Below are 222,916 nucleotides of genomic sequence, written 5' to 3'. Positions count from 1 at the left end.
TGGCCTGTATTTCCGTTTCATGCATAATGATACATGACTGCTGGGTGCAATTTGAATATAAAAACATGCTTATTTTGTTTATGTGGCAAGGCGCAGAGGGCCCAGGCAGGCTTTGAACCCCAGACTCCCAACAGCCATGCGTGCTTAACCATTCGGCCAAAGGGATCTATTCCTTTGACCAAGTAGCCAGGGCACATGATCAAAGAAGGAGGAATAGTGACAGGACCGCCACTGTCACATTTACTGACTCCAAATATTTTCTATACATCTTACAAAAAAGTGCTATACATGAACTTTCTGTGAAAAGAAATGAAATATTGTTGAAGTTGCCATTTATCTCCACCTAGTGGTTAGGATGAGTAGTGATGAAAGGGGAACATGAAGGAGGTTGCTGAGACGGCATAGTATTGAATGAAAAATAAATAAATATATATAGATTAGATCTTCCACACATGCATCCTCTCCATCTCTAAACAGCAGTGGCTTTCTGTGCTATTGTCTCCTTTTGTGTTCATTCCATAACATTGCAGATTGCTGCAGACAAATTGCAAGGTGTTAATAATAAAGAGCAATAAAAAATATTCTTTCCCGTTCAATGTTTTTTTTTTTTTTTTTTTAATTGAGTGGGTGGTCTCCTGGCGTGGTGTATGTACTACCGCTCTGAAGTGGATTGACAACTAGGAATTTCACCCAAAACATTAACATGAAATCAAGTACAGTATCACCACAGTGACATTTCTTGGAGGAGCTTTTTCTTTTTTTTTCAACAGCTTATTTTCAAATGACAACAAGGAACTTTCCTGAAATAGTCATCTGAAATCAAGCACAGAGAAAAGCGATTCAATCTCTTTGTGCCATTGTGTTAGCACCTTTACCGTAATACCTGGTGTACACAGTTGGTGCCCCATGTGTCCACCTGTTGGTTGGCTTGATCGCAGGGTTTTATTGTAGCCCAAATGTACTGCGTTTGAACTGCCATGTTCGCCAATGATCGCATACTGTCTATCGATGTAGGCTACCTGTTGCCTTTACGTAAACGCGTCCAAAGGTGGCTTGGTGCAGTTATCAACAGGTCAGCGGCGCGGTGACGTCACGCAGCGTGACGCACTGGGCGGAAAAACAATCGTTACTGTACTTCCCGAGCAACACATCCACCACCGTTCCGCACTGAACCCGTTTCAGCCTTGTAACGGCTCATTTTCTGTGCCCTCGGGCTGCGTCACGCTAAGGTTTCAGCTGTCGCTGTTAGTTTCCTGCCTCTTGTCTGGAATCCTCACTGTGGAGGAGCGAAGAAGAGGACACGCCGAGAGGAAGAAGACGAAGAAGAAGGAGCCGAGGTGGGACGCGGATTTACGGATCGTCTGTCCGCCTCTCCTGCGCTAACAGCGGGGCAACCATGGGGGCTGTGCTGGGGGCCTGCACCTTGGCTAGCTGTGTAAGTCACCACAGTTATGTGTCTTTGTTTCTACTGTTTCTCCCTTCATTGGGGACGCAACGCATAGTGACTCCGTGATGACTTCATGCGCAACAGGTTACATCACGCCGCTGCACTGTACGTCCCAGTTAGCGTCGATAGCGCCTCGAGTCAAACTTCGTTTGACAATATTAATGGGTTTTGGGGGGTGTCATTTTTTTTTTTTTTTTTTTTTTTACTTCGACTCTCCGAGTTCAGAGTCAACACAGCAAGATGCATATAGTAGTAAACGTTTACGCCGGGGTAAAAGCCATTTCGGTCTCACTTCCACCATTAGGTCTCTTGTATCCTCACTTCCTGGTTCGATTTATTTTAGGTTACGGTTTCAAAAGCGTGACTGACTGTGGCCGAGTGTTTCGTTTACTACACGCGCGATTAACTTCCTGTCAGAAAACAACCGGCCGCTCACATTCGACTGATACAATCAGTGCACAATGCTCCTGCGTGCCTGGCTACTGGAGCAGCGCGTTCAAGTCGTCACAGGGTTAAATCATAACACACTCGGTCATCTGTTTACACGTGATTAATTGGATTAATGCTGCTTTGTTGTCAGCAACCAACGCAGTGAGACTGTCAACAACAGGAAGCGGGTGATGACAATGACGGCAGTTTTGTTGGTCGTTAATTTTAAAAATAAATAAATAAATAAAAATGTAGTTTCAGAGGAGAATGCGCTTACTCTGAAAAAATAAGCATCAAAATGTTTGGTTTCTGCAAGCACCATCTTTCTCCTGTGTGTCCTGATATCTGATGCTGAAACAATTGAGGACTGCACTTAAATCAGTTTAACACTATTGAATGAATTTAGTTAACTTAGTTCATTGCAGGACAGCGGAAGGCTTCACTTTGTTACGTCTGGCCTGCTCATTAATTGTCACCCACGGTGATAAGTCGACCCTGGTTGGCTGGCTGGCGTATTAACTTGTTTACTGTCTCCTGGGCCGCTCTCCAGAGAGAGTTACTTGTTTGTGGCAGGTGGTGCAATAAAACTTCTCTGTTGCTTTGCCACTCAGTTGATTTAGTTAATTAAAGTTAAACACGATCTGCGGTTAAAACACAATGTTCAATGTCATTGAATGGTGAAGTAGTGCATAGGAGAATGAGAGTGCTGCTGTAAAGAAATGTTCTGGGTTTGTGTGCTGCTGGTGGCTGTGTGATCACAGATTAGTAACTATGCATTTAACGTGCAGAAAGAATCACAAGAGGAAATTCATTTTTACTGCTAATAGACTATGAAGCATACTAAATGGGATTCACATGCGTTTCCCTTCAGCTTTGATTATTTTCAGTCGGGCTTCACAACAACAATAACATGTATTTATATATTCAGCAAGAAATAAAGCAGGAACCACTGCTGAAAGCAAGACTAGAGAAAAGTAGGATCCAAACACGCACTTTTTTTAAGTTAGGAAAGATTTGTAAAACATGAAGCACAGAGTTGACTTGTTCAAGAACACAAGTTAAAGCTTATTTTGTCACAACCATAATTGTGTGTGTCAACCTTTCCTAAACCTGTGCAACAAATGTTTTCAGTTCTACCCTGTAGCAGCCTCCCTCCGTCTGTGTCCAAAGAAACCAGCCATCATGCTTACTGGCTAAAGTCTGCAGAATAACCCTGGGCGGTTGTTAAAGTAGGCCACCAGAGAGTCAGTGCAGCTTTAAAGTGGCAAACTGGTTTATTCAAGCCACTGGAATTACCAAATGGTTGGTAAATCCTTTTAGTTACGGAAAGGTAACAATTTTAGGGAAAGAAGGTAATCTGTCCTCTGCATTTTTAGAGAGGAGAAGAATGAAAGTATATTATCCTCCAAAAATGGTATAGTTTATTTGAGTCCAAAATGTTTGTAATGTTTACATCACAGCCAGTCGGTTGATAAACTCATTAAGATCTCCGAGTCTGTCTTCTTTTGACTACTGCAAGTGAATTTTTTAAACCTGGCAGTTAGCGGGGCAAGAGTGAGTGCGACACCTACTGACGGGGAGGTATACATTTTATTGGTACTTTCCATTTAAGCAACATTATTACATTAAAGTGTTTGGTGCATGTGTGACTAGGCCATTGGGTTTCTGCAGAGAAAACAGGTGCAGTTTCATCTGCGTTCAACAAGTCCCTTTTAGTCTGGAGGGCCAAGGACAAGCATCTTCTCCACAAAGCCTGCCCGACTGCGCTGTTATCTATGTTTTTGCACAACTCGGAACAAGAGAGAGCAACCTAGCTTGCTGTGTATATAAACAAGATGCAAACTGTCCCTCTGAGCTTCTCTGCAGTCTGTTATGGCAATGGTTGCTGCTTCTCGTAAGAATGAAAAGTCTCATGGCAATTTGATTTTCAACTTTCTCTGTTCTTTCCTGCCTTCTGTCAAAACCGTGAATCACAAAATGTTTTCCATGTAACCGTGTAGTGAATAACCGTTTTGGATTTGTTTCAAAGAGGTAAAATACGATTTGAGTTTCCTGTATGAATAACTTTGAGTGTTGTTGATGATGGGATAAAGAGGGAATGGTGAGAGGTCTCGGAGTTACTTAAAACAGTAGTGAAAGCTGTCGCTGACGTTCAGAAGTGACCTGAAACCTTAGAGTGGCAGCAGGGAAGTTGTAATGAAATGAGTAAAATATATTTTTTTTTTAAATCTGGTCATCAGAACTGATTGCTCCCTGGTGATTGGCTTAGAGAAGCTCTATTGTCTATTGTCTCTTCACTGATTCTGTCTACGGGTCTCCTCTACTTCTCAACACCTTTGTTTTATCAGTATTTCTTCTCTCAAAATAGTGGCAAATACCCTTTATGTAGCGAAGAGATCATTTCTTCCCAAGCGAGCAATTGTCCACCTACCTTCAGACTAATTACACATTGTTGAGGACCTTGAAAAAACAAAAATCTTTCCCACTGTGATTTTTAGCCTGTCACGTCAGCAGCTGTGGTGGTTTAAGTAATCGATGTGACAACGGCGGCGGAGACGTCTGGAACGATCTCGTCCTCACTCTGACCACTGACGAGCGTGACCCTGTGCCTTCCACCCCTCCAGGTGCCATGTCTCTGCAGCAGTGCAACGTGTCTGGTGTGCAGCTGCTGTCCGGGCATCAGGAACTCCACGGTGACCAGGGTCATCTACGCCTTCATCCTGCTGCTGGGGACCATCGTGGCCTGCATCATGCTGTCGCCAGGCATCGATCAGCAGCTGAAGAGAGTAAGAGTGGGCTGAGTGTCGCGTCATTTAAAGCAGAGCAAGCTCAACTGAAAAAGTCTTGATTCTCAAGACCTTTTAAGACGACTTTTACGGAAGTCCTGCGCTGTTTTAACAGTATTCCTTCTGACGCTGTGATTCCAGATTCCTGGCTTCTGTGAAGATGGCGCAGGCTCCTCCGTCCCTGGCCTCCAGGCCGACGTCAACTGCGACATGTTCGTGGGCTACAAGGCCGTGTACCGCCTCTGCTTCGGCATGAGCATGTGGTTCCTGGTGTTCTCCGTTCTGATGATCAACACCAAGAACAGCCGAGACCCGCGTGCAGCCGTCCACAACGGGTAAGCAACACGCGCACGCACACACTCTTTCTTTTGCATTTACGCATCACCGGTTGTGACGTACGGGGGTCACGTGACCAGTTCACCACAAGAGAAAATGGCGCGTTATGTTTGGACGGTAAGTGATCAAAGAGGAAAATATAACAACCATTCTGGACAGCAAACAAATGCAAACAAACAAACGCAAATGTAATTCTCGTAAATCCCGCGAGATGAGATTTTCTTAGAATTACAGTTTATGCGCTTCACACCATTCAATGGAAACACCTGCCAATCACAATTGTACTTGTACTCGGCAAAATTTTAGAAATGGCTTTTATTTTGAAAAACTGTAAATGCCAGTGATAGCAGGAATTCTGTGCTAAAGTTAACAGATCAACTCAACTCACCCACAGCTGTTGGGAAACGAGAAAACATCCAGAACTATAAAAAGTCCACGTACACAATTGTTTACGTAAAGACGCATCAAGATATCGTAGGTTGAACTAAAACACTAAAGTTTCCATCGGGTTGTCGCTACAGACACACGTCATCGTGTTGAAATCTAATTTTAAATTGTAAGTTGAGTCCGCAGAATAACGATGCGTCATTTATTCGCTCTCAGGTTTTGGTTCTTCAAGGTCGCCGCCCTGGTGGCGATCACAGTCGGTGCCTTCTACATCCCTGACCGGCCTTTTACCTACAGTAAGATCTTCAAACTGGATCGATATCACTAGTGATCATAAATGATCAAAGTGACTGACGTGTGTGTGTGTGTGTGTGTGTGTGTGTGTGTGTGTGTGTGTGTGTGTGTGTGTGTGTGTGTGTGTGTGTGTGTGTGTGTGTCACAGCCTGGTTCGTGGTGGGCTCTGGCGGGGCCTTCTCCTTCATCCTGATCCAGCTGGTGCTGCTGGTGGACTTTGCCCACTCCTGGAACGAGTCCTGGGTGGAGAGGATGGAGACGGGGAACCCGAGGGGCTGGTACGCAGGTCAGTGACCCGGAGCGCGTGGCGGCCCTTTACATTCCAGGGACTCGGCTGTTGACCCTTCTCGTGCCTCCTTCGTCCAGCGCTGCTGGGTGTCACCATCTTCAACTACATCCTGTCGTTCGTCGTCGTCGTGCTCTTCTTCGTCTTCTACACCACGCCCGGCGGGTGCCACATCAACAAGTTCTTCATCAGCTTCAACATGTTGTTCTGTGTGGTGGCCTCCGTCATCTCGGTGCTGCCCAAAGTTCAGGTACAGTTCAAACTCCCGTTGTTCGCGTCCACGTCTTTTTATTGTGAAAAATGTGACAGCGGCTTCAAGACGCAGCTTTGCTGTTTATCCCCTTAATCCCTGTGTGTTTGGCCCAGGAGTGTCAGCCGCGCTCAGGTCTTCTGCAGTCCTCCATCATCACCCTGTACACCATGTTTCTGACCTGGTCAGCCATGAGCAATGAGCCCGGTAAGAGTCACGCTCATAGTTTGTGGTCATCATGCTGTCATGGGACCCACTTACTGCCTTGTTAGTCATGGATTTAATGGTGCCGTTCCACTTTGATACTCATTGTTGCACAAAGCAAGTGTCTTATTTATGAAGTTTATTTCTAATGTTTTTGTCTGTGCTTGTTGTATTTTATGTGTATTTATTTATAAAGTTTTTTATTAGGGATGCACCGACACCACTTTTTTACAGAAGGACAAGTACAAGTATGAGTGTTGCATTTCAACACTCACCGATACCAAGTACTTCATAATTACACACATGTTCTGTTATTAACAATGTTCCTCAGCATGTTTTTTTCGAGAACACGGGTGACTGTCACAAATTTCACTGCAGTACAAACACAAATTTAACAAAAGTGTCATACAAACATATACAACTGGTATTGGTGTTGTGGTATCAGCATGTATTTCAACCCCGGTATCGATACCCGATACAGGTATCAGCATTGGTGCATGCCTGGTTTTTATACCATCTGTGTGATCATCTGCACTGACTTTTGACAGCATCTGAATCATGTACGTGAAGATTTATCCTTGTCATGCTGCTCTCCAGTGGACCAGCCTCATGTTATTTATTATCCGGAGGAAAAAAAAAATCTACAGCTAAAGACGATAATTAACATTGGGAAATGAAATTTACATGTGTGGGACCTTTTAATGCACGTTTTCCTCAAGAAGTGGCAACACAAGAGAGCTGCAGACTCAACACGCTGCTTTGCTTTTCTTTTTCTTTTTCTTTTTTATCTCCTCCTCGGCTCAGACCGTGAATGCAACCCCAGCCTGCTGAGCATCTTCCAGCAGATCGCCGCCCCGACCCTGACGCCCCCGGGGATCGAGAACCAGACATCGGTGGTGATCATCGGCACAGAGGAGCCCGTCCTCGACTCCCCCTACCTGCAGTGGTGGGACGCCCAGAGCATCGTGGGGCTGGCTCTGTTTGTCCTCTGCATCCTTTACTCCAGGTAGGATGACTGAGGGACAGTGAGGCTGCTGCAAGTTGTAGTGGAGTCAAGAGCCAAGCGAAGCAAAGGCATTTGTTCCCCAGAGATAAAGTCATTACTGATGTGTGTCCGTGGGAGACATGTCGCATCTCAGCTCACACGCCAGCCCTCTTTTCCGTCACGTAAAAAATATGTAACAGTTGGAACACTCGATGATTTGGTTCTTGCCTGGAGCTTTGTTATGATTATATCATTATTTTTATTTCTGGGGTCTAACTGTAGTTTATTTCAGTAAAAACAAGCGTACGGGGAACACGTTTTTTTTTATTTAATTCGGCGATCAGCAGTTGGTTTAAAATTGGATGAATAAGCCAAACAGCTCATCTCTACTGGAAACAAAGCACACAGTTTCTCTCTGAACACAAGATGTTCTTTCTCTCAGCTGTTTTGATTAATTCCAGCTCACATAGATTCTCATTTATAACCTAGTAGAGCTGTTCTGTCCTTAGTGAGTCGCACAGGAAGAGCCACCGTCCCAACATGGATTTAAGCTACCAGCTTGACTAATTATTATTATTAGTAGTAGTAGTAGTAGTATGTGTGCAACACATTTTATGTCCTGCTACAGCAGACAGCAACTGAAACCTTTATCGGCTTCAGTTGACACATTTGATTTTGGCTCTAACAGAATTTGACTTTAGATCTGTTATTACTTTATATTATATTGTTATATTACTCTCAAGTTGGATAAGTGCACCACCACCTCCCTCCCTCTCACTCATCCAATCATCTATCGAGCAAGATATAAACAACTGCTTTGTCGAGAAGGTTGAGTTTTTTTGCCAACCACGCCGACTTGCTTCGTGCACTAAAGCTCATGCAGAGTTGACGGCTCACCTCCTCCCCTCAGCATCCGCTCGTCCAGCACCAGCCAGGTGAACAAGCTGACTATGGCCTCCAAGGATGCGGTGATCCTGGCCGAGGGCGGCAGCACCGGCGACCTCTCCGAGGAGTCTGGCAGAGTCCGCAGAGTGCAGGACAACGAGCAGGACTTGGTCCAGTACAGCTACTCCTTCTTCCACTTCATGCTCTTCCTGGCTTCGCTCTACATCATGATGACCCTCACCAACTGGTACAGGTCAGTCCTGCAGGGCCGGGGATTCCTCCTCCGATGCCATATTTTACTTATTTGCCACCTATTTAAAGGCTAACTTCACTCAGGTCCTGACCTATTAACTCCTAAGCAATTAACCCACGGAACAGTTTGCAAAGTTTCACAAAGGGAAAATATGTTTATTTTGGCCCGTCAAGTGTCCCAGAAATTCAGCATTACTGTTCTGTTCTCGACAGCCCCGACTCGGACTACACTATCAGCAGCAAGTGGCCAGCGGTGTGGGTGAAGATCACCTCCAGCTGGGTGTGCCTGGCCCTGTACATCTGGACCCTGATGGCCCCCATGGTCCTCACCAACAGAGACTTCAGCTGATCTCCCCTCCGACAGTAGCAGCACTAAACCAAACTACCTGCATTCGACTCAAAGAACGGGCTCAAGGTTCAGTCCTACTGCTTTACTGAATGTCTACTTGCATTATTGAAGTTTTGATTGTTGAAGTCCAACAACTGGGTCTGGTATCAGAGGTGCCATAACGGTGCGCACACTACTGTGGTTGTCCTGTATTATCTTGAACTTTTTCATTAACTGTAAATGAAAAGACAATCCAATGTTTTAAGCACAACAGCTTAAAGAAAGATAGTAAGTCTGCTGTTCAATAAGTATATGTTTATGAGTAATATATTCAGAAGAAATTGAATGCAGATTTTAATGTGCTTTAACAGTATAAACACATTTTAAATGCAGAAGAAAAAAGTGTCTGATCAGACCAAAATGAAAGTGTTTTATAGATTCTAAGTGTTGCCGTATCGTTGAGGTTAAATTTGTGAGCCACGTCCAGTGCTGAAGTATTCTAGCTGCTCTGCCTTACAACGCCTTATCTGTCTGTAAGATGTTGCAGGTATTTTAACATATTACCAGTTACACAAGTTTTTTCTGTGCAGTAAGCAATCTTTTCACAACCTTGAAATATGACTGAATGTCATGGAACACATCCTGCCAAATGCAAATGGACCAAGTTCTTTAATGTAAAGAAGTCTTTCAAAGATATAAAACCTGACGGGGGACAGAACTGCACTGAAAACACACCCGCTATTTTGTGTGAACTGTTAAATAGCATGGGACAGCTTTAAATATTTGTAATGACTCAGTGTTACTTTAAACTCCATGCAAGTTGTGTTCTTTCAAGAAAAATCTTCGTTTTTTTCAACAGTTGAATAGTCTTTTAAAAAAAAATCTTTAAAATCTTGTCACGTAGACACTCAGCAAATGCCTTGTTGACTTTGCTAGTAAGTGATGAGCAGGTCGTCAGTTCTCAGTTGTGTTTCGGCAAATCGTTTTCTACTGTCTTTGCTTTTTTTATTTCCTGACATTCAAGCTGCAAGATAGCTGTTCTGGTTCCGTTTCATTGTATATTATGGTATATGAACTCTGAGATGTAATTATTTTGCTGTCACATACACTGCCATTCCAAACAATAAACTATATAATTTAAAACATAGAAGTCGTCACTGTATCTTAGTTGGGTTGTTGTTATTGGGGTTAGGGTTGTTGTTGGGTGTTGGAGTTAGGGTTGGGTTTGGGGTTAGGGTTATGGGTGGGGGTGGAGTTGGGGTTAGGGTTGGGGTTAGGGCGGGTTCCAAGCACAGACACACCGTAGCCCGCACACACCGCAGACGCTTTCGCTGTCAACCAACCAAAAATGATTGTTTCTGAGTTGACCCAACAAAAAGTGACTCTATGCCAGTGTGAAATTTCAGATCAAGCCATGAAACTGACTCAAGCAGTGCTCCGTGGAGCCTCCCATGATAGACTACTTTGACAGCCAAGCAACCGACCCAAACCTGGCAGGATGGCCTTGTGGCAGTGCACCACCTAGTGGCAGCTCTTATCCAAACTTTTTTTATTTGTAAAATATCAAAGTAATAGAACAACTTTTGTTTCTTTTGCAAAACATTTTTTATCCTTTCATTTCAAGAGTCGTTTAACTTGGCATAAAAATACCCTCCACTTTTCTAATATTGCTTTTAATTGATGGCCTGGGGAATCACCCCACCATCGATCTCTTCCTCCCTCTCAGACGGACCTCGTCCAGCTTCTTGATGACGGCCAACGACTTCTTGGACGACGACGCGTAGCTCTTCAGCAGCTTCTCAAACACCTCCTCTGTGTTTGGGTGCGTGCTGAGGAAGGCCTTCTCCAGCACGTACAAGTCCACCCCCTTGTCCTCTGGCAGGGCGGAGATGTAACTCAGGCCAAAGTCAATGAGGACCAAGTTGTACTCTGCTTGCTCGCCGCTTCGCCTCAGCAGCATGTTGGAGGTGGTCAGGTCTCCGTGGATGACATCCTCGTCGTGCATCTTGGCCAGGATCTGACCCATCCTCTCGGCCAGTCGCTCCAGTTCAGCCTGCTGGCAGGAGTCGGACTTCCGGGTTGACGCGATGTGGTCACGCACAGTGGAGGAATCCAGGATTTCCTCGAGGAAAATACAGTGGGAGGCATAGTCCACAAAGTACACAACAGGAGTGGAGATGCCTGAGGAGGAGGGAAGAGGAAGAAATGTAGTTTATCTAACTATAACTTCAACTGTGTTTGGTTGGTTGGTTGGTTTTGTGCATGAGGCTGTGCACTGTTGCTGTTGACAAATGAAAACAAAACATAAAAAAGTTCAGTATCTGGGATACAGACAGTTTATTCTAACTGTTGAAGCTAAGTGATTTCTGCAGCTCCTTCTCTTCCTCGATGTGATTTATTTCTGGAACATTTCTTGCTTGTTTTCATGCTGAGACAAGTCTGATGACGTCAAGTTGGACTCAACATGTGAGTCAGTTTATTTGGACTGATTAATTCTATTAAAAAGGACAGGATGCGTTGCAACGACTAAAATGCAATTCACTTGCTAGATAAATCGGATATCTGAAAATCAGATACGACTGGTTACAGTCCAATAACGTGGACAGAGATGTTGACGTAAAAACAACAAAGGGGAAGTTTAAACGATGATCTGCTTTAAGAAAAAAAAAAAAAAAAAAAAAACACTGTCAAAAGGGGCGACACACTAGGCCACTGAAATTCTATATGACCCGGTTTCTGACGGAACAGCAGCTGCTGTGACACTTGCCTGCCTTCCTGCAGCGCAGTATGGATCGGACCTCCTGCGTTGTCCTGCGGTGCGTCAGCTTCTCGTCCAGCGTCGGGTGCCTGTAGCGCTTCGGGAACCTCTGCTTCACAATGGTCGGCTTGCCCAAGAAGTGAGCCCTATAAACCCGGGCCTCTGCTCCCTGCTTCAGTAGCTCTGCCTTGCCGAGAAACTCCAACACCGCCATGCTCTTCTCCTCCGCCATGTTTACTTCCGCCCTCTTCTGCCGACGGCTTCCTCTCCTCTGCTCTGCTGGTGCCCTGTTCGCCCCAAGCCGCCACCTTGTGGCAGCCGCCAGCAAGCACATCGTTCAGATGGACTGGTCAAGTTTTAAAATTAAAAACAAAAGCTATATCCTATAAATGAACTATCAACTAAAAGTTGTAATAAAAAGTTTCTATTTCAAAATATACTGTGAGTAAATGAATGAATAAAACTCATACAAAAGACTATTCTCTATGTAAATGTCCAAGAAAAAATTATGTTTCACAGAACTTTCAATGCAGTGCACACAGCATCTTTACTGTACTTCTCTCTTTGCTTTGGTTTTTTCTTTCTTTTCTTTTTTGAACGTTTGAGTCAGATTTTTTGCGTTACGATAAGTACCGATAACATTTATCGACGGTCCCTAAAAAGACGCAGCTGGATCCGGGTTTACGTTCCGGATCTGGTGATTCCTTTCAAACGAAAACTAACTTCTTCGCCGTCTACAGTTCTCCAGGTGGTATGGCCGCAATATTTCTCAATGCCAACAGGGACCTCGGAGTCAGCAGGCGACTTATTTACACTTAAACGCTTGAGTTATGCTTCAACTTTATTTATTTTTAATGTATTTTTATTATTATCATTAAATTGCTTTGAGACTTTTTATTGTGTTTTGTAAATGAGCTGAGCCGTGCCGTACCAAGCTGCCCGCCTCGGCTCTGAGGTTCCTCCTCCTGCTGAGCGATCTGCTGCCACGTAGCTTCAACTTCCTGGAGGTTCACAACTTTTTCCCCTGGGGAGCATCTCCTGCCGCCGGCCCGCGGCACGTTCACAATCCCCCCCCGAAAACGGATCGTTTCGAGTGCGGATCGGATCCCAAAGTGCCCTCGGCGCTCACAACAACAACAACAACAACAACAACAATGTGAACTGTTCCATCATCTTGCTCATGCAAGTCCGCATTCCTGAATAACGGGGCTGTTGTTGAGTCCGCCGAATCGGAATTCCGATGCTGTAGACACGTCAGGCTCGGACTGTTGGAGAAAACCGGTGAGAACTTTGATGCATTCTAATTGCATGCATCAGCTGTGAGTACTGCGCAATGATTTTAACTTTCGCACAAACGCGCGCAAGGTGGCACCACGTGGTTTTAAATTCGGTGTCATTCTTACCGAACGCGATGTCGTGAGGATATCGGTAGTATCGTGTGTGTGTGTGTGTGTGTGTGTGTGTGTGTGTGTGTGTGTGTGTGTGTGTGTGTGTGTGTGTGATATCGGTCGTGTTGACGATGTTTTCGTATTACCACACTGTCTACAAGCGGCAGGATCAGTTACCTGCAGCCACCTCACCCTGGATGCGCAACCTGAGAACACGTTTTGCATCCAGGCTTCAAATAGCCCCCTCTCCGTCAGCCAGCAGGACGTCCTTTCAGTTGAATATTTAAGTTTCACCATCTAGTACCGTGTTTGTTTAGAGCAGGGGTCGCTAACCTTTGTGAACCCGGGAGCTACTTCTTGGGTACTGAGTCATATGAAGGGCAACCAGTGTGCAACACTCTTCTGAAGTAACACATTTTCTCAGTTAGCCTTATATTATTATCAATACTCATCTGTGTGAAGACACTGATCACATTAATGAGTTCTCACAATAATTATCAACAATGACTTAACAAGGTTGAATACAATTACATTTTAGATGCAGCTCACCAAGTTGTGCTGACTCGTGGCCTTTTTGGTGGCTAACCTGACTTTTAATGTGTGTGTGTGTGTGTGTGTGTGTGTGTGTGTGTGTGTGTGTGTGTGTGTGTGTGTGTGTGCGCGCGTGTTGAAATAACGTCTGTTCTGAGGAAGGGATGCACGAGCATGATTTCTGACCTTTTCAGTCCTGTGTCATTCATTCAACAAATTGAATACCTCCACTTGACTCGCTCACGACTTTGAAGAACCTTCGAGTATATATGACTGAAAATGTTTAACACCATTTTCCCAAATTTTTTACTCAACGGGTGGGCTTGTGTTCTTAAAAAAAAAGTTGAGCATGTAATTGCATTCAGTTGTCCCTATTGTAGTTGTTGTACGTGCAGAAAACTAGCAGAAATCTCCCCCCAAAAATGTTTTTTTTTTCTTTTTTTTTTTGAGGAATACAAGATTCACAGTCTCTGTCGGGAGCAGAAACATTTGGCACCAGGACCAAACAAAACCAGTTGATTTTCTCCTCAGCTGCGTGTTTGTGTTGAAGCTGCATCAAGTGGACTCCCTGATGATATCAAGGCAATCAACAGGACAGTTGTTGTGGCAACGGGGGCTGCAAAAGGACACAAGCCGTCCGGTTTGAGCGTTACCAGGAGACCTGATGGTACGTTTTTCTGTTGTTCCAGTGAGGATGCGTTCACACAACAAAGTCTGGACGCCTTCAGCGTGACAGAGACCAGCAATAACCGGACAGAAGCAATGGGTAAGTAACCATATGAATGAATACATTTTCTATTGGGAAGCTGTAATGTGAAAACATAACCCAACCAGAAGCTTGCTTAAACGCTGATGCAAAGTAACCGATAAACAGTTTGGGTACATGTGATTTCTGTGCCAATCATTGGGTCCAAAAGAATATAAAACTCAGTCTGGGTGCATTCATCCGACAACAAAAAAAAATCTGTCAATAGCATTTTAAAAATGAAAATCGGGATTGTCTATCAACACTGTTGAGATTCTGCAGCTTCCATCTGGATCATTAGCATATCCCTTAATAGATGCTGCACATGAAAGGCTGCCAGGTTACCGTGAGGAGCAGCTGCCGAAACACTGCAGTGATGAATGTGCATCGATCACAAATATATAAATGTGGTTTGATCCGCTTGTAAAGGATTACTTTGTTGTAGTTACAATTGAGGCTGTATGTCCACTGAAATTTTTTTTGCCATCTTGAAGTAAAAAAAACAGATCTATTCATTGCCAGTGTGTTGATAATTTAACTCTATGGATGAATGATACGATGGCACCTTAAAAGTGAAGTTAAATATCGCAATCCCCCACATGGTGGCTGCCTGCAGTGTTGCTCATTAAACTCTGAAAGTACTTATTTTTCCCCTCAAAGATGTTCTCAATAGTGTTTAATAGCACAAATAAGTGACAATGTTTTTGTTTTGTTTTTTTTATCTTTGAAACCTTTTTGCTGCCAAGAAATGTAACCCTGGTTCATGTTTTGTTGTGAACACCTGCCATTGGCAAGGAACGTCCACCTGAAAATATCAAATCTCTGAATGTTTGCTTCTCCTCAGGCAACTCCATCCTGCTGTTGGCCAGTGTGGTGTCCACTCTCGGCGGCCTGGTCTTTGGCTACGAGCTGGGCATCATCTCTGGCGCCTTGCTGCAGCTCAAGGCCGAGTTTGGTCTCTCGTGCGTCCAGCAGGAGGTGCTGGTCAGTTCCCTGTTGATGGGAGCGCTGCTGGCGTCCGTCGTGGGCGGCTGGCTGATCGACCGCCAGGGCCGCAGGAAGTGCATCCTCCTCAGCAACATCCTGATCCTCCTGGGCAGCCTGGTCCTGCTCGTCACCTCCTACGCAGCACTGGTTGCAGGACGGATCCTGGTGGGCTTTGCCATGTGCATATCCTCCATGTCCTGCTGCATCTTTGTGTCCGAGGTCGTTACCGCTGACCGCAGGGGCTTCCTGGTGTCTCTGTACGAAACTGGGATTACCGTGGGCATTCTGGCAGCGTACACTGCCAATTACTTCCTGTCCGATTGTACCAGAGGTTGGAAGTGGATGTTTGGACTTGCCGTAATACCGACTTTGATTCAGCTGCTCTCCATCTGGTTCATACCACCCAGGGTGGAGGAGAAGGTCAGCCAGAGGGAGTGCATTCAGTCTGAGGCGGAACTCATGCGCAGCATCGAAAACCCAGAAGCAGGGACCTCAAATGTTGGCGTAGAAAGAAAAAGCCCGAAAGTTGAGTACAACACCATGTACCTCCTCCGGCGTAAAGATAACATGAGGACCAGGACAGCCCTGGGCCTTGGTCTAGTGCTCTTTCAGCAGTTCACCGGTCAACCCAACGTCCTCTTCTACTCCTCCACCATCTTCCGCTCTGTGGGGTTCCACAGCGACTCCTCGGCCGTGCTGGCCTCTATGGGCCTGGGACTGGTCAAAGTGGCCGCTACCCTCACCTCCATGGTGTTCTCGGACCGGGCGGGCAGGAGGCCACTGCTCATCAGTGGCTGTGCAGCCATGGCACTGTGCATGATAACCATGGGACTCCTGAGTGGACGCTCAGTGATGGACACCAAGAGGCCATGTGAGGCCGTGGACATCAGCACCAATGGGACATTTTTACCTCACGGCGGTGCCACTAATCAGTCAGATCTTGGCGCAACCTTCCAGAACCAGAGACCCGTCAACAGTGTAACACCAGGCCGAGATGTAGTGCTGGACTCTACCCCGTCCACCAGCATCCATGGGGCAGCAACAAACTGGATCATCCTAGTGTGCATGATGGTTGTCGTCAGTGCATACTCTATTGGATTTGGACCAAGTTTGTATATCCTTGTTGCTATGATTGTATCTCAACATTGAATTGTATTGACAATTATTGCGACTTTCATTTTGGTGCATGTCTCTAACTACAGCACAGAAGAATTGAGACTCAGGATGTAACCTGCAGTTTTAGATAACGTTCAGTCATGATACATTATGTAAATGTCACCATGCTATGCTTTACAGTTAACAGTTTTAATTGGTCCCTGACACGAGACTTCTTATCATCAGAGATGTTTCTAAATCCTATAGGCGCCCCAAACAAAAGGGACGGCCAAACTCCTTAACCCCTTCCAACATTTAATCGGTAATCCACATGAAGGTGTTTTGTTTCAAGCAAAATGTTTTCTTCTATAAGAGACTGACATATCAGAAGTAGTATTATCAGCCCGCGAGAGGACTTGCAGATGTGTCATTGCCATGTTCAGGTGCCGTGTTCACTAACACTAACACCTCCTCTTTGGCGCTTTGTCTTGTCTCTGAGCAGTGACCTGGCTTCTCCTGAGTGAAATATTCCCCGCTCAGATCCGGGGAAGGGCGTTCGCCTTCACCAACTGCTTCAATTGGGCCGCCAACCTGCTGGTCACATGTACCTTCTTGAATTTTATTGGTAAGATTTCTCAACAGACACATTTTTTTCACTGTCTTGCTTTGTGTGTAACAGAAAAAAAAGCTACCTGCACATCCGTAAAGTTTGACTATACAAATTTTGGGCGTGGCTTGTGGATGCCTTAGAGTCATGTTTGTCCCCTAATGAATATGTTACTCAGTATTTTATCTGAGCACACAAAGGTAATGTTATGATGCGACTGTTTCACGATTTAAACCTCACGCTATGTGAGTTCTAACCAAAATTGCTTTTGCCTGATGTCTATGTCTTTAAGATGCTGTTGGTGTTTCTGGGATGTTTCTACTGTACGGGATTGTCGCAGTGGCTGCAGGTATATTCTTCCTCTTGCTGTTGCCAGAAACAAAGGGCAAGTCTCTGGAGGAGATTGACAAGGAGCTCCGCTCAAAGAGGTACAAGCTGGCCTGTTGCATTAGACCATGGCAGGCAAACAAGTCGCATTGTGTATTCACCCTCACTTCCCTCGCCCGGCAGGTTTTACCACAGTGAAGAATGCTGCAGCTTCATTGGCTGGAGGACAACTTCGCCGCAGTACCAGAGGGTGCAGTGTTAGGTTGACCGCGGGCCGGTGAACTTGATATGACTGCAGCGACAGTCTACAGTGCGCATGTATAGCAATTTTAAATAATAGATCCACTTTGGCGTGTGTCTCTGCACACCAGGCAGTCAGACTACACCCACGACAAAGTCATGTGACCAGTATTGAACGCAAGACCAAAGTAACATTATACTACTGTATTACTTTTTGCTTTATGGTATTAATATAACAAATTACCAATAAAAACTTTGGTAATATTGTACCTGTCACAGTCTCAGCATCAAGGATTGCGAAACCTTAACCAAAAACAATGGAGCAATCTGTTTGCGAATCCACCTATGTCATGTGACTTCCCGGCAACAGAGAAAAACTTCTAAGAGTTTCCTGGTACTTGAATCTCTCAGTGGAACAAGATGTGCTGTCTGCAGTGACGGGCTTTATATTTGAATGACTGACAACATCCAATTATTTCCTGTTTGTCAGAGAAAAGGAGGGGAGCACAAGAGTCATGTGCAATCTGTGTGCAAGACAGCATACAATATACTCCAGGTAGTAACTTAGGGACTTTGTGCTTATTGGACGCATAGACAATTTAGTCTTATCTCATGATCAGCTGATGTAAAGAAGTTATCGAACAGCGTGACATTGCAATCTGGATATGCGGTATCAAATCAGCAATCAGGATAAACTGGAAAAAAAAAGCATGGAAAAAGTTTCATCTCAGGGATATTTAATGAGTCTACAGAAGCCAATTTGTCACTGTAAACCAGGCGCACTTTTGGTCAAGTGTGGGTTTATTTGTTAGATATGAAGGGTCTGTTGAGTTTTACCTCAGAAAAATAACTCAAAATCTGTGAATTAATAACAATAAAATCAGCCACAGCAATAATAATGTCTGTGTAATGTGAGATGGTGGTTTACTGGACTAGAACTCTAGCAGAAGGTAACGGCGTTGAAAAATCGAAAAGAGCCTCAGCATGGAGTTAAGCGTCACAGCCAGAGGGAAGAATGGAACTTTGAGAGCAGGAGATCATCACCTTTTTACCAAAAATTACAAATGGTCATAATGTGGCATTTTCTGTGTAACAATACTTTCAGTTTGAATAATTTAAATCACAATGAATTTGTAGTATTTGTGTAATAATAAATGTCATCTGGTAAATGTCATCGGCTGGAGTTGAGACATAAGTAAATCTGCTGCAAAGGATCTGTTGCTCATCGTTTTCTTTTATCTGGACTTCAACCACGTTTTTCTTTTCGTTGTCATTTTTTTTTTTAATATTATAAGATAACTAAAATAATAGAAGTTACTTGTTTTTTCTGAGATTTGGTCTTTAAGTCATGTTTGTTCCTACGAAGTTATGGCTGAAAAATGGGATGTATTGTTTGTTGATTGTTTCTCTCTGGCGCTTGACAAGATCATCCATTCATTATTTGACGGAATGTTTTTTAAAAATTAACTGTAAGCATCTTATTGACTGCTAAATTACTGAAAAGCATTACCTCAAATTGTTGAAATGTTGTGATTCTGTGCTTTAGACCAAGGTTTAAACCAGATTTTCTTGAAAAAAAGCTGTAGATACCAGATATATAGCTTATATATTTTAAGGGGACAAAAAGATGTACAAGATGTACCTGATAAATAAAACACGTGTTTATTTACACAAATATTTTCAAATACTAGTCTTCTACATAAGGACATAAAAATATATACAGTGATGTAGGGACTCAAACTGCTCCGTTTTCTGGTCAATGTATACATGATGGGATTTATTTGCATTTTTCAGGTTTAGAAATGAAAAAAAAAATTGCTATGTACAGCAGGGTCTAAAACACTTCCAAACTCTGGCACTATAACACTGAGGGGGGGTGGGGTGGGGGGACTCTACTCTCAAGTGCTATTCCAACACTTTGACTTCAAATACTTCCTTCAAGGTGTTGGTGAAAGACGTTGCTGCACCACTGGACTGAGCTCTCCGCTGACGCCAACAGCACGTTGGACGCGGCAGTCCGTTATTACGCAACGCCGCAGCCGTCGTGCAACCAACGCCGCCCGCCCGCCCAACTGCCTTACAGCATCTACCTGCCGTGAGTCGCTCGCCGCAAAACAAAACTAGGTTTGGTCAGTCTCTTCCTCACACCAACTGAGTAAACTTTGGTTATGTCTTGAAGTAGTTCAAGAAAAGCCACTTGAAGTAATTCAAGGAACTGGAGAGGGGTTGGTGGGGGGTATTGGTGTGGGGAAGCAGCACGATTGAGGAACCCACAACTTGTTTTTTTTGTTTTTTTTTTGAGAACCTGAATGAACCTTACCTGGCTTCTTAACGGAGATCATCCTACAACACTAAGGGCGCGGGCCAAAGCGGCCAAGAACCGTTTGATAATCCAGCAGTCCGGGACGTTCCGATACAAAAACAGTTCTTACGACGGACAAAAAGTGATTGGGAGAGGGGTGGGGGGGGGTTGGGGGTGGGGTCGGCTCATCGAGATGCAGGCCGCTGATCGGGTTTGGTAAGAAAAGGCAAGACGGAACCGTTTCCAGCCGAGACGGTGTGAACGTGTCAGCGTGCTTGCGCAAAACCAGGGACCAGACCGGAACGGAGCAGCACCGGCCGCTTCCCGACGTGCTGTGGTCGAAGGGGGGGGAAGGGAAGTGGGCGGGGGGAGGGGGAGCCCGAGCCAGGTGCTTTTTCTTTTATGCCGCAGTAGTAAACTGTACAGGATGTGCTGCTCCTTTTAGATTTTTTGGTCCTGGTGGCCAACAAGTTTTCCTTTGCCTTTTGCTGATGAGCTACGAACCAGCGTTCGCCGCGATCCAAACTCGGGTTCATGACACGCGAGGGCGTCTGCCGTGACGCCAGTGCCGCTCGCTCCCGGAACTCAATCACGCACTGAAACGCACCAGAGGGGGGCGGGGAGCAATGAAAGGAATGTCTGTATACTTCAGTTACACAGAACATTCATCTCATGTCAGGTTAGCACACTCACTCGAGGAGTAAAAGGAAAGGTGGTGGTAGGGGGGGGGGGGGGGTCGATATTTTTTTTAGACGTGGTCCTGCAGTCGGTGGGTGGGTGGGGGGGCGGCAGAGGAGCCGTCACGGTTTCTTTTTAACGCGGTGATGTTGGTGACGGCTGCAGAGAGGCACCTGTCTAGATTCTTGAGGGGGAGGGGAGAGGGCGGCTGAAAGGGAGGGGGGGCGGGAGGGGGTTGAGTGGGGTGTCACTGTGGGGCGCCGGCAGCTGCGGGAACCGGGGTGCTCAGGGCGTTGGTGCCGGTGGACAGGACGGGCGAGCCGGTGAGAGGGCCCAGGGCAGTGGAGGCTGGCAAGGCAGAGATACCTGCAGGGGGGGGGGGGAAGGTGTGAGAGTCGTTCAGGATCGCTGAGAGCAAAACCTGCAAGGTCCGCTCCAAGACTTTAAGCTCACTTGATGAACTATGATATAAAGTAATGGGCACACAAATACAAATGCATATAATAACAGCCCATAATTCTGAGAGAAGCGGTCTGCTCAAATTCACCTATTAAATAGGAGGTAAATGTTGGCCTTCTCCCAATGGTTAAAACAGAAGTTGGGAAAGAATAACATTTATACATAACAATTTGAAAAGATTTCGGGGCCCTTTATTGACTTCATGAAGGACTTTGATGTTGGTGTAATATATTTAGAGATGATTACCTCCTAAATTCCAAAAGAGAAGCGATGCTCTTGAAATGCCCTTGGAGTTTTTCTGTTATTGCTTTTCTTTATATAATTGTTTTCTATATTTGAACAAAACATGAGGTACTGAACTGCTTTGTAAGTGCGGGAAAAAAAAATGTTTATGGAAAAAAAGATTGGCCTCGTCAGTCTTGTGCGTTGGGATTCAAACCAAGACTTTTTCGTCGGAGAAGTGAAGTTTTTCACACGGGTCAAAATGAACTCAAATTGACTGAGCGTGTTCTCACCTGTGATCATGTTAGCTGTGCTGACCGCTGTGTTACCACTGGGCAGGTTGACAGATCCACCCACGCGAGACTGATCTTTCACAATGGGGACTGAGGAAATAAGATCGCTGAAATTAGTAAAACAAAAAAACACTTTTGCAGATTTTTGTATAACAACAAACGCAACAAAAGCTGGGGCTCACAGAAGTAGGGGTGATCCATGGCCTCCCGGGCCGTCAACCGGGCCTGGTGGTCGTAGCGCAGCAGCTTGTCGAGGAAATCCAGAGCCTCCGGGCTGACGAGGTGCTGGTTCTCACTGTGGACGAACCGCTCCCACCGCTTACGAGAGTGTCTGAGATCAAAGGACACATTAGGGATCGCACCTCGCACAAAGACTTGACAGGGGGAATCTAACAACAGAGTTGACTCTCACCTCCCCAGAATGTCATTGAAACGAGGTTCCAGTTCAATGTTGTATTTGTCGATGTAGTCGTACAGGTCTTCCGTCCCCAGAACTTTGGCTATTCTCACCAACTGCAGGAGCACAGACAAGAAACAGACGGTCAGCACTTCTTCAGCAGATTCTCCAACACTGCTGCAGACTGTAGCAAACACATTACAGGAGGTGTTGTGCAGTTGCTGCAGACGACAATGACGCACTGGTAGGAATGCATCTTGCCGCATCATCAATGAAGAGAACAGAAAACAAGCACAACAGAAGTACGCATGTGATGGAAAAGACGGCTCTACCTGGTCGTAGTTGTCGTGACCATGGAAGAAGGGCTCCTTCCTGAAGATCATGCTCGCCAACATGCAACCCAAGCTCCACATATCCAGACTGTAGTCGTACATCTGAAACACAAGACAAGAGTCAGCGGGAGAGTGAACAGGTTTTGATTAACGTTAACATTGAGCGTTGTAATTGGCAAGTGATTATCAATTGACATCAGTTTTGTTGGTCAATCCTCAGCATAAATAAAATGCTACCAGCGCCACAAAAATAGATGGAATATTTAATCAAGTAATCAAAGAGAAAAATATAACAACCACTCTTGACATCAAACAAAGGTAAACAAACAAAAGCAAACGTGATTCTCGGGAAATCTCATCCTGCGAGATTTTACAAGAACTGCGGCTTATGCGCTTCACACCATTGAATGGAAACACCTGCAAATTGCAATTGTACTTTGTCAAAACATTAGAAATATCGCTTTTATTTTGCGAAAAACTGTCATGGAAACGCAGCTCGTGTGTGTGTCTGTCTGGGGGAGAAAGGATGAAAAGACCTAAAAACCTACAGCATTACCTGATAATCCACCAGGAGCTCGGGGCCTTTGAAATAACGGGAGGCCACCCTCACATTGTACTCTTGTCCTGGGTGGTAGAACTCAGCCAAACCCCAGTCGATAAGGCGCAACTGCAGAGGGCAAAGTGAAGCATGGAGAAACTGAAATATCCAAGTTCAGACTCCTGAACCTGGCCGAGCGACTGGAATCGTCACCCACCTTGCGGTGTTCGTGATCAATCATCACATTGTGTGGCTTCACGTCTCTATGCATGATCCCCATGCTGTGGCAGTAGTCCAGGGCCTACACGCAGGGGAGTAAAAAGGGACATTGTTATCTGATGGTCAAAGTGAATAACCCCGTCCCAAAGAATTTGCAAACAAAGAGATTAGACGATGCTGCCTGCATTACAAAACACACACTGTTGACAGCTGAAACAGACACACACACGCTTGATCGGAGCACAAAGGAAATTAAAAAAAAATATGTTTTTTTTTTCCGAAACACAGACTTTACGCAGCTGAATCATAAAAAAAAACTGACCTTAAGAATCTCGTACATGTAGAATCGGATGTCATAGTCTGTCAGTGTCTGGTAAAGTTGCTGCAAAAAAACCCAAAACAAGTTGATGAAGATACCAACAGTCACAGACATGGCTACGTTCGAGCCGTACACAGTGAGGGAATGTGCCAGTGATTGAGGATAGAACCAGAAAATGGCTGACTTTCTGGCACCGAAGACATAGCACTGGACTGTTCTTATTCCTCCATCACATACACACTCGAGTACGGGCAAACAACGGGTATGCCAAGAAAGGAGGTTTCCGCATCAGCTGCTGAGAAGGTGGAGAAAACGTTTTGCTCCTACCTTGAAGTCAGTGTTGTTAACATGTTCAAAGACCAAGGCGGGCGTCCTGGACTGGGGGAGGGGGAAAACAGGTATTTTCATGAGTATGCTGAACATCAACCGACTGAACCAGTTTGATTCATCTGATACAACACAAAGTATTTAAAATAGCTACTGCACTACTAGAACTCTCTGTACAAATGGGTCAGGTTGCCACACTGTGTACATACAGTAGTAATATTTTTTTTGCTAATTTACACTTTTTTATTTGAAAATCATGGTAATCTTGGAATGATGCTGTTATGTTGTGTCACAAATGTTGTGGGTACAAGAAAAGATTGTTAAATATTTTTAACAGCAGACCACTGAGGATTATCTGGCCACACATGAATGGCAACCTGCTGCTCACAGTGTGAACCTCATCTGCTACTGACATTCACTATTCATCTATTGTTTCGTAGCCCATTAACCAGCACCTAGTAAACACTTTCAGAAGGACAGCGTGGCCAACAGCTTCTCAGAAACCATCTCACTGGTGTATGGATATTTCTGTTAACTACTCTATGAGGTGACAACAGTTAATGGAGAGGCGAGCACCAGCATCACCACTAGTCTGAGGTGCCTGGAGCCAACCTCTGCTGCTAAATGTAATCACTCACTATGAATGCTAATGCCATTATTCTGCCATACACACATGAAGGAAAATGTTTCTGATTGTGTAGTCAACAGAATTCTCCAATTTGCGGACACTCGTCAGAAACTATGAGTGACACAGGGCTCAACTCAGCAAGTGACCACGGAGACGTATTTAAAAAGCACATGGGACGTAATATGCATCGATCTGCAGCGGCACATATTAGTGAGGCTCAGGTTAGTTACTGTAAAAACAACAAGTTATAACTGTTTCAAAGAACTAGTTAACAATGACCAAATAAGAATACTGTGTCAACTGTTGACCTGCCATGTAGACATGCGCTTTTACCTTCAAACGAAAATTTGGATCTAATGCAGCAATGACTATCACAAAATTCTAATAATTTAGAGAGCCCATACATTAGCACAGGACTACAAGGCTGCGATCTACCTAATTTTGGGTCACGGATGGCCAAGTACTTACAGAAACATACTTCCCAAACCCAAGTGTAACCGATAAGCTCGCGCAGCTGCTGGGCTCACCTCGCTATTGGTACAGTAATGATATTTCACAACAACTATAAGTTCACGTTTTAAGAATAAAATGTAAATCATTAAAAGAGGCCTGTGCTATATGAGAGTCAAAGTACCACAATGTAAAGCTTACCACGGGGTCTTTCACAATATCGATGAGAGAGATAATGTTGGGACCTCCACGCAGATTCTCTAAAATCTTGATTTCACGCTTGATTTTCTTTTTCTTCACAGGCTGAAGAGCAAAGAAGAAGGAGAGTAAATCAGATGGCAAATTAAACTATGTGCATCTGGTTCTTGCTTCAATCTCTGTGTAGATTTACCTTGAGAATCTTGACCACCACTTTCTCGTTGTTGGTGATGTTGATTGCTTCAAACACTTCACTGTACTTGCCACGCCCAAGTTTTCGCACCAGCTGAAAGTCATCTTGGTTTCTGGGAAGAGAGGAGGGGAAAAGAACATTAGCTTGGATGAAGTGCTCGCACGCTGTGAATGTCTGCATGAGGGTCAACAGGGATATTTACCCCCACTCAACTACGTGAGACTCGTAGTCCCAGTACTCCCTGGGCCGATGAGTGTTGACCTCGGTGTACACTCTGGCCCGGCTCGGCACGGGTCCTGACATGTCCGACAGCTTGGCAGAGGTGGGTGGGGAGATCTCACGGCGGAGGACGGCTGGTGGAGTGCAGGGAGGATGGGTGGGGAGGGAGGGAGGAAGAGGAGGGGAGGCAGGGCACGAGAGGAGCCAATTTCAGCAGGGTTTGGGACCTGGGGGGGACTTTATGTGAGGGCAGGGGAGGGGGCACAAGGGGCACGGTGGGATAGCTGGGGGAGAGAGGTACAACAGAGAGAATTAGAAGAAAAAAAAAAGTTCACGGTAGAGTTCAAGATACATACGGTCAGCATTCGATCTTTCAAAAGAAAATAACAGTTTAAACAAATTTACCAGTTATCAGATGTCTAATGCTCATTTAATTCTACAACTAGGCAGTTAAGACATCCAATTCTGAAAAGATACATCACTATTGCACATTTGAAATGTTTTTTTCTGTGTTTTTTTTTTATTGCTGACAAAGAGGTTTGGATTTTTTTTAAGTTTTATTTCTTTTGCTGATAAAATTTACTATAACAATTAATTGCTGTTCTTACTTGATCACTGCTGAGTGTAAAATACACTCTGGCTACTCCCATTTAAGGGTTAGTTATGTAGTATGTAAGATAAGAGCTAAAGTTTTATAGCCAAGTTCCAAGGAGAGAGTCTTCCTCCTAAACAGATAATTATATTTTCTCAAACAGCAGAACTAATGCAATTCTGGGTTACAACCAATCATTATCTCCAAGCCATGTTCAAGAAAATGTAAAATGAGCAAAGAGAAAACTTTGTGCTGCTGTGTTAAAAATAGGAAAAAAATGATGAAAAAAATGCTTCCTACAAGATACACACTCTATTAATAAGGTACAGCAGTCATGCAGTCCACTTAACTTAATTAATCCATGCAACCTTTACCACTTAAATATATGAAAACAGTAAATGTGTCGCTTATAAAGTAGCATAGAGCCAATGAAAATATGTTGGCTATATTTGTAATCGGTTCACATGATACACTCACAGCACTGCATTAAATTGCTTGTCTTTTCTGAGTGTCCTTGTGAAGAAATAATAACATAGAACATTTTATTCGTGGACATACAACCTTTCAGATATGACCTGGCTCTGGTTAGATCAGGTTTTATTCTGGCATCGGTAGGATCTGAACTACGCTCTGAAATGCTGGAATGTGCTAGTTGATCATTAACTCATTATCCACTCTATAGGCACGTACATATCTGTGGATATGCAGACTGTCATATAATCTCTCCGACTCCAACGTAGTGCTAGATAGATATTACGTACCGCCCACCAAAAATTACAGATATCATTGTGAAAAAATATAAATAGCGATCGCACCGATTAGATCACAATGATGATTATTTTTGGACGCTAGCTTGTGCAAATTTAACTCAGAAATATTTCAACTTCAGAGCCATAGATAAGCGTTTGATACCTCGTACTTAATAATTACCGTAACTGGCGAGAACGGAGTGATGCAGCATAAACCTTGCACATCGACACCTCTCTACATCGCTGATGTTAATGAAAGCTAGCCAGCCAGCCAGCTCATTTGAATTTGTTTAATTTTACACCCTGGAGTTAATTCAATTTTATTAAAGATTTCTGAACAGCAAAGCAAGAATTAGCAAGACTATATCAGTGGTGTTATGCAAGCAGTCCCTCGACACTATGCGACATAGGTAGCGTTTATGATCACGTTACGCTCACATGAAAATGAGGACTGGATATTTCATGTTGACGTAAACACTGTGGATAGAAACACATTTGAACAAAAAGTAGTTAAATTCGCGACGCTTTAAGATAGAAACTGCTTAAATTTTAGAGCCTAGAATCGCCTACACCAACTAAGTAAAATAGAGCTGTTGGTAACTTATCGGCTCTAGGCGGGGCCCAGCTTCTTAGCCTGCTAGCATTAGCCGGCGCTAACGTTAGCCTTTCGCACGCCACAAAGACCGGAAATTCATACTCTTCGCGCCTTTAGAGAAACAACAGCGCGGATACTGACCCCCCAGAAAAATTCGACGACCAAACGCTTTCCAATGACGTGAGTATCGTCCGGCCGACGGTGTGGACTTCTCTCCGCCGCCGCCGGAGAGTGTGGCAGAGTGTGATTTCTGCTGTATCAGAGACAATATGGCTGCCCACCGCCACCTACGTACCCCAGTGGCAGGACGGAAGCCGCGAAAGGACAAGCCGCTCGAGAAGGAGGAAGCGAGAGAGAGACAGACAGACAGAAAGAGAGAGTGTGTGTGTGTGTGTGTGTGTGTGTGTGTGTGTGTGTGTGTGTGTGTGTGTGTGTGTGTGTGTGTGTGTGAGTGAGAGAGAGAGAGACAGAGAGACAGAGAGAGAGGCTGTTTCCCGTCAGCGGTGTACAAAATGCCAGATAAAAGCAGTTTGTCAGTTTTTGACTCTACCGAGTCTCAATATGACTGCCTCTGAAAGGTCTATACTTTTCACAAATTATACCTTGTGCAAATTTCGAATCACATTCACTTCTTTTTTTTTTAAGGAGGCATTGCTTTTGGCGTTATAAATTCTTCAGTGGAAAAAAAATTAAATCACTCCAAAAGGTGGCGCCCCAACATTTGAATTCATACACAAGGAACTGCAGTCTAGACATTAGAATGGACAAAGCACTGACGTAAGTTATGGATAGACACGAGCAACCTAATAAAACCAAAACCAATACAACCCACCAATCATCTTACAAAATTTACGGTTTTTTTTGTTTTGTTTTGTTCTTTTTGTTTTAAGAAAATATATGCTTTTTAGTTTTAAAGTTTGGAACGTTGTGTGCAGTTGATCACTGTGACTGTTTTTGGCCTGATCTTTGGGTTGAAGCTTATGCGTTTAGAAATATTGTTCCTTTCCCTTTCCAGCAATGTCTCATCTTTTGTGGTCATGCATTATAGGATGAACAGCACGACTGAGAAGTGGATGAAAAACCTCGGGAAAAAAGTGTGAGGAAACAAACCAATGTGTTTTTCTTTTTTAAATTGATTTGCTTGTGTCAGCGTCAGTTATAGGTGTATGCATATTGTGCAACCAACACAGCTGCTCAGGTCGCTCCTTGATGTCAGCCCAGATGCAGTCATCTTTGAGGGATTCTAGTGTTGTCTCATTTTCTTCTTCAAAACATAAGAAAATTGAAGTATCAGGTAAATGAAAGTGGGCCATGCCACCTCCTGAGCTTCAATTGGAATTATTACTGAAAGAATGATTCACGCTCAATCAGCTCCACTGGCAAGCATGAATGCAAATGTTTGCAAATAAATAAAACGTAAAAAAATAATAATAATAAAAAAAAAAGTAAAATAAAAAAAATACCGCAGAGTTAATGGTTTTAAAAGGCAGAGCCTTCACCAGGCATCGCTCAATGAGAGACACAGTGTGGGTGTCACTGTTGGCGTTGTGCTTGAAGCGGAAGCCAGCCACACTCATTCCTCATCACCAGACAGTGGGCAGGTCGAGAAGGTTAAAGTGTGGGGGGGCAGGTTTCTGACAGGGAGACTGTTCATTGTGCGTTAAAGGGCCTTGATTGAGGATATCCTCTAAACAATTGCTCTCCGTGTTGAAACTGGTTCAAAGTTTTCAGAGACACATCGGGCCATGCCTCCTATTCATCTGTCTCTTTTACAGGAGGTCCCAAGTAGCAAACAATTGCATTTATTGGCCCAAAGATCAATCTTCATGTCTTCATGTTAAAATGCAGATCCCCAGGCTTCCTTAGTTGTGACAATGCTGAGGACAAACTTTCCCCAGCATTGTCACAACAACTTAATAGATGTCGCTGTGTGCGTATGCTTTCTTGGCACAAGAGACAGTTATCTCTTAAAAATCTCCAAAGACAACCTAGCTATGATTGCGCTGTAAAAACCTCAGGGGTTGAAGGGAAGTTCACAGACCGTTGTAATTATATGGTGGAAAAATGGAAGTGGAAAACGTTCTCCATCTAAAAAAAAAAATCTTTGTATGGGCGAGAGAGAGATACAGTGGGGGTGAGTCATTAGAGCCCTTGCATGTCACTTTTCAGTGTCTTTTACTTGGAAAGCCATATAAAATAAAAACAACACTTTTATTTTGTTAGTGGATAATAGCCACTGTGGAAGTTTGCCAGTTTCCTTCGCCAGAGCTGTCAGTCAAGGCATGCCATAACATTATTTTGAAAGAGGGTGAAATCGGGCTTCAGATTAGTCACCTTTGACCCCTGCATTAAGGACCACCGCCCCGACCGAGGACCGAGGCAAGACCTTGGAGTTGGAGCCAAGCGGTGAGCAATCACAACCCTCCCCAGATATTGTCTGCACTAATGTCTCAGGTCATTCCAGCACTTCCTCCCACTGCATGTCGGGAGGGAAACAATAGTCCCGGGTGTCCGTCAACACCGTCGGCTCGGCAGAACACACGTCTGCACACAATCCTATAGACATCAGCAGGCGGAGACGGTTCCTTTTCCTACCCCAACTTAAAGGTTACGTGTTGGATGTTTTACAAAAATGGCACGTTTGTCATGAGATCTCAAGTGGCACAAATGTCCTCACTCTCTGGGTACTTTGGTCTCTTACAATGATTTCATGAAATGGAGACTTTTCGAGGGTGTACTCCACCTTTAACCTCAGATAACTGGAAATGTTGAAGTCAAAATGGAATGATGGATGGACACATGGACTAGTTAGGGAATGGAATATGTGCAAAGTTCCACAATCTTAATGAACAGTATTGCAGCAGACACTTGTTAACTAAAAGCCATCACAATAGTTGTTTTACTTATTAATGGAGATTGAAATCAATTGAAAGATATATCTGAGATGTCTGGATTTTGGATTTTGACAATATTTACGGTTGTCATCAAGCTTAATTTTACAGGTCAATACTGACATAGAAAGTGCTTGCAATAGAAACTCTTCTCTGTTAAATCACACATTCACATACATGTTTATTTTACACCCTCAGTTTAAAATAAAACTGATGATGAAGATAGTAGTTCCAGGAAATGAAAAAAATGCAAGTGAACATATAGTTATTCTGCAAACACACACACACACACACACACACACACACACACACACTACTGTGTTTGGCTCAGTGAGTGCTTGTTGGCTGCTGCATAGGATTGGGTTGCTTCCCTACTCTCCCACTCCACCCATCGGTGGAAAACAATCATAAAAATCGGAAGCAGTGGATCCAAGCTCGCCGTCCCATGAAAGAGCCCGCGGAGCATGTCCAACTGCGATCGCCCTTCTCCGCTAGGGTTGACCGAGAGACAGCGAGGCCATGAACGCTGTCAGCGTAGGTGAGATACGGCGCCGCAAAGGTCGGTCCAGCGCTGAGTCTGGTGCAGGCGAACCGAATCGTAATCTTAGCCCTTCCTATTTGCCCCGTGGTGTCCTCCTCTAATGCTTACCAGATGGGGATGAAGATCGGAAAAGTGCCGCTGAGGAAATGACACGTTAATTTATGTTCAGATGAAACCTAACACTGTCCTGCTCAGGGATATCACTGAGTTGCCTGTGAGAGCGGTCTGAGTGGTTTGCTCCATACTGTAACGATTATTGTTTCTCTGGTGTATCTAAAGGATTTTGACACCATAAAAAATCCAACACTGTGCAGTTTTTCTATCTCAAAATGATGTCCAAAATGGTGGTTGATAGGTTAGAAAAAGTGTCAGAAACACAATGTGGTTATCTATCTTAACACAGTATTTTAAATGATGTTCTAAAAAAATATTTTTGTTATGCACCGGCATCTATCTATCTATCTATCTATCTAACCATGGTCAAGCACACTATTGCGATTCTGGGCCAGGAAGTATTACAGTCAGGTGTCAGGTGTAAGTCAGGTGTGCTGTCGACCTTTGCATATGATGAATGTATGAATATATACAATATTTATATTACATACATACCATACATATATTAAATTACATTTATATTACAATTATATATTTACAATTCAAATATAATGAATTGTAAACAATTATTTAAAAACGAGCATATAATTAAATGAAAACACAATTTTTTTTGGACATTGGTATATTTCATTTAGTCTCATGTTCACTTCAGCACCAGAATTTCCCATCCTTGAAGGCCCATTTACATTAGTTACCATTATGTGGTAGCTCGAACCCAGCATATGTTGCAAACAAAAAGTCTGTTGTACAGTCCAAGTTGTGACACGGCACCGTGACACAGAGGTTGGTTCGGCCATTCTTTTTTTCTCCCCACCCAGGACTTGAAACGAGCATCAGCTGAGCGCGGACAACCATCTGGCCATGTCTAAACTGGCACCGACCCAGAGCCCAGGGCCCCGTGGGGAGGGCCTCGGCAGGGTCAAAAACTCAGGCCTTTTCCTTCCTGTGTCTCTATGACATCTTCCTGCCTGGGGGGAGCCTCTGGGAGCCATCCAGCAAGGCTCTGCTGGGGCCTCGGGGCTCTGGCAGCAGCTTCTAATTAGGCTTTAGCGCTGACAGGTGGACAGAAATTGGAGGTTTGGGTTGCTTTAAGCAAGTGTGCAGCTATTCGAGTTGCGGTTTGAGCCCAATAACCTCCTTTAAAAGGACCTCCAGATATGACTTTGGGGTTTATTTGAAACATTCATTCTAGTCCTAGAATTCCTGTGTTATGGTACATGACTACAGTTAATGGAAATGTAGTGGTTGAGTTTTTAATAATGTGATCAAGTGATTAAGAAGCATTTTGTCTTCTGGGCAGAGGTGAAACATGTAGAAGCACGTGGAAGAATGATTTAATTAATTAATTAATTATTTAATTAATTAAATAAATAAATAAATAAATAAATAAATATGGATTGGAACGGGCTAACTGGGTCACCCAGGCTCCGAGTTTTATAACACTCACAACCTCCTGACATGAGCATCAACAGTAATTTACAGGTGTAAACGTAATATTAATCACTCAATGGAAAAAAATTAACTTAACAAGCTCCCCAAATATATGAAATTGTGTTTTACCTTCCTTTTTTGCAAGAAATCACAGAGATAAAAGAGTACTTTAACTCGATTTAGAAGGAAAGTCCCGTTATCATGAGCCTTTTGTATGTTTTTCACTTTCCAATATTCGTGAGTTGAGAGGTTATGCAAGAAAAATATTTGAACGCAGACATTTGTTGCCTCAAATGAAATGTTGGCTTTCTCACAATCTCTGTGATTCTCACACGTCACATTCCGCTGCTCTCTCGCTGTGATGTATAACTTCAGTTCATCGGCAGCTGTGTTTGTCTGGACACAGGGTGCGAGGTGATATTAGCTGTGACTGATCAGCACCACATGTGGCCACAGCCAGGGAGATTTACTACCCAAGTAGACCCATGGCAAAGACCAGCCGCAGAATTTTTGCATTTTCCCGGATACCTGTCCTAAATATCCAGGATTTTTAAAGACAGACCTATTCACGAGAGCAGAGCGAAAGCGGCTTCGCGATCAGCTGCAATCAGGGCCCTGTGCTTGTGACAAGGGCGTGCACCTACAAATGTATTTTTAAAGAGGTGTTTTTCAGCTCCAACACCAAACTTGAGACTCTGCTTCTTCCTGCACATAGCTGGTCCTGTTGGCAAGGCTCCAGTAATGTGCAGCAACCGTTGATGGTCCCCATGAGTAATCATGCGTCACCACAATGGATCCAACAAACACTAATTTGTGTCTTTCCTGTTTTGCCTTTACGTTTTTCCCAGGGTTAACTCTGATGAATGCCTAACAGGCACCTACCACCCTGACGGGGTTTTTTAGAAAGAGCTGGAATGAAACATTTTCTGAGGGACACCGCTGGAGAGGAGATTGATTGCTTCCTCTGGAGAGATTCTTTGGCATAACTCAAAGAAAAACGTGAGCCTTCACTGGAAATCCCCGTGTAGGTTTCCTCTCCTGAGGAGTTAAAGGCAGATGATGCCAGTTAAGTTAAGTGGGTTTTTCCTTTCGTCCCGGTTTCCCTAAATCAAAGGGAACTTTCAATTCATGGGAAAAAAAAACACTAAAATTCAGGTACAAAGAAGGAAATAATAAGAGTTTCTACTGGGTGTTCGCAATGCAAAGTAAGAAAACTGTATCTGTGATGTTAAAGGCTCAAAAACATTTTTAATACACCTTTACACAGGGCGACTAGATAATTTTTTTCATTTGTCTAAATTTGGAGATTACAAAATCTGAAATTTCTGTTGTTCCACACACTTACTGGATGGTTTGAAGTTCAACAGGAAACAGCCTCAATGAATGAAATATTACTGTGATATTGAGTTAATGCAGTGTGTTAAGACCTTGGTAAGAAAGATTCAAATCAATCTGCATGAGTCAGAAATTCAAAAGTTAATTTTCCAATTCCTCTTGAATAACCTCACATGAAGGGAGTGGCCATTAGATAATCGTGAACCAAAACTATGAAGAAAATGTGTTCCTTTGTCTTGCTTTAGGCTAAACTGAATGGTCATTTGCAAAAAGTTCATTCATTGTATTCACAAAACTAATGACACACTTATTTTTCTTTTGTGGTTAAACAGTAAATTCATATTTTCAAAAAAAAAAAGAAGAGCAGATTAAAAACAAAAAAACTGTCTGCGTGAATAAAGCTTTTTTTAAAAAAAAAAACAAAAAAAAATCAGGAGATGCATGTTTGTAAAAAATAAATTTAATTTCAATGTAGATTACAACATGTAATGAAAAATCAAACACAATAGTGTCCAATATGTCCCGTTGCACAAAGCGCAGACTTGGGAGGATGGGGTGCACTGATGTCTCGCTCTGCTGTCGGCATTTTTCATTCATTTTGTTCTCAAGTTCACCTTCCAGAAGTCTTGAGTTTTAGTTTGACAAACGTTTGTCAAATCGTTCCTGTATCCAGAGCAGTGTATCTGGACGGACAACCCCCAAAACATCCCTGTCTCTGATTGATCAGTCTGTCACGTAGACAGTGATGTATGTTAGGAATAATTTCACAAATTTAGGAAAAACAACAGAGTTTGATGAAAGCCAAAAAACAAAACAAACTTTTTTTGACACTTCATAAATTCATCAACTTTTTCAACCAAAACCCTTGATTGTGCTTGGTCTGAATGAGTTGTGCTGGTTCTGATCATATCTTTTTTTTCTTGGCTGACTTTTCATCAGAAACAAAAAAAAATACTGACTCAGAGGAAAAGACATCTTCCAATGAACGATGTTTGGAGGTCATTTTCAAAAGTTCCTTCATGTGTCCATAAATAAGGCAGGCCCCAGACCACGGGGAACAATTGCTCGTATTTTCTTGATTGAAAACATTCTCCTGTGACATGAGCACACAGTGACATACACAATGGATTCACCCTAAGGTATGACACCTTCTGGCCAAGAGACTGTTGAGCCAAACTCCGCTGAAAAAGTCTGAGTCTTGCTGGAACAACTGCTGCGGTGCTGAGATGCTTAAACGGTGGCCCACGGCAGTCTGACCTGAGGAGCTCCCGTCCTGCTCCGAGTCATCGCCGACTTAGCCTCGCGTTGCCTCCGTGCATTTTCACGCAGTCTCGTCTGTCTTTCGCCTGAAAAGGGAGGAAGAAATGGCAGTGGCTGTCAGTTCCAGCATCGTCAGCGAGGGCTTTTGAGAATACCTGATATTTAGTTCAGGTGGTTTGGAGCAGAGCTTCTCAGCGACGACATTGCTGTGCAGAATGAAAATAAGGTACAGCTTCCTTTAAAGGATATGTGCATGAACTGAATGATATGGCTGCTATAAATAAACTAAATCCCAGCACAGACTTTTGAGTGCCAAGACGGACTGAAACGGTCTTTTACACTGGGGACTCCACAGTGTTACAGGACCTCCACAGCTGAACAAATTATCCTCCAATTTGTGCTGATGAGTTGTTGGGAAAATGCAGTTACTGGTAACATTCAGATGTTTAAAAAAAAAAAAAAAAAGATAAGAAATTTGTTTATGGAAATCAAAATTGCCTTTCATTTTGATGGCTAAAATGATTGCAATGCCATGCAAAATAAAGACTGCCTAAACATTCACAGTGATGAATTAGAATGAACCAATTTTATATTGGACTGGTATCTTGTCCACACCTCTCATGTCAGTTTTGATATTTGGATTCAGCAACCCAAGCAGTAAACAGTACACACTCCAGCAAACAAAATGAATAACTGCTAAATTGACTCTTCTTTTCCTTCTTCAGCTTTTCAGATGAAACCCAAATATTTTTTCCAGCAGCTGTCGCCAAGGCACTCTGCGTCCTCAGCTGTGGGTTGTGCCTGCAGATTTAGTGATCTCTAAAGCAGAGGTGGGAAGTAACGAAGTACAAATACTGACTGTACTTAGGTTGATTTTTCCGTTATCTTCATTTTACTGACTTTTTACTTTTACTGAATACACAAACATACTGGTTACATTTGTATTTAAAATATACAACTTCTGTTCAAAGTAATTAACTTATCAATATGTGTTGTTGCATAAAGAGAAACAATTTGAACTATGCTGTTGTGAAATTCAATATAAAAGGATATCATATTTTAGAGGGAGATTATTTTTAAAGCATCTCAGCTTTTGGGTCACTCTTCAGTGCAGAGAAAAATAAAGACGTCGAGAAATAACATTGGGCATAGCTATTAAAAGTGTAAAAATCTAATAATGACTCACTGGTGATAGCTATTCGTGATTACAGTTTGGTTGGTTTGGCAGTTTTGGCAGGTGAAAAAGAGAAAAATATATAGCATTGACAGTGCCAAAGCGTTTTCATTTTTGCAACATTATGAAGAATGTGTTGTTTCATTGATTGCAAAATAAAACATTCATTTTAACTTTGCACTGAAGTATATTTCAGAAGCCGTACTTTTACTTGTGTAAAGGAGTTGGATTAGTACTTTTACCAGAATATTTTTTACACTACTTTTACTTAAGTAGCTATTGAATGCGAATACTCTTGCCACCTCTGGTCTCAAGTCTAAAAAGAAATCCCGCTAACTGGCTCGACACGAGTCTGTGGGGGATCACAATTATGAATGAGCTCCTAAAAGAAGGGAGGAAAAGTTACGTTCATTTAAATAGATGCCAATTTTCTTTCGCGGATGATTTTTTTTTCTTTTTTTTTTCTTTCTTTACCCCTTTGCGCTGGTTGCTGAGGCAGAAGGTGCAGATAGTCCGCGGCTGTTTGCCGCCTCCCTTCACCTCCGCGTACACGGCGCTGAGACACGGCTGGCCGTCCTCCCGGCCGTCGCCCACCACCAGCACGTTGGCCAGGTGCGAGATGTAGCTGGACGCCAGGCGCAGCGTCTCGATCTTGGACAGCTTCCTGTCCACGGGCTCCGTGGGGATGAGCGTCCTCAGCGCCGTGAAGGCCGTGTTGACGTTCTGGGTCCGGTAGCGCTCCCGGGCGTTGGCGGCGTTCCGCTGACGCACCACGCCGCCGCCGCCTCCTCCGCCGCCGGACTCCCGCCTGCAGCCGTCACCGCCCCCTGCGGCGGCTCCGCAGCAGCCGTAGCCCAGGTCGGTGCTGCCGTCGCTCTCGCTGCGGTTCCCCTCCTCGTCGTCAGACATCAAGGTCAGGTCGGCCGGGTAAGAGAAAGGATGCGTGGACACCGGCCTCAGCATGGTGAAAGCCATCCTGTCCCGTGTTGTCGTTGATGTTGTTGTTGTTGTTGTTGTTTCTTTCAAGCGGAGAGCATGCACACTGGAGTCCCGCGTAAAAGTCGCTCTCAGTCCTTTTTTGTTGACTAATCCACGGTTGGGTGAGTCGCTTCTTCCCCCCACAGACGTTGTTGCTCCAGTGTGACGGTGTCGGTATCAGGGAGGCGCTCTTATAACAGCCACAGTAGCAGCTGAGCTGAGAGCAAGAGGAGAGAGGGGTGGAGCACAACACACATATGGAGCCACCATCCTCCCCAAATGTCTTGGTCCTAAAAAGTCTAACTTATCTGCCAAGGTTGCGGACACTTGGGGATCACCCTCACCAAATGACACACAGGCAGGCTTTTTTTTTTTCTTTTCTAAATTTAATGAGCGGGGGAACACAAAGAGGCAAACACTGGCAGGCATTATGCTCAAGTGTCAGGTTGACATTTGGAAAAGTTTGGCCTTGGTGGAAAAGTTCATCGAGTGGCTGGATGACAAAGTTTTTTTTAGGAAAGGTCACTTTTTGCGGAAAATTTCACTTCCTAATAATACCCTGTGTCTCCAGTCTGTTGGTGAAATCCCCAGAAAAGATAACTCCATCATTTTACTTCTCTGGCTTACTCTGCTTTTCAGAAAATAGGTGCTAAAAGACACACACTGTAAATAATCTCTTTGTGATGTCACCATGGGCAATGATACCTGCCTCAGGTTGCCGAAAGCATTCCTCAGCCAGGTCTCTGTTCTGCCGTCTGAGGCCTCACAGCCACCTTATTTTTGTCACTACTTAAACACTTTATGGTCCAACAGGCGTTGGTTTTTTAGCAAGAAGCTAAGACTGAGTGTTTTGTTGGAGGCTGCAAACAGATGGCTAAATATGCTGTATTCTGAAGGTCTATCTGGGTAAAGTTGGTTGGATCGTCACTCTTTAGGATAGGACTCTCGTCTAGGATTAAGAGTAAAGATCTGAAACATCTGTGTAGTTTGGGCCCTTTGAATGGGGAACTGCATCTACTTTAATATTTTTTTGTTGGCTGAAGTGTTAATTAACTAAATGTTAGATTAAAAAAAATAACAGGAGTCTAATTGTAATTTTGCCAACTATGGCTTTAAGCTCCAAGTATAGGACACAAAATTAGCCTAAAGGTTGTTTTTTTGGTTTTTTGTTTTTCAGCAAGAGAAGAAGAACTCGTGCAGCAGTGCTTTACCTTGTCTGAACATGGGCCCCCCTCATGCAATAGCAGTGAATCATTTGGAGCTGCCTCTTCACTGCAGCAGCAGCAGTAATCACATCACTGAGTGGACTGTGCACGCAGCCTCGCAGCCTGGGCTCTCACACACATGAGTGTTTAGTTGCCCAATGTTGCCCAAATGTTGCCCAATTTGAAATATTTGACTTCTACTAACTCAAATGGTGAACACTGGGACAGACACCAACTTTGCAAGAAAACAACTCTCAGTTATCTGAAGCCTCAGCATGCTGTGCACTGTCTTGATTGGCTAAACTGAGAACAAATGTCTGAATCATCAATGACTCCCTTGTAAATCCTCCCTTGTGACCGATGAGAAATAATACTGTAATGCTCATCAAACCGTGTTTTCTCTGACACTCAACCCTTTTCCTATTAAAAACACTACGTCTGAGGTTTTCAGGATTCCACTCCCAGCATTTCCTCGCAGCACTCGGTGGTTTGTTTGGCAGCCTTAACAGTTTAACAGTGTCTTTAGTTTTGATGCAGCTGAATCCATGGTTCCGCAGCACATGAAGGTCTGACATGTTGAGTTGTGCTTTGGCAAGGCTGTGTGCACCGTGAGGATAAAATCGGAGGCAGACTGGGAGGGTTTATGGTGAGGTATGGCTGAGGGTGTCAAGGGGTCTGTGGTGACTCGGAGCCTCGCAGACGTCTTGTGGAGGTCAGCACTTTGGAATTTCCTTCCCAGCAGTCTGCACCAGTTGTGCCAGTGAAGCCAAAGTGTCCCCACGCTTTGGTGTCACAACAGTCGACTGAAAGGTCGCACAATTTGGTTTAATTGAACATTTATTCAGTGATATATTAATATGTAGCTAAGGCAGTAACTCAAACGTAGTTTTAGCTACCTGCTAGCAAAGATGCTTCAAGTGTGTTGTTTTTCTTCCACATACTTGTACAGAAAAAATGTCAGAGGGCTGAAGTATAACCTCGTGGTTGGGTGTCGTCACTAACCTGGAAGAGGCATCAGCGATAGATACGTCCCCTTTGTGACATCACACAGAGATCATTTGTGGAGCAAGGCAATAAACTCACAGAATACTGCGAGAAAAGAAACACTGGAGTGAATTTTGCTTCATTTGGGGCCTCTAAATGTTTGAAATTGGTCAATTGGCCTTTAAGAAAACACAATCAACTCTGTCAAAGCCAGTGTGATTGTTTCACGGTGACAACTCAGTTGGAGCTGATTGCAGCAGAAACAGAAAAGGCGCAGTTGTGGGTGCAAAATGTTTGTGCTTGTTTACAGCGGAGGCAGTGAACTGGCTTCATTCGCGGTATAAGTGCACAGGAATAAACAGAGCAACTGAAGAAACACAGCATGGACAGAGCTGACAGTGATATTTTTAAATTATTCAACGTGATCACTGCTGTGATTATTGCGCCAAGCAGCCGTGGACAATGTGTAGGTGTGACTCGTGTCCTCGGAGGGCCGATGTGTTCGGTGGCCCCGACAGTTGCCCCGTTTCAGTTTGTCTAATGGGTTAAGTGCTGCGGGTAAATAAACACTCAGCAGATGCTGGAGGTGATCAGGCCTGAACTTTCTCCGCGTGGAGCAGCCAAATGGCTTCCAGATTGACCAGCGCTGCTGGAAGGGGAGGGGCCCGGCCGTGCCGCGGCCAGGGTGTCATCAAAGGGTGTGTTTTTACAAACACAACCCCTCGACACATCAAACCGGGCCGCCGTCGGCCCCTGGACCCCGGCTCAGCTGCACCAACAACGGCGACCTGTGCCGAACCTGGTTCCACTCATAAAGCGGGGCACCACAGTGTTTTAGCACGCAACACGACCCCGCTGCCCCACCCCCACCCCCGCCCCCCTCCAACACCACCCTCCTCGACACAGTTTGGAACCGTAAATACTCGGGGCCCACACCACACACCCCCTCCGACCCCCCAAATCCACCAAACCCTCCTTTTACCCCCCTGCACCAACCTAAAGGAATGCCATTAAATGCCTGTTGAGGTGGTCGGGGCGTTAATGAAGTGTGTGAGGTGGGAGGGTCGCTGGTCGGGGCCGATGAGGGAGCGCTGCGTGTTGGGAAGTAGGTATTGTCAAATGACAAATATATGTTGGTTTCTGCATATTTTCCTCATTAAAAAAACAAAACACTAAAACTCTTTCACAACTGGCAAAATGAGTGCCAATTCTTAATAGAATTGGTTGATTTCGGTCTGACATGCTGTGTACAGTAACATTAAAGATCAGACTGAAAGATTGATGCAGGATTTGGTATTGGTAAGAACACATGGGCACTCGTGGTAAACATGTTGCTACTCCCCCCATGCAGCAACTCATTAGTCTCCTTGTACCAGCTAATAGTACCTAAGGAACACTTCCATGTCGTGTGTTCATCTTCTTTTCATCCTTTACTATGTGTGTGCATTACTGACACACTCGCTCCTCTAAAGTACCTTAAGAGCCAAAGTACCTTTAGCCTCCATATTTTTATGGCAGTGACTGCAGGTTGTGGCGTCACCGAGGGGCTCAGCACACCAACACCACTCAACACCAACAGCTTGAAGTTAAAGGTGCAAAAGCTCCGGAAGCTTCATTTAACATGTAGCGATAGAATGAAAAACAGATCATTTACAATCATCCAACGTTTCTACACCTATAGGCAATATGTCATTGTAACAAATGCTTTGAATGATAATTCATATACGATTTGCAAAGATAATTCTTTTGCAGAATCGTCTTGACTTGAGTTTTCACTTTTGATATCTGACCTCCATAATAACGCACCCGACGTGGCGCTGCTTAATTTGAACCACACGTGACGAGCGCGGAAAATAAGCAGATCCCTTCCCTGACTACAAGCAATGCCAGAAAAAGTCAAGACGCTGCACGTTTTCGGAAACGCATGCAGAGAGCGCACTGCCCCTCTCGCACACACTCAGCGTGGAGACGGCGAGCGGAGGAGCGGAGGAGCGGAGGAGCGCTCCTCGTCTGCTGGGAAAAGCTGCACTCAGATAACTTGACTCATCGGAAACAGCTGCACTGGAGAGAAAAGTGTCTCCTCCTAACAGCCAGCTGCACGCTGCTGCAGCCATAACTTATCCCTGCGTGCGTGCATGTGTGTGTGTGTGTGTGTGTGTGTGTGTGTGTGTGTGTGTGTGTTTACAGAAACTACGTGTCTGATGCAATTTTTTTCTTTTCCTGGAACAACTATCTTCCACCGACAACTTTCTTTTTTTTACCTGTTGTGACCAGTTTTACTTTAAATTGAAAAAATAAGATAAGGACCTATGTGAATGTGTGATTTAAAGTCACAAATGTGACTTCAATATAATTTCATGTGTGGGTTTCTGTCTGAAATCTAAAATGAATTTTCAGATTTTGTTAAAATTGATGAAATAATAAATCGAATTATTTAACAATCTTTTTAAATGCACCACTTTGGGATTGATGCAAAATTCTGTCTCCAGTGTAAGTCAATTAAAAGTTATGCCTCTAAATGACAGTGAAACAAAAACTAAAGAAGTAGATATGTTTAAAAAGATACAAAAGATTACTTTTTAAAATGTTCCTCAATGAAATTTTTACAGTCGCAGTGACTTTGTTATTATTATTATCATTATTATTATTATTGTGGAGTCCTTATTGTCTGTCTCGCAGTCACTCGCAGTCCACCCGGCGTCCCTGTGATCCGTCTTCTCTGGTAAATAAGTAAAGAGCAGGTGTTTGTCACGCAGACGAAGGCGAAGCTACTGTAAACGCTCCTCCTCCCCGAGTTCAGCGGCAACTGTGTTTACTTTCATTTAACCCTCGCCGTGACCTCAGATAAGACTCGACCCTGGTGCGGTCCCACCGGCCTTCGCTCTCGACCTTCTCCTGCTCTTGTTCCACCCAAAAACACTCATCGTCTTTCAGTGGTCCCCCACGACAGGCTGAGCACTGGGGACAGGTGGGATAGTGTGTCCGTCAGAACACAGTCTCCACTCGCTTATGGTGACTCAACTTGATTCATTTTTCATTTAAGGCTGCCAAAATGAGTGTTTGCGTGCTTTTTTTGTGTGTTTTGTTTTTTTTAAAAAATTAAAAGACTCTCAAAGATTGCTCCCAAACTGCCAATAAAAAAACTGTCATCATCATTGGAGCAAATCATGTTATCATGTTCCACCCAAGAGCAGCTGAAGGTAACATCCGAGCTAAAATAAACACTCTTTATGAGCCCAAATAGCCCAAAGAGGCAGGTGTTCCCTGATCCTGGGGCTGACGAACCAGTCTGTCATCATCTCCCCGAGGATTCGCACGGTCCACCCTCCTCCCAGTAGATGCATTGCAGGAAGTCAACTCACACGCAATGATTCTTCTGGAGGAGCCCGCCGCTGCCTTTAATGTGCACCGGGCCGGGCTGGACGTCCCTCCGGCTCACGTCTGTCGGCTTCCTCCACAGTCACCTGGGACCTGACGGGGCGGGGGGTCAGGAGAGTTTATCGCAGCGGAGAAATCTACAAGTTGGCCGTAAAACCTTGTCTGACACGATGTAAGGGACGCGGCTCGCCGCCTGATAAGGGAGGCTATAAAAAGACTCATCCGTTTGGCCCCAAGTCGCCGCGCTCGCTGCGGACGCGGCAGATCACATCCTCCGCGCTGATTGGCGAGCGGTGTCGACCTTCTCCCTTTTGTCTGCAGCCCAACGTCGGTATCCGCAGACATGTACGAGGAGAGCAGGATGGTGCTATTCTTCTCAGAGTCTGGGGCCTGAAGCCCAATTTGTTCCGATGGTCGCTTATTGGTGATTGGATTGAATTCTTTCCAACTGAGAGATCAAATTGAAAAATAAAATAATTAATTATTTATGTGGAAATATTGATTACCCTCATTTCATTTTATTAAAAAATAATGACAAATTCTATAACATATATATCTATCATATATAGATGTAGATATATATAGATATTTATATATATTTCAATACCCACTTCTTCCTGAACTCAGAACTGCTGGAGGCTATCCTAGCTGTCAAAGGTATATATATATATATATAGATATGTATGTATATTTATTATACATATATATGCATATGTGTATATAAACACACACACACACACACACACACACACACACACACACACACACACACACATAAATCTTTAAGCATTGCTACCTGCCTGACAGTTTGTGGCTTATTTTTTTGTCACAACAGCAAAATGAGCAAATGTAAACAGCCAGCATGCAGACACATGAATATTGTTTGTTTTGCTGGTGGCCCCTCGCTCTGAATTTAGCCACATCCAGTCTCCGGTCTCTTTAGTGACATACTTGTTCTCCCAGGGGAGCTTGGTGGCCGGGGTTCCACCACCAACTCAGCCCTGTCTGGTCTGGACCAGTGCCGCAGTTCTCATGACACCTGACCCAGATCACATCCTGTGGTCAGGCCGCAGTGCAGCGCTGCGCCGTGATGCGCTAGTGAGTGATATCCCAACATGGCAGGTTGCGAAGACGGAGGGACGCGAGCCTGACTGCTGCTGCTGCACACACACAGTTTGGTGGAGTTTTAACTTGCTAAGACCGCCGTTTTCAGCAAGACTTACCATGTGTCAAGGGCGACGTGCTCCGTCATGGGAGGTTAACGCTCGTGAATGAGAGGGTGCCCTCTGCTGCACAGGGACAGAACTGCATTGATGGAAAATTCGATATGACTGGGCGTTGAACAATGCAATCATGGAATATCGCAGGTTGTCTTCCAACCTATTTAGATTTGTTTTGCAATAAAAGTTGTTGCGGGATAGGAAAACTATTCACACTCTATACATTTCCCAAAATGAATATGGTTTATGTCTAATTAAATTATAGAAAGGAACAGTTCAAAACATTTCTGGCTTGCTAACAAAACTGGCTGTCCATTGAAGTCAATCAATTACTGCTTAATTCTATGAAACAAGAGTCATGGTTTATTTCCAGTAAGTTTTATTGTCATCACCAAATTGATCAGACAGAGAAATGGTGTGTTCCAACATATTTTGGCTTTTGTTTTAAACAAATCCAAGATTGACCAATATTTCTAATAAAACAATGTCAAATTCACCATCCGTCAACAAAAAGAAATCAATAAATAATCTTTAAAATTTGGCAAATAAATAGTTAAATAAATTAATAAATACACAATCATCATCAATATTATTATTAATATTATTATTATCACAAAGAATAAGAAATGTTTGAGGTAAATTAGGATTTAGCTGGCATATAAAATAACACTGTAAATTATTGCAATTTAATTTATAAAAAAGAAGAATATAAAATACTTTACATTTGTGATCAACACTGACATTTTTTTTTTTTTTTTTACATAATTCCTGAAAAGGTCAAAGTGAGATTATTGCTCATCAAAAGGCGGTGGGGGGATTATGATGCATGCACGGCAGCGGCCTGAGTGAAGTGAAGCGCCAAGTTTCTTTTGTTTTCCCTCTGACTTTGTTGTTCCCAACCCGATAAAAACATCAGTCAATCAAAAGAAGAAAAACGAGCTTCCTCAGTCGTCGGAGCTGCACTCGTCCTCGTGGGGCCCCTTGAAGCAGGCCGACTCGTAGTGCTTGTTCAGGTAGGACTTGAGCGCGAAGCTCTTGTGGCAGCGCTCGCACGAGTGGTGCTTGAAGGCCGAGTGTGTCTGCATGTGGGCGCGCAGGTTGGAGCGGTCGGCGAAGGCCTTGCCGCAGTGGGCGCAGGCGAAGGGCTTCTCGCCCGTGTGCGACCTCATGTGGCCCTGCAGCAGCCACGGCCGGCTGAAGGCCTTGCCGCACACCTCGCACTCGTGCTTGAGGTCGTGGGTCAGCATGTGCATGGCCAGCGCCGGCATGGACACATACACTTTGTGGCAGGTGGGGCACTTGCGGGCCTGCTGACTGTCCAGGCTGCGGTGGGTCTGCTTGTGTCGGCTCAGGTTGGACGAGGTGGCGTAGGACTTGCCGCACTCGGAGCAGGCGTGGCGGCCCCGCGGCTTCCCCTCGTCGGGGCTGCAGTCGGCCGAGCCCGCCCCCGAGCCGCTGCCGCCGCTGCTGCTGTCCGACTGGCTGCTCGCTTTGCGGGGCCGCCGCTGCTGCTGCCGCAACCGGCGGCGGCGGTGGGAGCTGGAGCGTCCGTCCGAGTGCAGGAAAGAATCGATGGCGCATGTTTCCAGGTCGCCGCTGGCGTCCGACTCGGCGGCAGCGCTGGAAGCCGGGCTGTCCGGGTCCTCCGTGTCGTGGTCGGAGAACTCCTCGCCCGCACTGCCGCCCGGGGAACACAGGGGCCCCGCGGAGAGCCCGGTTGGCTCATGGCTGGACTCCTTTGTGCTCTGCAACACCGATGGGATGATGTAATCCTGAATGTAGCCTGGAGGAGAGGCGGGGGGTGAAAAAAAATACATTCGTTGGAGGAGATTTTCATCTTATCAATGGATGGAACATCTTAATAACCTCTGAAGGAAAGTGCTCTCCAGGCCCAAACGTTCAATCAATACGGAACCTACGCAGGAAGCTATTTGTAAGTGCCAGGTTCAGCAAGCTTTTGGGGATGAAATATTAATGAGTGCCGAGTTCTGCCCCAATCAATATATCCGATGGCTCCAACAAGTGCCCTCGGAAGAAGGAGGGTGGAAGGAAAAGAAAAAAAAAAGAAAGAAGAGAAAGCGGCTGAGTCGCAGTCAAACACAATGTGCTGACTCTGGCGCCGGACAAACACACAGCGATAGTTTGGCTCCGGATCGATCCACCTGTCGCTGCCTCGCCACAGCACAAACAGCAGAGCCCTTCCAGTGTGTGTGTGTGTGTGTGTGTGTGTGTGTGTGTGTGTGTGTGTGAGAGAGACCAAAGCGGCAAAATCCCCTCAATCACTAAATCATTTTAATCAGATCATTCCCCATCTGTGCTGTTTTTTCTCTTTTTTTCTCTCTCTCTCTCATTCATGAGCGTAGTGGGAGGAAGGTTGAGTGACAGGTGGGGCGACTGCGATTTGGCAAAAAAAAAAAAAAGTGGGGGGGGCTAAAAAGAGGGAGGGGGTCCCGGGGTGTGTGTCTGTGTGTGTGTGTGTGTGTAGGTTGGGGGGGTGTTGTCTGATCTTGACAGCAGTCAATGGTATATTGAGCCCATTCACCCTCCCCGCTCTCATACACACTCACACACACTCACACACACACGCGCTTGCGGTGCCACACAAAGGGAAGCAGACAGCTGGCATCCTAAATCTGGGGGACAAACGATTCAAGTCGAACACAAGATGTGTGATGCTGCTGCCGGTGGGTGGGTGGGAGGCTCAAAGCCGCACATTTCTTTGGATGTTTTCAGAGCCCACACACACACACACACACACACACACACACACACACACACGGACCAGCACACACACACGCATAGCATATTGTCTTGGAAAAAAAAAAAAAGCCGTGGATGATGAAAACCCCACAGTCTGTCTGTCTGTCTGTCTGTCTGTCTGTCCTTACTGTCTGTCTGCCGCCGCCGCGCCGACGATCACGTTGCACTTTATTGAATTACCTGCAGCACTCTGTGTTTTCCAGTCAATACCCCCCCCCCCCACTTCCCTAACCCCCCCAGCTTCCCCCCCCTCCTCTAAGAACCCTGTTCCATCACCTCCGCCGCCGCTCCTCGTATGGATTGTGTTGCTGCAATCCTACCCCCCGTGGCTATCTGACATCCTGCAGGATCGGATGGGGGAGAGATGGAGAGATGATGGACGACGGCGGCGGCGGAGGTGGTGTCGGGGGGGGCGGGGGGGGTGCAGTGGGGGTTGGTGGACGGATGGATGATGATAAGAGGAGAGACTCAAGGACGACCGCACCGTCTAAGGACAACACGCTCCCATGTGGCTATCTGCTTTCTGCTCTCTGCTTCCCGTTGGATCTGACAAAGGCTTGCGTCAGACCGACGTGCACGTGCACGTTTGCGTGTGTGTGTGTGTGAGTGGTGGGTGGGTGGGGGGGATACATGTATATCTCATCATTCATGTACACAACAGTATTAAAGCCAAACGCTGCTGCTGCTGCTGCTGCTGTAGCTGTAGCTGCTGTAGCTGCTGCTGATGATGCTGTGATCTGGTTTGGAGTATTAAGCAGATTGAGCCGGCGTGACCTGAATACTATTTAGCATCCTGCGAGTTGGAAAACAAAAGTCCTGATGGAATACGCATGGTGTGTGTGTGTGTGTGTGTGTGTGTGTGTGTGTGTGTGTGTGTGTGTGGTTGCCGGAGGAGTGGGGGGGGGGGGGGGGGGGGGTGCTGAGAAGGATTTTCAAGGGGGTCATCATCCGGGAGCGATTAGGGTTCAGCGACACAACAGCAAAAGGCTTTTGTTATTGCGAAGGCTGCCGACCGACCGGCCGACCGGATGATGGACGGATGGACGTACGGAGGAGCAGAGACGGCGAGTGTGCAAGCGCACGTGCAGAAAGTTTAGAAAGGACGTGGACTCACCGTTCTCACTCAGACGCACGGCCAGGTTGGTGGCCGACTCTGCGATGGCATGTGTCACCGAGCGCGGGTCGTCCCAGTGCTGCTGGTACTGGTGGTAGACGTCATGAACCTTCGGCTGCTTCACCAGGAAGGATCGCGGCATGTTTGGGTTCTCTTAATATATATATATATATGTATATATATATATATATTTGGATGAAATTCGAAAAATGATGCTAGATTGTCCTATAAAAAAATAAAAAATAAATAAAATACAAAAAAAAGAGTCACTCAAGGTTTCCCTGGATGGCCTTTTGTTGTAACAGGCCAAAAGAGGTAGATTAAAAAAAGAGAAGAGAAGAGCTGCAAAAGTCCCGTCCCGGGGATGTTTTAGAGCCAGAGGGGGAAGATGAAGTGTAGCGAAAGTGCAGTACAGAGAGAGACGGAGAGAGAGAGAGAGAGAGAGAGAGAGAGAGAGAGAGGGGACAGGGAGGATGGAGAGGAGGGAGAGGCAGAGGCAGGCGGAGAGAGAGAGAGAGAGAGAGAGAGAGAGAGAGAGAGAGCAAGAGCGAGAGAGACGGCTGGACTAGCTGAGCTCAGCACTACTGCAGCCTTTTATATGTGGGGCACGAGCCCCCAAAGATCAGGTGGTGCTTTGGAAGAGGGAGCTGCTTAGCATTAATCCATCAAACATCCCCGGGGACACACATCAAATTACCACGAGCCGTCTGTGCTTCTCCCCACACGCACGCACGCACGCACGCACTTGCGCGTGCAGACACACACACACACACACACACTCGCAGGCAGCAGTCACCTCCTCCCACATCCTCCTCCTCCTCCTCCATCCTTTCACCCCTCCGTCTCTGGCCCTCCTCCTCCTCCTCCCCCTCCCTCCACCTCTCTCCCAGGGAAGCGGAGCAGACAATAGTGGCGCAGGGAGCACGTGGGTGACACTACACACAACATCTTGTCCTCCATTGTCTCTCAATGAAGTAGCTAACACAATTTATGCTGCCCCCCCCCTCCCTCCGCAACCAGACTCACACCCTTCCTCCTCCCCACGCACACTCACCCACTCGCCACCGCCGACTCCTCCACCACCTGATTTTTCATCATCAGCTCGTTCCTCGCGCGTACAAATGGCCCCGCAGAATGTGGATTGAGCCGCGCTCATCGAATTTGGATCAGTGTCAGCCGCAGCGTACGCGGGATGCATGAAGGAATCTGATGCCTGCAGGAAGTCAATCACGGCGTCCCCTGGGCTTTTGCTGGCTCTCCGTTAAGCCCATTCCTTTTCTTTCTTTTTTTGTCAAGACACTTCCGTTTGTTCTGAACAAATGCTCGGTTCTCACGCGCGCGTTTGCAACGGCGGTGAAGTTGCGCCGAAAAAAGCTCCTACAGGTGTTTCAGAGACGTCCCACATTTGTCACAACAAGCCTCTTGAATTTATGTTTTCACTCCAAAGTCACTCCTCTTTTCTGTCAGCCACGAGTTTATGACTGACTGTAGCAATGCGGTAATGGTTATATGCACTGATTTTGGGTGCACTGCAGAGGATCACACAATCAGAAATCTGCAGGAGTGCAGGATCACAGCAGTCGATAACTAGTTGCTATCTGACATCACCGTTCAGGGATGAACCAGCTTCACCTCCAGCAGGGACATCATTAACATCAATTATGCACTGATGGTTTACTATTTAGCAATAATCCAATTTATGATTGATCATTTATGATGACTTGATCAATAATCCGGTATTTTTTTTTATGACAGATGGAAGCTAACTATTGCTAATGGTTTTTTCATGGAACTGGTTTTCAACTGGAATCTATAACAATGTCTGTGACACACATCTTTGAATTTCTGCTTAGAGCTTTATATAAAGTCGTTAAAGTGCATTCAATTAAAATTTAGGAATTAGGATAATTCCAAGAAAATAACAGATATCTGAGATAACTGATATCGTGGAACATATGGCTTGATATATTGTTGTTATATCTGTTAAAGGGCCTACATTCTTCCCCCATTCAGATTTTTCCACTAAATTCCATTGCACAAGTGGTTTTATCAGAAGTCTCTCTCGAGTTCCAGAAAACAGCACATTCTGTACTTTACAAAAACACTTTTGGTTTTCGTTTTAGCTTCCTGCCCCTAATAAATAAATAAATAATGGCTTGTTGCACTTTCCACTTACTTGGAAAGAGCGTAAAACACAGCAACCAAGCAGAAGCCAGTTGTTACTATTCTAATAAAGTGGTAAACTGATTTTTTTTTTTACATAATAAAATAATGCATTTGTCATGAAGTTATTTGATATGTGATTCTGGAAAAAAATAGGAGGACACAGGACCTTCCGTATAAACTACAAATCACAAATTGCTATTAAAATATCCATTATTGTTTATCTACAAAAAAAGGACCTCTCAAACTTTTTTTTAAAATGTAATTAAAGCCTCCGTTCGAACTGCCAGTTTAACATTTCCATTTTCATCTCCATCCTCTGTGCGTCCCTGGCAGGTTTATGTCTCTCTGTAGGGCCCTCAGCTCTCCACACAACCATATACCTGTCACATGGATAAAAAGGCCCCCGGCGCTGACTTCCGCTCAGTCGGCTGCGACTGGCTGACCTCTGGGGGCCCACGAGGGGTCACGGGGTCAAATTGGTGCACGGCCGAAGAGGCAGCGGCAGCTTGGATGCAGCCTGGACGCCGCAGTCCCAGCTGGCTCAGCAGTGCACGGTTCACATTAGAATAGAATAGAATCTATATGGTCGATGTAAATGTGCGGAGAGACACTGCCGGAGCAGAAGTCAGAATCTAGAAGCGCAAGTAAGCACTGGACGCTTTGCACCACTCAAGTACAATAGATTAGGACTTAAAGCAGAGAGAGGTAAGTGAGTTCTTGAGTGACAGGTATCATGATTATTTCATATTTTTCATATTTGTTGGCCTGTAATGACATGATGCCCAACACTTCTAAAGATCAGCAAAACGGAGGTGAAAACACAAGAGCGAAAAAAAAGACAATTAGACTCAATGCTGCCTTTGCAGTCCTGTGACTGATGAGCCGAGGCAACATAATTACACCCCACCCTGATAATCGTTCCCCACACACTGGCTGTCTCCTCCTGATGTCATGATGTTTGATAAAATCTCCCTGGGACTTGTGAAAACAATATTGAATGTATTATGCATTTATAATATTCATTCTGTGTATTGTTTTGGCAGAAGTTGACGTACAAAATCCTTGTGGATGTGTTTGGTTTGGAGATTCCAGCCCTTTTGCTTCTACTCATTAATTGCTGCTAGTTTCTTCTCTTAAAGCAACAACATACAAACTAAAGAGTTGCGAAATTCCATATGACAATGAAGGCGGCAGGGACTGGTTATGGCTTTTTAGATGGAGTCTAAAGAGATCTTCACTACTTCCCATTTTAAAAGTTCTTGTGCACTTTTTCATCCTCCTTTCTGTGTTTTTGCACATTTCCAAACAAAAACCAAAAAGGGTACATTTAAAATATGACCACGAAAAAGTTGAATTTGAACTGAAATCTGGTGAGAAAAATATCCATTTACTTAAAAGAGTGCTTCGTTTCTATGTTGTAACAATAAAAGCATTTCCATGCAAATAAAAAAAGGAGAAAACAAGAAGCTCTCACACTATTAATACAACATTTTGACATAATCGAGACTCCATAAATCTGTTTCTTCTGTGACGGGCGGAATCTCACTCTGGAGAAATCTGCCCGTTTCTGCGCCGTGCGACTCCGGCTGGCAAGGCTGATTAAACGCATGTAAAGCAGCGGGCGGAGGCGACGGGCGAGCGCGCGGCCCTATCTGAGCCTGTTGAGCAGTGATAAGTGAGATAATTTGTGCTAATCACATCCAGTCATTAGAGAGCCATCTGAAAAACAAACGCCAGTCCCTTTCACCCGGGCATCTTTTCAGCGACTCTCTCTCGCTCTCAAAAAAAAAATCTCTCACTCTGCCATCTGACGACGAGGCAGCTGCACGCCGGTGAATGAGAGTGATTGTCTCTTTTCTTTTAATCAGCGCGCCGCCAGTAAGAACATTGAGGATTTCCCCTCTTCACTCCGTGTGCTTTTTCAAGGGGCTGATTGTGGCTCGCTGCGGAGAGCAACTTGTCATTTGTGCTCCAACACATTTCCTTTTTTTTTTTTCGCCCCCACTTCTTCTACTTCGTCTTTTTACACACCCTTCTACACACACACACACACACACTTTAACCAGCTTTGTGCAAAATGGGGTCAGAAACGCTCCGCTGAGATTTGTCTCGCACTTCTCGGCCGCAGAAGCAAATAGCAAAAACACCTCCAGTCAATTTGGAAGTGACTGGTTAAAGTCTTGCACATGCACAAGCGGGGGGCCCCCCCAGGTCGGCCCGTCTCTCCGGCGAGGGTCCGGGTTCAAGAGGTCGGGGAAGGGGATGAGGAAAAGGTTCCGAGCCATCAGGGCCGATGCGTGGCAGGAGGATACAGTTGGGACGCTGTTGGGAAGATGGGATGCCAAAAAAAGAAAAGGGTGGAAAAAGGCAAAAGGGGGTGAAGGAGGCTTGTACAACTGCATTTTAATCTAGTCAAACCTCAATCCTGATAAAAGGAATCTGTCCATCTTCCTCTTTTCCATTCCGGGGGTCATCAATCACATGTGTCACTGGCTGCTGCCGCAACGGCGGACTGTGGGTCTCGGGGGAGCGGCCGGGGGGCCAGATCTACAGATGCTGTCCAAATTGGAAAGAAGCCGCGCGATGAAAAGGGGTGTGTGTGTGTGTGTGTGTGTGTGTGTGTGTGTGTGTGTGTGTGTGTGTATGTGTGAAGGAGAGGGTGAGGGAGAGAGAATGAGAGAGAGAGAGACGTGCAGGCAGGACAGAGTGATGACCGGCCTGATGGTAGACAGTCAAACAACAGGTGCACCGTGTTTACCAGAGAAACGTGGCAAACTGCAGGAGCTGCCTGGAAGACAATCCAGAATGTGCCTGCAGGTCTTCAGATGAAAGCCGTGCAGATTCTGCCCCATCCACCCCCCCCCCCCCACCCAACATTAAGAGGATAAAAGACGGCACCGCAAATCTGGAATCATTGTTTTTTTCTTGGTCAATGAAAGTTTCTAAAATAATGTTTTAATGTTTTTTCCTTTTCCATTTTTTATTTTACTCACAGTGATTGTCCAGATTTCACTCTCTTGCTTGTTTATGTGAGATAAATGTAAGTAAATATTCAGTGTATCCCTGACTTTTTTTGGCTTCAAACACAATTTTTCCCAATTTATGGTTCATTAGTTATGACCATTTAGATTTACATTCAATGTCTGTTTGTCTGTCCAAGTGGGATTATTCCTGCGTTGTAAAATATATAAACCACACTGGACTTTCTCTGTTTTTCCTGGGATGAAAAGCGTTGAGCTTTCGCACACATCAGCTCTTCCACAACAGTCTGTCTGCACAGGCCGCCAGACACGCTGCCACCTGCTCTTCAAGAGAGGGGCAGCATCCTCGCAAAAACACTTTGCCACGCTGGTAAAGTGGCCATCAGGCGTAATTTGGGGTTCGCACTCTCGGCACGACCTGAGCCGGGGGCTCAGCCATGCCAACCAGACACTGTGCCTCAAGCTGCATTCACGCTAAATGCCGCATTTACCCGCAATGATTTTTGAAAGAGAAGTGAACCAAAACCACCTGGACTGAGCGACCCAGTTTCAGCAGCTGCTCGATTCTGGGACGGCGTCTAACCGGAAGGAGCAGTGAACGGAAAGAAAAAAGCATGAGGAGGGGGAAAAAATCCATGCGATCGAATGGCCGAAAATCAACTCTGGTTTGGAAGTTTGCAACCAAAATAATGGATCACAAGCAACTGCGATTTGTTTCTGAGATGTTTTCTGCACTAATGCCTGCAGTAGGTTGTTCCTGTTATGATCTCCTTCACTATTGCAAATTATTTGTCACCACATATTTAAAAAAAAAGAAATCCTCAGACGACCATATATCAATGAACGCTTGTACATCTTCCATATTTGCCACAAAAACATTTTTATTTTTATTTGTATGTCTTCTAAATCAGTGTTTTTCAACCGCTGTGCCACATTCACACAGGCTCTGATTCTCCACGAGGCCACGCATCGGCACGTCAAGAGCGTTCCAGCACAAAGCGTCCCTCTGCACTCTTCTGCACCCGGTGAAAAATGATCCTGCAGCAAAAACGCCCGCTGAACCATCCGGCCTCGCTCACGGTCCCCGCGCTGCCGTCCTTGTCACCTGATACTGACACAGAACTCTGCAGAGCTCGGCCCAGTTTCACCCCTTCCTGCGGACGCTCGCCTTGGACTTGGCCCGGCCCGAGAAAAGCTGCATAGCTCTGGCCCGGGGCCCCGCGCCGCTCCTCCATTCCCTGTTCAATACACAATCAACTGATGGTGTCACTGCGGGTGACATTGTCTCTACAAGTGTCATTCGCCGGCCTTGAGAGCACTTACACTAAATGGCTCTTCGCCAAATAGCCCTTCAGCGCAGGCCAGTTCAATTGCACTGTCAAAAGGAGAATTACCTGCCGCGGGGGCCCCCACCCCATCCAACCCACCCGTCCCAAATGGTGGCGCTCGTATGATAAAGGACACCGGGAATCATTTAGGCTAATGTCCCGGCATTAGAGGAGCCCGTTAGAGGAGAGGAATCGAGGATAAATCACCACATCTGCATGAGCAAGGGACAAAAAGTGAGAGCCGTCGATTTTGTCCTAATTGAGAGGCGCGTCACAAGGAGCTGTGTGTGTGTGTGTATGTGTGTGTGTGTGTGTGCATGTGTGTGTGCGTGTGTGTTTGGTTTTAAGGGGGGGTGGGGGGAGTGAGAAAGAACCGTTGCAGGGCTCCAGCTGTAACGCCGCAGCAGCAACAGACTGCTTTTTCTCTTGTTGGACATAGTGGGATTTTCTTTTTCTGGAGGGTGGGGGGTTGGGGGGTATTTAGGGGGAGCTTACCAGAAAAAGTGAGAGGTCGAGGGAGGGAGGGGGAGGGGGTGTTGTTAGGTTAGACAGGGAACTCTCACCCTCGCACACCCTTTGTCTCCCGGCCATCTGCTGAGATTTCATAATGGTCGCGAGCGCGTGAGGAGGGGAGGCGTCGCGGCATTGTGGGGCTGGATGGGGGGGGGGGCTTGAGGGGAGGGGAACAAGGGGAGGTGGGGGTTGGAGGGGGCTACATTCCGTCACCTCACAACCATCCACACCGCAGAGCCACGCTGGGCCAGGCCACAGGAGGCCGCAGCAGCTCCGAAATTTACAGCCCCGCTGACCCCACGGCGATGACTCTCCACTTTCCCAAACACTCACTCGGGTTTTTATTGCTCATTTCGTTGAGGAGTGGAACGAGAGAGAGTGGGGGGGGGGCCCTTTGTGGAAACGCCAGGAAGCAAACTTGGACTCGGCATCGCCATGTTACGCAGAATATGGAATTGAGTTTTGATATCTGAGAGGGACGGATGGTTCACCGAATCCTCCAGCAGATCTTCAAGGATACTGAAATCTTACAGAACTGAACTTAATGCAGAAAGTTGCATTTGAATGAGAGAATGACATTAGATGTGAGGTCTCATTGTAAGTTTTTCAAACAGAGGGAAAATTACATTTTACAGTGTGGTTTGTGCTCTGACCCATATTGGGTGGAATCCTGAAGAGACAAAAAAAGAATCAAAATTATTTATACATATATATATATATAAATCAAACATGTGTTGAACTTCAAAAGCAGTCATAAGTTGGACTTTTTGTTGGACTTTTGCCCAAAAAATTCACAGTTTTCTACTTTAGGCTGCAAAGTGTCCTCCTACTCTGCTCTGCTTTCATTCAAATTACATCCCAATCTTTTTTCTTTCACTTGGGCATATACTTCCAAGTACTTCCACCATGACATCAGAGCAAAACTCATCACAAGAGACACATCTTTTGCTTCACCCGCCACCTCCAATTTTCTGTACATGAAACATTTCTCGGTCTTCAAGGTTAAACACAGTCTGCAACCAGACGGAGTATCATCAGCATCCACTGCCGAGGTTAAGAAGCCTTAAAAAATATCCCCGAGCTCAATGTCTGAAACTAAGGTTCACATATTAATGCATCGTGTGGCATTTATTCAACCTATTCCTATTGGACTGAACAGGGTTTTTTCTCCTCCCTGGTATCAATGCTGTGTGCAGGTGGTGCCTACAGTCTTAAAGCACGTTACAGAGTAAAAGTATTCTGAGGACTTAAGACTTTGTGTTTCTTAAGACTGGTGGTCCCTTTAAAGTTGTGTCAAACTAATCTGTTGCGCCAGATGGGATGTTTCCTAAACCCTTTGGCTTTATGTGATGTATCCATCTGGTGAAGAGCCCAGAGAAAACATTTCAGATTGTTGATTTCATAGAAGTACCACTGATATCCTGATGTACCCACAAAACAGCAATTAGAAATACGGGGACAATAAACAATCTGATCAATAAAAAAAATTATATAAAAAAAATACTTTGAGAATGCATTGAGAATGATCTCCTCCTTGCGCAGACGCTTCCTATTCTTGACTTCATGTTCTTCAGTCCCACAACTGTGTTGAGGAGTTCAGGTGTTTTATTTCAGGAAAGAAGGCAGCAGTAGCAGAGCGTCGTCGTTGGACTCTGAGTCACTTTGTTGCCGCACCGGTTTGGACAGATTTGACAGGCACTCCAGGAAGTGCAGGGCATTCTGAAGAATGACACGGCAGAAACACGTTGTCACAGCATCTGATATGAGCGACCGACCACATCCAGGTGAAACCGCACCTAGCTGGAATCTGCTGTCGCCCTTAAAACAGGTTGCCTGCCCCCCTCCTGGATGAGAGAGATCAAACATCCTGTGGAGAAAACGGTCGGTCTAGAGTACAGCTGACGGCAGAGTGAGACTTTACAGTTAAACCAGTGTTACTGGAGACTTAGCGAGGAAACACACCAAGTGGCTACAAACACACCTGCTTGTCTCTTGCTGCACTGAAACAATACACATGCGTCAACCAGGGAGAAACTTTTTTTTGTTTTGTTTTTTTTTTATTAATTTTTTGTTTGTTGTTTGTTTGGCCAGCTGACAGTGAGGGAGAACTACTTCTGGGTAATTGACAACAGATATAACAGCTAGATTCTGTATTTAGAATTTTTGCAACAAGTGGTGGGCATCCCATGAGACTTTCTGTGCACGACTTCATCTGACGAAAGCAACTTTTCTTTTGTTTTATCTCAACGCATTGATGTGAGTTATATAAAAAAAAAAAATGCAAATCACCCACAAGGAAAAAAATCTGTCTCATTAAGCTAATTGGCACGCTCAGCATGGGCCGCGCGTTTGTTGCACTCGTGCGTGCATGCACGTGACCCCACGAGCAGATGGGCTCCGCCACACTGCGCTGCTTAGCCCCAAACACATGCATCAGGTCGAAAAGGGAGAGTGAATGAGTGTGTGTGTGTGTGTGTGTGTGTGTGTGTGTGTGTGTGTGTGTGTGTGTGTGTGTGTGTGTGTGTGTGTGTGTGTGCCAGCGACCATCTGACACCTCCCACAGCCGGACTACAACCCCCCCACCCCCATTACCACCACCACCAGCAGCTCCACCTCAGCCTGTGCTTTACATGAGAATGTGACAAATGGAGTGCAATCCAGCCAATTGAGTCAATTATGGAGGGGTCACCTGAATGCTTCTGATAATAAGGACCGTTAAGGAGAAAAGTGACCCAAATGGCAGCACAGTATTTCTCAAAAGGCAGTGCTGCGTTTAGCCCTTCTCAAGTACTTTGTCTGGAATAATTGAAATAAAATGAAATTCCCTGTATTCATTTATTCAACCAGTTTTGTTTCTTGGGTCTTTGAACTTCTGTTTCCCTGGAGCTGGATTTGAGACTTTACGTCGCCTCTTGTGGTCTTCTGGGTTGCATGGATCCTTAATAAATGGATTGAAAGATAAAAGAAAAACGCAAATAAAACTTGAAAAAGTTAAGAAATAGTAAAAAAAAAAATAAAGAAATCTTCCTTATTTGTGATGTGATAATATTTAGACTATATGAGTTTCAATTTAGAGAGAACTGTTGAATACAAATTTATAAGGTCCCAAGACATCAGTTACAGCAGAAGGAGCAACAACACTGGAAGCAGGAGGCTGTAAACAGAAGACTAAATGGATTTCTGGATGTCTGGAGGGATTTCTGGGACGCTCGAGTGTCCGAGGCTGCTGTACCAGAGTCTCGTAAGAAAAATAAGCACCTGAAAATCTGAGACCTTTCACATTTGTCTTGTCTTGGCAGCAGAGGGAGGCCGCTGCCGTTTGCAATGTTATTTTTCTTCTGTTTTTTTTGCAATCATGTTATTTTGTTCCTTTCGGCACAGATGTTGCCTGCCGCTCCCCAACAATCATTCTGATCGATCGTCACGCAACGCAACCGCTTCCCTTTCACTGTTTGATACAGTGGAGGTGTGGGGCTGCTTGTCCATCACAGGAGACACGATTAGAGTGATGGAGGGCCCGTCACATTTTTTGTTTCACACACATACACAGACACAGACACACACACACACACACACAAGTTGAAATTAAGACATTGGGTCAGACAAGGAAGACATGGTTTGAAGGACTAAGAAAGGCTTTTATTTCAGTATTTGTACTTAAAATTAGTGTAATACAACATAATCTGTTGTTTATAATAATAAAAAAAATCATTTTAAATGAATATAGCATTTTAAAAAAAAATTTTACTTTTTGTGCTGAGGTCATCGTCAAGTCAGTTTTCTTCACTTTGTTTGCAAGATTCAGTCGTTAGCGTGGCAGCATAGCATCAGGCTGATTGCCTCTCCTTGGAGGAGCTCAGCCAGCAGCTTCTGCGTGTCGGATAGCAGCGATTGAAGGGCGCCCAGCTGTAGCACCCACACAGTGATTGATTCAACCAAGGCCTTTTTTCCCCCCCCAAGGGGGATGTGTGTGAGTGTGTCATGTGCTGCCTTTTGTCCCGTCCTCCCTGCAGCAAAGACGATGCAAATAAGAAGAGGCAACAACAGCTGTCAGACGGGGACGCTACGTCTCGTTTTGCTTCCGCGAGCATCTTGCTGTCGGACCCGCCGAGATGGATGAGGAGGAGCTGCCGTGCTCCGCCGTCCGGCTCAGCCTCCTCCGAAGGCCAGTTTCAGCACTGCCGTCTGTCCCAGGCTGCTGGGTGAGCCGGTGCTGTCTGTGCTCTCTACATAAGCACGCCGCTTGACTGTCTGACTGATTGTTGAATATAAAATCTCTTCTGCCACAAGTCCATACAGATATGCTTGTAACAACGGCATTTGGAGCTGATGAACTGAAGCAACTTTTTGTCTTTTTGACTCAAAAAAATAAAATTGTGATCGCTAATTAGCCTCACTTGCAATTGTCACCTACTGAAACTTGTTATGACAGCATAGCTCTTTATGGTCTGACATACTTATTTTTGGTGTATATCAAAAATAAGTATCTTTATCCTGGACTATTGCGAAGGCTCCCAAACATGATAAAGAAAAAAGTCATACAATTTCAGTAATACTGCATATTTTGCCTGCTAAAACTAATGCTTTGTTATACAACTTCCAAACACTTGGTGGTCTTGGGGCCCAACAGAGAGCAGGACAGAAAAAAATAGACCTGGTGGTGTTTGTCACTAAACAGTATTAGATCTTACATGTATTGTAAACATTTACTTACAAGTAGAGCAAGGTTTAAAACAAACAAACAAATAAAAAACAGGAGTTTTTAAAATGTAAAACTAACCATTTACTTTAGACTGGACTATTAGCTACCAATTGCACAGTGCAGTAAGAGCCCGAAGAATGAAGACACAAAGGTGTGCAAAAGTAATAACGTTTAATTCAAATAAAATCATTGGGACAGGTCACCATCACCCCGAGAGATTCAACCCGTTATAAAATAAACATCCAACGCAGGCCTTTGCTGTGTGTGAAGACAAAGGCGTCAGTGAGAACACACAGGTCAGCCCAGAGGCCAAAGAAACCAAACCGAGGATCCCCACAAAAAAAAAAGTCTGAACCGAAATAAGGATGAAAAAAAAAAATATATATATATGTATATATATATATATAAATGTATATTGCAGCTCCGCCTGCTCAGGACAGCACAGTGGTGATCGTACAAACAACCTTCTTTGATGACAGACAGAACTCGGACCTGTAGGCACCCTCCACCTCGTAATCTCCCTCCTGGCTGCTAAGAATCAATCACTATCACAAAGCGCTAGATGAACCATATGGCACACAGAACATGAGTGATGAGCCAGGTATCGTGCACTGTTAATACATATGTTTTGCTGAATGTCTTATAGCAGTTAATTCCCAAGTACCAGACATGCGCTCGTTTACAGAAAAAGGCCCGTCAAATTCACATCGTCGGGATGGTGGAAGCTGGGGAATTTTGAACGGAGTAGGTTTGTTATGTTGTTGTTTTTTGTTTTTTTTTAATTCTCTTTCAAGGAAGCATTCCGTAGAAGTTCAAGTGTGTTGCTTTTTCCAATAACAACGACATGGAATGACTGTTTTACATTTCAGCAGGGGTTACAGGAAGATATATATATCTATAGTGAGTCAATTTTGCTTCCCAAACATTAACCTTTAGTGACGAATCCAGCACACACTCTAACAACACACAGGCTGGCACACTCAATCAAGGTTATTACATTCTGGATTTAGAACACAGAGATAATAATTTTTATTATTAAAACAAAATCGGAAAAAAAAAGTAGGATGTACAGTATTCTGCTTTACGCCGTGAACTTGAATGTGTGACGAACAACTTTGTCATGGGGGTGCGCGCCGTCCCCCGCGCCTCCCTCCTCTGCCCGTCAGGGGGGCTCCCTGGGAAGGAAGCTGGAATACATGACAACTGAGAGAGTGTGTGTGTGTGTGTGTGTGTGAGAGAGAGCGAGAGAAAGAGGGGGAGAGAGAGAGATTGAGAGAAGAGAGAGAGAGAGAGAGAGAGAGAGAAAGCGAGGGGGAGAGAGAGTTAGAGGGAGTTCAGTTGCTGTACTGGCTGCCATCAGGCGGCTGGGAGAGTCGGCTGTTCTCTTTCGACGACATGTGCCCTCTGATCTCCATCAGCACCATGCGGATGGTGTTGGATTTTTTCCACCGGGAGAGATTTGCCACTGCCTTCAGGTCCACCTTGAGAAGAGGCGAGAAGAGAGGATGGAAGAGTTCCTTGTTATTGCCTTGACATGGGGATTTTAAGGTTGTCATGTCAGCTTTGTGTTCGTTTTAGGACATCATCTTTCCAATCATCTTAAGAAATGTGAATTTGAAAATGTTTTTAGACATTTTACAAAAACTAAAGAGTGAAAAAAGATATTTAAGTTATAATAATGTTACAATTATCAAGGAGAAAAAGTCTTTAAGGCAGAATGAAACACTTGTAAAAGGAGCCGCTGGTCAAACACTTTTGATTTTCCATTTTCAATTCGTAACGACACGTTCACTATGAATTGCTATGTAAATAATCGGGGACAAAGCCAAACAGAGAACAGCACTTTCGATTTAAAGAGAAATCACGGGGGTTAACCTTTCACTTTTCACTTGCAATTGAAATGAAACTTGGAAACTCACCAAGCCATTTAAACTGTTGACACCAGGCAGGTTGATCTTGTTCACAAAACGGACCTGAGGCGGGACCTCGGGGTACTTTGGTCCACATTCAATTTTCAGACTATAAATCTTGCCATCGAAGGTGGTCTGCAACAGAGAGCAGCGTTGAAGAGACTGCGACATTTCACATTTCCTGCGCTGTTCATCTTAATACAAAAATTAAGTTTCAGAAAATACACTTTTTGCTATGACAAATGACGCCATGAATTCTGACGGATAAGAAAGTAGAACTTGGAAATAGTGAAAGCATGAAGAATATAAAGAAATCATGATTGTCGTTCATTTCTGAGCTTTATGTCTTTACGTGTGAAGATGTCAACTGCTGCTGATTGGACAAACGATTAATTCCAACAACAGAATAAATAAATCAAATCATTCACGAGCCAAGCAGCCACACCTGACAAGGCTGTTAATAATGAAAGGTAAAGGATCACAGTCACAATCAATCGTGTCAGACAGTCTCTTCTCGTTCACATTAGGAAGGTTACAACAAAGATGTGGCCTGGGGCAGGGTGCGCCTCACCTTGTGGGGGCCGATGATCATGGCAATCCAGGAAGTGAGTGATATGTCATCATCATTTACGAGGCCCCAGCTCACGGTACCATCACCGACTCCTTTCTGGCCTTCGTCCAGTTCCTCCAGCAGCCGAAAATTACGAGGAACCACAACTTCAAGCAAAGACAAACGGGTTTGATGGAAAGACATCCGTGGGCACAAATTGAGGATATTCAGACCCGAGGTTAATAAGCAGGCCTGAAGGCCCCCTTAAACATACGTCAGCTACGTTGCTCCTCTCCATAATCACCCAAATGTAAGTGGGCTGACTTCACTTTTAGTAAGTTAAATAGTTAACAGTGTTATGTTGAGAAACACAAACCTTACCACTCTTGATAAAATGAAACAGATTTTAGGAATAGTTAGAATGAGCAATACACAAATCGTAAAATCCAGATGGAAAATATAAAAGAAAAACATGAAAATTAGAATCCTCTGCAAATGTATCAAATGGTCACTTATGCAAACACTCTTAAGGAGGGAACTGTACCGTTCCCTCCTTCCAAAGGGAACAGTATTGGAGTAAATCACTTCCTATTATACAGTCACTAACTCCACCATTTCAAGCATTGGAGATGACGGCCTAAATTTGTTTGCTGGACTATAGAATGGATTCATACAGACAAGTCAGCCTAAACCTAACCCTGAATGCATTACTTGGTAAATTGTTTTGGATTATGGTACGGTTTAAGGGAGTTTTCTTGCTCAATCCCGATAAAAAAAAAAAAATGAAAGCCCCCTTCTAGCCGGGAGGCCTGAACTATATAGTCTTCTAAATCTAAAACGCACGGTTCTTAAATATGAACGGGTGGATACAAACGCATTAATCTATCCGACACCAGCTGGGCAAACTGGCTGATCCACACTCGAACCTAAAGCCGTAGATATCTCTTGACGCACTGATGGCCAAAATACGTTGGCAGTCGGAAAGAGTTGAAACCATTACACCGGCGTTAAGATTCGACTTCATACAAAGGTATTAACAATTATAAAACGCATAGCCGTACAGAAACTCTCCACTGAAGGCGGGTGGAAAATTGTGAAGTGAACCGATGAACGGATGAAGTTACTAGCTTTGGCTTGGCTAAGCCAAATGTTAGCATAGGAGTTGTCCGAAGCTACACTTTGAACAGAATCTGACGTAAATTTAGCAGTGGGTCTCCATCTCAAATCCGAAAACCATAGTAGAAATTACACGGATTGGTTCGATTATTATTGACGAGTTTCTTATGTACATTTCTTCAGGATTGCGGGGCAGCTTAACAGAAACCAACTTATCGAGCCATCAGGCTACGTTGACGGGCGTCGCCGCATTCCAAATAGCGTAACTAGCAGACATCACTGGCAAAAAAACAAAACAAAACAAAAAGTGGGGCGAGAGGGGGGCAGGCGGACACGCCAAAATAAAATGCACCAAATGCCGTTCGTGGGCGATAGCGTGAGACCACAGCATGCCCACAGCAGACGGTTGATCTCTGCTCGCAGACTCCGGGCTAGCCTCCACCAGTTAGCCAGCTAGCGTGTTAGCTGGAAGAGGTACGAAAGCGTTTTGCCTTGACGCTGAATTCAGACAGAGCTAAGCAAGCCTTTTCGCTTGAACACTGTACAGAGTGAAACTCGAACGCAATCAACGCGTTGCCGCCGGAATGAAAACGTGTTGTCGTCCGCAAATGGATACAAATAACGTCTGAACTATCGGCAAAATCGGCTTACCACTTGCGCCGGTGGTGGCCGCCATATTTGTCACTGCTCCACGGAGGCGCGCACGTACGACGTCGGCATGCGCGTGGCCGCTGAGTAAAAAAGTAGTGTTTTGTCCTCCATTTCTGCTTCCTGTTAAATAATTTGCTTCGATTTATTTTTCATGGGATGTGTGAGGTTGTGAGATTGTCTCTTTACGCATGTGTTGTAAACATACGCACTGTAATCTCAAACATTAATTGAGAGCATTAACACTATTTGCTGTCAGCCCTGGGCAGTCAAAAGCAGGACAGACTTCTGTTGAAAGAACAGGTGCTCCATCTAGTGGGCAATTCGAAAACACACAAATCTGTGTGTGTGTGTGTGTGTGTTTGTGTGTGTGTGTGTGTGTGTGTGTGTGTGTGTGTGTGTGTGTGTGTGTGTGTGTGTGTGTGTTTATTATCAATAACTCATCAAGATACTCTGCATGCTTCGTTCACATTCTGCTTGCAAATCGTGTGTGTGTGTGTGTGTGTGTGTGTGTGTGTGTGTGTGTGTGTGTTTGCATTTGTGCTTTTCAATAGCTCAATCATGAGTGAATGAGGTCGGTGTGTTTGCTTAAGGTCAGTGCTGACCTTGTGTGTGAGCACACCTGGTGTGGCATGCGGCCTGTCCTTCAGCAGTAGCACGAAAGTAAGAATTACAGTCTACTTTCATTCAAAATAAATAAATTCTGGACAGAGAATGTAAATAATGACCAGTCAAAAACATTGACCAGTCAGTAATAAGTTCTCAAAAGATTCTTGTCACCCTATAAAATCACTTAAGGAAAAGCAACGGTTTGGTTGAATGTTTAGGTTGATAATGATTTGCAATTGGGCAACAATTTCAAAGACAGGGCTCTCAGCTACGTGTTTTAGGTACCTGTGTGTGATTTGAGGTTCGTGATACTCTATTATTTTACCAACTCATGTGATATTTCAGCATTGACTGTGTGTTTCTTTCTTATCATTGCCAGCTACTCAGATACATATTTGAAAAGATCACCATTACATAACTGCCATATCATGAGCTACACAGCTCAGTGCATGCTGATGTATTTTGGGACAGTGAAATAATTTGAGGCTGTATGTGAAATTCTTACCCCTGTTGTGGATTAAGCATGACAAACATGAACCACCAGCTCATGGATGTGTGTTGCTTCCCCACCCAACTAACTAACTAACTCAGAAATGCCCCCCATGAATCTCCAAGGCTGGGAGAAAAGTGAGAGAAAGTGGTCACTGTGCTCTGTGTGCATGTGAAAATTAACATACAGGAGCTTCCTGAAAGGGCGATGTCGCCATCTGACCCACTCCAACACACACACCTCCTCCAGCTACCCATCACCACTGCCCTGTGGTCTCCAGGCTTGCCATCCCCCACTCACACTCCCCTGTGAAGACAAGTTGGTTCTCACAGTGACACCACTGGGACGTGTGTGTGTGTGTGTGAGAGAGAGAGAGAGTGATAAATGGCTAGAGATGAATGGCCCAGTGTGTCTCACAGTGAGCTGAATACAGTGCGCTGCTCCTGACACACAGACATGCTCATTCACACTCTGCTTTTTTCCAATTTTCAAACTCTCACCGCTCATATGAATGTAGGCCTGTCCTGGCTGGCGGAAATACACACATGCATACATGTATTCACACTGGTGGTCTTACAGACTGCACACAATGCATGTAGCAACTATAAGAGGTTATTCTGAAGTGCTAGTGGGTATCATTCATGTGTGCGTACGTTTGAAGGTGTTTCAGAACAGATTAAAGCGTGCAAGCTGACAATAAAGTAAAGAATGGCGTAGTAGTCATCTCAGTCCCATAATGTTGGGTGACAGAGTTTAACTTGCTTGATATTATTTCAAATCAGGTTCAGGCTCTCAGGTTCAATATTTGTTAAACTCTTAACAGTTGTTGTCTAGTCCAAGTTGGGGTCAGGGGGTTAATGATTGGTAGGGAGGGTGAGGTTGATATGAGTGATCTTTGAGTCCTCATACATAACAAGAGAAGCAAGAGAGGAGATGTAAAGGGCTCCTTTTCACACTTGGATGGCAAAGATGTAAAACAGGTTGTGTGACCGCTGAGTGGTCTCCATGGCATATATGCTGGTTCACAGGTGGCCCCTTATGATGTCTCTAAGCTGAGGGGAGCTAAGGTCAGAAACCCGAACGCCATAGAAATGATCACTGGCTCACTTCCAGAGAATCCTTGCAGTTCTCTGGATGACCAGAAGAGAACAGCCATGCTCTAACCATTCACCCGTGCTGCGTTCAAGGACTGGCAAAATGTGGTACCGACACCCAGGACTTTATGCGTTTGACCGTAGAAGTAAGTGAGATTCCCAACCCATTAAATGTGATTTTTTTTTCCCTCTTATTTTTCATATGCCCAAATTTAAACATACATATATCTCATTCTTGACATAGCCGTCATGAAATTTCTGGAGAGGAGTTTTCTTTTTTATTTCTTGGACGGTCTAGCATTTAGCGTGCAAGAATGTTAGCTCAGATCTGTATTTATCACTAGTCAAGCCACAATTTAAAACTTATGTTTCATTTTATTTGCAGCTAGAGACTAAATTTAGCAGGCTTGTTTACCTGCGCAAAAGCTTCGAATATAGCCGTAGTTCTAGAGTTTATTGAAAAAAGGCTGATGCGAAAAGAGTGACGCGTGAGTGTCCTGTCTTGGTTTAGGAAAATACGACCGGCACTTGAAGGCAGCGGGTATACCCCCAGTTTTTGTCAAGCCCCTTTACACGCCGATGGAGCAGCACAGCCAGGGCACCGAGGCACCACCAGACCTCTCCCACTGCCCGCCGGTTACATGTGGGGGACAGAAGACCTGCGGAATGACTGGGAACAGAAACTAAACTAAGGAAAACTAAACTAACACATCACCAGCCCTCACAGTGGGGGATAACTGCACGGAATTATCCAGTCCGTACGTGGAGGGGCGTTAAAAGGTGTGCGAAGAAGTGAAAAGTTGGATGCCCGAAAGGGAAAATCTTTGCGAGTGTTGGACTGAGCGACGATGGAATTTGTGGTCTCTCGTAACGACCGGGAATAACAATATCGGGTCCCCCCGACTCAGTCCGTGTGCAGGCAAAGTGGATACCAAGCAAAGGGAACAAGTGAAAAGTTGCCCCCGGAGCTTCTGCGGAGAAGTGAGGCGGCGGTGTTTTCTCCTGATTTAGTGGCAGTGGGGAAACTACATCGCAGGACCAGGTGAGCTGCACGCCTTGATAATATAACATTCATTCCGTTGCACTTTGAAACACGAGTGCCAATGTGTGCACGCATGCATGTGCGACTGTGTTTTCTATTGATTCACCACCTCTACACGACCGAGCGTCTGTCTCATGTGAGCCGCCGGGGGGCCGAGGCAGCGGCGGCAAGCAGCCCCTGAACGCCTCATCTCCCGTGGCAACTTTGCTGTTCTACACCCTGCCCGCCTTTTCTCTTTCACCGTTTTGTGTTCTTTTTTTAATTGATAAACTCGAGTTAGCAGCGGCAGCTAACGCCGGGTTAGCCTGCTGCACACACACACACACACACCAACTGCTGGCCGCCGAGCTAACTTCTCCAATACACACCGCTGACGGCGGGGCCAGCACCACCAGCTACTATAACGAATGCTCATTAACTCACGGGAGGTGTGACCACATTTTTTTTTTTTTTTACGGTCATAAGATGTGACCAAACCAAACGTCGTGCTCATTTGGAACGGGCTGGTAAAAATGAATTGAAGTAAAGGGGTCGACTTCGTCTGACTTCCAAACGGGTATAGCCCCGGGGACCGTCGCCCTGGGTCGGTGCCAGCTTCTTCCATGTAACACGGCTGTTAGTTGGTGTTTTCCCCTCCCACTACATTAGTCGCTGTTTCATTACACGTTACATGTAACATTTTTAAAGGGTAGGCTTTCCAAAATATCACAAAGGGTTGGAGGTTATGTATGTTGTGTTGTCACCAACAAAATCACTACTCTTATCTCTAGTGTTCTGCTTATACATCATCATTTTTCTCTGTTGTGTAGTTTAGGATATTTAAAGGAGCCTCCCCTTTAAATGAGACAGTAGTGTGATCAGGGACAACAATATTCCCAATGGCCAAAGGCCAACTTTAGGTCTGTGGCGGGGCGGAAGTACGAAGGTCGCTGAATTTTGTGACCACTTGGTTTACAAGTGTCTTGGCTTACACCCAATCAGGGCTACTGCCCGTGAGAGCGTGCGACCCCTTGTTTTTGTCCCGTGGGTGTTGGTCTGCTTTCACAGTGAAGTGTCTTCCTTTACCTCTGCCATCTGCTCCCATTGCCTCATCACTGAAGTGATGGCTTAGTGTAAGCCAGGAAATGAGATGGAATAAATATCCCCTCCCTGTGCTGCTGCTGATGAGTGTGATTGCTCATTTACTTTGAATTGCGTTGTTGAAAAGGCAGAGGCATGCCCCGACATCATGCCCGCTACTTCTCGTTTGCTCTGTGCAAATGGAAAGTCAGTTTTAGGGCTTTCTGTATTGACCGAACATTAAATGCAAATCTTGTTCTAAAGGAATGAAATGCTTAATAAAAGACTCGCCCATATTCATAATTATGTTTTTTTTTGTTGGTGACAATTTCAGACCAGAAAAAGTAAAAGTATCACTATAAATCACTTGTTCCAGTTGTGTTGTACTCGTATGAAATTGACAGTTTGGATTTCACTTAGGAACTTGCGTGAATGGTGTGTCCACACACATTAGAATAATGTCATATGCGTTATTGTTGAAAATGAAAAGTGCTTATAAGACTTTTCACTGAACATTTCTGTGCAAACCTGCATGTTTATTAGCCGTGCCTCCACATTGTGAGGGGAGTGTTGGCACCACTCAAGATAATTTTTGGCCAGACTCTGGGCCTAATATTCCACCATTCATGACTACATGGCATTCCTAAGTTAATGCTGGTCCAAGTTGATTATTGCCCAGATGCTCCCCTAGTGTGATGGGCTTTGGAGATGTAGTCCTGCCAACTCGCTTGTCTTTCCTCCAAATTGAAATTGTAATAATGAAACCAAACTTGTATTTTCCTACTAATTAAGTTAACTTACTTGAGGCACACACCAGAACTGGAGCTGTCTCGCCTTGCTGAAATGACCTTTGATCCTGTGTTAAAACACCACCGCTCTGCTGTTTCACATTTAACCTTTGAAAGGGTTGACCTGCAATGACTTCACTTGGAAAATGTAATTTGAAATATGTCAGAAAAATGACTTTATTTTGTCTTAAAAAATGAAATGATCAGAGTTTCAAGAATTTTTTTTTTTTATAAAAATCAATTTAGCACCAGTTAATTTCTGTTTTTGCACTTAAATAAACCTGCTGACGGTGAAAGGGTTCGCTTAACTTATATTAACTATATAGACTCATTAACACTCCAAGTTTGCCGTTAATGTGCCTCCCCAACAAGCTGCAAGTTTCCACTCACAAATTCTGTCACATTCTAGGTGTCAGAGGTCAGAGGGTGACGTGGGGGTTGGGCGTCGACTGTTCTGATGAGGGCTTTCTTTTCTGTCTGGAAGCTGGAGGGACTGCAGCGAGTGTGTGGTGTCGGATCATCCCCCCTGTTTCCCAACTGAAACCCCTTCATTTAATGTGTTTTCTGGCCAAATAGACGGCTCAAGCCCAAGAATGTCTGACATACATATACAGTTGAAGTTTGGGCTGAACAAGGGCTGGGGAGAGGTTTGAATTTCCACATCACACTTGTGTATTTTTACTCCTAGGCCAGGATTAAGTTTGTATTTAGACCAAATGCAGTGGTGCCACGAAATGCTGCAGGGTTGCGTGCTATGGGAGTCTCCGTTAACACAACAGGAGCGTTTGCGTGACATCGAACTATAATGTGCTTCACCGATTTTTGTGTTTGATCACTGGAAGATGTGACTGGCTGCCGTATCATGATGTGGACAACGTCAACCAAAAGGAAGCCGGCTGTAGTTTGAAAATACGCTTATGTCATGTAAGTGATAAGGATCTTTTCCATGACCTTTAAACTGAACTGACAACTGAACTGGACAACCTCAGTTTAAAAAAACTTTTCATTGTTATTATTTTTATATTAATTTTTTTTTCAGTTTCCCTCATGGTAAGTTAGCAGACTTTACATATACGAGGCCCAGCAAAGTTATTTTCAATGCCAGTCCAAACTTGATGTGGACGCTGCTCTTGCGCAGCGGGGGTTCAGCGCTCCTCCACATTCTATGGTCAGATTAAATACCCAATTTAATTATGTCAGTGCGCATTAAATCAGTAACCTTATCAGGGTGGTCTGGCTGTGTAAGGGGGGTTTGTAAGCCAACAGATGCACCAAGATTAGGGACAATATGCTGGTGGTGCAAACTCTGGGTGTAGGGATAAATGACAGACTTAGAATCTGATACGATGTATGTAACCCCCCCGCTCCCCCATCCCACACACACACACACACCTCCACTAGCTCCTCAAGATAGCAGAACTTAAAAATAGCTTTGTCCAAGGGCAATACTGTATGTGTTTGTCTCAGTGCAGTGGAGAAACATTGATTATTTGAACGTTGATTGTTTTTGTTGAACATGCAAACTCCAAGATGAAAGCACAAAGACATCTGTGAGGCTTGTATTTTAGCATAATGATGTCTGCGCCTGGTATAATGTGAGACTGATTAGAGAAACAGCCTAAAGTCACATTGATTAATATGTGATGATTTCTGGCATTTCGGGGCTGCTGGGTGAGGGGCGTGGCTTCCTCTCACCAGTTCCTGATCCAATGAGTGTCCTGTTGCCGGACAGGATGAAGTCTGAGCCCAATATCTGAATCAGCAAAACCCTTGATTTATTTCCATTTATTTTTTGGCCAGATTTTTTTTTTTTTTTTTAAACAAACAACAACAAAACAGATAACAGATCTCAGAGGATGTAATTAGATGGAGAAGCTTCCTCATTATACAGATATGTAAATGGAGGCCCAGATACGTGGAATGCTGAGGATTGTTAAATAGATGCCAGCGTTAAAATCCCTTTGAAGCAGCCAGCGAAGGGCTTCATCGGAGTGTGAATTATTAACTCATCGAGATACTCTGCATGCTTCATCCACATGCTGCTTGCATAGTGTGTGTGTGTGTGTGTGTGTGTGTGTGTGTGTGTGTGTGTGTGTGTGTGTGTGTGTGTGTGTGTGTGTGTGTGTGTGTGTGTGTGTGTGTGTGTGTGTGTGTGTGTGTGTGTGTGCTTGCTTTTCAGTAGCTATCATGAATGAATGAAATTGGTGTGTTTGCTTAAGGTCAGTGTTGGCTCAACCCATGGGCACACCTGGTGTGGCATGCAGCCCATCCTTCAGTAAGGGCACTAAAGTAAGAATTACAGTCTGAACAGAGAATGTAAGTAATAACAACCAGTCAAAAACATAGACTAGGCCAGTTTTTGCCACCCTATGACATCACTTAATGAAAAGCAGTGGTTTGGTTGAATGTTTAGGTTGATACTGATTTGCAATTGGCCAACAACTTCAAGGACAGTGCTTTGAGCTATGTGTTTTAGGTACCTGTGTGGGATCTGAGGTTGTATTTCTAAGGATATTTCAGCACTGACTGGAGTTCAGGATGTGGCCTCAGATTGTTTTTCTTCTCTTTCAGCATGATCAGATCTCTTATCATTTCATATACACTGTCTTCTCACTGCACTTCATCAACAACCACCACACAATATTTTCTCCTCTCAACTGACCTCTTCCCTCCTGATTGCATTTCATGCCACCACACTCAACACCCGACTGTTCCCCCGCAGTGCTCCTTCCATCATATATTCCCGCTTCCTGCATTCAGGCGTACCTGTCGTCCCGTATCATCTCTGATCCATTCTGTGCAGCTGAAGCAGCCGTCTGTAGAACGCCCTCAGAGAAAGAGGCCCGGCTGCTAAGATAGGGTGACACAGATGAGAATGGCTTTGTTGCAGCGCTCGCAAGATGAGACCTCCACCTGGGGAAGGTGGAGGGTGGAGGAAGCGGCGAGCATTTGCCTGCATTCCCAGCGTTGATTACCCTCTTTCTCCCTTTCTAGGTTTCAGCCCGCTCTTTATGCGACTTCTAATGACCCTGATTCTGATACCAGAACATTTCAGAGACAAAATATCAATAGAGGGCTTGTTTTTTGTATATATTTTTTTCCGCAACAGGACACAGTCAGTCTGTATGGCAGGCTGTTGGTTATTTTGCATTCACTGTGTGCCAGAAGGGTGAAATGTTCTGTCAAGCAAACCAGAGCCGGATTTTTGCATTTGGTCCCATTTGCCGAAACATCTTTGCAGATTTCTGGACATGGGTCGAGACTTTATAAGACAGAGAAATGGAGGAATGTGAAAAGCCTCTAAGGTTTCCATTAGGTGATATCATACTTACTTATTACAGCCAAAATGCCCTCCCTGACTTGTTTTTCTCCCCAGAAACACTTTGATATGTAAATGTATTCATCAGCCTCTTGAGAAAAAAATACAATATCTATAAGATCATTTCTACCATGTACAGCTTGTTTATTTTCATATGAAATAATAATAAATTGTACCATGTGAAAATTGTATTGTACTTGACACATTCTTAAACAAATTTAGATGGAGGTTGTTTGTAATATTAGCCAGAGAGCATCTCTTCCGGTGCCAGTGTACGACTGTTTCATAGTGATTCATTGCAAAAGTGACACAGTGTGTTTTTCCCCTGAAGAAAAAACAACAAACGTTTTATCATGATTATGTTTCTTTATATACCAGACATAGAGAGAGGTCTTCCGTTCCCTACGAATGCCTCCCGGAACTAAACCATCTTCATTAAGTGGTTCACATTGGCACTAGTATTTATCTTATATATAGATAATCCAAAATGTACAGCTGTGGCTGGTATTATTGATCCAACAGCAAACCCCAAAAGTGTCTGAACCGCACTTGGCGGTGTCTCGTCCGCACAGATCCTATATTTAGACCAAGCTGGTCCATCCTGGGGGCAGATGGAGGAGCAGTAGAAACAAAAGCAGTGTAAGAGATGGTGGCTGGATGTGATCTCCTGCTGGAATGAGGCACAGCGCAGCACCCTGGCAAGTGGACACGCGTGAAAAGCTGCAATTATATCGTACTGCATAAACAAAATAAACAGCGGTTTGCTGCGTCTCTGCACCTGCACATTCCTCTGCATTCTCACATCTGCACCGATGCCACAAAATGCTACTCAAGGTGTTTTTTTTTCTGCCCCCCTCCTGCACATCTAAGAATTTTTCACGTCGGCACTTTTTGCTGCGCTTGCTCTATGCATTTTTAAAAAGGGTGGGCCTGCAGGCCTGCACCCCTCTTTTCTCCGCGGGGTGGGAGAGTGGGGGGGAAAGGGAAAGTAACCCTGCCTCCTTTGTCTCTTTTGTTGGAGAGTAGGCTGAAAAGACCAGCCAACCAGAGAGAGAGGGGGGAATTGTGAGGGGGAAAAAGTCGGGGTGAGAGAGGTGAGGGCGTACCTCGAGGAGAGAGGGGAGGGGATGGGCGGTGAGAGCGTCTCCTCCCACTCTGTCAGTTTGGAAAACAGCTGGTGTTCACCTGAGAATCCTTTTTGTCTCCTGCGAGGAAGGAGGACAGGTGAGGTTGGGTGTGGCTCGAGAAGGAAGAGCACATCCAGCATCCAGGCCTTTATATCCACACAGAATAACCGTGTTTGAAGTTATCTCAGAAGTCACTCAAGCCTTTGTGGGAACAAATTACTCATTTTTTTATACAAAAAAAAAACTTAAAGGTTTCATGGCGCTCTAATAGGCTGTGAAATCACGTCAGGCTTCCCTGAATTGGGTTTTTAGCCTTGCATGACTGCAGTCAGACAGGTGGCCATTCATTCCCGGCTTATGATTTGAAGTGAATGGGCTTAGGATCACGCTCGAAATTGAATATCATTTACATGACATCATTTTTTTTGACTCCTGAGGCAACAACAGAAAAAGGCATCTGCTGTGGTGCTGCGGTACCGGGGCTCTTCCTCACTTCACGGCAGCGTGTGCATTTGCCTCTTTGTGGTATGCAGGCAGCCATGAAAAGCGGCATTACGAAATGCCAACAGTCGACTGTTGCCAAGTGGCAGCCATGAAAGCCCCAAGAGAACATTGAGCTTTGAGTTTCCTCAGAAACGCCCTTTTTGTCAAGCCTGCCCACCCCCCCTTCAAATTGACCCCCACCATCCCCCAACTCTCTTTAAAACGTCCAGGGGGGAGGGACCTGTCGTCCTGGGAAAAGTGGAGCTGCAATGGGAAGCCAAAGCCGAATGTTGGACGGGCTTGTTAAAAGTTCAGGACCTTGGCCGGCTGCTGGTGGACCGAAAGGGAAACGCTGCCGCGATGTCTGAGACAACCGTGCTGTAGGTGTGCAGGCGGAAATGATACAGGGAACGTTAGGATGGCCTGGGTAGCCACTAGCCAGTGGACATCAGGGGAACCCCAGGGCTCCCAGAGTCCAGGGGGTGCCCAGTGAAAAGGAGGAGGACGTATTGCCACCATTGTTACTCATAAGTAACACAGATCAGTGCAATGTGTGCTCAATTCTGCAAAATACATCAAGAATTCAGCCCTGCGTGCACTGTGCTGTATTAATTAGTCATCATATAACAGACATATTTTTGATTCTGTGTTTGGACACAGAATGACTGATAATAACACATCAGTGTTATCTTACACCAACCTGTTGCCAGTGGCCTTATTTACAGACATCTGCCCTTAGCAGAGCAGTGTTTTTACAAGCAGCCAATCACGGATCTCCCTAACTTGACACTTCCTGTTAGTTCAGCCTCCTGAAAGGGGTCAGAGGTCACAGGCTCTGTTTTCATGACTGTGACACTATACGCCCGGTGTAAAACTGCCCTCTCTCCCTCAGCGCTGCGTTTACCGGTGTGCAGAGATACTTGGACAAATGTCTTTTTGAAAGGATTCTCTGACCGCCTGTGTTTTTGTATGTGAGCGCGTATGAACGCCCTCTGGACCCACTGCGTTTCCTGGCAAACCTTTGGCACACTGTGTTTCGAGGCACACAGAGCCCCAGTGTACTGGCAGATCCGTGGCTCTCATTGGGCTGGATTTGCGAGGCTTTGATTCAGGTGTTCCTTTAAGCCGATCAGAAATTCTGCCTGTTTTCTTATTTCCTGCACTGTAATCCGGGTGAACACGACCAGAACAATCCGACACTCGCATACCCTCCATAATGCACACTGTGGCTCAACACAACACAGCAGAATACTAGATTTTTGTTGCGTGCTGATGACCCTGAGTCAGCTTTCATAAATAACATTCTCCTCATGTTATTAATGCAGGGATTTTTTTTCTTCTTGTTTGCGAGGAATAATCTTTTCCACCCGCTCCACTTCAGTAGACTTAATCTGGCTGCAAATGAAGCAGCCCTCTGTTTCCAGGGGTTATGGAGCTCTCGGAGGGGGGGGTTGGGAATGTGAATGTGTCGCTGTGCTGTTCGCCCCACCCCTCCAAGTCCTTGCAACTCAGGCAGCACTTTATATTGTCATTTGGAGTGCAAATATGCCGCAAAAAATTGTTTATGGCCTCCCTATTTTGCTCTTTCTATCTCCTTTAAGGATAGGCCAGGGAATTCAGTCATAATTTGACAGAGCACCAAAGAAGTGTTTATACGAAGCAGTAACATATTTTCATTCTTCGATGTGGTCGTTTTGATTCACCTCATAAGAACCTAATTTCTAATTTCTAATCCCAACAGCTACCATGAAGAAAGTAACTGTGATGATCATTTTATTTTATTTTTCAACCTGGATTTAAATGTATTAATTAATCCATGTGAAGATTGCACTCTTCCTTTGTTGCCCTGTCAAGTGTCAAACTCGGGCCCCGTGCCATTAACATTCCTTCCACTGAACCATCAACACAATTTGAGACCTACAGGGTTCCCACTGATACAGCCAGACCCCCCCGGGGCAGGTAGACATGCACAGTGTGACAACAACGCATTGGGTTTGACTTGCGTAAAACATGGAGGCCGCGTAAAATTGCACCCTTATTTTGTAATTTTCATTTCTTTCTTTTAAATTTTTGGCATCTTTTTCAATCACTGCTCACATTTGGAAAGGGAGCATGATTCAACATGGTAATGAATGTGTGTCTAAGGGCGAAACCCAACGCTGGAAACAAAACACGTACACGACAGCAGCAAACTCAATGTGACAATTAATTTTTTGCTTCCAAAACATTAGTACTTGTGCCTAACTATGATTTCTGCATAGCTTCAGCCATAGTAGTTCATCTGTATGCAGACAAAAAAGTGATCTTGAGATGTTGGTGGTTTTCCAGGCATTACTCAGCAGGAGGCGGCTCTTAAGATTTTTTATAGCTCATACTACTACCGTTTGGATGTTACTGGGTTTTACTGAGAAACATTAAACATTGTTTCCACTTGAGTAGCTTGGACTGGTTGTTAATTGTCTCGTATTTCAGCATTAAGATATCTGAAACCGAACACAACATTTCCTGTTAACTTGATTAATTACGCATCACTTTAAAGGTATAAAAGTAATCCAAGAAAAACATCAGAGGTCAAATCATACCACGCAACATTATTGTAGGACATGTTGCAACATGTAGTTAGTGGTTTTTCTGATCCTTGAATGCTTTGAACACCCCTACAGGTGTTCAAAGTGTTTGATTCACTCTCTTTTTAGTTGAAGGTACAGAGCAGTTTGGACATGACCCCGCAGTCTGGGGGATTGTAATGAGACGCTTTAAATGAATACACTGTACAAGTCAGCAAACATTCAATTTTAAAGCTTTAAGCTTTTTACTCCTAATCTTTTTTTGGCTGTAAGTCTCTGCTGCAGGCATTATGGGAGGTATAACCCTTAAACCATCAAACATCAAGTCAGAAAGGTTTGTACATCTGCAAGCAATCAAAGTGCCACTTTTTCACTTCTTCTCTGTAAAAAAGAAAAAATTCTGGACCTGCAGACTCTAACCACCTGTATACTTGTACCTAATTCCTGAAAGGAAAAATCTTCAACCTATGTTTTTAAAAAAAAAAAAGGGACTGGTAATCTGGCTGCTGGAAAACACACAACATGTAAAGGAGTTTTCAGAAAATGTTGAAACCCAAGTTCTCTGGTTTAAAAGAACATGTTTCGGGTGTTGGTGTGGTGGTTTGATTGCACATGTAATCGGCACTCTGAAGCCCACGTGTTTTGAACAGATGTCCTAATGGGATTCATCTGCATTGGGTTTTACTAGTAGGAACACCAGACCTCCATTTGCAACACGTCATTTGAATAAAAACTGAACTGAAAATCTTAACCCATGTTAAAATGAATCCTACTCATATATCCAGTCTTTAGTCTAGTCTGTTCTTGTCTTCAGTCTGCAGAGGCAGACATCTGCGTGTCAGGTCTCTGTGTGTGGCGTGTTAAGAAGGTGTGAACAAAACTGTAGGGGTCTGGAGGGGTCAGGAGGTTAAGGGATCAGCTGCCTAGCCGGGCAGCGCAGCCTGAAGAAACAACTCACGTTGCTCCTCCCATTCTTCAAGTGCAACTAGTTACTCTGCTGACCTCGAGCTCCTGCTGGCATCCAACACGGACAAAGTGGAGTCGCTTTACTAATGCCATACGCAACACAAGCAGTGCTAATGCCTCCTGTCTCTTGCTTAGTACCGAGACTTGCTGTTGAATCAGGTTGACCACAGAAGTCCACAGCCTTCTTGAATACAGCATTTTGGTGGGTGTCTGACAGTTTCTTAGGTTGGAAGTTATATCCTGGTATGAATCCCAGCAAAAGCAAGAAGGCACCTCTGGTCCTGTGAAAGTCTAAACGTCAGGAATGCTGCTGATTAGCCCACACTCAATGCTCTGATACACCACCTGAAAATTCTCCCCTGGCCTTTACTAATGATTTACTCTGAGTCTGCTTCTTATATATAATACCTGAAAATGATAACACACTACACACAAAGACTACAGTGAGTCCATGACCCGACACCATGTGTTGAATCAAAAGGGTTGTTGCCTCTCTTTGGAAATGTTGAACTTCAAGGCGTCAGGCTCCTTCAGGTCTGCTGTACCTTAAGATGTGACCCGGTCTAGATCTTAAGTAGCAGCATTAGCAGCACTCAAAGCTAGTAGTGGATTTGATTTGATTGGAAAAGCAGATTACAGGTATGGGCGGCTAAAGGAATGAGCAATCCCTTCTCAAGCAGGCCATAATCTTTCCGGCAGCCTTTGCTACTTCTGTCAGTCGTTCAGTCGACAAAGAAAAGTTGAAAATTGCAGTTCAACCATTTGTTTCTTCCAACTTTGGCATTTGCTTGGAATCTGTTGGACACGCACACTCGGACTTTTGATTCTTTATTCTAAATATTTACTCAATTCACTTCTTCAACAGTAACCAAAGTTGTTACTGTGTGACGGCGATGGTGGCAGTTTGCTGGTCCCCGTCATTGACGCCAACTGCTCATTTAATAATTAGTTAGTACAACATTGCTTCGTGTTTTCATAACAGTGCAGGCTCCAACAACACGGAGCGTACCTTGTACAAGTGTCACGCCACCAGCTATGAAATGCTTTCTCCTCACCCAGGCATTTATCACTTGGTGCCTGACCTCGCTAATGGGAGGTTGGAGAAGAAAAGTTCCACAGACCTAATGAGATTTATATTGAATAATTTGAAAGGAATGAAAATAAAACAGCCATTAGTTGAGTGTGAGCCTGGCACCGCGTGTCCTCATCATGCTTGAGATTAAGCTGTGAGTCATACGCGTGCAGATTTCCCGGACAGGAACAACTTGTTGCTTTTAACATTACATTACAATATAATTGTCTATTTTATTATTAGCAGGAAGTTCATCCCGTTTCCTTCGGGAATGAGCTGTCTTGTGAAAGCAACTGACAATGATTTGTCCTGATTTTCTAAGAGTGGCTAGTTAAACAACTGGACTACCGCCGTGGGCCACATGGGTTTGGCACAGAGGCAGTGGGGTTAATCTCATTGATCACCCCCAGGCCTCTGCTGCTGCATGTTACAGCTGTTTTTAGCCTCAACCTGAAAGTAGGAGGACAAGTTCATGCATGATACCTCGGAATCTCTGCAGGAATCTTTGGATGCTTTTGATGATTGAGGCATGACATCATTCTTAGCAAATGTAACGGCTGAAGGGTTCACGATCCTGCTTTCTGCCGCCTCTAAATCCAATGAATCCGCAAGTCAACGACTGCAGCAGTGCTCCAGCTTGCAGTTCCGCAGATGTGGAAGAATGTGCCTGGGAGATTAAGGCTGGACTCACCGGGTTTTTGAGCCTCGGGCGAAGAGACGAGTGAGATAATGAGGGAGACGTGATGGGAGCAGGGGTTAGTGATAAAAATAGCAAAATGCCTCTCAGTGTTACTGTCTTTACAAAGGTAAACCCTGCTCATTCACATTAAATGAGAAAAAACTAAAGCTGCAACTACGTGCCAATCAATCGTCATCAGCATCGTCACTTCAGTACATAACATCAGTCCAGTCAAGTATTAACAGTTACAACCTCTGCTTTAGTACACAACTTCATTTTTGATGTGCTATATTATTGTTCATTTGTAGTTTAACGTCAGAGAATGTATTTTGTTCATTCCAAAAATATTTGAAAAGTTTGTTGTTTAGTCACAAAAGCCTACTAGATCTTTTTGTTTGTCTAGTCTTATCAACAGCAGAAGTTTTGTTCCAGGGTAAAATATGTATTTTTCGGTGAGTGAACGGTTGGCCGTGACATTTTGTTAACGCTTGGTCACCAGGGCCAGATGACCATGGTGAGCCATGTCCATGGCCCTTAGGGAGGCGCTTGACCTTTTCCTACTGTCCTAGTCTGTGTTTGACATTTGGGTGTTTTAGTAACCACAATATTTTTCAATATTGGTAACACGTCGCTTACGAAGGTTATTGCATAGTTATCAAAATACATCCACACTAGTATAAGATTGAAAAGATGAATAATTCTCCTAAAAGCAGGGTAGCTCAACAGGAGAAGCGCCAGCTCTACAAAAAGTTCCCCAAAGTGTATTTTATGATCAAGAGGTGGCTTCGTCCCACAAATTATGTTATAGTGAGCCTTAAGGATTACCTTCGACCAAAAGCCATTTCAAAGTGAATGGGAAGACACACACAATGTCAGCGACATCCTGGAAATAACTTTAACCATTATACCGACACTGGAAATGCTGTTGTCAGTGTTTACGAATAACTAACGTAAATGCGCAGTTTTTGCTCACAAAGACAATAATGCAGAATATTAAAATCCCTACAGGACGTTCGTCTGAGCCTGCAAAATGAGACAGGATTTAGACATTAAATGCAGTTTTAATTTATATAAGACGGCGCGTGCGTATAGATAAGAGATAATCCTTTTTCTGACGGAATTTTCTCTGAGCAAAAGTCCCTACTTTGCTTTTTAAAAAAATGAGGCTGTTGGGATGGACAGTAAAGTGGGGTGGTAATTAAAGCCGGCAGATGAGGCGTAGCTGATGACCTTTGTTTGCATTTCCCCCAAATGCCTTAAAAAAATCAATCACAGCTAATGGAAATTGGGGGAATGGGTACACATGGCATGTGTTGTCAGATTACCATGATGAGCTTAAACCGTTTTTGCATGTAATTAGAAAACATGGTACTGCAAATGAACGAGTTGGCCCACAGAGGCAGTGGGCTGCTTGTCATGTTCTGTGTGAGAGCACAATTAGACTTAATGACCAAGCTTTGGCTGGGGAGGGGGGAAAAAAATCATCCGCTATCTTATTGAGGCTTAGAGAAAGATGCACAGACTCTCATTAGTTCACTGTAAAGTTTAATTCCTCCCCTCACACATTAAGACGAGACACATGGACATCTGGTTGACTGGAATTCAATCACAGTATGATTTCAGCTCGGACAGAAGGGGCTAGCTTCTCTGGCTTTTCCGCTCATGAAACGTGTTTGTCCGGCGACCGCTCGCTCACTGGCGCTGTGGTCGAGCAGCCAGATGTGGGAGCAGGATAGAAGCAGGATGGCATCGGCCCTGTGCAAAAAGGCAGGGCCCCGAGTTGTATTTAGACCCTGGATATATTTTCCAAGGGACAGAGGAGGGGAGGCCGAAATTTCTGGTGTTTAATTACAGAGCAGCTGTAGCCAAAGGCACACTGTCGACGGTAGTTTGAAGGCTGACTGTTAAACAACCTCAGGAATGGTGGCACTGTTTGGTTTTTGGTGAAGCTGGGTCGTTTCCCCCCTGCAACCAGCCAGTTATTTGATGTGTCTTGGCTATGAAGTCAAGGCACAATTAAAATACCGGCTAAAAGACTAAAAAACTCACACACCGACTTTGGTAACACCATGTGCACCAAAATCCGCCCAGCAGTCGGCAGTGAAAGCTGGACTAAGACTTTATAATGCCTGGAAATGGCCTCTGTTTGAAGTCCGCTTTCTCACGAGAATCCATTTTTTTCAAGCGACTTTGGCTTCTTTGAAAGATGCGCCCCCTGTTTACAGAAAATATGCCCCCTGCCACTGCCACACTGTGGCACTTGTGTTTTCCTTCCCCCCCCTTGTTAATCTGACCTGATTTCAGTTTAGCAGTGCTCCTCTCGGCACTGTCAAGATTGCCTTCTGCGTTCAGAGCAGCGAACTTGACGTCGGCAGAACGGCTGTAATGTCCGTTCATGTATGTATATTTTCAAGAGGGAGGTGAGGGCTGGCGTTGGCCTCCCCTCCCTTTATTTTTGGTGGATGACTCACTGGTTTTGGCAACGGGTCAGTGAACACACCATGTCACCAGTTGAGTCACTGTACTTTTCCCTAACAAGGGGAGGCCTGGCTGAAATTGGCACAGTCCCTTTTCACGGGTACAAAGAGGCCCATTAAGGCTTAAACGCATCCGCTGCTGCTTAGTGTGAGAGTGTGTCTCTGGCTGGTGTCGTGTCAGTGCTCTCACATAAGTTTTCTTCCTTTGCCCTCACGTCAAATGAGCCTTTTTGGCCAAAGACTCTGCTGCTCTTCCCCCGTTTCCCCCCAAAAGACAGATTTATTTACTGATTTCCTCAAAGTAAAAGGTGCTTTGGTCCCCTTGATCACAGCCCTTTCTCTCTGTTTGCTCAGCCTTGATGAAGCATTGTGTCTTACACGTCAACTCACTTCGGGGAACAAACAGTGGAGCAAAGAGGACAATCCTTCTCTCTTCCTGTCATATCAATCCTCTCAGCGCACCATTCCACCAAACAACTCTCTGCGCCATTCATCACTGGGTTTGTCCTAACACAGCTCAGCTTCTGGCCTCATCCTCCGCAGCCTGGGTCAGAGATAAGTGGCAGCAGTATATGAGTTAGCTTGCGACTTATGTCTGAGCTAGTTTCTCGCCAGAGGCAGCCACCATAAAACAAGAGCCAACACATTCCAGCCCGAGGACAGAGGTAAGAGCTGCGGGGTCAGCTAGCAGAACTGCTGCACAGTTAACTAGGATTTAGGAGGCATTGTATCTAAAGTTTTTTTTTTCATATTATTTGCAGTTTCATCAACACAGAATATTGCGTGACTGGTAATACACAGCCCAAATCTTGTAAGTTAAAAGCGACAAGCAAATTTTCTGACCTAGTAACACTGCCAAAGATAGATGCGGTGCATGAATTCCTGTCTCAAATAATTTATCGAATCCACAATAATTCATAACATCATTTTCATTTCATACATATTCACTCACACAACCAGAAGTCGCATTGAGAGTAGTTCCTAATGAATGAAGTTTCGAGAAGCTAAACTCAAAAAGGAATATTTATCTCTCCACAAAATGTTGCTGTTCTATAAGTATCGACAAGCCAAAAATTCCATTTTGATTAATGACGTATTTAGTTGGAATGTTTGGTGCGTCGTCCACCTCTGCATTGCTTTTCTATTCCAGTCATTTGTTTTTTTCACACTCTTTAAAGACGGACGTTTACTGAGCAATAGTTACCTTGTGTGAAAACAGAGACTAACGGGCTTTGCAAATGTGTTCACCATGCTATGCAGAAGGGATCCTTAAGCCACTCACTTAAGCTCTCATCATGTATATCCGCAGTATGGTTATTTAATGTTCATTCACATTATACTTAATTTAATGGTGTGGTGTTTTAGGCAAGAAGGCTGGAAAAATGATTTTGGTTAATTTCCTAGGTGTCTGTAGCTGGATAAACACCCGTGGGAGCCATAGAAGAAATGGAGTCGGCGACAAAACCAAACTGAATTGTTGGAAGCCTAAACTTCACTACATTTGCAGAAGTAGAGAGTAAAGCTTGCTGAAATTATATGTGCATATATTTTGAGCCAGGCGTGGGAGTACTGCTGATGTCACACCAAAATAGCCAGATGCATCTTGGGAGCAATCGCTCTGGGCTCATTTAACTATTTCCTTTAATTCATCTGATTTACACAAAGGCTCGTGGGACTTTAGTTTCCTCCTCCTGCCTGTGTCAGGTCTACTTCCCCACAAACCGCATCCCACCATGCTCGGCAGCTATTTAAAGAGTCAGCGGCTGCTCCCAATTACTCCTCCCCATGCCAGACCAGAAGCTCGGTCCACGCAAGCGGAGGGCCTCCCCACCGAGCCTTTTATCTGTTTGTTTTCATAGTTCCCCTACTTCTGTTAGCCCTCCTCCCATGTGCTCTTGCTGGTTCCACTGTTGCCAAGGATTATTGTGTTTTTCTTTCGGCTGACCTTGGAATATGAACTTCATCTCCTCCCTCCGCCATTCCCCTCCCTATCCCGCCGCTGTGCCAGGACCCTGTGCTTGGGCTCTCCCACAGAAACTCGATGTTTTGATTATATCGTGAAAGTGGAGTTAGTACTTTTTATCCCCAAGGTGGGGAAGTGTGGGAGACCCCGTGGGCGGGCAGGCCAGAGAGGGAGAATCCAGGAAGTTGTGGTTGAATCAGGTGGTGGGTGTCCTTGGGCGTCTCATTGTAACCTCTCTTTATGGGCAATGCCTCCAACCACCTGTCACAAAAAGGTTTATCACCCCAAAGTCCGATCTCTCTTTCAGCAGTTTCTGTCTGCAGCCAAAAACCCATCATACACCTTTAGCAACCAAGACACATCCTTCAGCTGTAGGTCCAAGACACTGACTCTTTTTGGTCTAAAGCACACACCCTCCTGATGATAATACAGCCTAACACCAACCTTCTTTTAGAGTTTTAAAGTCTACTTTTGCCGGAATAATGATGTCCACCCCACAGTGACTGGTCAAAGTCCCTTTGATTTGCTCTGCGGATTAATGTTGGACCAATCCATGAAGCCCAAACAATTATTGAGTTCCGTTGTGCCTCAATGTCATTTTTGTCTTATGCTAGTCCGTCACTCATCTCAAACACCCTTCTGTTGTCCTTGCAGAGTCGCATTCTCTGCAGCACAGTTATGTTTGTCAGTTCTTGGTTTGACATTCAAGGATTACCATATTAAGACTCCCTCAAAGAGCTTTACACTTGCAGTGGGTGTCCTTCATTACCATCAGCAGCAGTTAATTATCAATTAATTCCACACACACAGTCATAGGGCTATGGATATGCACAAGGGAGAATGTGTTTAAGTAACACAACATTGTAATAAAAGCATTTTGTAATTAAAGAGAATTCACAGCAAGATTTTAGAGAACAATCTATGTGTCGGTTCCTGTAGTTGGTTTTCTGTTGCTGCACTGATAGTTGATAGATTTGTTTTCACCTTCATAGAACACATTTTATCCATATTCCAAATGTATTTATATGTGATGAAACAATTGAGACATTCACTGGACTGGTTTGTCAAACAAATTGCTGTCCAAGTATTGAGTTAAATATTTGCTTATCTTGTTATGTGTGTTTGCTGGTACATCACCATTCTCAGTATTAGTTGTGTGGCAGAAACGGGGACAGTCTAGTACAATCCATCAATAGATGAATCTATATCTCAGTGCCAGTGACCTGTTTATGTTGACCGGATGGTGGTCAGACATGATCAATCGACAATGAATGCACAGCAGAAGTGGCAGTAGTACACAAAGGTTCAACAGTGGTTATTTATGATATTTTCCAAATATTTGATAGAATGTGATGGTTTTAAGCTCCATTTTGTGAAGTAGAATAATGGCCCATACTCAATCAGCTTTGAATGCTGAGCCCTGCTTTGTGGCTGTTGGTATTTCAGTTAAAGGACACGAACTGCACTTCCCAAAGGTTATCATTAAGTCACCTTATGTCCACATTAACTCTGCCCGTTTTCAGCACTTGACTGAGTCTATGATTTCAGTGCAAACACCAGTTCACTCCCCTGAAGCCCTGGGGCACATACTTCCCTCCAGGATTGATCAAAAGAAAGGTTTCATCTGTGCGTGCGGTTTTTGACTCAGTCTGGTTTTGTTTTGTTTATTCCACTTTGACTGTTAACACACACGTTCGATCCCACCACCCACCCTTTCCATGCCTGACTGCTAACAGACTTATGCCTGAACACTTGACCTTGTTTTACATGCAAAACATTTCTGCATCCAAGCCCGGTGTCCCACAATGTTTAACTCGTAATACTTGCAAAGGGGAAATGGGTCACTCTAAAAAAAAAGGTTTCTGCAAGTTCCACAAGTTTTCTATCCGTATAAATAAATGACCGGTCTCTGTTGTTCCCAGAAATCATGACACAGGGGGACAGTTGCCCGGGAAAACACACACATAGCTCTTGTCGACCGGAGATGAGCAGGCGAGCATTAGATTACGGGGAAATGATCAGCCAGCGTAGACAGGAAGCACTGCAGGAGAGCTACGTGAGAGAAGTGTGTGTTTGGACAAGTGTGTTCTTGTGTGTGTGTGTTAGTGTGTGCACGCTTCCTTTGCCCGCACCGTCCCTCACTAAAAACAACCTGAAAAACAAGTTGTATGTCGGCACTGTGCACACCAAGTGAAAGGGTACAGTGTCTGAGAAAGCACACTGAGGCCGACTGTCTATGATCTGATTTCGCATAAGGCGGAGATCAGAGAGAGCTCGCACACAGATCACCTGGATAGATTCATTTTGAGCTTAATATTTCAGGTGTATCAGTGATATAGACAGCCATTACAATGTGTTCACCGTCACATTTTCTTATTTTCTCATTTAAACATGATAAATCACACAACAGGAAGGCAAATCCCCAGCCTGCTGCCTCTGGGCTGCCTCTGAGTTGCTACGCGCAACCATTACGGTTGACATGTTTTGTTTAATCGGGCCAGTTTGACCTAAACTGTTTTCGGTGTGCCGTTTACTTCGCGGCGTTACAGTGTAAACCTAAACCCGCACTGGCGGCAGGTCTGGCGAGAGTTTCTGCAGACACCCGCAGCAGTGTTGGTATGAGTCCACACCTGCAATCCGCTGGCTGCACTGCTGCCAGCACGGCCGGTTTGCCTTGCCAGTAATATCTCAGGTCAGACTGAAAGGTCCATTTCCATACTTGGTGTTGCAGATGGCAAACAAAGACGCGATACGACAGCTGTTGTGAAATAGAAAGTTGTGCGCGCGCGTGGTATGCTGTGGCTTGGAGAACAAAAGACTCCTCAGACATGTGTTACTGCACATCTGCTGCAGGTCTTGCAGGAGCAGGAGCCGGCCCTGCTACAGTATGGACCTCAGCTGTGAGAGATGAGGAGGGAGGGGGCAGCAGCTAATTAGTATGCTTTTAAGCGTATCAGACATCTTAACTCACAGCAGGGGGTTTGATAAAGAAATGGGAGCGATACCAAATAAACCAGCTTAGGTTGACCCATACTGTGTTATGGGATTTACAGGAGTCCCAGGCTTCATTAATGGGGACCGCTGTTGTTGACTTGGTATTTGATACAGGAACTCCTTTTGCTTCAGTTTCTTTTTGTGTACGAGGCAACATGCTTGTGTCCACTGGCAGCTCCAGGAGCTACGTGTCCAGCCCACAGACGATGACTAAGTGGAAAGGAAAACTGTCAGACATATGTTAAATGGCGCTGCCAGCAAACCCCAGTGTGTTCTCAGGAAAACTGTACAAGGTGAGGCTGGCTAATGACGACAGCAATGACGACAGTCTCTCCCTCGGTTCAGTGCCACCGTTGAGTTCATTTTTCTCAGTGTTGTCAAGAACAACTTGTTTTTCAGCTCGAACCTACCACTCTATCCGCTGCTTGCAAATGTTGAGCTTTTTTGTATTTTGGAAGATCACATGTTTGTGATCCCAACAGTTAATATTAGTGAGATTATAGTTCATTTCCTATGGTATTGTTCGAACCTACATGAGCCATCGTGCCAGCAGAGTTGCAAGCAATGAGCAGGGCCATTCCTTCGGCTCTTCAACTGAGTGTTACGTTAGACGCCCATGTACCCTTGTGCCTTTTGCGGATTAATGAATGTTGCCTTTAAGGCTCCCAGTGGAAAAGTCCACATTTTCAGGCGTGGGCATGAAAGGATGCTGTTCAACTAATGGACTCGTAGCCAAGTAGTGCTGTCAACGCTCACAGATTTCCACTAAAACGAGGCTGGATTACCACCTTCGGTAATCATAAAACTCTTTCTTTTCAGATCCAACAAAGGAAAAACTGACCCTGCTCTTTTTTTTTTCTTTCTTTTTTTTAATTTTGAAAACAGCATGGCACTCTCTGTGACCCACGTAATTAAATAGATCGTGGCACAAATTTGAAGCATGGTAGGATTAACAAACAGACAGAGCGTTAAGCCTCTGGAGGATGCAACAAATGGCACTATTTTTTTCCCCCGCAGTGGTGACCACGTGGGATCTAATGATGTTTGTACTAGGTACTTTGGTGACTTTTAGACGGTCCGCGGTGCATCCATTATCACTTGGTGTACGTGTCGTCGTACATGAAGGATGTGGTCATCACAGAAAGTGGTCACTAATCATAAATCCATTCCCTGAGGACCGTAAATCTCAGGCAAGGCCATTTGTTCAGTCGAACTAGATGTTCCTGATGACAGAGACGGTGCACTTTGTGTTGTGTTCCACTGCTGCCTTGTTTGGGGTTAAAAAAACATAAGTAGTTTTTATGTATTTCCCCGTCTGTCGAATGGATCATCTAAGCTCTAAACAAACAGGTGATGTAATGCCAAACACAGCCGACCTTCCGCTTATCTCCGCACCCTCGGCGAGACAAGGTGACTTTCCTGGAGCGGGCCTCACCCCAAGCAGAACAATATAATCAAATCATGTCATTTAGTCGTCCTCTTGTCTTCTTCACTTTTTTTTTTCCCGGACTGTGATCTTGTCTCAGGAGACTCATGAACTGCGCCTGAACTCCACATTTCTTCTTTGAATGAGACGGAGGAGCAGAGAGTAACGGACACTCACTCATTCCACTGATTGAGTCCTCCCCTTGTTTTATTCTAAAGTCACCTACATTCATCTTGAGCTTCCCGGACAGCAGAGCAAGGTGCAGAATCTCAATCACCGCCTGACCATTTCCATGACGTTCTCTCATGGACTCCTGGCTTTTTCAGCAGCCTCAAGCTTTTTTCCATTTAGTTTTATATCTAATTGTGACGCTGTCCTCCTTCAAGAAACTTTAGGCCTTAAGGATATTAAACCTGACCTGGGTTGAGGGCTCTTAACGCATGCATCGCTTTGATGTTCATGTCCTCCACTGTCCAAATGGAGGGAGAGGCTGCAAAAAAAAAAGAAAAAAGTAGGTCATCCATGGGTTTCCCTTTCATATTGTGCCTGGTTATGAAAGGGACAAGCTGAAACAAGGGGCTCTAAAGATGAAGAGCTTCAGATTTTCACTTATCATTATCAAATATATTTTATTCTACTTCACTTCATCAATTGTCTGGAGTCTATTTTGTCCAAACAATCAAAAATGAAAATGGCATTAACAAAAACACAACATGTTATCCTCAGCTTTACATTGAGCTGCAATGTTTCCTGTCCTTTGATATTCAAAAATATTGAAAAAAAAAGAGGATGGCATAGCGACTGAGATTTAGAATCACACAGTCATAGTGGAAGTCCTAAATATCAGCAACGCTCCATATTGAGATGTCTTTTTACACTTGAGTTGTCCCTTGTTCATTCCCTTCCTCCACCTTGTCCCCAAAGCTGCAGCTCTCTTCCCTTTAACAGTCCACCCTCTCTGCCTGTGCCCTTCCTCCCCACCTCGCCTCCCCCTCTCCATCCCAGACAGACTAAATTAATAGGTAGACTGTGAAAGAGCAAAGATGCAGACGCGCAGAAAGCTAAATTAGGTGGCGGAGGGCGCAAGGAGAGGGAGCGGAGGGTAGGACGGAGAGGATATTGACAGGGCAAGAAGATAAGATGTATTGGGAGAGACAATGGAAAGATTAGAGAGGAATGCCAGATGGCACCCAGAGGTACAGTTAAACACACATGAGGCTGATCAATAAGGTGCGCCGCTTCTGAGGGAGCAGCCTGTCCGGCCCATACGCTCACCGGCGTGCACCTAAGGGAGCGCAAGAACAATTCACACCCTCCCCCCTCTTCGCTACACACACATTCACACACCGTTGTGGGTCCCATGAGGGGGCGGTGGGGCGGCCGAAGCAAATTGGAATCCATCCCGCCCGTATGCTTTTTGCTTCAACCGCCGACATGTTAAATCCTTTTCTTTTGAGAAAACAAGCATGGGGAGCTGATCTGTGGGAGAAAATGCGCATTGATAAAAACCTGTGATGTTTGGGAGCCTGAGTGAGTTGCATCAGTTGGGGTGCAGATGGAGAACCCAACACATGGTCGTGGGAATGGAGGCATTTTGTTTTTGTGACACACACTGCTGTTGTAGCTGTAAGCACGGAGCCTCTTTCAAGCGCACAGTCATTTGCTCTCCATTGTCGACAAAAATAAGCCACTTTGTGAGATTTGTAGTGAGTCATCTGACCATCACGTTGCTTAGGTCACACCTTTGCACACTTTTTTGCAGAGAGTAGAGGACAAGAAAGGCTATTTTCATACCAGATGAATCCAAATCGGGCAGGATTCCGTCCTCGCCGTTCTGGTTTGCCCTCAGTTAGCATAAAAGGAGCCACGGCATCGTTTGCGGTGTCGGTCGGACGGGAGGCATAATTGACAGCCACGACATGGACTTGGACTTGAACGTGAACATGGCAACTAAAAAGTTGAGCCTGAACGTCAGTCTAGAGAAGTGTGCAGCGATGGTCACAAAGACTCTTGTTGAGAATTTAACGGGAAATGCTGCGTTCTTTTTAAAACCGTAGCAGGATTTGATGAAAGGTGCACTTTTGATAACAAATTGAGAAAAAACGGAGGCTCTTTTGTCTATCTGCCAGGATTGATGACGCATCGGGAGGCCTTCACACATACAGACGCACACAAGACATCGCTCTGTCGGACAACACACTTCATCACAGTGTTTTGGTTTGGTTTTTGTTTTTTTCATTGGCTGGAGGGACATTTTGTCTCCTGGAAGTCAGCACAAGGCGACCAAAGGAAGAGCCACACACGTTTCATCTCAAACGGGACGTCCCGGGGAGAAAACGAGGGCCAATTAAAAAGGGGCGTGTGGACCCTCACGCAGCAGAGGGTGGTGGTCTCCACAGCGACCTTGTCAGCGCGTCGACTGTTAAAGCTCAGCAGCGAACAGGCCGGACAGTCGGGCCATTTGTGCTCACACTCTGGCTGGTGTTTGATGGCAGCGTTATAGAGTCGAGTACACACCGGACCACAGAGGACTCGCTCCTATAAAGGAGAATTAATGAAGACGTTTGGGAATTGAAGAAGCACTGTGATGTGGCTGCGCTAGCACATTCATAAGACTTGTGTTTGTGTGTGTGTGTTTGTAAATTCCTGCTCTCTGGTTTAGTGCCAGCTCGCCCATCTGTTACCTGACTCCTTCAAAGGCCACAAGCACGGAAGGAGCAGCAACCGGCAGCTTGTGAAACTGAATACACTCGTGTCCTCATCAGCTGCTGACTCGTTATGCAAACCTGTCCACGACACGGAGGGAACATGAAATGCAAACTCTTCCTCACTGAGATTAGGGTTGGTGTCGTCTATGAAAATGTTGTCTCTCATCAGTTTTTTGTCATCTAAGAAGGATGCCACCAGTCTTGGTCTTTTGTTGGTTTGCACCCTTTATTTTTATTGGGTTGCTCGGTCTTTTGGTCACATGTTAAGTGTGCTGCTCATTAGTCAGAATTTTGGTTCCCCATTCAACTCTGTGCCTTTCATTTTACATGCTGTGATTTGATTGAAAAGCACACAGTGATCGACTTCTTCCATGTTGACGTGCTGTCAGTGTTGATTCATGTTGTGTAACTTCATCAGTTAAAACAAGCACGTACACGACCAGTGAAAAGTTTGGCCACATACTTCTGATTTAATGGCTTTCATTTTCATGACCATTTACGTTGTAGATTGTCACTCAAGCCATCAAAACTATGAATGAACACATATGGAATATGCATTAAACAAAAAAGTGTAAAACAACTCAAACAAGTGTTAGATTTTAGATGATCTAGAATAGCCCCCTTTATATAATATATATATAACATGACATATTTAGGTATTTAACATTTATTTTCTTTTGCCACATTAATCCACATACCTTGGTCATATATTTGATGTCTTCAGTGTGTATCTGCGGTGTAGAAAGTAGTGAAGATAAAGAAGAAACAGGTGTGTCCAAACTTTTGACTGGAAGTGTAGATTTGCAGCTCTTGTCTTATTTCTCATAGCTGGCTCATAGATTTCTATAGATTTTGTGCTTACTGACCCTTTAAATTGAGTCCGTCAACCAATTAGTGTTGCAGATTTTTACATTATTTTGAAGTCATTGTACATTAGGATGAGATGGGGGAATGTTTTTGCAGGTTGCTACGCATTTTGTTCTTAGTGACAGTTTTTAGGTTTTGATGTATGTATTGTTAGAGTATGCTTTCAAGTACGTTAAAACTAAATCAACTGTGAATCCACCGCGCAATCATGCGTAAACAGCTGCACTTGTGTCGACCATCGCGAAGCGTCGCTCGACGTTGACAGCAAGGAGCTGCTGAAGCGAGTTTGCCTCCGTCTGAACTGAACCGGCCGGGAGGACGGAGTAATGACTAGTATTCAGCCTGCTGTCAGGCCTCTGTGCAGAGAACGGCTGGTGGGGAAAGCTTGTGGAAAACTGCTGTCAATCCCTCGGCCTGACTTTAACCGCTGCAGCATCCATCACACCCACACGCACGCACGCTAAACACACTGAAGACGAGAGGCAAAGATAAAGTACAGGGGAGTCGAGCGGAGCTTAAAACAAGCAAACCAAATATTTTCCGCCCCCTTGAGGGTTTCTGACAAAGAAGAAATAAACATGTTTTCCTGTGCGTCGTGGGGCTTAACCACATCAACGCGGTGAAGTGCCACTGTGAGAAACCGCTCTTTTTAATTTGGTCCTACAGATTTAGGGCACTCAAATTGAAAAAAAGAGCCTTGCACTCATTGGTTTTGTTTATGGCGTCTCACTGGCTTCTTTGCAGGAGCTGAAGCTGTAATTAAATGCACGCTAAAGCCACTCACTGATCCACTCGAAGTCCCAACTAACTGAGACCTGTCCTGGAACCTAAGCTGGGCTTTATCAGTCAGGCTGGGAGTCTATTCTCTTGTCTGTAGTCTCGGATTTGCACTGGATATTCCCAAAAAACAGCTGGGAAGATGAACTTTTAAATTCTTATTTTGCTGGCTACATTTTTTTTGCAGCTGTTTTTTTCCCTCTTCTTACGATGGGAAACCAACATCATTCGAACTGATCCTGCAGCTGTAATCAGAGCTACTATCAGCGGGGTTGATAGACCCGCTGGCCATTACAAAGCTGTAAATTTAAAGGAGCGGACGGCAGCAAACAGAGATGCATTATGTTGACGATCTGCGGTAGAGCCAGGGTGTGGTTGCATTCTGTGGCTGAAGGTCTATTGTTGTCTAACTGTGTGTTTGCGTGGCCAAAACAACACGCGCGCGCACACACTCAGGCCCGTCTGGTGATTACTGTGTAGCAACCTGGAAGACTGCATTCAGACCAAATCGGGCGTTGTGGCCATTGGCGCAGGGCAGCGCAGCGCTGTGGGCGAAGGGTTTTCATCCGCTTCAGTAACCTGCGTCCATTGTTCCCATAGTTTTAGACTGGCCTTTATTTTTCACTGTCTGCCTGTTGTACGGTACGAGGCACAAATAAATCATCATAATATTTGACTAAACAGCCTGAAAAATGACGTCTAATTGCTGCAGGACTGAGGATTTTTCAGGGTTGTTTTCACTAATTCTCTTCTCCTATTTATCCAACATCTCCTCCACTGACTCACAGTGATAACTAGGGATGCTCCAATACCACGTTTTTACAGAAGGAGTAGAATAAGTGTATTTGTGTTTCAGTACTACTCACTGATACGAGTACTTAATAAGCCCCTACACATTACAGAATTATTTGGATTTTTTAAGATTTTTCCACAGACGTTCTGTTACTTGAACAACATTCCTCACCATGTTTTTCTAGAACATGGGGTGACTGTCAGAAGTTTCACTGCAGTACCAACACAAAATTGTCATATACATACATACTGGTATCAGTGTTGTGGTGTGGGCACGTATTTATACTCATATGAGTATGAGTAAAAGTCAGATATTGAGTTTGCTTTGCAAGTGTTTATGTTTGTGAGCCTTTCCAATGGCTGTTTTTAGTCTGACACACACACACACACACACACACACACACACACACACACACACACACACTAATGGAGGCCACTAAACGCAACCAGCAGGAGACTGATGGGACCTATTGTATTTTTAATATAGCTGCGCTTCCCTTGTTTTGTGGCAGAAGGGGTGAGGAGAGGTGTTCACAGACTAGGCCACACAACTATCCCCCAACACACACACACACACACACACACACACCCTTTCTCTCTGTCCCATCCGCCCTGGCTGTGCCGCTGGGGGAGGAGGATCCGGAGCACTGGTGCAGTTTGATTGCACCGCGACGGTTGGGATGAGTCATAAATCAAGCTCATGACCTGTCCCAGCATCCAATCATCCCCCCTTCAATTCCATACGTCCCTGTGTACAGAGGCCCTGTTTTTTTTTTCTCTCCCCTTATCCCAGCCATGTCTGGCTTGCTCATACTGGGAATTGACTGGAACCCTTATTGTATTCAAATGAGGGACTGAGGTACCGAGGCGGATGGGAAGAGCTCTGTGGTTTTTACCTCCTGGGGTTTGGGGGGGCGGAGCTGGGGATGTGTGTTTGGGGGCGGGTTGGCCTGTCATGACGCTGAGTTTGAAGTGGAAATGTGTCATGACCTCTGACACACACGCACACACACATTGTCACCCCGCTTATCAGTGGTCGGACAGCTGTGTACCTGCTGACACGGTGTAATCTCATTGATCCTTTTACCAACAATGTTGAACTAGCGGTGGCCAGCAGAGCTGCAGCCACTGGACTCAGAGGAGCCTGCACTTAAAAAAGAAATAAGAGTTGAAAAAGAAAGCCTGCACTGTTGCATAGAGAGCACTGGTGTAATTTGAGTTTATTTCTATGCAAAACCTTTTAAAAAAAAAAAAAGTCACTTTATTTGATTCATTGGTGATTCAAATTTATACAAAAGTTGTATAGTTAGCCTCAGGATGCCCAACCTCAAATAGTGAACCTGTGAATGAGCATGTCTTCATCAGTGTATGTTTATAGTTGGTTGTTCTTGTTCATTTCCCATTTTCTATTTGCTGTGTTTAATCTGGTAGATTCGCACAAACGCTCTTCCGTCTGTCGCCTTCACTTGCTGAGCAGTTTCACTTCTACTCTTGCAAAACCGAGCTCCGCTAATAAAAACACGCTCTGTCTCTTTGTAGAGTCACATCTGAAGACCAAGGGGATCCAACCTAGCAACTGTCCCCCTGGTGAGCAGCCGTGGGACAAACCTCACAGCCTCATTGCCGGTGGACCAGGTCAGCAGCGCCATTTATTTTTTATTTTTTATGCTTCTTCTTGTTTGTCCAGCACTTTCTCGTCCCCCGCTCATCTTGGCAGTGGGCTGCTGTTTATCTGCCCGAGTCTGCCTCCTGCCTAGATGAAAGAAAAATGTTGGCTGCTGCTGCCAGCTCTGTAAGGTCAGGTCACTCAGACCTTGTGTTGATATGGATGATGCTCGAGGAGAATTCAAAGTAGAGGTGGCCCGGACCTGGTGCACTGTGCCTTCCCACACAATGAGCTGTGTGTTTGTGCAAGTGTGTATGTGTGTGTGTGATAGAGGTGCGTGACCCTTACACCGTCTGGAGCACAGTGATGAATGGGATTATTAGAGGAGGTGTGAGACTTCTTCATTGTTTGCTCTGTCTTTGCTCCGTCTTCAATCCGCACTTCGCTTTTTATTCTCTTTATCTTCCATCATTTTGCGGGAGTGTTTGAACATCTTCAGTACCGTCACCCAGAAATACTATCTTTGTGTGTGACAAGCATAGAATTTACAGCCCTCCACCGCAGCCTTCAGGATGGTGTGACGCCTCCCTCAGTGCTCCTCAGTTTCTCAGTTTCTCAGTTTAATGATTGAACAGCGAAGAGTCCCACACTAACCGTCACGCTTGCTGAAAATAGCCTCTGAAATAATGACTTGACTTTTGCCCAGAGGCCCAATCAATATGTCCAGGTAGTGTCGCCCTCATATTTAACCACAGTTAAAAGAAAATAAAAACAGTCTTCACTCCGACCCTCCCACTGTATTTAAAAAAAAAAAGAAAAGTCATGCTCTTTTCAAATGGTGATAAATTTTCAAGACCTTTTTAAACTTTTACGTTCCCCCATTGTGGAGTGCAACAGGAATAATTTAAAGCCGGCTCCTCCAGGTTCACCTTTAGCAGCGCGCGGGGCTTCTGAGGATCTCATTGTGTGTTCTCAGCAGGAGGCGGGAGGGGCGGGAGCTCAGAGGGAGGCGTTCCCTCCGTCTCGGAAGACTTTTTAACTCTGCACGAAGGAGATCGGGCGCCGCGCACTGAAATCCCCTGATGGGTAGAAGTCATCCGTAAAAGATGCGGGGGAGGGTTTGAGGATATTTTGAGAAGGTGACGACCTTCGCAGTTTTTCTTTTGGCTTTCAGGGCACCTGCTTTGTTTCTTCTTTCTCTCAACTCAAACTAAGTTTCAGTCAAATAAAGGCTGATTCCGTGAGTTTCTGCAATTCTACAGCAGATTCCTTCTTCTTTTTTTTTTAATCCATCCCTCTATCGCTCAAGTCACAAGTCACATGTCCTCTACGAACAAATGACTGACGTGTCCAGGTGGGATGAAGAAGAGCAGGATAATTCCTTTAACGATCCTCCCACTCCTGCCCTTAATAACCACGCACGTCCTTCGGCGACCTCTGGTCGACTTCCTGCTCAGTCGAACAGGCCCCAAGTGAGTCACAGTCACGCTCCTGTAATCTCTAGGACTGCAATTCACAATTATTTTTGTTGACTAATCTTGTCTATTATTTTTTTTGATTAGTCACGATTATCCTATTTATTTTCACCACCTATTTTCGACTTCTGTTTAACCTAACTTGCTTAAATCTTCACACCTGTGTTACACTGTTGTACTCTGACAGCATACGTTTTAAAACCAATATATCTAAATAATGACACACAAAGCATTTATCTGTGAAATTGTTGTTATATTTTTTCAACGTAAATTATCATGGGTAAATTAATTCACGATTTAAAGGTTATATGCAATGTTTATCACAGTTATATACTTGAAACAGATTTCTTACAACTTTTATACCGAAATACGAAATACGAACGATCGTTTGCTAAGCTAGCTTGTTCCAGGGTTTTTCGACGTACAAAAAAATGTATCATGTACTTCATAGGCTGATGATTAATTAACAAATAAGCATGTCTTTAAAAAAAAAATATATATATATATTCTTGTTGCCGACGCTCCCCTGTGATGGGGACGTTGCTCAGCTCCCTCCACCTCTCTCTCCACGTCGGCTGTGCTGGAACCAGCACGCCACGCTTCAGTCAACGAGGGCAGGCCGAACCCCCGGGGTGGTCCTGCCGCGGCAGAGCACGTAGAGATTTCCTCATGGCTTCAGACAGCGTCACGGCTTTTAGTGCCACGTTACAGCGAGAGGTAACTCGCCGGAGCTTTCACGGTGTTGCGTTCGATTATGTGACACACTCGCACAAATACCGTCCTCCCCTCCGGCGTTACAGTATGAGCTCGCACGGATACGTAGGATCCACATCCACGCCAATATCCTGCTACCCCTGTGCCTGCCTGACACACACACACACAAACACACACACACACACACACACACACTAGCAGATGCATTAAGCGTCTGGCCTCCACCCCCTTTGCTAGATCCAGAAATCCCAGGTACATTTGCATGGTGGCGTAAAAGCTTCTATGAATCTCTGCAGCAGGTCCAGGGTTGAACATGAGTCAAGTCTTTTTATTTTTTTAGGTGCCAACTAAAGTCTGAAAATAAAGTAAAGAAATTTGTTTAAAAGTGGGCTTTTTGCTTTGTTTTATATGTTTACTGAAAAGAAAAAAAGGGAACTCAGATTTGCAGCGGCCCCTGACTTTGTGTTGTCTGTTGTTACTCACCTTGCGTATCACTTCATTACGTGAGTCACCAGTGTGGGAGTGCCCGAGGCTCTTCACAGCTTCATGAGTTGTCATCACCTCGGCTTCGCTGTCTTCCGCTCTGATAGGATCATGATGATTTAAAAAAAAAAAAAAAATGTTTTTTACTGCCGCTGCTTTGTCAGTGTCGATGTTGACTCGTTTTTTTTGCTACCCGCCAGACACTTTTGCGGCCTCAAACTGTTTTACAATCTCATTCTCACCCGTCGTGTATTACATAACAATCAGGTTCCAGCAGCGGCGTGCAAAAACACACAAACACGCGCACACGCACAGACCTACACCCTAATGTTTTATTGAGGCAACACTATGGAAAAGCAGCATTAAAGCACAACTGGACCACAAAGGGGCTCTTTGTGTTGCAGCCGGTTTTTACACACGAGGCATTCAGGGGAGGACCAGACAACACAGCAGCCACACTAACATTTACCCTTCACTCTCACTGCTCTGCCCTTGTTGTCGCCCAGGCACTCACAGAAAGCAGCCTTTATTCGTCCCCCAAGTGTGTGTGTATGTGTGTGTGTGCGTGTGCGTGTGTATACGTCTGCCCTGCCCCACTACGGGTGCACGCTCGCCCTGCCTTGCGAAATCACCTCCGCGACCCCTCCTGCAAGAACTCTGCCGTTTAACGTCATCCCACGACTTCGACCAGCAGCAGCAGCAGCTCACACTTAACCTGCTGCTGGGGAGGGAAAAAAGACCAGTGTTGTGAGGAAAAGAGGATTATGGTGGACAGAGTAGAAGGCGTATTGTGAATGAGTGCTCGGGGGAGGTTGGGGTTGGGGTTGGGGAGGTGGTGAGGGGCTGAATTTTGGGAACAGTTGTTCAGTGTTTCAGGGTTGCTGCTACAGGCTGAGCCGCCGCTGATCTCGGAGCAGCAAGGCCAGACGGCCGCCGCCGCCTGAGGCCTGAATGTGCACTTTTTATTTGTCATGCAGAGAACAAGCAGCAAAAAAAAAAAAAAATTCTAGACGCACAGTGGCTTTTGTATTTTGTCGTTGGACGTCCTTGAAGAGTCTGCAGCGCCCAGGCTGTTGGATGAACTCGAAGGGATCTGCATATGGCACGGTTGAAATACTGTTGTCGCACAGTGTTTTTTGTTTAATTTAGTTTTTTTTTCACAGTTTTGTGTTACCCTTACAAAAGTTGTGGCCTCTAAATAACTTTTTGTTCATAGGCAATAATAATAATAATACATTTTTTTGCTGTTGTTGTTAGATTTGTGTCCCTCACAAAGACTAAAGAGAAATTCCAGACCATTACATGTGAGCCAAGGTTTCGTGAATACGGACGACTTCATCGTGACTTGCTGGTTTTTTGCTTCCGCTCAGCAGCATGTTGAGGTGTTTCTTTGCCCTCGCAATTTCAGTGACTCACCTTCTTCTGTTTTTCTATACCTTGGCTTCGACCGACTGCATTAACCTGCCACGATTCGTCCCACTGCTTCGCTCGGCTGTTGTTCGGCTAACCATTAACATCTCCGCATCATAGCCAAGAATGCTCTTAGTTATACACCAGCGTTAATGATTTCTTGTCTTGTCTAGTCGAGCCCCTGAAGGACTTGGACTTGTTTGGTCAGTGACTCAGGGTTCAGCCGATCCAACAAAGCCTCCAGAAGCTCTCTTCCGGTTCTGCGGCGAGCCAAACACACCAGACTGTGTGTGGCGACTTGTAGATTCAACGAGGAGGAATCAGCGCACATTGACCTCTGAATGCCTAATGAATTATTCCGTCTTCTGGCTAAGCAGGAATGAATTGCGTTGCCTCGACTTGCGTCTGCCGTCTTGAATTTGTGTCTTGTTGACTCCCCACTCCTGCGTTCTGAGCTCTGGAAGCTCTGGAAGCTCTGGAAGCTCTGGATCCCAACTGTAAACAGCCTCCCCGTCTCCTGTCGCCTGCTTTTTTTTTTTTGTTTTGTTTTTTAAAGCTGACAGCTTTTTGTGCATTGCAGTTGCAATATTAATGCCGGTGCGTCAGGCTCTGTTCTCAGTGATAAAAGAAGACTCTCGAGTGTCTTGAGATTGATTTCACGTACAATATTTATTATGAACCAAATTGAGCGTATAATCCTATAGTCCATCTGAAATGTACTCGGTCTAAAGCATTCATGGTAATTAAAAAAAACAAAAAACAATGCTGCCGTAATTAATCCGCGCAGTGAGTGAATTTAAACGGAACATAACATATGGGGATCATCCCTGACACGCAGCAATTTATCTCTCTGGCTTCACTCCCGCACACACACACGTGTGTCAAATTGTTCCAGTTTGTTCATTATTTAGTTCAAACTCCAGCCAGCTCTGTAGTAAATGCATCACCCTCTCATTACCCTGCTGCCGCAGCAGACTTGCATGCAAAAGCAGCAGATCATTAAAATTTAGGCGAGGTTGGGTTTTTGGCTGCTTTGCTTCCGTTTTGTTTCCCAACACACAATCAATACGAGACAGGAAGCGAAGTCCCTCGTGTCGCTCTCTTGTTGAATTTAAACAGCCACAACAATCCCCTCCTCTTTTATTTTTTTTTTATTTTGTGACTTGAGTACTGGTCCAGTTCTTGGAGTTAACATTGCACTGCTGGCATGAAATCCTCCACTGCAAGGCCAAAGCAGCATTAACAAGCTGTCGGAGCCCGAGGGTGTACACGCGTGTGCGTGTGTCTGTGTGTGAGTGTGTGTCTCCCTCCTCTCCTGCGACTGGAGTCATGAATATGGAGGAGCTCCTGGCTTTGTTCAGTCACTCACACGCAGCATCAAACCAGAGATGAGAGCGGCGGAGTGGGAGCGGCGCCGCGGCCCCGGCCCGGCTCGATTCCAACCCTGAACCAGCACTTTATCTGCTGAGGCCAAGACCAGCGCAGGTGGAGGTGAAGTGATCCTGGCCGGGGGGAGGGGTGGCTCTGACAGGGGTGGGCAGACCCCAGAATCACAAATTCCAATGGATTCAATTTGCTTTACAACATGATTTTGCAGTTATTTGTATTTAACATTCTTTGCCGTCAATATATAGAGAGTAGTATCAGTAGAATTATTCTAGAAGGCCAACTGTCAAAGACCCTTTCTTGTTGTCGGGAAGGTTGACTTTTTAATGGAGGCTATTATTATTCAGCCCATTATTTTTCCCCCTCCTTTCCTTGACAGATGTAGTGCCTTCCCTCAGCCAAATGTGAATTCGTTATCAGCCAGCCTGCTCGTCCTCGCTGAGCGCTCACCGCCTTCAGTCTGCTTCAGACAAGAGTCTGCGTGGAACCAGTGACAGCCCGAAATGCCTCGGAGTGGATTCCGTCTGAGAAATGTGTGCTGTTCTTCTGCCTGCTACACTTGACTGCCTTTGAGACTGTGGTGCGCACAGATTTCTGGGGGTGGTTTTTGCAGGCAGTGTGGTGCATTTTATTTTATTTTTATTGCTAGAGGTCACGTGAGAGTCGATTGTTTTCATGTCACTTTGATATACAAGGTTGTTAAAACTCTATTCTCGCCGCTATTAAGATTAATTCCCTTTTTTAATAGGACGTGGCAGTAAACGGGCTTGTCCTTGACCGATAAACATTACTTGTTTGTCCTTCATTGTCACCTTGTTAATTAGACGCGTCGCAGTGATCAGTGTTTTTTGTTATTGGGCTGCGTCGTTTTTTGTCTTGTTTTCCTGCAAAATCTTTATAGGTGGTGCAATGGTTAGCGCTGCCACCTCATTGGAAGAAGGTTGTGGGTTTGATTTCATGCCTGGCCCTGTGTCTGCGTGGGTTCTGTCCGGGTTCTCCTCCAGCTTCCTCCCGCAGTCCAAAAACATGCATGTGAGGTGAATTGTAAACTCTAAATTGTCCGTAGGTGTGTATGTGAGTGCAAATGGCTGTTTTTCTCTATGTGGCCCTGTGATGAACTGGCGACTTGTCCGCCCTGGTAGAGGCTCCAGTAGACCCCCCAAGTCTGAGCACGGGAAGAAGCGGGTATTAAAAATGGATGGATGGATGGATTTTTATAGATTCATTTGCTCTACCTTCTCAAGTCAGCCCCTCAATGATGTGTGTGTGTGTGTGTGTGTGTGTGTGTGTGTGTGTGTGTGTGTGTGTGTGTGTGTGTGTGTGTGTGTGTGTGTGTGTGTGTGTGTGTGTGTGTGTGTGTGTGTGTGTGTGAGCTGTTCAGGTTGAGGTTGGCTGATGTGTCCCTGGTGCCTCCCAGATATCTAGTGCACTAAATATCTGTACTCATCGACGACTCATGCAAAGGCCAACAGCCAATCCAGGAAATTTTGCATCATGTTGGACTTTTGACTTTTGGAAGTTCAGGCCTGACATAACATTGTGTTTTCTTTATTTTAAACGTTACCACCTTTGTTTATAAATTCCGAGGCAACATTCGTGAATAGAGTTTTGCGGCGGAGCCTCTGTTGACTTGCTGAATAATTTAGCGAGGCCTCTTTGTACCCTAAACGACACAGCAACTCGCCTTTCAGATGTTTTTGCCATTCATGCGTTCACTCCAATTTCTTTTTACTTGTTGGCTGTGGTTGAGGCAGCGGTTCCCCTCTCTTCCCAGCTGAGCGTCAGCTCGGCGGTGTAAAGGAAAGGACGGGAGGAAATAGCTCTCGCCGTTCGCACTTTCTTCCCCCGTTAGTGGACACGCTGCATTCTTCCTGACTGCGTCTGCATAGTTTCCCCCCCCCCGGCCATAATCAGCGAGTGGGAGCGCAGGCTATAATTTTGCCCGCAAAAACGTTGCCTCGTGAAAACACAACGTATTTCTGCATGCATGAACTTAAAAAAAAAAAAAAAAAACAATTAAAAAAAAAAATCTGAGTGAGCTGATGCGAGACAGTGACTTTACGCCGTTTAAAGTGAGCGTGATGGGAGCTGAGTACACAGCCCAGCGGAGCAGAGACGCATCACAGGCTGTAGCTTCTGTCTGCATCTTGAGGTTAAAATAAATAAATGAAAAGCTCAGTTTGAATCGGCCTCAGTGTTTTGCCAGCAGGGCCTTGGTCGGCTTGGAGAGCGCCGAGCAGCGCTGCTGCACGCTGTGAATCATGACCAACAGTCTTTCCATCGCAAGCTTGCAGTTCGGGGAAGAGCCGTGTCATAATAACCCCCCAAAAACGAAATCCCCAAAGTGATTTTTCAGCTGATTTTATTTTGTCGACAAAGTGGGAAAAACAAGCACTCTCCAGAATGCACAAAAAAACTAGAGGTGCAAGGCCCAGGAAACACTGTCGAAAATATAGAAAGGCCAGCAGCACTCAAGTGGAACAATTCTTTTATTTGTCTCACTGGCAGCCACAGGACCAACACCACAGACGCGTTTCGACTTAGGTCTTCCTCAGTGTGTGTGATCCTACAGGCAATGACACTCAAAGTTAACCAAGAGGATCTTTTTTTCGTGCACCTGTGCTTTTCGCTTTTCATCTGAATAATTTATTGCCCTCCGAACTAAATCTCTGCGCCTGCGTTTTTATACTCACTTTTCTGTTCAACAGAGACAGTAGGCAGGCCTGCAGGCCTGCACTGGTGTCTGCTGTGGGCAGTGGCGGGGCGGTCGGCACACAGCGCGCCAGTGTCAGAGGTCGTGTTTGGGCTAATTTGCTTCGGGCTAAGTGCCGTCCTGCCCACAGGAGCACCGGCAGAAACAGCCAAACTATTCACTGCACTGATCTTTTTTCCCCCCCAACTTCCTGAGGCTGTGACTGGCTGGCGGCGTTCTCGCCCACTCTCATGCAAGCGCGATGTTGTGCTTCTTTCTTTTTAATCAGTTTAACAGGTATGGCCGCGTCTCCGCGGAAGCACTCGGACCCTTGAAAAGTTGAACAGCGGGTGCGGGAGTCTCGGCGTTAAGCCGCTAATGATAACCTGTGGGTCCCCGCCCTGCTCTCTTCCTTTGTGTCCCCCTTGGACAGCTGCCATCCTCAGTGACTGTCCACAGCAACACAATGACACACTGGGACTGATCTCTCTCCCTATTCCTCTCTCTCGCTCTCTCCCTCTCACACACACACACACACACACACACACACACGCACCACTCTATATTTAGCCCAGCCCAGTGTGGCGCAGAGGTTACTGTTCTCCTATTGACCAGCCAGTTTGATGTGCAGACACTTTGACTTCTGCTTTCTGGTAAGGTTTGAAACTTTAAAGTGCAGGACATTCAAAACAGAAATGTGTGGCTTGGGGTAGACAAACTCTGTGTTATCTGTTAGTTTTTTTTTGTTAGTTTTTTTTTTACTCCAACAGGTTTAACATTTTCAATTTGAGGTTTTAGCCTCGTAAAACCAAAAAAAGAATGGATAAGGATTTAATTTCATTGCGTTGCCTATGAACAAACATGCCTGTTCCGTTCACTGGCATGATGTAGGTCAGGGTAGCGTGTCTTCGCCCAGACTTGCCTCATCACCACACGGTGGTGTTTTCCAGCCCTCCTGCTACGTTCAAGGCCACCGCCGATACTTCCCTCTCACTCCCAGGACAGAAGATTTGAGCGGTGCCGGTGACTCAACCTTCTATCGCTTCCACCTCCCGAGCACCATCCTACATAATCTATGACGTGTACGTTGCCTGCCACACCTGTCTGCGTGTGAGTTACGATCCAGAGAAACGCAACAGACTCTAATAGCTTCCTGTCTGGCAGCTGCGAGTCTTTATGGAAGCCCCTTCCGACTCGCTACCTGCTCTCATGTGTGACCTTTAACATCTAATTCCGACAGAGACTGTAGCCCCTTCATCATGCTGACAGGCTCAAAGGACTATTGTCTCCTGATTATCACCATTATCGTTGATATTTCGACAATGGTGGCAATCAGAAAACAAAGCACAACGCACGATTAGTTAAAACTGTGGTTCTGTTTGAATTGTCCGATCTTGCCTAATTTTCTTACTTTAGTTTCACAGCTGGCACGTAAATCAGTGATCTGAGGCGGAAGAATGATGAATGTTCCCAATGTAGAAGCTGTGCTGCTGTTTTCCATTATTTTTTAATCCTTTCAAGCAGATGGTACGTCAGATGAATTCATTTTCAAATGACACAGTGATATTTTACAAATTTACAAAACTAAAGATAAAGAAAAACGTTGCATTACATTGTGTATCTAAACTTTTGATTGCGGTTCATTTTATTATATATACATATTTACAAACGGTAAGCATGCTTTGTAAGCTGCCACTTGCAGTCAGCTTCACATAAGGCGTCAGCGTTACATCACCGGGAGGGAAACGGGAAAAGCAACGTTTCTCCACCGGCTACTGAGAACCGCCCCAACGCGGAGAAGATCCCTGCGACCTGGATATCCGTTCTCTCTTGTGTCCAGGCCCGACCTCGGTCACCCCCAGGGTGATTTCTTCTGGGCCATAAAGTTTAACAGCCATGGGAACTTCCTCCAGCCGCCCAGCTCCTCTCCGGAACAAGTGGCTCTCCCCTCTGACTACTGAAACGTGCCCACAAGAGCTCGCTGTCACGTCAGCGAGGGACTCGGGCCCTTAAATGGGGCTGATCAGGGGCACCCGGGAGACCTTCACGTCTCTGTTTCTACGAGGACAGTTTCCGGAAGACGGCACTAAGCGATGATCCTCCCCTCCCACTCTTCCTCTTCCTCCTCCGTCCGCCCGTCCGTCCTCTCCCTTTCTGTCTTTCTGCGAAGTTCATCGTCCGAGGAGGAATGTGTTCTTTCTAGATGGCCGGCCATTGTCTAGGGCTCCCTCTATAAATAACTTCTTGTCAGCCGGCCAGTTGAGCTGTCCGGCCACGGAGCTCTGAGCGGGGAAAAGCACCATGTGAAATCCGACACTTTATATAGGCGCTGCATGAAGAAGGAAAATGAAAAGAAAAGAAAATGTCGCCAAGAAGACCAACTTCTGATTTATCTAATATTCGAGATGGATGTTGGTTGATGTTGTTCCAATGAGAGAAGCGTAAATCTTCCAGTTTGCCATAAACACGTCTGTCGGTGGCTTTAAGTGTGCAGCCAGATTACGCGGGGCGGGCCGAGTGATACAGCTGCTCTTGTTATGACTGATATTTATAGGTACTAAAAAGTGCAGGGTGGCCAAAAGTTGCAAACAGACATTTGCTGCGCCACATGACGTCGGATCAGCCGTCTGAGTTTGTGCCCCTCTGTCACCACCAACCAGCCATTCCCAGTTTTATTTTTCCCCTCTGCTAAAACCGACCCGGATCCTTTGGTGAAATATCAGACATTTGGACATTCTCTTCACCCTTCCCGTCACTTTGTGACACTTTCTGTAGCAGCGGTGGGACGTGGACGGCTGCTGTTTGTGTAATGGAACACCGGGAGGCCCTCGGAGCTACTAAAGCGTCCTTTGTAAACACTGTTTGTTGATGTAACGGCAAAGACTGATGGCAGATGGCTGCACCCACTCAAGCTCAGTTCAGATATTGCTGAGTTTGTGTGTGAGAGTGTGTGTGTGTGTGTGTTTATTTGTTTAAAGGCCACAGAGGAGGGCCACTCATTATATCCGCGTGTCTTTGCCTGTGTGTTTACGGACGCAGTTGTGTCGCTAATTAGAAACTTGCTTTATTCCCCCGCCCCCCCACCCCCCCCGACCCCCCCCACTTGTTTCTGCAAATAAGTGAGGGTGTGTGTGTGTGTGAGAGAGAGAGAGAGAATGGGGCATTCTGGGTACTGTAATTAATGGCCACCCCCCCACCCACCATACTCCCTCACTCTGTCCTTCTCTCATTATCACTGCCGGTCACATTCCATCTCTTCTCAGTGAGCGCTCAGGCTTGCGAGCACTTGTTTTGCGCTGCTTTTTCTTGTCTCCCCCCACTCCCTCCTCTCTTCCCCTCCACCCACCATGCGTGGTCCCCCCCTTTCACTATTGTCTTCTGTAACCCCGTTTCTGTCCGCTAATGCTACTCGGCCGCCTCCATTCACTTCAGATATGCTCCCCCTCACTCCCCGGCTCCTCTTCCTGCCCTGGTCTCCTCCTAAATGTGGGATAGTTGGGTTGAAAGTGAAAGAAAGGCTGAACTCAGTGAAGCGGGTGGAGGCTCAGCTGAATGTGCCCCACTGTAGTGGCTGTTATGTGACGCCTGTGGCCCCCCCCGACTGTGTGGTGGGTTCACTTTCTGGACTTCTACCCTGCTCGTCCCGTCAGTCACATGAGATGCGGCCCTACAGTATATTATGCAGGTTTCGACCATTTTCCACGAGAGCACGTCTGTCAGAACACGTCACCAGGAATGTTCGAAATTGACTTTTTGCCAATGTCCGATATTGTCAAAACACCTAATTACCGTTTCATCATGGGGTTTTCATTATCGGAGGAAAGAAACGATAACGATCCGGATATTACAGAATTCTGTTAATATTGGCCGACTGATACGATCAGTCATCCCTACACATCGGCCAGCCTTACCGTTCTCTCCCCTCTCGTCCCTGTCTCCTCCCACAGCAGTTTTGAGTCCATTACCTGAAAGCAAAGAGACACCTAATGCAATAATATCCACAACACATTTGGTCGCCGCCTCCACTCATCCAACAAACACCCAACTTTGGAGAGGGAAAAATAGGCTTCTGCTCTGGCCGAGATGTGATTTTTCACGTGGTGGAATCGAATCAGGAGTCCATTTCCTCGTTCTCGTGTGTCTGTAGCCCTGAATGAAGTTTTGCCTCTATTGGATTATTTTCCGCAGTAGAGACAAAACCTCCCTATAAAGTCCCGAGAAGCCGTAACCTGGCTGGCTGGTTTTGAGTGATTTCAGTGAAGTGGACATTACAAGCCTTGCTAATATATGATACACCTTCAGCAGGAAGCAGCAGAAACGCCCTTTATTTGTCGCTCGTGCCAGTCGTGATTATCTCTGGGTCGCACCTTCCTGGATTGTCTGCACAGAGCTGGAAATTTTCTTTCCAGCAAGGAGCCGTTGCTCTGCTGACTGAAGGGTTCAGACTCTTTAGCCCCTGAAATACTGAAGCTTCTCCTTGTCCCCTCCCACAGTGGTGGAAGTCTCCTTTTCAAAGCGACAAGTCCACCACTTCTGTCCAAAGTAGTGACAGCTCTGAATCAGAGCTCCGTGATAGAAAGTAGAGATTACATTTGCTTTTGGTAAGACAAACATTCTCCATGATCGTTATTGTGCTCCATCTCCCCCGCCCCACCATGTGTTTGGGCTGCTGCCAGGTCTTCAGCCTCATTCCCACACACGAGAGACTGGCACTCACAAAACAGGCTTTCTGATGATTCTGGTGTGGCCAGCAAGAGGTGTGAGCGCGTGAAGTGAATGGTGTCTTTTTCAGTCTCCTCTCTCTCAACCTTCAATTTGAATAAGCCCGCTGGAGATCCGCCTGAACTCGCTGGAGATAATCCTGCTTCTGTACCAGTGATAGAGTTGGGAGGCAATGGAGGATGGAATAGGTGGAGGGAAAGGGAGGGGGAGGGATTATAAACTGGGGTTGATGGGTTTTAAAGGAGGATATGATTTATATAGAGCAAGAGATGTAGAATTCAGTGCAGTTAAGCGATATGACATTCATTTGTGAAGAAATCATTTAGAAATCACTTTAAATTCCAAAACAATGAAGTTCTCCCCTCTTCAGAATTTCTCATGCCATCGTGCCTGACCTAACAGCAACTTGTTTTTCTGGCAGGGACTTTGAAACCAAAGGGTTTTGTACCTTGTATCCTAGCAATGGGGGAGGATTGTGTGCTGCAAGTGTGTGTGTGTGTGGTGCTGAAAGCCCTCTTGGACAGACACTGCTTCTATTGGCCTCTGCTCAGGAGCATTTTTGCTTACAAGAAAAAGAAAGGGGGAAAAAACTGATGCTGCCTTTCACACTGGAATTTCAATGTGCAGGAACCTCCCATGACTTATAATGGACAGCAGAAATAGCAGAAGATAAAAGATGCTGAATGAGGACACCAATGATAATGAAGTATCTTTTAAAACCTTGTAATATCTTCTCGTTAACACCTCCTGAGTTTGGTAATTCTGCATTGAATGTCATCGACAAGTCTGTGTGACCTGGACTTTGGCATCATATGTTTCCTCTGTGTTGCAGGTTGTGACCTGAAGGATGTCTTCTTTTTGAACCTGATCTACTGGGAGGTCAAGAGGTGACATGCCTCTGTAAAACACCGCCGGAAACAAATGGTGAGGACTCTCCAGTTGAATATGAAGCTCAAACTTGGAGCTCTACTAGTCTAGTAGAACTTGGGGGGTTTGGATGGGGGTCAGCAGGGTTAAGGCAAGAGTGTTTGACACTACATATTAGGGATGCAAATTATTGATTCATTCATTAATTGTTAGTTTATTGACCTTATTGATCAATTAACGTATAAGCTGCGATTTTTCCTGAGAACCTAAATGTCACAATGAAAAATGTGTAAGGAACACATTATTGAACCCATAAATAATGTTGAGGGTCCAATGTGACCAATTTGTACATTAGAGAACAGTAAAACCACCCTAAACATTTATCCTCACTCCTCTTGACTTCCAATGGGTCACATTTCAACTTTTTAAAACGAAGATTGTTTAAAAGTAGCTTGTTCTGGGTATATTATGATCATCACAGATTCATATGATTCATCTACAGATGAATTGCTCTTTCTTGCCACTACACTGTTATAATGATATTAACTACCAGTGTAAAAAATGTTCAATTAATTGCAAGTAATTTAATTTAACCGATTAAATTCTTAATCGACAATTAATGGATAATTCATTGTTAACATCCCTACTAAAAAATACCTGATGGAAAAAAAAATAATAATTTGGTGGTAAGTGGGAAGCAATCTTCTTCCAGCAGTAGAAAACTCTTTTGCATTTCTTTTTCTGGAATCCAGCGTCACACACAAACTCCTCACCCACCATGTTCTCCCTGCAGCTCTGCTGCCATGCCTCCGGGGATGGCGCGTCACTCTTCAGCGTCTGCAGTCCGGACGCTGCTCTCCATCCTGCTGCTAGCCGCAGCCCGAGGATCGCACTCTCCGCCCTCCTTCCCCACATTCGCCTGGAATGACACTCTGTTCGAGCACCTGGCCCTGCACCCCGAACCCAGCGAGGGCTGGGTGTACGTGGGCGCCAGAGATCACCTCTTCCAGCTGAGCCCGTCCCTCCAGCTGGCACAGCAGACCGACACGGGGCCCGTCACGGACAGCCGCGAGTGCCTGCCCCCCGTGACGGAGAGCACCTGCCCGCAGGCCAGGAGAACCAGCAACCACAACAAGCTGCTGCTGGTCGACCCATACTCCAAGGAGCTCATCACCTGCGGCAGCGTCAACCAGGGAATATGCCAGAAGCGCAGCCTGGATTCTGTGGGCGAGGTGCTCTTCTCCACCGATCGGCCGGTGGACACCCAGTACGTGGCGGCCAACGACCCCAACATCACCACGGTGGGGCTGGTGGTCCGCTACCACCCCGACAAGCCACCCGTGCTCTTCGTCGGCCGGGGCTTCACCAGCAGCCACCCGCCCATCTCAACACGCAATCTGGCCCAGGGCCTCATCTTCTCCTACGAGGAGACGGCCAAGCTGGCCGTGGCCGGCCGCCTGTCGGAGTACGACCACCACTTTGTGGCGTCCTTCGCCCACCGCCACCACGTCTACTTCCTCTTCTACCGGCGGGACCTGAAGTCGCAGTCCCGCGAGTTCGTCACCTACGTGTCACGGGTTTGTTTTGACGACCCGGCCTACTACTCCTACGTGGAGGTTCCCCTGACCTGCCGCTCCAGGTCGGGGAAGGTCTACAACCTCCTGCAGGCCGTCCAGCTCGGTCTCTCCAAGGACAGCGAGACGAGTCATGCCGCTGAAATCCTCCTGGGCGTCTTCTCCACACACTCCACGTCGTCCACCCGGCCCGCCGAGGACTCGGCCCTCTGCGTGTTTGACCTGGAAGACGTGGACCGCAGGATCAACTCCACCAGGGACCTGTGCTACACCAAGATGGGGAGGGAAGCAGGGGTCGAGGCGGCCTACATTGAGTACGACGTCAAGTCCAACTGTGCCAACCTGCCGGATGTGAGTTCAGACGTTTTATTTAGTTTTTTATCTCCCCCCCCAGGGCGTTATTATCGTTCGACTGAAAAATGAATTTTAAATTGGTTTCCGTGATGGTTTTGCACAGTAGTTGGTAACACCTTTCATCATTTAAAATTTACCATCATTTACCAAAAACTTACCATTTTGTTGATTGTACAACTGAAGCAGTTTAACAGGCTACATAAATTACTCATTAATAAAATAATCACGTTTATTACCATTCAACACAACCAGAGAGCGATTCTCTTCTGAGTGGGTCAGTTTTTGTTGTGATGACCAAAAAAATATTTTGTTTTTTGTTTTTATTGAAACAATTTTCATTGACAAATTTAAGTCCAAAATGGTCCAAAACATCACACCTGATTTTCTGGAGATTATACACTTCCAGTCAGTGTGTAAATACTATGTGTGATTTACATTCAGCTCAGGATCCCCTAGGAAAAGCATTAACATGTTTTGCACCTGCGTTTGAGCAAATGGATTTTACTGACGAGCAGCATTCGCGCAGCAGTGGCCGCCGCCACGAATACAAATGAAACGCGTGGCTGCGCGTTTCACCCGCCGCTGTCCCGTTTTGTTTTTGAAATATGAGAGCACGTCGCCTGCCTTTGAATGAGGTTGTTCTCATTAGCCAGACGCAGAGCGGAACACCTTGAGCTGACCACCAGACAACCTCATTATTCCGTGAATTATCTTCTTGTTTTCCCCTTTTCTGTTGACGGAAAATGCATATTTTGTACCATAGAAGTGGATGAGTCCAGGCCTGTCCTGCTCCGCTAGACTGACCTCTATATGGAGTGGATAAAATTCAGTTTGAACTTTTCTTTTCAATTAGATACCAAATTTTTTGTACAATGCCAATCTTGCAAAGGAAGGATTCCGATACACTGGCTCCTACATGTGAATTGATGCCTTTTGTTGCTGTGCACACATGTGCGTTTCTAACGTGGTCGTCATCCTGATTGAGTTTGACATCTTCCACTCTCTCCTGTGACCCGGATCAGCAGCGCCGACCCTTCGCCGCACCGTCCAGCCGATCAGCTGGAGGGCAGGGAAAAGTAGACGGCGCAATTTAATAGAATTGCCACTCAGGGAGGAATTGATCTTCAGCGATAGGCGAACTAGGTGGGAGCGTGGTTAACGCTCGTGGTGAACAAGGCCTCACACGGTTGGAGGCAGAGAAAACAGACAGTCAGACAGTGAGAAAACTAAACTAGCGATTGACGTGATGTCTGAAATGAATGTGAATTGAAGTAGTGGTGCACGGAGCAAACCGTATGGATACAAAGGAACAGTGGCTGAGGGGATTTAGAGCTGAAAAGAGATTTACAGTGTCATTAAGATGCCAAATCTCAATTGGATCCCGGTACACAAACAACAGCAGCGCTGCTTCATCCCATTTGCAGCCTCGGCCAGGACCGTCCATCTGCACCAGGGGACACGCAGCGTCTGAGCTTTTGGAAGGAAAAAAAAAAACAACCTTCTGCAGCTGTTGATCGGCCCGAAAAATGAAACTCCCTCAATCTTTGGCGTCCATCTTATCACCTCCCGCCTGTGCGTTTTTTTGACCTCGTAGTTACAGACTAATTTCCGGGTGATTGCAGCCCACTCACAACTCGTCAGTCTGTGGTATTACATTGTAATCACTGGCTGCCATCAGCAACGGCCCAGGTTGTTTGACCGGACGCCCTTTGCCTCATAACTCTTTCAGTAGTCATAATGTCCATTTGGCGCTATTCTTAGCGTGCATTTGAACCGGCTTGTTGTCTGTCTAATGGCTGAGTTCCCACGATGTTGGCTGAGCTGCCCTCATTAACTGCACAATTGTCTCGATCGATGCTTAACCAAGGCTGTAAACGTCCGTTTGTGTATTTTATATCTCGGATGTTTGACTTGTTAAAAGTTTTGTGCAGCCTGTGAAAGTAAGATACCATCCAAATGATCCTGAAGTTGGACTTGATTGGACAGCTGACTGGTTTTTCTTTTCTTTTTTTTTTCTTTTTTTACAAAACCAAGCCAATCCAGGCTCCATTTACAACAACACGTAGCCGGCGACGAACAATCCATCACTACAAGTGACCCCACCAGAAGGCAGAGCTCTTAGGTTCATTGCCTCCACTTCCTATTTTTGGGATTAGGACCACCTCCCTCCCCCAGCGCCCCGATAAAGTAGTGAGCCCCGCTTTAAGCTAAATGTCCCGAGACGAAAAACAACAACAACAACAGCAGCTCTGCCGCTGTAAAGACTCCCTGCTGCCAAGCTATGGAAGCAAAAACAAATGATTTTGTAAGCTTTAAAGTCCAGAACTTGGTGCAGTCCGGTGGGAGTTTATTCCCAAAGCCCACCCCTAAGTCCTTCCCCACCTCCAAAATAAATCCTTTATTTTCAAAGACCATATTAAGAACCCACAGCTTTATTTTTGGTGACTGACTCACTCACTAAAAAAAGAAAAGACGAGGAAAAGAAAATGTTCACCGACCGGTTTGTTATTTCATGTGATCCAATCTGCTTTTTGCGCCAAACTGTGAAATGTGATAATGGTTTCCTCCTGTGTCCCCGGCTGTTAGAACACACTGGATACCTACCCCTGCGGCTCCGACCACACCCCCAGCCCCATGGCCAGCAGGGTCGCCGTGGAAGCCGAGACCATACTTGACAGCCCGTCGGCCCGCCTCACTGCCGTGGCGGTCAGCGTCAGGGTGGGACACACCATCGCCTTCCTGGGGGACTCCAGGGGGAACCTGCACAAGGTACCATCACACTGTCACCACCGTGTCTGTCGACTGCGGAGGCTATTGAGTAACAGAATTACCTGGAAACCGGAGTCGCTTCCCCCCCTGAGTTCGAGCCTTATTTGGGTAAAAACGTGTGTGGTATTTCTCATATAATTGTTGTTTCTTGTCACAGCACAGACATGTTACTCAGCACAGTGGGTCTCTACCCATTTTTTCCCCCCTTTCTCTCCAGAAAAACGGAGGCCTCTGCATTTGGCAGATAGTGGAGGTCCAAAATAGTGTGTGTACTGAGTCAGGCAGGTTGACTGAAGAGCCATGGGAAATGTCCAGACATTGTGTCTTTTTAAAGTCATGAACAAAATGTCTAGTAGACTTGTCTGCGCTCCTCCAAAATACCCCAAACTAATATCACGGTTCACCTAGCCTGCTCTGGGACCTCATCACAGAAAAGTGACAAAACATGGCATTTCAGAAGTGTTACCTCCCCGTTTAACGAGTCTCTCGTCTCCTTTTACGCCTTGAGCAGAAAAACATGTTGTGCAGAAAGGTGCAGTGGAACGACACTGACTAAAGGGGGCTCTTTACATTGTCATTTATTAAGTTAGCCTTCTGTGGGGGAAAAGTTTTCCCTTTATTTTCCAGGAGTGACGACTGAGGACAGAAAGCAACATTCTCCACCCCCTCCTCGTACAAACGAGTTCCAAGTTTGCTCGGGAAGGGGATTTCTCAGGTTGCGTTGGCATGCACTTGAAAGGAGTCACTACGATTTCAGTCCTGGTCATCGTTTTCAGCTGGATCACAGAGTGGACTGTGCAACTTTAGAAAATACAATAAACAAATGACCATCAGTCGGACAACTTGCATTGTTTAGTTTTGTGATGTCAAAATTGGACATCACAAAACAAGCATGAACACTGTTTGCTAATTGGCTTTTTTTTTTAAACCACATGATGCTACTAACCCTCACACAGTGGTCCTTTTATAGGCTGTCGGCCTGAATTTTAAGGTGCTGCAGATGCATTGTGGGTGTCGCCACCGAGTCACTGAGGGGGTCATGTGTCACGTGTCAGCGGCGTCCCCGTGGGTTCACGCAGAGGTCGGGATGAAGCTGAGACCATTAAGATGGTGATCTTTTCCGTTTCCATAGTAAGCAGCAGCTCAGCGTGCCGCTCAGAATAATCACACACAACTTCCATGCATTTGTTTTGCTTATTGATAACAAGAAACAGCAAACTGAGCAGGGAGGCCGCGAGTGTGATATCGGATTAGCCGATGGTGAGCCGTGCCTGCACACAGTCGGTCCTTTGTGCGATTCTTTTCTCAGTGGTAGCTTGTGGTCGAGGCCCCCCCTTGACGCACACACACATACACACACGCATATATACGCTCAAGTTCGGAGCGGCACAATGAGACCCATTAACGTATTCCCGCCCGGTTACGTCACGCCGGACCCTCTAAACCCCCCTGACAGCAGCAGCCCGGTGAGCAGATAACAGAGCTCCGCGCTTGTTGTGGTGCACTGTCATTGCTGACTGGCTGACACATGTGCTCCCAGCCCAACAGAGACCCTCATTCAGAATTATTCCAATATGGGTCACGGTTGCAGACAGTGTCAGTGTCAATGTCGTCCGTGAACACACGGTCGGTCTGTCTCCGCCTGACAGCAGCAACCACGAAACATAAAAATCAAACCCTCCATCCTCCGTCGTCTTTGTGTGGAAGAGGAAGCACGAGATGTGAAGTGCTCCAAGACAAGGGCGTCAAAGACAGAGTGAGCCGTTGGTTTTCGGCAGCGATAATATCATATTATCACCAGTATTTGTTTCTTCCAATCTCTTCCTGGTGTTGCTACATTTGCACATGGAAAATTGCAATGTGGACAGATGATTTTAAGTTGGAAGGTCCTTTCAAAATACAATCAAACAACTTAATCTAATCGTGCCTAAAACAGATTTTTTAAAAGGACAAAGCCCCAGACAAAGCACCAAAAGATGACTGACAGATCTTTCACATGCTTAGAAAGTCTTAATTCAATGTTGTTGTACTGTTAAAATGTTTTGACTCATGCTTTTCTTTATCAGAAACAGAATTTTGTTAAATGTAAAACTAATGGATTCAAAATGAATTGAAAATCCATGTAAAAGAACCAAAGTGATCAGATCCCCCCTGTTTGTAGCAGCACAGCTGATAAAACCTTGTTGTGTTGTTAGCAAGTTATGACGATAGACCTACTAAAGTATTCTGACCGCACCAAATGGATCTTGGAGCTGATTTTAAATGGACCTTGTAAATCTGATTTAAAAAAAATTATGATTAGGCTGTGATTAGGTTTGAAATTGACCTTTGGCATGCTGGATATTTTTGTCTGTTTTGTCTGGAAAAGGAACCCTGTGTGAATTCCTCGGCCAAGTTTTTATCAAAGTACACCTGCCGCGTCCGCTCTCCCTCCGAAATAATCTCACAAATCTAATTTTACGTTTTGATTGTGACATATTACCCCCACACCCCCACCCCACCAACCCTGCCCACCTTTCAGTGTTTCTGATAAACACGGTGCGCACTGATTGGCTAATTGCAGCTGTCGGGGACAAACAAGGCAGCCAAAATGACATTAAGATGTTTTTATATTCGGGACACAGGAGCCAGTATAACCTCAGCGGAGGAAACCTCAGCAGTCATCTGAACGGCTGCGCCAAGACGCTGATGCTGAGCGTCGCTCCAGATTCCGTGTGCGCATGATTGTCTTGTTTAGGTCAGCTTCGTCCGTTGTGCTGGAAGACAGGAGCGTTTTGTGCGGCAAAGCGTGCAAAGTCTGTTTTGCAGCTTAATGCCGTCTGGCCGTCTTCCTTTGACAAACATTTGCTTTTTTTTCCAGTCTAAAGTTTGGCCACATACTTCTGATTTAATGGGTTTTCTTTCATTTTCCTGACGATTTACATTGTAGATTGTCAATCAATGCATCAAAACTATGAATGAACACATATGGAATATGTATTAAACAAAGAAGTGTGAAACAACTCAAGCAAGTTTTATATATTAGATGATCTAGAATAGTCCCCTTTATAAAAAAAAAGAATATGTATATATATATATACATATATATATATATATAAACATGACATATTTAGGTATTTAACATTTTTTTTCTTTTGCCACAATAAAACACATATCTTGGTCATATATTTGATATCCTCCGTATGTATCTACAGTGTAAAAAGTAGTGAAGATAAAGAAGAAACGGGTGTGTCCAATCTTTTGACCGGTATTGTGTATAATCCTCAAAAAAACGCTTGATTGTCTGTTTTTAAACCAACAGTTCTTCTTTTCCCTCATTGAAAGTGTGGAATGTCGTGTAGTTTGCCTTCCCTCCCGCCTCTCCCCCTTTTTCTCTCGCTCTGGCTCGCTTTCAGCAATTTGCTCCCAAAGCCTCAAACAGTCTGTCTTTTGAGGAGCTGCATGGGATCAAAGAGTGTCCGACTGCATAGCTGACCTCCAAACCTCCGCATACCTGCGGGATGATGGGATTAGCCTGCCATTAGGCAAACATCACGGCACATCACAGGCCGCTTTGGGGAATCCACACTTCCCCCTGACATGCGCTGCTCCTCACCATTAGGATGATTGCCGTCTGGAACCCCTCTCTTCCCCACACACACACACACAATCACACACACACACACATACCCACCCGGTGGAATATCACTCTAATGACATTAGATGGAATGAAGCCGACGTCCAGGCTCCTGTAAATAACATCTAAAGGATGATGCGGAGCAGTTGGTCAGGCTGTCCTGTTGTATTAACTCACATCGCAGCAGCTTTGGACTTTAAACAGCTCACACAAAAAGTCAGACTGCCCACAGAGGCCTCCTGATGTCGTCTGCCACTTGGCTGTTCTCCACCGCCGGCTCCTGCCATGCAGGTTCCTGACGTTCGACCCACTTCTCCGACCACCCCTGCTATTTTTAGCAGTATGGAAAGAAAAGTGCCGTGATTTGTATGTATTTATCTCAGCCTTGCTTGCAGCCGGTGCTCAAGGAAAAGCTGTCACTGCCTGTTTTTGCTGACAAATTCTGCATCTCACTCAAGAGGTTGATTTTTTTATGCCAGATGTTGTCGCTCATCGTGATTAGAATAATTCGATTAGACTGATTAGAATGCTGCAGATGATGGAATGAAAGGCTTGTTTCTCTTTCTGTTTGCATTGCATCTTGTCCAATCAAAATGCTGGGTTGAACTTTAATGTAAGGAGGTTTATGGTTTAAAATAAAGCTTGGCCATCATATAAAAAAAAAAAGCTAAGAGTTGCCAAAGTTGACGCTCTTTGATTCAATCTCTTGAAATCAAATTCTTACTGGTCTCCTTCATATTGTTGTTGTGAAATGAAGGACCATATGTAGGTCTTCACTAACAGTTCCAACCATGTGCGTGTGTGCGTGCGTGCGTGTCTCCTCAGGTGTTTTTGGGGCCTAATGGCGAGGTGGAGGAGTACTCTGTCGTCTCCATTCAGCGGAACTCGGCCATCAGGTCGGACCTCATCCTGGACCAGAGAGAGGAGCATCTCTTCATCATGACTCATAACATGGTGGGTGCACCACACACGGAGCCGCTGCGCTCCTGCCGTCCCTTCTCGCTTCTCTGTGCAGAGGTGCCATTCGTTCACTGTAGCGACAAAATTACAGCAGGGGGGGAAAAAAGTCATTTAGGCTCTGAGTGTTTCTGCCCCAATTCTCTCTTCCAGTAAGTCAGCCCGCATTTTAGGATTACTCTAATGACCATATTTTCATTTTTGCATTGTTCCACCCGAATATGTGGGGCGCCTATTCTTCTTAATCAGATTTGCGGCAGCTTATTGTGCACAGTTTGCACGACTGAACATGATTGTTTTGTCCCGCTTCCAGCTGCAGAAGAGACCCGTGGCCGAATGCCAGCAGCACCCAGACTGCAACTCCTGCGTGCAGGCCCACGACCCCTACTGCGGCTGGTGTGTCCTGGAGGGAAGGTGAGACGCACGGCCGCCAACGTCCCTTGAAAAGTCACACTGTGAAATAGTTGACAAAGTCGTATAGAAACATAGAAAATGGTTCTGTTCCAACAAAATATCCAAGTCAAACACTCTTGAATTTTTAATTTTCCAAATTAATTGTCGTTATATTGCTGGGTCCTGTTTAGTTTTTGGTTTTTTTGGGTGAGTGATTCACACGGGTCCACATCAAAAGAATTTTATCTGGAAAACAAAGTTGAGTGCTCAGCAAATGAGTGAAGACTGCTGGCCAACTTTTGCAGCTTTCAGTGTTTTTGCCAAGTCAAGTTTGTTTAAAAAAAAAATAGAAAATTGTCTGTGTTTGGTCCATTGGGATTGTTTCAGAGTGTGATGAAAGCATTGTACCTCTCCAGCCCATCTGTGCCTCTTCGCTGCTCTGCCTCGCCACCTGCCCCCCCGCCTCTCTCTCTCACCTTATCTTCACCGTTCCAGCCTCTCTCTGATCTCACCTAAATCACCCCTGCCCGTCTCGCTAATTTGAGTGGAAGCCGCACCCCCCCCGAGTACCTTGTCTTTGAACTGGCGAGGACCATGTGATCAAGTTGTTGCCTGATGTAACAGTGCAACCTTGTCTCAATGTTGTTTTTTTTCCCCCGGCTCTCTCCCCAACTCTTTCTGCAGGTGTGTGCTGCAGTCCCAGTGCTCTCGCGGCAGGCAGCCGGGCCAGTGGCTGTGGAGCTTCGACATGGACCAGCAGTGTCTGGCCGTCCAGGAGCTCAACCCCTCCAACATCAGCAAGGACGAGAGCAGGATGGTGAGTCCACGACAGGTGGCAAGGTGGCTCCACCACCCCATAACATGATAATAATAATAGTAATCTAGTCATCCATTTTCAATACCCGCTTCATCCGGAATTGAACCCACAACTAACCACCAATGCGCTAAACACTGCACCAGCGTGTCGCCTTTAATATTATAAGAATGTTGGCAGTGTGTGACTGCAAACATCCTTTGGTGGGATTCAATTACGACTGAGAAATTAAGAGATTGCAAGCCTCAAGATGTGCAGGTTCTTTCACAGACTTCCTCGCTTCTCTAACTGCCCCAACATCCCCCCCCCACACACACACAGCAGCCTCCTCATGAACCAAAACAAAGTCAGAAGTCAAACCCACATTGCATGAAGTCATCATTTTTCCCTAGAATTTCTTGACAGCTGAGACAGTAATTTGCTGTGTGTGTGTGTGTGTGTGTGTGTGTGTGTGTGTGTGTGTGTGTGTGTGTGTGTGTGTGTGTGTGTGTGTGTGTGTGTGTGTGTGTGTGTGTGTGGAACTGATAAGGATCAGAGCTCTGTTCCGTCACGTCCGTGATAGAGCCAGTGTCTGTTACGTTATCTGTCTTGTGCGAGCGGCGGTGGGAAGCAACGGAGCGATAAAATGCCTCTCACATGGGAGGAAGTAGCTGATATTTAGTCTCTGCATCTCTAAACGCCTCGAGTGACTTTACATCAGCGTTTCTCAACTGGTGGGTCGCAGCCCTGGAGTGGGTCGCGTAGCTGTTTTGATTGGGTCACAGCTTTGTGAGCAGTTTCCCTTTTTTGAAAAAAGGAAATGTTGGGCATTTATTTTGCAAGAGACTAATGTATTGACTAGACATGTTAGCAAGTGGTGTGTAATAAATTTGGGTTGCGATTCATTATACGGAAACTAATGTGGGTCCTGAGACTCCACCAGTAGATAATCACTGATTTACATCATACTAGTGTGGTTTCTGTGTTGTTGTTTTTTTTCCAACTTCTCAAAGGCTTGACCACCTGATTCTGCTCAAAGGCTACCAATCATGGAATGATTCGTCTCGAGTGGGAAATATTGACTTAAAAAATATCTAAGTCATGTCTTTATCATTTTACCTTAACACAAGAGAAAATTACTTAAAGACATGAGCTTATTGAATCCATGTTAAGTTTCCATATTTAAGATAATTAGCTGCGTGTCCCTGGCTGTACTCATAATTGACGCTGAAATCAGTGCATGAAAAATGCAATTTGCGTTTCCATTTCCATCAAAAAAAAAAACAGACAAACTCGCTGTAGCGTCACTCAATAAATCGAGGAGGAGTTTGAGCTGCGTGAGTCAGGACTTTTTTAAAAAAATTTTGCCCTGCAGCAGAAGATCTAATTTGGCTTTCAAATGAAGTGATTCCCACAGACTTTCAGCAGATTTACATGTCCAGACGGTTTAATCGCTCGCTGTCGTTATGAACATCGCTGCCCGCGGTCGCTCTTTGTAAGTGGGAACCACAACACATTTTGAAATACTAGTGAAATGGGCGTTAAAAAACTGCGAGGAATCGTATGCTACCTCAACAAATCCACCAAATGGAGCTTTCACTTTAACACACCATCAGTCAGTCGATTCTTTCACTGTTGGGGTGTGTTTGATTCAGTGTTCTGGTTCGCCCTCAGGTGTCTCTGTCGGTCCCCGGGCTGCCGGCGCTGGAGGAAGGCGAGGCCTACTCCTGCTTCTTCGAGGACGGCCACACCCCTGCCGTGGTCACCGAGGGCGGGGTCTCCTGCCAGTCACCTGACACCAGAGGGATACCCACGGTGATGCCGGGTCAGGGTGAGTGCGGTTAACTCGCCGTGACCTGATGTGCCTTTGATTTTTAGCCTCCCTGCTTTTCACTCGCATCCTTCAGGACTTGAGGATTTGCGTGTGTGTGTGTGTGTGTGTGTGTGTGTGTGTGTGTGTGGCATTACTTTAACGTATACGGTTTAGTGTCCTGAAATCCAGGCTAATCCACTCCATCTCTATAGGCCAGCTGTATCATGAAGGAGTAATCTGTTTTTTTTAAGCAGGAGCCCTCATAAATCTATGTCATCTAGTGATTTTGTATCCTGATATTTTTATTATTATTTGATTCTATTTATTATTATTTGATTTTGTTTTCGGGGTTCTGGGTGATTATTTAGTGTGCAGGGGGCCACATGTTGTTTTATTTTTAAATACACTGTCATTGGTCAATGATTTATGAATTTAGCTCCAGTAGAGGTCAGAGTGGACCGTACGTTTCTGTTACACACACACACACACACACACACACACACACACACACACACACTGGTTCCCATGCCTGCATTCCGGCCGCTTGCAGCTCGCCGGGGTTCTCAGGGTGCACGGCTCAGGCGGCGTTAGCCCCCGGGCTTTGTGCTGAGATATGGACACACAGGCTGCATTTAGGGATCTAGCAGGGGGCTCACGCCTGCTTTAACAGGGTTAGTTGCAACATTCACTTATTAAAGTGACGTAGCTTTTGAAAGGCCCGAAATAGTACCTGCTGCATTTTGGCTCGCACTTGAGATTGTCACCTGGCTGCTGCAGCAGACTGCAGCAAGTCATCATCATCATCATCCTCATCATCATCATCATCATCATCATCATCATCATACAGCTTTAACTCTAGGAAGAATCAAGTGCTGAAGTGAGTGCATCATATTTCATGACAGGGGTGTCCTTAAAGTGGACATGAAACACAAAACAGAAGCTGCGTTTCCATTACCCCGAGAATTACGCAAAACCTAAATATTGCAAGAAAAACCTGGTCATGGAAACACCTAAACTTGGAAAAATCTCTCAAATGTGTGTGACGTCAACCTCTGCCGATATCAATAGCACATCAAAACTGGTTCTAATGTTCTAATATTTGTGCTTCATCTTTGCTTAAGGTTGATTGATGTGTAAGATATAATATGATTTCTATTGTCAAATTTGGACCTTTTTGCTGTGCCAGTAGTTGTTTTCTTTAATTCCTTATTCGGAGAGTTGCAGCTTCGTCCGTGAAATGTAGGCGAGGATTTCTCACATTTCAGTGCATTATTTCCACAGCTTATGCTGTAGCATGTTAATACTGCTCTCTGTATCTAATCAATGTTATTTTAACCAATGTTGAAATCTATGAAGACCAGATTTCTAAATTCTTTCCAGGTCCAGCTGTGTTACTCTGAGTGTGTTTGTCAGTGTTGCAGGATTCTGGGCACACATGACTTTTATTAGGCCTCCTGGCCGCACCGACCGTCTCCCACATCCTGTAAACTGTGTTATGAGAAACATGGTCCTCATCCCTTTCTCATACTCCCTGCATCAGACGCTAAGCCTGGCCAAATATTTTGCTGAGGCTTCCTCTGCCCGGCCCGTGATGTAACCGTGTTGTTTTGGTTCTTCCTCCTCCTCCTCATGCTGTTGTTCTTCCCGTCTTGTTGTCTGCAGACTTTGTCACGGTCACTCTGTCGCTCCGCTTCGGCAACGTCACCATCACGTCGAGGGACTTCACCTTCTACGACTGCACCGCTGTGAAGCAGCTGTCCGGCAGCATGCCGTGAGTTAACGTCCACAGCACCTCCTAATTAAATCCTCCTGTCCTTTGCTCTGACTCCCCCAACCTGTCCGTTCTTTCCATTTCTTCTCATGTTTTTTTTTTAATTGCTTCCTTCCAAACCTGTGACCCCTGCACAATAAACGCTTTTCAGCTCTTCAGTCATCCTCTCATGCCTCCATACTTCAGGATGCATAAAAACCCTTTATCATCGGCCAATGTCCATGAAAGGCTGCCGACACCTGACCCCTCGCTCACTCTGTTGTCTCTCCACCTCCACGGAATAAGCTCATTACGTGGCTGGGCTGTGCTTGCTGAGCCCTGGTGTTGTCTGTAAACACGACACTGGCCTGCTCTGTTTTCTTCTGCCGAGATCTTCATCCCCATGTGAAGTGGATTTCTGCTTTTATCCGAACCTTCCAAGTCCTGAGGATACGCCTGGGCCTCATGTGTCACAAGGAAGCGCGTTTGAAATGTGGTATTTCCTGCAGCCCCGTTTCTTTGCGACTGTGAACGTGTTCGCTCCAGAAGTGCACTGCAAGAAGCACCCATTCGGGACGTTTTCTGTCTGGAGCTCAAGAGGCCAGCGTTTAAATCTTACCCTAGTTGAGGCTAGAGATGTAAAATAACCTAATGGTGCATTTTGTGCTATGCATGTAATCAATGCACCTTTTCCCTCTTGAATAAAATACACACAGCTGTCCATTTTTATTTAGGCCCTTAACAGCAGCTACTCGCAAGAGGAGTTTTTCTGGGAATTCTGGCTTATGCACTTCACACTATTCAATGGAAACACCAGCAAATCACAATTGCAAAAGCTGTAATGGAAATGCAACTAGTGTTGCTTAGATAACCGTGGCCAGTGGGATCTGGTTCTTCTTACTTGCACGTGTGCCATCAACACACTGAAATGTGATATCACTGGAGGAACTGCTTGTAGATTTGTATTTCTTTTCATTTTTATTGTGTGGTTGTGGTTTTCGTGAAACGAGATCAGTTCACAATGCATTTTTATCACCTGCACTCCCTCCTGATCTTCATCAGTGCTTCCGGACATCCTCTCTTTATCAGCATCGCGTCGCTCTGCTCACCGGAACCCGCTCCCCCACTCAAAACACACTTTTAGTTAGAACTCTGGCTGCTCTTATCGCTCGGATTAAACCTGCATTGATTTGGCTGTATCACTCCCACCCTCTGTCCTCCCGTCTCTCTCACCGTCGCTCTCTGTCTTTTCCCGCACACACAGTTGTCGCGGTTGCGTCCTGAGCCGATGGGGCTGCAACTGGTGTGTTCACCAGCACCTGTGCACCCACAAGCCCACCTGCGAAGAAGGGGTGATCATCTACAACCAGCACGTAAGTATCCGCAGAGGGGCTGAACCCCTCTTCTGTCATGGAGACGGCAAAAATTATTTTCAAGTTGTCAGGTTTGATGGACCTGTGACAGTTCGCATGTTCCAAGTTTGTGACATACATGCAAAACATTTTCTTGCCTGTGTGAAGCTTTGCAGATTACATTTTGATTCCTTAATCCCTGTTTTCCTGATCAGATGGCCGTTTGCGTGCAGATTAACACAAATATCAGACACATTTTTAAGACCACGTGTGTGTGCTGGTGTTTATGATCGGATTTGTGCCTCGTTGCCTACTTTCCAGGAACAAATATATATGGAGTTGTGTAATTCTTCAGGTCTGCTCCAAATAGACATTTTCGTATTTTTATTTTCTTCAAACAAAAACAAACTCTGTCATGTTTGGCAGACAGAAACCCTATTTTCCTACAAAATATTTATTGTATCACAGAGGCCAGCGGGTGTGTTCACCCTGCTCCCTGAGATACACACATACTACTACACATCGCACCTTTGTCATCATCACTCAGCGCTGGCAAATTACAGTCATTCGAGGTCTTAAACAAACAGTAGTGAACAAACAATAAACAGCGCTGTGTTCCAGCCCGCATTCTTCCGTCGGTGTATTTCAACCCGATTCGTGTGGCGCACCGGCACTGTTGCCCCCCAGAAACGGCACACTGACATTTTATGCTGACTAGAAGTGACAACCACGGTTGTTGCATGTTTGGTTTTACCGGCAACAGCCAGAATTGCATTAACCTGCACGAATGCATGCGTGAAGAGAATATTGCACTTTCACACGTCCCTCATGGAACCACTGGAGCGGCAGGGAGCTACGCGGTAATTGGAACACGCCAGCCATCTCCCTTGCGCACACTCGGTCACTCAGCGCTCTATTAATTAAGATGAATGTGCTGCCGTGAGCAGGCCCGAGAATTTCCCTCTTAAAATAACAGCTTGGTTCACGTCCCTGCATACGATTTTGGCTGCATTCAGACTGCAGGCGAGTCTGATTCAAATTCAGATTCTTTCTCAAATCCGATTTCTAGGGCTGATTGTCCACACTGATTTTAGCAAGTGTCCAAATGGGATCTGGCTCTGTTCAGACTCGGCCACGTTGTTGACCGATCTGACAGGTTGCTGTAGCAACTGTTCCGACTTGATACAATACATGCCCTGGAGCTTCTTCTGATTCTGATTCCATTCAGAATCTGATTGGAATCAGATTTTCCTGCAGTGAACGCAGCCAGTGTGGTTTCAATCCGTTTTGCAAAAATCGGATCTCATGTGATTTGTGACTGTTCAGACTACAAAAGAGCCATCCAGTTTCAATCTGGATGGACTCAAAATCGGATTTTGGTTTGCAGTCTGAACGCGGCCTCATTCTTTTACATGCACACGTTAATGTTTCGTTGTGGCTCATTTGTCAGTCATGCATGTCTCATAAGCAACAATAACACAATAACCCGCAGGTTATGTGTCGACATTACTTTTGAGTTGAGTTGTGCCCCCCCCCGCGTCCCTCACCCGTCCCTGTTTTCTTCCTTTGCTCCATTAGTTTGTTTCTGCCTCACCCTCTCCTCATGTCTCCCCCTCCTCCCCCTCCGTCCCCCAGTTCAAACTCCCCACCTCGGCTCCTCCCACAACCAAACCTGATAAAGTTGTCACAACACGCACCACCACCACCACCACCACCACCACCGTGGCGACGACCACCCCCACCACCACTCAGCCAACGACAACTGTTCCCCAAACAACAACTACAACAACAACAACTCCACCACCAACAACAACAACGACGACGACGATGACAACGGCTCCCGTCACCGTGGCGGCCACCCAGACACCGACCACTCCTCCTCCTCCCCCTCCCCCACCCACGGCCCCACCCACGACCACGCCGACAGCTCCGCCCACCACGCCCGCTCCCACCACGCTCCCGCCGCCGGAGGTCGTCACCGGGGCGGAGGGCGGTGCCGCCGAGGCCGGCGAGCTGGTGGTGGTCACCCGAGCTGAGGATTCGACGCCGGTCACCACGGCGGACGATCTGAGCGCCGAGCCGGACACTGTGGTGCCCGCGACGATCCCGCCCCACCACCACGACCTGGACCCCCCACCAGAGGTGCTAACAGAGGAGCCGCTGCCGGAAGCCGAGGGCGTCCCAAGCGTGGCAGAGCCCCCCACGCCGACCTTGTCCGCCTTCCCCCTGCCCACCGCCGCCCCAGTGGGCCAGCCTGAAACATCCGAGCCCTCTTTCGACCTCCACCGGGACCAGATTCCCACCCCGGCGCCCACCCTTGAATCCCCGACAGAAGCGGGAAGCCCCGACTCGGACCTCGACTCGCTCCCCCGGCCGACGGAAGAGACGGACGTCCACTCGGAGAGCGCCGTCCAGCCGGAAAATGACACGGCCACATTCTCGGCCACCACGGTGCTGTCGGGTGACGGTGAGGTAGACCAGGCCCCGCCCTCGTACCCCCACCTGCTGGACACTGACTCAGAGCTGGACTACCAGTACGATCCGGCCGACGCTTTGCTCCCGGTGAGTCTGGCCGCCGCCGCCCTCGCTGCTGCTCCTCCTCCTCCTCCTCCTGCTGCTGCTGCTCCTTTCTTCTCTTCATCAGCTTCTTCTCAAAGCTGCCTGCAAAACTCGCTCTCAAAGCCAGCAGAGCGCCTCCGCCCTCCCGCTGTAGGAACCAAAAAAAGCTCCGCCCGGCTCCCACTGTCTGCCCCTGGTTTTTTCTTCCCACTTTCCTCTACCGTCCTTCCCCTCTGACCAGTTTGTTGTTTTTGCATTTACTTCCAACTGATCCCCAAGAAAAACAGCTGCTCATGCTGTCGTTTTTCTCTCCACCGTGTTCCATCTCTTGTAATGTCCCACTGTTGCAGCTCGGTGTTACTTGTCATAAGAAAAAACAAACTTTCATTTTTATTCATTATGTTTTTCATTTGTGACGCCGCTGTTTCTCCCACGGTTCTTGCGCTTCTGTGCGCGAGCTGAGCTTTTTCTGCTTAACGTGTATGTTGTGCATTCTGGGCTGCAGGGAGACGAGGGCTCCTTTGTCAGCTGGGGCTCCTCAGCTTGTCCCTGTGTGGAGAAGGTCCAGGGTTCACCACTGCTGCCTGTCAGAGTGGAGAGGAAGATCACTTTACTGGCCCGGAACCTGCACCTCTATCAGGTACCACACACACACACACACACACACACACACACACACACACACACACACACACACAGTGTCTGAGCCTTTGCAAGCTCTCCCTGCTGAATCCCCCCCCTGAATCTCTCTGCGTCCAGGACTCGGAGCTGGACTATGAGTGCGTGCTGGTCATCGAAGGACAGACGGTGGTGGTGGACGCCTACGTCGAGACCGACGACATGAATCCGTCCAACTTTGACATCACGTGTCAACTCCACCAGGTCTGATGTTGTGCAGTCACTCAGGAGTAACACTGTGTTATTCCTCATTTGTTATTTTCGATAAAAGCAGGTGCTGTGGCGATGGATGCCGGGATGCTGAACCTGCCACTCTGTAACGCGAGGCGTCAGCATAGAGGTCAAATGAATGCAGGCAGGCTGCTGTGTGCCTCTTGACAGCATAAAGCGAAAAATATATTTTAAGAGTGCTGTCATGGAGCCGCAGCTGTGACAATAGAGCTCCAGTAGCCGAGGCCCCACAGTCCTGGCATTCAAGAGTCTTAACCAAAACCACAACATATTGGCAGGAGACCAGAGTGGCAGTGAAGTCTGGCTAGTTACTTTTTGCTAATTAATTGGAACTCGGTGGGTAGCTGTTGTTCGTTGTGGTCAATGAAAAGAGAGATCCTTTTATCGCCTTCCCGGATCCTGAAAGACAATGTGAACAAATAACTTTTTAAAGTAATTAACCCTTAACCCTTTTTAAGGGCTGTCTGAAGTCATCAGTCTGAGGCGGTGGATCTATCAAACTTCATCTTGTATTGATATCCGCCCACTGTCTGCCCACTCTCTAGTACTCGTATTCAGCACCGGTGGAGGAGTACAACGCCATGGTGTACGTGAAGAGGAGGGACACCTTCCACGTGGACAGTTCTCCGGATCTGTATGGTGAGTTCCAACCCGTGTTTTAGATTGTGCCCTGCTAATTATTGCCTTAATCCCACTGTGCACGTAATGTGATCGTGTCGTCCGCCTGTTCATCCATCTGAACCCTTCGCCTCCCTCAGTGACCCTGTACAACTGCTCCGTTGGCCGATCCGACTGCAGCCGCTGCCACACGGCCGAGACCAAGTACAGCTGCGTGTGGTGCGGCGGCGCCCAGCACGCCAGCTGCTTGTACTCCGACTCCTGCGGCGAACCTGTGCAGCAGACTTGCCCCGCCCCGGTCATCCACTCGGTACGTCACTGCGCTGTTTTAAACGATTGGAAGTAGCAGATAAATCGTCAGATAAATCCAGAAAGTTGCTCGGAAAGACGAACCGTTTCTCCGACGTCCTCAGATCGAGCCTCTGACTGGCCTGCTGGAAGGCGGCACCACGGTCACCATCTCCGGCTCCAACCTGGGCCAGAAGCCGGAGGACATCCTGCACTCGGTGACGGTGGCCGGGATTCCTTGCACGGTCATCCCGAGCCTCTACGAGGTCTCCTCCAGGTAGGCACCAAGCCGCTCTGGAGTTTCTGATATCAACAGACAAAACAGCCAAACTGTTCCTGACCGTTGCTAACCTGCGAGTGTCGTCTGGCTCTCAGGATCGTGTGCAAGACCAAAGCCAGCGGCGGGGAGAAGGTTGGCCACGTGTCTGTTAAAGTGAGCGGTGGGGAGTTCGGCCTGTCCAGCCAGTCGTTCAGCTATCAGGTACAGGCCCCTTTGGGTTTCAGGAAGAAATGGGTATTAAAAATGGATGGATGTATGGATGGATGGATGTATAACGTGTATAAGTGCAGGTCTCAGAAAACATGTTCTTATCATGTCTTGAATTTTCCTGGATCTGTTGTGTCTGTTTCTTTGTCTTTCTTATACCATTAAGGCAGTGACGGAATTCTAAATATCGTTTTCTTTCTTCCGTCTTCTCCTTTTTAAGGACCCATTTGTCATGGGGATGTCCCCCGAGAGAGGGCCCAAAGCTGGGGGAACTGTCCTCACCGTCACTGGCCGGAACCTCCTGACCGGACGTGCCTCTGACCTGACCGTTACTGTAGGAGGCGTGCCTTGTGTTGTGTAAGTACGCATAACCATGTGGCAAGAAATCCTCACTGATAGCGGGAGATTCTCACAGATTTCAATCTTGTCCGCTCTCCTCCTCTCCTCCCCAGTGTGTCAGAAGTGCAGAAGTCGAGCGTGCAGTGCGTGACGGGCAGCCACAACAAAACGGGGGACCACAGGGTCACCCTGCATTACGGCAGCAGCCAGCGCCACCTTCACGCAGCAGCCTACCGCTACACCCTCAACCCCAACATCACTGAAGCCAAGCCGGCAAAGAGCTTCCTCCAGTGAGTCTCGCCTCCGCCTCTGCGACTTTTATCGTCTCCAGCCAAATAGATGGACGTAAATGTTGTCGATGAACAAACAGTGAAAAAATATTTGCACGTCCTCAGCGGCGGCCGGCTGATCTACGTGTCGGGCAACAACCTGGACGTGGTGCAGGAGCCACGGATGGTCGTCACTGTCTCTCCATCAGAGTCGGTCGGTCAAAATAAAAGGAGAAAGAGGAGGAGCAGCAGGAGGAGAAGCAGCAGCGCAGGGCAGGAGGAGGAAGTGCACCAGACTCTCAGAAGGCCGCCGAGGATGGTCCCTGACCCCATCTGTGCCGAAGAGCCGCAGTGCTCTGTCAAACAGGTGTGTGTGTGTGTGTGTGTGTGTGTGTGTGTGTGTGTGTGTGTGTGTGTGTGTGTGTGTGTGTGTGTGTGTGTGTGTGTTTTGTGTCTGTGTTCATAAAAGGTTTCTCATTTCTTAATAATCCTCTTTGCCCCTCTGTCCAATCAGTTTGTGGAGCGCTGCGAAGTCAACACCTCTTCCCAGATCCTGTGTCGCTCGCCCATGGTCGACTCGTCCGTCTGGCGGTCAAAGGTCACCGTGGAGTTCCTGCTGGATAACCTGCGCTTTGACTTTAGCGGCCTGAACGATCAGACGTTCAGCTACGAGGCCAACCCCGTCCTGCGGCCCCTGAACCAGCAGGACCCCCTGAAGGTCTACCGCTACAACCCGGGCAGCTTCATCCAGCTGGAGGTCAGTTTCCAGGCTCAGCACGCAAGCCTCCGCCTTTGGTTTTTAAATGATGAGAAACCAAATCTTTGCTGACCGACTAAAAGTTCCGTTGCCTTCACTTTCTCAGGGAGAGAACCTCGACCTGGCAATCACGAAGGATGAGGTGGTGGTGATGGTCGGGGACGGCGTGTGCGCAGTCAAGACCTTGACCAGAAACCATCTGTACTGCGAGCCGCCGCCGCAGCAGCCTGCAACAGTGGCCAACGGCAAGAAACGCGAGGGTTCCGACAGTTTCCCAGAATTCATCGTGAGTGTTTCAGCCGCTATTAGCATGTGAGGTCACTGAGGTTACTGCAGTTCAATCAGCAGTCTGTTGGTGTGTGTGTGTGTGTGATTTCTAGGTTCAAATGGGCAACCTGAACTTCTCCCTGGGGAAGGTCCAGTACGACAACCTGGGCCTGACCACATTCCCCCTGGAGGCTCAGGTTGGGGTTGGAGTCGGGGCGTCCATCGTCGCCCTCATTGTCCTCATCATTGTGCTCATTTACAGGTCAGTGGACCAGATGGATGTAATGTAAATTATCTCCTCTTCCAACTTGGTTTTCAATTCTGGGGATTCCACATTTACAAAGTTCTGCTAAGATTGAAGTCTTTTCACATGTTTTTCTTAGTAAATGTAACATCTAACACCATAGTTTACTGCACCACTGCAGTTTGCTTCACCAGAATATATGAGCCACTGTGGATTCCCAGTCAGTGTGATCCAAACATTATGCTCCAGACTCCCAGAGACAACAACAGGTTAAAGCCATTTTTCAAAGAGCGGTCAGGACTGTCACCGTTTTGGTTGTTACAAGATCAGCCAGTGTTTCCGTTTCGCTGACCCCCACCGTCGACCCCCATTCTCACTGCTGGGAGTTTGTTGGCTCAAATTACATGAGTCAGGCATTTCACAGTTTTTTTTCACTGACTTGGGTTAATCCACTATGAACCTGGGATCAGGTATCCTGCCAACCTTTAACCTGTTGACTGTTGCTCCTGTTGTGGTCGATGTCCCGTCAGGAGGAAGAGTAAGCAGGCCCTGAGGGACTACAAGAAGGTTCAGATCCAGCTGGAGAACCTGGAGACCAGCGTTAGAGACCGCTGCAAAAAGGAGTTTACAGGTAAGAAAAGGTCAAAAAGTAGAGCGATGGTTCCCACAAACGCACCAGCTTTGAACAGCTGGAGTGAGGTAAGCCCAAGACTGAGTCGGGCGATTTCACTTCCACAAATTGACTTTTTTCTCTGTAACTGTAGACAATGAGATTGGGACACCTCTTAGTTTGTCGTGTGTGTCCTCAACAATTCCAGGAGGCGAGCGACACGTCAGTAGCAGCCTCTAAAAGCAACACGTCATCATCTCAAATCAGTAGCAGCAGCAGCAGCAGCAGCAGCACACGTGTTGCTGCAAATGTTCTCTCCTCTTTTGGAAAAAGACTTCAAAAAGCTGGTGGTGGGGAAAATAAAACCTCAGGCCTCTGTAGTAAGTTGACAGTGGAGAGGGAGAGAGAGAGAGGGAGAGAGCCGCCAGCCAGCAGCGGAAGAACAGCAGAGTTTATTTTAGTTGGTGGAGGCCGACAGAATCTCTTTGTTTTCACGCTGGCTTCACAAAATGATCTCATTACATCACACGTCCTGGATGAAGCCTTCTTCACACACACACAGTTTAAATTTAGTCCGCTGACACACTCCAGTGTCAGTGTCGACCGGCCTCCTCCCTCCTCGAGACATGAATATAATCTGCACATAATTGGCGTCCTGACCTTTCACCCTTTGACCCCCTCAGATCTGATGACGGAGATGATGGACATGTCCAGCGACCTGGTGGGCTCCGGCATCCCGTTCCTCGACTACAGGATGTACGCCGAGCGCATTTTCTTCCCCGGCCACCGGGAGTCGCCGCTGCGCAGGGACCTGGACGTGCAGGAGTGCCGGCGGCAGACGGTGGAGCAGGGCCTGGTGCAGCTGTCCAACCTGCTCAACAGCAAGCTCTTCCTCACCAAGGTGGCCGCCAGCACACGACCTGACCTCACCCGACCCGAGCTGATCTGAGCAGGTCGACTTAAAGCAGGAAGGATCTTAAATCCATGTTCTTCTTCCGTCAGTTCATCCACACCCTGGAGAGCCAGAGGACTTTCTCCCCCAGGGACCGGGCCTACGTGGCCTCCCTCCTGACGGTGGCGCTGCACGGCAAGCTGGAGTACTTTACGGACATCCTCAAGACTCTCCTCAACGACCTGGTGGAGCAGTACGTGGCCAAGAACCCCAAACTGATGCTGCGACGGTAAGAAGGAGCGCCGCGTCTCACGCGGGGGGTCCAGTTCATATTTTTGCAGTTGTAGAAATGGCAGAAATTCTTTAAAAACAAACAAAGGCTGTTTTTTTGTTTTGTTTTTCAAACTCTGAACTGCACAGACTTAGTTACTTGGCTGAAATTCTACTTCGTGGGAAAATAAAATCACCAAGTGTAGCCCACACTCTCTCAGGATAAGGTTTCTTTTGAAGGGAAAAACACTGGATTCCAATAAATGGAAATGGAAACAAAATAGGGAATTTGGGAGAAATAAAAGAGATTTCACGCTCCCCCCCCCTCATGGCTCACAGGCCAGAGGTGTTTTTCAAGATGTTTGGCACTCACACTCACGCTTTTTTTCTTCTTCTTCATTTGCAGAACTGAGACAGTGGTGGAGAAGCTGCTGACTAACTGGATGTCCATCTGCCTCTACGCTTTCCTCAGGGTCAGTCCATAATTTAACGGCACAGCTGTTCTGTGTGAAAAGTTGCTGCGGTGTTAAAAAATATCACTCCCAGAGTTGAACCGGTGTTGTTTAGTGGAAGGTTTTATTGATGAGGGGGCTGGATATTGCTGATAAATGCCATGTTAACACCACCGTCAAGAAGAAGCTTCTTCTTGGAAAAAAATAAATCCTGTTCGAGCAAGAAAGTATGTTTGAGAAACTGTAGGTGAAAATATGAACCCTGTCTTGTGAAGAATTCCCTGTGGCTCTGTGCGTCCTCAAGCTTTTTCATTTTCCCTTGGCCTTTGTGCAGGACTCGGCAGGGGAGTCTCTTTACATGCTGTTCAGGGCCATAAAGCACCAGGTGGATAAAGGCCCAGTGGACGCTGTGACCGGCAAGGCCAAGTACACCCTGAATGACAACCGCCTGCTGCGAGAGGACGTGGAGTACAAAACCCTGGTGAGGCGACCACCTCACACTCATTTCCATCCACATCCGGGCTCCTTCTTCTTCATCTTAGATGCTGACGAGCTCAAATGTTTCCTTGCCACCCTCCCCCGTTTTCTCAACTCTTTCTCCCTCTTTTTTCCCCCTGGCAGACCCTGAATGTCCTGGTCCAGGGCGGGGGAGTGAACGAGACCCAGCCGCTGCCCTCCAAGGTGCTGGACTGTGACACCATCACGCAGGTGAAGGAGAAGCTGCTGGACCAGGTGTACAAGGGCACTTCCTTCTCCCACCGGCCCCACGCGGACTCACTGGACCTGGGTGAGAAGAACGCCTGATATGCACCCAAAGCCTGCTGTTCATCTTTCCAGCCTAAAATCCTCTGCTCTCTCTGATTTATTGAACTGTAGTGCCCCCTGCTGTAAGGAAACAGTAAATTCAGTCAAAACAGAATTCATTTTTCAGACACCACTCGATAGTATTACGTGACTGCTACGGAAGAGGATTAGGGCCATAAGAAGAGAAAAAAAATTAAGCTTTAATTTTTTTTCTACATTTTCAAGTCGAGAATAAATTTGAAATATCGAGATTAAAGTTGAAATCTCGAGAATGAAGTTGACGTTTAAAAAAAAAAAAAAAAAACGAAATTTCATGAATAAAGTTGGAATTATTCAAACAACGTCAACGTGAAATAAATCAAAATGTCAAGAATAAAGTCAAAGGGCTCTGCGCGCAAGTCTAGTGGAGTACTTTGGTTTTTGCCAGTTTCCTGATTACTGTACCTTGTGGGATACACCTTCATTTTGGCAGTTTACTTTTAATCCAATTAAAAATTCACCATTAGGGTGAGGAGTTTGGCAGTTGGCACTGTCACAAAAAACAGAGAAAATAAACAAGAAATGACCAGAAGAGAACAGTGGGTCTGAATCTGCATTCTACAGGTTTGCAGACACAAGCTTCTCCAGTGCAGCAGAAATAAATACTAATAATTAATACAACTTAAAATCAGTCATATGTACACACATTTCCCCATTCACATTGTGTTGACTGTCTACTGTGCCCTGTTCAGAGTGGCGGTCCGGTGTCGCCGGACATCTCATCCTGTCCGACGAGGACCTGACGTCGGTGGTCCAGGGCAGCTGGAAGCGACTCAACACGCTGCAGCATTACAAGGTCAGAATCCCCGCAAACCAACCAACCAACCCACACAGACCACGTGCACCGTCTCACCCTGAACAGCTTATAAAACGGCCTGCGTGTTTTTGTGCCTTGGCCAGGTTCCCGACGGTGCCACGGTGGCGCTGGTCCCTCGTCACACCAAGCACATTCACCATGACAACCACGACTACGTGGCAGGAGAGAGTGAGTTCACTGGTGGGCTGTTAGCTCGTTGCAGCGCCGTCGTCTTGATGCAATAACGAAAGCAGTACACTGGGTTTGGCCTGATACTATTAAATGTAACATAGATTTGGGGTTTGTGACACAAGTTGATACAAAGAGAGCAGCGTTTCTCAGCTGGAGGGAGCTGTTTTGATTGGGTCGCAGTGAGGGAGTGAATTTACGCAGGGATGTGACAGAGTCCATTGTCCAGGCGAGGAATTGAAGTTTTTTATTGATTCATTTTTCCATTTCAAGCAAACAAACAAAACAATGGCTGCTGCCGCCTCTCTTGCCCTGGTAAAAAAAACAAACCATAACGCTTCCCGGTGCTGCCCCCCCACCCCATGCTTATAATAATTCAGTTTAAAAAAAGAAAATCTGAATAATCTTTAACTGCTTAGGATAAATGACTGCAGCAAATGTGAGTGAAGTGACAGGAAGCGATGCTAAAAGAACGCCTCCCGTGCAGAGACTCCGATGCTGGAGGACGCGGATGAAGGCGGAGTCAGGCTGTGGCACCTGGTGAAAGCCAGCGAAGAGCCAGAGCTGCCTAAACACCGTCGAGGCAGCCTGAGGGAGCGAGAGAGGGCCAAGGCCATCCCCGAGATCTACCTGACACGGCTGCTGTCCATGAAGGTATCAAAACACACACACTCGCACTCAAGCAGTTCATTTATTGAACGGCATCATTTCATTCTGATGTCTTTTTCCTTCTTTTTTTAGGGGACGTTACAGAAGTTTGTGGACGACCTCTTCACGGTCATCCTCAGCACCAGCCGTCCTGTTCCGCTGGCTGTCAAGTACTTTTTCGACCTGCTGGACGACCAGGCGGGCCAGCACGGCATCTCCGACCCGGAGACGATACACATCTGGAAGACCAACAGGTAACTTGGACGGCGCTCGCACTCACACAGCTCCGCACTGGAGGGAAGTTCTGGAGGTCGGCGTTTGATCTCGGTTGGTTGTTTCTCCTCCTCTACCTCCGCAGCCTCCCTCTGCGTTTCTGGATCAACATCGTGAAGAACCCCCAGTTCATATTCGACGTGCAGGCGTCGGACCACGTGGACGCCGTGCTCTCGGTCATCGCGCAGACATTCATGGACTCCTGCACCATCGCCGAGCACAAGCTGGGGCGGGTGAGAGGAAGCGTCAGACATATTGGACTGATTTATTACATTGTTGGTACTTACCGTATTATATCGTAATGGGAAATGTATCTTTGAGCAGGATTCACCCATCAACAAGCTTCTGTATGCCAGAGACATCCCTCGCTACAAACAGATGGTGGAAAGGTGAGCTCACACCTGAGTCTGTCTGTGTGAACTGCATTCGGTTTGGCTATTGTTGCGAAAAGCAATGAAAGCTTTTTCTTTCAATGTTTTCCAAAATGTCCAGCGTTTCCTACCAAACATCACCACTATGTGTCATGTTTGACTCACCAACTCGAGGAGGCCTGACTTGACAGAAGCAACTTCGCCCTTATTAATTAATTAATCGGGCAACTTAAATTGGCCACTGTCATTTCAGTTTGCATACATCTGCTAGTTTTGCCAAATCGCTAGAAAATCTACATCTGCAGAAAAAAGTGTTTGCAAATCTACAAACATATTCCACAAAACAATATATTTTTTCGTGAATTAATGTACCTGGCAAGCAGCAAATTAAATCTGATAGGTGTATATATCACTGCCGTGTTGTATATATACATTTCTTTTAGGTATCTGTCTGTCTATCTATCTATCTGTCTATCTGTCTGTCTATCTGTCTGTTCAATCTCGATGTTGACCACCCATGTATGTATTTGACTGACGGCGTGCGCTCTCACTGCAGGTACTACGCCGACATCCGGCAGACCATCTCAGCCAGCGACCAGGAAATGAACTCGGCTCTGGCCGAGCTGTCTCGGGTGAGTGTTGCTCAATGCTTTGAGAGGCGGCCGCGAGGATCAAACTACGCTACGGAACCAGTGCTAATTGTTCCTCTTTGTGCTTTCAGAACTACTCCGGAGAGCTCAACTACCTGGTGGCCCTGCACGAGCTGTACAAGTACATCAACAAATATTACGACCAGGTAATGTGTGCAAGCGGTTTGAGTGTGATCGCCGTCATTTCTTTGTGAGATCTTACAGTGCAGGATGCAAATTCCCACACTGAGAATCAGTGTGTGTGAAGGAGTAGAGATCCTCTAAAGTCATGCCATCTGTCTTCAGATCATCACGGCGCTGGAGGAGGACACCACGGCCCAGAAGATGCAGCTCGGCTATCGGCTGCAGCAGATTGCCGCCGCCGTGGAGAATAAAGTCACCGACTTGTGACAGAGGAGACACTCTGCAGTGCCGCCAAAAGAGCCCAAGTGGGTTCAGGAGGTGTTGAACTAAGAGCAAGATGCCTTTTTTGAGTAGGAGGAGGAGGAGGAAGAGGAAGAGTCGCGATACATTTTATTCAAGAAGAATCAGACGATTGAAGTTTGGCGACTTCAGTTCTGGGCTGTCTGCAGGAGCAGGACAGCTCACGGACAGCAGACAGACCTAGACAGAGAAACCAGTCAGTCCATCCAATTTTTATTATTTTTTTTCTAAAAAGAGACTTTTACAGGAAGTAGAAACCAGCTGGCTCACAATCAGCCCTCTCTGATCTGTTAAAAGACTTTTGTGTCACTGTTTTCCCTTTGGAGTGAATTTTATAAAGCGGTACCTCTTACGCCCTGTGTGCTCGTCACTGCTGTATGGCCACATCTTTTATCTGTGTGTGTGTGTGTGTGTGTGTGTGTGTGTGTGTGTGTGTGTGTGTGTGTGTGTGTGTGTGTGTGTGTGTGTGTGTGTGTGTGTGTGTGTGTGTGTGTGTGTGCGCGCTCCCGTGTGTTTACATTTCCGCTCTCTGGTACCAAGTATTTTGGCAACATGCTGTCATATTTCCAATGTGGAAGTCAGACCTTTTCTCTCCTTGTCTTTACTCTCTGATATTTGACAACATTATGGTTGCATCACCATTAATATCCCCTGACCCTTGGGCTGCAACTTGTAGTTTATTCATTTCTCTGATTGGGCGCCTCGACGACGCCTCATGTCATCCGTAAAACTCTACCGTGAACCACGGAGTCCTGTTACTTTCTATCAGAGGCAGCAAAGAGAAAGTGGTCAAACTCCACACTTGATGCAAACGACTGAAACAGATTGTCTATGATCAAAATAGTTACTGGCTGTTCCCAGCAGCCACTTGGTAGTTAGATCAGTCACTGTCTCTCTACCTCAGCCTGCTGCGCCGCAGCGTCAAAACACTCGAAACATCACCCACGCTGCCGCGCATACTTCAGCTAACTGTCCTCCAGGGCTGCGACGGTGACACTCCCACCAGCCTCTTCTTGAGGTACTTCAGCTCCCCAAACTTGATTTCCGTTCCTCCACTTGTGCGATTGTATTTGGAAGCGTTGCAAGTCAAAGGAAGGTCATTGAAGGTGGAACAAGAAGTGGCTGCACAGCACCAGTCTGTTATTCTATCGGTCATTTTACCGTTCTGTTCTGTACTTTCTTTCTTTTTTTCTTTTTTTTAAACATTCCCGTGAATTTTGTTCTTTAACAGTCTGTATGTGTGTGTGTGTGTGTGTAATGGTGTGACTCAACCAGTGGTACATGTTGTGATGTTGTCAGCGATGGCCATGTGGTCACAGTGCTGTTTATTTTTTATTGAACACCAGGTGGCACTGTTCCACGTGCTGAAGGTTAAGTGTTGCTTTTCTGGTTCATACAGGTTTTGTTGATGATTCTGATACTGCTCCGCACTCATACTGCCACACGGTGCAGAGCAGAGACCTGTTCAACTATTATCTGCTGATGATTGACCGGTAATGGGGCGGCTTCAGTGGGTTACCTTGGTTGGCTTTGGTTCCTGTCTTAAACCAGGTATTCCGTACAGCGCTGCCCTTTTCTGGTTGCTATTTAAAGGGGACGTTTGCTTAATTCTGAAAATTAGTCCATTAAATAACAGATAAGTCCATTTGAATCTCTTTAAACGCCTGAAGTGGCCACACTGTTGTTGTTGAACATGGAAAGAACAGCAAGAGGCAACTTATTACTCCCAAAAGCTTGATTTCAAAGATTTTGTGTGAACTTAATTTAGAGCAGATGTGACTGCTCTCATTCCTTTCATAAATTCAGCTCAACTTTACAATATCTCATGTTTGAAGTGTAAATTATTTATTTTCAATCCACACAAGTCTTTCATTTCATATCAAGTTTGGGATTATCACATTCCACCAGTGTAATTCATGTTTTGTTTTTTAAAATGTGTTGGGCAGGACAGGGCAGTGCCGCAGCGGATACATTAAATGGGCACAGTTTGAAACATGTCAATGATAATAAATTATACTGGTAATCGTTTGTAGGCAAACTATTTCTTGAATTTAGTTTTAAGTTAAAACTATGGTTAGCCCTGGAAGATACACAAGATCAAGAGACTGGGCCTCCTCCACCAAATTTCACATTTGCATTACATCTGCCAATGCAGCTCTTGAAGTCATTTTAGTGTCACAGATCTCCATCCGCACTTAGGAACTAATGATTTGTAATAACCGGCCCAGGCCATCAGCAATCATACAAGCCACCAGTCGCTCCCATGTACTGATTGTTCTGCCAGATCAGAGACAAACCATGTGAGGGAAAAGATAGAACTCTTCTTATTAGTCTGTATAAATTGGGCAATGTAGAGCAGGCTCTGCAAGGAGCAGTTTTAAGGATGCGTCTTATTCTGTGTGTTAATATCAATGTACATACTGATTTTAAAATGTAACTGTAGTGATTTAACCTGTTTAATAAGAGAAGGTGTAACTTCTCACAGATGCTGATGTAATAAAGTATTCCTAAGAGGATGTGGTGTCTTTCCTTTTTTTTTTTTTTTTTTTTTTGTCCAACTCTGTATACATATCATGACATGGGAAATCTAATGTCAAGTGGAGGACCTACAGTTATGTACAGTGTTTAAATAAAATGCACCAATATTAAACTAACGTGGGTGTTGTGGGGAACCTTTGCACCTCCAGTAATATAATAATGATCAAAAATATTTTATTATTATTATTATTATTATTATTATTATTATTATTATTATTATTATTATTATTATTCACGCCAGGGGACATCTGAGTGTTCTGCAATCTGCACAGTTGATTCCAACGTAAAAGGAATCATTCTGTCAGTACCCAAGTGGTCCAACATGGAGTAGCGTCAGCGCCCTGGACAAGACGAACGGGGATCCTATTGTATGCATTTACACATCTCGAAGCAAGATTAATCGGTCCTCAGTCAAATACCGAGAAGAAACAGACTGTGGGTCAGTCGCCGTCGTTTGTGCCGTCGTGATAGCCCTGCGCGAAACAGGTAAATAGATTCATCTCCTGCATAATGCTAGCTGTTAGCGGCTACTGTTAGCCAAAATTCAAGGAGCATCTATTTTTCCACTGTCTGAACTGCTCTTTTCCGGAATCCGCGAAGCATATTGCACGTTGTAACTACTATCTCAATGTGTCATTGTCAAAAGAGAGCTAAAATCAACTCGAACCATTGGGCTTCTTGCTAGAATTTTGAATGGCGGGTTCAGCAGCGTTAGCTATTAGCTCATAGCATTGCAAGCGCTCATCGCACAGGGCGAGTTAACGCCGCATTTCGGCACATAGATTTGACTGATTTTTAACTGCGTAACTCGTCTCGTTCACCAGAAATGTATATTGTCTACCGTAATACTTTTTCATACTTTTAATTCTAAGGTAATGCCAGCTCTGTTTTTATTTATTTATTAAATTATAGGCTCTGCTTTGTCAACAATCATCGCAGGGAATGTGTTCCGAAATTGGATCGCTCCGAAAGCGAACCAAAACATATTGATTGCATCCCTGCTCTTCTGCTGCCACTCTGAAGTCATCCGCACACTACAGCTTCGTTTTCTTTGTATTTTCTAAATTTTCTTTTGTAATCTTTGTCATGCACAGGGAGAAAATATCAGTCTGTTTAGATTCTCCTGCATGTTATATACATATAGGGTTAGAGTCGATACCCCCATCACCTTGACAATGTTACTTTTGTAATTGTGAGGCTGGATTTTATTACCACCGTTTTCTCACTCGTAATGCAAAAAGACATAGGGCAGTAAGGCATACGATGGGTCTTTGTCACTGTTCTCCCAATCCAACACATTTGCTTGGCAACAGCGACATAGACATTAACACACCTATTACAAACAAGGCACAAAACATAATTTTAAACAATACCTAAACCCTTTGTGTTTTTTTTTTGTTTGTTTTTTTTTACTATTACCCCTCCCCCGCACCCCCTGCCCCAACCCCATTATGTTATTATTCTGTTAGAACGCATATGAATATTTTAAAAACTTGTTTTATTTATTTATTTATTTTTAATGTGTAAGCTACACTTGACTTTCTTTTTTTTTTTTGCTGCTAGAGAGGAATGGAGCCATCCGAGCAGTCGGGCCCAGACTCAGGCTCTCAGGACGTCAACCCGGTGTTCCTGCAGCAGCTCAGGGAGCTCGACATCCCAGAGGAGGCAGCCAAACAGGTGGGAATCTTGGATTTTCGTCCAGGTCACATAATCTAGGACCTATTCATCTGAATCTGAATTCATCTCATTTCAACTTCACTTGAACATAGTCAGTGTGCTGTATGATGACCCTATTTTGACACAGGCACTCTTGTTTTTCCCACACAGGCTCTGCTGCACACTCGGAACGTGTCGGCCGAGGAGGCGGCCATGTACTACTTCAACAAGCTGGAGAATGAGGTGCCCATAAGCTAGCCTTAGTCCCCACAGGTACACCATGGTACGTAAGAGCTTGTGCACTTCGTCCAAAGCCAAATCTCAGTGTTTCCTCCTGTGTTCTGTCATCCTCAGGAGGAAGGGGATGATGACCTAATGTTCAAAATGGTCTTTGTGGTGAACATGGACCTTGCCATGGGTGTTGGAAAGGTGTGTTTGTTTGTTTTTTTATATCCTGAGAAAAGACACAGGGATGAACAACTTTCATCTGTACATCTGTCCCTGCTTCTACATTTGTAAATCTCTTTGCATGTGTAATTTTGGGGTTTGTAGTATTAAACAAATAATTGAATGAGTGTTGTTCTTTGTTTAAAGACCAGCTTGTTTGTCTGAAACAATTTTTAGCACAACCAAAAAAATGTTAACTTGTGTTGGGATATGCTGAATGTTCTGTATAGGTTGCTGCCCAGGTTGGACATGCTGCTGTGGGGTTGTACCAGGCTCTGCAGGAGAAGAACAGCTGGAGGGAGATGGCTTGGAAGTGGGACCACAGTGGGTAAGGCTTGTTAAGTGAGAAATTAGTATTCTAGTTTTACACCTGTCATTGTCCTGAATAAGTAGAAATGTCTATGATGTGTGTGCAGAGCCAAGAAGGTGGTGCTCCAAGGCACCAGTGTTGCTCATCTCCTGGAGCTGCAGGCCCTGGCTATGAGCCTCAGTTTGCCCACCTATCTGGCCCAGGATGCAGGGCTTACCCAGGTGGGAAGAGAATTTTGCCAAATGTTATGTCAATTGTCATTATTAAACTTTGTTGTGTATGTCACAAAATAACCGGTTGGTTGAATACTACAGCACTACTCTGGTGTCAATACATTAAGAGAATTCAAGCTCAGAGCCTCTTGTTTTTCGGCAGGTCGAGTCTGGTTCCCGTACTGTCCTGGCCATCATGGGCGAGGAGGAGATGGTTAACAACGTTACCGGGAGTTTGAAACTGCTCTGAAGAAGCTGAAACACCACAATTGGGAAGAGGCGTGCCTGTGCAGTGCCACTGTGCAGCCAGCAGAGTGCGGCATTCCCCAGCAGCAGAGGAGTAGCCTCGGCATGCGAGAGAGTAACATTTATTAAAAAAAGAGAGAAAAAAAAATCAAAGACAGTAAGAGCATGGGAAATAGCCCAGCAGCAGAAGATACACTCTCAAACGTTGTTTCCTTTTCATTCTTTATCATCGCTCAGTCAGCTGTCTGCAGCCTGAAGGGAGAGAGGTCGTTTGCAAGATGGAGGCGGTCCTTTTCTAACCTTTTCTTTTTTCAAAAATTCATCTGTTCAAAAGAGTCTTACTGCTACTCTCATATTTATCCGTTTTTTTTGTCCAGTTCTGCAATGGCATAGACGGTAATCTTTTATCTTTTTTTTTTTTTTATGGGTATCCAATATGGAAGTTGCACCACACCCATTGCATGAATAGCTTTCCTTGTTCGATCCTGTACTCCCGTGTAAAAGGGTGTCGTTCAGTGATCATCTATAGTCACCTGTTTCTTAAGATAAAATGTGTGTGTGTTGTTTTACAATTATTTCCCAAAGCATTATCACTCACCCCCTTAGATCCAGTCAGTTCATACAAATGGATAAATGGTATATTTCCTGTACGTATACCTATTGAGGCCATGTACTGGTGTTGTGCCATACTAAACATTACGCACAATTCATGGACTGCATCGTATTTTCTTAATGTGAACAGAAAGGCAACGTTGATATTTTGGGGGTGTGGTTTGGATGTAATGGTAAACATGAGGCTCTGCGGAGTCAACAGTGTCGTGTGTTAACGCCGAATGACGGAAGGTGATGGTTTACAGTAAAAGAAAAACAAATTTTGCTCAATATTCTTAAACAGGATTAATATACAATTACTTGCGAGCTGTCTTGTGTCTGTGTTCATTCTAACGTGTCTCTAGCTTTGTATTACTCTTAAAAAAAAATATTCGGTATTTGTATGGGACAGTTAATGCATGCGATAGCAAAGTCTAATTTACTGCAGACCATCTACAGCCGTCATATTTTAGGAGCCTTCCCCACACAGCGACACTTCCTCCTGTCTTATACCATATCTGTGTGAATTATGGAGAGAAATAAATCAATTTCAACTTCAAAAAAAGAAAAAAAAAAAGAAACAGCAGACCGGGTCGTGTTATTATCCTTTCCTCTTTCACAGTATGTTCCAACAGGGAAGAAATATGTGGGGTAGTGGCAGTGAGAGTGTGGTGGGGGTGGGAGGAGAGCAGCCATGTTGCAGAGAAGAACGGCCGTATGACGCTGCTGTTTTCTCCGCAGCTAACAATGGACGTCTTGTCTGTCCACGGAAGTCCCTGTGGCTGCCTCGACGGCATCCTCGGGTCGAACGCATATATAGGAAATGATTCAGATTCCCGCATTACTTTGGACTTGCGACGACGGATGTGGACGCACCAAATTATTGGCTACGTAACACGACTAGTTAGCCATTACCTTCTGTTGCAACACACGCTGATCCGCGCCAGCCTTTTTAAATTTCCTCCCACGGATACATATTAATACTAAAACACGCCGCCGTTTCGTTGGCACTTAATTGTCTCTCTGCAATGGTAAAGTACAGTATTGGATGTATGTATCTTGTATTAAAAAAAACTTGATACTGCACTGCTTCCTTCTGAACGTCTGTTTTATAAAAAACAATACCCGCATCTATTCAATCACCCGGAAGCCCTGGGCAGACAGGCCCTATTGCCAAACTTAATTTCGTGGTACAATGGGTGTTTATGACCTCTGCAAGAAATGACGTTGGCATTAATCACTTCAACCAAAGTCCCCTTACTAGTATCATGACATGGCACCAAACTAATCGCATCACTTTCACTGCGTTTTTCTATTAAAAAAAAAAAAAAAATCGCGCGCTTCGTGGCCGTCGTACATTTTTCTTGGACATGTCAGTTAGATACGTTCGCTCATCTTTATGAGAAACAAGAGACGTTCTTAAACTGATAAAGCGGACGTGAACATAACAGCTTGTTTTGTTTCCCGGTTCCTCTGAAGAATTTCTTGTGTTAGTGAGCCATTGCTAAATGAGGGTGTTTTGTGTTGTTTTTTTCCCCCCTGGTACGGCCGACTGTGGGAAGAGCCTCGGTAACAGCAGCAGCGAGGACAAAAGTAGGAGGGACCAATAATATGTAGACGCAACACACGGACCCACTGGCCAATTTGCCTGTCCAACCCCTCGCCAGATGCTACAAGAGCGACACCTCACACTCCGTTCATCTGACATGCCGGTAGGTGGGGCTGACCCAGTGGGCGAACCCTACCTCTTGTGTCCCTGGAACTGGGCCCCAGAGACCCCGTGTAGCTAGCTTAGCTAACTATGTGCTAAGTGTGAAAGCTCCGTCCACGTAAGACTGGTGAATATAGCCTATAAAGTGGAGAGAAAAAAAATATTAATCCCGCTATCGATAAGAAATTAATCCCATTGCATCTGAGTTTTTATAGCGAGCGATTCCCGAAACTTTGAAGATACATAGATCCTCTTTTTGGTGTCAAATTATATTCCGGATCCAGCTGCTCTCTCGAGCTCTCCTCCCTGTAATGCCAACAGCACGCACATCTCTCAAGAAACTGGATTTTCACACCACTCCTCAACAGGAGGCCCGCCCCCCTTTACGTAAGGGATGGAAAAAAAAGTAATCGACGTTCCTATTTACCAAAGACTGACGTGTATTGCTCACGTGTAACATGACTGACTCATGTCTAACCAATCACGGGCGAGAGGCGGGGAAACGTGGCAAGGGCCGCCCAAGGAGAGAGCCCCTGCACGGTCGCCGGGGAAACCCCGTGGCGTGGTTGTGTGTCAAATTCGTTGGGACCCGCGGTCGATGCCGGTGAGGAGGGGGATGGGCGCCTCGGCGAATGTAAGGACCTGAGACAGAATCAGACCCCTGTATCACATTCAGCAGCACATACCCCATTATAAATACCGACTGTAAATATTCAGAACACTAATATAAATGGATTATTTCAACGTGGACCTGTAATAGACACCCTCTGGATGATGTGCACCTGAACAGGACAGGGAATTTAACTTTCTGCCTATGCGTGGGAGACGCTGAGAAGTTTGTTTCCTACCCCTGGAGAGGGAGCTACTTTTAAGGGCAAAGGATACAGGAGACTCCGAGGCCGCTTTTCAGGCCTACTGGTCTGGTTGGATTTGATGTTGGGATACTCTGAGGACTTCGTATTCCACTTGAATTTGCCTCGCCTGTACAAGTTTGGAATGCCGGTTTAGGTAAGTAACATAAATGTGTTTAACTGAACAGCTTACATATGCATGCTGTAGCAAAATATTGGTTTTATTCGTGTTATAAGCCGTACAAACATAGCTATACAGCTATCTAACTTAGCAAGCTAAGTACCCGGTGTAAGTTTATTAAACCAAGTTGGTTGCTCAGAGTACCTTTGCACTTATAAGCGGCTTGCTTGGCTAGTCAAAAAGCTCCCAATGTTGATAGACTGCCTTGCAGTGCTGCTCATGGCTGTGTCTGGACTGGGCTATGGCTTTGAACAGCTCCTCGTGTTGATTTTGATCGCTAGCTCGTTGGTATGGCAAATCACCACCGTTGCGAGTTATGTATGCAAATGTTAAAATATTATTTCAAGACACGGGCTCCATATAACTCCACAATATTATGCAAGTTCCAAGAAGTTTCAATAGCTTGACATTTAGTCCAATATGCGTTCTCAACCCAAGTGTTAACCTCAGTTTGGATAACGAGAATAAAACACACACATATGTACGACTGTGGCGTTTAAACATTATCAAGTGGACTTCAGGTCCACCTTTGCTTAACCCAACAACGTCTCTAGTAAGTTCGTTGAAACGTGGATACATTTGTTTTGCTGAGCAACTTTATAAAATGTGTTTTAACCAGAGGTCTACCTACCAAAATATTATGGATGGAACACCGGATGAACTGCATATTCTGGGTAGTTTTATCACAGTTGATTTTGTAGTTTTGATGTGTGACTGGGAGTAGTACATTAGACTCGACGTGCACCTCATCTATTGGGCTAGGAAGTTGAGAATTAGACCGCGTAAGGTAACGTGTAAACTTGTTGTATTAGACCCAACTACAAACGTTTGCTATGTTGTTTTGACAACAGTGTGCTAAATGTTGTCGTGGAACCACGAAACTGTCGAAATATCGGAAAGTTGGCCGTGTCCCAATTGTAATTCGATCATTGATTATTTGCTATTCATGTTAGCTCAGCAAGCAGCTGCTGTCTTGGCTCGTTAGCAGACAAGCAATAGGCAACAATTGCTATGCTAGCTTTCTAGCTAACTTTTAGGATGTTTTCCACTTGGCTGTGCTCTTATTCCGAGTCCATATTTCGCGACATTCTCACCAGAAACCGGATGTTATGTCTAAACCAGAGGTCGCATTTGCATTTTGGCCACGCAGTTTCTGTTACATTTTGGGGGATTAGCTCGTTTAATTTGGTGGAATAACATGTTTTCTGAATCGTGATGGTGTTGGGCTACATCATATGTAGTTGTCTTAGGCAACATTCCTAACTTCGTCCAGGCGTGTGAATCAAACTGAAAGCCCGACCGTGTTTTTCTCTATTTGTGTGTGTGTGTGTGTGTGTGTGTGTGTGTGTGTGTGTGTGTGTGTGTGTGTGTGTGTGTGTGTGTGTGTGTGTGTTTCCCCCCTGCGTGTGGGATCTAGCAATCACAAAACCTGATCTGTGGGGTAGTGACTTGCTGTTCTTCACCTCCCCCACCTACCAACCCCCAGCTTCAGTGGCGGTTAGGAGAAACGGGTGGTATTTTAGAGGGGAGCTCTTGTTTCCTTTTTTAGCCCCCGTTTTTCTTTCTTTCTTTTATTTTTAACCTGCTGTGACAGCGCGAATACACATTGTCGTTGAGTCGGAACGTAGCATACAAGTTTCAATCGACGAACACACCTCGTTACGGTCCTCTCTCTCTCTCCTTTAGATACTGTTCACTATGGTGTGTATAACGGTATTTGTTTATACACTAAAGGCGAAAATAGATTAGTTTTGACGAATGTCCTTTGCCAGCCTCATACACCGGTACGAATGAGTCTAAAAGATCATGTCATTTCCCCCGTGTAGCTGACCACACGTATGGGGAGGGGGGGGGGGGGGGTGGGTTCTGGTAGAAAGAGGAATGTGTACGATCGACTGTCACGGTACAAAAGCAATTCTGAGAAATGTAGCGTCTCTTCGAGATTCGTTGATTAATTAAGCGCCGGTTCTTCTAATCACAAATGGCTGCTGCTAACGCAACCTGAGTAGCGTTGCTCCTCCAGGCTGCTCCACGTAGGCTGGCATTGTGTTGTTGTGCTTTGAGTCCTGAGCAGTGAGAGCCGCGGCAGGCGCAGAGATTAGACATTACTTTGCTTGTAATTAAACACTGTCAGACCAACTATCGAAGCTCTCGATTTTCCTTTTTTTTTTCTTCCCCCTTCCAAGTCACCAAGTAATTAGGCAGCTCGGTGGCTCCTCAGCAGCACATATTTTGTGCTTGTATGCTAAACAGAATGAAAATGTAATGTTGGTGTAATTGCAGTGTTTTTGTTTTTGTTTTAAAAAATATATAGTCATAGTCTTTATCGTCTTTCAAACTTGCTTGAGTGCAAGAATACAAGCTGGGCACGGTAATAGACACCATTGCCCTGCCATGGGGTCAACTTCAGCCAAGTATTTGGATTGATCTTGATGCCTGTTGGAAGCTAGCTTGCTGTGTGTTTAGCCTCTATTTCATTGGTTGCCACCGACATTCTCTGAATATGTTTCACATCTTTTAATAGACTGTGTGGGCTGCAGCTTACAAACCTGGCCACTCGGAATCATTGGAAACACGAGCCCCTCCAGCACTGCCTCTAACCCTGGCGTGCCTTCGTAACTCACACTACCACCCTGGGAAAGCGTGCCATGTACAGCTTGGCTCCTTGTTATTGCGCCGTCATGTACTGACCACGCCACCTTGGCCTTCTAGTCCCCTTAAGCAATAGTTCCTCTCTATTTTTATCAGACATAAACACACCAGTTCACATCTGAACTTTGATTCGGTGTGAAAGCCTACAGTCTCAATTTATTTTTAGGTCAGGTAAATCTGTGCTTATCAGTTTGATGTCAAGTTGACTTTGCCTGGCTAATTTTCCTTCTTTGCCAATTTTACAGTGGGAATTGAACTCCAACACACATTCATGAGTGTCCGCTGTCATTTAGTCAGCTTGTAAAAAACAAGTAAGAATGAGGAACAAACCTGCGTTGCAGTCCTTGAACACTCGGGTGGTGCTCTCACTTTAATGCCAACCTGTTTGTTGAGTCTAGAGTATAAGTGTATTACAGCAAGATTTGTGTCAGGGTTGATAAGTAACAACAGTTGGCTGAAACCTTTAAAAAAAACCAACAGCTTTGTGCTTTATGAGTGTGGACAAGGATGTGGACCCGTGTTCCCCAATATGGGCCTCTGAAACAGTGGAGATCTAAGGAATGTGCAGACATTCAAGGTTAGCCTGCCCCAGCTTTTTCTGTTTGGTGAGGAAATAAAGCCTGTGTCTCTCATTCACATTCATGTATCGAGTACACAACGCAAAACATTTAACTGCCGGGCCGAGTTGTTCTTGGAAACGTGATAAAAAAAAATTGCGAGACGTGTGTTCTGATGAGACTTGATCTGGTACTGCGCAGATTGTAAACCCTGGTTTGTGCTTGTGTTTGTATGAGAGTGACCGAGGCAGGATGTTGGCCCCTTTCCAGAAGAAGACAGGATTCTGTCTTGGTGCAGACGCTCGGAGAAGAGGGAGTGGAGAGTATGGCTGTGAGGAATAGGAATTGGGGGCGGCTGGCCCTTTAGCTTTTTCCATTTGCATGCTGATGGCTGTCCGAATCATTACATAGAGGGCAGGTGTAGCTATTGACATGTTAATGAGGCTTCATGTGTGTTGTGCCTATGTGACCACGTCAACTGAGCCAGTGTCTTGGCTGTCGTTCCACATGGAAGCTAAACAAATAAATTCCAACAAGCAGCAGCCGTGTGTCGTCTATCGCTTGATGCTTTTATTCCCTTTTAATCGCTCGTGGCGAGTGATGAAAATAGTTTGTTTTTTTTACATCTCTGCCTTATATAAAAAGCATATGAAAATCTGTGTACGATAAACATTTCTTTATACATATCAAGTTGATTTTTTCCTTCCCTCTGGTTCTATTCAAAAGACTGACTTGAGATACCTTCTAAATTTCCTTTCAAATTTGAAAATGGTGCACCGCTCCCGTCCGTCCGAGCAAACCTCCCCTCCGCCGTCGCCTCTCCTCTGCAGCCACCGTGTCCTGTGTGGCTCCCGGACTTGCACAACGGGGTTAAAAAACAAGTTGCTGTGACGCCTGCCTCATCGGCACGCTCCCATTGGCCGAGCAGCTCTGGAGCTGCTCCAATGGGCCACTGCGTTTCCTCAGCGCTGCGAGAGCCGTGTTGCAGAGGGCTGTGCTGGTGGATTCCGTTTCGTGCCGAGAAGCAATGCTTCTTGGGAGAATAATGGAGGAGGAGGAGGAGGAGGAGGAGGAGGAGGAGGAGGAAGAACGAGTAGGGCAAAAAAAAAAAAAAACCTGCTGAAAGGGGGGTGAGGCAGGCAATCTACGTAGTCATCTCTCTCTCTCGCTCGCTCGCTCTCGCCCTCCCTCTCTCCTTTCTTGTTTTATTGCCCCCCTGTGTTCTGTCCTTCATTTCCTTCTTTTTCTCTCACTGTCACACTGGCTGTCTGCGTTGTTTTTTTCATACTTGGCTGACCAGTGGTCACATTTTCTGTCTCTACCTTAACTGCAGGCAGCCATTTTAGGCTTTCAAATTAACCCTTCCCTCCCTCTCTCGCTTTCTCTCTTTCCTTATTTTTGACACCCCCCCCCAAACACACACACACACACACACACAGACCCTGTCCTCCCCCTTTGCCACATAACTAAACAGGGCAGTGACTGTGTTCAGAGATAAAGGTGGATGATAACACCCACATTCTCTCTCCGTCGGGCGAAACTGAGATTGGAAAATCCTCGAGCACATTTGCGAACGTGTTTGCTCAGGGTGTTGCCAGGCAGGGAGAGGGAAACAAGGCAAACAAGAAGCGAGACGCGAGGGGGGGAAAAACAAGCGAGGGTAGCGTTTGCACCAAAGTCGTGTCATCTGACACCAAGCCGCCGCTCTCAAGCTGCCATGTTTTGTAATGCACTACAGCGGCACTGAAATCGAGAGAGGAATTGAATGGTTGCTGCCATTCTTTCTTTTCTTTTTTCTTTTTTTTTCTTGGGTTGTTGTTGTTCTTGAGTTCCTCGCTCTGTCACCTTGAGACAAATGGTTCCTGTTGGGTAGATTGAGGTGGGTGTTGCAGCCCTCCTTTTTGTAAACAGGCTTATCCGGGGCCATTCACTCACATGTTGAAAACAGGCTCGGTCTTAAAATAGACGGCTGCCTCTGAACCCTCTGAACCTAGATTTGATTTACTTCCTCAACAAAGCCTGGCATCAATAAAAATAGGAAATAATGTCTCATCCACGTTCATACACATTTGGGTTTGACATTTTCAGGGCTTTTTATTTATTTAAATGTATTCCAAAAATGACCAATGAGCAAGCCCACAGGTCTACCCTTTTCCCCTTCCCCCCCCCTTTTTTTTTTGGTATTTTTTGGGTTGGTGCGACACTTTGCAGTCTTGGCATTGGCTGCTCTCGCATGTACGCGTTGCAAATGGGGTTGTGAGGTTGAGCCAGTGCAAGCCTCATCTGTCGCCCCGATTAAGCCTGCGGGCCAGAAGAGGAAATGGAAATGTCATGCAAATGTGTTTGTCATGCTGTAAGATCACGTGGCGCGAGACGAGAGGGCGTCTGCTTCGTGTCAGAGCGCCAGAGCGCTGGCTTATCTAATGGCAAGACGGTTTAGGGCCTCGTGGTGTTGATAGTCCAATACTTGAAAATCATTCTTCCCCATCTGGGTGTCGGTGGTTTACGTGAATTACTGGCACCACCATGAGGAGGGTTACCTCTAGATATACACGAGAGGTAACTCGTACATTGCGTATGAACACGCATGGAATGATGTAGGAAACAATAAAAATGTAAAATGACTCAAACACGTTTTATATTTAAGTTCTTCATTCTAGTCACATTTCATAAATAGGCATATTTACACTTATTTAACATGTTTTTCTTTGCTGCATTATTACATATATCTTGCTCATACATTTGATGTCCTCCGTATTGATCTGCAGTGTAGAAAGTGGAACAGAAAAATTTGCATGAGAAGGTGTTTGACTGGTAGTGTATGTTCTGGCATCCTGATGTTTTCTAGATATTATCTGCAGGGGCTGTGTGCATTGACATGTATTTGTGAGTTGACGGGATGAGTTGTTGATGATGAGCGGCGTTGTCCTGCTAATCACAGTGGCGTCAGCGAGCAGAACACGCGTTCCAGCAGATCCGGTAGAAGGACAAAGGAACAAAGATTTATTCAAAAGAGTTGCGAGAAAACCCCCGAGTGTTGTAATACCTGCCGGTCGAAAAGAGTACAGCACCACCTAATGGCCCGGAGGTAGACGTACTTTCACCAAAAATCTTTCTCATGTAGGCTGCCGTCTTGTTACCAACTCTCCTACATCCAAATTTGAGACTCACTAATTTTCATAGCCAAGTTGTTTGCCAATGTTTTCCTGCACATTGTCTTTCTTTTAATCACTTGAGTAATGTTTGTATCTAGTGTAAAACACAGCGGAGCTGTAAGAGACACCCGTGTGTCTCTTACCTTCACGCAGTGTGATTGGTTGACGTGTGTAGTTGCCGGGCGAACGATCCGAAGATTCTATACCTCGGTTGGTAACGTCGTCTTTTTGCTGCCTCATATTTGCTGTCTGCATGAAGGCACTGGCGGTGAAAAGCAGAGCTTGAAATGAAATATTGACCTGCACAAAAAAGACATCCTTGATGCTGCTGCTGTTTTTGTTGCAATCCTGCCTTCAAATTATATCCATTAGACTATTGCATAAAGCCAAAACGCTAATGGCACAATATACACACGTCCTGCTGATTTTAAAAACGCAGCACATTAATCCCAGTGTTTATCCCAGACGCGATGAACCAACGCGTCTTCTCGTTGACGCCTTTTTAACGTTCGTGGTTGGTCAATGCGTGGAATGCAGCCATTTCCATCAGGTTAAGGGGGAAATGGAACTTGGGGGCAGGAAGTAGAGAAGTGTCAACAGAGTGCAGGACCTTCTCCTTCTTTCCTTTTTTTTTTTTTTTAAATCCTTGCCTGCGTCGCTGAAACCACAAATGGACAGTGGCCGGCCTGGTTGGGCCCAAACAAATGATTGATTTTGTGTCACGCTGGCCCCGCTGTCACCCCCCCAGACACACACACACTCATATGCACGCATACCCCATAGCACCTACTTGGCCTTTGTTCTCCATTGTGTGTCTTTCATCCCCAGTCTAGTCCCCGGTCCATTCAAGCAGCTGGACATTGCCGCATTAATGGCGGGTCTCACTGCGCTCCCAGGATGCCGGGCTGCTCAGCATGACAAACGGCCAGCACCACGGCTCGGGCGCGAGCATTGTCCTGCGACAATACAACTTTGGCCGCAGGACCTTTTTTTTTTTTTTTTTTTTTTTCCTTGAAACACGCAGACGCACATTTCACAACACCGCGGCAGATGTTCGCGTTGTTTTCTTTCCCCCACTGCCATTAGTTTTTCCACCTCCACGTCGTGAACTCGGCGTGCAGACTCGGTCTGTCGGCTTTTTTTTTTAATCTTTCGGTCCAAGCACAAGAAGTGCTCGTGTCGAGGAGTGTTTTCCACCTGGCTCTGCCGCCTCTGCTGCCTCTGCCGCTGGATCTGCTCCGGCTAGCCCATGCACTTTGCAATTGCGGTGAAGGCCAACGATGAGAAATGGTCGTCCCATTACGTCACATAATTGTTTTGTTTGTGCCGCGTTGGAGCATCTCAGTAACACGACAAAATGGGCCGGGGGTGAAAACAGAGGATTGGAACCTTGCGTTTTAGTATACGTCTATTGGGATTAAACCCGTAAAGATGTCTCCTGTGCTTGAGTATGTCATGAAACAAAACGCACAATATGCATGTAAGTTTCTAAATGCTGGTGCTTAAATCATAGACATGGGCAAACTACGGCCAGGGGGACCACATGCGGCCTGTTAAGATTTTTAATCCGGCCCACCGAACGTCAAGAAATGATATTAATAGTAAGTAAGTCATGAAATAGCTATATTTCAATAAAGGGCTAAATAGCATGAGGCTTCAAAGACACTGATTTTGTTTTAACTTTGCTTTTGTTCCTTTTCAATAGACATGAAAGCACGTTTTCTACATAACCCCCTGATATTTTTCCTCCTATGAGGTGGGTCACTATTACACTCCATCCATCTGCTCCTGATCTGGCCTCCTCTGGCAAATTTTAGAACCCATCGTGGCCCTATCAAGTCAAAAGGTTTGCCCTGCCCTGGCTTAGATCATCGTTACACTGTAATTCTCTCAGCTTTATGTAAATTGAATCAGCCGAGTTGAGACAGACCTCGGGTTGCTACCAGCTAAAATGCCGGTAGCGGCCCACACTGCACCTTCTCTTCACTCTGGCCACGTGCGCCAAGGCCACGGCGACGCGACCGCTCATCTTTAATTTCCTCCCGCCTTAGATCAGAGAGTGCAGCGCGACCTGCGCAGCGCGCACGCACCGCAGATATTCATATCCTGCCTCGTACAGTAAGCATGTGTGCGGGGGCCGACTGAGTGGGCGGGTGTAATCTCAGCGGACTGGATGTGTTGCGGAGGTTTTTGCTCAGGCACAGGTGGACATTGTGTGACTATGGACGCACAGTTCATTTTTTTTTTTTTTTTTTGCGTCCGTGTGCGTATGACCTCTTCAGGGGTGAAGGCAGTGAGTGGAGAAAGAGTGTGAACCAAAACTGAACATTTCTAACCAGTTGTGCGAGTAGCTGACTCAAAACTCAAAACCCCCACAACCCCATCCTGACAGAATGGTGACAAAATAATCCGTTTTCAACTTTATTGAAACGACATTAAAAATGAACATTGCTCTCACCTGTTGTGCTAATAACCTTCACTTTTCTGTCAGTCATTTATGTTGTGTAAATAAACAACAGCAAACCCCACCTCATGTGTTCCTCCGACATGACTGCACCCAGGGGGGGGGGGCTGCGGGGGGGGGGGGGCCCTCCACCCACTTTAAGAAACACTGGTCTGATGGAAGGCAGTGATCTGTTTCCATTAACACACATGTTGCCAGTTTAATTCCTGGCTGGGACAAAAGATGCACGCAGTTACAATGACTTCAACAAACTAAACACACTGAACTCCACCGGTGTGACAGTTGGCTCTTGGAAGTGCAACAGCTCCATTGAGTCATCACGACCTTTCAAAACTTAGATGGTCAAATGGTGTTTAGAGGAAATCGTTTTTGACACAGTTTCAGAGACTGTGCCAAGATTGCTGAAACTAAAGTTGTGACTGCTCCTCATCCTGCCAGCTGTGACCTGCTAAACTGACATGGTTAATATCCTGTTCAGTTGTTATGGTTTGTGTTGTGTGCGCAACTTGGGATTGTGTTAAGCTTTTTCCATTGTGCTCAACTCATCACTCACAGTGGTGTTTTCACAGATTTCCTCAGTTTCCTTTATTATGCAAAAAAATGTGTATGTTCGTAATGCACCGTTGTTTAAGTTGGTATTTAAATATTTGCAACCTCAAAGATCCATTGGCCTGGTTTTGCTATGTGCTTATTGTTCGTGTACACCCACCTGATCCAAGACAAATGCGAGACCTGACAGATAAGTATTTGACTGATGGCCTAACTGGCAAAGTCCCTGCGAGGCCTGAATATCAGCAGCGCACGCTGAGCTGCTCCGCTTAAAAACAGGCTTTGTGAGTATTCGTGCAATGTATTTCCTCGTTCCTGCCACGACTGCAACCTCCAGCACCATGTCAGTCTGTCATTTCAGTACAAGTTTGGATTGCAGCGAGTTGGCTTGCACTGCCAAAGACCTGCGAATGTGTGTGCGATGTGTGTCCGTTCCTTTGTCCATACAGTCTGATGCGTCTGTGTGTTTTGTGCGTGTAATTCAAGTAAAATCTACGCAACTATAATTTTCACGCACCATCCCAGTGGAAGTGAAAAGTGGAAGGAAAAAAACTCCTTTTGCTCTCGCGCCGACGTCTTTTACAGGATGTTGTGTTGACGGATGTTAACATTTTCCATCTGCTGGAATCTCCTGACAGTTTCATTTTAAGCATAGTTACGTGTTCGTGTTCAAAAGCAATGTGTTGTTCTTTACAAGTATTTTATAGTATATTCAGACACTGTCATGGCTACAATGGCCACCGCCAGTCACAACTCTGGTGTTGTGCTGCATGCTACTGTGTTGCCGTCTGTATGAAAAAACTCATTAAATAAAAAAACAGAATCATGTTTTTGAAACACAATTTACTGCAGAGCTCTCTTTCTGCGTGGCATTTTGTGTTGTGTTCAGGGTCCCAGTGGTTTCGACCTGGCTTCGCATCAGCCACTGTATTACAATGTTGACACTTTAGTGTTTTTCTTTTTTAATGACAAATGGGACGAGTGATAAAATGACAAGAGGGAAGCGTAGCGTGAGAGATAAGAGAGGGCGAGTGTCTCCTCTGCTGCTCATTTTGTGTATGCGTCCCTCCCTCCCCCCCTCCCCCCCTTTGCTCTCCAAAATGGCCTCTGTCTGTTCTAGTGGAAGTGAAAAGACTTTGTTGAGCCTGCTGGTAATCTGAGCCCGGTATTCATGGTCGGAGGAATGAACAAGGGGAAGGAGGGAGGTGAGCGAGGGAGGGAGGGAGGGAGGGGGTGGAGGTGGGAGGGCAAAGAAAGGCTTTCCTTCTTCGTGTGGAATTTACCTCCCCTGTTCACCGTCTGGTTGTTTTGGAAGAGGCCCAAATAGTGTCTCCCTTTGTGAGCCAGGTAGCAGCGAGGCTGCTGTGTTTGAGCGTCGGGGCTGGCGGCCTCTCGGAAAAGCTGCGCACGGTTGCTCCGGGGGTGTCCAGTCCCATCCATCACGTCTGTCACACTGCGGCCGTGGTCAGCCCTCCGGTTGCGCAGCTCCCGCTCCTCTCGCAGTTGTCCAGTGTGGCCCGATGGCGAGCCAAACTCTCCTCCCAAACGTGTAAAACTCAGAATCTAAATCTGAAAACGCTGCAAACGCTCCGTTAAACAAACCGCCGGGCTGACATTTCTCACCCGCTCTCCTCCCGGTCCGGCCCAGTTGAATAAGGGCTGACATTCTCCACGGTGCAGAGAAGCCCCGGCTGAACTGACCTTGACATTATTGGAACACCCCCCCCAACCCCACTCCCGCCCCCACCCCAGCCTCGCTGTGGTTGCCTCGGTGCCCCCAGAGTGAGGGGAGCAGTTGCCGTAGCCGGGGGAAGCGCTACGGAAATGTCACGCATCCCGTCGCCGAGGCTGCCGGGTAGAAGCGGCGATCTCGCCACGTCAGTGGTGAAAAAATCTTTGTTTTTTTCTTGATTTTTTCTATTGTTTGTTTTGTTTTTGTGTAGCGTTGGTAAGAACATGTGTTTTTGTGGTCGTTTGCCCGGAGGGTGACCGTAGCATAATTCCAAAATCCTGTCCGTGGTGGTAGTGGTGATGGTGGTGGTGTGTGAGCTGGGCACAAGAAGGAGACCTTCTCCTCCTCTGCTGCTGCTGCAGCCGCCGCCGTCTGCAGCTCCGAGTGTGACTGGGCAGCTGGGAGGGAGGGAGGCAGGGAGGCAGGGAGGGAGGGAGGGAGAGAGAGAGAGAGAGAGAGTGTGGGTCAGTGTTTTAGCAGTGCCTGGTCACATGATTTGGAGGGCTGGGCCTCATGAAGGATGACTCACCTCTACAGGCATCTGGAAGGACGGCACCTCCTGCTGGTTCCATCTGCAAGTGCAGCCTGATGGGAAGCGAACTAATGGAGCTGAGAAATCCCCCCACGGCTCCTCTGATTCACAGTGTTGTCGTCTGTGTGAATGTGAAAGGGGCTTATTGCACGAGTGAAAATATCCTTATTGTTTTTTAAAGGCGGGTAGGTGAGCCGTTTGCTGGGGCCGGTATAACAGCTCAGTGAAATGCGGCACGAGAGATTGTTTTTCTCCTCTTCCAAGTCGGGCTGATAAAGATGTGTCAGCACTGTTAATGTTCAACCAGGACACCTCTTGTGCACTTGAGTTCAAAGACCTGGTTTGAAGTGTATGTGATTTAGATGTTTTCTTCTTTGTCAATGAAACGTACCTTTTTAATCATTTCTTTGCTTCAGGCTGGTGACAAAGTGCCGGTGAAGGTTTAATTTGAATCTCATTACAGTTTAATTTTCATACACAAAAGGGGCAGTGTCCGTCTTTCCTTTTTAACCACTGATGTAGTTTTTTAATTAAGTTTTTATATTTTATCATATATAAAATACTTTCTGTATGATTTTCCTATGGCTTGCTTTACATATATTTGCAAATCTTTGAACAAACAAATGTTGTATTATTGTATATTATATGTATGATGGTGTTTATGTCTGATCAGAATTTTTGAGGGTGATCACAGAATTCGACAAACGCCGTTTTGAGAGTTCAGTTGATACTGTCCAGTGGATTAAGTACCAGAACATTCTGCTTCAAATTCTGCTTTTAACAGTGATTTGCAATCATTAATGGCATCATTTTCCTCTCATATTGCTGTCTGGGTGTACTGTGTTTGAATACTGTATTCTCCGCTGCATTCAGTGAACGCAGGCTTGGTGATTTAGTGATGCCAGGCTCGGCCAAGAGCGCTTCAACTCTTCATTGTCGCAGTGTCTGCATCACGCTGCGGTTGCTAAACAGCAGAACACGTGCGTCTTGAAGTCACACAATGGCTCCTGTTGTGTTCCTTACCTGCGACCCTCGGCTAACCGCCGCACCGCACTACTGGTTCTCAGCGCTGGTTTTGAATGCAGCCCGGATTCAAAGCCCTCTGACTCAGATGTCCAGCAACGCCGGAGACTAACAATTTAACAAAAAAACACGTGCCTTAAAAACAGAAAGGAAAGAGCAGGAGCAGGATTACGCTAAATAACGAGTTAAACCGTCTGGCTTTGTGGTCCAATCAGACCTTCTGGCAGCCAAACACGGGTCATAGAATATCAGCCAGTGATAATCAGCAAGCAAGTTGTTTGACGCAACCCTATTTAGAAATGTTCCCACAAGCAAAGACATTTTGCATATGAGCGTTGGGGCTCTTATAAAATGTCAAGACCACGTTATTACAGGAAAGGCATCTTATTTTTACGCCGATTTTTTTTTTCCTTCAGTAATTGCGTCATGACATCACCTCTCCTGAGGGGAGCATGAGCGCATGTTTAGTGGCCTCACAGCAACATTTGATGACACTGCAAACTGTTGTTTTAACCACAGGAAGGGTACAAAAGTGAAGGAAGTCAAAACACAGCCGGTTTGCTCTTTCCTGACGGGGACTTTTTCTGTGTGTTGCTAATCAAACATGTTCTGTCTGTTGAGGAAAAACAGGACAGAGTGCAATCTTGTTTGCTCCTTGTTTCTTCCCTTCTTCTTTTCTTTTTTTAAGTAACTGCTAAAGTTACACACTTATTAGATTCCCTGTACTTATGGCTCGCTATTTATAACCGTGCATTCCTGTCCTTGACTGAATCCTGCTTCAGCTGGGTGCAGAAGTAATTCATCACATAATTACTGACCTGACATCGGCCATTATACCAATAACCCTCTTGTTATTGTTTAATGCCAAATGAGACATTTGTAAACTCGTCTTCTGAAAAACAACAGAGAATGATTACGGATTTGTACATCAGTGCACGTTAATGTACTGAACTTCTCTTTGGGGATCAACCTGGTTTTACTGTTACCATGAAGAGTTAATGTTGTAACACGTAGATCTTGAGTTTGTTTGAGCAACTTGTCCCTCGGTGAGGACTCTGCTTCTTTTGTTGCTCTCTCTGATAAACTCAAAACGGATCACATGACGTGCTGAGTCATGCAGCGAGCTGTTTTCCCAGCTCTCTGTGTGTGTGTGTGTGTGTGTGTGTGTGTGTGTGTGTGTGTGTGTGTGTGTGTGTGTGTGTGTGTGTGTGTGTGTGTGTACGCACACATCGAACTAAAGCTCTCTCTCTCCCTCCTCAGGTCCCCCATGACCGTGAGCCGTGGGCTGCGGCTCGGTGGCCCCCCACCCCCGGAGCGGTCTGCTGCTGCTCTAGTCGGGACCCTGTGATTCCTGTGCTCCCCGCTCCTCCTCCCCCCATCCCATCCTGCCCCTCCCCTTCCCTTTTCCCCCCTCCTTCCCCCTCTTCCCCCCCTCCCTCGCGTCGCTGTGCTGGACGTCATGAGCATAGTAATCGCGCTGGGAGTCAACACACATGAAACGTCTTACTCAGATATGGCTGCTGGATCAGAGTACGTCCTTCACTGAGTTGGGGTGGGGGGGGGGTGCACATGTCATACTAAAGTTTTGTATTTTTATATCACCCTAATCACTCCTCATGGGACCTTGACAGGGACAGGTGTCTTTTTTTTTTTTATTGTGAAGATTGTATTTTGTATGCTTTTATTTTGCAAAAAAACTGTCATGGAAATGCAGCTAGTGTGAGATCTGTCAACATGGCACATTGCTGCATCCCTCCTCAGCTGTCTGGACACACGTTCATCAGAGCCATTGCTGCCTCTGTGTTCCCGAGTTTGCTTGCAACCTTGGTTGTATTCAGTGCACTGGTGGTCGCCCGCCTGCCTGTTTCAGTGCCCCCTACAGTTTCCCACTAGTTTGTTAGCAGAGAGGAATGATTATCGGCACAAGGAGACGTTTTAATTGCTAAACCTCTATGCTTCAATGGATGAATTCCAGTAAAAGCCGCATACATGTTTACACAGTCACCATACTGTGTGGCCAAAGCTCATGTAGAAGGCACATAACATAATGGAGGCCTGCATCCTATTACTATAAGTACATTTCTTTTCTTCCAGTAGGGCAAAAACTTAAGGACTTTGGTGCCATCTAGAGACCGACTTTTATAAAAGCAGTTTGTACCCCTTCCTCGGTGAAGCTTAAGTTGAAAATATGTTCTGCTTTCCCGTGTTATTCCCGTTCCTTAAAGTAATTCTTCTTGTTCCTCTGCAGCCCTGAGTCAGTTGAAGCAAGCCCTGCCGTGAACGAGAAAAATTATACCAACCACACCTGTGGGAGCGCACAGAGTCATGGGTATCGGGGACTGCCATATGCTGTGAGTTCATATAGTTCTCTCTCATCACAGATTCTAATCATAGCATGTCATATTTTGTGGATTAAGTGTTATTGCTTAATGAGTCCATGTGTTTTCTACAATTAAACGTGTTTTGCTCAGTTTAATCTATCCAGTCTTTTCTTGTTTTCTAATCTTTTCAAGTTCTTTGTTCTGTGAATGTAGAAGAGCTAAAGTAAAACTAAGGATTGGAATTGCTCATATTTTGATTGAATACGTGAATGTCTATCCTGCTATTAGTCTTTTTGCAACCACAAACTACTTCTGTTATTAACAGCTGTACTGTTTCACACACCTGTTTTTTGCCCTCATTTTCATTCGTCTCCATTTTCCGTTTCCCTTTTTTTTTTTTTGCCTGAACACCCGTTGTTTGAAGATGCAACAGTCTTCCGTTGTGTGTTGTCAGGATCACAACTATGGCGCACCCCCTCCCCCCACCCCACCTGCCTCCCCGCTCTCCCAAACCATCATTCCCCGTATGGATCTCAATGGCGTGGTGCACAGCTCCCGCTATCACGAAACGACTGAGGACAACTCAGCCGACAGCGACAGCTCCTCAGAGGAGGACGGGGCAGTGGCCAGCAGGTGTCACTGCAGCCTGACGCCCGAGCGCCTGCTCATTAAATGTGAAAACTGCAGGTCGGGCATCAAGACTTGGGCCAACTTCCTGTTTTTTTTAAGACTTTGTATTATTGCTACACACAATTTTTAATTATACAAGTTTGGGATTTTGCATTATGTTCTTATGAATGTCTTCTTTTGCAGGGGATTGGACAGGAGGAAAGGAGCAGAGGGTCAACACAGAAAAACGGAGAATGTCTCGGGTTCGTTTTTTCCACTTTCCACAAGTTTATTTGTACATTTTTTTTTTTTTTTTTTTTTTTTCATAGTCCAAAGGCTAAGAAATAACGACGAGAGTGATCCTGAAGTCTCTTTGTCGGTCGTGTAATAGCTGGAGAAAGCAGTGCGACGGAAAGTGGGGACGAAGAGGTGTCGCCCTCTATCTCCTACACGGCCACCCAGCACACGCCCACCAGCATCAAACTCACTGTCAACCGGGTCAAACGGAGTAAATCGAAAAAGAGGAAGAAGAGTACAGAGAAGTCCAGGGGGACTCCAAAAGGCAAAAAAGTCAAGGTTTGTAAGAAATAGAATCTTATTAATCAGTCATCACATCAATGCAACCATTTTATTTATTGGGTGCCACATAAAAACAAATCCGACTGTCAATTCTTTTTTTTAGGCTTTCAGAGAGGGTTCAAGAAAATCCATGAGAATGAAGGTGGGATTCATTTTATTGGTCGACTCCTCCTGATTTGTGCCTCTCATTTTCTGTACAAAAAGCAAATGAACCAATAAAGCCTCAATTCTTCTGCATATATATGTTCTTTGTACAGAACTCAACAATGGAAGCCAACGTACTGGACGAGAACACAGCTGAAGGCTGGGAGAGCAGGATCCGCCAATGGACGGACCAGTATGAGGAGGCTCTGGTCAACCAGTACAGCGCCGACATCCAGACGCTTCTGCAGCTTCACCGCACGGCCAGCACCTCCGTCTCCGAGGCCGAGTGCGGCACCACGACACCTCCAGCCAACACGCAGGTGCAAGCGTCGGTGGGCGCCATGGACACCATCAACCGCACAGAGCTGGCCTGTAACAACACAGTGCTGGGCTCACAGATGCAGGTCAGCCTCAGTCCTCCACCACTGACAAGAATCTCTTGTAATTCAATAAATTCACTATGATGTGCTACAAACAGCACAAAATTGTTGAGTATCATTGTTCATTTATTGTATTAAATCTGCTTTGTCACTTTCCAGCTCCAGTTGGGGCGAGTGACACGGGTGCAGAAACACAGGAAGATTCTCCGAGCGGCCAAGAATCTGGAGGCAGACACTCTGATCATTGAGTACCGGGGGAAGGTCATGCTCAAACAACAGTTTGAAGTCAACGGGCACTTCTTCAAAAAGTATGCAACTCTTTTTTATCATTTATTGGGCGCTCTGGTGCAAAGGCAGTATAAGCCGATTGGTCGCTGGAAACTGTACTTATTTTTTATCCAATCCTATTGTTGCGTGCAGGCCCTACCCGTTCGTGCTCTTCTACTCCAAGTTCAACGATGTGGAGATGTGTGTGGACGCAAGAACCTTTGGGAATGACGCTCGCTTCATCAGGAGGTCCTGTACACCCAATGCTGAGGTAAGACTGGTTGTTTCTCCACAGCTCTGATGTCTGGTCCTCCCACTCTGCTCACTCTGGAGGTGTTTTCCTCTGTAACACTCTGAAGTTCTCCTCCACAGGTCCGACATATGATCGCTGAGGGCATGATCCACCTGTGCATCTATGCTGTCAGTGAAATCACCAAGGACGCCGAGGTCACCATTGGATTTGATTACGAATTCAACAGCTGGTTTGTGAAGTTTGTCTATCCTGTCAATCAGCCTCGTTCAGCCAACACCAATGACAGACTCATTTGTAGAGATAAGGAGATTAAAGTCGAGACATAACGAGATAAAAGAGTTGTTGTTTTTATTTAGCTGTATTTTGACTTTAATCTTCCCCCCATCAGAATTTGTATGCCACTGCCGACATCCTCGTCGCTGACATGTTTTCTCTCGCGATGCTCTTTCCTTTCAACGCCAGCAATTACAAAGTGGACTGTGCCTGTCACAAGAGCAACCAGAACTGCCCTGTGCAGAAACACAACCTGAGCCCCAGGGAGAGCCTGCTGAGCCCTCCCTCCCTGCCCATTACCACGCCCCAGGTCGGTGCCGAGACCCGCCGACGGAAAGCCCGGCGGAGAGAGCTGGAGGGTGGCCTGGGTAGCGACGGCAGCCAGACCTTGGACCAGCAGCAAGAGGCCAAAGATGTACAGGGGACGAGTGACGGCGAGGTGCGTGCCATCAGTCACTCCCACATGGAAATATCGCCGCTTCCTGCAGGGCGGGGAAGACGTTTTCCTCACGTGTCGTCTGCCTTTCACACTCAGGAGCGACTAATGATGGACGATGTGAAGGCTGAGGAAGCAGAGGAAGGCGAGGTGGATGAAAATGGACTTCCAATCTCAAATAAAAGAGTGTGTTGTTTTTTCTTAACACGGTTGTTGCGCGCCCCCGCCCCCCCCCAAAGTGAATTTTCTAACTCTGCACCCGTTTCTGTTTATTGCAGACGTCCAGCAGCCTGGACCGGCGGCGGAGGAGAGCTGGAGGAGCAGAGCTTAAAGACGAGGATGGCCTGGAAAATGAGGAAGTTGCAGGGAATCCTGCTGGTGGGGCTCCCACGCCAAGTAGTGGAGTGGGGGTCAGCACGAGACGCACAACTTATGTTGTGGTGAGAAAAATTCAGTCTGTCTACAGCTGTCTATTTTCACCTTTTTTATTTTTTCTACACTGAGGCGAAGATCCTATTGTGTCTAGAATGTTTCTTTATCAATGTATCTGTCCTTTCCTCCTTTTTTTTTTTAAGGACGTGCCATCCGTCGAAGAGAAGGCTTCCTCACCCAACCTGCCCGCTCCCATCGCCCTCGCCAAACCTGTGCGACCCTCCAAGCCTCGCCCCAAAAGTCGTATCTCTCGCTACAGGTCAAGCTCGTCGCAGCGTGCACGGCGGCAGCGCCAAGCCCTCGCCCAGCAGCAGGCGGCGGCGGCTGCGGCTGCAGCAGCGGCGATGGCAGCGATGCCATCGCTGTCGGACCAGGGCACCGCTCAGGACGAGGAGGGATCTCAGGGCCCCTACGGTGCCGAGCACAGCCACGGAGACGGAGGTCTCGGGAGTCATCTCCTTGATGGAGAGGGCCAGGGCCTCAACTGCATCAACAAAGGCAACTTGCGCTACCCCAAGACCAAGAAGGTTGGGGAACCTTCAGTTTTCTATTATTATTATTATTAGTAGTAGTATTATTATTAGAGGTGTGTGTGTAATAGTTGGCTTGATTTATGATTTTTTTTTATTTTGGTCAAAGCTTAAGGTCAAAGCTTAATATACTGCCGAAAGATACATAATTAGTGTGGATAAGCTAGGTATCCACATTTGGGTGTGCAGGCCATCGTAGCTTACAGGCATACTCGGGAGGGGAGAGGGAGTGTGAAAGACGCTGCAGTCTAACATGTAACCACTTGATCTTGCTGTTTCTGCTTCAAAATCTCCAAATATTTCACAATGCACAGAATAAAGTCAACAGAATCATGTTAATCGTTTTGCCTTTTGTTTTTCCCTTAGTACCTGGTGACAGAGTGGTTGAACGATAAGATCCCTCCTGGGGAGAAGGTCCAGCAAGAAGCTCCGGTCGAACGGCCACTGCGGATATCCACTGACCCGACGGTGCTGGCCACCACCCTCAACATGCTGCCCGGTCTCACACACTCATCGCTCATCTGCACAACGCCCCGGCACTTCGTCCGCTTCAATTCCCCCTTCAACCCTGAGAGACGCCGGCCCCGCCCACTCCAGACGGACGGCACCTATGGCTGCTACAAGAAGGTGAGAGCAGAAACCAAAATGTAATTTTCCAGGTGTGGAAAAGTCATGGGATTTTGCAAAATGGCTGAAAGTTTTCGAAAAGTCATGAATTTTGACCGTGAACCCTGACGAACTAGCAGCCGTCAAAAGTTCTGTATTTATAGGTTGCGGTAAGGTCGCGGAAATTTCACGCAAGTTCATAGAAAAGTTGTGGAGAAGTTTTGAAGTTGTCAGTAAAAATGAGTAGGAGGTTTGATACAAAGAGAGAGAACATAAATGGTCTTTACATGGTCTTCTTGACAAATGCCGATATTATTTTGTGGCTCTGATGCAGAGATGGATAAAGGAGCTGGAGAACGAGAGCTGCTCAGGAAGCGTTGAGGACGGCACAGAGTCCACATCCTCCCAACAAAGCACCAGCAGCAGATCCACACCCAACCCCCTCTCCACCGGTATGTACACTACTACTGCCCAGTGCCTCCAAGCTCTCACATTATGCAAAGTTACTCACCCTTTCATGTCCTGAAATCGCAGAGCTCAACATACCGTTAAAGAAGCGCCGCGCCAAATACATAGCGGAGATGACACCAGCACCTTCGGACCACCTCCTTCGCCCCCTGTCGCCCATCACGCCGCCGATCCCTGAGGACCCCCTCCATCTGCCCCTCCCCAACCCCTGCGGTGCCCTCCTCCCCAACGGCCTGACCTATTCGCCCATGCCCTCACTGTCCGCCAGCCGCTGCAACACGCCCCTGCAGTTTGAAGTAAGGAAACCACTTTCACCTCACAATAGAATAGCAACTTCACATATTGAATATGTTTGTGCAGAACCTCTTAATTCTACATAAGCTGTATAGTTTCTCTTATACCAGTTATTTTTTGTGCTCTTCAAAATTGTTCCTTTTTGATCCATGGCACATTTTTTACGTAAAAAAAAAATCCCATTGCACACTACCAACCAAAAACATTATAAAATGACACTTTTTTAATAATGACTAATAATGACTCTTAATTTATTTATACTCACTCAATGTGAAACCTGGGCCTGTTTAGATGCAAACAAAGCTGATATCTTGGGAGGAATTGAGGGAGGAAAATAGGCTCACCTTTCATTTTAAGCAGTCACTTGGCAATGGAGTATTATTTTTTTCAGACCAATTTAGTGAAATGGGATGATTTTTTACGGTACACTAGTGTGCTGCAGCACAGTGGTTCAATAACACTGGTCTAGTGATAGTGTTAAGCCTAAGATTGGGAGGGGCTGCTGTGTCAAATGCAGAGGACAAATCTTATCCTACGGGATGTGAAATTTTGCTTCTACACATGCTAGCCAGCAAAGAGTTTTAAATCTGTCCCTGTTTGTTTCTAGAACATATCATCGCCCGAGGCGTCTCCTGTTCACCGGCCAGAGTCCATCTCCCCTGAGGTTCGTCCGCCCTGCCATCTCCTACCGCTCATCGCCACATTGAAATTGGTTCTGTAGTCATTTTCTGTCCTTTCTCTCTCCCTCCACCCACAGCCATGTCTTCAGCCAGACTTTGATGCCCCTCGTGCTCCGTTCCCCAACCTGTCGCTCTCCTCCAGCCTGGAGAGCCCCGTGGCTGGAAACTCTGAGGACTTTTCTCTCCCCGGCGCCCCCTCCTCCGGCCACGACTCGCAGGGCTTGCCCTCCGTCGGCACCAGCTCCCTGAACCCCGCGTCCTGTCCGTCCTTGGACCTCAACCCCCCAAGCAGGGAGCAGGCTTTCAGGACAGAGTTCAACCTCATATACACGTGCTCCCCGCTCAACGCCAACCTGGGAAACCCTGCCGCCGCCGCCGCTGCCGCCGACCGTCGCCTATCTCAGTCAGAAGGCAGCTTCTCGCCCACCGAGTCCTTCCACAGTTCCATAAGTGGACAGGGGCTGCTGGGAGACGTAGGCCCCGGCTCTATGTCGCCCTTTGGCGAGCCGCATTACGTGGGTGGCTACCCGGACAGTGGCACACCTCCTCACACCAGCAACCCACCACAAAAGAAGAAGGCAAGTTCTTCACATCCTCCTACTAAAACTTTAGGACGGTTGCGTTGTCCCCTAGCTTTCATGGTAAATACTTGCAGGACTTTTACTTGTTCTTCTTAAGTACAAATGGCTCTTGAGTGTGATCTGTGCAACCCAAAAAAACCCCTCCAAACTTCTTGATGTGCTTCTCCCCACCTCCCGGCTCTGTGTTTGCCCTTTAACTTGTTTTAACCTAATAAATTGGCTCTCTGTCAGGTGCTCAAATAACAAAAAACACTCGGCTCTGTTAAATCAGACACAAAGAAAACATCAAATTAAGTGTTTATCCAAAATGATTTGGGCTCACTAGCTGTGACCCATCCTCCTCCTCCTCTTCCTCTTCCTCTCTTCCCCTTCCCCCGTTTATCCCTCCTGTTTCTCCTTGACGCTCTTTGCCAAGTCTCTCTTCCGCTTTTCTTCCAAGGCAGAGGGCCAACCAGCATACCGTTAGTCTGCTGACAGGGAAACCAGATTACCAGACTATAGATGTAAGAAGTGAATACAAGCCTGTACAGAATATGGTGAATATTCTCCCTACAACTCCATCTTTAGAAGTGTGCATGTAAATATTGTTTTCTCTGCATCTGCATACAACACCTACCCCTCCCCATCCTTCCGACAGCGCCGCCCCTCCCCCACCACCACCCTTCTCCGAAACATGCATTCAATGATGAAACTCGGCTGTGAGCAGGAGTTTTTAACAGTTGAAATACCATTGCAGTCGCTCGATCAAGCACGGGTTCATCCATCGGCCTCAACGCCACAGGCCAGATGGTTTATGAAATGTTGCGATGGTTTCGCCGATGCGGGCCATCGCCTCACTCCATCTCATACGTGGCTCGTTCCGAACTGGGTTCTGTGGCCAAACAGCAGAATGCATGACATCGAGGGAAACTGAGCGGGATTAATGATTCCACCCAATATGTGCAGTTTAGTCTCCTGATTCGGTGTCAACGTCACGTCAATTCAGTTCAATTAGCCTGAACCAATTTTCTGCTGCATTTTTTTCCCTCTATTATAAATTCGAGATATGTAGTCAGTCTACCAGCTCAGTCGCTGCTTCAACTTTGGACAAGCTGATGCTGTTATTTGCTTTTATTGCGAAGGACATTTGATGAAATGGACAGTTTGGTACAAATGGAGATTTGTCAGATTATTGAATAAAGATGGAAAATTCAGTCATTTTAGCCGACATTGCACATTAGCTGGAAGTATAAACTGCAGTAGTTGAATTTTAAAATTTAAAATTACAATTATTTGCTACAGACGTTTTATCCTTCTGTTTTTGTTTTCTGTTTTTTTTTTTTTTTTTTTAATTAAAAATAAGGCATTTCACGGGATTGCACTTTCAGAAATGACATAATATCACTCCTATGAATTGTACTATGAGTATTGTGCTTCAATTGCAGCGATGCTTTACCTTCCAGTTGTAACTGCTCCTTAAATATCAAAAGAAAAGATGGACAGTTGTGACTGAATGACTATTAATTCCGTAAATGAGACCCCCCCCCCCTTTTTTTTCCCCCCACTTCTGTGCTAAATAATTACCCATTTAAATAGTTCACTTCATATTGTGTCTCAGTGTCTGGAGTTTATGTAACATAAGAGGAGGGAGACAAGAAGTGCACGTTATGAGATTTGCCTTCCGTCACTGCTCTTATGAATGAAGACAAGACTGAAGAAAAACTTCAGAGCCCCCTGTGACGACCCGCTTATGTAACATTATGCTGTATTCAGGCAAGAGCCATTCATGTCAGTCTCTGACTGTGCAGCCATTGCGCCCCCTCCATCCCCCGCCCGCCCCCATCCACCGCCATACCGCCGGGATCAGTGCTCTCATCCCCATTGTTGGAAGTGCAGATGTGTGTACGTGTCGTGTGTGTGCTCCTTGGACGTCGATATGAGTGTTTGTGCAGTCGTTGGTGTTTCAGCCTGATTACATCATCCCTGCGTGGTTGCCTTGAAAGTTTGCCTGCTCTTCCGCCAAAGCTGTATGTTACTAACGAACGGTGCATTCAGAGGACGCCGCGGAGTGATGTATCGAGCGATTCCCTAACGAGAAGAAGCTTGTGAAGCTTTTACGCAATGTGCAAAAAAAAAAATTGTGCTCATTGCACACTTGCTCGTGTTAAACCCAGGGGTTCCCCCGTGGTGATTGAAGTGTGTTTTCTTCTCTCTGTTGCATTGAATCCTTGTGAAAACTGTTTTCAGGTGAGTCCTCTCCGGTGTGGTGCATGCGGTATGCCCATCGCTCGGTTTTTTTTGGTGAATGATGTGAACTCGGTGGATGTTGTGACGACCGTCTTCACACGTTTAATTGCTCATCCTCTTTCTCTTTTAACTCGTTCAGGTGTCACTGCTGGAGTACCGCAAGAGGAAGCAAGGGGGCGGCGGAGGCGGCGGCCGCGACTGCGATCCCATCGGGGGCATCTCGTCTTTGGTGGGCACCCCGACCCGGCCTCCCTCTCACTACATCCAGGACTCCCACCATCACCCGCTGTCCCATCAGCAGATGCAGCCCCCCGCCTCCCCACACAGCTCCTCCTTCTCCTCCTCCGCCTCCTCCTCGGCACACGTCCCACAGGTAGAAGAGGTCAGCCCACCAGAGCACCAGGGGGCAGTGCAGCCCAGGCGGCAGGACGGCAACGACCAGTGGTCAGGAGCAAATTCTATTCTGTTGTGATTATCAAGTCGATTGTTGAGCAGTTTTAGCTGTATGGTGTCGCCTGTTCTTGACCCAAGGATGGTCCCCACCACTGTGGAGCGTCTGAGGGAGGGCCACGGCGTCCTGGAGCGAGTGCTGCGGAGCATCAAGATGGAGCGGAATTACAAGAGGAGCGACAGCTCCGCGGAGAAGGAATCTGGTACAAAGAAGCGCCATTTTAAAGGTTCAGTGTGTAATGTGGCTTGATCTGTGATTTTTATATTGGTAAAAGCTTAATATTCTGCCTATTAATGCATTCATAAAAGTGTACAATCGCAGTACAATGAAAGTAGTGTGGACAGTCCAGCGCGCCTGACATTGAGTTTCGTAATTACGGAGACTGCTCATTTCTTCAAATAAACCAGCGAAGGAGATGGTGGACGAGGTATCCAGGTTTGAGTGCAGGCCGCCGTAGCTCACTGGCAAGCTCAGGAGGGGGAGAGAGAGTGAAAGACGCTGCAATCTCCAAATTATATATTATATTATTTATTTTATAACAAAAATATTACACACTTAACCTTTAATAGGAACTTGTTTGTTGTTGTTGAACTGACTCGATGTGGGAATTGACCAGCTGCAATATGTTTCTCTCCGTTCGCAGATGCAGATCGTTACGAGATGCAGGTGGCGTCCATGGCTTCTCCTATGAAGAGTCCACACAGATACAGTCCATCTGTGTACTCACACCAGGTATCAGGCAAATCTTGTCCAACCCTTTTGTTTTTATACTGTTGTTGTTTCATCAATATACACCAACAGAGCTTTGAATGTAAGCCTAGTGCAACTTTGAAGCTGTGAGCATGGTGCCTGACGACGCGCTGACCTGTTGTGTGTTCAGTCCTCAGACGCTCACCGGCAGACCAACAGCCCCTCGTTCCTCCAGCAGACCTCCAGCTCTCCATTCCGGGGCTCCTATAGTCCCTCATCAGGCCAGAGCTACTACCCCCGCCTCGCCCCCACCCACACCGGACTGTCCCAGGACCACCCGCCCTCCCCCTACCCCAGCCACGCCCCCACCTCCTTGTCAGACTGCAGGCCGCCGGCGGGCCCGCTACACCAGCAGAGCGGCAACTTGGACGGAGGCCACGGCTACAGCAGCAGCAGCAGCAGCAGCAGCCACTTAAAAGCCAGCCTTTTGAACATTGGCAGTCAAGCAGGGACCCCTGCCCCGGCCCCCAGGGTCCAGGGGCAGACTAAACTAGACTCAGGTGCCCAGGCCCCCAGAGGGGGTCAGCAGCAGCAGCAGCAGGCATCTCGCAGCCTGAAGTCGGGCAACCCAGGCCAGACGGCGCTGCAGGCCAGCTCTAGGGTGCTGTCGGCCTCGGCACCGACACACTACCCACAGCGAGGGACGGGCCTCAGCCAGTTCCAGCACTCCCCCCTCCAGGGACCCGGAGTACGGACACAGTCAGGAAGCTTTTAGGACCTTCTACGTGTGTGTGTGTGTGGGTGTGTGTCTGTGTGTGCGTGCGCGTCTGTGTGTATGTGAGTGCATATGTGTGTATGTGAGAGTGTGTGTGTGTGTGTGTGAAGCTGGGTACCTCCTGCCACAGCGGCGGTGAAACGAGGCTCAGTCTGGGCAGTTTGGGGGAGGGGAAATGTACAGACCTAAGAGGAGCGAGGACTTCTTCACTGATTTCTCCATTTCTTTTCTGTCTTTTCTTTCTTTATTTTTGGGAAATAGAATTTATTAAAAAAAAACAACAACACACACACACTCACACACACTCACACACACACACACACACACACACACACACACACACACACACACACACATTCTGCCACATTCTGCACAATGCTAATCGTTGACTTTGGACGTCTGTATGGAATCAGTGGGGCAATAAAGGCCCTGACCTTTTGAGGGGAAAAACAAGAAGAAAAAAAAATCACATGTAACTTGAAATTTGTCCCCAAGTTATTTTTATGCCGGACTTTGCAGACGAGTTCTATTAGATGGGGGGAGTTTCACTGTTCCACACAAATGTCTGTTCTAAGATATAAAAAGCTGTACCTGTTGTTATTGTAAACCAGCTTGGATAAATGCTGAGACATCTTTGTAACTTGAAACCAGGACATTATTTTTTTTTAAGCCCCACCTCTTCCCTTCCCCTTGCCTTTGGTTTGTCTTTTTCTTTTCCCCTTTCAATGGCTTTATTTGATTTGGCAAGTTGGCCGAGTCTGTCCTCCGTTATACCAGTTTGGATTTGGAAAGACGGGAACAGCCCGCAGCAGATGGCCACACGTTGATCACCCATCCTGAAGATGTTTGAGTGACGTGGGAAGGGAGGGGTGGGGGTGGGGGGGAGCTTCTCCCCCAGACAGCATCATTCCATCTGGTGAACCAGCTCACCAAGAACATCCCATGGAAAACCACCCCTTGGTTCCTCAGTCTTCTCCATCTCCTCCACTCCCCCCCCCCCCCCCCCCCACACACACACACACACACACACACACACTTTCACCCCCCACCCCAACCCCGGGTTGTTTTGGGTTCTCAGTGTTCTTCATCCCCACTGGACTCTTTTTGTTGCACTTCAGGACGACCTCACTGTCCACATCCTGATTTGTACTTGATACATGCAGGTCTTATGATTCATGGTGCTGCATACTTTGTTTTAAATTTTGTTCCCAATAAATTTGAAATCTAGTCGGCCTCATCCTCATTTTCTCCCCTATACCATCAACTCCTGCCTTTAAAAAAAACAAAAAAAAAAACAAAAAACAAACTCAAAACCCATAAACCACATCAGGATGAGATGCAGGAGAAATGATTTGGAAAAAAAAATCCAACTTCCCTTCTAAAAAAAAAAACATGGTTTACATAAATGCAAGTATTACCTGACCAATTCATCCGTTCACCCATTCCATGTGACCACAAGACTGGGGCGTGGCTCAGTAACGGGAGGTTTGAAAAGCTGCTATGTTCTCCTGTGAGAGCTACATCCCTCTCCACAGATTGCTGTACTTTTATTTTCGTTTTTTTTTTTTTTTTTGTCGGAATGAGAGCGGTCTCCCGAAATGACAAGCGAGAGCCGACAATGACAGAACGCTGTACGGCGGTGGGAGCTCCGCCCTCCTTTCCTGCGGGGGCGTAAACTTTGGATTGATTGTGTTGGTGGTGCTGGAGGATGTGGGGGAGGGGCGGGAGGTCGAAACCACCTGCCACTCTCACCAGGATGAGTTCAAGGACCCGAAGTCCTGGTGGTGCATCCAGACGCTGCGGTCGACAGCCAGCAATCAACACACACACACACACACACACACACACACACACACACACACACACACACACACACACTCGCTCTCACACAATGGGTACTCGTGTTACATGAATGTTTTGACAAATTGACAACAGCAAAGTTGTGATCCCAAAATTAACTTAGCACCTTAACAATGAAAGAAATCCAAGCTAAAAGACACACAGGACAATATGTATGACTCTGTGTACATGTATAGAAAGAAATGTGATATAGACTTGTATGGAGAAAATATAGTACACTGAATTTATCGCATGATATTTTTGTTTTTGTTTTGTTTTTCAAATTTTGGGTGGGGGAGAGGGGTCTGATGGGTTGAAAGATGATCATCAGGTCGGTTTCTGATTTCTGCCACAACAACAACAACAACGAGACTCTGCGTTCTACCTTGTTTTGTAAGAGATTGTTTTGTTGCTTTTGTTTTTATTTTTACACAGATCATAGTAACTATTTCAATTGTTCCCCCCTCCAAAAAAGGTTTAAGAAGCAAGAGATGTAATGCATTTTGATAATAAAAATGACCATGATGGTAATGTATTTTGAAAACTGCCATTGTGACGTGCCATTCCAGGGAGTCGCGACTGTGTTTTGCACACTGATGAGAATGTGGAAGTTTTCCTGTTGAGGGCGCACGGGGAAGATGATAGACACAATTATCAATTTTCTAAGAGAAAGTTTTGTGACCATTTCAGGTAACATACAAGCATTCAGTGCACATTCAACAATTAAAATGAAGGGGAAAAAAGGTTAGTTATTTAAGTAAGAATTTTAATCAAATTGCCATGGTGGGCAATAATTTCTTAGCAAATTTGCCTACATTATAAAAGTTCTGGATTATTTTTTTTCGTCAACTAATTGTAAAGCACTTAAAAAAAAAAAAAAAAAACCATCTTGATTCACTAAAGTCCTCTCCAGCTGTTAATATATCATACAAATCTCATAGTAATCGTCACTCACATGAAGCAGAACTGACTCTAGCCACTAGAGGGAAGCATCGGGCTGTTAATTTTACACTTCAGCGATTAAAAATAAAAAATAAATCTTAGTTCATGTCGCATTGTATACATAAGACATAATGCTAAGGGAATGGATTTTGATGGGGGTAATTAACACATTTTAATTACACCTGTTGAACGATGTCCAGAGACACTGTTCACTCGAAGGTCCAGTTCCGGTCTGGTGGTCCCGCCTCCGTAACGCGAATGAGCAAATGTGCGTAAAAGGGTGAAGTTAGCCGTTAGCTAGTTTCTCTACACTATTGCCTTAATTGTGTGTGTAAGCTTCGAACAAAAACTGCAAAGCAAATGAGAAAAGCAAAAGTGGACTCATTTAGAGACTAATTAAAAGTCAGTTTATTTCATTTAATTTCTCAGACAATACAGTTCGGTCACCCTGGCTGCTCGCCAGCTGGAATAAAAGAAAGAAATTCATTGGAACCAAGCACCGAGATTAAAATCCAAAATCCAGCTGTTTAAATGGCCTGGACACGGAGGGACAGAATCAAGTGGCCCGTGGCAGTGGAAAAAGTTGACCGGTGGCGACATCCAAACGCACAACCAGGTCCTTGAACTCATCCTTGTGAGAAGGTCTCTCTCATTCTGAAGAGTCAGTTTCAGGAGGATAACAAAAAAGACAGCTCTCCAACACTCCCATTAATTAGACAGTTCCCAGTCCTCTGTGGTCCCAGGACACGCATGAGTTGGTCAGGGGAAAAACACTGGAGGAGATGAGAGAAATTATTCTTAAAAACATGTAAATGTGATGAGCGGAACATTGCGTGAAAGGAGAACAGAAGCCAATGGACAAACCTCAGGAGACTGGCTGGTGAACAGGAGACACCTCTGAGGTTTACATGTTCTGGCAATTAAAAAAAAAAAAAAAAATAGGATCAATAATAATTAACAGATTTTTAATATCCTAATATTACAAAACAGGAAAAAATTAATTTCAGCTAAATTTTGTGAATGAATTCACTGATTGACAGGATGCACATCTGTCATGACATTACGTTGCGAGATGGAAATAGTTTTCCGTACCTCAAACTGCAGCAGCCGGCTGCAGCGGCTGGCCAGCAGCGAGGCCATGGGTGAGCAGGTCAGGCCGGTGGGCAGGGAGAAGCCGCAGGGGGTGGGCAGGAGCTGGGGTAAGGAGACCGCCAGCGGTGGTGGCAGAGGCAGGGTGAGGGGCGTCAGAGGGCGAAGGAGGTGGTGGTCTGAAGCTGCTGCCACCTTCATGTACCTGCTACGGCGCTTCTTCAACGGCAAACTGAGTTCTGCAATGTCTATCGCCACCAGTGCAGAACAGAAAAATCATCTAGTGCAGGGTGAGCAAACTATGTTAATAGTAAGTAGATCATAAAATAGCTGCATTTTATCTTTTTTTTGTGTGTGTTTTAAGAGTCATTTCAAGAAAGAGCTACTGTAAATACTATGGGGCTTCAAAGACACATTTTGTTATAACGTTGCTTTTGTTCAATTGACATTAAAGCACATGTTCTCTATATATCCCATGATATATTTTTTCCTCCAATGAGGTGGGTCACCAAAACACTCCATTCTTCTGCTCCTTGCCCACTACTGGTGTGGTGGTGTTGCCATCATACCCCAGAGATGGTTCGGCATCCTTTGTGACATCACAAAGGGCTGGTAGTACACATCTTACCACCAACTGCTTCAAAAGTAAGAAAGTAACATAAGTGAAGGATTCTATAGTTTGGATTTTCTTGTACTTGATTCTTGTTCCATTTTATCCCCTTCCAAAAAAAAAAAAAAAGGTCCAACAAGGTACCACCTTCATCAGGAAACAAATGTTTTATGTTGTTATTTTTATTTACATAATTAAGGGTATGGCACTGATATACTGGAGTCCAAGATTTAAAAAAAAAAAAAAAATTAAGATCTAAAAATGTGTGTAAAGTAACAACTTGGAGGCCATATCTTGCTGAGGAGTTTGTTGAGGATGATGAGCAGCAGTCAATCGACCACATCATGATGATTGTGTACGTACCGCTGGAGACGGGGTTAGGTGTGGATCTGCTTCTGGGACTTTGCTTGGTGGATGTGGACTTTGTGTTGTCCTCAACACTTCCTGAGCAGCTCTCATTTATCCATCTCTGCATCAGAACAACACACACACACAAAAAAAGCACACATTTAATTTCACAATTCTGTGTTTCATTTTGTGCACACAGGCTTTTAACAAACACATGCAAATGTATTTTTGTAAGGATGTTTGTTAACTCATGTTTCTCATCTTTGCATCCTCCTCTCACCTTCTTGTTGCAGCTGTAGGTGCTGTCCATTTGGAGGGGGCGGGGTCTGTCCCGTACGCAGGGACGACTGAAGGGGACAAAATGTTTCGGCGTCTTGTAGATTCGAGACGAGTTGGGGAGACCTGACAGGCTGTTGAGGATGGTGGCCAACGCCGTCGCATCAGTGCCCGTCGGCACTGATCCCTCAACCTCAGCTTCTTGCTGGAGCTTCTCTTCTGCTGAGACGTTGTCCTTCAACCATCTTGCCAGCAGGTACTGAAGGAAATCAAAAGGTGAAACATGATTGAACGCTCAACAACTAGATGTTACTTCTGTGAGGTCCAATGTTCTCCAACCTTCTTAAAGCTGCCTCTGTAATTGCGCGTTGGGCCCTGGCCGTCTCCCTGACCTCTCTGGGTTTCGGTTCCAACTGGAGAGGTGGGAGGGGGCAGGGAGGGAGGGCTCAGCAGCCTCTCCCTGGGGCTCAGGTTGTGCTTCTGCACAGGGCAGTTCTGGTTGGTCTCATGACAGGCGCAGTCCACTGTGTAAAAGCTGGCGTTGAGATAAAGAGAGTTAAAAATCCACTACATAGAGTCACGTATTTTCTACTTTCTCCACTTCCATCTCAATACTAGTAGCAAGAAACTGCACGAACCAGCTGTTGAAATCATAGTCAAATCCAATGGTGACCTCGGCATCCTTGGTGATTTGACAGACAGCAAAGATGCACAGGTGGATCATGCCCTCAGCGATCATATGTCGGACCTGTGGAGGAGAACTTCAGAGTGTTACAGAGGAAAACACCTCCAGAGTGAGCAGAGTGGGAGGACCAGACATCATAGCTGTGGAGAAACAACCAGTCTTACCTCAGCATTGGGTGTACAGGACCTCCTGATGAAGCGAGCGTCATTCCCAAAGGTTCTTGCGTCCACACACATCTCCACATCGTTGAACTTGGAGTAGAAGAGCACGAACGGGTAGGCCCTGCACGCAACAATAGGATTGGATCAAAAATGAGTACAAAGTTTCCTGGGACTGATCTGCTAATACTGCCTTTGCACCAGAGCTCTGAATAAATATGACAATAACACATTTGCATACCTCCTTAAGAAGTTCCTGTTGACTTCAAATTCTTGTTTGAGCATGACCTTCCCTCTGTACTCCGTGATCTGAGTGTCTGCCTCCAGATCATTGGTCGCCCTGACAATCTTTATGGGTTTTTGTACCTGTGCCACTTGTCCCCATTGGAGCTGGAATATGAAAAAAAAAAAAAAAAAAAAATTATATATATATATATATATATATATATATATATATATATATATATGTATATATATATATATATATATATATATATATATATATATATATATATATATATATATATATATATATATATATATATATAGCTAAAATTTTTAAACCATTGTTGACGAGGCACTGCAAGTAAAATGGAATTTAACATTGAAAATTTAATTTCGTCAAGACAACGAAGTCCATCTGCTTTAATGTTACCATCATAATGAACTTTACAATTGAGAAAAGAATAAAAACACAATTGTAGGTGTGTCAGAGTGGTGGAGGACTGAGGCTGACCTGCATCTGTGAGCCCAGCACTGTGTTGTTACAGGCCAGCTCTGTGCGGTTGATGGTGTCCATGGCGCCCACCGACGCTTGCACCTGCGTGTTGGCTGGAGGTGTCGTGGTGCCGCACTCGGCCTCGGAGACGGAGGTGCTGGCCGTGCGGTGAAGCTGCAGAAGCGTCTGGACGTCGGCGCTGTACTGGTTGACCAGAGCCTCCTCATACTGGTCCGTCCAATGGCGGATCCTGCTCTCCCAGCCTTCAGCTGTGTTCTCGTCCAGCACGTTGGCCTTCATTGTGGTCGAGTCCTACACAGAATTATAAAAATAAAAATTGAGGATCTATTACTTCATTTCCTTGTCTTACAGAAATAAATTGGAGCTGAGTCAACAAATGAATTAATTAATTTTACCTTCATTCTCATGGATTTTCTTGAACCCTCTCTGACAGCCTGGAGAGAAGAATTTACATTCATCAGTTTACTGCCGATAATCAAACCTCTAACCTGAAAACCGCAGGGAGATCCAGGAATCTAACTCAGGTCAAACACCATGGAGATGAAAACCCAAACTACCAGCATATTATTTAGCCAATATGTTGACACGGTGCGTAGTTACCCTAACCGACTTCCTGGTTCCAACTTCAGGTCCAATCCCCAACTCTGAGATTACAATCATTCCCTAATGCAGAGTGTCGCTCTCTCATTATAAAGATTCAAAGTGGTGGTACTAATAACACTCCTCGTGGAAGTTCTTTGATAAACCACCCCCGCTTTAGGAATAACACTAAAATTTAACATTAAATAATCAACAGTACACGGGTGCTACTTCTGACCTAAGGCAAACAAAACAAGTCAAAATAAACAGATTTTTACAGCTGCATTGTCTGTCTGTTGTCTATTTCAGGCTCCTTTTCAACTGCTTTTCGTATAAGATGCGGTCTGAGCTCAGAAACTTACTGAAACATGGATTTTAAGACTCGATTCTGCAGGAACAATGTTAAAAAGAGACTCTTTTAAAACATTGCTTTAGCCTTGGCACGTGAAAAAAAAACAACACATTCCCTTGTCACTCACCCCAGACTCAGTAATTATCTGCTGCTCGGCCTCCCCTGCTCATGCCACACCTGCTCTCACTGCCATTTTAATCAGCACATGTGCAACTCATTCTCTGCAATCAGCCTGGCATGTTCACCAGCTCCACAGTCAGCTGACTGTCTTGAATGTTCTTCTTTGCCACACAAGACTTCTCACGACTCTTCTGTCTGACTCTCTGTCACTAACTTTAAGTTCCTGCTGATGCTGCTGATTATGATGATACAAAAATATATTTACCATCAACCCCAGTGTTGCTGTAGTCAGTAGCTAACAGAGTAGTCATCCTGCCCACACTTTTTTTTTTTGCACTTGCTGCCTGTGTTCTCGTGACTGGGTGAAATTCACTATTACACACACACACACACACACACACACACACACACACACACACACACACACACACACAAAAAAATAAAAATAGAAAAAGATAAATATTATCAATCAACAAACATAAACGTGTCTAAATGATTCAAAATTCTCAAGTAAGGAAATAATTCAAATTTGACGAAATATAGATATTTATGACACTTGATGAAGCTGAAGCTCATATGGAAACAAATAGAGACGAGCAGTGTCAGAAGTCTGTCAGTTTGTTCACTGGTGCTTTGTTCAACCCTGAGCATGTCTGTAACATAACAAAGACGAGGCGTGCCAGAAATTAAGCCAATTAGCACCTGGCTGGGGCGGCTATCACCGCCCTGGACCAGATATCAGCGGCCTTTCACCTCACAAAGGGGATGATTAGCTGCATCCTGTGGGGACGCACAGCCCGAAGACCATCCCTGACAAAAGAAACTCGGGGCGGACTTTCACTGACAGGCTGGAGACACGTATTGTTTTACAAAACGAGGGACCTCTCAAAACTTGTCATATGGAAATGCTGTCTGTCGTCGTCTTCTGCCCTCTGAGGCTCTGTGCTCTTCAGCTGGTGTGAACTAGTCATGGGGTTGGGGGTTTCACTGTAGTAGACTACCTGATCTCTGTGCAGGAGCCTCAAAAGCCAACTAAAGTCCAAACGTTAAAAGAAGTGAACAGAACACAACCTGTTTTTTGTGACGGGGGGGGACATTAGTGATACCACTCATTTCATGTTGTCTTATAATGGCTAATCTTGTATCTGTTACAATTTATTGACTGTGTTTTTTAATTTTTTTTTATCTGTTGTTGCATTCATTGTTTTTATCTTTCATATTTCTCTCTTCCTCTCTGGCTGCAGCATGGGTGAAAGAAACCCACAACATGAAATGAATAGTCGCATTCCCCTGGAAAGAAAATCACATATCGTCTCAGAGAATGGTTTCACCTTTTTGAAAATATGGCAGTCATTGTCTCGATCATAGTTGCTTGTCTCTTACACCAAGTATCTAAGTCATTTGTAGTGACTTTATACACTGTATATATATATGTTTTGCCTATATACTGCATATTGACTCTTTTTGGCACATTTTGCATCTACATATATAAAACTGAAAATAAAATAGTCAAAAAAAGAAACCAACAACAAATTTCGCACTGGGACAATGAAGTTTATTGCACACTCAGGTCTGAATACCTTAGGAAGCCATCATCAAAAGATATGAAACGTGTACATTGTATTATCCGACCCTCAGATACCACTGTATGGGATATTGGAATTGTTTCTGAACATTTGAGTGTATTGCAAGTACTCTGAAACAATGTGAGACAGTTGTAGGTTTTAACATTTAGAATATAAACCCAATGTTTCAAAGTAAAAGGCCAGGCCAGCAGCCAGAGACTTGCTTTGGACAGATAATCTGCAGTTTCTTGACTTTTGTCTGCCTGCATACCACAGTGCTGCATACATGTGAATACCTCCTGTAGTTGGCCAGATCTTTTTTTTCATCCCTTGATACAAAGTGCTTCCTCTGCAGTGGCGGGGGGGGAAATCCCCCAAGTGAGGGGTCAGAGTAACGACGCGTGAGTTGGTTTCACCCTATCAACTTTTTAACAAAAGAAATCACATGATGAGTGATTGGGTGTAACGGGTGGGACAACTCTTAGGACCACTTCTAAGGTGCTCCTCAGTCAGGATAAATACCTGGGACCCCCAAACCATTTTTTCAGTTTGTGCTCTGAAGACCGAGGGTTCAACATCTCAGGCTTTCAGCGAGGGTTCTAGAACTCCAGGAGAATGAAGGTAGTTTGCTAACATATAGCTTTCATTTATATTTGTCCAGCTCTAATTGATTTCTCTTAGCTTCTGTAACAAACCAAATAGTTGATCCCCTTTTTTCCTAATATCCTGTCTAGGACTCCACCATAATGACCAACACTCTGGATGAGAACACAGCTGAAGTTTGGGATCCCAGGACCTGCCAGTGGACGGACCAGTATGAGGAGGCTTTGTTCAATAAGTACAGTCTTGATGCCCTGATGCTTCTTCAGCTTCACCGCACAGCCAGCACCTCCAGCATCACAGCACCTCTGGCAAACACACAGATGGAAGCATCAGTCAGCACCCTGGACACCGAGCTGGCCTGTAACAACACCGTGCTGGATTCACAGATGCAGGTCAGCACTCCATCCTCCACCACTCTGACACACCAACAAGTGTGTTGTTATTCTATTATGACTCTAAAACTTTACTGAGCAAAGGAAATCATACCACGCTTTGTTTAACTGTGTAAAACAATGCGATTTACAGATTTACAATTCTGTTTCCCTTCCAGTTTAAGCGAATGACCCTCCTGCAAAAACACAGTAAGATTCTCAAAACGGCCAAGAATCTGGAGCCAGACACTCTGATCATTGAGTACAGAGGGAACGTTATGCTCAAACAAGAATTCAAAGTCAGCGAGAACTTCTTCAACAAGTATGCAACTCTTTTATTCATATTTATTCAGAGCTCTGGTGCAAAACCAATTTTTGCAGATTGATTGTTGGACACAATGAACTCATTTTTGATCCAATCCTATTGTTGCATGCAGGGCCTACCCGTTCGTGCTCTTCTACTCCAAGTTCAACGATGTGGAGATGTGTGTGGATGCAAGAACCTTTGGGAATGACGCTCGCTTTATCAGGAGGTCCTGTACACCCAATGCTGAGGTAAGACTGGTTGTTTCTCCACAGCTCTGATGTCTGGTCCTCCCACTCTGCTCACTCTGGAGGTGTTTTCCTCTGTAACACTCTGAAGTTCTCCTCCACAGGTCCGACATATGATCGCTGAGGGCATGATCCACCTGTGCATCTATGCTGTCAGTGAAATCACCAAGGATGCCGAGGTCACCATTGGATTTGACTATGATTTCAACAGCTGGTTCGTGCAGTTTCTTGCTACTAATATTGAGATGGAAGTGGAGAAAGTAGAAAATATTTAGTTTCTGATTTTATGAAGTGGAATTAAATATATATTTTTTTTTATCTCAACACAAGTTTTTACACAGTGGACTGCGCCTGTCATGAGACCAACCAGAACTGCCCTGTGCAGAAGCACAACCTGAGCCCCAGGGAGAGGCTGCTGAGCCCTCCCTCCCTGCCCCCTCCCACCTCTCCAGTTGGAACCGAAACCCAGAGACGTCAGGGAGACGGCCAGGGCCCGACGCGCAATTACAGAGGCAGCTTGAAGAAGGTTGGAGAACATTGGACCTCATAGAAGTAACATCTGGCGTTGTGCATTCAGTAGTGTTGACAGTTTCGCCTTTTGTTTTCCTTCAGTACCTGCTGGCAAGATGGTTGAAGGACAACGTCCCTGCAGAAGAGAAGCTCCAGCAAGAAGCTGAGGTTGAGCGTCGGGTGCAGGCGGTCCCTGACCCGACGGCGTTGGCCACAATCCTCAACAGTTTGCCAGGTCTCCCCAGCTCGTCGCGGATCTACACGACGCCCAAACACTTCGTCCGCTTCACTTCCCCCTACAGACGGGAGATAGCCCACTCACGCCCCCGCCCCCTCCTAATGGATGGCACCTACGGCTGCTACAAGAAGGTGAGAGGAAGAAGCAGAGAAATTAGAAAAGAGAGCAAACACCCATTCTTACAGTAAAACTGTATATATATATATATATATATATATTATGTATAACATGTGTGTTTGCTGTTATTTGAATTGTTTTTGGACACGTGCTGATATGTTTGTGATCCTGTTACAGAGATCGATGAAGGAGCTGGAGATCGAGAGCTGCTCAGGAAGTGTTGAGGACGGCACAGAATCCACATCCTCCGAGCAAAGCACCAGCAGCAGCTCCACACCCAACTACCTCTGCAGTGGTATGTACACATTCCCATTATGATGTGGTTTACTGCTGTTTATTAGAATTGACCAAGAACTCCACATTGACGATATGGCCTCCAGAAATATTATTTGAAGATATTGTGAACACCATTAGACTAGGAGAGTCTCAGAGGACAGAACAATGTCTTGAAGTGTTGAAGTGAAGTCATGAACCCAGTTCGTGGATGCATCTCCCTTTGTGGCATCACAAAGGGCAGATGGTCCAACACTACACACTTTTTGAAAAGTGAAAAGTGACAGAGCCAAATGAGAGACACACACAGTGACTGTTGACCTTGTTGTTTTTGTGTTGCCATTGCTTCCAAGTCGCTCACATTTTACAGTTTGGGATTTGCAGGGTCAACTGTACCATTAAAGAAGCGCCGCGCGGCAAGGCTGTTGCCTCCAGGCCACCTCCACGGCCCCCTGCCGCCCATCGCCATGCCAAACCCCGGGGGCCACCTCCCCTCAGCCCACCCCATCACTTGCTGCTGCCTTCCGCCCAACGGCGTGACCTACTCACCAATGACTTTTTTCAACCATATCCAGCCCTGAGGCGTCTGCTGGAAACACACACCCCAAACATGAATCGCACAAATGTAGCTCTATTGTCCTACATTTGTGACAAATGTCTTAGAAAAATATTCTACTGAATTGATTGCGTAACTCGCGTTTAGATGATTTTTATAACATAATGTTATCATTATTGCTATTTTATTTTATTGCTATTTGTCATTTTTATCCCCGATTTTCTGGTCATCGGGTTTGTTTGTGGTTTCTGCCACAGCAAAAAGAAAAGAGTTCCTCTTTGTTTTTCTCTTTCTATATTGTTTTATTGCTTAGTTTTATGTCTCACAGTACATCTTAGTAGTGACTACAGTATTTGAAATGTGCCCTCTCAAAATGTTGTGTAAGAGGCAAGGCATGTGAGTCATGTAAAATGCGTTTTTGGTGATAATAAATTAACCAATGGTGGTCATGTATTTTGAGAACCACCATTGTGACATGACATGTGAAGGAGTCGCTTGTGTTTTTTTTGTAACACTGATGTGAATGTAGAAGTCATTTGGTCTGCCTGGGTCCCGCTTGATGGCTCCAGTTCACTACATGTAATACAGTAGACTGAGGTTTTTGTCCTGGTCCAGAATAACTTTAAATTAGGATAGAATTTGTGTGCCGCTCAGTAAATCCAGCACCATGGACAGCGCCCTGCCAGCACCAAAATAGTGATGGTGATAGTCAGCGATTTTATAAGGCATCAGCAGTTCCTCATTGAAATCAATCTTGTTGGCCTGAGGAAGAGATGCAGAAATGTGGACATACACCACAGGATGAATGTCTGTAAATGATTAACACAAAATAGAAAAGACTTTAATGTGGACACAAACAGAGATCAGTCGTATCAGAAGACTCATTTTTATTTAATTTCTCATTGAAAACGACAACACTGTTTGGTGACTGTAGGAAAAGTGGCTGCCATGCTGACCTTTGCTCTGCGGCGGGAACAGAAGAAAGAAACTCGTCAGAAGATTAAAATCCAAACTCCAGGTGTTAAAATGGCACAGACACAGAGGGAGAGAATGTTGTGGAATAGTAAAAACACATAGAGAAGACGTGTGTGTGTGTGTGTGTGAGAGAGAGAGAGAGAGAGAGAGAGAGAGAGAGAGACTCCCAGAAGGTTGGAGCAGTTTCAACAGGAGCTGAAATGTCACAGTTCACACTAATTAAGCCAGCAACCCAAAACGGCAGCAGTAAGTCAGTCCTTCACAATTTGACCTCATCAGAAGCAAAAGTTGCAGAAAAAAAGCAGGTTTTTATTAAAAACAGAAAAGGTCCCTTACTGCCCCGATTTTCATGTCTCAATCAACACCTCAGCCACCAGTGGAGCAACTCTGCACGTTCACCAATCAGCTTCAGAAAACAGCAGGAATCAAAAGAAAGTCCTGGTTTTAACTCTTCCTCTGAAACTGATAGTCTGTTCAACCCTTCAAATGACAAACAAAGACAGGGCGTAGCCAGAACTTAAGCCTGTTAACACCCGTCTGGGGTGGCTGTCGCCGCCCCTGACGAGGTATCAGCTGCCTTTCACGCTCACGAAGGGGCTGATTAACAACATCCTGTGGGGACGCACGTCCCGAAGACCATCCCTGACAAAAGAAACTCCGGGCGGACTGTTCGCTGGCAGGCCGGAGACTCGTATTGTTTTGAATGACGAGGGGCCTCTCAAAGGTTGTCATATGGAAATGTTGCCTGTCGTCGTCTGCTGCCCTCTGAGGCTCTGTGCTCTTCGGCTGGAGGTTTCGGGGGGAGTCATTGAGGGCAGTGGGGGGGGGGGGGGGGGGTTTCGGTGCACTGCAGCAGACTACCTGAACTCTGTCGGGACCCCCACTGTTACCCCCTTTGTAAAAAGCCTTGCGTGTGCAGGCCTGAGGTGGATGCAGCATGCAGGGCCTGATAACCAAACTGAGCCGTTGGACTGAAAGAACTGAGCGGAACACGACTTGTCTGATTTGTCTCAGTGGCTGGCAGGCGACGTCAGCCGTCACCATGTGGAAAACACTTCATTCCATGATGTTGTTTGAGAACAGCTAATGATGATTCAGTTTTTTTTTTCTTTTTTTTTTCTTTTTTTAACATTTAAGGGTAGGAAGGCATAGGACTTTTCTTTTAAAATAGTCTCTTTTAACCCTGTTTCTGTAGAAACATCTCAATAAACGTGCATTTTTCTGTGTTCCAGGCCTCATTTTATACAAAGAGCAGTTGAAAAGGGGCTTGAAAAAGACTCCACAGTGACAATGTGGCTGTACAAAATCTTTTTTCTTCTCCTATTTCATTCTCTTTGACTTCTTTGTCAGAAGTAGCACCTGTGTGCTGTTAAATACGCAATTTAACAACATTGCTTTTAAAGCTTGGGGGGGGGGGGGGGGCACTTTACAAACGGGCCTCAGAGAGCTTCCACTGGGAGTTTTATTAGTACCACCATTTTGAATCTTTATGAAGAGGGAGTGACACTGTGCGCTAGGGAATGATTGTAATCCCAGAGTTTGGTAAAGCTGCAGATTGAAAGAGTCCCGGCCGGACAGAGTCTGCCTGTGTTTGCTGAGCTCCGGCTCCAGCGGCCAAGTGGAGATTCAACCTGAAGAAGTTGACAGTTGAGGACAGCAACAGGAGGGATGCAGGGAGGGGAGAAGAAAAGGGGAGGAATTTGTCCCTCAGTGGAAGCGCTGGACTGCAAATCTGGGATCTTTCAGGTCGCGGATTTCAATCTGGAGGAGAAACAGAGGGGAGAAAAGAAGAGAAGAGAGGAGAGAAAAGAGGAGAGAAAAGAGGAGAGAAGGATTCTATGAGGCTTCAGCGGAGATAAAGAAGTGAAGACTTTTAAGGACAACTATGTATGTGAGTTTCAGGAGGAGGACGAAAAACAGAAATGGGAGCAGCAGGGGGGCATTCAGGAAGGTCCGCGTTCAGTCGCACTTCCCTCAGATGGAAGTGAGGAACCTCTGTCTCCCCCCTCTGGCAGTGAAAGTAATTGCACTAACACCATCTCACTACTGCAGCCTGAAGCTCCTTGTGTGTCCAACTCCGCTGCTGTTCTGCTGTGTAAAACTATGTATTTTATGGGTGGAATCGAATCTGGCAGCATTGACTGATGGGACCAAAACATACCTGATGCTTTATAATCTCTGTTTACAATCTGGTCTACTATGGAAAAGAATTAGATCCTAGAATTGACGTCCAACTGGTCTAACGTTACATTTTTTTTCAACATCATGTGTATTTTATTTCATTCTATTTTATTTTCTAATCTTCATTTCTACACTTCACTTCCTCTCCATATTTCTGCTCCATTAGGCTGCTGAGGGCAGTTTGGGGGCCACGCGAGGACGTCTGACATATGAGTCAGCACAAGCAAAATGACAGAAAGGAAAAAATAAATAAAACAACCGCCTTCAAAGGTCACACCTTCATACTTTTCCTTTACCGCGTGATCAGGACTTTAAAAGTGTCAAAACTTGCAAAAAGCTTTTTTTATTTATTTATTTATTGGCTAATGCAGGCAAATTGCCTGCCGGAAATGGGCTCTAGCACCATCCTGGACTCAATGACTTGATTTCCACAAAGATAGCCAGTTATGCCATCTAATGGATTCAAACTGTCTCTGGTTGAGTGGCAGCAAACCTGCACCATTACTGGGATCAGTGAGGTACAAGTGAAAATAATTAGAATTAGAAGCACAAGCAGGTTTGGGCAAGGTCAAGGCACGCATTGGTGTCTGTCAAGAGGTGTGTGTGTGTGTGTGTGTGTGTGTGTGGGGGGGCGGGGGGGGTGCACGGCATGCTCGGGAGTCATGCTGCTCGACAAACTGGACCCCAGAGGGAGAAAACACGGTGGTCTTACTCCGTCCATACGCAGAGTGGAGCCCAGATGGAGCTACAGGAAGAAAAAAAAGGTCAAAAACAAATTTCGGAGCGCTTTCCTGTACATGTGACATGTGGCTTGAACGACACTGGTTAGACAGAGGCATGTTATTGATTATTAATCGAGTTGGGGTAAAAGGTCACGAGGAAAACAAATCCCTTTTTTTCTGTTAAATTCTGTTAATTTTTTTTTTTTAATTAATCTGCAATTCTTGTTTTTCAATGGAGTCCTGGTCAAGAGAGGCAGGACAAGCACACCACCAGACAATAGACACCATGGATATCACACACAATTTCATACATGAGTTGGAATAATGGATAGATTTTAAAATGATGCAGTGTGATCAGTCCCTGGAGTTTTAAGAAATATGTTCTCAGTGTGCAGTCCCAGTGTGCAGGAAAAGTTTTCGGGAGCAGACAAAATGATGCGTCTGCTGCTCCATTAAAAGCCACAGGGTTGAAAAATATATTCCAGTTTAATTTCACCGCTGAATCCATCTGGGAAAACTTAATACGCTGCTGAAAAGTGAGAGAATTCCTTCAAGAAAACCTTGGAATGTGATTGGACGAGCCCGCCATCAAGGCGGGCCAATGGGATGCCAGCCACTTGTGCCAGGGACGAACACCTGCTGTGTGTTTCGACAGGAGCCGAGAGTCACGACGCACTCACGCAGACTCCACTCGCGTCTTGCAGGAATGTCTTTCTTTTTTGGTCTTTACGCTGGTGCTTTCAATGATTCATCGCTCACGCACGGCGGCGCCCAGCTGCCCACGTCATGTCTGTGTGTGTGTGTTAGATCAGCTCGGCTTGCAATTAGGCTGCCCCCCCCCCCCCCATCCCCCACCTCCACTCCTCCACCTCCACTCGTCAGCTCCGTCTTTGATACTGATGTACACGAACAGAGGCGCCGCGGGGCCTGGTGCACGTTGCACACGCACACACACACACACACAAACACACACACACACACACACACACTCCTCTTCAGCGGACCGACAACCTTCCTCGACGCGACGTTTCCGCCGCGCTCTCAGCCACGTCTCCGTCGGGGAGAGCGCGCGCCGGCCTGCGCCTGAAGACAGTTTTCTTTTTACGTCATCTTACCACCTTTTGTTTTTGTTTTTTTGTCATTTTATTTTTTTCCTCCCCCCCCTCTTTCCCTTCCTTGCCTCGGAGCGGCCCGACGTGACGTCCCCCTGCACGACAGCCACGCAACACGCTACAGGAGCAAAAACATCCTGGGCCTCCTGAGGACGGGTGCAGAAGATGTGACCTGACAGCAGGTGGCGTCGTCTGAGGTGAGACTTTGCCGAGATCTTTTCACTGATGGAATGTGGCAGCGACGTGCAGGAACATTCTGGCTTTTTTTTTTTTTTATTTTTTTTTAATTTTTATTTGTTGGACACAATCTCTGCTGCAGAAACACGCGGGCCAAACAAAACACGACTCTTTACAGCTGCTGTTTTTGTTTTTTCAGATTTGTAAACGTCCCTCAATCTAACCCACCCTTTGCAGACCACTAGGGCAGGCCTGGGCGGATTGGTCTAAATATCCATATTAATGATACCGAGGTGAGTATTGGTATCGGATCAGTGCTTGCGTTGCTCTTGTGACTCTTTTTTTTTTTTTTTTTAAACAACTGTGTTTTAAATGAATGGGAATTATTTTATTATGAAATACTGTTAACTTGTGTTTTTTGTTAGTTAAAAAAAAGTTATTTGCTTAAAATCGTTGTCCTGTGTTTTACCATGATCAAAATCAACTTACAAAAGGCAAAAATCACAAAATGATTTAACGATCATGACATTCCAGGTAAAAAAGTATCAGTATTGGTATCAGTGATACTACTTCCTGTATTTACTCAGTACTGGATTGACACCAAAATCCCCACTATGGCAGCCTACTGATCTGGCTTGTTCTCCTACAGCTCAGAACATGTTACCAGAAGTTCTCCCTGAAGTCTGAATGTCAGGTCTAAATGCTAAAATGCTCAAAAATGCTAAATGCTCCTTAGTGGCCCAGCATTGAGTAGAGACTGCTCGGTTTTTCTTCAACCTGTCCACATGTCATCAGACATGTTGCACTTGCAAACATCAGACATGCAGCGGTGCCTCTCTCTCTCTTTCCGAGAACAGCGTGTGCTTCCTGACGGGCTCAGTTCAGGGACAAAGAGCCCAGGCACACAAAGTTCTGCACATAGCAGGGTTTTTGTTAACCTGCCAGCACTTGAATCACTGAATCACCATCTTGTTGTTTTTTTATATTTTGTTTTTCAGCTTTCTCAGCCCTTGGACTTGACGGTCAGGAAACCAAACATCCCAGCAGCAAGAATAAAATATAAATTGAATGATGAACTCACCCTTGACACAGCAAAGTCTGAAAAAAGACAGAAACAAAAATGTTTATTTCATATTTATCAAAACTGGAGTTTTTAAAGCACAATTGAACACAAAGACCAGGCGCCAATTGGAAAAAAACATATATGTATCTTTACCAGTACCAGTACCAGTATGATTATTTCAATATATGATTGAATTACATTGCATACATGCATTTACCAATTTTAACAACTGACCCTTTAACACCTGCTCTCACACATGTCTTTACCTTTGCTCTCGGCCTTCAGCTCCTCCTGCAGGAAGTCGCTCTGCCGGTTTCCCAGCACGAAGGCCAGGAAGGAGAGGATGAGGGCGTCCAGGATGCCGATGATGGCCAGGATGTAGGCCCAGCGCACAGAGCAGTTGCCCAGGGCGTAGCGGCCCGTCTCCTCGCCACACATGTCCCGCACCACCTCGGCGTCCCAGCCGTTGGGGAAGATCACGCAGCCGAGCACCAGGCACACGGCTGCAGGTCAGAGGTCAGGAGAGACAAAGTCGAGACTTAGTCAGCGGGTAGTGTTGTAGTCAAGATGGCACCAACCTAGACTGAGACGTTATCAAGACTAGAGAGTATCATGATCGAGACAAGACCAAGACTTTATGTATCAAAGAAAAATAACAAAACAGAAAAAAAGGACCAGTATCTTTTTTTAAATTCAAGTTTGCTTCTAAATCAAAAAATCTCTTTCCAGCAAGGTGTCTTTTACTCATTTTCTGTAACATTTTGCTGCTTTGCCAACTATTTTGAACCATTTTGTAAAAGGCTTTGCTTCATAAAATTAAAAAAATAACTTGTAGGAATAAGGGGCTGTGTCAGCTGAGTCCTGATGGGTCTTGATCAAAAATCCCCAGTCCAAGACAAGACCAAGTAAAAATGCCTCCGAGAGACCCTTAAAAAGCAGTCTTGAGACCAAGGTTTTGTAAGTTGACGATTGGAGCGACAACAACGTGGCCGAGTTTGCAGCAGAGGGAGGAAAAATCAATGCGGGAAGAGCCGAGCTGCACAACAAAAGTGAGACGGAACGTCGGAACAAACGGGCTCAGGTGCAGGGGAGCGAGTTGTGTGAGGGGAAGCGAGAGAAGAGAGGAGACGGGATATTGTTTCACCACTTCACTCTAGGGAGTGTATTGAGGATGTTGCGCCGGTATTTTCAGTATCTTCCGTCTCTCTGTTGTCGAGCGCCAGCCAACAAGTCTTTGAACCAGCGGAGAGCAAAACAGAGATGGAGCATTTCAGCAAGAGGGACGGACGGTTAGCGTTGATGTTTTTATTTTTATGATTTACTAAATAAGTTACTTTTTAAAATAATTAAAACATTTTAAAAATATTTAACTAAACATTTTGATGAAATGTTTAAATCCTTTTTTTTTTTTTCAAAGAACGAAACATTTAAATACAGAAAAAACACGTTCAAATCACTTTTCATCAAGGTGATTCTGTGTCAGGCACACAGAGAAAATGTGTGCCTGACACATGGAGGAGTATTTGTGAATGTTTGGCACACAAATCTTTTCCTCTTGTTCATGTGTGTTTCTGCGTGCGCGCTCCCATAAGGCCTGAGTGTTCCCCCGGTGTGTCAGGGGTCCAGCTGAGACCAGAATGGCCCTGGCAGATGGGTCCCTGAATGCCTCATTTACTGACCCACTGCAGATGAAACTTTGCAGCACCATCAACTCGAAGTCTGTCGCTAAAAATCCTTTTTACAGTTTCAAAGTTAGTTAACTGACCCTGGAAAGCTAAACCTAAAACTCTCCCTAAACAGCCACTGCCCATTCCTATGTTAACACATTTTGCCAAGCAGGAGAGGCCAGCAGAAGCTCCTCTGCAAATAGGACTTGGTATTTAATATCAACAGTTCTGGGGTTAAAGGTGAGAGTTGAACTTCTCAGAAAGCTTTAAAACCAACATGGCTGAATCCATCAAAGATGAATAAAAAAAGACATGTTTTTGTGGCAGCTTCTTCTATAATCTCATTACTATTTACAGAATCAGACTCATGTCATCTGATGATTTCACTTTCATGCCAAGTCACAGGATGAGTCACAGCATCAGCAGCGAGCATTCCGGGCTCCCCGTCTTGTGTTTGTCACACTCCTTGGTGTTTACTGTTTACGTCGGTGTGTAAATCTGCTCAAGAAGAGGTTTTTCCACACTTGGACGACGAGAGCTGAGAGAGACCAGAGCGGCTCTGCCAAATATTTTCCACAGATGGAGCATTTTGTCGGCAAATGTTGTTGGCGGCGGGCGGCGGGCGACACTGTGAGCAATATGGCAGCAGAGATTTCCTCGGGCTGCGCAGGCTGCTGGCGCTCCGTCATTAGATAGAAATCCCTGCAGATTGAATGCTAACCTGGAGATTTATTATTAAACCCTTAGCTCATACGCGCTGCATGGTTTAGCAGTAAATGAAGAAGTTGAATGTGGTTGCATCAGCTTTTCTTCCGGGGGTCGGACGCCGCTTAATTTCGTTCAAAATGAATGTGTGGAAGAAAAAGATGTGATTGGCAGGAAATTCCTCAGAAAGAATTTTTTCTTTGTCTTCATGACGGGTTTCCACACTTTGCACAGATTTCTATGATAGTTATTGATTCCCCCCACAGCTTGCCCGGCTATGATAACAACAGTGTTTCCTCGGAGGCACTTCGGGATTTGGCATTTCGAAGGTGTTATTAACATTCACAGTCCGACGGAGGGTGAGGAGCAGATGAGCACACAGGTTGTGTTCAGTCCAGACATCCATCGCAAAATTAACATAGAGACACAACAATTTGTTGTTTTTTTTTTTTTTTTAATCTATCTATCCTCATCATTTATTAGTTTCATCAGTAAATTCTACCTCTGCTTTACAAGAAGAATTTAAAGAAAATACAGTCTCCTTGTTTGAAAGCTTTATTGGATAACTTTGTATATAAATCAGTGTAATTCAGTGGTAAGTCTTGGTCTGGTGACACTGACCAGGACGCAGATTGATGCACTGAGTCCTCGTCTGCTTTACCGTCTGAATGGGGTCTCACTGATGATGTTGTATTTTATCCACTGTAGCCACCGACAGCCCACCCCTCCTGCTTCACGTCTCCAGCCAGTTGCCAAGGCAACCCAGCTGTCTCCCTCCCACACACCCCTCCCATATCTCTCCTTCCCTCCTGCGCTTGAATCCCTGAATTCTTGCACTCTCCCTCTCTCACTGTCTATCCTTCATCTAGTTCTGTCAACCCAGTTTCTCCATCCGCTTCACTCATTCCTCCCCCTCTCCTCCTCCATCGACATCCTCCTCTTTCGCTCTCTCCCGTCCCTGTCTGCACGTTATTCATCTCAGCCCCATCTTTCTGCCCCCTCGGAGCTCATCATCGGATTGTGACTCACGTCTAATGATGAGGAAATACATGTACGGTGGAATGTGTGTGTGTGTGTGTGTGTGTGTGTGTGTGTGTGTGTGTGTGTGTGTGTGTGTGTGTGTGTGTGTGTGTGTGTCAGGGGGGTGAAAGCGAGAGATGGATTTTGTGTGAGCCCATTCATTTTGGAGTCATGTCATTTGAAATGTGCAGGTCAGTTCCCTCGCGATTGCCCATTTTTGCCGGCGTTACACTTGCACTTACAGAAGTTGCCAAACTAATCAGACAAATCACTGCACGTGCACGTGTGTGCACGTGCAGCGAGGCTGCTGGAAACATCCGAAAACTAAGAGTAGGTCTAAAGTGTTAAACAAAGAGCTGAGTGACTGCTATTTAAAGAGCACTACATTGATGTGTGGAGCTTCATCCTCACTCTCGTCCCTCCATGTGTGTCGCTCTGTTGACTGTCTGCCACAAAAACACTCAGTGCAGTTTCAGTGTTTTCCTGTTTCACTCTGATAATCTAGTTTCTCCTTGTCTTTTCTATATTTTACTTCCTGTTTCTGTTTTCCTGCCTTTTTTTCTTGCCCCTTTTTTTCACCACCTGTGTCTCCTTGTCAGTCCTGCCCTTGATTGTTCTCACCTGTGTTCTGTTGCCCTCTTATAAATAGTCCTTGTCTGGGTTTGGCTCTGTTTGGTCGTTGTTTCTGCTCGGTTGTCGCATCTGTTCCATCATGGTTGTTTCCGCCTGCTTGTCTGATCGGTTTCGTCTCGGTTGTCTGTGTCTTCGTCCAGGTCTGTAAATCAGTTTCAGTTTTCTTTCTTTCTTTTTTTAGTGTAAACCTCCCATTCTGGTTTTTGATGATTGTCTTTCCCTTTGAGGAAAGCTGTGAAGACGTTGTTGACTAAAGAAGTTCATGTGAAGCTCAGGTTCGAGTCTGCCATTTAAAGGCTTGCTTCTGCTTACAATACAAACGAGCCCACAACCAAAATAGCCTTCTGCATTTGGGTCCTGCCCACACGGACCCTCGACAGGGGCCCTAATCAAAGCATGGTGTGCATGTAAAATCCGACTCGGGCTCTTTGAAACGGTCATTATGAGCGGCGTGCCGACCGACCACTGGCATCCAGCGACCCAAATGGAGTAACGAGAGGAAACATTGATGCACGCTGGTCTGTGAAACCCGACAAAGGTCAGGCGCTAAGGAGGCAGAGCGAAGTGCAGGGGAGGGAACACGATGCTGGCTGCCTGGCGGAGCAGACAGACGGAGGGCACTTCGCTCACGCGCTGGAGCCTCTCGCCGTCGCAGCCTCGCGGCCGAGCGCACACACGGTCGTCAAGGAAGAAAAAAACAACACACAAAAAAAAAAACGCTCCGTGAGCAGCGAACGAGTGTCCCTGAATGGCCTCGTGAATTTGCACAGCGACGGTCTTTATGTAACGCTCGGACTCGGCGGCTCCAGTGAGCTGTGCCCGAGAGAGAGCCGCCGCTCACTAGTGTATCACACTCGATTAGAGGCAGCAGCCCAGCGTTGCAAATGTCTCAGGTCACTCCAGAAAATCAAAAACAAAAACAAAAACAAAAAAAAAATGGCAAGCGCTCATTAGGGCCCAGTGAGTTTTTCTGACTTTATTTTTTGAAGCCTGTGTCGTGTCACTTGTGTAACGTCTGCCTCAGTGTTTGTTAATGTTTGTGCACCGTCACCCCATATCCAGATTATCTGAAATAAGGATGGACATGATTTAAATTCCCCAATCCAAGACAAAATACCAAAATGTCCCCCTGGTGGCTGGATGCAGAACAGCTCAGGTGTCATACCTCACCCATGTTGGCAGATGAAGAGTGGGTGAAGCTCTAAATTGACAGATGACTTTTCAAGTTATGGTTTATGGTTGACTGTTTTTCCCATCTAAAAGCAAGGTGGTGCTTTTTGATAGATATTGAATTGGAAGGAGTGTCTAATGTGTGTATTATATAAACCAGGATATATGTCGTTTCTTCCCCCCTGGGAAATATAGAGGGTTTCTAGTGTTATTAATAAATATAAATGTAAAAATTTGCTGTGAGACCCAGAGAGTGTTTTCATATCACTGCGCGTCTCTCACGCATTGCTGAGCGTATGTGCCGTGCTATTGGTCAATATTTTGCGTTATTATTTCCATCACAATGTGGACTTCAAGAATCAGACAAATAAAGTTTTTGTCTTCAAGGAAAAAGGAGTGTTCAAGAATCAAACCAGCAACAGCCATTCAGAAGCTGAAAGGCTGTTGCTGTCATGAACAACGATATAACCAACTGACCAGAAACGCCTGTTGTTGCTTATGGGGAAATTGACTTTCAGGACAGATAATGTGTATGTTGATGTTCAGAGCAGCCAGATAGGATGTGATATTGACAAGTTTTAAGATCTGCTTTTTTTGTTTGTTTGTTTTGTTTGTGTCAGGAAAAATGGCTAAAAGTCCAGATCCATGTGAGATGAAGATTAGATCAATATGGGGTGAAAATTTTAATAAAAACATGTTAGACATCACCGCCCTTAGAACAATATTTTCCAGAGAACTGAAAGACTAGCTTCTGTAAATATGAACTCATTAGACTCAACTGTGCTCGGCCTGCTGCAGGCGTGGCTCTCGTTTCTCTTTGGCTTCCTCATTACTGGCTCACCAGATCAATGACGAGTGTAAGCTGGTGTGTTAACGTGCGTAAGCCTGGTGCTGCTATGATTGCCGAGCCTGGTCTGGTGTCTCGGGAGAGGTGTGTTCCATTCATGATGCTTTCCGCCTTCTGGGGAGAAAAAGGAAGATGTGAAGGAACACAAATTTTCCGAGACCCAGTGTTGGAAATGTGTTTTTCTTTTGCTGTGGTTTTCAGAATTCTCTTGAAGATAATAGCTGGTTTCCTCTTCGCACTTTAAACTCAGCACACAGAGTTTTTACTATTTGTGCATTTGGCATTTTAAATGAAACCTTTACTATGGACCTGGCTTTTACATTGACATGTTTGTTTTTTAACCTTTACTTTTTGCTCTGAACATGAACGGCTTTTATCCCCCAAGTTGTTATTGACGGTGCTTTTAGTTTTATCTTGAGAAGGAAGGTGCCTGTAAATGTGTCGTATGGACTCCAGTTCACACACTATGTTCTGGAGGGACGTGGGTGTTTGTGTTTTGCGTCTTCGAGAGAAAATATAGATTCGAGGTGTGGAAAACACTTCAGGTGTTTTGCTCACACCTTCAACACAATGCTGCAACCCAGGCTCGCCTTTTTTGTCAGCCACTAACTGTTCACGGAGGCAAGAGCATCTCTGCTCTGGGCCCCGTCACAGCATCCGGGCCATGATCTCACTGATTCAGACTGTGCTGAGGGAAATTTTCTCGCATCCCCGGGTTCATTAGTGGGGCTGTTAGGAAAGCAGAGCCTTCTGACTAACGTGTGTCAGCCACCGCGCTGCCTTGGGCTGCCCATTCAGCCGCTGAGTTCTCGGACGAGGTGAGGAGAGTCATTGTGTCTGTCATCCTTCCCGGAACTGCGGCCCTAAATTTGGCTCTGAGGAAACCTTCTGCCCCCTTCTGGATACCACAACACGAGACAGACGTGTAATCCACACGCAATGAAAAACAGGACACTCGCATGCCAGTGTGTATATTGCAGGCTCTAGATTGATTCATGGTTGAATGCTGGTAAGTCTGGTGATGAGGCAGGTGCAGAAAGCACACACTGTGTGTGGTCATTGGTATTTCTTAAAAATGTTTGTGATAGTTTTGCGGTAAGAAACGGTTTTGTTGCCAGCCTGGGCTCATGTGTGGCCTCCTGTGGAATTACATTGAAAATAATAGTTAATAGACATTTGTGTCTGGTAAAATCTCATTTTTAATTTATCCACATGAACCTCTGTTAATAAAGCAAAGCTAAGTGTCCTCTCTGCTCCTTTTTGATTCATGTGACAGTTGAGGTGCTGCCACTTGATCCGGAGGGGAGCAACTGTCCCTGCGCTGTTACTGACCGAGGGAGCGTCTGTCACGCCGGCTGCTGTCTCACCACGGAGCTCGCTCACAGGGCCTAGTTGCCAGTGGGAGCCCCACTGCGGAGCTGCACAGCAGAGCTGATTAAACTGTCATCTGCACTCAGCCAGTGAGTGTCAGGCACAACTCCAGCACACACACAAACACACAGGCCGTTAATCATTTAGGCTGTGCCGCACTGTACTTGAGGCACCCATCATTTACACCAGCGGGAGGCGTTGAACTCTTTGAATACAATTCTGGAAGTATTTACTTTTGCTGGATAGATCCTTAAAACAAATGCAACAGATTTCAGGAAAAGTGACGCGCCAAGTCACAGGTCCGGTGCACAGGAGGAACCTCAGCTGATTGGTTGTGTCGACTGTTAACTTCCCACCTCAGCTCTGCTGCTTCGGGTTTGATCGGTAAACCAGGTGACGGCTGGCAGGACCAAGTGTCGCTGAGATGCCGCCAGCTTTCTGAGGACCTGAAACAAGCTCTCCAAACTTTAGCTGAGCGTTTCCTCTGCGCATAATAAAGTGAACAGCGGGAAGAAACAAAGAAAAAACATCCCTTCATGGCCAGATGTACTGCTGATGGTGGTTTTTGCATGACACGGAGAAGAACCGGCATAGGCTTAACCTCTAGGAAGACAGCTGAGGATTATGGGAAAGTGGAGTAGGCTGTGAGATGTGATACCCCGGGCGGTCTCCCCTCTGATTGGAGATTAGCTCTGCATCAGCGGGCTCCCTGCAGGCCACTCACACTCCATTCATATCACTCCACTGGATCTCCTTACATCTTTTAATTACCCTTCTTCCTCGTCTCAGGCTTGTCTGTTATACCTTTAAGAATCTCTCTCAGATCTCACAACACATCTGATTATTCTGTGGAGGGACTAAAACAAAACACACCGGCTTCGCTTTGTTTTCTTTTTTTCACAGTGGGAGTCTGTGAGAAAGGCTCTGAAGAAAGGGAAGATTTTCCCACTAACAGCTGGAATTCTTGGAGCAGAATCTCAGAAGGAGATCCTTTTTTTCAGATATAGATCACCCACAATCAACAGAGTGGGAAGTAACAAAGCAATGGTAGCACAAATAGTATAAATAACTAGTACTGAAGTGGGGTATAACGGTATCAATACTTTACTTGAGGGTTTCTTTTTCTGACTTTTACTCCCTACAATTGTCTACCAATATCAGTACTGTGAAAAACACGCTTGTTACTTTTGTCTTTAAGTGTTCAAAAGATACAAATTCTGTCAAAAGTATTCACTTATTATCATAGTTCTTGTTGCTCAAGAGTTAAATCAGTACATTTACATTTTTTTTTTGTTGCCATTTTTAGACAGAATGTAAATACTTCTCCAACCTCTGACAATCAAGGAATCTCCACTCAAACGTGGTAGATAAATGATCGTTTGGCACGATTTAGAGCATCTTCCTCATAAACGCGTCACACTTCCCTGCGAGCGGTCGGATAAATCAAACACCCATCCATAAAAAAACCCCCAACTTTCAGGGACGCGCGCTACAGAAAGGTCACTGTCCGGACCTCTGGCACCGGATGCAAGTGTTGCCCCGCAGGATCAACAGAGATTCATGCAGGCCATAGATAAGAGGAGGAGGTGATGAAAGAGCGGGGTCGGCTGTGACATTAAAAAAATATATCAATCCAGCTGCCCAGAGTGGTGCGCTGGGAGCGAGGTGAGGACGTGGATGGAGGAGAGCACCGCAGACCTTCTTCTGCTCATTGGGCTCTTCAGCAGAAGGTGTGGTCGTCCATGTACGTCAAAGGGTGTAAGACGTCATCCAAGGTTGACTTACAAAGTTGCCCTATTTTGCAGGGCTCTACGCGACTCTCTAGGTCGCAAGCCCATAAGTGTACACACCCATGAGGTCAACAACTGGGTCACAGTGAAAAAAGGCTCCACTGCAAGTGGTATCAGTCACATTTCACACAGCCGCACGTCAGCGCAATCACAGCAGCGCAACATTTGTACCGCGGTTGAAGAGCCGGCGCGACACAAACACCAAGCAAAGGCACGGACGCACAACCTCTTCCTGCTAGTGCTGGTTGATTGTCACCCTTTGCTTCAACAACAACAATCATCTGCAAAATAAAGCACAAAGTCAACCTAGAACCTAAAGCCTAAAGCGGAAAATCAATGGTGCTCTCGGACAGAAAGCCTTAAGACCATAGCAACCAATGTTTCTACATTAGTTTGTCAAACACAAAACGAAACATTGGAGTAAAAACACGTTGAGGACGACAATGGTGAGGCGGCTGCAGAGGTTTGCACGGTTGTTGCGTAACTGTAGCAGTGTAGCTCGACGTTAACATGTAACACACATCCGCACTGCAGTCACAGCAGCGCACATGCAACACACATACAGTCTCCTTCTCTCTGCTGCTGTTCAGCCCCCTCAGGGCTTTCAGGTTTGGTGAGGACTGTTGTCGCTGAGTTTGTTGAAAAAAGGTGGAGAAAGTGTAGAAAAGCTAAAGTAACAAGGATCCACCTGACTGGATGAGAAATAACTGCGTGAATTTGTCAGAACTGGGACTGGGACTGGGACTGATCGACTGAGGTACGCCTACATGTTATATTGGGAATTCACCAGTTTGATGATTTGAACGTTGACCACGTTATAATATGTAATTGGTGTACAAAACTGTATTATCCAGTCAGCTATTGTGCCGAGGTGACTCACTGAGAGCAGCCGGTGAAATGTTTTTCTCTGTTTAACGTGTCTCGGGGCATCTGTAACTTTAATCTCGGTCATTTTCATATGAGAGCATCTTTTATTTTTCTGTTCCACTTTGACTTCAGTTTGTTTGCTCGTGTGCAAAACCGCAGGCAATTTATGTGTTTAAGTATGGAAAGTGGTTAAAAGTCTAAACTACTCAGTTCACATCAGTCCAATTTCAGGAGGACTCAAGTGCACGGAAGTATTTTGCACTGACCCAGCAAGCCACCTATGGGGGCCAATCGTTTATAGATCACTGAGCTTACAGCTGAGCTCATGCCAGCGTCGAAGTGGCACGGCACGATTTCTTGTCGGCGCAGGGAAAAAACACAAGAAAGTGATGTTTCCTGGTTATGAAAGCATGTAGCATTTCCAGCACCTGACCAGAGCTCGAGAGTTCCTTCCCTGTTCCAGGACAGGAGGACAGCTAGTGCTGTCATGTGACTAAGGAGCAGAGCAGATGTCTAATGCAAAAGCGTTTTGGGTCTCTTTTTTTTTGAGATGAAGAGAAGCTCAGAAGCTGCAGCTGAGACCGAGTGTGTCAGCAGGAGTCATGGCACCGAGGTAACCATTTGTTTGAGGCTTTTTCTTTTTGCCTGGGATAGAACGGACAACAAAAAGGGATCTTGTTTAACATGAACAAGTGATTCAGAACAAAAAGGCACAACGGTGGGTGTTCCAAAGACATATGCAGAGCACAAAACAGCCAGAATAAACAGGTTGAATCCTGTTTTCAATCTTGTGCGTCAGAAGCTTCTCCTAGTGGCAGTCTGGAGAGGAAACGCTGTAGCAGACTGTAGCAGCAGTAGCGGATCTGAAAAGTCACGTAGTTTGACTCTTTACAAGCAGAGCTTTGTGAAATTTGACCGCATATGATAAAGCGTGACAATTTTAGCAGAAAGTTAAAACCCAGATTTTTTTTTGAACAGATGACTGTAAACAGAGGGCTAAACAATTCGGATTCTGGGGTGTTAATTTTTTGTCGTCATTGGTTGTGCATCATTGTGTATCACTCTTGTGTCTGAAGTCAGTCTCCACACGAGTTGTTGTCAAGAGAATCGCTCCGCTACCATGACCACTACTACCAATACTACCGCATGTCGTCATCTGTCTGGTGTGAAAGCCTGTGAATGTTCAGTCCCTCCACCAGCGCGACGGCATGTTTTTTTTTTCTCATTCTCGCCTTCAGCGTGCGACCGCAGCAGAGCACAACAACAAACACGGCACGGGATGCAAACACGTGGGACGTGTTGGACCGAGTGAGGACACTCTGGCACGTCAGACGTGCACACAAACATTTGTCAGCTGTCAGATCGGCCTCAGAAAGCCACCCACCCACCGGCTGTGACGGAGAGTAAGGGCAGAGCTGTTTGCGTGCAAGCAGCACCTTGGGGAGACACCGAGGCCATCCGTGCTGTGGGAAGGAGCCACTGCCACTGTTACCTCTCCACCGAGTTCACAAAGACATGCTAGACTAAATGTGCTACCCTCAGCTTACATTTTGAATTTACACCCGTATAAGGGGCGTTCTCATTGCCTCGCCTCGCCACGGTACGGTTGTAGGGGGTGCTGTTTTGGTACCTCAATCCCCCAGGGTCCAAGCGAGACGAAGCGGGTTTAGTGGTGACGTAGAGACGAGCAAGGCACTGGATTGGCTCAGTGTCCTGGTCGACGTTCCCTGTCGGATTGGACATCGACGCCAACTCCTTCGACACGGAACTTCATTTAAAAAAGTCGTCTTTGGCTCGCTAGGGCAGCTATTTCAAATAAGTAGGTGTGTATATAATAAATAGGCATGCTATTTCCCATTGTATCTGTCTCATGTTTACTTTTGGTGAAAATATAAAGGTTGAACTACACCTTTACAATAAATTATAAATGTTGCCTGCATAAATTATCAACTGTGACTTCAGTGAGGAAAACTTTTCTTTCTTTAACAGAAAAGCAACCATGCACAGACCGAGCAGCAGGTATGAAACAACCTCTACTTTGTCCATCGCTGCGCTGTTGTGTATCGCACAGAATACATTGTCGAAAACATTGTCCCGCTTTGCCGCGTCGACTCCGCCCAAAGGTCTCGTGATCTGGGGGCCATGAAAACACAATCGAACTGTGGCGAGGCGAGGCAATGAGAACACGCCCTTTGTGAATATGGGACTGGCAGAACAATCCCACAGAAAAAATCATCACATTTGTACCTTGAATGTGCAGACACATGGACCAAAACATCAAAGTTCTCAGATTCTCAGGCTGGATCACAATGGCCTCCTTAAAGCAGTGCTAGCATATATTTGAGGATTTCATTGGAGATTTCCTAAAGACTTCCTAATCAGCACAGTCCACGGCTCTAATATATAATTCAATTCAATTCAATTCAATTCAATTCAATTCAAAATGCTTTATTTGTCCTCAAATACCTATTTAAACCATTACAGGTGCAAATAAGTCTAATTTGATTCACATAAAACAAGTAAAAACACAAAACATACTGAACAGATATATGTACATACATACATACATACATACATACATACATACATACTACTGAAGTGCAACAGTACTCTTGCCCTACAATCAACTCCACCTCTCTTGGGGCTTTGCTAATGCTTCATAAACTCAGCGCCTCCCTGCCGTAGCCTCGGCCTCTTTGGTGAGGAGACGCTGACTCAGTAGGCACCGCTGAGCGGAACCTCGGCAGACAGGAAGCTCCCCTCCATTCTGTTGCCTAATGGCCTGAGACATAATGCCAAAGATGCACTGCACAATAACTCGGCAGTGCCTCCAAGCCTTATTGCACAGCCGGCCAGCAGTGGTGAGGAGGGGAGGAGGATGGGAGGGGAAACCGGGGCAGCCTGCTGAAGAGGGATCTGCGCTGGAACCTTGCTGTATGAAAGCGTGTGGCTAAAAGAAAGTTTGTGGGTTGCGCAAATGTTTTCCTCCCACTCTCGTGCACAGTGTGGGAGAAAGTGGGAAGAAGCCGATGACGTCTAAAAGGCCCCTTACGGACCCTACGCTTCGTCCGCCTTGCAAGAGGAGATAATCTAACCATCAATACCTCCTCCCAGATAATGTCAGCCGTTCCAGACCAGTGCTCAATTAGCCCTCCTTCCACCTCTACACACACGCACATGCACGCACACCCAGAAACTCTGGGATCTGAGAAATATGTTAACTGAATACTTAGAAAGAAAAATAAAACCTTTATCAAATATATTTCCTCAACATGATAGAATTTGTCTTCCTACTGTCATGAATCCATGCCACACCTGCCCCTCCCCCGGCCTGTTTGAGACCAGTTTCATCTGCATTACACCTAGTTAATTAGCAGTTTGTGTGATTAGGAATCCACGGGAGGATTCTTTGATGTCAGCTGAGCCCAATGGGAGACACTTGTGGGCTCCACCTGCTGAGGCAATCTGTTTGCTGTTGGCTGATGAGAGGGATCCCCACTCCCTTCATGTGCGCACACGCGCACACACACACACACACGCACACGCATACACACACGCATACGCACACGGGTCTTGCGCTCCACTATCACCCCTCTGATCCTTATGCAACTTTACTCATTCTTTATGCCGATGACCCTCCGCAGTGACTATCTGGCATCTTGCCGCAACTTCTTAACACAATTGAGCGCCCGACGCAGCTTTTCGCTCCAGTCGGTCGTGCGCAGATGAAGGAACGTGCCAGTGAGTCGCAGGCATAATATGCATGTGCAAAAGTCATGCATAATGCAGACTAATCTGGGAGGCAGATATGGCTGTCGGGAGTAGAAGCTGTGATCTTCGATGCAAACGCCACTTGAGGCGTTTCATTATCATAACTCGATACAATTACACACTTTCTCAGCCAGCCGAGTGAGAAAGAAGGCTGGCAGTGGCAGGATGATGATGATGATGAGGAGGAGGACGGCGAGGTGGAGGTGGAGGTCGTGGTGGTGGTTTGGGGGAAGACCCCACTGGTCTGAGAGAGAATTTCAGATGATGCAGAGGAGAAGCCGGTTGACAGAAATGTCAAACACGCAGGTCAAAAATCTAATTATCCACAACTTAAGATGCATTCAGAGCCTCTTCAAGCCGTTTGGAGAACATCTGAGCAGCGCGTGCTTCAAGGGGGGCTGCACTCCTGGCGTGGAAACGACCAGCGGCGGCTTCGTGAGCAGAATACCTGATGCACGCATCCCCCGTGGAGGAGCTGATACCCCTCGACAGATGGGATGTCAAACAGCAGAGGTACGGTGCACACTGATGAGGACACCCCTCATCAGTGAGAACCCCCAAAGTCAAAAAAACAAATAAACGTGGACCCATCCTTACCGCAGAGCAGCTGCATCCAAGCGCACGTCTTGTACACCGTGGCCGTGTTGCAGAAGAAGAAGAGCGCGAAGCAGCCGATGCAGCCGATGATGAGCACTGTGGACATCAGCACGAAGAAGGAGGCCGCCTTGAAGGCTCCCGACGGGATGGAGGCAAAGTCTGAGAAGGTGCCTTGGCACAGGAGCTCCCGGTTGGCGTTGCCGTTGCCCACGCAGTAGTGGTACAAGCCAAAGTGGCCGGCCTGTGGTGTGCTGACGCTGTCGCCGATCCAGTAGGGCTGCATGAGCACCACCACGTTGATGATGGACAGGCAGATGGTGAAGATGGCCCACAGGACGCCGATGGCCCTGGAGTTGCGCATGTAATTGTCATGGTAGATTTTGGAAGCTTCTTGCGAGGGCAGCATTTTTTAATTTTTATTCTCCCCACCACCACCTCTAATACGTACACACACACACACACACACACACACACACACACACACCCTCCCCTGTCACAGGCAGCAGCAGCAGCAGCAGCCTGGTTATCTCCCTCTGTCTAAAAAGTGTTGAAATTAAATTAGATTCAAATGAAAAAAATAATGAAACAACAAGTCATCCGTTAAGAATTGTCCAATATGGCTCTCCAGCCTTCTGCTCCCTCCTGGAACCCAGCGGAGCAGCACATCCAAATCCTGCTGTTTTTTCTGGATACAGTCTTTCATTTAAATGCCCCCCCCCTACTGATCAGTCAGTCTCGGCGGAGAAAAAAAAACAACCCTCCGCTTCCTCTCAGAGCGTAAAACCGCAGCCGAGCCGACGGCAGAGCTCACGGAGCCAAACGCGGCGGGCAGCGAGCGACCGGCTCATTGTCGCCATTGTCTCCCTCCGACTCGTCGCCTCGGCTGGGACCGAACTCGCTCTGCATCCCAAGCCGAGGAAAGGCTTCAGAGGATGGAGATGCGCTGGTCGAGTTTCCCCCCCAGAGATGATCAGTCCACTGCTCGGGAGATGAAGGAAGGAAGGAAGGAAAAGGAAATCCGGGATGACACCGATGCAGCGTGTGAACGAGGAAAATCGATTTAAGTGAAGGAAAGTTTGCAGGGAAAAAATATTTAAAAAATCGTGCATGAACATATGACTCAGTCGTCCAACTCTGTACACTGTGGCGTCTTCTTGGCTGCTGTGGCTTCGGATGCTGAGACTCTCTCTCTCTCTCTCTCTCTCTCTCTCTCTCTCTCTCTCTCCCTCTCCCTCTCTCTCCATCCAGCGCGCGTTAAACCGTGCGCAACCAAGGCACGTCGACGACTCGTGTCTGTTATTATTATTATTATTATTATTATTATTATTATTATTATTATTATTATTATATGTTTAATTCGGAATGATGTAACTTAAACGTATATTTTCATTTATTATTCCATACATGAACATTTGTTTTGTGACCATCCTCACCACCAGACAACTGTTGACGCTGAATGTGACTGTCAGATGACTGTAACCCATACATCCTCAATGTATTCACCCTTATTCAGTTACAAATATCTCGCACTGAGTAATTGTAAGTTGCACTGGCGTTTGTGTGTGGTGTTGAATATTGAAAGAAGAAAAAAAAAATAGAAGAAACTGTTGTTGTTTTTTTCTTCTAACAGTATTATTCGTGTGTCGTGTGTTTGCTGGTCGATGGGGCTACCTAACCAACCGCCTTACAACAAAGGATTAAAGGCAGATAGTTCTTGACTCCCCAGAAAAGACAGATAGATAGACTCGAATTCGCTGGGGTGAGTTTGTTTCTCTGTTGAGGCAAAAGGACGGGGTTTAGGGGGGCGATTACACAAACCGGGGTAGAAAAAAACAACCTCGTTATCAACAACTTGCGTCATCAAGGAGACAACTGTCACGTGGTCACGCCAGCTTCCTGTTTACCGCCTGTTATTGTACCGTCAGACTGTAGCACACTGCTTGTCACACTCGCACACTCACTGCCAATCCGTGGTGGCTTTTATCCACAACAGCATGAGTGACGCTGGGTTCCTGTAGCCGCGGGGCCTTACCAGGCTGTGTGTCTCCGAACATCGAGTCACCATGCTCGGACTCACCAAGGAAACATGACGACGTGACATTGTGGGAAAACGTGAGCAGGCCGGGGAAGGATCCTGGAGCTTTCCTGAGTCGTTCCGACCGGGAGTTTGGGGAGGGGAGCGTGGGGCCAGTCGGACGTCGAGTCTTGGAAACTGAAAGCGGTGGTGATGCGGAGGACTCCGGGCGTCTAATGTTACGTGAAATGTGTGTGCGACGGATTTAAGACACTGCGTACAGCCTGCGAGCGTCTTGGGAGCTGCAGCTAGCGCCTGAGCTAGCGGGACTAACTCCGGCTGCTGCAGCTGTGAGTGTGGCCGGCTGAGCGGGCCGGCTTGAGGATTGTGTTCGGAGGGTGGAGCCGCTCACCGGTGCCCTGAATTCCGGAAGAATCCCCGGTTCGGGCCCCCTCAAGCGGGCGGTTAGGCAGAAGCTGGCCGGGAGGGGATGGCCTGGTCGGTCGCCCCGTTCCAAAGGACAAGGTTCTGCGGTTTTTGAAGGAGGTCGTGTGAGGCTGGAGGCCGCGACCGGGGGTCGAGGCGCTATGATGGCCACCTCACCCACCGCGGCCGGCGGCTTAACGGTCCCCGGTCTGCCGGTGAGGAAGAGTGAAGAAATCGCGGATTTGATAGAGCTGTTCTCCAAGATGCAGTACAGAGCGAAGGAAGTCACTCCTCGGGTAAGGCAGGAGATACCATCACTCTGGTCACTGTTTGCCCAGCTAATCTTTATTTTGTTGAGTTTAAGCTACAGCTCTCCCGCGTTATCAATGTAGTGGAAATGTGTCAACCAGCAAAACACTGCGTGCCTTCCGAGGTTACTTTTGAGCAAAAGGTCGCTTTCGCAATCTTTTTAGTAGGTCAAAAGTGTTAGCTGTTAATGCATTTCCCACTCACATCTCTACTTGTAAACCATAGTTATGAGGATGTTGTCCACTCAATGACTAATTATGTTTCCTGAATTTTGTCTCCCACTCATGTTCTTCTCAAATGACCAATAAACGTAAATCCACATCCCCTTTGCTTTTGAATGATATCCCCAATTCAGGCAAAATCAATACGTTATTTAACTTTTTTTTTATTGTTCATGTAAATAATTATTTAGTAAGACTGTTTACATCACACTTTTGTAATTACCTGAATGCCATGATAAATGTCAGGGGTGGCAAAAAATAATCAATGTGTTTGGCACGTTTATCAGTAGGAGTTTATAATTCGAAGATCACCACAAATGCAGAATTTATTTTGACAGTCTTCATGCTGGCTCATTAGATATCACACTGTATTGAAGTAATTGAGTCATTGCAAGAAATGTCACTGTCACTATGACTATGACTCATGAGTGAAACATCTGTGATTTTTCTCTGAATTAAAAACCACAACAACTCTTCTCTCACAATTATCTCATGCTTTTCTTTTGGAAAATGAGTTACAAATTGGATTATAGCTGCCCAGTTGTGAATCTGTTGACAGTAATTAGTGATGATAATATAAATCTATCTGGTTTTCCAAGATGTTTTGATGATTTGCCACCAGCGAATAAGAAGTGCCAGCTGCTGTTATCATTGAAGGGCCAAAATGCATTTAACAGTGTCAGATACAAGATAATAAACTGTGATTTTGGAAAGCACCAATATGGGTTACCCTGCTTGATGATCCTCGTTGTTTGTGATTTTAATAATGTGTGTTAGCTACAGTCAACCTGCCACCGCTTTGAGATGACATGCTCAAACTAAACCCTCCATCTCCGCTTCCTTTCAGGTGGAGGCCATCGAGAAGCGCTGTCTGGACTTATTTGCCAGTGATTATAAATTCAGCATCATCTACAACACCAATGGAGAAGTGTGTGGCCACTACCCCCGGCAGATCGTTTTCCTGGAGTATGAAAGCACGGATGTCGAGCGAGAGAGGTACGCCTCCGCCGCTTGCCCACTCTCGTCGTCGTTTTCCATACAAAGTCCAGTGCACTCGCTTACCAATTACCCTCATGTTTGTTTGTATCGCTCCTTTGATCCTGTGCACCAAACTGTGGGGGACAAGGCAAAGGTCAGTACTGATGTTTCCTCCTCACTGAACAGAAGTGAGCGCCGTCACATGAGAGATCACGCTTCAGCTGTAAATTGGGGCATTTTAGTGACTTTCATGCTATTGGTTACAGTCAGTTAATTCCCATTGATTTCCATTCAGGAGGGTTTGCTGTTAGATGCTGAAGGCTGCATCAACACTAAATCTCAAGCTGCACCGACAACACAGTGTTTCCCTTTTTACCAGTGCAATTCACTGAGGCAAAGCTGTGATGCCTCCAGTGATGAATTTCACCTGACACCAGACAGGCGATAATTTCCGAATTGAACTATCACTGCCCAGTCCTACCTGCTTTTGTCACCTTTAATTCAATGTAATTGGAGCCTATTGCCTAAAATAGCCCTCCTGCTTGCTTGATTTTATCTTGTTATGTGGAAGTGCCGGGGATTTTATTCACTTGTTGTTGTTGTTGTTGTTGTTGTTGTTGTTTTTTTTGCTTGAACAACAACTTACCTCTGGGGACAAACAAACCTTATCTATCCTTTATTTGCAAGTTGATGCACAGCAGTATAACGGAAAGAATTAATTGTGAAAGCACTCCGCAAGTACCGTCACCCGGCCAACAGCCTCAGCTGAGCTCTAAAGAGCTTCACGTCTCTTGACAGGTGTCGCTGAAGTTGTGACATGCGTCTTGTGTTTCAGGTTTGAGAGCACGGTGCAGATCACCAAGCTGCAGGACCTGGTGAACCGGAGCAAGATGGCCCGCTGCAGAGGGAGGTTCGTCTGTCCCGTCATCCTCTACAACGGCAAGGTACACAACTTTGAATGAACAGGACCTTTGGTTATCGCAAACCTTATATTTAACCTGACTGATTGGTCAGGCTGATGTTCTGTTTTTTACACAGTTGCCGAAACTGATTTCTGAAAAAACCATTAGTGTTCAAACTTGTTAGATATTGACGTGGAATCGTTATATTCTATCAAACTCTCGTTCTAAAGAACGAGAGAAATTTTTGCATTATCCATTAGGCATTGGCCAACCTGTGCTCTAAATATTGACTTATCAGTAACTTGCATTGTCAATCGTATTATCAATATAATGTGAATATCTTGTTTGTTCCTTCTTGGTCTATAATTTTTATTAATAATTTTTTAAAATATTTTATCATATTTCCTAATATCTCCTTAATCAATATAATCTCCATTCTTTTCTACTGTATTGTTGCAGTAATTATGCAAATTTCCCCAATATGGGATTAATAAAGGCTTCTTCTTCTTCTTCTTCTTCTTCTTCTTCTATTACTAACATCCAACTTCTAAACATTGGGTTTTATAATATATTTTTCTAATTTTATTTTAATGAGAACCCGTGCATGCATGCTGTGCAACTGCTGCACAACCAGTTGGCATCAAAACCTTGTTTGTCTGTATGCAGCATGTTGGATGCTGCAGGTTATACTTCAGCCGGCGGTTGCGACTTTGCAAGTAACAACACTGTCGCTGCTCTGCTTCGACTCCACTGCAGCATATATGCCGGTCGTCCACGCTGGCAGGATGGGGCGAGTTGTACGGACGCACGGGCTACAACTACATCTTCTCAGGTACAACATAAACACGCATGCTGTTCTCAGTAAGCGAAGGAAGCCACACATGACTTATTTTCCGTCTGCGCGTCAACTTCCCTGCGCGAAAGAAAGCAGCAGTCAGACAGCTGTCAACTGTTTCCATGTGACTTGGAATAGAGTCACTTTATTAAAATATATATTGTGCCTTTGTCTTTTTCCGGGACATGTAAAGAAAGGAACATTGTGTGTCTTGAAATGCACGCAATCAAAATGTCTAAACATATTTGTGTACCATGAAAAGGTTTGGGAGGATTATAGTTATAAGCACCCATTTATATTAGTGCCGGTACTTTGTTTTTATTGTGGCTTCACTGAATCAAAATTTCCTTCATTATTCCAACACTTTGCATAAGCTATTGTTACTACCCTAATAAAATAGATCTTAGAATGGCATTAGAAGGAGTTCTTGAAAGCTTTTTGACTGATTCCGATCAGGGCTGTGGTTAACCTCCTGCTCCACTTCCTGTTTCTGGCCACCATCATCAACCTACACTACTTTTCTTTCATGCTCATGACTATTGACGTTGCAGTTTGTCACGGAAGGCACCACAACTATGTATGAACACCTATGGAGTTATGTAGGAAGTAGGGCTGTGCGATTAATCGATTTTAAATCGAAATCATTTTTTTTTTTTTTTTTTGTAACAATGTTAAATAGAGGAAAATCGATTTTCCTCTTTCATGCTTCTGGGTTGGCGCCTCTTGTGCCATATCCTTCTTCCCCCTCGAGAAGCTGTTAACTGGTTACCTATGTTTACTCGCATCTGCACTAGCCACAGCAGGTGTTAAAACCAGGAAGTGATTCTGTTTGCTGCCCACGCCACTACCTGGTAAATTGTTTTTACGAAGTCGCATACAACACGCACTTGTCCCGTTTTTATAGCATATTTAACGAGATCAAAGCGGAAAATAACTCAAACGTGTTTTCTATTTAAATTCTTCATCATAGCCACTATTTAGAGTGACTGAACATGTTTTTATTTTCTGCATTATTACATATATCTTGCTCATATATTTGATGTCTTCAGTGTCTATCTGCAGTGTAGAAAGTTGTAAAGACAACAAAAAAAATTGCATAACTTCAAAGGTGTGTCCAAACGTTTGACTAGTAGCTGAGAGTCTGGTTTACCTGCAGGGTCGTTTCCATTATGTCTATTCATTCATCACATGCACCTGGAGGAAGAACCTTTAGCCTCCACACCAACAAAAGCCAGATGTCACTAAAACATGCAAACTCATCTTGCAAACTGTTGGCAAAGTGCTTAGTCAGTGCACCTATAAGCTGCCTTTGTCGAGCGAGCAACTTTTCTAAAGGTCCCATTCAATTATGCAGACTTATTAAAGATCCATGATATATTATGTGCATTACTTGCATCTCCATGCAAACAAAGTCCTTTTACTCCTTGTTGACACTTTTACCTGCAACAATTTACCTGTAGAATGTTATAATGCGATAACTCTGCGTTTTTTTTCCAGTGATTCTGTCTCAAACTGTTTGGTGCTATCAAATTTAGGAGATACCTTTTTACAGAGATGTGTTGAAAATGAAATTGTAAATCCAGGTTTAAAGATTTTACAAGGTAGCTGAGCTTTAAAGATGTTTTGAACACAACAGCTCCTTAACGATGATGTTGTCCGTGCAATGATTGCGGTTTGCGCTCCCTTTCCCGTCTCTTTGTCTCAGGGGGCAACGACGACACGTGGACGGAGTCTGAGGAGGTGCTGGAGGACGACAGTGTCGCCCGGTAATCGCATCACCTTAATCACATAAACGTCCGGAGAACATCAAATTGCAGCGTGTCTCGACTTTGCCAGTCCCTAGAGGACCGTGTTTAAAGTCTTTATCCAACTCTCCTCCCACTCAGACTTGATTTTGTGGTCGGTCTTTGTCGCCTTTATTAATCGCTCTTCCTCTTCTCCTTTCCCCTCACCAGGAACGGGGAGTCCCAGCTCTTCGACAAGGTGCGAGGCCACGACATTAAGCTGCTACGCTACCTCTCCGTGCGCTACATCTGTGACCTGATGGTGGAAAACAAGAAGGTCAAGTTCGGCCTAAAGTAAGGTGCCCAGCAAACAGAGCCGGGCTATTTGTAGTTCACTGCTTTCTGCCAACTCTGTGAGGGGAAACCTCATGAGACGCATCTGACTGTGAGGAGTTGAGGAGTTCCCCTTTTTTTTGCAGAGAACTGACTCAGAAGTGTGTGTGTGTGTGTGTGTGTGTGTGTGTGTGTGTGTGTGTGTGTGTGTGTGTGTGTGTGTGTGTGTGTGTGTGTGTGCGATTAAGACTTTGCTGGGGAGGACTGAGATTTGGTTATTTTTAGCTTGTCACATTATTCTTGGTATTTAAAGGGCCAATCCATTTCCCAATATCTGCCCTTTTCTTAAACAGCGATCACTTAATACTGTTTAGTAACACTTAATAAGTTTAGTCTAAGAATTTCAAAGTAGCCCTCGCTGAACACGAGTTTCCTACTTGATCGGCTCTGTTTTTGTACAAGCGTGAGTGAAATCGCACCAATGCATTTGAATTTATTTATTTTCACTTTTTGTATCTCACCCGGCCTTTGAATTCTTTCCTCTTGTGTCTCCAGTGTGACGTCCTCTGAGAAGGTGGACAAGGCCCAACGCTATGCAGATTTCACATTGCTCTCTGTGCCTTACCCAGGTAAAACCCCTAGCGCTTCCACATTATGTCCATTTAAAAAAAAAATAATAATGTGGAGATGAAGAGCTCTTAAAGTAAATGGAAGAAAAGCTCAAAGTAACTGAATAATGTGTATATTGAGGTAAACAAATAAAGTATTTGTCCTCTCTCTTAGGGTGTGAATTTTTTAAGGACTACAAAGACAGAGACTACACAGCAGAGGGTCTGGTCTTCAACTGGAATCAGGTATTGGATGCATCCATGTCCAATCTGCTCTGGCATCATTTTAGCTTTGCTCTGCTAATTTGTCTCTCGGCTCAAAGGACTACGTGGACGCTCCTCTGACAATCCCTCCGTGCTTTACTCGCAACTTGAACATTGACTGGACACAGTACCAGGTGATCCCCCCCGCCTGACTTTTCCCTGAGTGCCGTGTTAGTATTGTGTTGGGGGCACCTGTTGTCCGACAGTGCTGTTTCCCTGTATAAGAAAGGAGGAAACGCGAGGGCAGGTCGTGGTAAGACTGAAATCTCACTTCTATTATCTGTTTTGTTCTCAGTCGTGGGACCTGGTGCAGCAGACCCAAAACTACCTGAAACTGCTGCTGCACATCATCAACAGTGATGGTAGGTGTTTGACTGTGAGCAGGGTTTTCGGAGGGTTCACTGTTCCGTTGCCGCTTTGTCTCTCACACATTTCTCTCATTGACGATGACTATAGTGAAATTTGATTTGCTGGTAGAGATTTTCACTTACAGTGCCTCCTGGCGAGCTTTTCCCTCTCACCCTAATGCAATGTAGTGACGCTGGTACCGATGAAGGTTCTGTACCATCCAGCAGAGAGCGCCATTGTAACATTTATTGAAGCCAACTGTGTTCAAGTCAACAGAAGATGCCTGGAGTCTTTCTATATATATATTTTTTTTAATCGTTCCAGTGTTCTACAAGTACAAGGCTTTATGACAAGTGCTTTCTTTTGATAAGCAGACATGATCTGTAAAGAGATTAAATATTAGAATTTACACGTACATTGTCTTTATTTCTCTCATGGTAGCCAAAGGGATGCTGATTGGTTTAGCTAAAAAGATTGAAAAGAGCTTTAAGGAACTTTTTCAGGATAGAAACAGTTCTGTGTTGTTATGATCACACAGGAACGGAGCAAATCTTATATTTGAATTCCTTCTACTGAAAGATGAGTTTTTTACCACCACGATAATCAACGAGCATATTTCCTGCCACAGTCTTTGCACAGTCATTATTGCAGTTTCATCATTTGATGTTGTGTTGTTTGATATCCTCGCCCTTCAACCAAAGAGTTTTATGACAAACGTGCTGATTCCCAGGTGTGTGTTTGCCCATCACCTTTGACTGTTGCCTTTGTGTGTCTGCAGATGAGAGCGGCTTACTGGTGCACTGCATATCAGGCTGGGACCGGACGCCCCTGTTCGTGTCCCTCCTCAGGCTCTCTCTGTGGGCAGTAAGTCGCTTTGTCTCCGTGTGTTTTCCCCCACATTGCTGCAGCGGCGTCGCTCACTGCGACGCCTCTATTTATTCTTGGGTGTAATCCCGTTCTCTGAGTCCCTCCTGCGTCCTCTCGGCCTTGGATACCCTGCCTCAAAAACAAATCTTAACATTTCAAACACGAGGTCTAATTAGTCTCCTCTGCCTTTATTCTTAAAAATAGAGCTGCGTTGTTATAAATATGTAAGTTTCCTTTCTGAAGACGTGTCCCACATACTGGGGGCTTCTCATGGAGCTACGTGTGGAATTCTTCTTCAAACAGAATGAATAAGTATCAGTTAAGGTTAAGGAACTGCGCTGCGTGATTGTAGTTTGACATATCAAGTTCATTTCTGTTTGTTTTTTTTTTAGAAAATGAACTTATGTATGTTCTAATTTACATGCGTCCCTCCTCCCTGCAGGATGGTGCGGTGCACGCCAGCCTGGAGCCGGCCCAGATCCTTTACCTGACCATCGCTTACGACTGGTTTCTCTTTGGGTAAAAATAAATCTCCACTATCACAATTTCATGACTTCCTGGCGAGCCGTAACTGCGAGTGCATTAGCCGACATGAATACTTTAGAGGCGCCTTTTTTTTTTTTTTTTTTTTTTTTGCGACTTCTTCTCTGTGCCATCTGGTCGGAGGAGACTGCAGCGTTTGTCCGCGACGCCAGACTGCACTCGCACGCTCGCTGGCTGGCGCACTGGGAGCACTGGTTGGGGCGAAGGGCTGTATTCTAGACCGCGTCTTTTATCCTCCCACTCCCCATCTCTCTCTCTCCCACTCTCCCTCTCTCGGGGCTCTTCTTTTCTAATTACCAGCCCAATCTCTTCCGTTTGCGCTCATCAGAGACAGTCGGGGTTTGAAGACCCCCTCTCTGCCAGTTCTCTGCCTCTGTAATTATACATCGGCAGGCTCCTCCAGACCCTCGGGACTCAAGCCAAGCAGAGGAGGTGGTGCCGGTGCTGGATGTGCGTTCGAGTGGGCGTCGTTGTGTGTGTGTGTGTGCGCGCACGGGTTTTTAAAAGGGATCAATGAATGAAGTTGGATAAAACGGAGAGGCAGCCCCGAGGTCCTTTTACCCCCTCACTTCTTTCCAAGTCTTAGTGAGGACGTGAGTTTCAGAAAAGGGGGGAAAAGAAATTTGCCCCAGTTCCAATTTCGTAAATGTCAAACTTTCTCAGCAATATCTGAACGTCTCTAACATTTTGAGCGTCTGAAAGTCATTCATTTGAAAGGGGAAAAGAAACAAATGTAAACATTTGAAATGTCTACTGTTTCTTGGTGTAACACCTTTCATTTTTCTCTCACTTTGCAGTCACATGCTGCCAGATCGACTCTCCAAAGGGGAGGAGGTGAGTTGGTGACTAAAGTTTTATTTCCCCGGCATGTTAATATTCTCTCAGACGTGCCACAGGATAGCAGTTGGCCTCGTTAAAACACAATCAGCTCACGACTCGTTACCGGCGTTTGTTGGCCAGCGCTCAGCCGAGCCAAGTTTTCTCACCAGAGTCATCTCTCTTCCGCAGATTTTCTTTTTTTGCTTCAATTTTTTGAAGCACATTGTCTCAGAGAAGTTTTCTGCTGTGAAGAAACAACGGTGGGTGTGTCTTTTTCTTAGGCGTGAATCAATTTTTCACTCATTTTAATGTTTTCACGATCATCACCGTCAGCGTGGTCTTCTTTTTCCTTTCAGGAGGAAGAACTCCAATTTAAAAGACAGTGATTTCACTGTGGAAGACCTCTGCCAGTTAAGTAAGTTACCGTCTCTCCAGGTCTGGTGAAAAGGAAGTTAGGTTCAAATAAGTGTACGTGAAAGAAATCAGAATCAAGTATCAGAACCGAGTATCCAGTTGAGTGAAAAACACACGGGCTTGCGTAGGAAACGTAATAATGTAAAACCTCAGCCCGGCGTGTTGCGTCATCTTTGGATATAAATATTTTTTTTAATCTGGTGATGCACTTGAGCAGCTCTGGGATCTCCTGCCACTTCCCTCTGGTCTGATGCAACCAGGAAATTTGAGAGGTTCTGAGAGACGAGGCAGTGAGAGTCTGACTGATAACGCTGCCCTTTCATCTTGTAGAAAGACGGGGAAAAAACCCTCTTGCATCACCATCATCCTTAATGTCTCCAGGCTCTCAACTTTCGGCACAGTCGTGTCTCCATTTGCAGAAGTCACTATTAATCTGTCTGTCTGTTTTTGATTTTCACCTCTTCTAATGGCCCCTGTTCTTTTGTGTTACCTGCCTGCTTTGTGCCGGGATGGAAGAGCACCGCTGAGTGTTTGGTGCAGCGCTGCCAGTAATATATCCCTTGACTCAGGGTTATGTGTAATTTCAAAAGGCTCTCGAAAAAGATTTATGTAACTGAAGTTCTTTTCAATTTATAGTCACAATTTTCCTGAGGCTCTCAGGACGTTTCTATCTTTCGCTCACCTTTGTTTCCTGCGCAGTGGCCTCTTCTCAACTGCTTTGTTCTATCAAGTGATGAGCCTCAACCACTTGTTGTGCGTTTGTATGTGTGATTTCAGACCCGAGGGATCGTGGCAGTGCAACCAGTCTGAGCAGCGATTTCTCCCTCATCACCGAGGAGCCGGGCGGCGCCTCCAGCCTCACCAACGACAACCAGGACCTGTTCTCCAGCCAACCCCAGGCCTCCAGCTGGTAGGTGTCACACCAGAATTCTTTTTTTTCTCTTGTTACTTTTCCAGAGAGGTTGGATCGACCATCTGGGTCACACAGTTTTATTTAAAGTCAAATGTCCAAATGACCATCCTGGTCTGTCATGTAACATTTCCTCAAATAATCCAATTTCATAAGAAAAATCTGACATTTTACACAAATTAAGTGATTCATTTTATCTAGCAATTTATTTTCGCTCATACCTCCCACTACTTTTTTCAGCTATTCATTGAAAAATTAGACTTTTCAATTCACTGTTGTCCTTTTTGATGTTTTTCTTCTTTCCTGCTCTGCAGGAGAAAGGGCATCACCTCGTCTCCCCAGATGGTTGTGTGGAACAAACTGAACCCTCTGGAGGAGCACCTCTCCCATCAGTCCAATGAGGCCAGGTCTTCCAGCTCCTCCTCCTCCAACCAGTCAGAGCACTGCGCCACGCGCACCGGCAGCAGCCCCTTGGCCGTCCCGGGGAGAAGGTGAGCATGTTGCATCTTCCTCCTCCTCCTTAAAACTTGTTCCTGAACAGCTCAACTAGGATTTTTTTTTTATCAAACTAACTGTATTTTCTTTACCCTGCTCTGACCAGACACATGAGCGCTGAGATTTCCATGTCACTGTCCCCTCGCAGGTTTGCAGCCGAGAACACCCGCTCGGGCTCCTCCCTCTCCACCGAATACGGCAGCTGGCAGATCGTCTCAGGCTGCGGCAGCATCCACGACCACGCCCACTTCCCCCCGCCGCTGGCCTCCACGGCCTCATCGTCCTCGTCCGCCGTCGCCGCCGCTTACGACTCCCCGCTGCCCTTCAGCTTTCAGGACGAGGGGCCCATCGGACGAACGTAAGTGGGATCTCAAGTTTAAAATGTTTGGATTCAGAGCCAGACGTGAATAGAAATTCTGTGATTTTCAGAAGAGTGAGAGTCGCTTCAGCCGCGCCGCTGTGTGCAGGCGAACCTGAAGTGACCTCAGACGCAGTGAGAGGCTGCAGAGTGACCACTCGCTCGGTTTTAAATGTCACTTGTGGCCATCATAAGGCAGAACGGTCAGTGGGTTTTCACGATGTCGACCTTCCACACCATCGACAGACCATTATGTGACTCGAAAGGTCGACTGGAATTCTGTCTTTTTTACCTTCAGTTCGGTAGTTTGTGGATCCTGCGCTTTTCAGTATGAATGGAAGTAAGACTCCATTCTCCATGCCTTGTTATTGGTTGCATGACAGCCGTTCTGTGACACAATACATTGTTATTCACCTATTTTTTTTTTTATCAAATGCATCTGAATAATATAAACCAAACCTGCCGTTATTGGTCCTCTGGTCTAAAGGGAGCTTTAGGTTTTCACAATAAAAAGTGTTCAACTCTTTTATTGTATCAGCAGCGCAGCCGCTCAGGAAAAAAGATTGCCCTCTTTAAGCAGCATGTTAGCCGTAACGCTATAGTTATTTAAGAGCCCGACGAGTGACTCACCAGCAAAAAGAACACGAACCCACCGTGTGCAGCCCAGAGTCGTCTATGTTGCTGTCAGAGCAACAAGCGATCGGCGGTGATTGAATCAGGTTTTCGATCTGACTCATCCTCGGATCCCACCAGGGGGCGCATTTTGATTTTTTTTTTCTGCTTGATCCACCTGGCAAGATGAGTCTTGGACAGGAAATGGTTATGTGAGGCCTGTTTGTGTGGTGTGGATGGAGAGTCTCCTCCCACTTTCTCCCTCTGCGGTGCTTCTGCTCTGAGGCAGGATTTTCCTCCTGTAACCTTCCTCTCTTCCTGCCCTCCCCTTCCTCCTCCTCCTCCTCCTCTTCCTCCGCAGGTGTCCCTTCCCCTCGGAGCGCCAGGCCCGTCTGGAGGCGGTGCGGGAGGTCTTCCTGGCCGCCTACAGCTCCACAGTAGGCCTCAAGTCGTCTGCGCCCAGCCCTTCCGGCGCCATCTCCGGCCTGCTGGAGCAGTTCGCCCGCGGTGTCGGCCTCCGAGCCAACAACACCATCGTCTGAGCGCCCCCTGCCTTCATTTACTCAACGTGACCTCAGACCCTCCTGCCCCCCCGACATCTCCCGCATCCACCCACCCTCCCATCGGTCTTCCTGCAGCTGATTCCGTCTGTCCCGTGTCAGTACATCAAGTGCCAAACACCTCTGTTCACCTCAGGAGTGGAGCATGGTCTTTTTTTTTCATCTTTTGTCTGTTATGTTTCCCAACCCTTTAATTTCCCCAGTGGAACCCCCCCCCCCCTTCTCCGTTCTTTTAGTCCTTCCATGTTGAGCTCCTCCATCACTCTCAGGGAGGAGTCGTTTCCACTTTGGCATCTTAAAGGGACGACGACACATGAACGACTGAGGACAAACCATCTGTATCTGTTACACAGCGATTAGTCAGACCTCTTTGTTCCTTCCTTCTACCATAATCTGCTCCTTTTTTTTTAAAAAAAAAAAAAGCATTTTCAGCCACCGTTCGGTTCACATTAAATGACATGCTTGTAGTTTACTGTTTGGTGCTGCTGTTCTTATTTTGTCCCGACAGTGGGAAGGTTTTGTGACTGTAAAGATGAGATAAAGACGGCACTTAATTTGCTTTGACAGCTGTTGTACCCAGCCCCCTCTTTGAGGGGGGTTTGGGGGGGGGGGGGGGTTAGTCTTAAAAGGATCAGGTTGAGTTTTGAAGTCGGTCTTAATTAAACACCCGCATGTCGCTTGCATGCTGAAAAGCTGCTGCGTTTCTTCTGTTGTCCACTTACACTCAGTCGCTGCACTAAAGCCATCATAATTCGTAGCGCAAGGACTGAAATACTTTAGGGTGAAATAATTAATCAACCTCTGCCCGCTCAGACTTGGGATGGATTGGTCAGTCAATGGATGACCTGGATAGCTTTGCACGAAGCCACAAGAAAGTTTGTTCTTAAACGTTGAAGAGCAAGAGGAGCACTGGAATAAACAGCAAATGCAGCGTCTCAGGTCACCGCAGAGTCAAAGTCTTTACAGCTGAGTGGGTGCAACTGACTGTGTTCCTCGCACCTGAGGGCTAAAGTGTACACGGCAACACGAAATGGCTCCCCCTACAGGCCGTCGTCATAACGACGCTCGGTGATGCCAGTTAAAGGACAGAGGACCAGCAGTTTCAGCATGCACTCGACGTGACAATAAGCGATCCTTCCTTTAAAGGGACAGCTCACTGTGACCTGTTTTTCCTTCAATCCCTTGCTGAGTGTTTGGCGCATCAGCTGCAAAGATCTTTGTTCTGTTGAGATGATCCACAGGATTTATGCGCAGTTTAATGAAGAACAAACAAAGCAACCCCCCCCCTCCACCACCATCCGTACACAATATATTTAGTGTATAGAAGTCTCTTGGTGGGTGAACTGTCTTTAACTGAACAGCTTTGGTAGCCTGGCTAAAAAGAAAGAACTCCTGACCGAGTGGGACTGTTCCTCTCTGACCTCATGAAGCATTTTTCTACAATTGTAACATTGCCTACAAACCTCGTCCGTTTGAACGTCTCGGGATTCTATGTTTGCCGTCTACTTCCTGTCATTGTTCTTCTGTAGCACTGACGACTGAGCAGAAGTCTCCGCTAATCACAGAAGCAGTTGTATGAAAGATTTGCCTGCGCGCCCCCTGGCGGTCGTCGCACTCTTAACGCACACGTCTACCTGGTTCTCCCATTTCCACTTTTCTTCAAGCTAGAGCTCGTCTGCATTGCCAAACGTTTTTTTTTTAAACAGCTGTTGCTACTCAGGACCTTTTTGTTGTGCCTTTTGTTTTGTCTTCAGTAACACCTGGTCAGACCTTAACTTGTCTCAGTCCAGTTTTCAGGTGCATTTTGGTTTTTGCTAAAGAAAAAAAATGATTTCATGAGCCGAGGATACGTGCAGCTGATTGGTTGTCCGTTTGTCGAGCATTAGCAGCGTTAGCTCTGCGCTAAGGGGTTTCAGGGTGACCCTTCACCTCTGGCTCATACGCGGTCATGCAGCCCTTAGAGTCGTCTGCACGCGTCTTTTATTTTTAATGACATGGGAATTCTGCCCCATGAAAACTTGAGGAGTTTTTAATTTGAAATCTGTAGCAATTGGAGTTTTGTTTGTTTTGTTTTTTGTTGTTTTTTAAATTTCATTGATTTTTAAGAAACAAGTCCAGTGGGAATTTTGGGAAAGCGTTGATTTACTCGCCTCCCGGCGGTATAATGAGAAGATTGTCGTAAATAATTAATCCGTCTTCACTCATCCAGGGGCGACAGCTAGTGTATGTTTTAACATTTATTTGCATAAAACACCAGGTGGAAGCAGGAGCTTGTTGATGCCACTCACAGGATCATGTTCACAGTGGGCTGTTGGTTGGTTTGCCACTTGTTTATTTAGTCTATGTGTTTGCTAAAGGTTGCAGTTAAAGCGCTGGTGAATGATTTTAATGCTCCACTCACGTAATCGCTCCTGCCTGATTTCAAGCTAATTTCTGCTTCTTGTTCCACACATCACACGAGCTCAGCCACTCGAATCCTCGTTTCTTTCTTCTAGTTCACTAAGAAGGTTGTTTCCAAGAAACTCGATGAATCAGCACCAACGTTAGCATTTAGCCATAATTATCACCGTCTGCCTGTTGCTGCGAAGCAACCAATCAGTGGGCACTTAAACACTTAAAGCAGTTTTTCTGTCTCATTCTGGATGGATTTTAATTTATGTTTGTCACTTTTTTTTCACTCACTGGTCTGCATGACATCCACAATGTTTATCTCAAGTGTGGCATGTACTGGTTTCATATGTTTTAAAGCAAATGATTTTTATTTTATTTTTTGATAAGAAAAAGCTGCTTTGCACTCACCCTGATTTTCTTTCTTTGTACAGCTTTTTTTTTTTTCTTCCTTAATTTGCTGGCAGGCTATGATGGACGGTGAACTGGGCAGCAGATGGCAATTGTGAATAAATTACAAAAAAAAAACCTACACACCCATGAGGCCGTGTCTTTCTTTGTTGTGATGAATCAGTCTTTAAATACAGTCTCGGCAGCGCTGCACTTGTGCCTTTGGAGTCTTCATTCAAGCAGGGGATGCATTGCATTGTGTAGCATGCATGCAAGCATGTTGTACGCCACGCAGAACTCCGTAGAGACTGAGCTGAATTGTAGAACCTGGACTGCTGGACCTTCTGGGAGACTATACACAGTGAATTTGCCAGTGTTAATTTAACACTTAAAGAGTTAATTTTAACACTACCTCAATGGACATATTCTCCCCGTCTTCCAGAGTGTGAAATGTCCCTTTAAATGTTAAACAGTTAAGTGAGTCTATCTATCTCTCGATCTATCTGTCTAACTATCTATCTATCTGTATCTATTTATCTATCTATCTATCTATCTGTCTATCTGCCTATCTGTCTAACTATCTATATCTATCTATCTGTCTATCTACAGTGGCATGCAAAAGTATTCATACCCCTTGACATTTTCCACATTTTGCCACGTTACAACCACAAACATAAATATATTTTATTGGAATTTTATGTGAAAGACCAACACAAACTGACATACAATTGTGAAGTGGAAAGAAAATTATACATGATTTTAATATATATTTTTTTTTTTTTACAAATAAAAAACTGAAAAGTGTGGTGTGCAAAAGTATTCAGCCCCCCTGAGTCAACACTTTGTGGAACCACCTTTTGCTGCAATTACAGCTGCAAGTCTTTCGGGGTACGTCTCTACCAGCTTTATGCATCTAGAGACTGAAATTTTTGCCCATTCTTCTTTGCAAAACAGCTCAAGCTCAGTCAGATTAGATGGAGAGCGTTTGTGAACAGCAATAGTTCCAATCTTGCCACAGTTTCTCGATTGGATTTAGGTCTGGACTTTGACTGGGCCATTCTAACACATGAATATGTTTTGTTTTAAACCATTGCATTGTAGCCCTGGCTTTATGTTTAGAGTTGTTGTCCTGCTGGAAGGTGAATCTCCGCCCCAGTCTCAAGTCTTTTGCAGACTCCATCAGGTTTTCTTCCAAGATTGCCCTGTATTTGGCTCCATCCAGCTTCCCATCAACTCTGACCATCTTCCCTGTCCCTGCTGAGGAGAAGCAC

General features: G+C 45.7%; 14 protein-coding genes, 1 long non-coding RNA gene and 1 other non-coding gene across 35 annotated transcripts; 7 read left to right on the top strand and 9 right to left on the bottom strand.

Annotated features, from left to right (window-relative positions):
* The first annotated feature begins 1,103 nt into the window (after window positions 1-1,103).
* Window positions 1,104-10,019, top strand: serinc3 (serine incorporator 3). The gene is made up of 10 exons (XM_076024717.1): window positions 1,104-1,435; window positions 4,501-4,662; window positions 4,804-4,997; window positions 5,602-5,681; window positions 5,828-5,965; window positions 6,046-6,215; window positions 6,332-6,422; window positions 7,224-7,425; window positions 8,315-8,542; window positions 8,755-10,019. Exons 1-10 carry the CDS (start codon window positions 1,397-1,399, stop codon window positions 8,888-8,890), a joined length of 1,440 nt encoding a protein of 479 aa, XP_075880832.1. The 5' UTR covers window positions 1,104-1,396; the 3' UTR covers window positions 8,891-10,019.
* Window positions 9,745-11,924, bottom strand: tp53rk (TP53 regulating kinase). The gene is made up of 2 exons (XM_076024719.1): window positions 11,637-11,924; window positions 9,745-11,050 (listed from the first exon to the last, which is right to left on the bottom strand). The coding sequence occupies exons 1-2, from the start codon at window positions 11,857-11,859 to the stop codon at window positions 10,563-10,565; spliced, it is 711 nt and encodes a 236-aa protein (XP_075880834.1). The 5' UTR covers window positions 11,860-11,924; the 3' UTR covers window positions 9,745-10,562.
* A 586-nt stretch (window positions 11,925-12,510) lies between these two features.
* Window positions 12,511-19,435, top strand: slc2a10 (solute carrier family 2 member 10). 2 transcript variants are annotated; one of them, XM_076024715.1, is made up of 6 exons: window positions 12,511-12,908; window positions 14,236-14,312; window positions 15,136-16,386; window positions 16,876-16,998; window positions 17,273-17,408; window positions 17,491-19,435. In XM_076024715.1, exons 2-6 carry the CDS (start codon window positions 14,309-14,311, stop codon window positions 17,567-17,569), a joined length of 1,593 nt encoding a protein of 530 aa, XP_075880830.1. In that variant the 5' UTR covers window positions 12,511-12,908; window positions 14,236-14,308; the 3' UTR covers window positions 17,570-19,435. The 2 variants fall into 2 exon arrangements, with proteins under 2 accessions (XP_075880830.1, XP_075880831.1); XM_076024716.1 differs by lacking the exon at window positions 12,511-12,908 and adding an exon at window positions 13,328-13,422.
* Window positions 13,970-16,756, bottom strand: LOC142887236 (uncharacterized). Its single transcript, XR_012926510.1, has 2 exons — window positions 16,669-16,756; window positions 13,970-16,634 (listed from the first exon to the last, which is right to left on the bottom strand). It is a non-coding gene; the product is annotated as an uncharacterized LOC142887236 (long non-coding RNA).
* Window positions 17,272-27,558, bottom strand: LOC142887234 (casein kinase II subunit alpha). Its single transcript, XM_076024718.1, has 13 exons — window positions 27,399-27,558; window positions 25,305-25,605; window positions 25,103-25,214; window positions 24,913-25,014; window positions 23,634-23,684; window positions 23,310-23,369; window positions 22,986-23,069; window positions 22,787-22,897; window positions 22,231-22,332; window positions 21,914-22,014; window positions 21,684-21,832; window positions 21,502-21,591; window positions 17,272-20,893 (listed from the first exon to the last, which is right to left on the bottom strand). The coding sequence occupies exons 2-13, from the start codon at window positions 25,403-25,405 to the stop codon at window positions 20,775-20,777; spliced, it is 1,182 nt and encodes a 393-aa protein (XP_075880833.1). The 5' UTR covers window positions 25,406-25,605; window positions 27,399-27,558; the 3' UTR covers window positions 17,272-20,774.
* Window positions 23,449-23,586, bottom strand: LOC142887637 (small nucleolar RNA SNORA57). The gene has a single exon (XR_012926565.1). It is a non-coding gene; the product is annotated as a small nucleolar RNA SNORA57 (small nucleolar RNA).
* A 6,438-nt stretch (window positions 27,559-33,996) lies between the features above and the next one.
* On the bottom strand, window positions 33,997-37,173 carry LOC142887231 (transcription factor 15-like). Its single transcript, XM_076024714.1, has 2 exons — window positions 36,478-37,173; window positions 33,997-34,915 (listed from the first exon to the last, which is right to left on the bottom strand). Exons 1-2 carry the CDS (start codon window positions 36,976-36,978, stop codon window positions 34,853-34,855), a joined length of 564 nt encoding a protein of 187 aa, XP_075880829.1. The 5' UTR covers window positions 36,979-37,173; the 3' UTR covers window positions 33,997-34,852.
* Window positions 37,174-44,130: 6,957 nt separating this feature from the next.
* On the bottom strand, window positions 44,131-48,198 carry LOC142887262 (uncharacterized). Its single transcript, XM_076024766.1, has 2 exons — window positions 47,643-48,198; window positions 44,131-45,551 (listed from the first exon to the last, which is right to left on the bottom strand). The coding sequence occupies exons 1-2, from the start codon at window positions 47,782-47,784 to the stop codon at window positions 44,713-44,715; spliced, it is 981 nt and encodes a 326-aa protein (XP_075880881.1). The 5' UTR covers window positions 47,785-48,198; the 3' UTR covers window positions 44,131-44,712.
* An 11,288-nt stretch (window positions 48,199-59,486) lies between these two features.
* On the bottom strand, window positions 59,487-63,715 carry ube2v1 (ubiquitin-conjugating enzyme E2 variant 1). The gene is made up of 4 exons (XM_076024772.1): window positions 63,560-63,715; window positions 61,814-61,959; window positions 61,252-61,377; window positions 59,487-60,813 (listed from the first exon to the last, which is right to left on the bottom strand). Exons 1-4 carry the CDS (start codon window positions 63,582-63,584, stop codon window positions 60,667-60,669), a joined length of 444 nt encoding a protein of 147 aa, XP_075880887.1. The 5' UTR covers window positions 63,585-63,715; the 3' UTR covers window positions 59,487-60,666.
* Window positions 63,716-66,238: 2,523 nt separating this feature from the next.
* On the top strand, window positions 66,239-139,251 carry plxnb1b (plexin b1b). 2 transcript variants are annotated; one of them, XM_076024734.1, is made up of 39 exons: window positions 66,239-66,791; window positions 94,395-94,490; window positions 108,176-108,267; window positions 109,004-110,135; window positions 112,725-112,907; window positions 117,349-117,477; window positions 117,794-117,894; window positions 118,558-118,690; window positions 120,341-120,497; window positions 122,142-122,250; window positions 123,494-123,602; window positions 125,217-126,143; window positions 126,646-126,780; window positions 126,900-127,022; window positions 127,595-127,688; window positions 127,808-127,977; window positions 128,081-128,232; window positions 128,331-128,436; window positions 128,663-128,799; window positions 128,895-129,071; window positions 129,177-129,417; window positions 129,565-129,807; window positions 129,914-130,093; window positions 130,188-130,336; window positions 130,849-130,949; window positions 131,612-131,829; window positions 131,931-132,109; window positions 132,497-132,563; window positions 132,877-133,023; window positions 133,164-133,329; window positions 134,078-134,181; window positions 134,286-134,382; window positions 134,858-135,024; window positions 135,112-135,272; window positions 135,377-135,524; window positions 135,616-135,680; window positions 136,219-136,294; window positions 136,384-136,458; window positions 136,598-139,251. In XM_076024734.1, the coding sequence occupies exons 4-39, from the start codon at window positions 109,014-109,016 to the stop codon at window positions 136,700-136,702; spliced, it is 6,753 nt and encodes a 2,250-aa protein (XP_075880849.1). In that variant the 5' UTR covers window positions 66,239-66,791; window positions 94,395-94,490; window positions 108,176-108,267; window positions 109,004-109,013; the 3' UTR covers window positions 136,703-139,251. The 2 variants fall into 2 exon arrangements, with proteins under 2 accessions (XP_075880849.1, XP_075880850.1); XM_076024735.1 differs by having other exon boundaries at window positions 66,240-66,791; window positions 134,286-134,370.
* A 317-nt stretch (window positions 139,252-139,568) lies between these two features.
* On the top strand, window positions 139,569-142,852 carry LOC142887264 (putative peptidyl-tRNA hydrolase 2). Of its 2 annotated transcripts, none has more exons than XM_076024771.1 (7): window positions 139,569-139,759; window positions 140,837-140,950; window positions 141,101-141,172; window positions 141,287-141,358; window positions 141,607-141,704; window positions 141,793-141,907; window positions 142,062-142,852. In XM_076024771.1, exons 2-7 carry the CDS (start codon window positions 140,843-140,845, stop codon window positions 142,146-142,148), a joined length of 552 nt encoding a protein of 183 aa, XP_075880886.1. In that variant the 5' UTR covers window positions 139,569-139,759; window positions 140,837-140,842; the 3' UTR covers window positions 142,149-142,852. The 2 variants fall into 2 exon arrangements, with proteins under 2 accessions (XP_075880886.1, XP_075880885.1); XM_076024770.1 differs by having other exon boundaries at window positions 139,570-139,759; window positions 141,284-141,358.
* A 1,549-nt stretch (window positions 142,853-144,401) lies between these two features.
* LOC142887252 (histone-lysine N-methyltransferase SETD5-like) lies at window positions 144,402-172,530 on the top strand. Of its 13 annotated transcripts, none has more exons than XM_076024743.1 (26): window positions 144,404-145,454; window positions 159,403-159,672; window positions 160,240-160,292; window positions 160,391-160,493; window positions 160,888-161,150; window positions 161,277-161,335; window positions 161,464-161,648; window positions 161,755-161,793; window positions 161,909-162,199; window positions 162,335-162,483; window positions 162,596-162,713; window positions 162,815-162,924; window positions 163,158-163,407; window positions 163,504-163,590; window positions 163,683-163,844; window positions 163,980-164,363; window positions 164,733-164,993; window positions 165,307-165,424; window positions 165,507-165,736; window positions 166,342-166,398; window positions 166,492-166,992; window positions 167,439-167,531; window positions 169,361-169,665; window positions 169,753-169,874; window positions 170,316-170,404; window positions 170,553-172,530. In XM_076024743.1, exons 5-26 carry the CDS (start codon window positions 160,888-160,890, stop codon window positions 171,135-171,137), a joined length of 4,458 nt encoding a protein of 1,485 aa, XP_075880858.1. In that variant the 5' UTR covers window positions 144,404-145,454; window positions 159,403-159,672; window positions 160,240-160,292; window positions 160,391-160,493; the 3' UTR covers window positions 171,138-172,530. The 13 variants fall into 13 exon arrangements, with proteins under 13 accessions (XP_075880853.1, XP_075880852.1, XP_075880854.1 ...); XM_076024745.1 differs by having other exon boundaries at window positions 160,237-160,292; window positions 160,918-161,150; XM_076024746.1 differs by having other exon boundaries at window positions 160,237-160,292; window positions 160,897-161,150.
* Window positions 172,531-174,551: 2,021 nt separating this feature from the next.
* LOC142887257 (histone-lysine N-methyltransferase SETD5-like) lies at window positions 174,552-178,974 on the bottom strand. 3 transcript variants are annotated; one of them, XM_076024758.1, is made up of 12 exons: window positions 178,882-178,974; window positions 178,219-178,257; window positions 177,821-178,114; window positions 177,326-177,474; window positions 177,091-177,208; window positions 176,880-176,989; window positions 176,581-176,776; window positions 176,246-176,500; window positions 175,981-176,086; window positions 175,011-175,255; window positions 174,783-174,831; window positions 174,552-174,691 (listed from the first exon to the last, which is right to left on the bottom strand). In XM_076024758.1, the coding sequence occupies exons 2-11, from the start codon at window positions 178,228-178,230 to the stop codon at window positions 174,823-174,825; spliced, it is 1,494 nt and encodes a 497-aa protein (XP_075880873.1). In that variant the 5' UTR covers window positions 178,231-178,257; window positions 178,882-178,974; the 3' UTR covers window positions 174,552-174,691; window positions 174,783-174,822. The 3 variants fall into 3 exon arrangements, with proteins under 3 accessions (XP_075880873.1, XP_075880872.1, XP_075880871.1); XM_076024757.1 differs by lacking the exon at window positions 178,882-178,974 and adding an exon at window positions 178,765-178,849; XM_076024756.1 differs by lacking the exon at window positions 178,882-178,974 and adding an exon at window positions 178,430-178,750.
* Window positions 178,975-180,928: 1,954 nt separating this feature from the next.
* Window positions 180,929-183,703, top strand: LOC142887258 (histone-lysine N-methyltransferase SETD5-like). Of its 2 annotated transcripts, none has more exons than XM_076024760.1 (9): window positions 180,929-181,060; window positions 181,174-181,434; window positions 181,593-181,735; window positions 181,851-181,968; window positions 182,070-182,179; window positions 182,296-182,491; window positions 182,578-182,844; window positions 183,008-183,125; window positions 183,488-183,703. In XM_076024760.1, the coding sequence occupies exons 1-9, from the start codon at window positions 181,055-181,057 to the stop codon at window positions 183,682-183,684; spliced, it is 1,416 nt and encodes a 471-aa protein (XP_075880875.1). In that variant the 5' UTR covers window positions 180,929-181,054; the 3' UTR covers window positions 183,685-183,703. The 2 variants fall into 2 exon arrangements, with proteins under 2 accessions (XP_075880875.1, XP_075880876.1); XM_076024761.1 differs by having other exon boundaries at window positions 180,930-181,060; window positions 183,474-183,644.
* Window positions 183,704-184,526: 823 nt separating this feature from the next.
* On the bottom strand, window positions 184,527-205,650 carry lhfpl4a (LHFPL tetraspan subfamily member 4a). Of its 2 annotated transcripts, XM_076024767.1 has the most exons (5): window positions 204,328-205,650; window positions 190,156-190,392; window positions 189,908-189,924; window positions 187,528-187,560; window positions 184,527-186,395 (listed from the first exon to the last, which is right to left on the bottom strand). In XM_076024767.1, exons 1-5 carry the CDS (start codon window positions 204,731-204,733, stop codon window positions 186,342-186,344), a joined length of 747 nt encoding a protein of 248 aa, XP_075880882.1. In that variant the 5' UTR covers window positions 204,734-205,650; the 3' UTR covers window positions 184,527-186,341. The 2 variants fall into 2 exon arrangements, with proteins under 2 accessions (XP_075880882.1, XP_075880884.1); XM_076024769.1 differs by lacking the exon at window positions 187,528-187,560 and having other exon boundaries at window positions 204,328-205,638.
* Window positions 205,651-206,042: 392 nt separating this feature from the next.
* On the top strand, window positions 206,043-219,431 carry mtmr14 (myotubularin related protein 14). The gene is made up of 20 exons (XM_076024753.1): window positions 206,043-207,063; window positions 208,145-208,293; window positions 209,111-209,219; window positions 209,934-210,009; window positions 211,718-211,778; window positions 211,968-212,090; window positions 212,625-212,698; window positions 212,853-212,923; window positions 213,001-213,075; window positions 213,237-213,303; window positions 214,068-214,153; window positions 214,599-214,675; window positions 215,497-215,533; window positions 215,708-215,778; window positions 215,875-215,933; window positions 216,710-216,842; window positions 217,157-217,333; window positions 217,486-217,695; window positions 218,669-218,888; window positions 218,924-219,431. The coding sequence occupies exons 1-19, from the start codon at window positions 206,929-206,931 to the stop codon at window positions 218,847-218,849; spliced, it is 1,971 nt and encodes a 656-aa protein (XP_075880868.1). The 5' UTR covers window positions 206,043-206,928; the 3' UTR covers window positions 218,850-218,888; window positions 218,924-219,431.
* The last annotated feature ends 3,485 nt before the right edge of the window (window positions 219,432-222,916 follow it).

The sequence above is a fragment of the Nelusetta ayraudi genome, unplaced genomic scaffold (assembly GCF_046127955.1).
Source record: "Nelusetta ayraudi isolate G7.1 ecotype Tasmania unplaced genomic scaffold, CSIRO-AGI_Nayr_v1 ptg000017l, whole genome shotgun sequence".
Lineage (NCBI taxonomy): Eukaryota > Metazoa > Chordata > Actinopteri > Tetraodontiformes > Monacanthidae > Nelusetta > Nelusetta ayraudi.
This window is presented reverse-complemented; position numbering and strand designations above follow the sequence as displayed.

Excerpts from the sequence above, each read along its gene's own strand:
- plxnb1b (XM_076024734.1), top strand. The coding sequence starts at position 109,014 with ATGCCTCCGGGGATGGCGCGTCACTCTTCAGCGTCTGCAGTCCGGACG. Across the intron at positions 130,094-130,187 it reads ACAGTTTCCCAGAATTCATC|GTTCAAATGGGCAACCTGAA; the intron begins GTGAGTGTTTCA and ends TGTGATTTCTAG. Across the intron at positions 135,525-135,615 it reads CCGAGCACAAGCTGGGGCGG|GATTCACCCATCAACAAGCT; the intron begins GTGAGAGGAAGC and ends ATCTTTGAGCAG.
- serinc3 (XM_076024717.1), top strand. The coding sequence starts at position 1,397 with ATGGGGGCTGTGCTGGGGGCCTGCACCTTGGCTAGCTGT. Across the intron at positions 1,436-4,500 it reads CCTGCACCTTGGCTAGCTGT|GTGCCATGTCTCTGCAGCAG; the intron begins GTAAGTCACCAC and ends CCACCCCTCCAG. Across the intron at positions 8,543-8,754 it reads ACCCTCACCAACTGGTACAG|CCCCGACTCGGACTACACTA; the intron begins GTCAGTCCTGCA and ends TGTTCTCGACAG.
- LOC142887252 (XM_076024736.1), top strand. The coding sequence starts at position 159,602 with ATGAGCATAGTAATCGCGCTGGGAGTCAACACACATGAAACGTCTTAC. Across the intron at positions 159,673-160,390 it reads GATATGGCTGCTGGATCAGA|CCCTGAGTCAGTTGAAGCAA; the intron begins GTACGTCCTTCA and ends GTTCCTCTGCAG. Across the intron at positions 163,408-163,503 it reads AGGGGACGAGTGACGGCGAG|GAGCGACTAATGATGGACGA; the intron begins GTGCGTGCCATC and ends TTTCACACTCAG.
- lhfpl4a (XM_076024767.1), bottom strand. The coding sequence starts at position 204,733 with ATGCTGCCCTCGCAAGAAGCTTCCAAAATCTACCATGACAATTACATG. Across the intron at positions 190,393-204,327 it reads TTGGATGCAGCTGCTCTGCG|CCGTGTGCCTGGTGCTCGGC; the intron begins GTAAGGATGGGT and ends TCTGACCTGCAG. Across the intron at positions 186,396-187,527 it reads CCACTCTGCGTATGGACGGA|ATTGAAATCCGCGACCTGAA; the intron begins GTAAGACCACCG and ends TTTCTCCTCCAG.
- LOC142887262 (XM_076024766.1), bottom strand. The coding sequence starts at position 47,784 with ATGCCGCGATCCTTCCTGGTGAAGCAGCCGAAGGTTCATGACGTCTAC. Across the intron at positions 45,552-47,642 it reads CGTGCGTCTGAGTGAGAACG|GCTACATTCAGGATTACATC; the intron begins GTGAGTCCACGT and ends CCTCTCCTCCAG.
- LOC142887231 (XM_076024714.1), bottom strand. The coding sequence starts at position 36,978 with ATGGCTTTCACCATGCTGAGGCCGGTGTCCACGCATCCTTTCTCTTAC. Across the intron at positions 34,916-36,477 it reads TCAGCAACCAGCGCAAAGGG|GCGAAAGACAGACGAGACTG; the intron begins GTAAAGAAAGAA and ends CTCCCTTTTCAG.
- LOC142887234 (XM_076024718.1), bottom strand. The coding sequence starts at position 25,405 with ATGTCAGGACCCGTGCCGAGCCGGGCCAGAGTGTACACCGAGGTCAAC. Across the intron at positions 25,215-25,304 it reads TCTCACGTAGTTGAGTGGGG|AAACCAAGATGACTTTCAGC; the intron begins GTAAATATCCCT and ends CTCTCTTCCCAG. Across the intron at positions 20,894-21,501 it reads CACAGCTAACATGATCACAG|GTATCTCTGCCTTGCCAGCC; the intron begins GTGAGAACACGC and ends CCCCCCCTGCAG.
- ube2v1 (XM_076024772.1), bottom strand. The coding sequence starts at position 63,584 with ATGGCGGCCACCACCGGCGCAAGTG. Across the intron at positions 61,960-63,559 it reads GGCCACCACCGGCGCAAGTG|TTGTGGTTCCTCGTAATTTT; the intron begins GTAAGCCGATTT and ends CTTTGCTTGAAG. Across the intron at positions 60,814-61,251 it reads TCAACAGTTTAAATGGCTTG|GTGGACCTGAAGGCAGTGGC; the intron begins GTGAGTTTCCAA and ends CCTCTTCTCAAG.
- tp53rk (XM_076024719.1), bottom strand. The coding sequence starts at position 11,859 with ATGGCGGAGGAGAAGAGCATGGCGGTGTTGGAGTTTCTCGGCAAGGCA. Across the intron at positions 11,051-11,636 it reads ACTGCGCTGCAGGAAGGCAG|GCATCTCCACTCCTGTTGTG; the intron begins GCAAGTGTCACA and ends CCTCCTCCTCAG.
- LOC142887257 (XM_076024756.1), bottom strand. The coding sequence starts at position 178,483 with ATGATTGTAATCTCAGAGTTGGGGATTGGACCTGAAGTTGGAACCAGG. Across the intron at positions 178,115-178,218 it reads GAAAATCCATGAGAATGAAG|GACTCGACCACAATGAAGGC; the intron begins GTAAAATTAATT and ends AATTCTGTGTAG. Across the intron at positions 176,777-176,879 it reads GACTATGATTTCAACAGCTG|CTTTTACACAGTGGACTGCG; the intron begins GTTCGTGCAGTT and ends TCTCAACGCCAG.
- slc2a10 (XM_076024715.1), top strand. Across the intron at positions 16,999-17,272 it reads TACCTTCTTGAATTTTATTG|ATGCTGTTGGTGTTTCTGGG; the intron begins GTAAGATTTCTC and ends TATGTCTTTAAG. Across the intron at positions 17,409-17,490 it reads AAGGAGCTCCGCTCAAAGAG|GTTTTACCACAGTGAAGAAT; the intron begins GTACAAGCTGGC and ends CTCGCCCGGCAG.
- mtmr14 (XM_076024753.1), top strand. The coding sequence starts at position 206,929 with ATGATGGCCACCTCACCCACCGCGGCCGGCGGCTTAACGGTCCCCGGT. Across the intron at positions 207,064-208,144 it reads CGAAGGAAGTCACTCCTCGG|GTGGAGGCCATCGAGAAGCG; the intron begins GTAAGGCAGGAG and ends GCTTCCTTTCAG. Across the intron at positions 211,779-211,967 it reads GAGGACGACAGTGTCGCCCG|GAACGGGGAGTCCCAGCTCT; the intron begins GTAATCGCATCA and ends TCCCCTCACCAG.
- LOC142887264 (XM_076024770.1), top strand. The coding sequence starts at position 140,843 with ATGGAGCCATCCGAGCAGTCGGGCCCAGACTCAGGCTCTCAGGACGTC. Across the intron at positions 141,173-141,283 it reads TCAACAAGCTGGAGAATGAG|GAGGAAGGGGATGATGACCT; the intron begins GTGCCCATAAGC and ends TGTCATCCTCAG. Across the intron at positions 141,908-142,061 it reads AGGATGCAGGGCTTACCCAG|GTCGAGTCTGGTTCCCGTAC; the intron begins GTGGGAAGAGAA and ends GTTTTTCGGCAG.
- LOC142887258 (XM_076024760.1), top strand. Across the intron at positions 181,435-181,592 it reads TGCTGGATTCACAGATGCAG|TTTAAGCGAATGACCCTCCT; the intron begins GTCAGCACTCCA and ends TTTCCCTTCCAG. Across the intron at positions 181,969-182,069 it reads CCTGTACACCCAATGCTGAG|GTCCGACATATGATCGCTGA; the intron begins GTAAGACTGGTT and ends TCTCCTCCACAG.